Here is a 243,793-nt window from a genome sequence, read left to right as displayed (position 1 = left end):
TTAGAGTGTGCAGCTATTAATTTGCATTATTTACAATAATGACAAAAAAAAAATGTCAAAGTGTGATTATTGCTCTTCCTCTGAACTTTTTGGTGTTATTTAATGCAGATTCTATAGATTTGGATTTTAGAGATTTTGTAAACGCCCTAACATTACAAATAGAGGTTTTGGCTGTTTGGGGCTCAGGACAGACAGACGTGCAGGGATAGGAGGGGGAGGGGGTGCTTGGAGGAGAGCCGGGGACTGCCCATGATGGATGGGCGGAGCAGTAAGCATGCGCTGAGGTGGCAGGCTCTGGGCTGCTCCTGACGGGCTGGCTGGCTGCTGGGCTCCGGGCGGATGTCTGTGTGCGTCAGACGGCGGTGGGGGAAATCTACCATCAACGCATAGAGGAGACGCAGGGCGCTGAAGAGGAAATCCAACTGACCCAAACCTAACGCTGGCATCTGGAAAAGCACCGACTAGAAAAGGGAGACGATCCTCCCACATCCAGCCCCAAACCCGCCCTGCTTTTTTCCCTCTGGACCCCTTCGTGCCACCATCCCTCTGGTCCGACCACCCCACAGCAAACCCCCGTCAGACCAGCGCTGCCATTACGCGATGCGCTCTGAATCTGGGAAGAACTCCTCCCTGCGCTGCTGATGCGCGACCGCAGCTCTTCATTTCCACACCATGGATTGTGGTGTTTACTCTTCTTTTTGACAGGTTTCCAGCTGTAGCATGACATGCAAACATCAGGCGGGAATCCCATAGATCGGCTGTGATTTCAACCACCGGCTGTCACATAGCCGGAGCTGCGCTCTCCTCCAAGCTTCAAAACAACTCCGACAATGGTCTTAGTACAGACCGCCTTACTAAACACTTAGTAATAATCCCAAAGACCCTGTCAGCGCAGCTGGATATTTCGGTTCCATTGAAGAAAAACAAAAACAATCAACTGACAAAGAGTTTGATTTTTGGGAAGTTCTTGCTCAGAAGGGAGACGCCTTTTCCATTGCGTTTTCACTGTTAAGGTAAGCCAGGATCGACCCTTTCCTGCATGTCACTTGTGCATGTTGCGTTCACTGTCCACGCTGAGGAAAAGCACGAGTTTAAACAAGGCAGTGACCTATTTTTCAGCCCCCCCTGCGCCCGCAGTGCGCCTTTACCAGGGCTGGCTGCAAACGCGCCTCTGCCAGAAATCTAGATGTCAAACACAAAAGACACAACTTTGAGTGATAATCTCACAATAAAATGTAAAAATATTACTTTTAGAGTTTTGGGGGGTTGCAAATATCATAAAATAAATCTATTTCTTCATCTTTATCTTATAGTTATTAGATATACAGAATTATTGCTGATTTTAACGTCAGACTGACTGTAGCTCACCTACTTTTCATAGCATGTGTTGTAATTGACCCTCTCTAGATGTTTAAAAAAGTCACTTAAAAAATTGCAGCTTAGTTTGCCGCCCTTTAATCTATAACCATATTTGGACCTCTTCTCTCTATTTTCGAAATATTACTGCATATAACATGTTTTTGCCATTTTTTCCTATTTCTTGTTTACTACAATTTTTACATTGTTCACTAAACATATCACAATGTTGTTTATTTACATTGTTAACATTAGGAGACTAGGCCTTTTTAACTCAGGTTTCTAGCTTTAAATAAAGCTGATATTGTTATTGTTATGTTATTAGGATCACCAGGCCAACCTTTTCTTTTTTATTATACACATTATTCTTTCCCACATGAACCCATCAGCAGACGTTTTACGAGGAATGTCACAAATGGTGCCCCATATTTTGGAGCTCATCACATGCAGACCGATCAGCTGTTTGTTGCAGGACAGGTTCCCCCTGAGTTTGATATTTGACAAGAAGTTCAGTGTCTGCAGCTCTTTGGCTATTTAATATGGGTAAAAAAAAAAAGTGTTATTATTCTATAGCCATACTGTATTCTATTTAATATTTTATTTGACAAATTTTGAGTCATTAATACATTTCCTCAAGGACTGTCCTATATTTATCTATGCTCCCATCCAGTGGTGATTTCAGACATTTTTTTATAGGGGTGGTTAGGCACTGAGTCGAAAGCTAAAACTTATAGGCAGCAAAAACTTTTTTTATGATCAAAAAAAAAAAAAAAAAAGAACATGGACTCAAAATAATTCACCGAAGACAGACCAGTTGTTGAACGGTAAATACACAATTTCTTAAATGTACCAGTATTTATTAGGTGGGTACTATGCATTATTTTCTTCCCTTTTTAGTTTCTTATCTTTAAAAGTGAGCTCATCTTTATTTTGCTGTTTCGATTTTGCATAATTTTATTGGAAGGTTTTTGTGATTTTTTCTTGGGTATGCATTGCAAGGATTGTTATGGCTTTTCAACTGTTGTCAGTATCTAAGTTGTATTGCTTTTGTAATGATATTTAGATATTGTTTAGATAAAGAGCTCTCTTCTGTTTTAAGTGTTTTGTTTTTTCGTCTGGTGGAAAATGTAATAATTAATAATAAAAGTATTATCAAGCATAGGCCAGTTGCCATTATCAAGGTGTGGAAGGTCCTAAAAGCTCTAATAAACAATGTGTTTAGCCAAACAATTAATATTTTTAGGTGTTTTTTATAAGATGTAAGAGATAGTGGAAGAGTGAGTGGAGTTAACTCTGGTTATTTTTACTATAAGAGTTCTGCTGTGGTACTCCTGTCCTACCTGTCGCTGCACACTACTATTCAGCTGACTTAAAGAAGGCTTTTACACTTTTCCTTCTCTTAAAAGAACATTTTTTTAGGCCATTCCTGAAACATTTCAATTTACAAAAAAAACAACAACAAACAAACAAAAAAAAAAAAAACAGACAGTCTTTGATTGGTTGTTTTTAATTTACTCTGCCAGATGCAGGTTAGTTATTTGACCCAGTAGCCAGTAGGGGTGTGGGAAAAAATCAATTTGGTGATATGTCGTGATTTTCGGGTGGCCAATATCATATTGATTCTTTAGTTCCAAACATTGATTAAAACAAACAAACATTTTACCTGCTATTCTGGCAGGAAGAGCTGTGGAGTCCTTTTGCTGTGTCTGTATCTGTATCTGCCTAAACTATCTGTATTTTAGGCAGTCACAGTGGAAGATGTGGGTCAACTCAAACACCAAACATCATGTGTTCAAAAATAACTAAATGATCAATATCTTCTGATGAACATAAACAGCACTTGCTTTTTTATCTGTACATTTAATTTTGATAGATGGTAAAAAAAAAACTACAATATATAGTAATAGTGCAATAGGGTGATACTGTACCATGACCCAAGTATTGTGACATGTATTGTATCACAACACCCTTGCTAATACTCACCCCTAGTAGCCAGACAGATTAACCTGTAAATATATATATATTTTCTTGCATGTATGTAATCCATCCAATACTACTGCCAGACATAACAGACTGTTTATTAGTTTTTCTGAAAGCATTTATACCATTAAACCAGAGTCACATCCTGTGCTGTATGACCTCTATTTGTAAACAGATTCAGTTTTGGAGCCCAATAAGTGCAAATAAATACCAGCTTTTATACCAGTTAGCATTAGAAGTTAACTGACTGATTTATTGACTTTATTGATCTCTCAGTGGAGAAATGTACTCGTTACGTCAGCTCAGATATGCTCCACATATGACAGTTTTTTTTTAAATAGATCCTAAATAGTTAACTCTACAAAGAGCAACAACATGAAACTAAATATTACTTACAGATTTTTAAAATATTTATTATGTTACCAAGAAATCACTGTATTTTAACTGAAGGTTACCATACCATATGGTTTATACTGGTCACCTTCTATGAATGGATCCAGTTGGTTATCTCCTCACTGTTCAGCAGCTATATGAGGCAGTATGGGGGGTAAGAATGAACACAGAAAGGGGGCCTAGATAGAGAGCCATTTCTTTCCAATTAAGCAATTCTTCTGTGCCTATGCCTAATTGTGCAGTCTACTGGGACATGGTTTTACGATGGACCTTCTCCCCATTGGCTGCCTCCGTTGGTCTATTGTTCAGGGAGATGCCAGGGCAGAGAACCGACTAGAGAGCCAAGGCAGACCTAATAAAGCCTTCGCTAAAGGGAAATAAGGCCTGATCATTAAGAAGGTTACCGTGGACATATTGGGAGGGATCAGATTAAGAATGAAAATATATTTACAGGGTGATAGGAGGGTTTGTTTCAAGCAGATATCTCTGGGCTCAAGACATATCACTACTGGGTTCATGAATTACACTTTTTTTCCCCTTCCTTTTAGCGAGTTCTCATTGTTTTTTCCTTAAAGTCTGTTGTTCAACAGCCTGTAATCAGATGATGAGCATTTCAGTTGTAGGTCAACCATTACTTTCATCTAAGAGAAAGTCTGGAGTGAGAAGGAGGGTCATCAATAACCTCAGGTTTCACAGTGGACACTGTCCATCCAGATGTCCATTCAGTACCAGGTGTGTATGTTTGTCTCCAATCAAGGACACAAGTGTGTATTTTAGCTGACAGTTTTAACTGATGCATATTTACTTGTGGTAAATTCATATTTGACCACATGTAGACCAGGGGTCCATTTCACAAAGCAGGTTTACTAAAAACTCTAAGTTTTATGAACCTCAAATTTTGGAAACTGAGTTTCCATGATAATTTTCAGGACGTCTACTTAAAATGTGTAAAAATGTCTAGGTAAATGAAACTTCATTCTTACTAGTACAATTGTTATTTTCTGAAATTCAGTTTCTGCTGCAAAAATGTAATTTAGAAAATATATTACTATAGCTCAGTCTAGGATTGAGATCAACAAATGGAACAACAGAGAGGAGAGTGCTTTAAATAAACGTAAAAACGGCCTGCCATAGAGCTTCATATAAACCTAAGCATTAATTTAAGCAACAATCTTCTCCTTCGATATATTCCTGTCCTTTGCAGCTGTTTCTTTGTCTTTTAAACACATTTTTTTTTTATTTCTTCATAAAATCTCCAGTTCTAGTGGGGTGAAATAGGCACTTCCTGTTGCCTGTTTTCATGGTGGCTTGTCGATTCTGGGCTCAACTGACAATGACTTTTTAAACTTGTCATGCACGCGCTTAACTCTGAGTGGACCTACTTAGAGTTGATTGAACTAATTCATAGCAGCTGTTGTGAAACTGACAACTCAGAATTCAGGACATCATGCATTAGTATTTGAATCTGAGTTTTTTTAAACCTGCTTTGTGAAACGGCCCTCAGGTTTTTGGCCAGTCCTCTCTCCACTCTGCCTGCTTAATTTGGATTCTGCTCTATGTCTTCCTGTTGAAAATGAGGTTCCCCTCTTCATAGGGACGCAGTGGAAAGATAAATTAATTGCTCCAATTTATGAACTATTGGATACAGTCATTCAGCAAAGTCTGCTTCTTAGAGTTAAGCCATGGGCGTTGTTATTAAACCCCCTTACTTAATTTTCCCTCTGCCTATAGATTGCAGCCCATGCTACCACTGTATGACATCATTCAACTGGGGTCCAAAGCTGTAAAGGGGAAAACAGCTGTTGTTTTTTTGGTGGAAAAAAAGGTGGACCCTAAGGGTGTTATCCTGCTTTAGAGAACAAGAGGTGGGCAGTAGGCCTATACCACAGTATACCAGTATAGGCTTAATTCCTCCCTTCTCAAATGTCTTGCCTTGCTGAATCACAACCAGGTTGCGACTGCTGTCAAAACTCAAAAAAGAGCAAGAGACCAACAAAGTGTTTTGAAGATTAAACTAAAAACTTAAGCAGGCTGCTCATTAACTGAGCAGAGGTTAAAAAAAATAAAAACCCAAAACAGAACATAAATAGTCTGTAAAAACGGCTTAGGAGTTCCCCCGCTGCTTTTGTTGATTCAATTAAAAGTAAATGAATAAGACTGTCTTGCTGTTTTTGTGTCCTTCATCAGACATAAGATAAGTCTTGTTTTAAAGAGTCACTCATCTTTGCAAAGATAAAGGGTAATGGCCACTGTAGAGCCTCAAGCTCCACTGCCCTCCAGATTTACTGGAGTCCACAGCAAACATCTCCTGTGGGATCTTTTTCGTCATCCCAGTAAAGTTGGAAGCCACAAAGACATTCCACATCAACTCTTTATCTTTTTTTGTGTAATTTCCATTTTAGATGCTTCCTTCAAAATTTAACTTGCCATGTTGGAGGCATTGATGATGTGGCCTTTGAAGACTTTTTTTCTTCTTTTTAAAATCTAAATCCACGTTACTGGGCTGCAGGTGGCATCAGAAAGGAACTTAAAAGCTAGTTGGATCCTCCAGTTCAGGACAGAAAAAACCTTCACCTTTTTGACTGATAACCATGTAGGGTTTTTAAGAAGGGGTGAAGTAGTGCCGTAAAAGCTTTGCAGGTACATTTGAACAAATATACAACTTTCAAAGACAGAAAGCCACTTTTCCCTTTGCCATCAGGGGTTATAGTAATGTAAATAACTGACAGAAAATAATTAGTAGATGTAGCATTTTTAAGGCTAAGGTAGTTGATGAATAGCCTGTGTGGAATTTAATACTCTTTTCAGTTTATGTTTTTCTTTTGCCTTTTAAAGCCGCTTTTAGTATTGGAGTGCACAAGCTTTTTATGCAGTGCAGAGTAAGAAAACAGCATGTTTACCAGTCCAGCAGTGCAGCTGTGGACATCGCAATTGGGGAACGAGATGTTAAGTTGTTCAAACTTGCAAAGCCACTTTGAGTGCTTGAATTCATATCGCAGTGGGGTGCTATATAGCCGCTGCGGATTATGATCAAGCTAAAAGGCAAGTGAGCAGCAGGGGGCCGAGGATTATGGTGGTCAGTGAATGAGGCGGCCTGCTGGGAAAACAAGGCACCTGATACACACTTGGATCAAGCTTCCCATAGATGCAGAAAATTTTATGTAGGATTCCTGTGGTGAAGTTGGATTTCTTTTGATTTCACATACAAACAGGTAAGAAAGGCTTTGAAAATGCAGCTGAGGGAAGCGCTGTCTCTTTGGTTGGAGCATAACAATTCACTACAAAAATGAGATGATGTTGTTTGTTTTGTATCCAGTCACCAAGCATATTCTTATTTTAAGGATTTACTGTCTGTACTGTTACGCCAAACCATTACTGGTAGCTGAACTGTTTGAAACCCCATAAACCTCAAATATGAAAGTGCTAATGTGACTCAAAAAAAAAGTCACCTGAAACACAGGTTATTTAAAGGCAATAGTGGAAATAACAACACTTTTTGCTTGATAATTGCTCTTGTTTATAAAAGTGAGAGAATCACCCTTTGGTGGTTAATGTGATGTGTTCATGGGGCGATGCTCAGACTCTTGAACCCATACATTAAAAATAGTCCGAACGGATGCAGGGAAGGGCTTGACTCATACAGACGGGGAAGCTGAAAGACACCAGCGCATACCTCCTCGTCGCCTGGCTGGCGTGGCTCACACACCGTGCATTTTTCCTCAGTTAAACTGTAACCACTAATCACCTCACAGCCTTGCTGTTTCCTCTCAGTGCAGACATTTCCTGGGTCCCAATGGTCGGTCAAAAGTGTCTCAAGCTCTTCCTCTTTAGATCACCTGTGTGGGGCATCCAGAACGAATGCAGAGGTCTTGCTTCTAATAGCAAAGATTAGGAATAAGTTCCTCAGCTTCAAGTCTGCGGGCCTGCATTTCCAAAATAAACACAGACAACTCTGTGTTTGAGTCCAACTACCCCACCCAGGCTCTTCTAATTTTTAAAGTACTTTCTGCACTCCCAGCACTGTGATTCTCATGAGAGAAACTCAGCCAGAAAACATCTTCAAACAATCTGCAGAACATGTCTGGCACAACATGCTCTTAAAGAGGAACAGTTGAACAAAGAATAAGATTATGACATAACAGCATAAAATTAATGTGAAGGAGCTGAAGGATAGAAGTATTCTTTTGATTGGTTGTTTGGACTTTCCAGAGGCTTGCAAAAATGTTCATTCCCGTTTACCATTTTTTGTGGCTTTGGCAACTGTCTGTGCTGTTAAATATGAGCATGGCTTTGCACCGTTACTGGTTACTGTCCTAAAACAACATGCAAAAGAGTTCACTTCCCTTTAACTTTTCTGCTTTTGGCATATTACAATAAACATTGACATAATTTAACTGTATTTTATGAGTTGGACCTAACACAAAGTAGAGCATATTCTAGAAATCTAAAAAGTGTGGCATGCATTTGGATTTAGCACCTTTTGAGAGACTTTTTGAAACCAACCTTTTGGGATATGCCTCTGCTAGATTTTCATATCTAGAAACTACGTTTATAACCAGATTTTTAAAATCTTGACACAGATTCTTAATAGGATTTTTGCCTTACTTTGACTAGGCCATTCTAACACATTGCTATTCTTTCATCTATACTTTTAATTTGTTGCTCTATATATTTTCAGTCAGTCCTTTGCAGTCTGATTACCATTTTAACCCAGCATGTCATGTATTTAGCTCCATCTATCTTCCAAACAGATATTAGCAATATAGTGCTGCCGCTTCCCTGTTTCACCATGGCGATGAGGCATTCAGTATAATGTGCAGGGTTAGTTTTCCTCCACTTTTTGCATAAAGTCCAGAAAGCTCAATTCAACCCAACCTGGTCAGATTAACTTTCACATTAGTTTGCTCATAATTTTTTTCCAACAAACCTCTGAGGCGTCTTAGACAGCTGTGTTTAAACAGAGATTCAATTAAACACAGGTTGACTCTGTTTTCTAAGTAACTTCTGAAAGCTAATTGGAAGAGCTTGATTTAATTTTGAGATTCCTTTTCTCTTTTTTCCCCCAGCTTTTTATTGTCATTATACTGTCACAAGTACAGAGCAACAAGATCAGCTCTCTGCATTTAACCCATCCCCTTAGGGAGCAGTGGCTGCCATTGTGCGGCTCCCGGGGGCAGTGTGGGGTTAAGGGTCTTTGCTCAGGGAGTGGCAGTCTGTGGGAGTGGGCCTCGAACTCAGTACCTCAGAGTTCCAAGCCCAATACCCTAACCACTACTCTTTATATCAGTATAAAGCAATCAAATATAAATGCACACAAATCATTTATAATTTTTATGACATAAACTCAGCAGAAAAAAACCTCAAACCCCGCTAACCGACTACAAGCTTCTTTGTGTTGGGCTATTAAATAAAATATACAATAAAATAGTTTTTGATTGTAATATGACAAAATATGAAAACGTTTTTTTAAGGAAATCTTAGTCCCTACCATTTTATCCGAATAAAAAACCCCAATTTAGTCTCTGATGGTAAACTTAGAACAAGTATTACAGATTTTATATGCTTTGAAGCTCAAACTCCAAACTACGTTTTCAGCAGAAACCCAGCTGGTTTGGATTATTATTTACTCGCTTGGTTAACTCCCCGGATTCTCTTGTATACCCCAAATAGCTCCACGGCAGTACGGTATGGCTGAGGTATGTATGTGCGTGATTACTTGTTTGATGGGGAGAGAAAGGGAGGAGTCAGATGAGAGGGGCTCTGTCAGTAAACACGAGTGAGGAATTACTCATTGGAAGGAAGAGAAGGGGAGTGGGATTGATGGTGGGACTTTTCTTTTAGACAGGGGGATGAGGGAGAGATGGGTGAGGTATTTTAGAGATTCAAAAAGAGCTCAAGTCTGGGCCTGGGCCCCAGCTCTCTGTCTGGGCACATCCAGTCCTGTCAGCTAACAGACTACCCCCCCACCCACCCACCCATCTTAAAGTCTCCACCTCTCTTCTACCTCTTTGAATTTCTTCCCTTTCCATATAAACCCCCCGCCCTGCTTCATGAGCAACGAGTAAATTATATAACAGACTGTTCTTTCTATATATGCTGTAAATGAGAGAGGAAGCGAAGAGAAAAAAAAAAAAAGCCTGGCTTGTGAGTGTTTACTTTCTTGGTGGTGGTTTGGAGATGTTTCCAGCACTAATTTAATTCATATGTACCGGAGTTTTCTTGAGAAGTAGCCTTATGTAATTTGGAAAGGTTTTAAGTTTGAGGTTGCATTTCAAGGCGTGTTCTGGTCTAAGATGCTCTAAGAAGCAGCCTCACTGTTTTCATTTTGGTTCCTAAAGGCACAGCTGAAACCAGATATACACTGTGCAACCTTTTTTTCCCCCTCACGGTCTGACATTAATTTGACTAAGTCATTCCTCTTTCAGGTCAGGTTGGATTACCTGAATTAAATCTATTTGCTAAAAGCCAGTTAATTTGTTGACAAATCAAAGGAAATCAGGGCAAATGTCAGGAAATAAATTGTAGACCTCATCAGTCTAGTTTATGCCTGGACAAAAATTCCAAATCCCTGAAGGTGGTATTTTCAGCCACTGAAATAATTGTATCCAATCATAAGCATTGGAACGCCATGCTCTTCTGGAAGGAAGCAGGTTCCATGTCCCAAAGACTGGTGGGTTCTTGTGCAAAATGTGGGAGCCAACCACAAAACTAAAGTAAAAGACCCAGGGAAATGAGCTTAGGGGCAAACGGCTTCATTTTTGGAGATATATGGTGTTCAGATGAAGCTAGCTTTGCCACGTTTGGCCGTAATCACAAAAGGTTTGTGTGAGAACAGCAAGGCATACAAACCTGGTTCACGTACACCACTTCTTTTAGAAGTAATGAGTCCAGAAAATGATTGCAGGAGGCTTGTTGAAGGATGTTTAAGCAAATATTAGACCCAAATCACATTGTTCTTAAAGGCGCACAGCAGACTTTGTGACCTAAAGGGTTCACGCATAACTAATTTTTATGATTTCTCAGGCCAATATACAGCGCTTGGCACTTTCATTGCTATGAGCTAGGCTACCCTCTTGAAATACAGACTATGTAAGCTGGGAGAAGACGAACTGTCGTTGGCCAGGTCATGTGGCCTGGAACGTATCGCTTTATGACTCTTATATAGCCATGGAGCCAAGGCTTTTGCTCTACTTTTTTTTCCCTCCTGCTCGACTACTAGTCATGGCTGAAGCAAGAACATTTTTTTTAAACCTTCTGAGGAGGATAAAAAGAGAAAACGTGAAAGGGATTGTGCACGAGGAAAAACAAGAGTCTATCTTGGAAATGAGTTAGTTGGTTGGTGCAGGCTGAAAGGAGAATCCAGATGTAAAACTGATTGTCTTCTCTCAACTTTATTTTTAGACTGGTAAGTTAACACTTTGCTTCTAGTATACGGTCATATATCTTTTATTTTCGATGTTTAGTAGAATCAAAATACAGGGAGTTACATGTCTAGCGCCCCATAGTGGCCAAAAATTATGCAGTGTGCCTTTAAGGCAATGCTACCAAATACCAAGGAAATGTCTTAAGATGTAAAAAAAATTGATGGAACATTATGAAAACAGTATTCACCTCACAGTTATTTATATTTTGGCAAATAATATTGCAATAAATTAACAAAATGCTTTTAATAAATCCAAAGGACCCCAGTTTGAATGTCAAAGCAGGGGGACTTCATAGTTATGTTGTTTTTTTTTTTCAGAGGAGCTTATATATTTTTCTTTATCTAAAACTGTCCTTGTTCAAGTATTAATTATTGACTTTAAGAAATAAGAATTTTAAGGATTTTTTTCTTTCCTCCCTGGCCTGCACCTTTAATTCAGGATCTCTAGTACAAAATGTTTTAAAGTTTCTTTTATGGTTTCTGACTGCAGGTTTTGCAGCCTGATAATCAGAAATCAGTTTCAGATTCTTTTTCCTGCTTGTTTCTTTGAGATCACACAAATTGGAAATGTCAACTCATTTAAAGAGTCTAAGTGGAGCTGCGTTTTGCAGCATTATGATCCAACCATGTCTGCTGCCATCTCAGCCGCCTCCATCTGTCCCTTTGCATCTGTCTCCTCTCTGCTCTCTTTTTGCTGTTTCTCTCTTTTGGATGGAGCCACAAAAGATGAAAGCTGCAGGGTGGAGCTTGTCACTTAGTGGAACCAGAATACAGGAATACTGTGAGGGAGGAGAAAATGAAGAGAGATGCAGACAAAGAGATGAAAAAGATATATAAAAAAGTGGTCAGATTGACCTTGTAGCTTTGCCAGCGATGAAGACGATGCGACAGAGGGGGTGGAGGGTTGCTTAGAGAAAATAGGCGCTATGGTTAACTTGGAGAAACCTAATGAGGAAAAGACATTAACTCTGTGTTAATGTGTGATCAGATGAAAGAGACATCGGCTCAAACAAAGACAATATAAAGGGAACACCCCAAGTTTAAAGCAGCAGCAGGAGTCTTGGCTACTCTACTAATTCTTCTTTTCTATTTCTTCCTTTTCTTGCTTTCCTCTCCTTTCAAAATGCTTTATGTTGGAAGTGCTGTCCTATTCCCCCTCCTATGTAAACAGTTCGTTTTATGTTTAAAAATCATTAGAAAAATTGAAACACGTTAAATTTCCTCAGTTTGTATCTTATTATCCTGTTCAAGGATGCCTGAAATTGCACACTGAATAGGAAACCTGCAGCCGGAGCTACACTAATATGGTCTAGATCACAAAATTTCTATGCATTAGAATAATCCAGTCAAAGAACATGGGGCTAGACTTGAAAATGTTTAACCTTTAAAAAACTGTAAGTGGTTTGAATTCTTTGGTGAGAGACTGTACCAAATGTGCAGAATCCAGAGCACATCTGCTCTGAATGCCTGCACAGGGGTCACCCAGTCCTCTACAAAAGTTGGAGGTGCAGGTTTGGGTGGAGGTGCAGGAATTTACTAAAAGTCTTCTGAGCTTTAAGGAGTTTAAAACGATGTAATTACATTAACCAGTTAAAAGTGATCGAATTCTGCTTGAATGATAATTTCTCCGCATCTTGAGAGGGAACATTTAAAAATCCAGAGTAGGGAAAAAAGTCTGAAAAGTTTCAGCAGTGCTAAGATAACTTCAACACCTAATGCTTTGCATCAGCCTCCTGTAGGTCCTGTTGCATAAACCTGCAGCTGAGATCATATTACTGCAGCTATTGAATAAAAAAGACCTGCTTCCCAGAGATTTTCCGGCGTTCACTTGTTTTATTGAGTTGCAAGCAAAGGGAAGGTGGCTCAGGTCGGCATGCCGGTGTGAAAGGGGTTTGTTTCTCAAGCGTGTGGTGCCATAATATCCGCGTCCAGGAAATGACTGTGAGACAGACTTCGCCCCTCCCAAAGCTGGAGCGGTACCACAGTATTCTCAACTGGCCTGAACTCCACAGAACACAGTCAGTGCTGTGGGTCTGCTCAATCTGTTTGGTTTTATATCGACTCTAAGAGCTCGATCTACTTCATCCTTTTAAAGTCTAAAACCTGACTCTGGTATTTAGGAAGTGGTGTCCATCGTTTACTTTTAGTGTGTGCTAAGTGAACTTGGTATTTTAAAGATTAAAGCACGTTCAAGCTGTATAATCCTGACCTCACCTTACGCTCAATGCTACCTCTTTTAGGGGGAATCTGATTCCATAAATCTGGTAAAGTGTAACTGAACAGGGTTTGTATTTACCTCCTTAAGTGCTTATATATGTAAATAAGTCACAGTTGCTCCAAATCAAATCAAATAAAACAGCTTTGTAACATTTAGAGGTCCTTAAAGGTCTGCGGTCATGCCATCAGCCTTCTTTTCAATGAATTTTCTTGGATAAGATTATTTTTTGAATGGACACGCCTCCACCTTTAAAGAATGTTGCATACTGCTGTGACCGCACACTGTGCTAACACCTTATTTGTTCTGCTCAAACAGAGTAAAACTGAAAAAAAGGACGTTTTTGAGGTAAGGTGTCATCACCATAAATATTTTTTATCGGACAGAGAGCACGTTCGGTGTGGGACCATATCAGATTGGTGTTACTTCCAAAATCCCCTTCCAGCAATCGCAGTGAAATAGATACAGTCTCGTCTTTTAAAGCCTGTGACGGGTTTCATTTTTTTATTCCTATCATATACAGCTTCATCTGTCTTCTCATTAGTTCTGACCAGAATCTGTGTTCCTATTGGATAAGAGCATCCCCTCAGCATGATGCTGTCATTACAATGTTTCACCAAAGGGGGGGTCTTTTCCAAAACTGTCAATAGATATTATTATAATTTTTTTTTTGTAATTTAACTTCTTGTAGATCCCCAAGTAAACCACAGGTGAGGAAAAAAAAAATGACATCTAATAAAGTTTTAATGTCGTCAAGGAAATGTACCAATGCAATAAATTGTTTTTAGAAATCCCTAAAAATAATTGTTGGAAAGTTCATTTTTTTTTTAAATTAAATACTCCATCCCATTCTTGGTTAGTTTGCATTGATTCAGATCATACTTTTCTACATGTTTACTGCAAGCCTTGTAGGAGCAAAATTCAAAATAGCATTTTTTGTTAACAATACACACAGCTATTAACAGATGTTGCTACCTGAGCTGTGACCCAACAGACGTAATCCGAAGAAGTTTTTCTTTGAGGAAGATGCAGATTTAAATATGACTTGAATTTCATATGACAATAATGCTAATGCTGTGTGAGTCAGCAGGAATGATAGCGTTCAGTGTGGGAGTAGCGGCGAGCTGTCACTTCCTGAAATCCAGCTCCAGCAATCCCAGCAAAACAGACACAGCTGGTTTGTGGGCTGACGAGAGCTGAGATGTTATGTTGTTTGATCATGGGCTGTATTTTTTTCCAAAGCTTCTTCCAAAACATTTAAGGCAATTTACAAAAACCCCACACAACGAACCAGTTGCACACAAAACAAAGTTGGGTTTGCCAACAGTTTAGTTCTAAAGCAGCAGCACAAACTGTAAACTTTTCATTAGGGTACTTTTTTGTCAGATCTCCCACCATGAGCTCGCACAGCTTCAGACTGTTTTCCTCTTTCACATACTGGCTGTGTTCCCTATTTTCTCTCGCCTCCAATCTTTTCCCCTCCTGTTGCTTTCCTGCTGAGCATGCTGTGGATACGCCCCTGCTTGGCTGGTGAGCCAACTCCAGACCCTAAGATTGCACGCAGGAGTCAGAGGATTGCATCACTGGCTGTGGAGGGAGAGGCCACAGGATTCAATGGGAGGGAGAGGAGGGGTGTGTGGGTTTGTGCGTGTGTGTGAAGAGAAAAGACGGGAAAGATAGACGTAGTGGGAGTCTCTGAGGAGGAAAAGAAGAGAGAAGTAGAAGGCAAGGGGGATAAAGCCTGAGAAAGTCAGGAGGGAGCAGAGCTGAGGTGTTTTTTATTTACATGGAAGTGTGGGAGAACAGAGATGAAAGATGAGGAGTGAGGGTTAGAGGGAATGCATGCACTGCTGGAGGTAGAGAGGCCTGGCAGAGTTACTGTAATAGAGGTCGGGGATTTGATCTCCTCTCCTCTCCTCTCCTCTCCTCTCCTCTCCTCTCCTCTCCTCTCCTCTCCTCTCCTCTCCTCTCCTCTCCTCTCCTCTCCTGCAAAAACATCCAAAACAAACCCATAGCATGATGCTGCCACTACCATGTGCCATTGTGGGGATAATTCTTCAGGGTTTTCCCACCAAATGGCATATCAGATGTAGGGCAAAGAGTTCAGTTTTTCTCTTAACAGATAACATCCTCCTACATGCTTGCTGAGTTTCCTACATGACATCTTATTTTTTTTTATATTAAATGTGAATAAGTTAAATGGATATTAATAATTTAGAGAGATACCGTAAATATAGTTATATTATGAAGGCAATCTGATCAGAGCATTGACTATAAACATTACTTCGTTACTTCCCCTGCGCCGCTACTCGTGATGGATAAAAGATTAGCTATGAAGCATGATTTATACTCAGAAAACAGGTCGTCTGCGTGTGTGTCATAACTGCGATAAGCTCCCTGCAACACACTGCTGCGGGAGTATAACCAGCCCTTTAAGGAGACGAGCTAAACAACTTTGGCTAGGCTGATTTTTCTCCTGTCCACCCAAATTGTCCAGCTAAATCAGCCTTTTCCAATGATGATTTTGTGTCAAAAAATCTGAGAAGAATGTCTTAATTTAGAGCCGATTTCCCTCTAATCAAAAGCATTTGCATCCATCCGTTAGTTAGTCCATTCACTATGCTGAGAAATAAACCTTACTATTACCTACTGTATTACCAGCCACCAGGCTTACTGACATAACGTAAAATCTCAATCCGAAGGCTTTCTATAGACCGTTTATACCCTAATCTTTCTCTGCGACAAATTGAGTATCTCTCAATTTAAATTTAAAAATAAATCTCTCACACAGAAAATATGCAGCACCAACAAATTGTTTTTAATATGATTTGAAATCCTTTCCATTTTTAAAGACCAGGAAACAATATTTGATTGCCATCAAACTGCTGCATATCTCCCTTGTTTCTTATTGGCATAGGAAGATAGGCTTCTGCTGTTTAAGGCATGTCAATAAATCCTAACACATGGGCATTGCAGGGCATTGCAGCCTAAAGGTAAAATATGTACACAAGTATGCACTATTCCTTGGAAATGTACACAATCACTACTTATATGCTGAAGCAAAGACCTGGTGATAACATCAATCTCATGATGTGCTATTCAGACCATTTGTCTACACTTGTGAAGATTAGAATCAATCTCCCCATAAGGTCTTTACACCAAAATTATCCCTAACATTTTTAAGTAGGTATTTATTGTTTGCATATATGTTTTATTCTCTGAATATTCCCATATCTAGAAAACAAAGTTTCTAAGGGGGTTCTATTGGTGTAAACCATTTATAACAGACCAACACCTCTATCTTGGATAACTTAATCGTTGAGAAAGATACAGTGCTCCACCGCTAATCTACCTTTTTCCAGTCTAAAATCTTAAGTAATACATTTCTTTGAAAAATAACTAAATCTGTTTGTATTTAATTTATAATTAAACGTACAGCTGAACCAGTTTATCACATTTTAGAGGCCGTTAGCTGCTCTAAGCATGCTCTCTTCCTTTTTCTTACTGTAGTCTCCCTTTGACAACAAACCACAAGTGCGACCCACCCTCCTTGCTTGGCTGCTCCCTCCCTCCTGGCACCTTCCCTCCTTCCCTGCCTTCTGCCTGGAATTCCTCTGTGTCTGAAAGCTCTGGCTGGAGCCCATCGGTAGCTCGCTCCAAAGCTTCCTGTTGCACTTTCTCCTTGCTTTACTTAACCTATTCCTACCATTTTTCTTAATTTCCTCACTTTTTCTCCTTCTTATCCCACTTCTTGTTGTATCTTTGGGGGATTATTACTGTTTTTCTTATATAAAATCCCAAAATAATTAGTAGTAGTTTTGCACTGTATTATTGCTCACTTCTGGTCCCTCTTTATTTCTGTATTCCAGGTCTTATCAATGCAGCAGTCCATATAGTGTTTCTTCAAGCCCTTCTCTGGGGACTGCATGCATTATATTACATAATACCTTTGTAACAAAGTTCAAATTTGATATTTTAATTAACAGCATGAACAGCAGAAATTTTTGGGGGAAAAAATTGAATCCTCAATACGTTTCTTAAAAAGTGCATAATTCAGACTATTCTTCTACAGCAGTATTCAAGTGAATGTAGTAGGAAAGCAGAGAAGAATGAGATGAGAGAAAAAAAAAAACTCAACAGTGAGCCAAGACTTAAAGTGAAAAATAGAGGGAGGGAAAGAAAGGGAGAATGAAAGAGTGGAAACAGGTTTCCTGTCTGAGAAGGAGGTTGAATAAGGATGACAAAAGCCATAAAAACCTCTCAGCTGTTTGCCTGTGTGTGTGTGCTGGGGGATCCAGGAGAGAGGAAAGCTGTTGGTGGATTTATGCACCAGCAGAGGTGGGGTCCTTGGTAGCTACTACATCTAGACACATCAGTAACCACACAAGACGAAGTAAAGGAGTGACCTAATCTGGGTCTTTCACTGTAAACATATCAATCATTCAGTATAACACACTTTATCTCCCCCATTAACTGGTTGTTGATAGGAAGAGTTGCAAATCTTCAGGTTTATGATGAATCTACAAGAGGAGATGAGTTGTAATAATTTCAGATATTTCTGCCCATAAGCTTGTTTGGAAAAGTACTTCATTTTATTTACTCCTAGCCTGAGTTGTAGAATCCAGCTGCAAGAGGTCAGGGGTCATAAATTACCCATGCCTTAGTCATTTATCTTTCCACCTGTTTAATGGCAACACCAGCAGGTTTGGACATAATGACTTACAGGTTTTTACATATTACTGCTGAAACCAGCAAAATAAAGAACATTCGTCTCTTTCTTTTTAGATCCATTCTTTAGCCTCCTCAGTGCTGCCATTGAGGATATGGATCGTGTTCTTGACATGTCCTGATCTGTATTTTAGAATAAAAGGTTCTACTCTATATGGATTCAGGTCATATTCTACTAAGGGAGTGATTTTCTGTTCAGATAAGGCCTGTTTCCACCGCAAAAACCTTTCCAGGAACCCGGGAAGCATTTTGGTTCCACTGGGAAAATCAGATCCCATGATTAAAGATTTGACCCAGTAAAAAAGGCTCTGGTTTGGCAGTAGTAAACAGACATCAATAATGGTTACTCATTTTTTAAAGATTAATATACCTTATTTATAATAGTTTAAAAATTACCTACAGCTTATATCTTTGTTTCACTTTCATAACAAAAGATATACGATCATAATATTTTTGGAAGAGGTAAAGGGAGTAAAATATCTAAATTTAATTTAAGGATTTTAAAAAATGTACGTTCAGAAACAGACAAAAAACAACCAGAATCCTTGTAGATCCTTCATGGGTTTTTAAGAAAGCAATTCACAGCTGGTGTGGTTGTATTTTGTTTCTCTGGGAGGCATTTCTCTGAATGCGTTTAGGAAATACCTGTTACTGTTTCCATCTTCTTCTGACTCTAAAGTGAATATAGTTCAGATATAGAAATGAGACCATTGTAAATCGGTCCCAGATTTATGTTTATAACACCAGAGATTAAACATTTCCACATGCATTTATCTCTGTTCCTTCTGTTGCACTAAAAGCAAGAGAAAATAAAAGTTAGCGAAATCCCTTTTTAATATTGTTACAGGTTCAACTTTCCTTAGACTTTTTAGTCCTTCTGCAAAAAGTAATCAATCAAGCGAGGCCTAAGTCGACCCTGCTGATATGGAAAGAGTTATCAACCAGACTTTATTGAGATGGGAAGACAGAAGATTGAAGTTAAAAAGCACATATTAATTATTTATTTATGAATAAACATGTATTTCCTTTAAGGTTTTCTTTGAGGAAATTTCTTTTTTTTATCCAATGTGAGACTACAGGAATATGACAGATTTGTGTAGCTGTTACATTCGCGTCAGAACACAAATATATATTCTCTTTATAGGTATAAAACAAGCTTGCTCTACATGAGTCCTTTCTTAGGCTTTTATTGTTCTGTGAAACATTTAATTGTGACAATTGATCTGTTTTGAAAAAACATTGATCATCATATAAACTTGGTTGGTAAAAACTTTAAATAAGTTCTTTCAGCCTTATCTCGTCTTTCAGAATTTGATAATAAGATTTTATTTTTATTTTATATATTAGAACTACTGCAAGTTAATTCTCTTTAGTAAGTCCAGCTTGTACTAAATTAAACTGCTTGACTTGGCCAGGACCCCCCTTGCACAGGTGGATTTAATGAATCCTTCTCTAACTTTTAACATATTTTCCTTTTTTCAATTATTAATTGTAAATTTTAACATTAATTTTGTAAAGTGAATTATATAATGATCATGAATATGGATTTTTTTTGTTGCTTTTGTTTGCTTTTTATAATGTATCGCACATTGATTTCACTTTTGATCCTACCATTACATTCATATATAAATTCTATACAGTGTGAGACCTTTTTAATTAATAGATTAAAACTGTTCTGACTATAGGAAGAAAAGTACAGGTTATAGCTTGTATAGTTTTTGGAAAATGACAAGAATGGAAAGAAATTTTAACAAAAAACACTCCGCTAAAGATTTCTCAGTTTTTCAGAGATATTTACAACACTTTATTTAAAATCTATCATTCTAGTCAGAATACATATCATTTTATACAATGAATTCCTGCAGCCTTGATTAAACATGTTTAGTGTGCTTACTTTCTTTCATATTTCTTTTTTAATTTTAGGAAATGTATTGCGCTGTTATAAGACTGCAAAGCTCAGTCAGATGCATAATTCTGAACCGCTTTCTGCATTTCTATTATCTAAAAACCTCTACATTTTCCCTCCTCATGCCTTAAAATATGTGATACTTGAGGCATTTTGAAGGAGGAAGAAATCCACCCAAGAATACTGTTTGCATTTTTATTATGCTGCTTAGCTCATTTGGCCTCTGTGTATGTGTACAAATGTGAGTAAAAAAGAGAAAATAGAAAAAGGAGAGCGAGTGCAAAGAGCCCTGGGGGGAGATGGCTTACCTCCTACAGACCACCTCCCAGGGTCCCAGCAGGAGGGAGATTAAGTTACAGCCAACCTCAGAGGGGGCCGCACAGAATCTGTACACTTACACATTCTTACACTTTCATAAAAAAACGCTATGAAAATAAAATACTGCACAATGTGATTTTATAGCCTGAAGTATAATCATCTTATGGTTCATAGTTGTTTTCTTGAATCCAGACAGAGCTGAAACCCAATGCTCCCTGTTCAGATCAGATGAGGTCAGAGATCAGACAGTCAGGGCCTGTTCAACCTTGATCCATGTGCTTTTAGCTCCACAACACCGAGGTGTTGAAACATGCAGCCCTGTGTTTGACCTGATGCCCCTCCGCAGTGCCTCAGTCATTAACCCACCCAACTTTCATCCATCTTTGACCAAAACTTACCCTCCAACGCACACACAGAGACTCAAAACGTCTTCAAAGAGGCTTGTGTTTACTGTTTGAGACTCAGGTCGGGAAGATTTACACGGGAAGATAGATGATAAAGCTTGCTAAAGAGGACACACAATCCTCCCTTTTAGGAATCTTCCTGCACCACTTCCTCCTCTGCCTCATATATCCTCGCTGTGGCCCCTGCGAGCTTCCCTCCTCTCCTTCCTCCCACTCAGCTGCTGTAGTCGATGTTTACTTTGCTAGAGATTGAGAGAGGGCCGAGGGAGGGACAATGCTGCCTTTGAGAAATGTTGCCGACCCCACGGCCGAGCGAGGAAGTCTGCATGGGGGCCAGCCAACACCCCTTCCTCAAACTTCACAACCACCTTCTACAAAGTCATACACACACGCATGATCTCATAAGCATGCATGGGCAGAATGCAATAATCTTCCCATGCCTGCATCATCCCCGCTTTGTGCTGCATGGTCCTACTTGCTGCATTCTTCCCAAAAAGCCCCCTTTAGCTGTTTCAAAGATTCAGCCAAGATCCCATAATCCAGTCCAAAATCCACACACTTTCTGTCACTTTCCAGTCAGCCTTTGCTAACAGCCATAAAGGGTGGGCAAAGGTTAAATGCAATCATGGCGACTAATTCATGTGGTGCTATGGGGCAAAATCCTCTGGGGATGATTAGATTTGAAACATCTCGGAAAGACAAGTAGAGTAAAAATGTTAACATTACTCCTTAGTTGTTATTCTGGAATAATTCTGCAAAAGTGTTTATTAAGCTTAAAGAGTTAGAGAGGTCGATTTGGGTTTGTACTGAAGGATACTTGTAAGTTGCTCTATTTTATAGCATAAAATACGATGCAAAATCCAGACACTGCCCTTCATTATTAAACACACAATCTCATAAGTGAAACATGGTGGTGACAGTATCATAGTATGGGGATGCTCATTATCAGCATGGGTCTGAGAACTTGGTCAAATATGACGATGAACCAGTTTTAGGCTGCAAAGGATGGTGGGTTAATAGCAACAGGATAATTACCCTTTATATAAAGCCAAAGCTGCAATAAAATGGCTTATAGTTAATCGTATTCTGGTCCAAAAATGCCCCATTCAAACTTAAGGGCAATTGCTCACTTCATTAGTAAGAAAATAAAAAATATTTGGCTGTTCTTATAAGATTAATTAAATCTTTAAAATTAAACAATCTAGAGACCTTCACTGGCTTGTCATATTTCATATCCACATAATTTGGAGCTAAACATAGCCAAAAGTCCTCTCTGCACAATTTGTGCAGTAGAAACTGGTTAGTGTTACCAGAAATGAGTCACATTACATTTATTGATCTGTAACAGCTTCAGAAAATTGGACCACCTGGTCAGAAATGTAAGAAAAAGCAAAGGTGGGTAGTAACTAGTTACATTTACTCACATTTACTTGAGTAACAAACAAATGTACTTTTAAGTAGTATTTTTACACCATTGTACTGTTTACTTCTACTTGAGTAAACATATGATAGAATATCACTACTCTCTCTAGCTAATCCATGTGTTATCATAAATAAGTTCACTTAATGAAAAAAAGCTCGTTTTAAACAAACATGCAACATTAAGAGTCAAACTTAATTTTTTGTTCTCAAGGCTCATTAGTTTAAGGTAATTTTCCATCTGCTGAGTCTGCCATAATAGAGTACACAGTTTATTGTAATTTTACCTGTTCTACTGTATACTGTTGATTTTGAAGGTTTTATAAGTCAAAAATTTTTAAATCAAATAATTTAAGTAAATAATTCCTCTTATTTGCATGGCTGCGGGACGTGGGGGTGCTGCAGATGCTGCAGTATTTTTTTTTTTTTATAAATTATAAATTTCTTATAAATATTTTAGGGAATCATTTAGAATTTTTTTTTTTTTACTTTTGCGTGTATTTGGATTTTTATTTTATTATTTTGAGGCCTAATCAACACAATTTCATGGAAGTTATGTTGCGTACAACGTCAAGTGGGCTAGTGGTCGCCAAGTAAAGAGGCATCCCGCTCAGACTAGTAAATGTACAAAGTCTAATGTCAGAAAAGAAACGCATTTCGGATTTGTCCGCTCATGAGAGACTTTATCTCCAGGGCACCCTGCCTGTAGCTCAAAATAAGAGCATGTTTCCACCTTGCACTTTCAAAGTAGTGAATCTAGTGATTTACTTATTTATTTTTATTTTAGTTTAAATAGGCCTATAGGATTTTAGCTCCAAAAAAACAAGAAATACATTTCACAGCACCCTCTGTTCAAAATTACTTGCTTAATTGAATCATTTCTTTAAAGGCTACTTTTTACTTTTACTTGAGTAAAAATATGATGAAGTAGTAATACTTTTACTTAAGTAAGATTCCCAGCTACTAAACCCACCTCTGAGTGTAAGTCCTTTTAACTCTACATGCCAATTTTCTTTTTTGGTATTTGTTCTATAGAATTGATCCAAATAATTTTTTACATGCAATCAGATAAGGGTCCGCAGGGCAGATTTTATGTGTGAGAAACATGAGTGTCTGTTTTTGCTGTGAGATCTTTCTGATAGCAGCATAATGCAGCTCTATGCATATATACACTAATCCTCTGTTTATGTGCAGGTTATCATCCTATCTTTGGCTGACTGCCTTCCCCGCATGGTTGGGTTGGATATGCATGTCCAAGCTGTGGCCATCACTAGCTGGGATGGTGAACCTGCTAACCTCCATGCTCCATGCCTCCCAGACACAAGGCCGTCTCATGTGGCCGCCGGCCAGTTGCTCTCAAAGCCCACCATTCTCTGCAGACCGTGGCCTGTAGGAGTCTGAGTCAACATTTAGTGCAAGAACAGAGGAAGGACGGATTGATTTGTGAAATTAGGATTTGATTACAATAATTTGTTCTGTGTATTGACATGGATGGGTTTGTTTGAGTGTCGGTCTTAGGTGTGTATTCAGTTATATGACTGTTTGTTGCTGGGTTTTGAAGAGGCAGAATGCTTTGAGATGTTTCCATGTTTGTTTGATGAGATAGAGCAGTGAACCCTGAAGCACTGCCCTCGGTGGAGTTTGGGCTTTAAATCTGCATTGCAGAACTAGTGTGACCTAGATGGGTATGCAGTGAACCTTTGATGTCACAGAAGACAGTTGCCTATTTGTTTTTGTTGCGTGTTTCAACAATGTGCCCTTAATCACAGGATTTCTTTCTTATGAAATCATTTTCAAGTAAATGGTTCCTCAGGGCCTTGATAAAGTAATCGTACCTCTTAAAGATTTTCCATATTTCTTGACACGTTAAAGCCAAAATGTCCTTTTATTTTATTCAAAACTGAAAATGCATGATACATTTGTACATATTTAATCTTTTTTAAATATGTTTGCATTTGCATTGAGAACCAACAAATATTTTAGGGTATGTCTCTCCACACATCGAAATACTTACCTTTATACTCTCTCTTTCAAGTTCGGCTGCAGAATAACTGGATTTAGATCTCGACTTTGACTGGTCCATGTCCACCAATGAATATGCCTTAATCTGAACCCCACCACTGTAGCCTCGGTTTTAAGTTTTAGATCGTTGTACTATGGTAGGTGAACCTTTCGCCTAATTCTGAAGATTTTTTTTTTCTTTTAAAAGTTTGTTCTATGAGGTGGTTGCAGCATCATGCTGAGGGATTGTGTTTCTTCAGTAGCATAAGGGTTCTGGCACCACCATGTTTCATTATTTTGCTCTTAAGTTTCGTCTGATCAGGGTGTTCTTTTCAAAGTGGCTGCTTTGTCCCCTGTCACCAAAAATACTTTAGAGAGAAGTATAGAATAAAGTTAGCAAGGAGCTTTAGATGTCCTGTGGCTGAGGAAGAGGCCAATTAGAGACCTGCATAACGGCCAGGCCTTGGGCTGGGTGCAGAGGTCAGTGCGTTTAGAGCAGAGAGGAGGTAAGCTGAGCATTTACAGCTGGAGCTGAAGCCCTGAGGCATTCGCCATGGGTCTCGAAGGTCCGCAGAGCTTGAAGGTGCACACTCTGTTGCAGGGGATAGTGGGTGAGGGGTAGGATGGGTTATGTTGGGTGTAAAGGCCAGCAAATGGCAAAGTGGTGGGGTGAAAAAAGGCCCAGCGGAGGGGGCGACCATCTGGATCGGATTGTAGAAATTCCTTAGGAAGAGTGTATGGGTAAAGGTCAGGATGAGTAAAGAGAAGGGAGTCGCTGAGCTCTCATCATGTGTATGAATGTTTATTTTTCTTTGGCTTGCTCAGTGTTACAGCATGTGATTGTGGTCGGTTGACCATTGTTGGAGAGTGCTCTCTGCCCAGTGGGGTTGTGGAATGTGAGATACTTTTTAAACAAAGTTCATGGAGTAAAAATCGCAGGTGTGAGAATCTGCCCTCTGCTATCCAGGAGTATTGGCAATAGCAATGGTGCTTTTAATAAAGATAATTAAAAAAAACTAAAGATGTTTGGGTTTTATTCAGATTCTCTGACTGCAAAAACAAACCTAACATAGTAGCAAATAAGTTAAAGCGAAATGAGGCATGCTTTTAAAAATCTCAAATGTGTAACATCCAAGTCTGACTCCTTACCTCTGTCCCCATTTTTGCAGTTGGGAGGTCAGCAGGTCGAAGCCATGCTGTCGCTGGACGAGCCCCTGGACCTGAAACTCCCACGACGGGCTAACGGGAAGGACAGGGGAGCCCGCTCTCCTCTGCTCTCGCCGCTGCACGCCAAGCAGGTTCGCCAGCTGCATATGACAGATGATGGGACAGCAATTATAGAGCCCACTTCACCTGCATCTCCTCACTCCGGTAGGTGTAGCTTGTCTTTTAGTCACTTATAATCAAACCAATATGTATAACTAGCAGAGGATAGAGGAGCTTTTAATATGCGTCATTATTCTGTGATTGGCAACGGCGCATGGAGAGGGGAAAACAGCACATTGAAGATGGCTTTGAATCTCATGTGACGTCTCTCAAATTCAGCCAACTGCAGCTCAGGAATCACAACTAAAGCTGAATAAAACATGCAGCTGCAAAAAGCAAAGATGAAACCAGGATGGGTGATGATTTCTAAAGATTATTTCTTTGAGAATTACAATAGTTCATTTTAGGAGTATTAAGAATTAACTAGATTTTTTTTCTTTTGCTAACTGTAGTCAAAACTAGATTCTAGTGAATAAATGAAAGCCTCCTAGGGTTGCTCTTTTACTGATAGGGTTGGACAGAGAGAGTTATCTTCTGTGTAATTTAAGTGCTCTTATACTATCTTAATCCCGCCTGAAACTATTCAGATAATTTTTCTCCCTACTTTTTTTAAAACAATTTTTCATATTTCTTCATTGTTAAAGTGAAAAGACATTGTGCTATATGTCCTGAACCATTTTGCTTTCCAAGAAAGGGTCCCTCTTTGAGGCCAGAGATACCTGAAGAGTAAGGTCACTGAAACCTGAGTGTGTTTTCTCAGGTGTGCAGGTGGTCCCTCATGACCGGACTGACACCCCGACCCCCCCTGCGGTGGACCTCAGCATGTCTCCCTCCTCCCGACACACCCCCAGCTCTCCAGAAATGAGCAACGGCAGTTACGCCCCCTCAGGCGTGAGTATGGCCTCCATGTTACTGCAAACACTCCTCTGTAGCTTTACACCGCTTTTACAGAACCATGAGAAACTATTAAGGCCCCTTCAATAATTTCACATCTTGTCGCATTCCCACAACTACAAACCTCAAGCTTTCATAGCTTTGCTCTGCCCATCATCCAACCCGTGGAAACAGTACAGCTACAAAGCTACACAACTGTCAGAGTTGCTGAGGAGAGCATTTATCAAAGAAGCAGTAGAAGAGACTCATGCGCTTATAACATAAATTGTGGGAAACGTCAAGTATTATCAGGGCATGGTATCCCATCTATACTCTCAAGCTCTGCGCTCTCCGTCCACAGCCTGCCTCAGTCTGCTGGGTCATCAAATCAGGAGCAACATCAAGTTGTGTCACAATGTCACAAGGGAATTCAATTATGCAAGGTTAGGGAGGCCTCTGTCCATGAGAGGGGGAAGGACGCTCTTATCAAACGCGACTTGTGTCCCCAACAAATGCCTTTGTCTGCGCAACATTTACCCATACCCCACCGACATGATGTGTGTGTGTATAATCAGATTTAAGACAAAACTACAGGCATGCAGACCTCATGTCGCTTAATTTAATTTTAATGCAATTGAATTGACGCTTGCTAGGGCAGTAAAGCCACCCACTCCCCCTCTGTGGGTGTAACTATGGGCTATAGAGCCCATAGTTACACCCTTATTCCTTGATAAGCCTTTATCACTTTTTCCTTCCCTCTGTTTGTTTCTCACACTCTCACCAGAGTGCAAACATGCACATTTTTCACTAACAAAACAATGTGGTTCCCTCCTTACTAAAAATGTGTGTTTCCAAGATATTTTTTAAATCCATTTTACTGAGATAGCTGTTCCCCTGTAGCTAGGTTCCATTGTGCGTGTTTGTATACGGTTAAATCTGGGGGCGTTCTGAATCCCTAAGGAGCCTCATTGAATCTCTAATCTCTCCTGCACAGGTCGGGGTTAAAATACTACTTGAGGGTAAATGAAATTATTTCTTTTTACAAATAGAGACCAGAATAAGCAGTACATGTTATTTTAGTAATGGTGCCACACTCAATATCCCCATGCTCCTCTTGAAATAATAATAAAAAAAAAGGCTTAAATTCAATTGAGCATTTTTTCTTATAGTCTTAAAAGGACAGAGAAAAAAATTAGATATAATTTTAATATACAAAATCACTCGTATTGCGCCCCCCCCTGAAAACCATATGGAATAAAGAAACATCCAACAGCATGACAGATCCTCCACCATACTTAAAAGTGGCAATGGAAAGCTTCTCCACAACCTTTATAAAACACCAAACAGCCTTATATTTTTTGTTGCAGTAAAGTTGAGTCCTACCAGAGCATTTAAGCCTCACCAGGGTTCAGTTACTTTAAATATGTGGTGGTAGAAATAAAAAAGGATGCATCATTCAGCCAGCCTGGAGGAATGCTGGCTCGGGGAGTAGAGACCAGGGGGTTTGGGCTCTGGAGTGGCAGGAGGATTTGAACCTCAGACTCACAGGCTTGGTGTTTGAGCGCTCATCAGGTGCTTAAACTGTGAAGTATTGCTCTAACTACAGATGAGGTCAGTTTTAAGGATCTACGTTTTTTCTAGCCAATATGTGAGGATCAACATGTCTGCTGCTCTTAAATGGCATATTCTACTGTTTCTTCTAAATAAAGACTAGAAAACAGGAAGTCATTGATTAATAATTTTTCAGCACTTAACCTTTTTGGTTACTGTCCTTTGAATCATCTGCTAATGATGAGATTAATGTGGTGAAGGTGATTGTTTAAAAAAGTAAGATATTATTCCCATTTCAACAAAGTTACTTTTTTTTTTACTTTTAACATATTGATCCTAAAATAAAAGATGAATTTATTATAATTTGTTTTTTTTTGAAAAACGAGTGCAGCAGGGTATGGGAAATCTACATAATCAGAGCACAGTGCAGTTTGTAGTTTAGCTATTTTGTATGCATTAAACCTGCAATGTTTGTGTTTTTCTCTTTTTCTTGTGAGTTTTAATGTTGTTTGCCGCTTGTTTAGTCTTCTGTCTTTTTTTTTTCCATGTCCTGCTCATCAGAATTCTCACCTCTCGCAGGGGTTTCAGTTCTTTGTGCCAATCGGTCCTGGAGCAGGCCTTCACCTGCCATCCTCTATGTTCATTGGGCAATCGAGCGACAAGCGGGCTTCTCCGGACCTTTCAGCAGATGAACAACTGGCTTGTCGCTGGAAAAAGGTAAAAAAAAAAAGAAAAGAGTTAAAGCTTGAAATTTAAACGGGTTTATCACTGCAGGTATTTTAAATGAAATGCTTTCCCTATTTCAGTGCCACCTGCTCTTTGACTCCCTACAAGACCTAGTGGACCACGTCAACGACTTCCATGTGAAGCCTGAGAAGGATTCTGGGTACTGCTGCCACTGGGAGGGCTGCGCTCGCAAAGGGAGGGGGTTTAATGCCAGGTGAGGAAATCATTCCTTTAGCTTTCTAAAGAGATAATCTACACTAGAACTGATTCCTTATGTTTTCTCTTTGTCTGTAGGTACAAAATGCTCATTCATATACGCACTCACACCAATGAGAAGCCGCACCGCTGTCCCACCTGCAACAAGAGCTTCTCACGCCTGGAGAACCTCAAGATTCACAACCGTTCACACACAGGTCTGTGCAGAATAAGCAATAAAACAACAATAAAAGAAAAAAAATGTTTGTGATGTAGCTAAAGGGCAAATATTGTTATGTTGTGGTTTAGTTTAGATTTTTTTATACATCCAAAGTTGGGAATTATGTAAAAATGTTTAAAAGACGAAGCATTTTAAGTGCATTCTTTGGGCATTAGTGGATAATTGAGTCACTAGTAATGACCAAGCTCAATTGAGTTAGTTTAGTGAAGATTTAGATTGTGAATCTTTCTTTCCGATAACTATATATATATATATATATATATATATATATAGCTGCATGTAAATCCACTTGGTAAATGAAAACCTGCCTAAGCCGGTGTGAGAACATTGTCAGATCGACATACGCTTAGGTTTTTATCTAACCTAAATTAATTCTGGGTCACAATATAAACCATAGGCAATGTTTTCTATGAATTTAAAAAGGAAAAAAAAATCTAAGTTAAACCTAAGTTAAATTCTCACGCACACATTTTTTTATTACTAAAGTCACTTATTTTAAATGTATATTGACTAATATTGTTTTATCTATTGAGGCTTCTTCTCTTAACATCCTGGAAACTTCAATCATGTCTGACCGTTTCTGCATCCAAGAAATAACAATATAATCAAAGCTGATTTTCTTTTTTTGCTGGTTGGTACACTACTGATAAAATTCAATGTGGGAACTTGTCTTCTAGGTGGTTGTTCAAACCTAATATCACCGCCTTTTCTAGCATAGAGGATCCTGTAGCAAGTGTGATGCTTCCTTGTGATTTAATTTTTCCACACTCAGTTTTGTGGGGTTTGAACTATAATGATATTTGCCCTTAATGCTAAATTTATAAAGAATGGTTTATTGAATGTATTTTTTTAGGATTGGCATAGATTCTTATTGGGGTAAATCTCTCCTCCCTGCAGGTGAAAAACCCTACATTTGTCCGTATGAGGGCTGCAACAAGCGCTACTCCAACTCCAGCGACCGCTTCAAGCATACACGCACACATTATGTAGACAAGCCCTACTACTGCAAGATGGTAGGCTGCTTGAAGCGCTACACCGATCCAAGCTCACTGCGAAAACACATCAAAGCGCACGGCCACTTTGTAGCTCAGGAGCCGGGCTCCCAAGGAGGAGTGGGCTCTCTGCTGAGGGGAAGTCAGAGTGGAGGGCCTGCTGGAGTTGGCGCTAAGGATTCAGATTCGCCCTATGTCAGTGGAGCTCACATCATCATCCCAGGAGCAGCCGCTGCTCTTTTGGGGGGCCACGCCTTGCAGGGTGTCGGCGGTGCGCTTCCCTTGTCCCCTCTCAGTCCGAGACCCCTGGACCTCACCACATTAGGGAGTCCCAATTCCTCTCCAGTCAGCCTAGGAGGTACATCTATCTTGTCCTTTAACGGCTCCCCACTTGGCCTGGCCAAGGCTCCTTTACTCACCCAAGCCTTCCCTTCCTCGGCCCTTGGGCTGCCCATGGTTCCGATGTTGGGCCCCACTTCGGAGCGCAGGCATCAGAGCCACCAGGCAAAGAGAGGGCGGGGAAAGGAAACAGAGGATGAGGTGCCTGGGAGGGTCCTAAACCTCTCCACAGGTGGGTCTCATGATCCCCTGTCCTGGGTGGTCATCCCCCCAGGCGCTGTGGTGCTCAAGCCAGCTGTGGTTAACTGATACCCACACAAACACACACATTCCAGAAGAGCTCAGGGGGTTGATGCCATAGCAGGGGTTTTGGGATGTCAAAGGGGATAGGGATTGGCTAGAACAATCAGTTCCAGGCAACGCATTGGAGGTTGGAGGTTGGAGAAAGAAATGTATCAAAGCAAACGCATCACCTCACAGAATTCAACGCAAGCCTCTTGTACTGTTGGGACGACTAAACCTGAGGCCCAAGATCTGTGTTCAGGAATATGTACGGTCCTGGCTGGTTCTTTAGACAGGGACCTAAAAGCTGACAGTCAATGTTTTTACAAGATTTCCTTCTTCATCATTGAATATTTATATAACTCTTCTTTGACAGAGTGCCTCCAGCTTAGTGCTGAGATATAGTGCCTTAAAAAAAGTATTCACTCACTTTGAGTTTTCCACACTTTGCCATGTGAGAACTACTTCATTGTGTTTAGCAGTGGAGACGACCACAAAGTAACCCTGAAACCAAAAGTGTAGCATCAATCGGGGGTTTAATTGGTCACCTCAAAATAAGATCCTGTGTGACAAAGTACATCAGCCAAAAGACAGCTTTTCTGTGAAGGCCTCAGAGCTGCTGGAGAACATCAGTAGACATCGGGAAGACCAAGAACAGAGGTCAGGTATAAAGTTGTGAAGAGTTTTGGTTTGCAGTTTACAACAAGCCATGAAGGAGATATTAACAGTTTGTTTTTTTGGAATACGTGCAAAAATGTGGCTTTACTCTAGAGGAGGAATCAGCGTGCGATGGAGATGCTGTTATCCTGTGCATGAGAAGTAGTTATAGTTAACTGGAAGGAGGGGGTAGTTTGTTTTGATCAACTCTAAAACCAGTTAGACCTCGTCAAAGACGTGAAACTCACTTGGTTATTTAAATCCTTGCAGGACAACAACCCTTTATAAGAAAAGCTAAAACATATTTATAATGCTAAAATGTCCTAGTCAAAGCCTCGACTGAAAACTATAAAATAAACCATTACAATACCTAAAAATATGTTCAAAGTTTTGAGACACACAGCTAATTTTATTTGGATGTTACAGTCCAGATATTATCGATCCCCCATATAACCTCAAATAAAACAAACAGAGGTTGTTTGAAAATGACAAAATGTTAAAGGTTCGAAGCGTTTGAATACTTTTCGTACGGCACTGTATAAACACCACGCAGGAAGCACTCACTCTGACACACATGTTGTAGGAATACGTTTGAAATGTTTTGAACACACATTAGACAAACTTGCCGGACCAAAGCAAGTGAATTTATTACGTCTTATATTATTCAACAAGACATTTTTGTTAAACAGAGCGCTTAACAGTGTCACCTAGTAATAGTATTGAAACCTCAGATCTGCTGCTAATTTCTTCGCTCCTCCGGCTTGATAAAACCGAGAGAGCACCTTTGACAATCTGTCCCCGGCTTTGGGGAAGGTGACCAACACAGACCAGACTGGTGCACCAGAATGTGCACCAGGCTGGAGACAAATGGTGTTACTTCACCTTGCAATGACCAACCATCACAAATTTCAAGCACTGGTGAGTCTGACTCCCCCTTTGACGGGATATGACACAACAATCCTGACTTATAAAAAACAGCACTGTTCTGCTCCTGGATTGTCCAGCTGCTTCACTGTAATTCAATCAACGCGACCAGGTCTGCGTATGAAAGGCCCTCAGTGGTGATAAACACTACAGTCTTGTATTTTCTAGCTAAAATGGTTCCAAACCAGCTGTGAAAAACATGTGGTGGTCCTATCAGCAGGAGATTTGTTCCCAATAAGCTTTAGCTGTGAAAAAAAAAAATGGTCATGGTGTTTCTCAGCAGTAGGTTTACTCAGTGCTGCCCTCAGCTGGACTGATTAGAACACCACACTGTCCCAAACTGCCTCATTGCAGTCTGTTTAAAGTGGCAACTTTAATAAAAAATACAAGTTCTGGGAAACACCTTATGGTTCGACTAAGCAGTAAACATGCACTTAATACAAACTGCAGCTTTTCTCAAATGTTTTATTTACGGCAAAAAAAGTTTTTCAATCCCCTCAGAAAATTCTGCTTTTTATTTGTTTTTGGATACAAATGTTGCTTATGCATCTATAATGGGGAAAGAGGATAGAGAGCAAGAGAGGATACTTACAGACAACCCTTCTCGCTCTCGTCACTCCTCCGTCTCTTCCGTTTCCCATCTGATGATGTTAGCTGCTGAGGGTCATTTTATGTTTCAAAATCTAGGAGTTTACATTTACATTTTTTAATTTGTGAGCAAGCTGCTGCTCTGATCTCCTCTGCTTCCTGCAAATATCTTCTGCTCATGCATGAAACTCAGCCTCCCTGCATTACGCCTTAATAAAGCCGGTGATTCCGACGTCACAAAGCCACCGCTTCATTTCAACAGAGCAAAGAAAATCAAAGAGCAGGGAAAACCAACCGTGTGTTTTCAAATGCTGCTCTCATAAAATCAAGTTTGCTTACAGAAATACTCCGCTGCCCTTTTAAAAGGATGTTCGTGTATGCAGCTTTTTGCCTCTTGCACGAACATCTTTCACTCGCGTTTGAATCTTATGCTTCGCGCTTTAAAAACCTCATCTGAAGGAATAAAACCGGTGCTAATATCCCAGAGTCAAATGAGCAAATCCTGCTCGTAAACTGAAATGAATGAGCTCTTATTGTTTGGCTGTAAATTGCCCCCATAGCTGTTTCAGTTGTCCACTGCCCTGAATTAAGGGCAAATATTTACCTGTTACTTTTTGATATTTTTTGCCGTTATTATTTTTGCAGATGTTCAGACGAGACATTTTTAATGTGATGTTGAAGTTGCTTTGTTGTGTTCTGCCATAGCTGCTCTGCAGTCAGGTCTCTGCTGCTGGTGACCAGTCTTTAAAGGGGTTGAAATAACGGAGATTTCATTTCGTTTTCTAGAGCTGTAGCCTCTAACCCGGGGCCAGAACTTCAAAGAATTTGTTTTTCCCAAGAGAAATTTTTCTTCACTTTGATCTAAATTATAAACTTGATGAACTTTAGTTATTCATTTTTTCTTAGAGCCACAAAGAGACATTTTCACAAAGGCAGTTTTTATCTGAATTCTGTAGCAAAGGAAGATTTCTGCAAAACAAACACAACACTAGATTTTACTCATACTTTTCCAAATAGGTGCACAGTTTCTAGTATGTATGGACAATCCCTCACATTTCAAATACAAGATACTTAAAAAATATTACTTTGCAAAGATTAAAACAAAAATCAATGCTTTAAATATTTACGAAACTTATCTCTAAATATTTCTTAATTGATGGAAGAAAAATCAGCCAAACTTTTTTTTTAAAGCAACAAAAAACTAATTTATTTACAAAATGAAGTAGTGCTTCATTTGTATGTGAATAAAGCTCAGTTATTTATGATAAAGATTAAAAAATAATGAAAATAAATCCGTAGCTAGCTTAAATATTTTTACACACCTGTAAAAAAGAAAAAAAGGTGAAAAGTGTAAAAATAAAAGATACCAATATAATTTAAACCTGTTACCAAAGGCCCACCACTAAAATATTTAACAGAACAGTAAAAAAAAAACTAAACAGGAACAATATCGAGAATCTCACCTGTAAAATTGACTGAAACATTAACTACAAAGCCTGTCTATTTCTCATCAGAGTGACATAATAGAAGGAACAGTAGATGCCTGTTACCTAAATCAAAACTCTGTGACTTACATTTAGCTCTAATAAACAAAGGGCAGCTTCATTTATCTCTCCACTTGGCATAAATGTCAAATTTTATAAAATATCCCAAACTCTATTACTAAATAAAAATCTATGTTCTAATGATACATTAAAGCAAATATTTATTTGTTCAGGTATGATAAAGCAAGCTATGTGATTGAAACAAAACCGCTTTGCTCCTTCAGTAGCAGATCTAAACCTTGTTTTGTTATTTTCTAAGTGCAAAGATAAAAACTATGCTTGGATGAGTCATTATGATTTATATGCATATCCAACAAGTGAATTGATAGCCCATTTAATTGATGGTATAAATTTGGAATGGCTGCTCTGAAAGATAAAAGGTTTTTTAGTATAAATAAAAGAATAGACAAAGGAAGAGACAGGGGGGCGGTTAGGGCACAGGCTGCATGCCAGCAGAGAAAAAGATGCCGTGTCCAGCGTCCTTTGCTGCCGCTCTCCATCTGGCCACCCGCCCACTAAACGGCCCTCTCAGCTCTGAAATCACCGGCTGTGCTGGGCCCACTGTGGCAGCTCCTCACACATATACCAACCTGCAGAAAACTAGGCCACTGTACTCTTCCTGCCCCCTCGCTTAGATTAAAACTGAGGCTCATTTCCACCACCTCCTGGCTGCAGAAAATTTACAGACAACCAAAATACATCTATAAGGAAGAGTCTCAAGTTAGAACAGATGTTTACAAATTATGCAAAGTTTTAAAGTTGTTTTATCAGAGATCTGCAGGTCTATAAAACTTAAGGCAGGGAGGAATTAGTATGGCAAGTCATATTACCGTATAATCAAACCTCACTACACCCACATATGTTTTTTTTATCTTAACTGATAAAACAACTTCTTTATTGCTAAGATCAAACAAAATAAGAGATACACAAGGAAAATGTTCAAAAGTATTTTTGTTTTAGCATTAAATGTTTACTTTGGTATGTTAAGGTGATATAAAGAATTTAATTACTAATGCTAAACAATAGGTTTCTGGACAATCTTCATTTTACCCAAAGCAGACATGGAAGAATTTTATATCCTTCTTTCCCCTCTTTTTAATTTATTTCATTGTTCTAAATGAATATTTAGAGGGGAAGTATATTGCCTTAGGAAAACATAAAAAATAATTAAAAATAATTAAAAAAATAGAATACCGGTAACAAGCAAACGAATAAGGAAAACAGAGGTGGTCTAATAATTGTTCCCTATATATGCAATCACAAAAAAAAGAAAACCAATATCACTCCAGTTGATGTGAATTAAATCAATAAAAGTTCCCTGTTATTTTTGTTTACATATAACATGTTACATCACAGTGAGTCAAAGAACCAAAAGAGTGAAGAAAAACTGACTTGCTGTCAGTTAAAGTGCGCCCTCTAGTGGTGTAACCTCTGGAGCACAAAAACAAACAAAAAAGTCAAAAATGTTCATTTCTGACCAAATATCCTTGATGTTTACACCTGGCCTGACAGAACGCATGTTTTCATTAATATAAGCGGTTAAAGAACACCTTGAAGGTCCCGTCAGTTAATAAAACGTGTTCCAAATATTTCTGGTTGATTTAGTTACCGTTCGACAGCAGGGCAATGTAGACATTTTTAAAACATTACATTCTGGAACCCTTTATTTATAAGAGGAACTGTGCATCATTTTGGTGTGGCAATAATAAGTTATTAAAAATACTGACCAAGATGCATGTTAAATTTGCTGTCCATTCTATGATAAATTAGCTTGCCATCTGTGCTCCTTCCCAACACCCACCACCTTCAAACAGCAGTTGATCCCAAGCCTCAGGTCAGATATTAAAGTTGAATCGTCTGCTGCTGTGAATGGACAAACCTCACACATAATGTCATTAGTCACAGGCGTTAAATAAGCCAGACATGGTTTCCATGACAACAGCTGCACCAACAGATGCAGAGGCTCTCCTCTGCAGATAAAAACCCAGGGACAGAGACACGGTAACCGGCAGCAGAGATCTGAGCCCGACACGGATCCAGACAGGATCCACACATTTTCAATATTCAATAAGCTGTATGAACCCTTTGAGCTCAGCCTGTAATAATCTGCACTTTCCCCTTATTTTATGGTGTATACATTTGGGGATGCTGTCACATTATTTTCCATTGTTTTAAGCTGTCTTTGTGTTGATTTGGGAACCAGTCGCTATAGTCTCTCAAATTAGACTCAGATTTATTGTTATCTAGTTATAAAAGTGGTACGGGCTCCTAGAGATGTCACAAAAATCTGAGATCCAGGATGACAGAAATGACCCTTGTCAGAGGCTTACTTTGTTGGAAGTGCCACGGTGTTGCACAAAGGGTTAATGATATGACCAAGGCCACAGGAGGCCTGTTCAACTTACGTTTTTGCACATTTGAGAGGTATTATGTCAGTATTTTAATTTTTTTCCAAGTGCCTTTTTATTACAGGTAAATATAGAGAATAAAAAGTTATATGAAAATATATATTTTCCTGGCACCATGTTCTGTGGTCGAACATGCAGAATTTTAAGAGTTGTAAAAGTCTCCAATTGGTACAACATAGCGGTGTTCTCCTGTTTTAGAGGAATTTTATTACGATATTGATAATAATGTCAATGAAAACAAAAAATGTTTAATAAAGTTGTATTTGATAAGTGTGCTTGTATTATTTTTTCACATTAACATTAATATTACAGCCATTTACACTGAACGAGAGGCAGATTTACTCAGACTTTCAAAGCCAAAGTAACAAACAACGGAGGATTGATATATATACATAATAAGCGCAACTTGTATAGTGGGAAGTCATTGCTACGGACCCCAGGCTAAAGAAAAGGCTTTATTGGGTTATAATTTACAGGGGATATGGGGAGGGGGGGGGGGGGGGGGGGGGGGGGGGGTGAGGTGTACATTTATCCTTTATGTTTCTGGATTTTGCTGCGACTGCTGGTTTTTTTGTTGATTCTGAATATTGAGCTCCTCATCCAGACGTTCTTTAGCTCGCACCACCTGGAATAAAAAGATAACAGCACAGGAATGATTGGCAGCTAAAACTGCAACAGCAAATAACCAGAATAACTTAGACAACAGAGAGGTGTGACTCAAATTTTCTAAGGTCATGTAAAAATACTGTATTTTGCTCAAGGGAGTTTTTTAGGAACACAATGTGCATATTTGTACACAACATCTGGTTGAAAACGAAATTCAATTAATCAAAAAAGGGTCCAAGTTAGAGGAAAAGAAACAACGAAGAAAAGAAGATACTAGACAGGAAACGGATGAAAAAGATGCAAGAAATGACAAATACAATTAAAAAAAAACGGCAAGAAAAGGAAGGATGCAATGAAAAAGAAGACATGGAAAACTTAGAGGTAAAGATAGATGGGACGGACGAAGATGGATACTCCACAGCACGAGGATAGAAAAATGACAAATAATATTTGTATTGAAATAAAAACTATGTTTTGTTTTTTTCTCATCAGAATCCCAGATGAAAATACAGGCAAAATAAAAAAAAAACAAAATAAATAAAACTGACAACATTTTAATGTGGTCTGAGGTATTATTCTTTTACATGTAAATAATCCAGAACTGTTAAATTACCAATAGCAAAATATGCAAACATCCCTTGTCTTTAATATCTGTAATATGCCATATTAGTATTGCATCCTGATAAAGCATTTGAGTATTGATGCTATCAATATTTTTTGCAACCTAACAGGAAGTGACACTAAAGACATAACACATCACGTCTCCCTGCCTTATGTGAAAACTGAATACTCACTTTGGATTGGAGGTAAAATGAACCTCCTACTGACTTTTCATTGACTTTAAAAAGATGTTCGTAGTTCTGTAAGAGAGAAACAATTCAGTATAAGTGTCTTTCATTTAAAAATAAAAAAAAATGCACATTTAAAATGCCACCTATTCTGACACTGGTTAGATATAATCAAACTAATTTGAACCAATTTTCAAGTTTTTTTGCTGATAATTTCAGAGATCTCAGCTAGATTTCATCATTTAAAGAGCTGAAGTGTTAGCACCCTCTGGAACAAACAAATCTACAGCCGACCCTGATAATCCAGTTAAACCACACATTCTTTTAGCACCCTAAAATCCCCGAAATTAGACTCAGAAAGGCTGGATCCAAGTCCTTTAATAAAAAAAGCTGAAACAGCGGAATATTTAAAAACATTTGCATATATTTCAGAATAACAAAGCAGGGTTTATACCTTCTGTATCTCTTCAGGACTAAGTGTGGAGAGGTTGAGGATTTGTTGAGCCTCCTGCAGACTCATCCCAGAGATGCTGGACGCTGCGGCCGACTGCTGCCCCGTTCGGCCTCTGGCCCGGGCTGCTGCTTGACTCGCTGAAGGCAGAAAATACAACAGAGATCCATCCTGTAGTGATGTTTGTGGCAGCGTGTTTGTACTACCTTTGATCCATTTTATTTTAAAATCTGGTCAAACATGAACTCAAAAATGTTCTATAAGTCACAGTTTGCAATGGATGGAAAATACAAGAAAAAAGGAGAATATTTTCATGCTTTTGCCGTTAATACCATCTTTAATTAGACTAAAAATAAAAATATTATCCTTAGACTGGTTAATCTGGGGTAGATTATTTTAATCTACACTTTCCACCTATCCATCTGTAGTTTTGTGCCTCTCCAAGTTTGGGTTGTCAATGAAACAACTTTAGTAGAGAAACCAACAAACCCCTCTACATTCTGCAGGACACCCAGGTCTGTAGAAATCTATACAGCCTGTCCAATATGTACCAGTGGGCCGTGGTATGAAAAGACCAAATGGAAGCCTCACAGACAGATGGATCAGTTTTTTTCTATGCAGCAATGCCAAAGCTGCTCCGATCTGCTTTAGCAAAAGATAATTTAGAAGTTATGTCAGAAATAAAAGCTCTAAATTGACTGTTGCCTCCATGATCATAGCACAGTCTTTTGTAATAAGACGACGAACCAAACAATGAGAATTGGCTCATAACATAGAGGGTAGCCACCACTACAGAGCTTGTTCAGGAATGGCAGCAGCCAGATGTTCTGCACACACAATGAAAATTACTTACTGGTTACTGATCTGATGTCAAATAATTTTTCTACCCCAGAAATATTAATATGCATCTTTAATTATTAATAAAGTCACTGCATATAATTAATGTACACTGTGTGCAGAATTATTAGGCAAATGAGTATTTCAACCACATCATCCTTTTCATACATGTTGTCCTACTCCAAGCTGTACAGGCTTGAAAGTTAACTACCAATTAAGTAAATCAGGTGGTGTGCATCTCTGTAATGAGAAGGGGCGTGGCCTAATGACATCATTACCCTATATAAGCTGTGCTTAATTATTAGGCAACTGCCTTTCCTTTGACAAAAAGGGTCAGAAAAGAGATTTGATAGACTCTGAAAAGTCATAATTGTCAGATGTCTTTCAGAGGGGGCAGCAGTTTGGAAATGACCAAGCTTTTGATGCTGGATCATCGCACAATCAAGCGTTTCATGGCAAATAGCCAACAGTAGCGCAAGAAGCGTGTTGAAAAAAGAAGACACAAAATAACTCCCCATGAATTGAGAAGGATCAAGCATGAGGCTACCAGGAAGCCATTAGCCGCCAGTTGTGCCATATTTCAGAGCTACAACATGTCTGGAGTACCGAGCAGCACAAGGTGCTCAATACTCAGGGACCTGACCAAGGTAAGGAAAGCCGAGAAAAGACCACCTTTGAACAAGACACACACGACAAAACGTCAAGATTGGGCTAAGAAATATCTAAAGACTGATTTCTCCAAGGTGTTTGGGTCTGATGAAATGAGAGTGAGTCTTGATGGGCCAGATGGATGGACACCAGGCTGGATCAGTAAAGGGCAGCAAGTTCCTTATCAAATCACACGCCAGCAAGGTGGAGGTGGGGTACTGGCATGGGCTGGTATCATCAAAGATGAGCTTATGGGACCTTTTTGGGTTGATGATGAGGTCAAGATCAACTCCCAGACCTACTGGCAGTTTCTGGAAGACGCCTTCTTCAAACAGTGGTACAAGAAGAAGTCGCCATCATTCAAGAAAAACATGATATTCATGCAGGACAATGCTCCGTCACACGCATCAAAATACACCACAGCCTGGCTGGCCAGAAAAAGTCTAAGTAGTGACATGGCCCCCTTGTTCACCTGATCTGAACCCCATGGAGAACCTGTGGTCCTTTATGAAATGTGAGATCCACAGGGAGGCAAAACAGAAGACCTCTCTGAACAGTGTCTGGGAGGCTGTGGTGGCTGCTGCACGCAATGTGGATCGCAAACAGATCAAGACACTCACAGAATCTATGGATGGATGGATTTTGAGAGTCATGGTGAAGAAAGGCCATATTGGTGACTGATTTGTTTTTGAATGTTGCAAATGTTTATTTCTGAATTTTGACTTGTCATATTGGTTTTACCTGGTGAAAATAAACAAGTGAAATGGGTATATATTTGTTTTTTATGACGTTGCCTAATTCTGCACAATATTTACCTGCACTCACAGATTATCCTCATAATATGGCCAAATCTAAAAAAAAAAAAAAACCCAAAAAACTTAAACTTCCAAAAATATGAAACTTTGATATTAAGTAGTCTTTTGGGTTGATTGAGAACACAATTGTGGTCGAATAATAAAAATAATCCTCAAAAATACAACTTGCCTAATAATTCTGCACACAGTGTATTAACAAAAAAAGAAATAAAATCTCTCAAACCCGCTAAGTTAAGGTTTTTTTTTTCTCTCCATTCTCTGACGTTTTGACCACAGCTGTCACCAATGAGTGTTTAAAGAGTTTAAATAACAGTCAGATCGCAGACATTGGACTGCGATCAAAATAACATACCTGCATATTCCTGTTGTAACGCCCGGGCGAAAGCTCGACCTACCACCTGAACACCCATCACTACGATCTGAGCGAGGTATTTAGCCTGAAAGATGATAAAATAAACATAGTAACTGACAATGCCAACAGCCTGAAGTCAACACATCAACCTCAGAAGCTCTTTGACAGCAGGCGTTATGTTATGTAAAGCCAATTACAGACATTCCAGCACTAAAAACCCATATAATTTTATCAAAACGTTCTTAACGCCGTAGATAAACACACAACACTCTAATGTAATAGCATCATCTTACCATTTTTACAGTAATGAACTCCTTCCACAGCCGAAATGCCGACTCCCGGTTTCACACATGGACACTGAAGGTTACCGGGGCATAGTTCAAGGAAGCTCGGAATCGCAACATTCGAGACGGTTCAGCTGCAGGTGGTGGAATTTTAAACAGCGCCCCCTGCTGGCGGGGAAGGTTAGTGCAGCTTTGCAAAGAAAATGTTTGATTCTAGAGCGCAATGGAACTGACATACGGAAGATGATTAGGGGCACTGAAAAAAAAAAAAAAAAAAAAAAAAAAAAAAAATATATATATATATATATATATATATATATATATATATATATAAAAGTTGACAGATTTTTTTAATTTTATTTCAGTTGGGGAAAAAAGTTCGAATATAACTTTAATCTCAGAACTTGGATTTTTTTTCTTAGAATTCTGACTTTTTTCTCAGAATTTTGGATCTTAAGTGAATGTTATATCTTAGTGTCTGGTCACTTGTTCTGGTACTACTTGCCATCTTATCATGCCAGTTTTGTTTTTATTTTTATTGAAGGATAAAGACACATGTGACAGTACGGAAGAGGATTAGGGCCACTGACAAAAAAAAAAAAGTTACCGGTAAGTGATTTTTAAATATTATTTCATTATGAGGAAAAAGTCAGAACTCTGACTTTGATCTCAAAATTCGGACTTTTTCTCATATTATAATGAAATAATATTTGAAAATCAGTTTTCAAGCCGTTTTTTTTCTTATTTTTCCAGTGGCCCTAATCCTCTTCCATACTGTCACATGTGTCTTTATCCTCCAATAAAAAAAACAACTGGCACGATAAATAGGTAAGTAGTACCAGAACAAGTGACCAGACACTAAGATATAACATTCACTTGTTTAAGGCACTTTTATAATTCTTACTGTCTAGATTTTTTTTCATGGTAGCACTTTTTCATGAGTCCACTTGGTTCTTCCATGATTTTTTTCTTTTATTTATATATGTTTTGCTTTTTTATGTCTTGAAAGGCAGTGCTACCCAACTCTTTTGGTTAAACAAATAAAAAGTACTTCTAAATAATAATAATAAGTAACTTCTAAAATAGTTAAGCTCCAAATATATAATTACTATATACTTAACTCAATAAAAAAATATTGTCCAACATAAACATTTACATGACTGCCATAAATACAGCAGCATTGCTCACTATAATTAGTTAAATACACAGATGATCAGTTTATATGGTGTTTATTACAAGACAGTCTTGAAAAAGTTCACAAACCATTACTATAGAAAGAAAAACCACGATGTTTTACTTGCCATAAAAAAACAAATCCAAAGGTGAGTTAATCAAATGATAGCATATAACAGATCTTTAAAAATCACAATTACATACTTCCAGGGACATCCACCGTATACAGTATGTGTTTAATGCGACAGGCAAGAAAATGCATCACTAATTCCAGGAAGTCGTCCTTAGGATGTAAACAATTATTTTCAACAGCTTCTACTCTGCCCTGAGTGACGACTACACAATGTTGGCTTCACTCAAACTTACTAACACTGAGCTGTTTGTCTAACTAAAAACCCTGATTCGTTACAAATATCCCATTAAAAGACAAATATTCCCCAAGAATATACACATGGACATGGATCAAAGTTAAAAACATTAGAAAACCAGCAAATAAAAGGGAAAAGTTAAGTAAAAGCATAAGAAGCCTAATTGGAATATAAAGATCATTGTTCTTGTCTTACCCACATCCCTTAATGGCAAAATAGTTAATAAAAAGCTGAATATTCTAAAACATAACACCTACCATGTTAGAATTTGATTTATATGTTGGATTTAAAAGGAATGAAACTCGTTGGTACTAATATAAGAGATTTACTGAGGAAAAGCACCATGGCGATGCTGTCGTTTCCTGAAGCTGAAGGTGGTATCGGAGGCTTGAACATGTTTGCATCATCGGACTAGAAGGTAATCAGTCTTAATTTGTGCTATATTAACAGTCCATTATAAAGCAAAGCAGTGGTCCCTCTTTGATAAAAACATTCAGGCTAAACAGATTTAATGGTATTGGAATACTGTGTGTTTGCAATCAAAATACAAAAAAAAAAATGCCTCATTTTCATATTTTTATAACAAGCTGTTATAGAATTAACTAGATGATATGACGCATGCATCAGAGGTGGGTCTGCTGTGAGCAGCTGCAGTTTTAATTCAGTTTGCTTTGAAAATGTAATTCTTGAGATGCTTCTAATTTATTTCTTTGTGTGATTATGCTTCGATTATTTAATGAATTCCTCAAATCAGAATAATGATTTTCAAATACGGACATGTTTCTTGGCACCCCTGGTAAAGATGTGGAAAAATTCTGTAAATAAATACAAATTTAGTTACAGCAGCATAAAACTAACAGAATGGAATATATAATTTTTTTTTTAATGATTGGAGCACCAGTTATTGTGACCTCTGTGTTCAGATCCAAATTGCAAATACAAGAGTACTTCTTCTCCTGTAGCATTTTCTAAGCTTGCAGCATATATAGTTTAGGTTTCACATAGACTTTTTAAATCATAGCTGCTAAACTTTTTCAGTGCTCATTGAGCCACGTGTTTCAATCACTATTTATTGTTTAATGTTTATTTAAAGTATCCTATTATTTGAAAGAGATTATAATGCAATGAGTTCTAATAAGGTTTCCAAGGCTTTTGGAAGAGAAAAAGGCCCAGTGAATTATTATTATTATTATTATTATTGAATTATAGATCCTCCACTGCTCTTAAAAATGAGTCACTTTTCACTCATTTTATTCCAAATCATTCTTAGTTCCAATTGAGTAAACAATATAGTTCTGATTAAAGAATCATCAACCATCAGAGTTTAGCGAACCACATGTTCATATTTGTTATGGTGGGCATCACAGCCAATCACCTGGCTGATATGTTGTAGGTGTGCAGCATCGTATTGGTCTACCAGGTAGGCATGGTTTAAAAAACATTTCTATTAGAGTGTGGCTTTGGCAGTACTACGGACTGCAGACTCAGGTCTACTGGGTATAGTTCAGAATAAAATTACTTCTCATTAGTACGACTTGAGATTGACAGAGGTTGATGACGTCATAACCTCAGCTTGGATCGGATCATCCATCCTATTTGAGAGAGAAGAAACATAATAACTAGAAGGGTTGGATTTTCTAAAATGTTCTGTTTGATTTTAAGCTCCTAAAAAACAAGATGTATTCATTATAAAGCATTTTTATACACCAGCACCAAGTTTGCCTTGTCTTTAAACAGAAAAAGATAAAATATTTAAGTTCAAACTCAATGATGAATTTATCCCCGAGGGGTTTTTAGAAGTTTTTTTTTTAAAGTTCAGTTGTAATGTAAATTTTCTTTTATTCGTAGGCTGCAGTGTTTGTTCTGCTCAGAAGGTGTCTGGGTGATGCGCTTAAACACGAATGGCAACATAAAATCTTGAGCTGTTCTCTCCTCTCTGCCGTTGACACTGTGATTTTAAGCAAAGATCAGACGATGATATTCCGCTTAATCGTCCTGAATCACAGGGAGACAAAAATGAGATCAAGTTAAGAAAAAAACTGCAATAAATGATCTGCCTTTCTTTAAAAAAAACAACAACAAAAAAAAACGACGAGATGCTCTTTTTGCCCCATTTACTCACCCACTCCTCTTCATCCACACCTTCAAAGGACTCTTGGGGCAGTGGGTCGTCCATATTACCCAGCTTAGCCACCATGGCACTCAGGAGCTAGACCATAAAGACACACTGTTTAGTTTGCAGGGAGACACAGGCATGCTTTTTCAGATACTGCAGGTCCATGCTATCAGATTGAAGACAAACTAAGCAGATAAAAAACATGCAGAGTTTCACCTCATCTTTTTTCTGCTCATCTGTTTTTTCCTCCAAGTAAACAGAAGAGGGGAGGTATTTTCTCACTGGAGCCTCTTTGGGGGCCTCGCTCACTAAAATAAAAACACAGCCCTGCATGAAGCAACCAAACGTAACAGGACATGTCCAGAACCGACATGCCGGTGTAAAGAAAGGATTGTGACGAGCTGTGTTGTGTCTGCGTCTGCACCTGGCGTCATGTCTTTTGGCTTCAGGCTGAGCTTTTTATGCTGGCCGTTGGAGCCGGAGAGCCAGGCAGCGGCGGTGAGTGCAGGCTCCCACCACACTGCCGTGTCTGGGAACACGTCATCCTGGAAGAACTCTTTCTGGAAAGACAAAAAGGAAATAAATGATGCTCATCAAAAAAATAAGGGGGGGGGGGGGGGGGGGGGGGAACGTTACTCCAAATGTCCACGAGGGGGTGCTGCAGACTCACTTTAACACGGGGCACTCTGAAGACCACAGGCTCCACTGTGGTCTTGGTGAGCATCATTCCCACAGCTATTTCTACATCTCGCACATTGCACTCGGTTTTAGGCAAAAAGGCCAGTCCCTGCACACAGAGCACCGCATTAATCTCCTCCTCTTAGACTGATTCACTTATTAATAGGTCAAAACAAGGAAGCTTGTTACCTTATGAGGCTCAGGAGAGTTAAAACTGCTGCATTCAATAAAATATGGATCTTCTGGGACCACCTCGTAGATGTAGACTCTGGTGTCTCCCTAAAGAAAGGCAAAAACCCAGGCTTTAGCCGTGATGTACTCTGCAGCCTTTTGCACCAATTTATCTCTTATCTTACTCACTTTTCCAGTGAGAATCACGACGCTGGTGTCAGGGTCGTAAAAAGGGATGAGTGTGGAGGGGGACACATTCAGAGCAGTACTGGCAACAGGCCCAGAGGACAGGGAGTCAGCAGAGAACAGGTAAAGTTCTCTTTCACTGCGACTAAAAAAACACAAGAAAGGGGGGTTGAATACCGAAATGACATGGGAGGGTCATAATTTACAATTAATGAAACAGCCATGATGCACAGAGTGAGGAAAAGCACAGAGCTTTAGCTGTTAGTACCTGTCAAACCCTGACACCAGGAGGTACTTTCCATCCAGCACCCAGACCACACGAGCCCCTCTGTGGCCCTCCGGACCCGGTCCTTCCTGGGGAAAAAACAAAGTAAACCAAATATCTACAAAAGCAGCTTTTCAATCACTGATTTCTGTCTCACAGTTCAGACAATAATGTGTCACATTTTGGGAAAAAATACACAAAATGTATGTTGAAACACTAGTTAACTGTGCTGGGTTCAAGTATCTTGTGATATTATCACTGTTCAACCACAAACATTTGTTCATGAGTTGATTTGATAGATCAACACAGTGCAAAGCATACGTCTGTAGAAGAAAGAGATTGCAAACAGTTTTTTTTTTTATATAGAAACAAAAAATAAAAATGAATACAAGTGTAGACATGAAGGTATTTGAATTATAGAATTGGCATTCACTGCAATTATACAGCGAGTTTGTCTCTACCAGCTTTACACAACCGAAGTCATGCCTATTATTTTCTCAGATAGGAACGGGAGTTTTTAAGTTTTACTTCACCATTACTAACTGGATTCCATATTAATGTGCATGTAAAATAATAAAGTAACTGAATGAAATGGATGGAAGTAAATGAGCTCATTAAAAGCATGAACTACCTTTTATCTAAACAGCTGCATTGTAATTCTGGCTCCATGTTCTGGGCTTCCGTTCTGCAGGAAGAAGATCCTCCAACAGTTTTTCTTCTAGGATGCCTGAGTAAATTCCCAGTCATCCGGTTCATGATAACCACAAAACAGGCTTAAACTGGAATGCAACTGTAATTTCATTCTTTTTTTTTTTCAACACGTCTTCCTAAGTTCATTCTAACTGACTTGATTTGCATCTGACCTGGAATGTGCTCAGGATTGACCTCCATGCTGCTTAAACAAATCTGCACTGTTGAAACATCTTCTAAAAATGGAAAGGCTGCCTTCCAATTTAAGCCTGTTTAGTGATTTTCTAGGATCTTTTTCTACTTATTTCCATTGACTATGGAAAAGCATCCCACAGCATGATTCTGTCTCCACCGTGTTCAGAGGGTATGATAATCCACAAATCTGTGGCTGAAGGTGTCCTTTACATCATTTGGCACTTCTTATGACCTTCTTCTAAATATGGATTTCTCTTTGCTTTTTTTTTTAATGAAGACCATTGTCCTGCCTACATATTCTCTCACCTGAGTATTTGATTTCTGCAGCTCCTCCAGAGTTTCTTCTTTCTCCTCATTGCCTGGCTTGCTAATTTTCATAGACGACCACCATCTTGAAAGTTTGCTGCTAAGTTTTAATCTCACCACTCTTATAAAGCAGTCCTCTGTGAGACATTAAAGGTATAGTGGAGGATTGTTGCGGATTTTTGAAAAGACCCGCCTTCTCCACTTAAAAAAAAATGCCCCAAGAGGGAATGCCTATTAAACGCGTGCAAGAGCATGCAAAAGCCCATTTCTCCTCGTGCACACTCTGTTTAAAATTACAGTTTGCATCACATATAAAAGCTTAATTTCCAAAAGAAGATCTGCAATTTTCCCAGTATGTCAGTAAGTGAAAATGGGAACGAGCACATAGGACGACCTTATGTAAACATATCACCAGAATAATTGACTATTAGGACCACTTATTTTGATGATACACTCGGAAAAAGAAAATGCTTAACTATACCTTTAAAGGCTGTAACTCTGCTTTTAAAACATGGTGTCCCTGAACTGTCTTGTATTTATTTGTGCTGTTTGTTCACTGAGGTTCTCTAACAATCCTCATCAGCCTTAAAAGAACATGGAAGTGGAATTTATTGTTGGGATATTAAAGGAGCTTAAGACAAAAACAGGCCACATTTTTCAGGTTTGTATTTGTCATATACATTAGGAAAAAATTAATTTCTACATGCTTTGTCGGTCATTTACATATATTCAAAATTCCAGTCAAGTTTGCACTGCAAAAGAACGTATAAAAATGAGCAAATTTTTCTTACAATAACCATATTTACCCTAAATTTGCTTAGGTAAATAATATGATCTGCTGATGGAACAATTATTTTTACTCTTAAAATAAGATAGATATTATGCACTTTAAATAAGAGACTGTAGTTGTTTTTTCTTATTTTAAATAATTTCTTATTCCACTGGTAAAGTTTCTCACTAACTAATACTAAGTAACTAATACTTACTTAGATTTCTTCTTTTTGCAGAGTGTCGGTTTTTTTACAACACAAGCTAGATTATTATTTCTAATCATTATTTAGTTTGCCAATATCATGCCATACAGCATTTATGTTCATGCATACTTGCACAGGTGATGTCGATTTGCGGGGGTCATAGATGCGAACTTTCCCATCCTTGCAAACAGTCGCCAGCAGCTTGCCGTCAGGGCTCCATGCAATTCCAAACACCTAAGCAGGAACATCAGGATAAACCAAACCATCCATGAGAAATTTCCCTCCGCTTTATAAAAAACACATCTGCATGTCCATATTTTCAGTCAAAACACCGACTAACCTGGTCCTGATGTCCAGTGAGAACCTTGACCTGCTCCCCGCTCTCCAGGTTCCACAGTCTGACTGTGAGGTCGTAGGATGAGGACACCAGGACTCCGCTGGCAAGAGGGTGAAACTTGATGGAGTAAATCTTCTCAGTGTGACCTAGAGGGAGTAAAAAGTCCTTACATTATTCTGCCATAGTTACTGTCAACCTGGGTCAACTGTTAACATGAGGAGTCAAGGACGTGTTTTTAAATCACTACTACTTGATATTTATTACTGAGTAGCTGAGAAAATAATTTATAAATCTTCCCTGATTCACTGTAAGTAGGACAGTGCAGTTTTATCCAAAATGTTTAGTAAACTGCAGGACATCAGAGAAATGGGAGTCAGAAAGCAAGATCTCTGCAGTAGCATCCACATCTCTCTCTCTATACCTCTGTTCATCTTTTTTTTTAACTTCAGCCCATTCAATGAGCCACTACAAGCCTAAATAGTTGAAATCTAAGTAAATTAGTAACTTATTTACTAAGTAAAACTAAGTAAATAAGTGCATTTGTTCTTGAATTGAGCAGATAAGAGATAATATTTACATTATAAACAAGGAAAGACAACTACAGCCTCTTATCTCAAGTGAATAATATCAAATTATCTTATTTCAAGGGTAAAAATACTCTTACCATTCATAGATAATCGTATTTAGGGTAAATTAAGGGTAAATACACTTAACTTAGAAATCTTTGTTCAACTTTAGATCCTTTTTTTTTGCAGTGTATAAATAGATTTATATTGACCTTGTGTCGCCATGAAACATGACTTACCTTGTAAGACAAGCTCAGGCTCAGTCAGGGTGTCTTTCAGCCCACCTTTAGGTACCTGCCACAGCCGGATTTTAGCATCATCTCCAGCTGGAAGCAAAGATTCAAATATACACTCAGAGAATATATTCTTGGTTCTATGGGCAAATGAAACATCTGAAAGTTACATTTTATTCTGTAAGGATGAGGTTTCTATCTGCATTAAGGAGTCACTCACCCACTGCCAGTCTGTGTGTGTCAAAGGGGTCCCAAGACAAGTCGGCCACGTTTACAGAGTTTTGGATGGTGGGTAGAGCCGAGTCAGGCTGCCGCCCTGGCCCAGAGCGCTGAGGTGGAGAAGGAAAGTAAAAAATCAGCTTAAAACATTACAGGAAGATACAAGCTATACTGTAGTTCAACCACCTGCAATACAGCTGCTGAAACTGCTGAGGTTCTGATCTGCATGTCGACATTGTGGCGTACCACAAGGCTGACAACAGAGCCCAAACAGTTTACTAAGTTGGTTAAAGATGTATGTGATGAAAAATAACAGTTAAGCTCTCACTGTATGAGATGATACTATAGTTAGTATCACCTGCAATCTCTCACATTATAGGTAGTGTGAGGGATTGCCTTTAATTCAATGAGTCGACGCAATCAACTGGTTTTTCTTAGAAAACTTTGAATCAATTTGACTGTATGATCTGGTTGAATTGTAAAGTGCCTTGAGATGACGTGTTGTTAAATGGTACTATATAAATATAGTGAATTGAGCTGAATACTAAGACATGGATACTTGATAATAAGACAGATGAAAATTCATCAAACTAACCTAAATGTATTTGTATTGCATTCAGAAAGCAATAATTTCAATGCTGTGGTAAATATATAGGATTAAGTTTTTAAAAACAAATCTCAGGGATCATAATAAAGGGCTGAATAGTTGCCGCACAACGATTCATTCAATACTGTATACAGTTGGCCCTATTACATCATATTAAGCACACTGCATTACATTATTTTCCCTTAACATCCATGTTTCAACCATCCATAAAATAGCTATAATTTACTAGGAGGGATACACATTACAAATAAATAGATCCCTGTTGATTCTACCTCCAACAGGAAGATGATTCCAGAAACTGCATCAAAAACAAATGATTCAGGGAACAGTTTGAAGGCAACTGTTCCCCTGCAGACAGGCACTAAACATCCCTGCTGAAAATCAAAGAGGCCTCCAGCCCAATTCGTAGACTTTTTGCAAAAATACATGGCTGATTCCATACACTGCAAAAAATGTAAATCAAAATAAGTTATTTTTTCTTAAAATAGGTGCATTGTTTTAATTGAGGAGGTAAGTGATACTTTGCCAATAAAATAATTGGACAATTTACATTTAAAATAAGCAAAAAACATTGCATTGTCTCATTTCAACAGCATGTTATCTAATTATCTCATTTTAAGAAATAAAAATACTTATTCCATTGGCAGATCATCTTATTTACCTACTCAAATTAAGGGTTAATACATACAATTTAAGAAATATTTACTTATTTATACATTGTTTTTGCAGTGTATACTTGTGGGCTTGTTTTTACATTGTGGATGCTTGTTCATAGTGTTTTGATCATGTCTGTGTATTATATTTGCATTATGAGCTGGTATCTCAAAGAAAAATCTCATTATGGCTACATAATAACAATACAGGCTAATGATTTTGCTAGTAAAGACGGTTTAAATTTCTTGTTTCTGAACAGATACATGGAGGTTTGATGGAAACTTTACCTCAAAAACAGCAATCTGGCCTCCGGAGATGGCGAGTGGCACCGCAACACGTTGGCTGTTCACACAGAAGCCGTCACACTCTCCTGGTGTGGTTAGATTCAGGTTGCGGATGTTGGTGATGTGCTTGTCCCGGTGCATCGGCGCACCCTGGATATGTCGGAATTTGGATGTTGGTCCTAAACAAAAAAAATCCAAGAAGTTAAAATCGTCAAAGTAAGAATATGGATGGTAGAAATCTGGTGTCATTTTTTTACCCATCAGGTTTTGGATTGCCTTAACGTTCTGGCTTGGGCTAGGGAGGAAGCCTGAGGAGAGACCAGACGTAGAGGAAGGAGAGCGGGATGGGGCAGCACTGCTGCTGGGGGTGCTTATTGGACTACTGGAGGAGGAGCCACGAGGCTGATCCTGTAAAAACAGAACAGTGACGATTGTTTTAAATTCTTCAAATGTGCTCCCTGCTTTAGAAAAAAAAAAAAAAATCCAGGTTTTACCTCTTTATTTCCTCCACTGGGCGGCTCCTTCTTAACTGGTGCTTGTTTTGCTGAGGGTTTTGGTTTCTTGTCAGGGTGGAGGCTAACTTTTCCCACCTTAGGACAAACAGAGCTCCTCATTAGAGCTTTCTACGCAGCTTTAAGGCTATAGCCACTTATTGTGATTGAGGTTCTATTACCTGCTTGTTTCCCCCCTGCCACCACTCCTCTGCAGACATGGCTGGAGTCGTGCCCACCGTATCCGGGTAAAGGTCATCATGAAATTCATGGCCTGAGTTCTAAGCAAACAGGGCATAAAGTTTAAAACAGGGCAAAAAAAATCTAGAGAAATTCACCGGTTTTAATTCTGCAGTACCTTGCGAGGGACTTGGTAGCTGATGGGCACGATGCAGCTGTCTGTCAGCTGAAGAACACGCGTGACTTCACAGGACAGGACATCCAAGGCCAGTTTTGGTACCATGGCGACGCCTCTTGTTGAAGCATCAGTCAGGCAGTGACTCACTAAGAGAAAATGAAGAAAGAGAGAGAACAAACATTTAAAGAGGAAATAATAATCTTTAAGCATGCAGAAAAAATCCCCAAGTATCACCTTGAGTTAAGAAAGGCTCAGAGGTGGAGACTTCATAGCACTCAACTGCAGTGTCTCCCTACAGGAAAGAGAAAAGTGTTATAAAACAGTATTTCAACTTGATCTATAAATAAAAGCAAAACCAATGGAATTATTCTACAGCTTACAAAGCCAGCGAGCAATAGGAGACCAGTGTCATCATCCAGCAGAGGGACCAGCATCCTGGAGATGGAGACAAAGAGGGAGGAAGAGAGAAATCACTTTTTGATACTTAAGATTGCACTTTAAAACATGTCAGCGAAGTTTGACCAGGTTTTACCACAAGATGGTGGAATTGGCTCTGTATGCAGTTAAACAAGGAGATAGTCGATGTGCAAGAATGCAGAAACTCCTTTAAATCTTCCACAGACTTAGACTTGTTTACCCCCCCCAAAAGATATTTATTCTTCTACTGTATAAATACTGTAAAAATTATGCAGATGGAAAAAATTATTATATACAATGCATGATATACAACAGCAAGGACTTCTTTGCCCCTGAATTCCTCAGGTCCTGCACTGAAAATCAGTGAACGGATAAAAGTAAGATTTAAAAAAGGTTTTAGAAAGCTTGGGCATATATAGATCAAAGCAGCCCTACATGTTTGTGAGAAAATATGGCTACATTTTCAGAAGCCACTTTCTCGAAAATACTCTTTAAAATGGAATAAAGAAAAGAAAAAGCATATTTAACTAAAGTTAATAAGAGCAAAACAAAAGATTAAAACAGTGGTGTGAAGACTTTTTTTTTAATGGCAACCAGTTTTCTGGAAGGTTTACCAGAAATGAAGCTGTTTCTGTCTTACATCTAAACATAAAAAATTGAAGGATGACTACGAGAAAGACCACTTGTAGAGGATCTGTGATGCTGTGGGCCGGCTCCCTTTCCAAAAGCCCTGAGATTCCAGAAAAGGCTGCAAGGCATCATAAACCCTTAAAACAGCTGGATACTAATAATCTTAAACATGTGGGCAAAGATAACACAGAAATAGACCACTGGATAGAAAATCAACCTTGTGCTGTAAACTAAGGAGAGGAGAGCAAATAAAGGACAGATGACTCTGAATGATCCCAGGACATTTAGCTAAAAGGAATGATCAAACATTGCTCCTTATGTTTTCCCGTATGCTCCAAACAATTGTGAAATACTATAAACAACTTAGCAATTTCTCTTTTTTACAAAGTATTATCAGCTTTTTATGTCAATAACTTTGCCAGAAGCGATCAATAATATTAATTTTCTGCAAAATATTACAGATAATATTGCTCTAATAAAGGATTTGTTTATCTAGAGGCTTTTTACACGTCTTTACTAGGATTGTAAATTATTGAGGTTTGCACAGTAAAGTGCTAATTAGGATGATTTTCAAGGCACTAAAAAACAAGTCCAAATAGTTAACTGTATAGCATACATGCAACCAAACAATGTATTGTATGTGTATTGGATAATATTGCATTGAGAATGTTATAATTTCTAGAGTTATATCAGGAATTTTGGATTGTATTTTAATTAAAACAAGGACTAACAAAGTAAGCTCAACGGGACAAAAAAAATCAAAAAGAGAAACTACATAGAGATCGTTATGAATTGTTTATAAACCAATCATTTCCTGCTCGTACACTCCAACTGTCACGCACACAGGTCTACACAAGCCCACAGTCACCTGCTTCCTCTCATGATTTAGGCTAAGAGGATTGAGGGCCGCAGAACTGAATGAGGAAAGTACATCTGGGTACCAAAACCAAACAGGAAATATTTCCACAAACAGCTGAGGTAAAGCAGGCAACCCTTCCTTATTTTCTCCCCTCGTTCTATTCTAAGAGCTACACTCAGACTGGGTTCTGATTTCCTGGGCAGGTCTCCATCGGAATAAGAGCGCAGGTTGACTGAAGTGGAGAGAACCACTTTCAGAAAGCGTTTTATGATGACAACGTTGTGCAACCCTTCTATTCCAGGGTTGCTTGATGCTGACAGACTGATGATGCAATACTCCAAGGATGACAGTATAATGACAGGGTTAGTTCGTTTGCAAAGCGACAACAAATGGGGACATGCAAGGGATTTTTTTTTTTTTTTTTAGTAGCAAAACATCGGAGCATGTGACAGCATGTCATGGATGCTTGTATGAAACTACGAATTAAAAAGTACAACGTTAGTTTCCGTATGGAAAGAATTCATCTGGTAACATTTTCATTTTGCTCTTACTGAGAAATGTGGCTCGATGCAGAGTGGCGTAACCTGTAAGGCACAATTAGAGAAAAAAGCTTGTATATCAGTAGCTCCAAGGTATTTTTTATTTATTTGCTTTACTGCATCCAAAATCAATAGGTAGCAGTTCCCTTCCTGATGTAGGCGAAGAATGAGCGCTTAAAGGAAAATTCACTGTACAGCATGAGTTTGAATGATAGACTGGCAGTTTAAGATGTGGTTACTGTTATAAGGAGAATAGTCAATAAAACATAGGCTGAGCCTCATCCATCTTTAGATACTCAGATGTGACTTCTATCGCCGAGTGTCAGAGGAGTAGAAGAAGCTGATAACGGAGGGCTGATGGATGGATGGCTTTGCATCATGTTGGGGAACAAAAATGAACTCATCTTGAATGTGAATAAAACAAGGGAGATGATTTCAGGAGAAAAAGGAATAGGTTAAACACTATTTCTATTATGGGAGATGGTGTGGAGAATGTAACCTGTTCTGCCATCATCTGTCGGCATAGCAGATCAACAACCTTAAACCAAGTAAACCTGCTATTTTTCAAAGATTCAGTTTCATATTTCTATTCAGATCAATTTATGGATGATTATTATTTTTAGCTGTTTAAATTTCTAATGATCTTTTTAGCTGGTAAAAGTGGGCATATGTTTGGTTGTGTGTATGGATTCTCCAACAGGAGATTTAAGAACTTTACTAATATTTTTCTGTTCTTTTGTGTTTTGCATGTTAGTTATTTTCTCCTCTACCTGGTTCGACCTCTAACTGTTTGAGAATAAGTGACGGTTCTGATCCAAGCCTTCCTTCTAATCTCTTCCCCCTCTGTCACAAGGCAGTGAAGTCAGCGAGGGGCAGCCACGCTTCATTAGGTCGAGTCTCTATTCCCATGTCCCATTTCTTCTGCAGGGAGACCCCTAAACGCCTCCACTCCCACACTGCTCTCCGACAAAAACTGCCTTTTCCTCCTCAAAACTGCCTTATTATCAATTAGCTCTCCAATTTGTCTTCTAGGTCTTATCTCTGCTTTTCTCACAGTAAAACCGAGAGGTAAAACAGCCACGTAATGGGAGCAGAGCTTTATGGCTGATTGTGGTCACTGTTTACTGTCGTTTTCATGCTTCACCTCCTCACCAGCCCATTTTCCAACACAGCAAAACACACAAATGCATGCAGGTGCATATTTACACACACAAGTGTACAAACTAACATTCATGTAAGTGTTAATAATGCTAATCTAATGACTTTGTGTTGCAGTTCAGAGTACAAATCAATTAAGGTGTAGGTTGTGCAAACTTCCTTCATGAGGTTAATTCTGAATGGAAAATCTGAAGGTATAATAACCTTTATTCTGAAAAGTCAGAAGCATTAATCTGCAAATAAGAGCTCTGTTTTTGAGATATGTTAATTAATTTTCCACCCCAGTCATGAACATAAGTCATTAGGTAATACATCAAAATCTAAATTAAACAAACACCATCTCTAAGGTGTATCTCGCCTACTAACCTCAACACATCATAAACCTCCATAACCATCTGCAAATAGCCTTTAGAGGATCCAAGCAACTTGACCGCCTTCTGTTTTAGCTGCCATCGCCTCACGCCGCCCATCTAGCTCAGACACTGTAGGAATGATCATAAAAAGAGACCTTCTCCCTCTGACAGCAGCCTTCAGCACCAACAGATATGATGGGTATATTAATCCCACCTGCACTCGTGTGCATGAGTCAACAAGGGTGAATTAAGATCACAAGAAGGTGTTGTCATTTAGTAATGTGTGAGATAGTGGTAACCACTGGAAAATTTTATTTGTAAAGAGCCCAGACAAGTAGACACCTTAAAAAGAAATAGAAAAGTAAAACTTGTGTGCATCTTTTGAATCATATTATGTTATGTTATTAAATCTGGGAACCTTATTTAATGTTGATTTTATAACCCTCTTTTTTTTTTTTAAAAGGTTGAGAACCTTTTAAAAATGTTTGCATTCTTTAAAAAGAAAAGTCCTATTTTCATTTCCGAGTAAATGTAAAGATAAATATTATGTTTATACAGCTAAAGAAAACCCAAATTATTTGCAAAAATATAAAATAAAGCATGTTATGATGGTAAAGCATAAAAAGTTTTTGCAACCTTTGAACACTTTCTCCCTATTTCAAACGCAACCTACGGTGTTTTGATGGAGAGCTTTTATGATAAATAGAAATGAAGCAGCGTATTGTTGTGAGGTGGCTTTCATGATATCACTTTTTAAACCAATCACAGCTGAAAGTCAAGTAGATTACATCTATAATAGCTTCATACACCTCGAGACTGAGGATTAGGCCCAGTCCTCCTCATAAAGTGCTCCAAATCAATTCTGTGCATCTATAAAAGAAATGTAGACAGAGATCCTCATTTATATTTGGGTCAGGACCATTCTAAAAGATTGATTTGGCACTATGATAAGGCACTGTAAGGAGGGAAAACTTCATTTCCAGTCTAAAGTGTTCAGCCACCTATTTTTTTCCCTCAAGAATTTCCCTGTGTATAACTCTATCCATCTTGAAGCATCTTCCTTTTCTCTATTGAAGAACAGCATCCCAACAGCATGATGCTGCCACCACCACGATTTACAGTGGGGATGGTGTTTGGGATGGTGGGCTTCCAACAAAAAATTTTTTTTTTTAAATTAGGCTAAAGTGAGGCATTTTGATCAGATAATTTTCCACCTATTGTACCGGTAGTTAAAGATGATGCATAGGGTTCTATCTTATACAGCTGCAAAGACTATTTCTATAGGTCTACTGTATCCAATGCCTACAACATCATTAAACTTGTGACAGAATGGGTAATAATTTCAGCCTTAAAACCTTGCGAGCAGGTTTTATGCCTGCAAAGTTAATCATAGTAAATAAATCATGAACCTCTGCAAGACATACACAGACATACTAATATACTCCACAGTTGAAGGAATGCATACAGGCGCAAGCCTTTCCCCTGATGCTATCAGCCTCATCCACCGGTGTGGGCAAAGATGGAGCTAATTCAAGCAGCCTGGAGAGGTATAAGGTTATGGGTTTGAGTTATGGCCAGATGAGTATCAGTCAAAGGGACCATTCTCTGTTATATCAGATCATGACCTTCAGCAAGGCCTGCCTTAATAATAAAAACATGCACTAGACATGGCAATAAGCTCCAGATGACAGGGAGTGAGCTAGAAAAGAGGAAGAATGAAGTGAAAGACAAATGAAGGGGTGTTACTGCCAATTCTATCGTTTTTTTTTTTTATCCTGGTTTGAAAGTATTATTAAAATATTGTTTGACATATTAATTGGACTCAAATTAGGTCACTAATAGGGTGCAGCCTTTTTGTTGCTTTTATCAAAAAACATATGGAAACCTTTTTTTTTTTTACATAAGAAAAAAACTAACAACAATACCTAGAAGTAAAAAACAAAGTGAAGTCTATTTACCGTCACACATTCATTGCACCACCGGATTAAAATGTGGTCAACATGCTGAGGAAACATGGGCAGATGTATCATTCTCATTGCATGAAACTGCTGCCTTATAAAAATAGAACAGACAAACAAAAAAGAAAAACCAAAACCAGAAATCAATTAGATATCTCTTGGAGCTCCAAAATAAACAATTTTTATGAACTAAAATGATTTGAACATGTTTCTACTATGCATTTAATGTAAAGCCTTGTAATGTAAGCACATGGTTCAGCTGAAAAGTACCAAAGACAGACAAGCTTTTTCCACTGAGCAGTTTCTGTGCTCCCACTATGTGTGTTTAATGAGTGTCCAGGGTCTGCCTGCCTGGCTACCTTCAGTAGCTAGTTCATTAGAAGGGAATTAGAGCTGACGCTTTGCGTTCCTGAGAGGAAAAGAAAAGCAGGAATTGTCAGCAGAGGAGCCAGCTGTGGCAGTGTCTGAGCTCCGGTCTCAGATGGGCTGCCAAGCTTCTGACCCCCTCTCCTCCTCCTCATTTCATCTGAACCCTGCCAACCAGTGCATTCAAACCACACATCCATGGAGCAGAGGTGCAGGTATGCATGCGTGTTCAGGGATTTGGTGAACAAATTGAAGAGACACATCGTCCCCTTTCTTTTAACAAAACAATATATAACCACAAAAAAAGCTATAACACAGGAAGATGAAAACTGATTCTCTGAAGAACATCCATCCCATCCCACGCTTTGTCACTTTAGCTTTATCATCAGGTGTTGGTCATTTTCCTACCATGGAAAACAAAAGATTAAAATTAGTTTCTGCAACTGATTCAGACTTCCTATCTGATTTGGTGTTTAATACTGACAGGGTAATCATAGTGAGGGATAACATTCATGCTGACCTTGAAGGCGATAGCTTAAGTGCAGCCTTTAATGCTATTTTAGATGCTATTGGCTTTGTTCAAAATGTGAATAGTCCCACACATTCTCATCTTCATACTTTGGACCTTGTGCCAACATATGGCATAGTATGTGAAAAACTGTTACTGCTGTATAAAAGGACCCTTTGTAAAGTAAGAGTAGCATATTTCTTCTCATTAATAGAGGAGAATAAGTATAATTCTAGATGTCTTTTAAAAACAGTTGCCAAACTCATCCGGAGCCATAGCTCTGTTGAACTGTCCATCCCACCTGCAAAGAGCAGGTGGGATGGACAATAACGATTTTATGGAATTCTTTATAAATAAGATTGATCTTATCAAAAATAAGATCATAAGCACTCCTCTAACTACGATTGGTTTAAAAGTAAGTAAAATCGTCAGTTTTTTTTTTTTACACAATTAAACAATCGTTGCTTCCTTTGGCTTGACTCTTGGTTACAAGCAGCTTTGTAATATATACACCATCATACACTAAAATAGATTTATCAGAGCCAAAGTCTAAAGTTACATATCGTCGCATCAGCTTGCACACAAAACACTCATGCGGAATGTTTAAATGCCTGGTAAACTGGTCCAGACTGGCTGGGTTATAAAACAACCAGGTCACTGGTTGTAAACTGGCAGGGGGGCTCCTTCCCTTCACATTAAGAACCAGGCGGGGTTGGGATTTTTGCAGTGTGTGGGTGGGCATGAGGAAGTTGGGGTATGCAGGGACTGTAAGAGAAGTTGGGTGTTAAAGCACTAATGGGAAACATAAAACCATTACATGCACATTAAGCCAGCTCAAAAAAGTCTGAATGTTTTGGGGGCACATGACAGAAATGAATAACATGTTTACTTTCCGTGTTGCCCTGTGTTCCTTGTGTCTGTGCTGAGTCTTTATCTGAAAGGTGCTGATGGTTGAGGAGTGGGAAAGATGCGTTCCGCATTAACCCCGAGCAGCCCTGGGTATATGACCACATAATGACCTGTCGTCAGGAGCCTGGGAACTGTCCATGGCTGAGTCAGTAAAGAGAAGAGGATGATGCAGATCACAGACAGCAAGGAGGGGACAGTCCAGACTGGTTATGGATGCATTTTAAACATGGAACAGACTCGTAAACAGCTTGGGATGATGATTTGATTAGAAGGTAGATTTTAAGTATTGATAGAAATAAAATTAAACAGATTGTGCAAAAATTTGCTCAAATAAAGAAAATGTCTGGGAAGTTTGGATAATTCAAAAAAAAACTGTTATCGCCATCTTCTGCTTATCCGGGACCAGGTTTCAGGGGCCACAGTGTCAACAAAGACTCCCAGACTTCCACAGAAATAGACTCCTGCTCTGCTTGAACTGACTAGATGGCCCCTAGTAAAGGGTCACATATGCCCTGTCTGCCAGTTCAGGGGCAGTGTCCTCCACCACCACACAATGTTGAGGTGTGCCAACCACGACAGTGCCACAACATCCAGAGACCTAAGATACTCATTCACCCAAAAGCCTTGCCACCATGGAGTTAATTTGGCCACCTCTGTTATGAACAAGTCTACATCCAGTCTCTGCTTCCACCTGGGAAGGTGTGCCAACTTGGTTGAGTGGATCATCAAAGTATTTCTTCTACTGTATAACAATGTGCTCAGTCACAATCAGTAGTTTGGCTTTTTAGAAAAGGCTTGATGAAGTGAAATTACCCAGAGAACAACAGTGGGCAAGAGACAAAAACTGACCCAATTGAAAGTTTCCATCTTAAACAACCAGAAGTTTTTTTGTGTTTTTAGCTTTAAAATACAGAAAAACATGAAACAATGATTGAAGATAAGGCACAGATTTTTCTCCATAGAAATATTAGCATTTGGTGTAAAAAAACAGACATAATTTCCAAGCTAACGACAAAAAAATTGTATTTTGTCATTCTGTTGTGAAAATTCTATCAAGTATTATATATTTAAAACCCAATAAACCTTTTTAAGACTGGTATGTGTTATACTAAATTAGTTGTGTCTTTATATCCTTTTAGGCACTAACAAGAGCCATTGTAGAGGTTCCAAAGAGCCACTTGCCGCTCCGGAGATTCAGACCCCTGGTATAAACCAACCTATAGCATCAGCTCAAGTGTGAAGGGAAAGGAAAGTGAATCTGAAAAGTGTGAAATACATAGAATACATCCTTAAAGTCCCAAAGTCAATATTTTTTAACTAATTGTTGATGCTTACACAGCACCAAGTCCTTTGGTGTTTTTCTACATGATTAGCACATCTAAAGACTGAAATTTCTAGCCTCATTAGATAGAGTGTTTGAGAATAAATTCTCAAATTGTACCAAGGATTCCTGCAGGGTACAATCATGGTCTAAAATAAATAAATAAAAATGTCCAACTATATCTACTAAGTGTGCTTGGGGGTCAAATGAGTACTATCCCTTCAGTCTGGGGCAACAAAACTCATTCCAAGGGATCGTAAATTGTGCTTTGGTTGTACTTTGGACACCATGTGCCTAAAAGAAAACCTAATTTAACATTCAACCCTCTGCAAATGACTAACCCCTACTAAATCACTTCCCCATAAGAACATAAAGCACTTCTTAGCAAGGATGTAAATTTCTTACTGTACATGTGCAAAAGCCAGCCCTAAATATACAAAAAAAATGATTATTTCAAAAATAAACCACAGGAAAATAAGGTCATGCTCTAAATCCTGCAGGAATGTTTCTGCCCATTAGACAATAAAGTAAGTCACTATCAGGGCATGGTACATGAACATGGTATTGGTTTGTAAAACCAGTTGTCAATGAAGTCAGGCAATATGCAGGCCTGCTCAGTTTTATTATAGTAGCAAACCGCAAGCAAAGACTGAGCGTGTAAGTCTTTAACAGACTAGCTGACTTATTTACTGCCTCAATAAGGTATTAAATAGCTTAAAAAACATGAACACATGGACATATACTTGCTGAGGAGGAAACAATCCAGCAAACACATGATGGCAGCCCTTCTTCAAACAAAGTAGCTGACCTTACAAATAAAGTATAATCTAAATCTTTAGTGATACATTCACACTGTATTACAGATCTGTGCAAGATGCTATTCCTCTGGCACAGCCAAAGGAGAGTTACTATTGGGAACACTAAAGCTCTAAAACTCATTAAGTTTATGGACACAAACGTGAATGTTTTATGCTTTTTTCTCAATGCCTCGACACATACAGTATAGAAAGGGAGAAGGTTCACTCAAGAAGGAGAATTCAGAAGCTCAGTTATAAAAAAACCCAAAAAAAGATTAAAGAGGCTTTAAAAAGAGCTGTTTATATTAGTATGATTTGTCTATCTGCTTTTTTAACTCAGCGTTGTCTTGTTCTCTTTTAAGGTCCTGTTAGCAGTTTATCACGTTGTCTGTTTCTGTTTCAAAGCAATTGCAAATCAAAATCCTGGCCTTGAGGTTTGTCAATCTTTGTGAATGTTTATACTTGCTTCTTCTGGTTCATCTAGATCACAAATTAATCTTTAACCTTCCTTATTGTTTTTCAAAACCTTAAGAAGAGAAACTCATTTAGCAAAAAAAAAAAAGATTGTGGTTCAAGAGCAAGAGGTCATGAAATACACCATGTTTCAGCTAAAAGATCTTTAAAGAAGGGATATTTTTAAGATAAAATAAGCTAATTGGACAGCTATTATTTCCTAATTTTCCAAACTATAAGCTTGCAAAAAAGGCACAGGCTAACAGCAAAAAGCCAGAAAAAACAAATGTCATCAATCACTAAATCTTGCACATATCTGGCAGCTGCACAATCCCATATCATCACTATCCCTCCTCTGTGCTTCAAGTTAGAGTTGATGTGTTTATGATTATTTGCTGTGTTTGGTTCCACCAAATGCGTCCCTGTGTGTTGTAGTCAATGTATATACCGTAGGGTCTGTTAAAATCACACAGTTTAAAAAGCTGTAGGATAAATTTACTGCAAAATTAACCCAGGATTGAAGTAACACTCCCTATAAACAATGGGTTTTCTGCTTCAACAATGTCTTTGTCAAGTTTTTCTCCTTTCAAATGTAAAGGGATGATTCAAACTTCTTAGGTGTAGTGCGTAGTCCTTGTTTACTTTCTGTTTCCTGAGCCAATCATATAAGATTAACCAAAACAGAGCGCAGCATTTGGTAATTAATGTTGGAAAAAAAGAGCAGCAGTCTCCAGACATGGAATCAAGAAGAGAAGTGGACCAGATATAGCCATAATAATACCGAGGAAGCCTCACCATTGGCTGAATGACCTTTAATTGTCGTCTTCAATTTAGCTGCAATAAAAACTCTCATTTCTCCACTTGGCAAGATTAAAAATCTTTTTGTGTTTTTCTGATTTGAAACATTAGGTTTTATGTTACTTTTCTCTTTTAAGATCTTTTTACACTATGTAAGTTTTCTCATGGCAAACCTTTAAGGCAAACTGTAGTGTACAGATATAAACCTTAAGGTTTAATAGTAAAAGATGATTGAAGCTGAGTCATTTTCTGCTTTTTGCCAAATAGGTCAGGAAGAATCTTCCTGGGCAATTTTTTTTTTTTAAAGTTGACTTTTTTCCTAAGTTTCTGCTTTTTTGAAAATGCATTGAACCTTATTGATAAACAGGCAGTTCTATGGCTGGGGATGGCTTTCTATCCTTTTGTAAAACTTGTAACACACAAGCTAATTTTAAAATACTTCCTAAAATTGTATGATATTCTGCTGGTATTTAGGCCTAATCCTACTGCCTGAACGGGTTTAATGGAGTCATGTCTTTAGGCTACATGCTTGCACACCTTTTCAGCTCTGCCCAAAGATAAGACCAGTGGTTTGTAAAAAAACACTCTTACTGTGCCGTCTTTGTAAATAACATTAAGATATGCTAAGGGTCCATTTGGAAGACCTGTTTGTGCAGATTGTTTTACTTACTAGTTGATATGCGAGATGTGGCCTCAATATTTCCACATATTTTTTTCTGAGGTGCACCAGTCCCTCCATCAGTAAAACAGGCCCACTAGATGTGGCTTCCTTTTTTTTTCTAAATGAACAGAGGATTATTACAGTCAAAGAATACATTTCTGTTTCATAAGAATCCAGGATATATCTCCTGTAGCTTCGATATATGTCCCGGAGATGTGATCTGGAGTTTTCATGTTGCTTTTGGAAAAACTGCCTTTTCATGGGGACTTTTCAGCTCATGTGAGGGCAGGCCTTTTTTTTAACAGAGGCAGTCTTATCTAACCTGACTCCGCCAGATGGATTTGCATATCCATCTGGAAACCTTCCGTTGAAGTAACTTTGGGAAGGGGCGAAAATACTGATTAGCTGATTGGCCTATGTTGGTGATAGACGGGCCAAATAAACCAATCAGATCAACGAAGCATAGGACGTACTAACAGAGCGACGACGAAAACACAACCACAAGCCAGGCTACTCTTGCCGAAACCAGTCGGGAGAAGAGCAAAAACATCTTTTCCTCTGAGAAAAGCCTCCAGTTCTTGGCTCTTCTTTCAGTGAAGAAATACTCTGTAATTCCGATAAAACTTGCTCGATAGCCACACTAACACTAGTTTCATCGGCTGAAGCCGCCATGTTCTTTAGACTGAACTGTCGCGCTTCTCGTTGCTTCACACCTCAACCCGCCTCAAAGCCAATGCTGATTGGACGTTCGTTTGTTGAACAGCTCCAAATTTTCTTTAACGGAGAGTCTCCAGACTGATCTGCGAGTGAAACCTTGAAAGCTCGCGAGATCAGGATGGTCTCACGAGGCTAAGTATTGTCAGCTTCAGCCGCCATCTTAATGAGGTATTTTTCTTTTTGTTTTGGGGTCGATATGCATATTTCTCATAAAAACAGGTTGATCTCTGGAACAGAGAACCTCTCTTCTCCCTGAATGCAGTGATGGCTGGACAATCCCATAAGCTTTGTTCTTGCAAATATTAACATTACTCCTTCAGGCATCTGGAAATATAAAATTAAAGGATGAAAAAGACTTGTGGAGGTCCAGAATTTCCTTCCTAATCCGTACCTATCTGTAGCATACCAAGCTAAGACATCTTCATGTGGGTTTAGAGGCATATTTGGTGTATTTACACCTGTGATTTACAAGCTTAACATTTACTTACAGACATTAGCTTAGCAATTTTTACCGCCATTCCTTCTACATCCCTAAGATTGTTTAAAAAATTGTACCTCACACCATGAGACTGTGCCTTCATCTTGGGACATATAACTCTAGTGCTATCTCTGAGTGAGACCAACACACCCACACTAAATCATCTGCTTTAATGCCAGAGGCTAGAAAAAGTAAAGGAAAAAAAAACAATTAAACACCAGATTTATAGTAGTGAGATGGTCAAAGACAGGGGGAAAGAAGGAAAGAAATGAAGAAATACCGAGCAGAACAGATAAGATTGCATCACATACAGGCTTTTAATCATGAAGGTTATGTGTGTCTACATATATATATATACACATGAGACTGTGTGCGTGTATGGCGAGCTTTGAGTTCTATCGGGCAACATCTGTGAGAGTTACTGGATGGAGAAAGAAAGGCAAGATTAGAGAACACAGCACAGCACTGAAATGATGACTGATGATGACGCTTTTACTCTTATAACCAAATCCAGTCCCATGATGCGCCATGCATATAAAAAGACACATTTCTGTAAGTGTTTTTGTCTCTATTTTGAGTATCTGATCGGAGGAGACGCCACATGTTTGTAACAACTAATAGTGACAGAGCACGGGTGGAAAAAAGGCTCAAAGTCAAACATTTGTCTAGAGAGCAAAAAACTTTTAAAACCAAGGGATCACAGAAGCTGAAAACATTTTTGTACATAAAGTAAAATTAGGTCTCAACATCGCTCCCTTCAGATTACACATCAGGATGAATTTGGGACTCTAGCAGCACTTATTAGAAAATGTGTATATTAGGAAAAAATGACTATTAATAGTATTAATAATAATAATACTCTAATTTATCAGGGGTATGAATCATTTTTGGTAACTAATTGTTTCCATTTTTAGTTTTTTTTTTAAATGCATGATTGTTTTATATTTTAAGCAAGATTTTGTTGCTCCTTTTTTGCGTGTCATTGTGTATTCTGAGCACAGAAACTCAAATGTTTATGTTTGGGAACCTCCAAACAACCCCTGAGCAGACATTTACAAGCCCACAACCAGGCAATTTGTTAAAACCTAAATGCTGGTCAAATCACAAGGCACAACAAGGATATACAAAAATATGGAAAAAAAAAAAAAAAAAAGATTACAACCTAATAATATGAAGAGACTACAGAAAAAAAAACAAGATCCATTGCTTGTATCTTTTTTTATGTTATCAGCTACTTGACCTCTTTTTAATGTCAAGATCTCGCCATCAATCTTTCCAAAAGGTTGCTATCAGCGCTGCTAGAGACACACTTATCTGACTTTGTTTGTATTTATCTTCTTCTGTTTGACCAGGCAGGTCATTTTAGAGGCAAACTACTAAATGAGTGTCAAGTTAAAGGCAAACACTTTAAAGGAAGATTTAGACAAAAAACCTGCTATACTCATAAAAGCACTCAGAACCAAAGAGAAATGAGTGCAATTAATCTAAATAAAATAAAAGGTACGTGAAGGAATACTAATACCCCTCCAAATCTTTTCTATTTAACTCTTTACACCCAAAACATTATATTTAATTGGGATTTGTGTTACAAACCAGCACAAAATAAATAAACATAATAAACAAATAAATAAACAATAAAAATGGTATTACTTCTCTATTTTACTCCAATCCCCTAAAATTAAATCTGGAAGAACAAAAATGAAGTCCATTTGTGTGTAAATTAAAATAAGTCCTTTTTGAATTTTACAATAACCCATTTAAGCAACACACTGTAAAAGAACGAGACCTATTCAGAGAAGACCAGAGACAATGGAAGAACATTGTTCTAAGTCTGTAAAAAACGTCAGAGTTGGACAATCTGACCAGAAACACACAAACCTAGTTCCTCAGTGGAATCGTTGTGATCAAAGCATATATATGCATTAGGATGGCTAAGTCAAAGCCCAAACCTAACTAAAAAATATTGTTTATATTAGATCTGTAACCTAAAACAATCTGTCTTAGCTTAAGCTACTTTACAAAGACATTTTTTTTCATTTTCGGGGGGTACAAGTAGGTAAGGTATAAATATAGAAATGCAAAAGACCTTCCTGCTGTAATGGCAAAAAAAAAATGTCTATATACCAGATATCCATCTAATTCACCACAATACAATATATTGTATTGGTGCAAATAAAAAAGAATATTTAAGCTTGTGGTATTATAGCGATAAAGTGTGAAATAGGTGCAGTGATACTCCAGATCAGGCATCCCCGAAGTCGGTCCTCGAGGCCCACTGTCCTGCAGGTTTTAGAGGTTTCCCTGCTTTAGCGCAGCTGATTTTGATGATTACAGTTGAGCAAAAGTCTGTTAATCAGCTTTCAATTCAAATCAGCTGGGCTGGAGCAAAGAAACCTCTAAAACCTGCAGGACAGCGGCCCTTGATGCCCGATTTTGGAGATGCCTGCTCGAGATCATTGCATCCTCCAAGCCTCTGACTCAAATCCCCAATCAGATCCATGTATTGGCAGCAATTCAATGTTTTATAAACTCTGGCCTAAAGTAATCTATGCTTCATAGAAGCTCTTATCTAAATAAGATTTCTGTCTGACACGACAGTTCAGTCATAGCAAGCATACTTTACTGTACTGCTGTCTCATGAACTCAACCACAGGCATGTTCCTCTTACTCAATGCCTGGAATACCAGAGAGCAAAAAAAAGAATACGATTACAATTAAGAATTTAGCAGAAAATGAAGAGGTGACGATTAGTAAATAGCTCCCTGGCATCTTTGAGTTATGCTGACTAGCTTCTGCTGCACATAACTGAAGAAGAAAGACAACAAATTGAGATATTATTAGCTTTTACTGAGCAACCAATAAGAGAGAAATGGAAAAAACAGGAAAATAAATAATATGTGTAAACCTAATTAATCTATGCTGCTAATGATCATGGGAAAAGGTCATTTCTCTGTGACCCAGTCTAAAAGTAACCGAGGGAGTGCAGGTCACCTGGGTCTCCTAACCCAAGCCATGCCCCCTGTAGCCTGGCATGCAATGTCAGATCACTTTATCACCCTGTGTTTACTATATTAGAGCTGCAGCACAGTAGTTCCGCATGCATTCATACTGCCTGAACCTTTTAACTGTTTATCTGTCACAAAGCTTCCACGTCCTATTGGCATTTTATAGGTAATTCAAAGTTATGATTAACTGAAGTGTAAAGAAACACTCATTCAAAACATTGAAGCAAGATTGTATACATCCAGTTTTAACAAGCTTTACTCTGATGGTTTAGAGGGTAGAATACGGGTTAGATTTTGAAAAATGTAAAAGATTAATAAAGGCCTGTAGGCGTCCTCAGGAGCAGCTGAAGTCAACAGTGATCAAACTGGAACCACCACATTTGGCTGTATGAAGATAACTGCTTTACATTTTTTTTTTTTTTTTTGTCACAGTGACAATTTCATCACGAGCATCACGAGCAAATAAAATAATACCAATGAATTTGTTTGTGATGTAGCTACAATAATCTCTGTTCAATACAGTTTTAGTGCAAAGCAGGCATTTTAGAGACAAATGGTACAACTATTTATACTGTCTGCTTACATATGAGATAAAATCATTGTCCAAATGTTTACAAGCTTATTTAGGTATGATGTTCAGTAGTAAATACATTACTTTTGCAACTGAAAATACATCTGATATAGTAACTTTATTTCCCTCATTATAAGTCTTTAAAGTATTTTTTTCTGAAGATATCTAAAAATAACTTCAGTATTTATTACCATAAGATATACGGCTCGTCAGGAGCTGCCTCCGCCTGTTGTCTTTTCTCACTAAATGCCTCAGCTTGTCTGAGCTTCATACAGATTTCCATTAGTGTCCCTCTCCCTGAGGGAAAGAACAACCCCCACATCATGATGCTGCCACCACCTTGTTTCATGGTAGGGACAGTGCAGTTAGGAGGATGTTAAGTTTTTTTGCAACAGTGTTAGTTAGATAGTTTACGCTCTGTATTGTCTGTGTATAGCACCCATCTCAATGTGTTTGCCATTAAAAACATGGCTTTTTAGTTAACAGTAAATCTCAACAAGATTCTATTACACAATTATGCGACTTTTAAAGAAACCCTTTTTATTAAGGGATTTATTAGAAGAAAAACGTAGGACTTGTTCCTAAACAGTGTCACCATTCTACCCTTTCAACTTTTCTCTCTGTATTGATCCTTCACATAAAATCCAGAGACAAACTTGCTTAGGTTTCAAAACCGTAAACAGAAAAAATATAAAGAAGTTTAAGGGCATGGAAACGTTTACAAGGCACTGCCAGTAATCGCTTTACAGTGCTTTCTGCTGATTCCATGACCGCAAATCAAGGCTACTGCAGATAATATATGATTCAGTTCAGTGATAAATACAATAAAGTAATATTTTCCTTTAGTCTAATACTAAACGTTGGTATAGGTATTGTGTTTCAGTGTAAATTTGCTGCTCTCTCCTGCTTTGTGCAAAACAAACAGCTGTTGTAGTCATTGAATATATAAAATAAGATTTATTCAAGTCTTTTTTTTTTTTTTTTTACATCTTTTTGTGTGCTGGCACAATGAACTCTAAAGGGGCCAACATTTTCTAATTAAGCCAAAGGAAATTAACCAAACATCAACAAATATATAATTATCAAATAAAAAAAATAAAAAAACACAATTTCTTTTTAGAGGTTTCCTCCAAAGAAGCACCAACCAAGACTGATGGTGAGAAAGGATAGTTTGAACAACCTGAGGCTGTAACTTTTATACGACATTACGTCCAGGAGATTAACTTCTCCCTGAGCCATGCTTCGTCCAGCTCACAGAGGATGGTGAAAAGCTTCTATTCAAACTTCCTTTTAAAGAGGACAGCTTTATGAGGAGCACATTGACTTACAATAGGGTAACCAGAGAAGGCTGGATGGGAAGAATAAACATTTCACCTTTTAATGATGTATCACAATAGATGGCAGTAATATGTGTTGACTCTCACACAAACGCTGACAACTTCTGCTTTCGACACGCTCATTACAACCTCTCTCTAGTGGCCGTATTTTACTCCCTCATATCCAGCTTCCCAGTAGTACATCTCATTAACCCTGAATGCTCCCTCGTTTGTTTCCCGTCTTTATCCGAATTCCCTTTCCATGACACTGAATTTCCCTCAGCCATATTTTTTCCAGGCTGCAGGGTTAAAGGATTCTGTGGGAAGAAATGCAACTTAAAAAATGGCCTGGTCTCATTTCGAAGCAGCCCACACATGCAGCCGTCAGACGGGCATTCGTGATCAACTCAAAATGTTAGGGAAGATGACACGCACGTCAACAACAGTTGAATAAACACAGCTGACAATATTAAAGGGAAACATGAAAATGCTCAACATGATATTTATTCCTTTCCAAAAGGAACCTTCGTTTGGACCAATCATCTGTTTTCATATACTAATGAAACCATAACATCCCTATTATCAACATGTGTCTCCTAAAAACATTTAACTATGTTTATTTAGATCCATCTTAGGTCTAAATAAATAAACCATTCTGAAAATACTAACAGACACAAAGAAATCTAAATAATTGAGTATGTAAAAAAAAAAAGGCCTCATACCCACCGTTAACTACGTTGGAGGGTGGGAAATGCCTTGATCCTGTTTCTGCTTTGCATGGCCTCATGTATTCAAATTTAAAGATTTTAAAGAAAAATCTGATTAACTTTGCTGAAAAAATATTAAAAAAATGTGTCTTATTGATACTTTCAACTTAATAATGAACTAAAATCTATAATCAGATCCACACAGGAATGATCTACCATGCATTTTAAAGTTCATTATTAAAATGTTCATTATTAAAATGTTTAGAAAATATATTTTTTCTTATAGCAATAAAGGGGTGCAGTTATTGGAAATGTTGCCTTGCAGTAAAAAGGTCCCGAGTCTGAATCCCAGCCTTGGCTCTGTCTGTAGGGAGCATGTTTTCCATTCAGTAGGTATATCTTTTCTCCAGCGATCCCACCTTCATCCCACAGACGGTTTGGTTAACTCAGAGTCATCCTTAGATAATAGTCTGTTGGCCGTTTTTGGACCAACAACCTTTCTAAGTAGGTTGCTTTTCTACATGAACACGGGGCGAGTGCCTTTACCTTTGACATGCGTGTACAGCATTTACTGATTGAAGCAACATGAACATTCGACAGCCACCATTCAACCACTTTTTGAGACAACGATTGCAGATCTAAAAAAATGCACATTTGTCATTTTGGAATTAATTTTGGTCACTTTTTACAGGAACATCTTCAGAAGATTAAATGTAAAATAATATGTTATTATAATTCAACCAAGTTAGAATTGGAGCAATCTTGAAGGAGAAAATGAAAATACAGTTTGGATTATTTACTCTCAATTTTTTTAGTTAGTCAAAAGAAATGCAGCCTTTTTTGGAAAATGAAAAAGCATTTCTATTAATCCATTCTCATATGGTTTAAATGAAAAAACGTACAGACTTAAAGTACAAAGTCGCATTTTAAATAATAGTTACCGGTAACTAAAAAATATAATTTTTCTGTTACTTCCTACATCTGTGTGCAGAAACAATGGAGACTTATTAAGTTGCTGCTAAGCAGGAAATATTGTCTTGTTTGGGTTAAAATAAAAAAGTAAAAACCCATAATTTTTAAAAAACAAAACACATTAGCAATCACACTGAAACATGATTCATATTTTATATATTGTTAAGCTATAAAAAAAATCCATAAAAATATTTTTTTAACATCCAGGTTTGTTTTCATATCTACTGTGTTATAATTATGTGCTGTCCTAAGACCTTTTAGGTTCTCACATAGATTCCTCTGTATGATCACCATATTTTTTGTTTCTATTTTCCCTGCTTTTTTTTTTTTAGGTTTCTCAGGAAAATATAATCCTAAACAATAAATCTCATGTCCGTTTATATTGTCTATGACATGTATAGTGGATCCATAAATTTTCCTTAAACCTGAACTTCTAATAAAGATGGAACAAACTATAAAAGCTACAGTAAATTATGGAGGTAAAAGGTGGACAAGGTTAGAAATGATAAGAGTCACACACTGAGCAGAATACAATTGCATGATTGGAGCATAACTTTACTCATCAATGCAAAGAGAAAAACGCTACTTTCAAAATGCAGACATGATTTGAGGTGATTATATAAAAACAGCCTGGAGACATTCCCGTCAGCCCGGATCTGTGTGGCAAAGTGCCTGCATTTAAAACTGTTAGCAGGCAGGAGCTGGCTCCAAGCTTCACGAGCGTTTTATAGGTTCCCCTGGGCAGAGCTAAAAGCTGCCTCACCATCTTTTACTGAACCACGGTGATTAGGAGCCCGATGTGGTGACGGCACTGCAGGCACTGGACTGTGATTTACAGTTTGGACTAAATGCATGTTTTCTTTTCACTAAAGCAGCGACACAAGAAGCTGATCACACAAACAGTTCATATAAAAATATGCTACAAGATTTAGAGTAAGGTATTATTTAATCGTTTTATTAAATCCTTAATTTGTATAATACCCCTTGTTGCAGTTTAACAGGCACATTTCAGGTCATTAAAATAATATGTTTCCCTTTCATTTTTTTTTAATAATAAATAACTTTTTTCATTGCTGCCAGAAGTGGAGCCAAGGAGAAGTTGTGAAAATGGAAACGTTTTATAAAAAGTATGAAGTAATTTACAAAACAGAAGAAATAGAGCATCATGTCAACAGACCTGAAATCATTATTAAATATATAAATATATATTGTATTTTATTTGCAGCATAGTAGAAAACAGATAAGGTTTTTAAATTCTGCTTAAAGATAAATTAGTTTTGTATAGCAAACACAAGAGTAGTTTTAAAAAGCATCCAATTTTTTTTGCATTTGCTAAGCCTAATTTACAGAACCAAAAAAATTAACTGAAAAATACTGCAGATGTTGTTTTTTTTCTTTAAGAAAAAAACGGATCTGAGAAGTTTGTCTCTCACTTGTTCCCCTATACTCTGGTACCTCCAGTAAATTCCAGTAAAATAAACTTTTCTTTATATTAATGAATAGAGTCCCCTGATGTGCATCAAACAAACATTAGCTGTCTATTCACTGAAAAAATTCTTGAAAATGTCTTGATAAAATGCATCTATGTAGATAAATGTAAAATAAAAGACATAAAACAGAATCAAAAGATCAAAGAATAGACAGAGATCTGCCTTTCAAGAATCACCTGTTCTCTGTTCTCTTCTAATCTGAAGAAAGAGTAACAGAAATGGACATTTGTGTCTTGTCAGATGTCTTCAACATTTCAAATCAACTATACACTTAACATCAACCATTTCTTTTTTTGCATTATTTTGTTTTAGTTGTTTTGTTAATTGTTTTATTTTGTGGTACTCTAGGAGGATTGTCCTCCTAGACGTACTTCACAAACCCCAGACATACCATAAAAAACCTGAACCATTGACTATTCCTTAGCATTGCACCTGGATAACTTCAGCTCTGCTGCTGCAGCTAGGAAAAAACTACAGCGTCAATTAAGCCCTGTGCATGCAATGATCAAACATTTTAAACTGAATATAGGTGATAAAGTACAGAAAGCGTTTTTCTTCTAAATAAATATTCCTAAATATGTAAAACCCATCATCTGGGATGAGGAGAAGGATTTTAGCTCCATCTGGACCTTGTGGGAAGGGTGTTAAATCATTTCTCTATTCCTGCAACTGACTGTAATACCTTGCAGATGGTATGGCATGTATACCAGCACTGATAATAACTCCTAATAGGAGCAAGAAGGAGAGTAACCAAGAGAAAATTCATGACTCTGTGTGGAGACCAGCATGAAACAACAAATGGTAGAAATTACACAGTTAGCATGGCTCCACAAGTAGAACTAAAGCACCCCTTGTCCGGAGGATCCTGGGGGTGGGGGGTTGGTTTCAGGAGACACATGCGACCCGCCAGAGGGTCAGACACAGGGCTGCGTAATGAATCATTTTCTTGTTGGGAGTTTCTACACCTTCGGCCACGAGAGCCTGAGACATTACTAGAGTGAGAAATTGGCCGTGGTTTAAGATAGTTTTTAAAATTTCATGCCAACATGAGGGGAACATGGAGGTCTGCAGGAATGCAACAGGCAAACTAAGACAAATATTAGGCAGAAGTGGCTGCAGGACACTGTGTAGTTTAGTGTCGTGTGGCTAAATGTACACACTGGAAGTGTCAAAGTTCTTGGGAGCTATCATCTTTCTGTACCTTGCTGGGACCAGCTGACATTGAAGTAGCTGCCAGCTGCCAATGGGTGGTTTGCAACTGGTGTTACAAAGTATTTGATAGCTGTCGAAGTTCGAAGATGGAGCAAACATATGTGCAATGCATGTACACAGTGGAGCTGAGTAGGAGCTCCTCCAAAGTACTTGAATATATTTAAAAAATAGTCCAGTTAAAAATTGACTAAAGCCTTATATGGGATGCAGCAAAGCTAGTTGGAAGGTTTGGCCTCCATGTGCATTGCTCTGTGAGACAAAAAAGCTAGTAAAGCACATTATTCAGTACATATAATCCACATGGAGAAAACAAGGGCAATGACTGGAGATGATGGGGAAAGCTAAGAAGCTATGTAAAGAATTTTTTCTGAGTTTGCCATGTTTCATTTTTGGCCTCAGTAGATGGCCAATCACACTGAGCCTGGTTCTGCTGGAGGTTTCTTCCTGTGAAAAGGGAGTTTTTCCTCTCCACTGTCGCTACAAGCATGCCTAGTGTGAGGGATTGCCTTTGAGTCAATGAGTCGATGCAATCAACTGGTATTTCTTAAATATAAAACTATGAATCAATTTGACTGTATGATCTGCCTGAATTGTCTCTGTAAAGTGCCTTGAGATGACATGTGTCGGTGTTATATAAATATAATTGAGCTGAATAGAACTGAATTTATTGCAACTCCATGCACATTTCCATCGAATCCAATTGGCATTCATATCACTGCCCCCATCATGACGGGACCACTACCATGTTTCTCCATGGGGATGGTGTGTTCTGAATGGTGCAGTTTTCATTTTCCATCCAAGGTATGCTTGTAAACCAAAATGTTTAACCCTAGTGTCTGCAGTCTGCTGTGTTTTGGGGTCTTCTTTCAATGTATACAGAGGTGGACCTTATTTACTTATTGATCAACTTCTGAAGATCATACTTTACTCAAGAATTCAGTTAGGGGTGTTTGAATAAAGGGGCGGCTAACACAAATAAGCAGCACACTTTTAAAACATACACAAAAAAAAAAATTCCCATTTAAATGGGACATTCAATGGCGGCTCTAGACCGATTATCAGATTAACTGTTTTTTCATGGGGGCGTAGAGGGGAAAAGAAACAACATCACAAAAAAAAACAAAAAAGAAACCAACACCTTGATGTTTGTTAAAGTAAACCTGTAAGTAAAAAAAAAAGAAAAAAAAAAAAAAAAACAATGACTAATCAGTTACAGTATGTGTGCCCACACATATCCTCATAAAAACAGATTTAGTTTTGTTTATTCAGTAGAGGGGCCATAACAGGAGCCAGGACCAGTTCTACAGGAACACTGCGCCCGGTTGGCCGTCTAGAACCGTCCATGGCTATTTTATGTTGGTCTAAAAACCCACTAAGACACCTGCTCTTTATTTATGGATATTTTCTACACTGAAAAATATCATGCAACTGTTTTTGGAATTTACTTAATCATATTCAGTTACTCTAACACAATTGTTTTATGTCCTACCCTGCTAATATGCAGTGGTGTCAAAAATACACACATTTGGTACTTAAGTAGAAGTATAGATACTGCAGTTTAAAAACACTCTGGTAAAAGTTGAAGTATCAACTTGACCTCTTTACTCAAGTAAAAGTGAAAAAGTATGTGCTCCAAAAACTACTTAAAGTATAAAAGTATAAAGTAAATAAAAAAAAAAAACAGCCAGATGCCACTATATGAGTTGGAAGCTAAAAAAAGCTCGAAAAAATTATTTGAGATAGGGCCAAGGATGAGGGAGGTCTTGTTGGTCTCCGTCTCCATCTCCCGATACGCTGTCGCCTGTGTCCGACCTTTCAGACATTTCAACATCTTTTTCTAAATCCCACATGGTAGCATGGCATAGACAATTCACGTTTGCAGTTTGAAGAACACCTGCTTGCTTCTGATGATTTCCTTTAACTAACCAATGAGTGTTTGCGTTATATGACTCATCCAATTACACTAATTTTCACTAGGTGAGGATGGCGCCAATGATCTGCATTGGATGGCGCACATGACGGGAAATAAATATCTATGAACATTAAACCGAAGCCAACGTTACTCGAAGCCACAAGTAACGTTTGTTTAAAAAAAAGTAAGGAATAGAAAGTACAGATACATGTGTGAAAATGTAATAAGTAGGAAGAAAAACAAGCAATTGAGTAAAGTATAGATACCTAAAAACGAAGTATTTCACTGAAAAAAATAATGCAACCGCTTTTCCCATTTAGCATCATATTTAGTTACTTTAACACAATTGTTTCACATCCTACCCTGCTAACATGAAACAATTGTGTTAAAGTAAATTAATAGAATAGAATTCAACTTTATTGTCATTCCACTGTCACAAGTACAGAGCAACTAAATTAATTCTCTGCATTTAACCCATCCCCTTGGGAAGCAGTGGGCTGCCCTCGTGCGGTGCCCGGGGATCGGTGTGGGGTTAAGGGTCTTGCTCAGGGACCCAGAGTGGGAGTCTGTGGGAGATCAAACTCACAACATCAGGATAAAGCCCTATGCCCTAACCACTAGGCCGCCACTCCCCAGATATGATTAAGTAAATGCCAAAAGCGGTTGCATTATTTTTTTCAGTGTTGACACCTCTGTTAATATGAAAAAATTGTGTTTAAGTAACTAAATATGATTAAGTAAATGCCAAAAATTGTTGCATTATTTATTTCCGTGTATAGTGGTGTAAATGGATGTAAGTGAACAGAAGAGATAAACACACAGACAATGAAGATAACTTTAGATGCTCTGCATTTCTCCTAAAAATGAACGAACTCTGGATCAGATGATACTGAAAGCTGTAACGTTTCTTGCGAGGAACAGGTCCTGCAGGGTAGGATTTAACACCAGGCTGGAATTTCTGCAAGGTGAGTTGTTTGTTGGCTTTCAGTCAGCGCAGGAGTGCGCCTTGCCTTGCCTTGCCCCTCCCATCCCTCCGCTCCAACTCTCTCCAATAAAGCTCTTTTTGTCCAGGGGAGTCGGCACTTGAGCGCATTCCTTGACGTGGAGGCTGGTATACCTCTCTCTCTCTGACCGTTTGATGAGCTCTTTGCTTTGGTTAAAAATCACCCATAGAGAGGAAAGAAAATACTTTTAAACCTTTAGATTTGTTTTTGGATCTTGATCCGGAAAACTACCCTGTTTGGAGTTAAATTGATCACTTTGGATACGGACACATGCGCAACGGCGCTCATACAACTTCAGCTCGGCAAAGTTACGGGTAAGAACATCCGGCAACTAATAACACAACATAGATAGATAATATTGTCAAGCCTTTAAATATATTGGGAATAGACCAGTAGACGCGTAATTTAGGAGTCTGTAAAATAGTATATTTAACAAACAAACCGAGATTAAATATAAAAGCTCATTAGAGTTTTGTGCACTTTAATGCAAACGCATCTAAGCGTGTCATGTTATTGTCATTTTTGGATCCCATGCAGGTAAAATAAGTGAGTAAACAAGCATTATTGTGATGATAAAAGCGCCGCGTTTAGCGCACGTGCGTAAAGTCACAAATTCAGCAAATACATGGGCGCGCGCCTCATCTTACAGGGATGATACGTTTGTAGGGGATCCGGTTGCGTCTAATGCCTGAGGTCAATAAAGAGTGAGAGAAGAAAAAGCGTGATGTTGGTGCCCGGTGCGCTGAGGCAGCCGTAATGAGGCGGGCTGGCGTTGGACCACAGGACGCCGCGCAGCACGCAGGGACAGAGCCTAGAGTCTGGACCGCACCGAGCCCTGCTCACCGCAGAGGACAGCTGTTTTTGGAGCATGCAGCAGAGAGCGTCCCACTGACAGGGGAAGTTCAACAGCACAAAATGCATGATTTACATGCAGGGTCAAAAGTGTTGGGAGCTGTGGAGCTATTAGTGGCAGAGGCGAGCAAAGGCTATATGAGACCCTAACTCTGCAGGACCCCTTTTATACAGGGTTTATACAGGAATGAATAACTTAAATTTAATGCTTTTTAATGCTCTTAGAAATAATTTTAATGCCACCAACAGGTATCCATTGACAGGCTGCAACCAGGTCTTGAATTCCTCATTTTCCAGCCACTTTTGTTGAAATTTGCTTTTTTCCCCCTATTCTCTAGCTTTTTCTCCAATTCAAGCTTCTTTTCTGAACATACAGCTTTGTGATCAAACGGAAGCAGTTCCATGCAAATATATTGTGATATAATATGTCTGAAGAAATTGTTTTTATAAACTTTTTTTTTAATAAAGCATTTTGAATGCCACAAGAAACACATTTAATGCCAATTAAGGCCTTAATTTAAACAATAATAATGACTTTAAATGATTTTTAATGACCCGCGGAAACCCTATATGCTTCTTGCTGATCTTCTTTTGGATTCTACTGTTAACCTGCAAGCCAACAATAAACAAAACTACCTAAACAACATATTAGGTTATTCATTAAGGATGAAGTGCCCATAGGCTGGGTTTATTTTGTGGTTTTAAGTGTAATTTCATTTCTAGAAAGCCTTTATTATATGGAAACCTCTATGATCCCACTTTGCTCTGTAAGTCAATAATGAACTACACAACTTTAAATGTTAGGTAATAGCGTTATTAAAATAAATATGAAAATATTTTTCATATTTTTAATGCTGCAGTTAATCTGACTGTAGCCAGAATGTAAACATGAATCTGCAACAAGCTGTTTGTACGACAACTAGAAACTAAAATCATTAACATGAAAACCAGATGTTTAGCCAGGAGCTAAAATAAAAGATTTTTATAAGGATTTAATGAGGACTGATTCAGAGATGTAACCACATTTCTGTCATTTATCTATCAACATATTGTTACTTTGATTTTATAATAAATAAACTGGCTTAAACAAAAGGAGCAGGTTGAATAAAAATCAACTTCTACGTTTTGTTTGAACCCCAAGTAGCCACAAAGTTTGATTCAAAGAATAGCATTGATTCAATTTCCCTCTCTTAAGGGTATTATTAGACTATTGCATAATAATAGACACTATTCAAAGCACGTGTTGCAAGAAATTAAACCTTTCAGACAAGTTTTAGTTACAAGGGATGCATTATGCCAATTTGCAAGATTAAAGATGTCCCATCAACTGCTGCTACCAGTAATGCTATGATTCGATTATGTAATAACTTCATAACCCCCAAGTATGCACAACTTGCTGCCAAACAGTATGATGCATTTGACTTTTAGCTGAAAGCAGGCAAGAAAAAAGGTAAACAGAAATAAGACAACATGTCAGCATCCTATGGCAAGCGTGCGGCAGAGCTACGAGCGAAGGGGTCAAATTCCTGAAAGATTAAATCTCTGGGTGACCTTCTCCGGGTTTAAAGAAACATCCAATAAAGCGGCGTGACTCGACATGTTTGAAGAAATCTCTGTTACGGAAAGTAAAGATACATGTAACAGTGTTTCCTGCTCCTTTTCTGTATAATGTTGCCAGTATAAAGATGCACTGATCAAACCTGGCTTGCTGGAAGCATGACATCCAAAAGAACAACAGGGAAGGCTGATTTCTTCATCTTAGGGAGAACAAACCTCTTCTTTTTTTACATTGAGACACAGAGAACCGCCTCCATTCTGCTAGGGGCAAACAAACCCCAGCATAACTACTCCAATAACCCCCTATTAACTCATCACCGGTGCTCTGCTTGTTTCATTGCCCAGTACTACATCGCAGGCCATCATTATGTTGTAAAATAAGCTCCTCTGTCATTGACAGTATGTAATGGTTGCAATCTGTTAATATATTAAGCTACCAGTCATAGCAGAGCAGCCACAGGAGGCCAATTACCCCCCACCCCCCTCACTAATGTGTGGAAATTTGAGGCTGCAGATGGTGACACAATGGTAAAGGAGAGCACTGCTGGGCACTTTCTGATGCTGTAAATAACACAGATGTGTGCCTGAACAGTTATATGAAGTCAGTATTCTCAGACTGTTGCGTTTGCTGACACTCAGATCAATCAGTGGAAAGACATGGAGATCTCAGAGGGAGAGAAAAATAACAGATAACAGCTACTTCTGTATCCATTTAGCAAGGAATTCAACATTTAGATGCTCCTTTGTCAAAATATTAACACCACATTTGTGTGTTGGTGCGAGCATGAAGGAGAGGGCATGCTTTGTGCACAACGAACGTGTTATTTTAGCCGTATCTGTGTGTGGCCGCTAAGCAGGAGGAGGAGGACAGGGTTTCTGTCATAAACTTAGAGTCAAACAATTAAGCACAGACCCGCCTTTCATGCAGTATGTTACAGGGATGTTGAAACCACACCACCAGCGCTCGGTCCAGTTGGCAACACTGTGCCAGTGGGAGCTTTAATCTTCTTTTTTTTTTCTTTTTTTAACAAATCAAGGCTGGCATTTCTTTATCTGTGGCAAAGAGCTTTGGAGGGAAAGAGCGCTGATGTCTAAATTTGCTGTGGACCACAATCATAGCGTTTCATTTGTTGCTTTTAAATGTGAACTAAAAGCAGGGTTCCTGTGCAGGCTGGAAAAGTTTACAATTTTCCATTTCTGGGAAAATAGGGAAGAAAAAAGCTTCCAGGATCGATCCGATCAATCCATCAGTTTCCTAACTAATAAAATATTCTGCCACCAAGTTTAAAAGATGTATTTTTATACAGATAAAAGTGGTCTGAGAACTATAAGTTATGAATGCTATGTTTCACAAGATAAATATGTATCTGTTGCCTTTCTCCTCTCTCCAAATGTCCAGACGTTTCAGGGCTCAGTTTTACCCCCAATTAGAGTGAGTGCCCAAAGCCTTCGACCCTCAATATCAGAGGGATTAGAGGGTTAAAAGTCAGGTGCTGAGGCGAGGGGGCCTGGGGAAAGGAGAAGAGCAGGGTGCATTCTCTGAAAGCCCAGAGAGGGAAGTCAAAAGGGTGGAAACATGGAAAAAAAAAAGTCTCAATTAGCAAGAAGGAAACTCTAGAAGAACAAATCCTTGTTATGTCAAAACCTGAAATATAATTGTTCATCTCCTTTCAGAGGTGCCACAGCAGGAGGGGTGTTGTCACAGTCAAACTTCAACTTATAAGAGGCATCTTTAGCAAAACCCCCAAGCTTCAAAGGCCTCAGCCTTTAACATCAATGCTGAACCAGCGGTATGTGGAGGCAAACCCTAGCCCGTACGCCTGCCAAGCTAAATTGAAGAAGAGCTCGCCGATGCAGCCAAATGATGCGTTCAGAAGAACCACTTCAAAACCCTCGCATAAATATACACACGCATGAAGGGATCAAAGCGTTTCAGAGTGGCCCGGTTTGAGCCCAAAACCCCCAAATAACGGCTGCCCTCCACATATACTGTCCTACACTGCCAAACACGAGCATGTTGAAGCAACCTTATAACAAGTTTGTAAAATCCAACCTGTATTGAAGCTCCTATCTACATTGTGAATCTTCAGAACTAAGCTGGAAAATCTATAAAAATGCCCCCCCTATACGAGTAAACAAATTCCTGAGGACTGAGGGAAAAACGAGGAGCAGGATAAGGATGTTCATAAAGAAAGACACCACAAATTGCTGCATTTCAGTTGGTTTGTTACATAAAAAAAGGGAAAAAATGACTCTTAATCTAAGGTTGTAATTACTTCTGGCCTGTGCTGTAATTAGGAGATGAGCCATGAACTAGATGTAACTGGGCAAAAAGAAAGCAAGGACACACAAACACACAGCTACAGTGCCCAGTGCAGTAACTGGCATCACTGGGAGAGATGTGTAAAACCTCTGAAATAAATGCATCATTTAACACATTTTTACCCAAGAAATGAATTTATTAAATCAGAGGAATATGAAAGAAAACAAAGTTAAGACAAAATGTTTTAAACAAAACAAAACCAGGAGATGAGCAGTTTTAGCAATTAGGTCTTTTTTTTTATCAATATCCTGCTAAAAAAATACCCCAAAAACCTCAGCTTTGGTGAGGTTTGCTAACAAATTTCACAGGATCCTTAGGAGAGAGATAGGCCCATAGCATCATTGAACCACCGCTGTTCTTTAAAGGGGTTTGTAATTACATATCAATCTGTTTTACAGCAAAACCTGCTGATCTTTTCTGCAGTCTCTTCTGACTAAATTCCAGGTAGATATTAGAAAACCTCACATCCATGTTTGTTTCTGATTGGCATGCAGTTGCATCATATGGTTCCAAAAAAGATCCAGTGACCCTAACAGGACTTCTGTTAACTGCAGAAAAGATTGGAAAGCAATCATTTCCCTGTATAGCAACTAAAAAAACATGACTAGAAGAAAACAGAAGCCAGCTTTCTTTCTTAGTTGGTGTCTAAGACCTTTAAAAATCACAGAAGATGGACTCATTCTAACCCACCTCCATAGGAGTTTATCTAACGCACAGGCCAACACGTTCTCACGGACAGAGCTGCTTTCCTTCCCCCAAGCGGCCGACCTTTTTGTTCTCTGCCTCACTTTTTTCGTAACATCTATTTCAGTCACATCCAGGGTGACACAGATAGCACTGCTATGTGGTGCCACCCTCAGAGTTAGAGCGCTGGATGCAGGCAGAAAGCGGGAATCTGTGCCTGTATCTGAACGGCAGCATAGACCGGACAGAGTCCCTGTCACTTAACGCTGCAGTCGGCAAGAAAGCGCCACAAGTTGCAACTTGTGCCTGGTGGGAAGTCGAGTGGAAAGAAGCCTCACAACTTCAAACGTCTTAAGCAAAACAAACAACTGTGTTTATGATTAGTTGATCTTGATCCTGGGCTGCTTCGGCTGCATGCAGCTATCAGTGAAAACAGTGTTACAGCTGTTTCAGAGGCCTGATCAGAAAGAAGGACTGCACCTTTTCTGGCCTTGAGTTCCACTTTGAAAGCTAAATATTTACCTTTCAGTCAAGGAATTGTGTGAGAGGCAGTCACCTCAAAGATCTAACAACGGCAGGGTCAGTGCACACGGCTCTTCTGATTTAGCAGCTACTCGTACAAATTATTTACTCACATAAGCGTGCATCGATGCCTTTACCGGTGAAGACATATGTATGCAAAAAGTATACATAAAAGCCTAAAAGTCTGTGTAGGGCTGTAAAACACTACTGTTCTAGGATAAAGATGTAAAGCAGAGTGTATCAAAGCAAACGTGTCACGGAACAGGTCAGTTTCACATGTAAACACAATGAAGGAAGTCATGCAAGTTGATATGCTCAGTGTTTAAAGATTGAATTCAAGTTTGTAGCTTTTTAATAAAAAAAAAAGTAACTCAGCGTGTCATTGCACTTGATGTTTATAATGACCATCACAAATACAGTAAAATCACTATAAACATCACCTATCTGGCTGCACTCTATTGGAAGAGTAGAGGAACATTTTTAAAGGCAAGTTAACATACCTGAAAAAAAAAAGAAAATAGATGTAAATCACAGTGAAATTGGCAGTTAAAACTTGTTTTGCTACTTTGCTAAAAAAAAAAAACTCAACAGGGCACACTGTATGAGGGCATGGAGTTTGAGTAACACGTACAGATAATGGGTTGAGGAAGCTAAGACAAGGAGCTGACAGAGTGGAGAGGCGGGCGGTCGGCCTGCATTCTTGCCACTCTCCCCGCGCTCCGTCATTCTGTTGTGTTGCTACACAGCCGGCTGGCCGGCTTAGCATGCTCCTGCACACAGCTGGAATCTAACCAATTAACAGACAAAAAACAAAAACTTCCTGTTACACTTCTAGGGTATCCACAGTGCATGGCAGATTAGCTGGGTTCCAGCTAAATAGAGCAGGTTAAACACGCTAAAGGTGATTTGATTAACATATCCTATTGTTTTCCAGGTGGAAAAAATTAATCAACTGAAGAAAAAAAGGAGGGGAGCAGAGATAGAGGAGGAAGCATCGTGACTGGGTAAGTCAGTCTGGCAGCTTTACTATAAAAGTGTCCATTTAAATAAGAGGGAGCCAGCTGCTGTAATGCAAATACAGGCTTAAGAACAGAAACACTATGTTATTACAAAAAACAAAAAAAGAAGAAGCTTAGTAACATTTCGGACGCAGTAATATTAATAGGGTGCTTTGAATATTTCAATCCCAACAAGACGCTGTCGGTGGTCTTTGGTGTGTTAACTTTAACACCCTGCTTCCTCCAGAGGCCTTTCACTCTGAGGCTGTTAACAAAGACTGGCAGGAGAACAAGAGCAGCTCTCTTACCAAGCACACAGTTTTTCAGTGACTCAAGGGAGCCGTGTAGGAAACTTCTGGCCTTTTGTTTCTTTCACGACTTTTATCAATCGTTGCAGACAAAGCTTCATTACCTCTAAACACTGACAATATATCCATTCCTGCTTCTAGTTTCACTATTTCATACTCATGTATTTAAGCCATTAAATTGTGTTTATCTTTAGTTGTTGATAAAGTTATGAATATAAATTTATACACCAACATGATGGATAAAGACCCTGATAAGGATCAGTTTAATGTTTAATATAGCCACTATTTATTAGGTACACAGTGACTAATAGTCATTAAGAAACGCCCCAAAGTCAGATGACCTAATTTCTTACCAATAAAATCCAGTACCTATGACCAAACTATAATGGTATGAAATAATGTGGTCTGATGAAACTAATAAAAAGTTTGGAGCATGATTTATCTCATCAACAGCAAAGTTTAGTTTGTGCGTGTGGTTAAAACACCTTTAAAGGTATAGTGGAAGATTTTCGTGATTTTTTTTTAAAAGACCTGCTTTTTTCACTTAAAAAAATAGCACATTCACAACCCTGTACCCGCTCCTGAGAGGGAACACCTATTAAACGAGAGCATGCAGGAGCCCATTTCTCCTCATGCATGCTCTGTTTTAAAAGTTGCTGTTCTTATAACTCTTACAAGCTTACTGTGTCTAAACTTCCGCCCCAACCCATAAATCCCTCAATCATTATATAGAGCGGGAACTATACAGTGGACTTCATAGTGAACTCAGTTAACTGATCGTTCAGACAGATCACTGCTTTTTGCTCACCGTTGGTCACGTAACTCCTCCTCAACCATGCGGTGCCTGGATCTGCCTCTTCTGAGGCCTTTCTTTTTCTTCTAATAGTTTGTAGACACTTTTTTTTTCTTATGACCCTCTGCCATTTTGAAATAACCACAGTGAGAAAGGTGAGCTTCAATGACTGTCTGAAACCGTAGCTCACCAAATATATACGCCTGAAAGTGCGCAGAAAAAGATAGCTAACGGGACGAGCATGTAGGACGGCCTAACATAAACCTATCACCAGAATGATTGGCAATTAGGAGGGCCACTTATTTAGATGATCCACCCGGAAAAAAAAGATCGTCCGCTATACCTTTAAGCTTTACCTAAAAACATTACTGGTGAATGAATTAATTCAGAAGTGATTACAGGGTTCAAGCATACTTTTAATTTAATCAACGTTAATGACGCATCCACCTGGGAGTTGGTAGTTGAAGTGTGTTTTTCAATCTCATTGGACGGTCCCAGTAATTGGATGTCGGTACCAGACTAACGCTCTGTTCACCATACAAACCTTTTCCTGACCTTTCACCCTCCGCCCTGCCTCGGTACTGTTCCCACCGCCAATGAGCTGTGACAGGGACTGTGTGGGCTTGTAAAGACAAATCCACATGACCACAGTCTCCCTCAGCCTCTGGATGCACATCACTGCTCTTGCTTATTGCCTCTTTAGCTCCTCATCGTCCCCCACCTCCTCCTGTGTAATACCTGTCACTCGCAGGAAAAAAAGGAAGAGGACGGAGGAGCGACATATTGATTTCTTGCTTTAAACCCTCAAATTCCACATACTTATTCTTCATCTTGCTGTAAATTATTTCCAAATAGCAAATGCCTCGGTTTCAACACTCAGCCATATTCTGCCTTTGTTGGTTTATCATCAAAAGCGAGCAGTGAATTACAGCACGTGTCGACAACCCCGCACATCTTTTACTCATCTTTTACCAGATGCACGCCTGTATTTCTGCATGCATCTGCAGCAATTTCACAACATGAGAGAGTATGGCAGAGTTACAGTTTGTTTTTTTTTAATCAAAGCCGTCCCACTCCGGGAGAACTAGGGTCTAATTAATGAGTTAATGAAGTTACTATCTTAACCTGGAGGCAAACATTTAAGAGCAAATAAGGGTGTTCCAAGATACCACAACCCTTTGACATCAGAGAACAGAGCCTGATCACACGTGTGTGAGCAAACACTTCAGAGTACATGCTGCTTTGTGTTTTTAACTCAGGAATCTGCTTCGATAACCTAAAGAGATGCATAAAGAGATGTGTTGATTTAGAGCAAACAAACTGCTCCTTCTGTCGACAAAAGCTACTATGTGATTCCCAACAAAGCAATCCTTTGTATAATCTGTTAGAAAGTTCAATAAATATGTCATATGTACTTGGGGGACAGATCTGGGTCATGAACCACACAAAGTGTCCCTGTGTTTTGTACTTTCCTTCTGCCTTTAATTGAAGATATTCATTATTCGTCTACCTAAAATACAGTGATAGATTATTTGAAAATGCTGTCTTTATGCATTAAAATTAGTGTTAGTACCTTTTCTTCTTTGTGCTTGATTAGTAAAATAAGTTCAGAGCTGCTGAGGATCCCATCTGCAGGCGAATATGATTATAAACCATCTCTTAAATTGTTAGGTGTTATTTGGATTTACTATCGGGGAGGAGCATTTTTTGATTCATAAACAAATTCGAAAGGTTTGGCTTCGAATCTGACCCACAGTGTCCCTTAAAATACGGAAAAGATGTTTGTCTGGGTATTGAGTGGGAAGGAAACTCTGTACCGCCTGACTGCTGCCTTTTCAAGCCAACCTCCCCCAGTGCAGGAGCAGCACCAAGGCAGGCAACAGTTTCACAATAGATTCCTTTGTGACACTGTAATCAGCAGCAATGATCTCTAGTTCACATTTATCCTGTGTGTATTGCACATGTCTAGTTTATTTTCTCCTTTCTTAAAGGGGGACAGGATAACAAAAATCTAGAACAGTGGATATTTTGAGCCGGAAAACCATCCTGGAGTAGGTAAAACACCTACCAGTAGTTTAACTAAGCATATTTAATGTTTTTGTCATTGGCAATTTAAAGGCGTTAGAACACCAGCTGACAAATCCAAATCCCTAAAGGTCTTAACTTAAATATCATCTATTTTCAAAGATTGTTTGTAAAAACTTGAGAAGTTGCTCCAAATCTGAAAAACTAAAAATCTTGCTTAAATATCCACAAAAATGTCTGTTTATTTAATTTTCTTGCATCATGCTGAGCAGCATATTTATTTGGGATTTTTTTGGACAAACTAAGACAAAGTGGAGAAATTGTAAAAGGTTAAAAAAATTATGAATGTTTTTGAAATAAAAGGCTCACAGAGCACGGCTGTATGATAGCTCTACCAGCTCTGGACCTCTTGACTAAAACTCTTCTTATAAAAACAACTTTTTAGTCAAATTGTATTCTATTAACTGAAATATTCAAGTGCTTTCTCAAATGATCAATTGGATTTAGGTCTGGGCTTTGAGCTATTCTAATTTTAGTCTCATCTGTCCAGACTAGAGTACCTTATTCATCATGATTGGAGAGTCTCCAGAATGGGAAAAAAAATGACTTTATATGTATTTCTTTTTACAAAAATGTCTTTTGTGAGCTGTTCAGAGGTTTGAGTGTAGTTTGAAAAGCCTACACTTCCGCACAGTTCGGCACAACGTTCCTCCTGACTCGTCTGCCATTTTCATGGATCTTCACAAAGATTCTTTAATAATGTTCTCCAACATTAGAGAGCAATTTCAGAGAACATTTATGAAGAGGTTATATTAAAAACCGAAGTGGCTTTATTTAAGGGTGTCAGGATAGAGGAGGATGAATGTAAACACGTCCCCCACTTTCCAGATTTAAATTTTCTTTAGACATTTTTTGAAGTATGTATCCCTTCTATTCGCAATTGTGTCTTTTATTGATGTTTGTGGGTAAAGCAATGTTTTGCTCCAAACAGATGCAAGCTTGCAGGTTCTCCCCATGTCTGAAAAGGCTGATATACATTCTCTGAACTGCTCAAATTTACCGATAACCATCAAACTAGCCTTGGGCTCTCAAGAAGCTAATGGACACTTTGAACCCCTGCAGGGTAGATGTGGCAGGTGGAGGAAACCTGGCTTCATCGGATTCCAGTCATAGTCTCATCATGAACAAACCCGATACCAAGAAGTTTTAAAGAGAGGTTACGAGGTGAGGATTTTGAAAAGCACAAACTCAGATATTTATGTGCTTCTGAAGAAGATTAACTCAATTTGTATTTCTTTGAAACCGAAAGACAAAAACAAAACACATTTTTAATAACTGAAGAATATGACTCAGACATGTGGACAGACAGGGAAAGATGCAAACAGACAATTCTCCTCAGTGAGTTAGTGTGACATTGTTTGTTTAAGAATAATAGCCTGGCTGCCAGTCGTTCGCTCTCTCTAAACCGGCACGCAGTAGGCCAGTCTGAGTCACACCTCCTTGGACTGCCTACTGAACCCTTATATGCTGATTTTACAACAGAGGGGGGGCACACTATCAAGCTACTCAAAGGAAAGTAACCAAATCCTCATTTCTTAAATAGAAATGTATAGATTACTGTCGGTCTGCGATTTACCAAAGAATGTGCATTGAGGAATTCATACAGAAACTCAGTAATATGTAAACACCCAGATTTAGAAGTATGCATGGCGTGCAACGTCAGGTAGATAAGCATCATAATGGCCAGGAGTCAAACGAGCATTCTGGCTATAACACAGATGGAATGAATGTCACTCAGGAAGGCAGACTGTCGGCATGAGAATGTAACTGTAGGCTTGTGGCGGACTGAACAAACTGGTCCATCCAGCTTCTTCAGACTTTAAAAAAACAAACAAAAAACACAAAGAATGTCCTTCTTAAGTAAAGTTCTTTCTAATGTGACGTGAAGCTAAAATCGATCCGACCTGGCTGCTGGCGGCCCTGCTTGCGTCATATGTCTGTACCAGTGTGGCTGAGCCCTCTGGATAATGCGGACAAAAAGAACAATAAAGTTTGGATTGTGACCGGAGGCATGGATAATAACAGAATGGAAATGAAAGGACAAGGCCAATGCCTGGAAAGGGTCCAGCTTCGTCACAACCAGCCTTTGCATAAACTGTTTCCTAGTGATGTGAAGCCTTTGGCCTGAGCGGCCTGCGACCTCTGCAGTGTTGTGGTTCTGTTGTTGTGTCTGACAGCCAAGGATGAGTAAGAGACGAGAGGCACAAGACAAACAAAAGGCTGCGGGTGTAAAACACCACTTTGAGAAAACGGATCAAAGGACAGGTTGTCAGTGGAACGCTGCAACCCTGTGTTCTCTGTGTAACTTGAGCACCTTGAGGTAAAGGTCCTCTGCAGATGTGCACATCCCTAAACCAAAAGAAACGACAGAGAGCTACTGTTTTTAGAGGGTCAGAGGGCAGCAGACGTCGACGAAAGACTTGTATCATGGTTGGAATGAAACAAGTGGTCAGTATGTCTAGCCTCTGCTACAGTGTGTGTTTATTTAAAAGCAAGAATCACAACTAGCATCTACTAAAGCATCTGTCATATCCGTTAGCAATGAAACAAAAGGAAATTATGCACATTTCCTTTTGGAACTCAAACAAGCTGACCTCTGCGCTCTGAGGCTCAGAGGAGGCAGACACAACCCACATGTGCTCTCTTGGAGACGAGACTCTGCCACCAACTCCTCTGGGTTCCTCCCCTGTCTCTCTGGCCCAGGTCTTATAATTTAGTCAGACACACTCCGGAGGGTTTTGGGTTTCATGTCTACCCTGAAGGAGCAGAGAAAAAGCACCTGTTGAGATTGGACTCAGGTGGATGATTGAAATTGGAGCTGGGTGTGTCGCTTTCCAATAGAGGATGTTAACTGCATGCCGTGGCCCAAAGTTACAACAGAAGACGCTGAATAGAGGGAAGAAGTGGAAACACTAATCTGGGCCTAACCTCTGACCCTTAGGAGGTGCTCGTCTCTCTTGCTTGTGGGCCTTGTTGTCCTTTGAACTGATGCTATCTGGCTTTTGAATGACTTTCCTCTTTCAGGTCTTTTTTTTTATTTTAATTACTCACTGGTATGAAAAATATCAAACTTGGAGGTAGCATCAGCTCTTGCATATTACAGCAAAAACACATATTTCTTGTTAGTTTTACCCTGAACCTACCCTCACATTAACCCCTGCACTTGTATATTATGCTTTCAAGTCCTCCAGCTGTATGTTCTAATGGTATTGCTTCACACTGTTCTTAAAACAGGCCCAAGTCATAAATCTAAAGATGAAACAGGCTTTCCTTTAAACTAATAGCAAGCTTTTCTAACACAAATGGATATTGAAAAGAAAATCAATATAGGGAAAAGAAGCAATAAGAGATCAAAAGGACTTTGCAAAAGTATTAATACCTTTAACTTTTAAATATTATGTTACAACCCCCAAAATATCATTGTTCCTTTTTGGTCTAGTTGGATAATGCTTCAAGAGGATAACTCTTTATGGAAGTATCTTAAGCAAAAGTGCAAAAATAAGTGTGTAGACCTGTCTAAGCGCCTTTTGGTGCTAACCATATGAGCAACCCTATAAAATCACCCTAATGTACACAGGATATGCTGCAACTCAGGCCCCTTTCTTGTGGTTAGACTGAAATCTTCTGGAAGCAGTGTTTGTGCTGCACTGGGAAGTCGATAGTCCCAGTGTGAGGACATATATGTGGAGACCTCTTTTTGCTTTTTGGATGACTGCAGTCTGGTTGTCTTTATAAGCATAAAAATAGCAGCCAACAGCTGTCATATGAAAGCTAATACCGTAAATTCTCTAATATTGGCCTGTATTCCAATAGCGGCCGAGACTCTAACATTGGCCGGTCTCGCTGTCAGAGGAGGTAAATAATGGCCGGTCTCTAATACAGGCCGGGGCTATAAACGTTTTTTCTGGGCATACCTCAACATTATACTTGTGGTAGTAAGTAACATACAAGTACCACAGCCCTGCGCTGCTGGACGACAGGCCCTGACTGCTGCCCGTCTGCGCGAGGAAGAGAACAGACACGCAGCAGAACAGGAGGAGCGCGAGTGATGAGGAGATTAAAGGGAGAGATGAAGAGGAGGAGAAAAATTGAGGAGGAGAATTAAACAGAATTGGAGGATTTTTTTTTTTTTTTTTACTTCAAACCAAGCGAGACATGATAACTGTACTTTTTCAATAAATGAACCTAGTGTTCTATAGGTTCAAATAGACACAAAATCTCATTTTTATTCATTCCACTGGTAGTCTGTTTTGCTCAAATAGCAATAGAGGCCTGTCTCTAATTCTGGCCTCTATCCAATAAAGGCCTGGACCGCGATGCACTTGAGTGAAATAAAGGCCCGGGCCTATATTAGAGAATTTACGGTATTCTTTTTTAGTTTTAGTTATTATGACCATCTTTTCTTTTGGAAGGGTAAAGTAATCTGACAGTCTAACAGGTACAACTAGAAATAAAGGACTACATAAGAGACACATCAGTCCATGCCAGAAAATATTACATCCCCATGCAGCATCACTCTTACAGTAACATGACATTATTTCATGTATATCTATGCTGCATGTGTCTGTTCTCTCTTTTCCCTCATGTTGCTTCTTAAGTGATCTCTTTCATACTCAGATATTCTCGCTTCACCTTTTCAGTTCTTCGTCGACCCTTTTGTCATGTTGATGGATTCCTCGGCTTGATTGTGGATAACTGAATCCAGCTGGTGGCTAAGGCGTTGCTGGTGGTGGAAGGGGATTAGGACGCTGTAGATCATGCAGCTAATGCACATACCATAAGCTGTTTTTTCCCCTCAGAAGATAAGGTCACTGAAATAAAAAGCCTCCTCAATGGAAGTATCTCTTCTGCTGTGGGCAGTCTTATCCAGAACTGTCAGCCTGCATCAGTCGCTCGTTTCTTTACTGGTCCAACTTGTCCACACATTGTCGTTAGCCTTCAGCCCTGAAGACAGGGACTCTTGACCCCACGGGCTGCAGGGATTTAATTGCTGAAGCCCACTTCAGCATTCTGAAGTTGGACCTTATTCAGGTTGGGATCCTGCTGACAGAAACCTTCTCTTATCTCTTCTGGGTAATAAAAGCTCTATGGGAGAGGGATTATTCCTTATGCCTCTTCATATTGCTTCTCTCTTTCTGAAGTGCTGAACATGTTTGTCACTTTGTGTGCCACAAATATGTTTACATGCACCCTCCTATTGAGTTTTTGGCTTATTCTCTGGCTCTTCTTTGCTTCTTGTGTTCATCAGCCAAAAATGTTTATACTTTTATAGCCAAACAATGTCAGATTCATGCACAGATTTTAAAAGATCTGCTATGAATCCAACCCTTTGTTTATAAATCCCAAAAAGCTTTCTTCAAATCTTTGAAAGCCAACGACAGAGCCAAGATCACTTTTTCTAACTCCGTCGCTGCCTGCCTCAGGAATGTTTCAAGTGCACAGGGGAGAGAAAAGGAAATTACCAAGGAGGAGGACGGCAAATCAGGAGGGGGGCATTCCTCCACAACGTCCAGGATTACAACTTGTTTCTCTACTATCTCTCGCTGCTCCTCCACTCACAGCAATCACTCACCGTAGCAGTGATGCCCCAGCTGCAGTTTATCTTAGCCAGGGATCTGTGCGAGCCTGTTGCAGCCAAGGAGAAAAGACAACAGCAGAATCTAACCTTTCAAGTTCGTTTTATCTGAGATGGGGCTGAATCCCTCAGCCACAGTTTCTCCTCCACTGGGTTTTATCAGATGGGCCTAGCCCAGTTTTAGAGTGAGACGTGCTCAAATAACACTCTATACCCCCGAATAGAAGTTACTATAGAAGTACTGCAATAGATTTTTCCAAGAAGAACATATACAGTTTTATTTTAATAATACTCCTGCTTTTCCAAAGCTGCATGCTATTGCTTTGTGTTCAGACTCTAAACACTGTAATTGTTATCGTTTCAGATCTTTACACTTTATCTTTTACATATTCAATTGGCCTTTCAGTGTTTCAGAACCATGCGGCATCATGGAGGCTTCTAAACTCAGTCTGTCCGACATGCAAGACTTTGACTCGGTTTTTGTGTGGTTAAAAAATATGTCGTTCCAAAAACGAGCAAATAAAATTCTGCTACTTTGGATTCATCCCCAGCTACTTGCTTTGCAACCAGACTCTTAAAGAACTTCACACGAATCCCTGCAGGCCTCTTAGTGTGAATTACGGGTTAACTACAACCCTTCCCCTTTGCTGCTTATGTATTTGTGGCCAGCAGGAAGTTATTGCTACTAAATGCTGTCAATACATTTTCAGTGAGGTTTTCCATAAACAAATCTAAGTCTAACTGAGTTTTCTGTACTGGAAGTTTTCAGATCGGGCTAGGCTTTTCCTCCTGATTGCAGGAGATGACCCTGAAACGAAGGAGCTGCTTTGTTTAATCCAGCCTCGAGGTTTCAACACGTGAATTTCACTGACATGGTTCATCTGAGCAACAGATAGCTGACAGTTGACAGTCAGCATGATAGAAACGTCCAATCCTTTAAAGAAATCTTTTAGAATAAAAGTGTACTGACTTCTCGTTGAGGTCCCTTAACTCAAAGGCCTGTAAATTAAATCTCTCGCAGGATTGACTTTTATATTGCAGTTACAGGGAAGCTGACTAGAGTTGATCGATTAGGCTGAAAACAGAATTTATAAAAGAAAACATTTTAGAGACTCAGTTCTGGAACAGAGGTTTATCCTTCAGTCTAACCTTGGATGGAATAGTGTTATTCAAAGCATGTTAAAATACAAGTAAGGTCCAGTCATATCTAAGACCAAAATTAAATATAAAGACTTCTTAAAAAAAGATGATCACCAAGGCTGTACGTCCAATCTGACTTAGGTCATTTTGCACAGATTATCCAAGTACTGAGATATCTGACACTGACAGAGAGAGATACTCTAAACGACTTGCAGCTATTACTTAAGAAAATATTGGTTTCAAAAAGTCCTAAATCGATGGATTGGAGACATATAAATGACACACTATTCAGATTTTTTATTCAAAACAAATAAATAGTTAGTCTAACCTATAACTACATCATTTACAACTATTTGCTATTTGGTTTTGGTCCAGCATATAAAATTCAAATAAAATACTTTGGTTTTATTGATGCAACAGGGAGCTACTTGCAACCTTTATTTCTAATCCATTATTTAAAAGCTCTTTTTTATTTACATTAGATAAATAGATAAAAATACAAACTACATTACATGAATTCACTTAAAAAAAATTGTAGAAAGAATATTGAGAATAATCCTGCATCTATTAACTGGCTGATCCTACTTGTATCTCATGAAATATTTACATGTAATGGTTTCCAAAGTAAAACAGATTTACATATGGAAATGTTAGTGAAAACGGTGGCCACATAAATAGAGGGATGAATCAACATTTCCTTTAGATTTTCAAATGAAATGTGTTGGACCTTTCGTGACCAGTGTGCAAACACAATGTTTTGATTGTGCTTCTGCGTCAAATTGTTGATTCCAGAAAACTAAGTATTTATGCAGAGACCAACAACTGTGCCGTTTAAAGCTTATACAGACTACATGCAGCATTTAAGTTGGCAGATGTAATAAATGTAACTCCAGCAGAATACAAAGTCTTTATTAGGGAAAAGATAAAGTAAGAAATATACAGTAACGTGGGCCAATCGAGCAAAAGGACATTAAAACGATCAGGGTGTTTGTCACATACATGTTTCTTCCCCTATGCTTGTCTCACTTGATAGCACTGGATGATTAACAGCTACATAGACTCTGGTCTGAAACTGGTTTGTACTTTATCTCCCCCTCATTCCTCTCTCCCTCTCCTTTCCATCATCCTTTGAAGTAGTGTGCTGACACTCCACTTCAGCGTTTGTTTTAAAAAGCTTGGGCTCAGGTGAAATGGCTCCAAACAGGGGAACATATTTCCTTTTAAAAATCTGTCAGCCCTCATCAGTATATTTCATACCTTTTACCGTAGTAGAGCCACTTGTTAAGCAAATACCAAAGGCTGTCATTCTGGATAACACAGAAAATATGTGCCTTTTATCTTACTCAGTTTATCTTACATCTATGGTTTGGGAAGGCAGTTCCAGACTATCAGTTTCTCTCTGAGTTTTGAAGGCTACAAATAAATCCTTCATGTAAGCTTTGCTACATGCAGCTTGGCATAAAGAAGGGAATAACTCAGCAGTAGATTTATAAGTTAAGATAAAACCAGAGTGAACACAATTGTTGTCTGTTGTTTAATTCAAATTCTGCTAAGAATGATTTATTAATCCTGAAGTGAAAATAGATGTCGATAGTATGCAGGTTTCTATGGCCATCTATGGCTTTCTGATGGCAGGAAGGATCATCTGTAGCGGTCTGTCCTACAGCAGTTCTCAGTAAGCCTCCAGCTAAAACCACTCTGTTATATTATTACCGTTGTTATTATTCAGATAGGTTTTTTAAGTTTCCCAGGCTCTTAATGTTCAGAAAAAGATACCAAGTGTACAGATGCACTGGTATGAAAATCTGGGCCGATATTTATCTTAGATATTAATTTTGCTGTTATGGCCAATAGTTATGTTGTCATTTATCATATGTTTCCTTACCCTTTGGACACCATTAAGCTGACCACGATGCTGACATTGCTTATCTATTCAGTTAAACTCCCATAAATCTGACATCACAATCAAAATCAGTGTCATATGACCAAACAGATACTGCATGACTGATCCTAACCCTCCTTAAAAAAAAAAAAAAATCCTTTTATAAAATTATGTCTTTATTTTAGGTGAGTTAAAATGTATACCTTTTATTTTGTCCAGTGAACATAGACAAGAGGCTTTTTTATATATATATAAAAAAAAAAAATGTATGTGCTTAATCAGGGTCCCTCAAGGTTTGTTCTCTGGCTACTTTATTTTTATGTCTTTTTTTTCTTCTTGTAGCTGAAAATGGAGCTCTTCAATATCTTTTTTAATATATGAGCTGAAAGCACACCACTTAATATTCCTGCATCAACACATGGCCACTAAGACAATGTGTCCATGATATTAATTAATGTAAAATAAAAATTGTCTTCAACTTAATAAAATGAAAGGTGATACATTTGCACTCAGACTTAAAAAAAAAGTAAAAGGTTAAAGATTTTAGCATTTATTTCCATTAATGGGATTTTAAAATGTATTTATTCTGCCAATACAATTTATTATGTATTTTTCGTTCCAAGTTGTCCCTTAATATGAATTTGCATATGAACTGTGCTAGTCAAAAAAAACCTGCTTTAATGAATTGCAAAGTTATGTTAAGAATATTCTTTGTGTCTTTTTGGCATCTTTTTTCTAAAAGCCACATTGGTAACCGTGTTTTTTTTTTCTTTTTTTTTTTTTTTTCAGGTTAAGCATTGGGCGAGACAGGTTTTGCACCATGAAGATCTTTCTCAGTCCACTGATGTCCTTTCTTCTCCTCCTCATGCTTCCTCATGGCATCTTTACCAGCGACTGTCCAGAAGACTGCTTGTGCCACAGTCCAATGAGCATTTTATGTTCCCAAAGACGCTCATCTACCATTCCTCGTGAAGTACACTTTTCAACCAAAAGCCTCTATCTGTTTGCAAATGGGATTGAAGACATTAAAGCCAAGGATTTTGATGGACTGGTTAACTTAGAAATGTTGGACCTCAGTCAAAACAAACTGACCAGTCTTCCTGAAAGGGTGTTTGAGCCACTGATCTCTTTAAAGAATCTGGATTTGTCATCTAACCAGATCACCTACATCTCAGAGGAATGTTTCCAAGGAATGCCACAGCTGGAGCGCCTTTATTTGTATGGTAATCACATCGAAAAAATCCACCCCTCTGCTTTCAATGGCTTGAAACATCTCCTGGAACTGAAATTGCAGGGTAATATGTTGACAACCTTGCCCCTTCTCTCATTACCCAGTCTGCTGCTGCTGGACCTCCGCTTTAATGTCTTACCCTCTTTAAATCCCTCTGAGCTTCAGACCCCGAACCTGGAGTCACTCAGGCTGGGTGGTGTTGGGCTCACCAGTCTAAATAAGGAGCTTATAGTTCGTCTAAAGAATCTTCATGAATTAGACATTTCAGGAAACAAGCTTGATTCTTTCCCTTCTGCCCTAAAGGAAACACCAGGACTGCTTCACCTAAACCTAGCTGGCAACCCAATGGGCCCTCTGAAGATTGAGGATCTGCAAAACCTCAGTGAACTAATGGAGCTGGACATAAGCAGTCTCAGTATACAAGGACTTCCTGAGGAGTTTTCTAAGCTCTTCCCCCACTTAACAAAACTTACAATAGCAGAAAATCCCTTCAACTGCCTTTGTAACTTAGCATGGTTCCCAAGGTGGCTTAAGGCTCAGAGCATCACCCTGGAAAGAACAGAAGAGACACGTTGCCATTTTCCACCCATCAATGCCGGAAAGGTCTTAGAAAATCTGGAAAACAGAGATTTTGGCTGTCCAACGACAACCGCAATGACGACTACTACTGTCAAGACTACTACTACCACCCTGCCTGTTCCTGTTACCACCTTACCAACTACTACTAGATCTATTCAAGTCCCCAGGGCCAGTGATAATCCTCCTAATAAAGGTGGCAACATTCCTCTGCCTCCTGTTCTGCCATCTCCAAGCAGCAGCAGCAGTACTGATCTAGATGAAGAGGAGCAATTCTGTCCCCAGTATGCCTGTTTAAATGGGGGTACTTGTCATTGGAATCAGCATGGTCAGGGAGTGTGTATATGTCCAGATGGCACATCTGGGCTTTTTTGTGAAATCCTCAATCCCTTTCCACCTTTGTCCCGTGAAGCTGATCCATCAAAGGAAACCCTTACTGCAAACACGGCAGACATCAGTTCACTTAAAGCAACGGCAACATCAATTCTGCTAGATCTCCACCGCTATGTTGAATTGCGGCCTCACATCCGTGGAATCCGCCTGACCTACAGAAACCTCTCTGGGCCGGACCGCAGGCCAATGCAGCTTAACCTTCCAGTGACCTTCCCAGAGTACAGACTCCGAGGTTTGAATCCCAATTCCACTTACAGTGTATGCGTCAGTCCTTTAGGTGCAGCCATGGATACAGACAGTGTCTGCACTGAAGCTCATACAGAACCTTCTGGCCCTGTGGCAAGAGTCGGGAACCCAAAGTTTACCACAATGCTAATGCCTTCAATTGCCATTTTGGCGCTGCTGGTTCTCATAGCAGTAGCAGTGGGAGTGGTTTGCTTTCTTCGAAGAAAGAGAGCCAAGACCCACCTGGATCTTGACTGTGAGCCTTCCCAGCTGGAGCCGGATGGAGTTAAGGCAGGTTTGGATAACGGGGCGTTGTTTCACAAACAGCCACAACTTATGATCCCCGAACCTGTTGTCCAAACGGGTAGTCTGGAGTATGAGGTGTTATTACTACAAGATCATCATTCGTCAAATAACAATATGTCCATGCACAAGCCTTCTTACTTCTGACAGAAGCTCTTGATCAATCAGATCTGTGAGAGGATTTTTATTTCCTCAGCTGTGTCCTGCCAAGAACATGAACAGTAGTGACTACTGCTTGATAGTCGAGGACACAGAATTAGGCAACTAATCACCAAAAGAGAAGCTGGACTCACTATCAACTTTACTTCTCTATGGTTGTCAAAGAAGACTAAAACATTGAGACACTATATTCTAAATGCTGCAATGTATGACATCCAACATGCTGTGATGCTGGGACTGTTGTTTTTGGCAAAGATTTCGGTTAGGGACACTTTATAAGCTCATGCACTCCCTTAGGTGCACTGCCTGTGCACTAATATGAGCTGGTGCTCCCTTACCTTATCACCAAAGGCCAAGTGAACGGTCTCAGTGGTTGGTTTTGAGGCACGGTGAAAAACTCATCAATGACCTACTTACTGGAAGGGATCAGTGTATGCTGTGAATGACCTTTTAACTCACCAAATGAAGTTTTACTGAGAAAATAGCTGATACATGTATTGCTTTATTTGGTTCAATTGTTTTGTATTTGTTTTTTTAAAAATACCTATATTTTTCATTACTGTTAAATGTTTAAACCCTTTGATAACACCTCCCACACCTCCAAACTCACTTCTTGTGACTAACAGACAAAACATCAGATTAAAATCTTTGAAGATTAACGCTCATTTGGTACCAGTAAAGTCAGTCATAGGGTTTTACAGCCAGAATATCAGACAGTCTAAGTAGATGGGAGTCTGGAATGAATCAGGATTAATTCCCTCCTAGGGGAAAAGGGAAACAGGATTACAACAATGTATTGGAGAGCTAGACTGAAGCCCTTATCATTCAGTGTTCAATGAACTGTTTAAAAATGGTTTTTGAAATGTATTTTGCTAAAAATAAAAATATAGATCTCCAGTGACTTTATTTATTGTTTAGAACACATTTTAAGTACAACCCAGCCATTTGTTTAACATAGTTACAATACATAAAGTTCCTGGTCTGATGTTAAAATTAGCCAAGTTTCCATGTAGCGTCTTTAATTTGGGTAAAATAAAATCCTTGATGGTATGGCATGAATTGTTACTATTAAGCAGAAGAGAGAGACACTGTTTTTGCATGCTAGCATCAAACCAGACTATGCAAAATTCAGATGCACGACCTTGTGGTGTGCATATGAATTGTGCATAGTCTGGTTTGATGCTATGGCATGAATTGTTACTATTAGGCAGAAGAGACAGGTTTTGCATGCTAGCATCAAAACAGACTATGCAAAATTCAGATGCACAACCTTGTGGTGTGCATGCTGTTTGAAAAACAAAATAAGATTTGCAGAGATCCACTGGAGGATCATCAAAAGACATACATGGAGACAAGATCCATATCTGTGAATCTTACACAAAGAATGACACTATTGTTTGTGTGAGTGTCTGTGATAAAGCAACTGCATGTTCTGTCTTGTGCAAACATAAACTGTAGACATCAAGTTTCTATCATGTACTTCCTTAAGTTACCTACCTACACGCATTGGTGTACCCAGAGTCCAAACCACTATCTGCAGGCAAACAGACCAAAGACTCATCCCTTAATGCCTTAAAGGTTAACATTTTTATTTTTCAGCGCATCATTTTCCTTACAGGTCCCACACAAATCTAAATTCCTTTAAAATAAGAGACGCAACTGGAATTTCTGTCTATAAAACAAAAAACATTGAGAATAACCCAAATTATTTTCAATGTGTTGATTTTTCCCTGTTTATTTAGGGGACTTTTTATTGTTTATTGCTTTTGTATTGTGTGAATTTATTTGTATAAATGGAAAAAAATGATATTTACATTAAAATGGAAACAAAGTGAAATTTTGTTTTTTGTCTTGTTGTACAGAGCTCTTGAAACAGTGGTTCTAATTAGGAGAGAGGGAAGGTGGGAGTGCTGGAAATGTGTTTGTCATTAACTTCCCTTATGCCATCACTTAGAGCGAGAGGAAGCAATAACAGGAGGGAGAGTGTGAGGAGAGAAGGGAAGAAAACTGAAAATGCAGGTATAAAGTAGCAGACACATCAACAAACACATGATTTCAATGTGTGAGGTTTTGAAAACTGACGATAAAAGCTGAGTGAAATTTCTATAAATTGATGTCTAAAGCTGATTACTTAAACTAATAAATCTACCTCTGAACATGGCATTTCTACTGCAACATTTCACCCTGGCGAAAAAGTTGAGCTCATTCTCAACTTGAGCAGCCAGCCAACTCCAAATACTCTGGATGTGCCTTAACTTGCCTCAACAATCACTCAAAGTGAATGCAAGAAAACAACCTATCACTGTGCCTGCCATCACTCTAAATAGCTTTATTTTCTTGAACTAGGGTAACTAAGAGGACAGGAAAAAAAGCTGAACAACAACTGAAGCAGAAACTATTTTGGCCTTAGAGAACAGAATACGAGACAGAAGTTACAAAATTCATTAATTCTACTGAGATGCCACGTTAATGTTAAATACAGGGAAGCAGGAATGGCAATGAGCTCACTGCAAAAAAATGTATACCTTGAGGGTTTCTTCCCACCTTTGCCTCATTACAGTAACAAAATTGTACATTTGGGGATTTAACATGAGAGTAACACAAATATAGAAGACTGCCTATATGCAATACAGTAAACAAAGTTTGAACCTAAACAAGAGGACCTTCTTTACAATTATGCACAACTATTTAATAATAATAACAATAAATTAACTTTATTGATCTCACATTGGGGAAATTTACCTCTGCATTTAACCCATCCCCTTGGGGAGCAGTGGCTGCCATCGTGGGGCGTCCAGGGAGCAGTATGGGGTTAAAGGTCTTGCTCAGGGACTGCAGTCTGTAGGAGTGGGGCTCCAACTCAGAACCTCAGGATTCCAAGCTCTATGCCCTAACCACTAGGCCGCCACTCCCCTCCCCTATGTTTTCAAATCAGATCTATGATACTGATGAGACTAAATGTAAAAAAGTTGGACATTTTTTGGAGAGGTGATATACTTCACCAATAATATGTACTTATACAACAATTACACATCTTCTACCACACCTCTGTGCTAAAACATAACATCGAAGGTATCGAATTTTCATATCAATTGCTCTACCTCTCTCTGACAGGGCACAATTTTGCAAAGCAAATATATAAACAAGAACTGTAAACACAGGGGGCCTGGACTTATGCCTAAGCTGGAGGCAAAATGGAAGTAAGAGAATATAATTAAAAACACTCAGTCTAAGGTGGTATGTGAAGGTAACCATTGTGGGTAAGTGAACATTGTTGCAAATGCTCATAATAAACAGGATGACCACCCATGTTTTTTAATGGTCAGAGGAGCTGGTAAGAAATGGATGCAGGATGTACACACATACTGGTCCAAAAACATAAATAAATGCCTTTCCACAGCTAGGAGCTGTTGTGTGATGATCTACGCCAGCAACACAAACACATAAAACAGCAGCACTCCCCCTCATGCTGGTAGATTTGGCTTAACGTAATTTGGTGAATTACCAGGACATAAAACCAACCCACTAAATAATTAAATTGTTTCTTCTGATGCTTGTAAAGGTTACTCATCAACCCTGACACTACGACCCTTCTGCAACAAGGATGGCAACCTGCTGTCACTAGTTATCAAAAATCAAAAAGGCTTGTATGTGACCTAGGGTGTTTTTAAACTGGACTTTTAGCCATAGAAGTCCTTGTTTTCTGGGAGCGTATGTGGCCCAGAAGCTACCAGAATCCAATAAGGTATATGTTATATAACTTTATAAGATTTATTTTTTGTTCAGGTTTTTTGTAACATATATCAGGCCAGATTATTTCCTCACCTGGGAAATCAAGAAATCCCTTGCTTTGAACCTTTTTATCAACACAAAGTAGGCTAAAAGTTTAAAGAATCACATGTCCAGATTTAAAGATATTTATAAATATAGAACAAGGTATCTATCAGTGTAGAAAGAGTTACAAAGACACTGACAACTTGTCCACACAAACTCAAAAAAATCTTGTCATAATTGATGGAACCATAGACTGCTCTCCAGCAGAAGACCCTGAAGGAGAAAGTACAGCTACCAGTTAATGATGTTTGCTTCAGTCTAGCTGTGTCTTGCAGCAGGAAAACCAAGCAACATATCCCTGCAGGTCCTTCACTCATTAGCTTAGACAGCAAAACTAACAGTTTTTAAAAGTCCTGGGTAAAGTCAGGACTAAAATCTGATCATTTCTGCTACGAAAATATAACTTAAGCTCTTTTTGACTGATATTTGTGATCTAAAACATTTAGGGGTGACAAAAATCCTCATAAAGGAAAAAAAAAATCTGTATGGGAAAAAATACAGTTTTGAAACAGTGATATTTTGCAAAACCTACGTCTTAGGTTTTTCTTATTGTTCCTGAACAACAAGACCATATCAGCTAAACTGCTAAAACGCTGCATGTTGCTTCTGACCAACAGTTTGCCTGCACTCTATAGCATATTTTCGTCTCTTCATGGTTCAAAATGTTGGAGTTTTTGTCTATTTTTTAGAAACATCTGGGATGTAATTTCAAACTTTGCAACACATATCACATTAAGCTGACACCATACCACTCAAGGGAACCTTTTTGTTCACTGAAAACCTCACAAAAAATCCCCATAAAATTAATTATATATGTTGTTTTAACATTACGCATTGCACACCCCCTCTTCATTTCTTACCTAAAGAATATATCAACTCACACCATCGCTATTAATAAGCAGCTTTTTTATTTTGTTCTGAACCTCTCAGTCTATCATCCCAGTAACTTTTTCCTTTTTCTCACTGGGCCATTTTTCAGTCCTCTGCAGCACAGCTGACCTTTAGGTAACCCCAGACCACCTCTTCAGCCTCGGAAAAGATTTATAGTCCATGGATTAAAAAAATATGGGGAAAAAACAACAAAGATGAGAATTTAGTTTGTTATAAAGTACAAAAATTAGCAATCTATATACTTTTTATGTTTAAAAAAACAGACAACACAGTGATGCAAAAAGGATTTCCTTTCAAATAATTCTAAACACCAATTAGATGCTTTACAAAGAAAAGGACGATCTTTATTTATATGTATTTAGGCTCTATGATGGTGATTTATTCTAAAAAAAATTCGGACGAATAAAAAAAAGCAGAGAGAGAGAAAGTGGGGGAAAGAAAAGCTGAGCAAAGAAAAAAAAAAACATTGCACCACTTTGTTTTTGGAACCAGATTCCCTGGCTCCAGTTTTTGGCCCTTAGCACGTTTCCCCGCAGCTCTCCGCACATTCCACCTTCCCTCTGCCTAAATCTTATAGAGGAACTAATAATAATGCATGAAGGGTGGTGTGCCACCAGTTCCTCTCTAGCTACATAGCTGCCAGTGTGTGCCGGCAGATGCCCTAAATGCTGCTGCAGCAAAAGAGAGAGGCACTGAGCAGGGAAAGACGAGAAGGCTGAGAGAAAGAAAAACAGGAAAAGAAAGCAGAGGAAGAATTTGACTTTGGTTAGTTTCTGGCAACATTTATCCAAAGGCACACATGCAATTCATTTTACATCTTAAAGATTATTAAATATATTTGAAAAAAAAACTGCATGGGAAAAGTTTCTACCATGGTGCACCTTTAATAAGGGCCGTTTTCAGTCATTTTACCTTGAAGGATAGTAGAAACTGACCTTAAATATAATATACGGTAAGAGTAGGAAATTATAAACCAGCATGTGTGCAATGTATTACAGAGATGGATTGGGCCCCTAATTTGTACCAGTAAGCAACATGAGGCCATGTCCATACATAAGCCAGAGCTGTACATTTAATTTGTTTGGCTAGTTCATGCAGCTTCTGTACAGTTTCTAAATATCCAGTAACAGCAGTGTTGTTCGTCGTCTAGCATTTTTAGCTAAAAAAAAATTTTTTCTCAAGCTTTAATAAATCAGTTCAAAAGCTGAAAATAACCTATAAATTTAATTATCTTGATTTAAATTGTTAATGTATCATCACCCAACAAATTACAGAGTCTCCACACTTATTGGCATCATTAGGTGACAAAGAAAAGCTGTATAACCAGCAGAGAACAAGGTTCTTTGTAGTAACATGATCTGGAAAATAGCTGTATAGTATCTCTCTAGTGGTGGACTTGGGCACCACTGTACTAAAGTTTCATTTTATGAGTGCACCAATTTTTAAAAAGGGGATAAAAATACCAAGAAGCCAAAGGGCTGTTGCAGCAACATTATTCTATGCAGTAAAACAGAACTTACCGGTATTACAAAAAAAAAAAAAAAAATGCTTTTTAAACAATTACTTTTGTATACTTAAGACTTTTGTATGCGTGTATACAAAACGAAATTTCGTTGCATACAGCTTACAACAGTTGTTATGATATTGCAGTTGGAGTAGATAAACATTACCAATATAAAGTGCAGCAGTGATCAGATTGTACATGATGTAGGGGGAAAAAAAGAAACCTGTTTAAATAATGGTTCAAAAGGGCATTAATATGAAACGTACAGTGCATTGCAAAATAAATATGGTGCAAAATACAGAAGATATATTGAGTAGTGTCCTATTTAAAAGAATTATAAAAGTTCAGCCCATTGGTGGTGCAAAAAATGTGATGTAGAGTCCACTATAGTAGTTCAACAGTCTGATGGCAGCAGGGGGAAAGCTGTCCTGCAGCAGATGCTGCAAAGCCTCTCCCCAAAGGACAGCAGTACTAGCAGAATAATACTTTGGTATTATATTGGAATATCTTGATGACTATGTGGAACCGTTGTCTTTTTAAACTAGGACCAGTTTAAGACTAATTTTCTTGCAGCTACTGTTAGTAAAACTGGTTTAAGAAGAGCTTAAATAGGAAACTTGAACCATGTGCACTCTGACACACTGATACAAATTCAGTCAAAACACTGCACAAACCAACTGTATGTATCCAAACAGTTTGTTTTCTTTAAATATAGAAGCCACACTGGGTCATGTTTTTAGGGATGGGAGTTTCACGGATCCTCTAAAAAAGTAAAAGGTAATTTCATTTTGTTTTTTTATTCGATGACTGACCAAGAAATTTATAATTGCCAACATATATCAATTTATACATGGAAAGTTTAACAGAAACATAAATAAGGAAGCAGACTTAAAGGGTGATGATCTACAAAGAGATTTTAAAAAAAAAGGCAGCGGATGGAAACAATTATCTGAAATTAAAGAGGTGGAGTGATGATAAAATGCGAGGACAGATTAGGGAAGGGCGCTGCTGCAGGCTGAGTTTAAGCAGGGCCACGTGCGCTGATAAGTTTATCTCGCATTGAAAACACACTAATGACAGGCTCTGAGGGGGGCAGTTGTTGAGGTGTCAAGGAGGTGTGTGGATGTGCTAATGCAGAAAGCATAGGAATTAATAACTAAACGGAAACGCCTGACATCTCATGGAAAGCACCAAGAGTGCCTCACTTCCAACGAATACAGGGATAGAGAGTGGGTGGATTTTATTTATTCACCAAAGCATAAACAAAGGAGAAATACCATATAAATAAAAATGGTTGGCTTGGAGAGGGGAGATTACAAAAGGATGAAGGATTGAAGAAGGATCACAGAGAACGATGCGGAGTTGTTAGAAAAGCCATGCAGCAAACCTGCTAAAAGAAATTAATCCAAGCAAGCTCCAATAAGGCCATACCCTAAAATGCATCCACAGACTCAATAGCTTCATCTTTGTGTTTTTAAAAATGACAATTTTTTTAACAGAATTGACACATTATAATGACAAATACAATGTTATTAGATCAGACAACAGAGAATGTACTTGACAACAAGTACATTCAAGTATAATTAATATAGACTAAGAAATTTTTATGAAAAGAAAAAGCAGCGATAAACATAGTGATCTTTGAAGACCTAGTAATGAATTATCAGTCCTATTTCAATCTACCTTTTTCTAATGAAAAAGCAGATTATGATTTAAATTACTAAAATTAACCTAATTCAAGTTAAAAAGAAGCCTTAATTTCTACTGCATTTCAAGACGAGGCTTTGGTTTTATCAGGAAAGCAAGAGAGAGCAAGAATTTAAGCAGATAACAGTAAGGTTAAACACATTACTGTAAAGTTGTTCTGTTTTTAGGTGATATGGCTTTCAACCCCTGGATTACATAAACTTTTGAAAATTTTTAGAGTTAATGTTAAACAGCTCAAAGGACATCGAATTCATGATGCAAACCATGCAAAGAGCCTTACTAAAAGACATAATAAAAACACTAACAAAAGTCAGTAATTGTTGTAAAATAATAGTAAAAACTGTTTTTGCATGTTGCTCTAACTGAATCAGAAGTAGAATTTGTATTAACAGAACAAGCAGTAAAACATAAATAATGGAAAGTTGCCAGAAAATTGGAATCAAAGCATCTGTACCTTTTATTACCATTTTCTAAGGAGTGTGTGAAATAGGTGTTATTCTCTATGATGTATGTAACATGTGCTGTTATAATATCAGCACTTAGAATACTGCTAACACGAAAAAAAAACACCCTTTTGCCAGGATGCTTAAATCTCATGTTTTTTAGCCCGTCATTTAAGGCCCAAAGTAAGACCAAAAAAAAAAAACTTAAAACAGGAGCAATGGAAGTAATTGGGGGTGCTGGTTTTGTTCCTTACTTATGTAAAGATCGTTTGCTTGTTTACAGTTCCACTGCATTTCACTAGCCTATTTCATTACACATGACTATGCAGCATTTATACAGACTGGAAAAGCCTCAAGGCAGAGGCCGACTGAAAAGCAAACCCATATTTACTGAAATCGGCCTTCTGTCAGAAGCCATAATAAGACAGATCTCAGATTCAATGACACAATGTGGTGCTTGAGCTCCATAATCACTACTTGTAAATAAAAACATGGGTAAAGGGGATTGGTTTGCAATGGAGGCTCTTTAGATAAAATAAAGCTAAACTTGCAAAGGTTTAGCATCTCCTTAATGGTAGCAGCATTGCAACAACAGGGCATATGCACTGAAAGTCACTCTCAGTTAAATAAGGCACTGCGTGGGGTCTGCTCTGCAGAGTCTCACTAGATGATTAAAACAATACCACTGAGCTTTGCTTCATCCCACCAAATCAGCAAAGTCTCTGCTAACACAGCAGAAACACACGTGCTAGCTGCAAATATTTGCACAGCAAGTAAAGCTAAGGGGGTGATGTATGGTTGTTGTGATATGTAGCCAAGAAGCAGTGCAGGTTTAAGTTCAGGTCAGGTGAAGAGTTTAGGGTGCTATTAAATACAATCTTTATACAAAGAAAGGAGCTCAATGATCAACTATGGCTAGACCCAGAAAAAAATAAAAATAAAAATGTTAAAGTTACAGTTGCTCTAAAGCTTTGAAGGTTCAATCAAAATATGTAATAACAATAATAAAGAAAACATGAAACATTTTCTCCATTAATGAATCTGATCCTGATCAAAGCTTAGAAGTTATCTGGTGGAAAGAAAACCAAAAAAGATTACAACAGAAATTCCCCGTATTAGCAGCTATACTTGGAGAACACACAACAACCCATGGCATGATTAATCCTTCCTTCCAAGCACAGTGGGTAGATTTCATTGGCTGCATTTTCTCCTCATTCTGTTTCCATTTGACCTTTTCTGCAAAAACCGAGAAACATTTGTTTTAACAGCCTATACAGTGGGAGACAAACTGGAAACTCTCTTCACAGCATTCGGGCCCCCAATACATCCCTTAAAACTCCTGCAGACATTCATCAAACACTGCTGTGTACACATCCTGCATAACTTTCAAGCTGCACTTGCATCACATCCATGCAATGTATACACATCTGCAGAATCCACTGTGTTTGTGGCTGGAGCTTCTGTGTCATCTCAAAATGAGCATGTGCTTTGCTTTGACGTGGGTGGGCATACTTTATCCAAGAAAGACGTCTACATACAGGTAGCGGCACCAAAAATACAACAAACTTCATTGGATGGCAGATGTGGCTGCTGTGAAGAAAAAAGAAACTTTATCTTTCTTTCGGACCGTCTCTTTAGGGAGTGAAGGGTGGTGACAGGCACAGATTATGTGCTTGTAATCCTTTTCATCGGAGTACGCACTCACTGTGTCTGTGAGCGAAACACTGTGATTTACACACAACTTCACAGAGGATGTAGTCCTGTGTACAAGTCCTTGAAAAAAAAATCAACCAATAAATTTCTTTAAGGTTATAACCACAGATACCATTTTGGAGTTTACATTATGCTCAGACACATTTTTTCTGATCCACATTTATTAACACCTCAAGGAGAGTTCAAGGAGAAAGCAATTAAGAAGTCCAAAGCAGGTTCAAATATAATCCTAAAATAATCTAAGCTTTAAAAACCTCTTTCAGAAATTTTACACAAGCTGATGTCAAAAGTATCCTGGTAAATCTTTTGCCTTAAAGTGTATCAAACAAAACAAGCATGTAAGGAAAGGGGCTCGCCTCAGATTAAGCTTAAAGTGATTGTTTGACCTCCCTTCAAAATTCTATTAGTAGAAAACTATCCTTATTCATAGATCTGAACAAACTGTCCCCACATTAAACATGGAAGCTGCAGAAATCACACTGCCAGGTTTCTATTCTTTAATATCAAGCAACAGGAGGATGACCATATTCTCACAGCTGGAACTACAATGCCATGGTTTAGATAAATGTTAGATTCGCTTGGTGTTAATTCAAGTGTATTTAATCGACGTATGCAGCACCAATTCAAAACATCTAAACCCATCTAAAACCCACTTCATAAAGACAATTTAATTAAATCATACAGACATACTGGTAACATATTTTATATCTATCCTAGATATAAAGATATCCATCTGATTGCACTGAGTCATTGACTTTATAGAAAGTTGGTCTCTCCAAAATGATTTGAGCTATTTTGCAAAGAAGGATGAACAAAATGACACATAGATGTGATAGAACTTCACAAAAGACTTTGAGTGTTGAAAAGTAATAGCTCAAGAAGACAAAAATAGAAATGCTGACCACAAATTTCATTGTATGTTTCGCCAGACAAGGTGTTCAAAACTGGGTATTTGGGCGAGGCGGTGGTGCAGCGGTTCATTGCACAACCCTTGTGCAGCAGACTTTAGTCCTCGATGCTGCCATCACAGGTTTGAATCCATTTCTGGTAATATTTGCAGGATCTACTCACCTTCTGCTCAATACATTTACTGCATGCAAATTTTCTAATATTTCCCAGAATAAATGCCACCAGAGCCTAAAAAAATAATCTTTAGATAAACCTGGAATCCTCTTGGTCCAGGAAAGTTGTGTGCTATTGTGGGTTATAAATATTTTTGCTTGGAGGTGTAGCTGTTTTTTTTTTGTTTTTTTTCTAAGCTTTTCAACTTATGACCGGAATCCATGTTTAAATAAAATATCTGCAAATATTATTATAGAAGCGATAGTATGATGTGTCTCAATAATCTGGATTAATCTGATTAATTGTTTCAGCCCTAAATCAGATATTTATCAAGATAAAATGAACTTCCCACCAGTTTCAGTTTCCTCTTCACCCAACTCAAGTGCAAACATTTCCTGGGAGAACAGAATGACCACCACCGATCCTCCTCCTGTCAGAAGCCTAAGGCCAGCTGACCTCTCACCCCAGCCTCAGACGCCCATTTCTCTCCAACAAACACCTGTTTGTTTTTAGCTGCTAAGAACCCCAAGCCCCAGGGAAAAGACTGTGTTTCAGAGAGATTATTCCTCTCAAACACACTAAAACACTGATCTTTAAATCCTGTCTACAGGGGGAGCCTGGACACTTGCAGGTGTTTGAGTCCTGATTAGGGGTGACGCGGTCGATGAGTAGCAGAGCCGGATGAGGATGATTGTTTTAAAGGTTGTTGTCTGGTAATTAGAGCCCTGGCTTATGTCTCTGGAGCAGACAGAACTGAGTGTGTAGAAATGCTTTCTATAAATGCCAACGTTAAATAAGGATATATTTAACCTGAAATAGTCTTGAAAATCTCAGCCTAAACTAAACAAGATAGAGAGCTCAGCAATAGGTCTCCATCCATAACAAACTTTATTATGGAGTGGTTTCTAAAGCAATCAGAACTCCTAGGGCTTTATAAAATAACTTCTATGCTAAATTCAAACATCTTTAATGTTCCAAAACATGGGAGTATCTCAGCAATAAATAAGAAAAGGTGCAGTGTTTGCAGGCCTGTCACAAGAAACAGTAAATTGATTTATTTCATAAATGTGCTCAATAATTAACATTTGCATGTTTGTTTGTTCTCCACGTGTTTTACTCTGTTTTTACTAAAGAATCTTGATGGCAAAAGGTTTTACTCTAGTGCATTGGTCTCCTTTTCACCATCTCTCCCATTGTTTTCTTACCGTAACCTGTGTAGCATGAGGAGTTGCAAGACATTGAGATCCTATTAACATTTTGGAAATTTTCTTTTAAAACCAAATGAAAAATTTAAGGTTTATCAAATAAAAAAAAACTTCTGGGACAATTTATTGTCCAGCAAAAAGTGTTATCATGGCAGGATTATATGTAGGATGAGCAGTTTGGGGGAAAAAAAGTGTTAAAAAAATCAGTCTCCTCTGATGCAAATCATCCCTTAGCCTTTTAAGTGGATAAAGCACAACATATGTCCTATTTTACAAAACAAATAGGCAGTGGTCATAGTAATACCTGCAACAGGAGGGACGTATCAGACTGATTTGATGCTATCTTTAATCATGGCTGCGTGTGAGTTTAACAAGCTTTTTTTTTCAGATTAAAACTTTATCTTAAATAGAACTGAAACCTTCATAACTGAATGAGAGATGAAGAAAGATAAATCTTACTTGTATGTCCGTTTAGTTCTATGAATCAAATTTGTTTTAAAGTTGCCACCCATGCTAATTATTTGATGGCAGAAAAGAATTTGGATGTTCAAGTGTAAAGTAAGAGTGACTTCTGAAAGGAAAACTAAGGCAAGTCAGAATTACATGATACTCAATATCCTTAGATAAACCTAATCCAATGAGCTTAAATGAACATAATAAATTATTAAGAAATGAAAAAGAAATAAAAGCACAGGATAAATGGTTACAAGATAAACTGAAAGTAAATGTAGATGCATATTTTATTATTTTATTGATGGGTAAGTAAATGTTGATTTTTGGCTGTAAAAACAATTTAGATTCCCTGAGCTAAAAGCTAATATATATCAATCCAGACCATAAATATTATATTTTCACTGGGTTTTTACACATTTTTTTTTTTTTTTTAACTCAAGACTTTTTCAGAGTCACATTTTCAGATTCTGTCTACACTTTTCTAGACAGCGAAGAAGCGCAACACCATCTACATGATGATCTTCTCCATCCATTCTCTCTTGGATAGTTTCAGCCTGAATTGCCCGGTGTCTGTGTAAGGGTATGTCCTAGGACGAGAAGGCTTGGTGGCAGTGTGCTCACTGCAGCACAATAAGCATCACCACAAAAGACTAACATAAACAAGGTCACCCGTGAGACAGGCAGTGGCCGCGTGCCTGTATGGGTGCCTGCCAGCCCGGGCTGTGGCCTAGGGGGCGTGGGTGCTGCAGCTGAGCGCCCACAGACACCTCAAGTCAATGGGTCCACCTCAGTGGAAAGTCTGCATCAGCCCGCAGAGAGCCTGCTGAGGCTGAGAGAAGGTAGTGATCCACCAGGAACCCCCCCACTTCTCTCAGGCAACCACAGATTAAATGCATCCTGAGGGAGGAAAACTAGGGAAAGAAGGACAAAATAATAAGGCTGATATAAAGACATTAAACATCACTGAACAAATTAGTACTGAAATTTGGAAACAAACATACACAAAGTAAAAAAAAAAAAAGAATAAGCTCAAGGGGAAAAAAATACAAGATATCTGGGGGTCTCAAAGATGGAAAAAGTCCCAGGATATTAAGGAAGAGGGGGCGGGGGGCTCCCTCCCTTTTACTAAACCTCAACGTATTTTCCCTCATAAGGGTTATAATTTACACAAACCCACTGAAGGTCAGAAAGAAAGCACGTGGTGCCAACTCCATCCCAAAAGCCATGATGTTTTTCTTCTTCATTTTCCTTTCAATCGTTTCTCTCCCCGTTTTCACGCTTTGTTCCAAGTCTCCTTTAAAACTTCACATTTTTCCAACATAGCTCTAGACATGATAATTATGCCTGTGTGAGATTCAAAACAATTTCACATTTATAAAAACAACTTTTTATATATATAAATAGGGGTTATATCATGCTTTTAATAGGATTAAAGTGAAAAAGAGGGATAAGGCTTTTTTAAGTGGTAGTTTGGGTTTTGTTTGCGTATTTAATGTAATTATAAGTAGCTTGTGTTTTAATAGCATTAAAATGCAGGTGGAGAGACCCCAGGTAGAAAAATCAAGAAGAAATTTTATGCTATAGAGGAGGATGTTTTTTTTCCTAGGTGGATCATCAAAATAAGTGGTCCTCCTAATTGTCAATCATTCTGGTGACATGTTTACGTAAGGTAGTCCCAATGTGCTCGTCCCCATAGTCTGAAATAGTTGAAAAATTGCAAATCTTTTTTTGCAAAGTAAGCTTGTATGAGCGATGCAAACAGCAACTTTTAAGCAGAGCGTGCACAAGGAGAAATGGGATATAAATGGGAAATGGAATATATGTTGCACCCCCTTAAGTTACAATATATGACAGGTCACAGATTTAGTTTTTTAACACTGGTTCTGGTTCTCTCTCTGCCTGTATTTTTTCACTTATTTCCTGCTACTCCTGTCTAAGCTCCAGAATGCTGTCTCACCTTCCCTCTGTTGTCTGGGCTCACAAATAAAATAAGGTTAATGTTGGTCCTAACGTTCTTAGCTTTGCTGCGTTTACGGGCCTGCGCAGATTGAAGTGAGGTGCATGGAGTGTCACTACCACTTCAACATGCAAATCATTTTCACCAGGTGTGGAGTTAAAAGCTGCTAGTTTGTTAGGTCTAGACCGGGAGCTTTTCTGAACGTCATATTTCAAATAGATAACCCAACATTTAGCCTGGCAACTTGTTTGGCTTATAACACTCTGGGGGAAACTCTGGATACTATTTAAGACCTATAACATCAAAGACTTTTTTAAGGTATTACATTTAAATGTGAAAATTCAAGACTTTTTAAGACCCCTTAACAAAGGAAGATCAACTAATCAAGTGTAATGAAAGAATTTAATGGATCATTGTCATTTAGGTGTTTTATTTAATAGCTTTGAGTTGAATTTTCAAGTGATTTTAAGGTAACTCTTCTGTAAAGATGGGAAACAAGCTTTCAGCTCACAGCTGTGAGTTCTTTCAGCTTTAAGGCTCAAATGGACCATGGAGAGACCATGATAACCAGCATGTGTGAAGAACAATACCGTCCACTTCACCACTGGGAGGTTGCAAGTATGGTTCTATTAGTGTTTCTCTCCTGGGTCTGTGTTTTTCTCAGTCCAGTGCTAGTGAAAGGTTTGCACTCCAAGAACACCACCCAGGTGGGACTGAGACAAAGAGAAAGCAGCCCTTCAGCTTTGTCCTTTTGGACACTGAGGAAACAAGTGGGGCCAACATATTTCTCTCTTTTCTTCAAGCTGGTTAAAAACACTTTTATTGCTATTCTGATAAAAGGCTTCACCCACATCACTGATAAACAAAGAAAACTATTTGGAAGGATGTGTAGTAAGCACCACATCTTTTATATTAATGTCCTGCAAGGCAAACAATACACCAAAACTGTGAAATAAAAGCCCATTAGAGAGTTTTGTAGATAAGATTCTAAACATGAAGACCAGCTATCAAATTGACTGGCATTTCATTGGGCTGAACAGAAAAATAAACAAAGAAACAAAGACAGAAAAATAGATTTGTTTGCTATCCTCTACATGTTCAAACTGACTCAACCGTGGCTACAAGGAGACATGGATGATCAGATCTACGTCACTTCAACTGCCATGTCTTGCTGAGTGATGATGAATGATGTTTAGCAATGGTCTGCAGGTGCTAAAAGGGACGAAGAAATGTCAGATCTATTGAGGCGTGTGTTAGAACAACAGTGTGGCAGAAGCTACAACAATGCAAATGTTTATACGATCGACCAGCACAGACTTCCAGGAGGTGGCTTCTGTAATTCACACCTTCAGGTCTGCACAAGACAATCAGACACCAAAAGAACAACCACCGTGCACTGATCAGACAGACTTTAAAACGTGTAAGTTATATTTATATCTTCATAACTTGCTGTTGTAAAAAAAAAATCATACTCCTTTAATTTTGTTTAATTTTTTTGTGACAGAACAATAGAACCTAATGTACTTAAAGGAGTTCTGTGTGCCATAAAAACAAGAAGTTGTACAAAATTGTAATTTTATTTTATAAAAAATGTAATAATTTTTATTTCAACTGGAAAGCCTTACATAAAGGCTGTTGATGAATCAGATGAATTGTTATTTAAAATATAATAGTAATTTTAAATATGGCTGTTTTGGGAAAGGTCAAGGAACAAAATCCCAAGCTTTTGATTATCTTATAATTGATCCTAAGGGAATGGAAAAAATTAGGGTTGAAATGATTAATCTGATTAATGAAATAATCGTCAACTAATCAAGTAATCAATTAATTGTTAACTGGGGTATAGAGACTTTAAAATGTGTCTTTACCTAATAGAGAGACCCACTCAGAGCAGCAATTATATGAAAATTGTAAAAAGAATATGTGAAAATTTCGCATTTAACATAAAAAACATTTTCGTCTATTAATATGCTCCATCTAGAACTCCTCAAGTGGAAAAGTTTCAGTTTCACCTGGTGTAATTACGTAAAAAAGGAATCTTTCATTATCTGATTATAAATGAACTAAAAAAAAAAATAAATAAAAAATCGACAGATCAATGAATTTGCAAAATACTCGTTAGTTGCAGCTCTACTATTTCAGACCTACAAGACATGGGCACCTAAACGTACAAGTGGGAAAAGGAGATTTTTAATCAGAGCCCCATGCTAACACTGAAGCAGATTCATATATATCTACAACTATGGTAGAATCAGTCAACAGGACTATAGATGCAATGATCCAGCATTTTCCGATCCGATGGGCCAATATCCAAATCAGATCCGATTCAAATGTTGAAACAAATATCTTCCCATGTGAATAAAGGCTTTAGCTTTGACATAGATATTAGTAAGAAAGGTAACAAATTAACACATATACCAATACTTAATATTATTTATGAAGAAATAAGCAACAAAAAGAAAGAAATTAAGATTCCATATAAAGTGCCCTGGATAAGATCTCCGATATCAAATCCCTGATACCAGATTCAGCTAATTAGTCAATATTGCAGCCGACGTCCAGAAAAAGTTGTTTTTTGCAAATCTTGGGAATTACGATTCCTTTATCTTTCTATTTGCACTCATTAGTGTCGGTCTATTACATAGCATAGGTCTCCAGTAAATCCATTGTGAATCATAGTGTGAGAAAATGTACTTTCTCAATCCAAAAAATACAAGCACACAAGTTTTAAAGGCACAAAAAGAGGCTATCTTTAGCCATTTTCCCCTGTAGGCTGACTAAGCGCCTATTCAAAAACTACCTGACTGACTGACCTAACTCAAATACTCTTTGCTGGCCCCAAACAGTCAGTTTTCAGTCCAGGTTGGAACAGGAAAGTCCACAGACATTTTCTCCTCTTCAAACAGACTCAGCTGGTTCTCCCCCCTGAGGGTCCTCAACCTTTTCTTCTCAGTCCTACTCCAACTTCCTTTGCACAACTGTTAAATTATTTCCTTTCCAAGAACACATCATCGGCCCTTCTACTAATTACATTTTGATGAATTTTCTTAATCGGTTTAAGCCAAGAGCCCTTGGATAGACTCAGCTTGGAGCAGAACAACAGAGGCTAGCCTTGCAGGTGCAGAGCAGCTTTTCTTGTCATAACATTTCCATACGGAGGGTTAATATATGCTGCGCAGGGGTGCTGCACAACCCTTCCCTAAACATTTCTGTCTCTGTTGTCCACTTACAGTTCACATAAAGATAAACACGCATGTGTTAACCTAGGAATGTTAAAAAGTAAGCATATGCACAAACATAAACAGATGGGGAGCTGCAGCGTGCCTTAACACTTTTCCGGTTAAACGAACCATGCAGTATTGCTCCTTGCCTCACTGACAGTCACACATGTCCACAGTGTGGGCAGGAGAATGGGGCCCGCATGGAAAGTGACATCAGCCAGGAGCATATGAGGCCCACCTGCCTCCGAACAATCCGATGAGGGTTTTATTAAAAAATGTCCTTCTGTTTTCCTGAGTTTTCCTTCTCTGTCGGCAGACCTGCCAAAGACGGGCTGCAGATCTCTGCTCTTTATCATGGAAACATGATCATTTAAAAAAAAAAAAAAAAAAAGGACAATCCACCTAGCCTGCCAGCTCTATTAAAATATAGGAAAAGTCTGCTCACTCCAACCAGAACTAAAAAAGTATAGTTCGCTAGATTAAACGTAGTTCCAGATGTGGATAAATGCTTTTAAGGTATTCAGAATGCTTAGATTCTGAGGGGGAAAAAATATGCTGTTTGAGACGTGGAATCGGAAAATGCAATAAAAGAATTGCTTAAATATTTGATTTATAATGTCTGCAATGAAAATGAACAATACAATGACTGAAGCATTAAACTGTCAAGTTTGAGCTTCAGAGGAGCTCAGTGGTTTATGGCTCTAACTCCGACAGTGCAGAATTTTAGTTGCACTTTAAAAATGCATCAGCAGGTTAATGTGTGTGATTTATTTATAAGCACCAATTAACAAATAAACTCTTTTTCAAAACCCTTTATTTTAAGTATATCAAAAATGATCTGAAAAAAAGCTTAGCAGATAAAAATTTTGTTTCACGTATTAATGATGGATTTTTAAAGTCAAATTTATGAGGTCTACACTTCAGGGAAGAGCAGAGAAACCACTGGATCGAAAGAGCTACTATAATTAGATCTAATCTAGATTAATTTTTATTTTTTAATTACATAAGTAACATCTGATCTGAAGAGAAATGTTGATTGTGAAATGTGCTGCTTTTCTGCAGGCTTTTTTTTTTTCATGGACAGTTTGTTTAGTAGACAGAATCCAGGAGAGAATCATGATCAATTAAAATGAGATTTTTGGGACCCAGTTTATGTTTAAGACAGAGCTGCCCAGTGATAAGTTTTATATGTGCATTCAGATTAGCTGAAATCCTTTTGAATTCAACAAATATCACTTACATTGGTGCATAAATAAGCAATAAACAAATTGCCTGTAGATTAATCATGGTAGAGATGTGAACTGCATTTTATTCATTGATTTGATGCTCAAAGTAGCGAGGCACTATCATATTTGATATTCAGAGAAGTCTTGAATAAAACGAATAACTAATTCATGAACTTTCACTTCGTGGTTAGCAGGTATTTTCCCCTGTAAATACTTTCTTTAGCATTAAACTAAATAACAGCTCATAATTTAATAGCAATTTTTATCAGCAATTATTCATAGTACCTAAAATCATAATACTGTAGGTATTCACTTAAAAAAGCAGCAGCTTAAAAAAGTGCTAATGATTAAAATTGTTATGTTTTCAGGCAAGCTGTACATTTCAACTTGGCTCTAGAGGTTTTGATGGGGGTTATTGCAGCTGAATAACAAAGCTGCAAACTCTAGCAGAGTTAAATCCACACTTCACCACAGAGGCTTTACATACACACAAAAATGCAAATTCTTACGTCCAGTAGAGCAGAAGTACAGTAGAGTTTGGGTGTTTAAGTCTTTTGGTATGCAGACAATTTTTCTTTTACTTTAACATCCTGACAGCCAACTTAAATAAAATAGTAAGGTAGAAAGAAAATCTGTTTAAAAAGTTTAAAAGATGAACTGAGTCATTCAGTATTAGAATATTTTTTCATATGGATTAAACAGGCAGCCCTTTCAGCCATACTTCCAGCCTCTTTACTGTGTTTCCATTATTCTTTGTTGAGTTAGGAGGTGTTCAGTGACAGGCCGCCAATCTGCAGCAGTCCCCCAGGCAGCGACCGAGGCCAGCCTGCAGGATGGGCGTGTAGGCAGGGTGCAGGGCAAAGGAAACCATTGGTTAATGAGAAACACACTTCTCTCCATCACTCAAGTCCTTTTTCAACCACATAAAAAAAAGCAAATAAGTGGCAGGCGTCCTGTAGATGTGTGGAGTCCAGAAACAAAGAAGGTCTTGAAAACAGGAGCTGTTCACAGCAAGAGTTTCTGATTTAGTTGAACCTTTCAATTTCAAGAGCTATTGAACATCTCATTAGTGTTATTACAGGAAAGGAACTAATGAAGAAGCTGTAATAGGGAATAATAAACAGATGTGGGAGACAAAGTCACAAAATAAACCTTAGTAAATTTGAAGCAAAAAGATAAGAGTGGATCGTGAATAAATAGGAAAAAAAATGCTGGAATATAAATTTGCAAATTATGAAAACCTGCAGCTTTGATACATACTTTCTGTAATAACAAGCAAATCAATGTGCTTTTTCATCTCAGAGGTTTGCATATATATTGTAAGTAAACACCCTGTGCTGTTTTCACTTTAGTCCTGGATCTTCCATCAACCCTGCCATCAGACACTTAGCTTCTGGATATCTAACTCCAGGCACAGTAAGAGAAGTGCTGAAAAGGTTTAGAGATGTGCCAAAGTAAAGTGAAGGCTTTTGCTCGGGCAAAGATCCTAAATGGTACTGTGAGCACATTCATGTTAATAAGAGCAGAAAAAAAGGACATTTCTTCCAGATGTTGGGAGAAAAACTCTATCCACAGCTGCAAGTGTAAGTCTGTTGGTGTTTGTGTTAATGATGGAAGGTGAAGTTTGACACTGTCTCAAAGCCCCATTTTAGTGATCAATTTATGGCATTCTTGACTGCTGTGTAATGCAAAGAAAATAAGAAATCTTTCACCATTAATCCTCTGAGTTCTGTGCATAAAATTATAACCAGAGCAACAAAAGAAAATAAAGAAAAGCTATAGTGGATGGAAGGAGAGGGAAATGAAGGTGGGGGTGAGAGTCTTTATATTTTTCCGTCTGTGGTAAGTTCACACAAAAGGGTCCTTCTGATCCCTGGAGTGCAGAGCGCATACCTGCGGGATGAAATCAAAACCCTCTGTGAATTATATTAAAGATCCCCTGCCAGACGCTCCACATGCTTCCATGTGCTTTTACCAGTTCTGTAGAGTCCCATTAAGTTGGGGTCGAAAAAAAACCCCAAAACACCTAAATTAGAAATCCAGACCCAAGCACGTCTAAAGACCCCAGCTCTAAATTGCTCTGCAAAAGTAATTAATACACTTTCATTTTTTTTCTTATTTTGTACATTACCATTAAAGAGTTCACTGTATTTTATTTGAATTTTTATGGGATAGAGCACTAAGAAATAATGCTTAACAGAGGTGCAAGGAAAATGTTAAAATCTATTAATAACATTCTGCAAAAAGTCGCATAGGTGTGTATTCATCACCTTTAATCCATTATAGCTAAAAAAAAAAAAAGTAATCACAGCATAGGTTATTAACTCTAAAAATAACTTAATTACTAAACAGAATAGAAAATCTGTATATAGTCCCACAATGGGGAAATGTAACTGTAGTAGCAGCAAAGTGACAGGCAATATAAAAGGGTATATATATATATATATATATATATATATATATATATATGTGTGTGTGTGTGTGTGTGTGTGTGTGTTAGATACCAGAATAAAGTGAAAAAAGGTCAAAAATAAAAGTAAAAAAATTTGTATAGTAAGAGGATAAATAACCAATAAACTAAGTGAATAAATGATCAAAATGACAGCAACAGTTATGTGCAAAATGTCAGCTGTGTGTTATTTAAAGTTACTAAACACAAACCTATTCTAGTTAAGTACCGCTGTTCTGTCTTCATCAGAGGCTCCATGGAAAACATTTGATGCCACCATTTACCTGTCTCCGTACCTTTGTTAGATCAATTGACCCACAACATTTCTCTCAGATAAATATGGTAATCACAACCGCCTCACTGAGGATGATTTTGCATAAACGGCTTCCTCAGAAGCTGGAAGAAAAACAAATTAAAGGGAAAAAGCAATCCCTGACCTCGAAAGCAATGCACACAGTTGACGATGCACGTAACAGACCAGGGATCCATACAATGAAATCCTAATGTATCAGCAATTGGGTTTTTTTTTTCTTCTGCTGCTCTTACCAGACCAGTCAGCTCTTAACTTCCATGTGTTTGGCGCCACCAGTTGAATTTCAGTCAGTTCACTCAGACGCACACAGGAAAGTCACAGGAAGTCCCTTTTTGCTCTTTGCCTGCGTTCACCAGCTGGATAAGGCAAAAATATTTTTGACCAGCATGCAAATCACTACTCCTTTGGTGAAGCACAGCAGCGGCAGCATCATGCTGTGGGGAGGCTTTTCTTCAGTGGGGACAGAGACATTACTTAGTGTTGAAAGAAGGAAATACAAATCCTCCCTGAAAGAAAATCTGCAGTAAGCTGCTACAGAGTTGAATTGTAAAGAAACAGCCTTCCTTCCACTTAAAACCCCATAAGGCTCTCAGACGTTCATGCTTGAAACAACAGAGGAGTGTAATAGAAAAGGACAAAAGGTATGAAAGGTTGTGAGCTAAGGATAAAGAAAGGATTTAGTCAAGATTTTTTTCTGACATATTAGTAAGATCAGATTCATTACTCTTCTCCTTGAGACAAAAAGCATTAAGGACGGAAAGGCCTTCATCTTTCAGCACCAAATAATTAAGATTAACACATGTTCATCCCTAAAAGGACAAATAAGAGCTCTGAGAGATAATATTGCTATCAAAAAATTTATGAGGGGATTTTAAAGCTGCCTCCCCCACCTTTTCATCCTCTTTTCCTGGTCAAACTCCCTCTTTCTGCTGGATCAAAAAGCGAAACCCCAAATGACAAACAGATTCCAGAGACTGTGTTTCAGCTGTCAAGGCCTGGAGTTCAGGTTCTTTGACGGAGCGTGTGCGGTCACATCTTTACTCCCCACCATCCCCCCATTCGTTGTCATTAAGAGAGAAGGGGGGGCTGCTGCAGCTGAACTGTTGACTCGGCCCCTTGAGGATCACCTGGGAGCTGGAGTTCAGACTTTCCTGACTCAGTAAAGGGGAATAACTGGGCTGCATATAAACAGCAAAGCTTTGTGCTTTTCTTTGAAAAAAAAAAATTCAGGAAAACAAGGTCAACTATCACTAGAATAAGTTTCTATTTAGGTCGGGTATGGTTAGTGGTGCTACAGCTGTACCTAATCCCCACAGGAAAGCCTTCATCTGGGACTGATTTAAAAGAAACTGGGCCAGGGTGGGAGAAAGGAGGGGACTGTTCTGTAAAAGTCTGGGTCTCTTTTACTCAATCCATCTGATTAAAGGGAGCTTGGCTCAATTACATCCACTTACTGGGCCTTAAACCCCGGCCAGACCCACGAACGAAAACACACATTCTCCCCAAAAAAGAAAACTTGACCAGAGACAGAGAGGTGTGTGAGCTTAAACATCACACCTAAGGTATTCCCATCCATCTCTTCACCACAAAAGCCTCTTTACATCGACCAACAGCTCAGTCTGTCAGTGGCGTTTGCTTTAGAGGGCAACCTCTTAGTGTAACCTGCGATGGGGTAGGTTAAAACGGAGAGGCCAGCTCTCTGGGGACAGGCTTCTGTCTTCTCCAATCAACAGGCTGGGTCCTCTGGGTTAGCACAATCTATTTTAATCAGCCTCTTGCCAAGAACAAGACATGAAGTGAAGGTTCTTTTTGATGGGCAGTAGGAGCGTGAACTTCTCCTACATGGGCAATGCAAGAACTGAAGAACATTGGTAGTGACTGGGGACAATTAAAGAGGTCAAAGATAGAAAGCTTACCCTGTTACCGTGGTGAATTCTAAAAATTTGACCTACGGAGACCAAGTTAGAGAGCTTTGCCAAATGACAATGCCTCATTATAACTGCAAACTTAAAGGACCAAAACAAAACTGTACATAAATATTTACAAAACATATTCTTGCACTCTTTACTCAGCTCAAAAAATAAAACAGGATAATAAGCATCTTGTAGTAGTCCCCTCATTAGTAAATAATAAATTAGTTGTGCTTTATATAACATATAGCTAAACAAAGGGAGGACATTCTGAAGAAGTCCAAATTACAGTTAGGTTTTAAAACTGTATCCTAAGCTTTGGCATCCTATTAAAGGAATATTCAGGTCTGAAAGTGGAAGCGATTAACGCACAAGTGCTAACCTGTCCTGAACTGACAGGTTTTTCACAGATAACATTAATCAGAGAAGCAGCAAATATGCAGCTGGTAGCTGTGGAGCAGTTGCAGAGATCAACAAATCTGCTCTTTATGGAAAAGTGCCAAGAAGAAAGCCATAAAAAGTCCAGCTTGAAGTTTAAAAAACACAATTTATGGAAGATGGTGTTCCAGTAAATGTTAGCTAAAAAATTATGTGCATCAAAAAATATCAACCATGGCACCCATCCTCTTGAACATACTGTGAAGCATGGCAGTGGAGGTATAATTTTTTGGGTATGCTCTTCTTCAACAGTGACAGAGAAGTTGCTCAGGTTTATCATGGGGAAAACTGTTAGAGGATGCAAACATTTGGGGATGGAGGTTTGTGTAATATATTGGCCTAGTTAAAGTCCAAACCTTAGTATAATGGGAAAATCAGGGGCAGAAGTCAAATAACAGTGTTGTTACCGTATTTTCACGACCATAAGACCATAAGGTACTAAAAGGCGCACTCTCAGTTATGTGTCCCATTTCTGTATTTAACACACACATAAGGCGCACCGGACTATAGGGCGCGTTTTTTATATACAGGTACATGTCCTCTACTACCGCTCGCAGCCTTACTTTGAACAGCCGCTTCACACCGATGTCGAGCGGTTGAAGTTCCTTTGTCAGACCCCCCGGGATAAAGGCGAGCACAGCGTTCATTGATTAACCTTTTTTTTCACATCGGCTGTGAGATGGGCACGCAGCGATGGTGATGCGTGGAAAAAACCACCTGGTCTCCTCACATAGGCTACACCTGCCTCAGCCGCGCTTTCATCATCTCCTCATCCATCCAGCCTTTTTCATTTGCGTTAATCTCATATGTCATCAGAGCGATGTGTCTGACTCGCTGTCAGCTCCCAGATCAGCTTCTCTGATTGGTTGATGCGGCGCGTCCAGCAGCAAAACTTCAATTTTTCGATCTCAAGCAGCAGCAGCGCGTTGGCGGTGCGTCAGATGCTTAGACGCTCCAGACCCACAGCGCCTGCTGCTCAAAACGCGCTGCAGGACCTTTTGCTGCACGTATACGCGCGTCAACCATTGACTTTGCATGTAAACTCGCTGCTTCTGCTGCACCTGCTGCGTCCGGTTCAACAGCGAGCACAGGGTTAATTTGTTTCCCCATGTTTTTCACATCAGCTGTGAGATGGGCACGCATGAAGTTACATATTAACAGCGATGGTGATGAGTGGAAAAAAAACACCTGGTCTCCTTACATTCAGCCACTCTTTCATCATCTCCTCAATGAGGTGGTCTCAAAAGTCGCAGTTACAACACACATAGGGCGCACCGCACCAAAGGGCGCACCGCACATTTTGAGGGGAAAAAAAGACGTTTAAGTGCGCCTTATAGTCGTGAAAATACGGTATTTTGTAATAAATGTGCAAAAAATCTCATTTCTAGAGGTGAAAAGGTACAGTGCGTGGATGTAACGTATGATCCTTAGATGTTGATAAACAGAAAGATTTTTATTTATAAAAATAAGCATATTTCCATCCATCCAAAAAAAAAACTATCCCAATTAAATGCATTGATATTTGTGGTACCTGAGCGTCAATAGGTAAACAAATGAGCATGGACACTTTTGCAAGGTGCTGTGGGTGAAACTTTCGTAAAGTTGCAGACCATGCATAACTACCATGACATTTAAAGGATTTAAACAGCAAGCTGGTTGTAATCATGCCCAGTTGTGAAGTTCACTGATTGCAGCTGGCTTAGAGGCCTAATTAAACTCATTATTATAATGCAGGTTTATAGAGGAAAGAGCATGAAGGGAACACTTGTACACAGAGATCCAGCCCAGGCTCTTCTCAAATGACCAGATCTGCTAGTTGTAAGGAAAATGAGGCTGTGGTAATAGTAACCTTTGCGTGGTCCAAAATACCCCTTTCAGACGCATCACCCTCTATCCTTCACTTTTTCTGTATCTATTTAAACCCTAAAAGTAAACATTTCCCCTCCATTATTATCCATCCAAATTATATTCCACCCACAACCCAGTTTTACTGGCTCCTGATAGCAGGCCTCTTTGTGTTGTGACACTCCAAAAAAAACAGTCTTACTGAACTTTGTGGCCATCATAGCTAACCTGACACAACCCGGCCCGCCGCTCCAGTTACACAACATGTTTACCGCAAGTCATTTAATCAAAAACAGACCAGAACGCAAAGCTTCCATCTTTATATGCACCTCAGGTCTGAAATGACAGGGGAGGAAATGTCCCTATACGAGTGTTTTGACTTTGAGCTTCCGCTGCAGCTTAAGCATAATTAGCATTGGATTGTTTAAGGGCAAAGTGTAGTGAAGTTCTCATTTTTGATTAGCTCATTCGGTCTCCTCTAGAGACGCCCAATCATAAACAAGCACGCTGAACTAAAAGTAAATAATCCACGGATAACATACCGTGATAAGTAGCTGGAAAATGAAGAATTTAAACGGGTACAAAGGCTGCCTGAGGGCAGCTTCACGCTAATGACATGTGAACGTATATAGTGTCCTTGCAGACATCACATAGATCCAATCAATTTGATATCACTATTTTACGACACATAACCTCTCTTCTAACCGTCCCATGCCCTTTCAGTCTGTTTTTAAATGACAGATAGATGATTATGATAACAAGGAGCAGACATCTCTAACAGCACTTCAGAGCAACATATTTTGAATACATTTTTCAGTTGCAGGAGAGATATGCATGAACTCTTCTTATTTTAATAAGCAGCTATAAACATACATTAATTGTCAAAGCCTTCTATGTGCAGGGATTTTCCAGTTTGCAGGTTTTAGTTTAGATGTTCCGACCAAGGTTGCTCAGTTTCACACTGTTTATAAGAAATTATTTGTTGTGACCTTATAAAAAAAAAGAAACAGTACATGCCAGCAAAATTTTTTTGTTTTAAAATAACGATGATAAATTCTGCCTTAGAGGTATTGATTGACCTGGTATATTTGTAAATGGGTTAAAGTCATGAAAAATAACAGGGAAGAATGAATACATAAACAGAGCTGCATAGACTCATTGGCTTATATTGCTTATCATGGTAAGCTATAATTGCTAAATCCAACATTGGTCAGGTACAATATCTGGTCAGTAAATGAGGGAAAAGCAGACCCGATCCAAAGAATAAACACAATGGAACCTAAAAAGTTCTACTCAGCAAAAATACATCAAAACATCACTAGAAAGTCTGGCTTCTGCATCTTTCTCAGACAGTAACAGCTGGTTTCTTCAAAACCTGGAGGGTACCACCATGAAAGAGACAAAGACATGGGAACCATGTGCAGATAATAAAACAAATCCTCTCTTAACAGCATATTGCATTGCAGGGCAACATCTGATCTGTCATTTGATTGCTTGCCTGTTATATCAGAGCTGGTGTGCAGCCATCTGGTGATGTGGCTTTGTGAGTGATAGCATCCCAATGCATGATTTAAGTGATTTAAAACAGGACAACCAATGCAGAGCAGATGGGGGAGAACACACACCCCTAGAGCTACATCTAAAGGAAAGTTTTTACTTTTAACTAAATGAGTCTCAAATACAGCAAATGAAAGGGCTCATCTGATTTTAGAAGCAAATAGAATTTAATACCAAAAAATACGTATATAGGATCACATAAAAATATGAAGTGTCCACAATAGTCTCCTATACTTCAACCGTTTCCCCCAAACAAAAGAGCAGCTTCTTAGTATTTCTTGGTAAACTTCGACATTCCTCCGTCTCTAAGCAGAGACACCACAGACGAAATCACCAGTAAAATTAGCTAATTAACACTTTTCTCTGTGGCTTTAGGGGACAAACCAGAGGAATATTTTCCCCGGACATATGGTATGAATCCCAACAGGAATATTTTGGAAACAAGCAGCACTGGCCTGATGCGTGGCATAAAATATAATCTCTTTTCATGAAACGTGTGACAGCTGCAAAGGAATGTGACGGTTGCAGAAGGGTACGCAAGGGGCAATGGTTCGACTCAGACAAACCAAAGAGGAAGTGGAGGAAAAGTGAGATGAGTGGCAAGGACATGATGCCTCAAGGATTAGATATGTAATAAAATAGGCTCAGGCTAATAAAACAGTTTAAACATGCTTAATTGCATTTATAAAGCTATGTTTTCTTGGGGATTGTGGAGTGTTATAGCTATTAAATGTGGCAGGTAATAAAGGAAAATCTGTAAAAAGCTGCAAAACCAATTCATGCTTTATTGCAATAACTATCAAAACTGGGTAATTTTAGCATTTCTTAACTTTTAAATGTCCTGTATTATGCAAAATAAACTTCATTAGGTTTTTAAACTTTCAAAAATATTTTGGGATTAAAAAAAACTACATATCAATGTTTCTTTTGGTCATTCTGCCCTTAAAGAAGTCGTTTTTATCTCATACCTCATCATGACTCATTGTCAGAAATCCCCCCAGCCTCTTGTATTACCCCAACCTTGGACAGCCTGGCAGAGTTAAAAACACCCAGAGGATCTGATAATAAAAGCAACTTTTAAACTACCTAAGGTGGGAAACATTCATATAGTTTGTATATAGGAGCTCCAAACCAACACAAAGGCTCTCTTCATCCTCTGACATGGGAGTTTGCTTGGAGCTCGTCTGCCATGTTGTGTGTTTCCTGGACGGGGCCGCCTTTTACAGTTGCTTTTTGTATCTCTGCTTCTGTCTCCTTAAACCCCAGTCGGCCTCAGCAGATGGCCGCTCACACTAAGCCTGGTTCTGCTGGAGGTTTCTTCCTGTTAAAAGGGAGTTTTTCCTCTCCACTGTCGCTACAAGCATGCTTAGTGTCCTTAGATAGAAAACTTTGAATCAATATGACTGTATGATCTGGTGAACTGTAAAGTGCCTTGAGATGACGTGTTGTGAATTGGCACTATATAAATAAACTGAATTGAATTGAATGAATGAACCTTTGTGACCTTTACTTTCACCCGCTTTGAGAACCTTGACCAGTACCAAAGTGGATTCCCAAAGTATTTAGTCCTCAAACGTGTTGCAATTCCATCAGTGAAAGCAGCTGATAGACCAGCAACACCGGGAAGTTAATCAGACTTTGTGCTGAAAAAAAGCTTTTCTGTCCAACCCTCAAAGACAAACAATACTAAACTCTAACAGAACTTATTCAGATGGAAGTGAAGATGAGCGTTTTAAGCAGAAAACAAATGAGATAAGAATTATGTGATAGAATCAACCTTCTTTAGACAGATCAACTCAGCCCTGAGACCCTAATCCAGCAGAAAACCTGTCAGCTGGGCTGAAGAGAAGAAGCATAAGGGAAGGACCTAGGAAACCAAAATTAGTCCTAATTTGTTTGAGATTATGTGATTGAGATGTTCCCAGTGGTGCCAACAAGTTCGCTTTGTGCTGCTTATTTACAAATTCTTTTACGGCCGTAATAGCTGTCACAAATCGCTTTAATCCACCGCAGCACGCTCCGAGACCTGATAAAAATCTGGTCAACTGCAGTTTGGAGAAACTTGGCTCACAAATCTGTTTATAACAGAACTAAATGCTTGAACTGGAACTGACAAAGGACTCCTCTCCACCCAGACCCTGTGTCTTTCTCTGGAACACAGCCACGCTCCTGCTACCCTCCAGACCTCGGCAGCCGCGTGAGGAAAAATAAACCTTGCGACTGGAGAAATGACAAAGGGGAGAAGTGTCTAGGAGTCTGCTGCTGTTTCCTGACCCTCTGCTGTATACACACACACACACAAACACACAGTTCCCTTTACTGAGACATGACAGGAGTCAGTGTGTGCTCAACCAGACCCAGGAAATGGCAAGAATGTAGAAAGATGGTGTCATAACTCTAGGAGGTCACCACGGCATCATATCAGAGTAAAGGTCCACCATATAGCATTTTATACACATGCATACTACTCAAGTATCCACATTCCACACACACATCCTGTCTGTATGGTTCACAGAGACACACTTTGTGCAGCAACACATGTTCTCGCTGACAAATAAGCATTAAAGGGCAATTAGGTCCGCCTTTTGACAGTGCACGTCTGCTGTAGGGGGATATTGCTGATAAGATACTCACCCACTGGAGGTGCCAAACGACAGCGAGCTGATTGAAGAGGAAAGCTTCCGGCTATCCCAAAGTCTCACCTCACGGTTTCGCATCTGCACACCCCCCCCAAAAAATAAATAAATCGACTGTAAACACTGTACTTTACAGAACATGTATACAATGCTTGTTAATAATGAAATACCATCGGAGTAAGTGGAAAGGCAAAAATCTTTATCTCTATTAAGACATGCACTCATTTTTGATTTGATGAAACTAATTTATCTGAAATTATAGTTAAAGAGGGTTTCGATTCATTATCAAGTATTACTAGGAAAAGATTTCTTAGAATAGAATATGTAAAACAGTGGATGTTCAATATGATTCACTTTATGCCAGGACAAATCAGTCAACACTCTGTCATAATGACAAATTAATGAGGTCAGACTAGGAGAGCTGTCGTCACAGTAGGAGAGTCAGTGTTCTTGTTAACTCTGCAGACACTGTAGAAATCTAACAGAGAAGGGATAGACTTTCAACAGAGAAACTACAAGTTATGTTGTTTATGAATTCTTAGAATAAAAAGTTCATCATTTAGCTTGAAACACAGGGAACATTTGGCTCATGACAGAGGAAGCCAAACTTTAACTATCTGACCAATATTACATTATAGAGGAAAGCCAATATGTCTCATGGTCCTGGAACTACCATCTACAAGGTGACAGCAAGTGGCAGCATTATTGTTTTGGGAGGTTTTATTTTTTAGAAAAGGAGAAGCTGGTCAAAAGATGTGAGACAGAAGAAGTTTCACCCTCCAGGAGGACAGCTTTAACTATACAACCAGAGCTGCAGTGGATTGGCTTCGTTCAAAGCATTTTATTTTCTTTTTTCCTAGAATGGGCCAATTAAAGGCCAGACCTAAATCCATCTTCAGTGTCTGGGCTAAGAGTTGAATATTGCTATTTAAAGAATGAGCTAAAATGTCAGTCAGTAATGTCCAAATCTGGTTTAGGCAGAGTGCCAACGACTTTAACTGCCTTAATCGGTGATTGTATAAAGTTTTGGCTCAGAGGGCTAGATTCAATAGCATGCAATGCTTTTATAACTTTAATGGTTAAAAAAAGAAATAAAAAATTAAAAGCCATAATTTTCTTCCAGTTTACTGTACATGCGTGCATAATTTGATCTGTGACATAAAAATCCCACTGGACACACAGAAGAGTGATTGTAATGCAATAAAAGGTTCTGCCAGCTTCTGCACCAAGCAGATAAGGAATTGTATATCATGGGCTGAGGTTAAATAAAAATGTAGAAAAGTAAGGAAATTCACCGGGATTCTACAACAATTCATCATAACAGAGCCTGGTCTGTAGGTAACTTGCAAATCTGAATAAATAAATGAATGATGAGATCTTCCTTATCCCTTATAGAAAATATGCTGCTCTTCTGGGCTCATGCTTTTGAGGGTGTGGCTTTCCTTAAATAACAATGAGCAAAAGGTAAAAAGGGCCAAGTGTGAATAAATAAACCAAATTAACCTGGTAATTAAAATGATTAAGAAATTCTAATGAGAGTTTTCTCAATTTAATCAAAAAAATCAACACCATGTTCAAAGAACCACAAGGTCAGAAGTCTTGCTAGACTTATTTCTAGATATTGCTAGACTACAGCATCTCTATAAAGTTTGTCAGCAGTGACACTCAGTAAGTGCTAATATTTGCTGATAGAGAGCCTGATGCTAGACTTAATAAGAGCAGAGGACGGAGACCAGCAGGTGACATGGCTACCTCAATAATCACTGACACATTTTTACAAGACAACTGACCAATGAGCAACGTCCAGTCTGGGTGCTGCACTTTGTTTAATGTGCATTTATACTGGAGAGATTTGATTAGTGATAATAAACAAATACAAAAAATGTTTTTCTCTACACTTCACAATATGTGTAAATTATATTATTACAGTGATCTTCATATGACCATAAAATAACATCTCTGAGGTAAAATAATTCTCTGTTGATTTTATATAAAATTCCAAGTCTATAGAAATACCATTTTTGATTTTTAATAGCTTAACATGTTTGTGAAAACAAGATATAGGCTATGTTTACACTGCAGGCCTTGATGCTCAATTCTGATTTTTTTGTGAAATCCGATTTTTTTTTTGCGTTGCCATTCACATTTCCAAATATATGCGACTTGTATGTGATCTCCTGTGTGAACTGCAGTCATACAACGCAAGTGTCCTGCATGTGCAGTAGAGGACGCAATGACATTATAGGCCAGCGTGCTCTATGTTTCCGAAAGTAAAAGTGGATGGTAGTGCTGGAACGCCTACCATCGCGGTCTTTTACAACCACAAAAACTCAATATTTTCAATATAGTTAAACATAAATACTGCTCTCTGTATCATCATCTGCCATGGTTGTTGTTTTTTTTTCCGCTTCTGCCTAGTAAGATGCAGAATAGTACCTTTTTTCGGGTATTAATGACGTTCAGGTTGGATGAATCTGACCTGGCTGTTCAGACACAGGTCACATTTGAAAAGATCAGATTTGTATCGGATTCAGGACCACTTAGCCAAGTGACCTGGGTCGGATTGGAAAAAATCAGATCCAGGTCTCATATGGGCAAAAAAATCGGATTTGGGTCACTTCAGGCTGCAGTGTGAACGTAGCCATAGTCTGTGTCCAAACGTCCGCCCTAATCACTATATGGAGCACTATGAACGTGTAGTGGATCAAAAAGTAGTGGACTCGAAATTACCCACAATGCACCTAGAAAAGTAGAGATCATCTATGGACACTAGACGATCAGATATATCCCAGAATGCTTTGCAAGAGCTCTCCTCGCAAAGCATCATGGGATTTGTTGTCACAGTGGTCCGCTGTCACCACAAATAACAAAAATTGTGCAGGCACCAAGCGGGAGGCGGAGTTATGTGACCAAAGGGGAGCGAAAAGTAGTGATAATCTCTTCTAATGGTCAGTTAACTGAGTTCACTATAAAGTCCACTGTATAGTCCCCGCTCTATATAGTGATTAAGGGAACTAGGGGTTAGGGTGGACGTTCTGACAGAGCCATATTAAAAAAAATGTTTTTTTTTGTGGTACCTAGATAATAATAATAATTTCAAACATATTTTTCCTTTACTCTTAAATAAAAACATTAATTATTTCAGTGGAACATAGCCAGCTGAGTCTCTATGTTGTGCTGATACCCTTAAAAGAAGACAAACAATAAAAGCAAGTAGTGAAAGCTCACCGTATCGAATCCTGTGGTCAGTAAAAGTTCGTCTTTGGCCCACAGGATGCGGGAATCCTTGTTGCTCTGAAGGCTCTTAGCACTCTGAAAGCAAATAATAAAAACAGACATCTTAACATGGTTGAATTCATAAATACAGAAAATACAAGTTCAAAGTCAAACTTTTCATAATCATTAAGAGTAGTTTGACTTCAAAGAAGAATATCGCAGCGGTTTCACAATCAGCACCTTTCCAGTAAAAGAAAAACCAGTTGCTGATGATGTGAAAGAAAAGTTTACATGTAGCAAAGATTAACAAAAAGTGTGCACTTGTGCTGCTATGACTTCATTTGCTTGGTTTCTATGGTGACTGTATGTCAAAACACTGCTTAATAGGTGGTCTTCGGGGACAGATGACACAGAGGTAATAAGCAGAAACAACTAGGAGTGTTGAAATGAGAGGAATGTTTGCAAAGACAACACGCTCAAGCTGAAGAGGTTGTGCGATTGTGGGGGATTTAGCAGGTATTGTGCTCCATATAGCTTCAGAACCTGCAATAAGCAAATCTGTGGTGTAACTGAGCACAAAAGAGGAGCATAAAGATTTAGGATTCCATTAATCTTGTCCATCAAGTATTCAAGTATATATTCCATAAAAGCTGTTGCTTTTAATGCAACACAATCTCACTTTAGACCCTCTAATCTTCTGCACATTACAGCAGCTGGTAATTGTGCATTAGATGCATACTTACACTGGGCTTTCCCACTAGATAGTGGCACATTTTTCCACCGAACAGAAGCTGTTAGCCTCTAATCTCACCCCATCTCTCAAAATTGTTGTTTTCTTTTTATAGCCACAATACCTCAAACAAACAATCCTGAAAGTCTCCACCATGGCAAGAAGACAAAGCCTTCTTTCTGTAAGTCTAAACCTGTTCTTGGTCTGTGCACACTCATTCTCTTGTTACCAATGACTGACCGCAGACAACAAAACTATAAAAACAGCAGAATTTAAGATCCCGTGTTGCACTCCTGAATACACAGCGCCTCACAGAAGTATTTGTAACGACTAAACATTTTTGTCATATTGCAACAACAAACCTCAATATGTTTTATTAGGGTTTTCTACACCAACGCAAAGTAGTGCAAAACAAACCAGGACACACATCTACATTAGCAGGCCAGTACGGGTGCAACGGCACATAAACATCAGTGTTCAGTGCAAATCACAGCTATAAAGTCAAACTTTGGTCCACTTTCACAAGGTTTCATTTAAGAGAAACAAAAAAATTTATATATGTTTTTTCTTATTTTATCCAGCAGCAAACAACGACTGATTTTCTCACTTTTTCCAACATTTTTTTATCAATTTGTTCAACATTTAATATTAAAATGTTACACAAAAATAAAGCCACTGAAAAATTGCCAGGTTTGTTGTTTTGTTATTTTCAGAAAAGACATTATTGTCAATAAACGGACCAAAAAAGTTAGTAATTACTTATAAATAATGTTGATATACAGCTAATCAGTGCTGAGTTGTAACTGAAAAAGTAAACCTGTTAGAGAAACACCTGAATGATGGAGACAGGGTTTATACATGAATGATTAACTCTTATTTAATGCTTTTTAATGCTCTTTTAATGCTCTTAGAAATAATCTTAATGCCATCAACAAATACCCATGTATATATACATACCCATGTATATATATATATATATATATATATATATATATATATATATATACATATATATATACATATATATATACAGACACACGGCAAAATCCTTCACCATCTTCACGATGGACAGGCTGCTGCCATGTCCCAACTTCCTCGTTTTCCAGCCACTTTGGTTCAAATTTGCATTTTCCCCATTCTCTAGCCTTTTCTCTGCCTCAAGCTTCTTTTCCGAAGCATTTTAATGCCACGATTATCAAATTTAATTAATTTTAATGCCAATTAAGGCCTTCATTTAAAAAAATAATAATTTAATGACTTTTAATAACCCACAGAAACCCTGGGATATTATTTTAAAATAGCAGATTTTGGTATTCGCTGGAAGTCATAATGCATTGTTTTGTTTTCATATTGCTTTTAAAGCTTCTGCACTTTTATTAGATTAGACATGTTCTGTTTGTCGACAGAACAACTTTGTATTGGTTTAAAAATATGTGTTAAATCAAAAGGGCAGTACCAAAGATCTTCTGTATAAATACATGATAAATCTTGTCTAAAATAAGGGCAAATATAATTTTTGCAGTACGGACAATTTTTTTTTTTTTTTGCAAAGCATTTTAAACTCTGCATCTTTTTTTCCCCACCATGCTTTACTCTACTCTGTGTTTATTTCTCACACACAATCCTAATAAAACACTTAGCAATTTGCGCTTGTAACAATCCGAAACGTGTAAAAGTTCAAAGGGTATGAAAACTACTGGAAGGCACTGTAAAGTGGGTTAAAGGGTTACATGGACCTGTTGGATCTGCAGCTGGAGCTGACATGAACACAGAGAGATTAAACCCTGTTTGACAGAAGTTCTGCACATCTGTGTAGGGAGGAACCAACATGCCCTTCCTGTTAATAATAACTCCTCACTCTTTTCTGCTCTCCTCTCACTCCCAGACTGGAGGTTTTGGGAGCAAATGCTGAGAGGAAAGTACAGAGGATGTGGTTACTTCAACATTGCATCAAATAAGAGCTCCACTGCTCCAAAATGGTCCCCAGGTGATGCTCATTTACATACATATGGACAATGAATGAGACACTCTGATAGTTGTTTCCAGGCACAGCAGCTTTTGAGGTTGAAGAAAAATGGGGGGAAAAAAAGAGGCTTTCACTTTTGCTAGAGGAACTTCTGCTTGTTTTATTTATTTCTGTGCAAAGGAATTTGCCAAGTTGACTCCCTTCTCAACAGGGTGATATAATAGTATGTTATCTTTTTTTCAGAAAATGAGGACCTAAAAAGACTCTTAAGATGAGGGACTAAGCACATTACCACTTCTGTTAACAGAGGAGTCTTTTTGAAACTGCTAAAGTGAGAAGACATTAGTGGGCTGTAAATTTTAAATACACACACATAGAAACCGTTCTTTTTTTAATACGGGTCAGATTTAGGTTTGTTAATTTGTATGAATAGATTTAAAACATCAAAATATACTAAATGAACAGGATATGGCTTTGTGTTACCAGAACTTTTCATGGAAGTTGGGTAATCTGCAGGCTTCTTGTGACTGAGTGTCCTACTTCTGAGTATCCTATCCAAGCATTGGCCCTTGCTTAAACTTCTTTATGGTGATAAGATTACATGAGATTTAAAAAGGTTTCCGTTTTCAACACGTATAATTTTCTTATGTAAAATCCTGCTAAAACGTGTTATTTGTATGGAGTCTGTGTAGAAATGGCTTTAGCTACAAATAAATAGCTACAGAAATAACTTGGAAGCTTTAGTGTTTTTTTTTTAATGTTGATGTGAAAATTACATAAACCAGAATAAAAGTATATATTTGTTCATAGTGGAAGTTTTGGATTCTAAGCCAGACTTCTTTTTAAGAAAAATGGATCCTGGCATTTGCTCTGTACATACACATCTATATGATATTTATTCTCCGCATCTAAATTCCAGGAAAAAAGGGAACGCTTTGTACTTTTGCAGCCTCAGTCTGACTTGTTTTCCCTTTATTTCAGATTTTTAAAAAAGCTGCTCACACGATTTGCTTAAGAGGAAATTAAAAAGTGAAGATATGGCCACCGATACGTTTTTTTTTTCTATAACTGAAGTCATGAAGGACAGAGAAAAGCCTTTTTTCTTTTAATAAAAAAAAAAAAAGAGAGAGACAAAGTTTGAAATTAAACTTCCCAGGTTTTGTCAATTAGATATTCAGTTTTGTTTGACTCAAAAGGCCAGGATCTAGAGCAACAATTACTCACCAGTTTACTCTGTTTTTTAAATAGAATTTATCAGAAGAATAGAAAATAAATAAGAAAAAAATGAGCCAAGTAAAAAACCTGAACAAACTGAGCTATACCATATGCATATTACAGTAAGTCTTGATGCTCAATCACAACTTTTTGCTGAAATCAGTTTGTGTTTTTTCTATAGTTAATTGCAACTGAAAGAGATCAATCCGAATTATTTATGACCTCAAAGTGACCCACATCCACAGAAGGAGTATGTGGACAACACAGGGCAGCACACTGTTTACAGACGAAGGAAAGGATGCTGGCGTCTTTGTGTTATTACTTAGTTGTTGAGCAGTGGGAGCCGGAAATATCACAAGCACATCATAACCCAACAAGTAGTAAAATGGGTAAGAAAATGCCGAGCAAAGATGTTCACAATAGTGTTTTCTGGATGAGTGCCAGTTCTATAAGGACATCTGGGTGCATGTGTGTCAGAATAAGTGCAGTGATGTAAGAGTTGGATGAAATGTGACATGAGGATTTAGACTGCAGGTGGTTAAAAATGCAGTTAAATGGCACAATTCTAGAGTTTTTGTATGCAAAAATATCAGAATTGGATCATTCAGAATGCTGAGAATACAATGATAACATGGATTGCATGCAGGTAAAAATATCCGATACTATTTACCTATTGTGTGATTAAAGCCTTCAAGGTTAAGAGGAAGATTTTCCCCAGTTTTTGAGAAGACCCGCCCTCTCCACCCTGTACCCGCTTCCGAGAGGGAACGTCTATTAAACACGTGTGAGAGCATGCACGAGCCCATTTCTCCCCGTGCACGCTCTTTTTGCATCACTCATGCGAGCTTACTTTCCAAAAGAAGATTTGCAATTTTTCCACAATGTCAGACTCACCACCGGTTAGTGAAAATGGGGATGAGCAGAATAGGACGGCCCTATGTAAACATATCACCAGAATGATTGACAATTAGGAGGACCACTCATTTTGATGACCCATTCACAAAAAAACATCCTCCACTATAGCTTTGAGTCTTTAAATCTTATTTTACTTTATCTTTAGGGGTAGTGTTACAACCTTTTACAATTAGATCATACTGTTTAAGGTTGAACATCCAAATTGGTCTTTTAAAACAAAAAATGTTCTATAAATGGAAGATCAGAACTTTTTTGATCACAAACCCTATATTTTCATATGTGGGTGATTGCAATTCCAATAATGTTTGAAGCGTCCTCTGTATGTAAAGCACCTGTGCAGGTATAAAACATCTGTAGCCATTTGAACATAGGGTGTAACACTGTTGGCTTAAACTAAATGTATAGTTCTCAGTTATCAAGGAACTCGATAGCACTCTATATGTCTGTGCAGCAACATCAAATGCACACATCAATGTCTGCACCTCTCTAGGGGATGATTCGTCTCTGTACATACCAGACTTTTGACTGACATTGTCTGTATGTTGAACAGATGTTTTATTGCTCTTGGTGCGCTCCTTAAAAGCTTTATCCTCTGAGAGGATTCGCAAAATATTCTGCAGGGCTGACTTTTCAAAACAATTCTGAAGTAACATGACTAAAGCCCTGACACAGTTGATAATAAGTCTTGGATAGAATAAACACCACAGTAATGAGTGAAGACCTTTTATTGGTATGCAGTCCACTAGTTTGTATCATGCAGGTAACAGAACTCAGGGATGTCTTGATAAATCCATGCTTGACAGTGGGTGGAAAAATAATAGCGGTAAGCAGTAGAAGACCAGCGTAAACCCAGTCCTAATAAAGCAATAGATCAGAAAGACTAAAGCTGGAGTGGTATAAACAGACTGAATCCATTGCCACTGAGCAATTCATCACCAATAGAATTGGCTGATTACCTTCCAAGGGCAAGACAATTCTCTGGCATTCGGACCAAACTAGGAACAAGTTGAGATCAGACTACTTTAAACTGCTCTGTGTCTGTAATACAGAGCGTCTTTTAAGAGCCAAATGTGGAGCGTGATTCATACTCTTGGCTGGAGCCTCCACTTGTGTTTAAATAATATGCACAATTTAGGAGAATAAATTCACCATCATCATTTTTTTTTGCCATATTCAGCCTTGCTGACACATAGCTGAGAGGCAGTGCAATATATATCACAAGATGACAGCATTTCCTGTGAGAACATCATGATGACAACCTAATTAATTAATAAGCACCATACTTTAGAAGGATAAATCCAAGTGCACTATTACCCTTGGAGCTTTGTGCAACAATACTGCAAAACATAGAGTTAATATGCTTAGGCTAAGGCTGAGCAGGTTTAGTATTTGCCATATTTACAGTCCAATTTTTGGGGCACTGTGCTTGGACAGGGGTCATAGCCAAAAGGTAATGGTCCAGTTCTCCTCTGTGGAAGTTGTATATTAACCCTGCACATATGAAAGTGTTTTAGCCTCCTACATAAGTATTGCTTGTTTGGTCGATTCATGGTTTTAAACTGGCAGCGAGTGTTACTGCTCGCATGGACAATTGGTTCGGACAGTTCACCAGACCACAGTGTACTGTACATCAACTCATGCCCAGTTTTATGTTGGTATACACTCCAACCAGCTGCAACTTCTACCCAAAAATACAAATCCCCGTTTGACACAACTGGCAGCAAAGTAACAGGATTAAGTCAGAGCAATTACTCTGCAGGCAACCTTAAAGAAATGGTGCTACACTTTATGGTGATCCAGGACATTAGTAATATTTGGAATTTCTTGGACTTGTATGCAAAAGAAGAATGCTGGTGTTGAAATCCTTTTCTTGATATCATCAAAGGTTTGGCAAAAGCAAGGACACAAGAAATTAACTTAAGAAAAACAACTCAAACAAATCTAATTTTCTCCTGCATCAAAGCTACCACTACAGTAATACAATTTTAATGAAAACCTCTCTTTATTGTTATGGTCTAAACTTTTTTGTAAGAGAAAAACAACAATAGAACTTTTTAAGTAAAGAAAACTTTTCATATTTTGAAGGCTTTACTGTGCTTCCTGCTCCAAGAGAGTCCATACAAGGCTAATAATCTGGCATCAAGTCTCTCAGCTGACATAATGTTCTGGAAATCACCCCAACAACATCACACCCATATCCTGGGACACGAGCTGCCTTGAGCTGTCGGGTTAAGATGTCTCCAGGACTTGGCAGCTGCAGCCAAGGAGAAGGGTTTCGGATTTGCTTTAGGCTTTTGCTCACCTTCTCCTTGTAAAAGCAAAGTTTTAGGCTAAGGAACCGCAAGCGAGCTGCAGCTGCTACTACTACAGTGGCTCAAGGGCAGCCAGAGGACACAACATCTGGACTTTGTAAGTGTGTGTGAGCAAATCTGTTTTCCTCAGCTGCAGTGGTATATGTATATTACTGAAAAGACACTGACCTAAGTGCATTTTTTTAAAGGCAAATGCAACTTAAAGAATTCAACAAAACTGACAATACAGCGAAAAAGAGGAAAGAACGGTGTGAAGGACTTAAAGTCTGAGATTTTTTCCCCCCTCTGTAGCAAAAACCAAGGATCCAGCTTGATTTGAAAAACAGAAACAGGACAAAAGTAGGAGGCGAAAAGAAAGAGCTACACCTGCTTAAATGTCAGATAAAGGAAGTAGAGGAAATCACATCACATCTTGAGAATAAATATTACCAACACTGGTGTCAGCATCAGAGACGTAGCCATTTCTTTTCTCCATTTATGAAATGATAAAGGAGAGGAAAGTAATTCCAGCCAGGATGAAGGCATTGGCAGATAAGACAATGAAAATCCACCTCATATGACACTAGAATGGGTTCACATGAAGGTTATGCACTTTGCAAGCTGGGATGCAGATCCAGCAAAGTGCCAGTCAGCAGTCTGACCAATTACAGTTTTATGAGCCTATTAAATATCCTCTCTCAATATAAACAAACGAGTATCACTCCATCTCCTTCTGTAGTTTTCCCCCCTCAGCTATTTAACTTCTGAACTGTAACAGACGGTGTGCACATCTGTGTCACTAGGCAAGAATGTTGATTCAACCATCAGGACGAATATCAGGTGTCAGTGTACACATATGGGAGCGATCACAAACCATCTCTCCAACGACTCTCTTTTAGTTTTTTCCTTTCTCTTCTGTAGATCAGCTCAGATGGGCCGTGGAGTTTTTCGAATGGTGTGAAGGTGCAGAAGAAATGATTATTTCTGCAACCCCATCTTGACTGCTGTGCTGAGGGCCTGCATTCAGGGTGAAGTGTCAGTCATGTTCCCCATCTTAACCACTGTTTCATTTTATACTGCAGGAAAAAATAAAGTACGGAGCATCTAATAGCCTAAAATCGCAGAGTGTTATAAATACTTTAGGGCATGTTTTCAAATTAAACTTCTTTATGTCAGCAACATTGCCTGCACAGCACAGCACTACATCACACAGCTGCTTTTGCAGCAGCTTGTTTTATTTTTATCTAACCTGTTTCTCATTTTCACTGAGATTCTCTTAAGTCTTTATTGATGTTGAGCAAATTTTGTTAAACCATTTTCAGTCAATTGCCATTTCCTTGCCATTGTAATCACCAGCACACCAACCAGATCTCAGTGTTTTAATCTATTAATTAGTCTTTTACTAATTAGAAGGTTTTCTTCTACTCAGTTTGCCATCATGGGCCATTTTTGCTGTGTTTTAATTTAGAATGGGCTCCATCGAGAGTCAAGTATAGCTCTATAGAAGCTTCTAGAAATAGGACAGAGATAGGGGCTTGAAGATGAAAACCAAACCAGCCACTATATGCTTTCATTTCCTCTGTCCCTATTGCTATTTTTTCCCTCTCCTAATTGGAACCATATAATACTTTGTTCATTTCTCCAGAATGTCCAGAAGCCACAAACTGTTATTTTCATTATTTCTTCCTATGCTTCCCAGCTTCTCGCATACGAAAATAAATGTGCAAGAGGATAAGAGCTAGACAGGGAGGAATAGTTAGAAGGACATATAATGTGGGAAATCTGAAGGATTGTTTTTTTTTTTTTACTAAAATAAAAGGTGAAGATGAATTTAGCATCAAAACTTAAGGTTACACATATTACAAATTATGAAATAAACCCTTAGGATGCAGTCAAGCACCAAAATGAACTGAAGAAAAAAGTATTTTACTAATAAATAAATAAAACTACATTAAAAGATAAGATCAATTGACATGAAAAAAATATATATAATGAAAAACATCAAATTTGGTCAATTATTTAAAAAACATTAATGTCATACAGATTCAGATAGAGTAAAATATGTTAACCTTACCCAAAGCTCAATCTTAGAAAATTAAAATACCACCTAAAATACATTAAAAGGCCATTTTAACTAGAATTTATTTTCTTTCTGAAAGATCTGTTAATTTCTATGCATTTAAAACTTGATTTGCCTCCTTCAGCATGAATTACTGTATCAACGCAGCATTGCATGGAGATGATCAGCCCGTGGTTCAGCTGCCCAGGTTTCTTTGACAGTGGCCCTCAGGTCGTCTGCACTGTTGGGTTTACTGTCTCTGATCTTCCTCCTCAAATTACTACATAGATTATCTTATTTATTTAGCTGTGTAGTTTAAGTTTCCTGTAATTAACAGAATCATTCTAATATTCTGACACACTAAATTTGGGCTTTCGATTATTCTTCAAATAATCATTACATATATAGGAAATAAAGGTTTCGATATTTCACTCTACACGTAATGAATTGATATAATATAAAAGTTTGGCTCTCTGATATGAAATATAGACATTTTTCATTTTAATTTAGAAACTAGAATGATCTTTGCTAATAGCTGACATTTAAAACGCAGTAGCATTATTACATGAAAAGACTAATTTGCTAAAAATACAGAAAAGAGCAGTTTGAACGGCTTTATGTCAACTTTGTTTCTTTGCTTCCCAAGAGTCACTCATTCCCTCCTCTCATTTCCTTGGTGTCAGCAGATGAAAACTCATGTGAAGTAAAATGTGGCTGACATGTGAGCCAGAAGGAAAGTGAGTGCAGTTTTGAAGCCTGGTCTAGTCAGCAGACAGCAAGCCAAACCTGCAGATCCTGAGAAAAATGGTCCACAGCCTGGACTGTTCCAAAGGTATTTATGGTTTCCAGGGTGAATGGGATATCCAGAAGCCTTTTCTGTCCATCATTTCTTAGCTTTTTGGATGCTGTTCCATTCCAGTCCTTCTATTCTTACATTTAAGTATACAGCACTTAAGCAATTGGAAAATCTATTATGAAGAGAATGGCACAGACTAGATGCATCAGTCTTAGGTTTTTACTATATTTATATTACATATGTTTTTCCAATCTTAGCTGCATCTTCTAAACCCATTTCTATTAAGTCATTTAAGGTACATACGCCACCAGCTGTCAAGACTCAACCAATGTATTTTGGGCAAAATAGTTTAAAATTGGTGGGTTATAGGGAAGAGTGTCTTTAAACGTCCCTGTACAGATTATTAATAAGTGTGAACTTTGACTAGGCCTTTCAAACAACTGACTAAAACTTTATTCAATCTGCAATTGTGTTTAATGTTGTTGGCTAACCAGAAGGTGAACCCTGACCTCAGTATCAGATCTTCTGCATCCCAACATGTTTTTCCTCCAGACCAGACCAGCTTCCCTGGCTCTACTAAAGGAATGCATTCCCACAGCATCATACTGCCAATACCATTGTTCCTCATAAAGAACGGCATTTTACATGGCAGGTAGCAAACTCCAAATCTGACTACTTATGGCCTTTTACCTACTGGTAGACTATGTTTTTAAATTAGGGTACTTCTCAAGACAGATGATTGTTTATTTCTAGCAGTATTATGGTAAAGGGAGCAATCAAATAAAATTCCCGTAAAGTACATTGACATTTGTGGTTGTAATGCTACTTAATGTGGAAAAACAGAACTACATCATAAGTCATAAATTCTCTGTAACCTTTGTAGTTTTCTGGTAAAACAATCAAGTTTCAGATATTTCCCCCCTCACTCCTTTAAAATTTAGAAAGTACTTATGAGCTCTGAGTGACAAATTTTGAAGCCATACAGGTCAACAACTTGTCAGACACAGGATAGCTTACATCTATGTATTCGCTTGATTCTAAATGGAAACTCTATTTTAACAAGTCCCTGATGTGATAAAAAAAAAATCTTTAAATCCAACCACAAAAACCATATGATGAATAGAAAAACATTAGCTGTACTAAAGTTCATATGGAAGTAGGGCCAGTTTTCTGTATACACATAAAATTTGAGCTTTTGTTTCCAGAGGAGTAGAAGGAAAGCAAAACATTTAATGAATCTTTTATGTTTACATTACTTTCAAAGCTAGAGGTTAAACTTTAAGTTTAAAATAAAAATTGAATCAGATCTCATTCCTATTAGTCATTATTCTGCATTAGTTATGACAGCATAACATGCAGAAAAAATGCCTGATTTTGGCAAACTATTTATTGTAAAATTTAGTTTCAGGAAGGTCGTGTGATGATACTGTTGTGCAACATTATTTGTAAAGTTGGAAATCAGACATTAATAAATAGTGATTTAAGATTATATAAATTTATTCAAAGAGCTGGGTTTTATTTAAAAAAATATATAATACTGGACATGATTCAGTTCAATTCAAAAATACTGGAATAACCCTGAAGGGAATTCAATAATATAATACATTAAATAAATATCAAAGATCTCCCTTTTTTTCGGTTACAAGTCTAGCAGAGATTACCTAAATCCTAACAAAACACTACCTGACAGTCGTGTGTCCTTAAAAAAAGTTGAAATAAGTTCTAAATGTTTGTATTTTTTACCGAGAAACACATAAGGTTTAAAAACGTTTGATTTTGACAGATTTGGAGTTAATTGAAAATTAAAGTTTAGAAGATAGCCTCTAATGCTAAAAAATAAATATATATGCTATGAAATGTTAAGTGTTACTAATATGGTGTGACAGTTTTAACATGGGGTGGCATTTGAGAAGAAGCCAGGCACCTAATATTGCATTGGTGGTTTCTGGTGTTATTTTGATTGAAAAGGACGACTAATATTTTTAAAGCAGAATTTATGGATAAAACAGCTTGCCATAAGCAGTACCATCATACCACCATTCCAATATTTGTACTTAATGAATTAAGTAAACCTTGTTACTGTGCAAATAACAAGGAACCTCATGTGACATATTCTGTGTGCTAACATAATCCATAATCTTATTTGCACTGGAAGATGATTAGAAAGTTATTGTTAATTTCTTAAATTTTATCAGCATTAAAATAACCTGCCTGCTCTGTGCTTTTAATGAATCTTCATTGTGTTGGATCATCTTGTTTAAACAAATGCTAAATCTCTGAATGACCAAGTCTGAAATGTATAATATTACACTGGGCAATGGAACGGTGAGAGGCACAATGAGATTTTATAAACCACATCTTTTATTTGTGATAAGAAAAAAAGAGCAAAATTGTAATATTGGTTTTTGTAATAGGGCTCTCATAAAACCATAAAGATAAGGACAAGCAAACCATTGAAGGTACAGTGTGTAATAATTACAGGGATTTAGTGACATAAATTTAATATATCTATATGTATGTTATTCATTATCACCTATGAACTGAAAGACTCAAATCTTTATGTTTGCCTTGCCTTAGTAATTGCTATTTAGAATCACATAGTAAATTGGTTCGCATTTGAGGAGGCTGACATCTTTTGCGCTAGACCGCCAGGGAGACTAAGCAGGAAGATACGCAACAGGATGAGTTTTGCATCTAGAGGCTAACTGCTGGAGATGGACAGAAAAAACAGCTGAAGATCAGTGGAGCCTGCTGGCGGACTGAGTGGCAGAGCAGAATGAAAGAAGGCTTCAGCTGGTCCGTTTTTGTCTTGGAGGTAGGACCACAAAACAGTCCTTATAGGGCTAAATTAAAATAGCTTCTTAAAAGTCTTTCACAAATCTTTTAAGAGCATTGTCTGCTTCATCTGTGGTCAGCATTATTTTCTGTCTTCCATTATGTCATGTTGTGCATGTGCATTATTTTTTTTTAAGTGGAGAGGGCGGGTGTTTTAGAAAATTCACGAAAATTCTCTGCTATACTTTTGACTAAATTAAAGCACAGTTTTTGAAATATGGTAAAATATTTACTCACTTTTATTTTATTTTTAAGGATTTGTTTTATATTGCTTTAGCTAACTGTTAAACTTTTTGAGTAACTCAAAAAGTTTACTAAGCATAAGAGGCTGAAGAGTGGCAGAAAAAACTTTTTCTTTTTTTTTCTATTTTACAAATACTCTGTTCCAGGAACTAACATGATTAACATGCTGATTGAATTCCCTGAATGTGTGTTTAGATCCAAAAGAAGCAATAGGCAGCCAGTGGAGATTTCAAATACACATTTGGTGATCTCCTGGTTTTTTGATGGTTATTGTGGTTGACGCTCCAGCAATGAATATTCTAGAGATGCACTTAGTGGCTTGGAACTTAAAATGCAAGCAGGGATCTGTGGGGCAGAATGGGCACTAATGACAGATGGAGGAATGATGCTGCTGACAACCACAAGAACTCCTGACGCTGTGATGAGAATCTGCCTGCCAGACCTGCCCTTCAAAAGTGGATAAGGGCCTCCAGGAGGGTGGGGACTTATGAAGGCGGGCTAAGCAACAGAGCAGGAGCAAATCATGCCCATACTGTTGGATATATCATGAAGCACCTAAATTTCCACAGCCTGACCAAGCCCTCTGGTGCCTGTTGTCACTTATAGCCACAGTGGATGCAGCTGGCTGACTTTACTCCATCTCTAAAACCACATCACAAAGGCCTCACATCTTCAAAGTACCCCTGCAGATTTGCACAGAAACATTAGCTCTGAGCAGGGCATACGTGTGCGAGGTATATAGCCTTCATAAGTGTCATTTATGTGCAACCATGAACCCCTCTGACCACTCTAAATCATGGAAGCTATTTTGTGGTTTTACCTTTCTTCTTCTGATATTTCTTTGGTGCACATTGACAGTTTCTTTAGTTGCTTTTTTCAGAAATAATTAATTTTGAAGTTCAATGTATTGAAAGACAAACAAAGAGAAAAGAAAAGTACATTAAAAAGAATAACACATTTTTAAATCTAGAAAAATTGACCCCAGGCTGACTGTATTTGCAGCATCCATGTATATTTCTGACAGCTTGATATATCACCTCATCATGACTATGTTAACAAATGCCTGAACAGACGCTGCTGCCTATTCTGAAACAAATAATCTCCAGTTATGACAGGCTATTGGTGTTCCCCAAATGATCACTAGCTTTACTTGGGTATATTGTTTATTTAGCTCTAGCGTGAAACCACAAATTCCAGTTGAACCCACTGCCTTAAGAAGCTCAATTAGAAAAGAGATGACCTAAGCTTGCTTTTGTTAAGAAATAAGGGAGTGTTTAATAGAAATGTGTGAGGCCCATTAAAGAAGAAAAGCAGTTCCCAGTGTTAAAAGGTGTGATGTTACAGAACATTGCTTCGGTGTTTAAGAAAAAAAAATAAACAGTCTCAACAGGTATGCACACCTGTGTCCCATTCCCAGCAATGGTGGCAAACAGCAATGGCCTGGTGTGAAAAAGTTGTCTAAGCTTGTATTCTACTTAAGTCATCCATGCATTGTGATTTAAAACTAAGACTGCTATAATACACACAACTGCCAATAAGTTTTCACAGTATTTAACTTTGAATAATAATTTGTGTTTTTTTATATTCATAATATGATAACTGCTCTTATCTAAAAAAGGTGAGCAAAACAAACTGTTGTTAAAATGCAAGCTGATGAATAAAAGACTTGTTTTGGTCTCTAAATGTCAATAAATAAGGTGGGTAATATAGAAAATGAAGTCCACACCCATTTTGAGCAGCATAAGAGCACTGCTTTCTGTGCACAATTGTTTTATGTGAGTGTATAGCAGTGTATATGATAGACGTACACATTTAGGCTGATGTACATTGTTATACAGGTAGTATAGCTTTTTTCAAAGAGGTAAAGTGATCAAAAACTCAACTAAATAAAAAGAGGATCCGAGCATCATCAGTTCAGGATAGCTAAGAGGATCTTCATCAATGCAGACGCAGCACAATGATTTTATGGTCTGAAACTCATGGTTTGTTTTTTGCAAAGTTTAAATGAGTCTCTTGCTCTATCAACCTAAATAAAATGACTCAACTAGGGCTGAAACATTTAATTGGATAAACCATGATTAAACAATTACTGAAATAATCGTTTACTAATTTAGTAATGGATTGATCGTTAACTAGAGTGCAGAGACTCTAAAACGTGTCTTTAGCTGATATTGCAACCCACTTAGAGAAGTAATTACAACAAAAATGTAAACAAAAGTATGTAAAAAATTAGCATTTTAAATAAAAATGGTCTGTCAATATGCTGTATTCAGAACCCCTCAAGTGGAAAAGTTTTAGTTTCACCTGATTTTATTTCTTTAAAAGTCTTCTTTAGGAACCTTTTGCTATTCGATTATTAATTGATTAATTCAAAAAATTATTGACAGATTAACAGATTTGCAAAGTAATTGTTAGTGGCAGCCCTAGCCTCAACTGCCTTCCATAATACAATCAAGCTCTACAGAGCTATGCTATTAAACCAATATTTGAGTCAGATGTGCTAAAGTAGAGATGCATTTAAAAGTTACATCTTTACACCACTGCTGTAGCCTGAGATTAAAAGGAGGCTACTCTCAAATCCTTGCTGATATTTGCAAAACAACATTTAATGGTGGTTCATGGTTATTTTGAGGGATACATCATGGACCGTTTCAATGCTTTACTTGGCTGAACTTCAAATATTGTGCAACAGTAATAATGCGTGAAATGTTACCATTCCTTGAGCTGTGAAGCAGTGTGCGGCAGGGGCATTAGTTCCAAAACCACGTATACTAAACTGCCAGAGGAATTAACTCACCCATCCAAAACACTTCAATCACGGTTCCAATCATTTCCATGGCTACAGTTGTATAATATGAAGTATCTATGCAGGCAGACTGTTTCTATAAGCAATATAAAGAATGGGTCGCTCTCAGGATTTCAGTTAATTCCAGGATGCTATTATGATTAGATGCCACCTATGCAACAAGTCCAACCATAAAATTTCCTCACCTCCACTGTCAACTGTCAGTAGAGTATATAAAGTGGAAGCTATTGGGAATGACAGTGGCTAAGCCACAAAGTGGTTTGCTACTTCAACTGACGGATTGGGGGAAAAGGATGCAGACAACCATAGAGTGCAGATGTTTCCAAACTCCTGCAGAATCAATCGGGACATCCAAACATTATGTTTCCTTCAGATTAGATCAAGAGCAGGGTGAAGAGAGCTTGATAAAATCTGTCATCATGGCTGAGCGTCTGCATCCAAGCCATATGTCACCAAGTGCAATGCAGTGTTAGATTCAGTATACTGACACTTGCATGTTCTCTGGATTTACGAATCATGCTTTTGAATCTCGCAAGTTTGGTGTGGATAAGCTTGAATAACCTTCCCAAAAAGAACACTTGAATGAATTAGAGCAGAAATAGAGACGCGGTCCAAGTCTATGATCTCACAAAAGTGCTTCTTCCAGAAAGTTAAATACCGCTGGAAATTATTAGGTCAAAGAGTTCTTTTCGTATAATCACTGATTCGCATAAACCTAGTGGACAACCTCCCAGATGAGCTGAAACTGATAAAGATGATAAGGCTGGATAAACGACTAGAGTTATCACTTAAGTTCATCTCAAAATCCAGGCAGGTGAGCAAATATTTTTGGCAAAATTGTGCATGTTAATCAAATGCTAATATGCCCACACAATCAATTGTTTGTTGTTATTTAATCAAGGTGAAGGTGTAGTAGTATTTTAGCCAGCTGACTGGTGGTATGCAGTTTTTAATTATGGAGAAAACTTCAATAACTGCAGGACCTTTTAATGGAAGCTCATTAAGATTCAGGCTTTTATTCTGTGTTATATTTTCTATATCTATGACACACGACAGGATTAGGATCTAAAATGTTTAGTAACCAGATTCTTGTGGTTCAGGAATATTCTTTTTTTAATTATTTTTGATTAAAATATAATGTCCCCCATATGAGAAGACTGGGATACAGTAAAGACATGATTGGTGTTTAGAAAAATCCATTATTGTGGTTTTCAAACATCAGGGCATAAAGCAATGACGCATTAAGGTGTATTTCAGTCATCCAGCTACCCAAAACAATTATAAAACTTACAAAAAAGCACTAAATGGCTTTATAAAAATACATGTTCAAAAACCTTTTTAAACAAGCAGCTAGTCTGCTCTTCTAAAAGAGCCCTCCTCTACTAACCTTTGAAAAACCTTTAAAAGAACAAAGGTGTTTTGCTCTCGTCTTAACACAGCTTTCCAAACATGTTGCAGAATAACTGTGATTCGATTATTCTGCATGCAGTGAAACACATGGCATTTGATGCACTGAACACCAATCAGATTTCCAGTACATCATTCAGATTACTTATAAACCAGTCAGATTACCTTTTACATCAACAATAAATTAAATAGATGGCCTTTCAGATTACCAGTAGACCAGTCACATAACCAGTAAACTAGCCACATTAGCAGTAAGATTACCAGTATGACATCCAGTTTGCCAATTAGATTACCAGTATATTAATAAAATTACAATTTAACAAGTCAGATTAGCAGTATATAATTAAATTTAATAGTAAATGGCAAATATTACAAACAAGTCAAAGAGTACATACCACTTATGTGTAGTAACTGCATTAATTTGTGCTCTCTTCTAAAGATTCCCAACTTTATTATACTAAATGACCTTAGCATTAACTTAGTAAGGTACGAATATCCTCGGCTGAGTATTTCAAATGCAATATTTGCTTACCTTGTGAAGCTAAAGAAGCTGTGATTTTGCACAAATACACTAGTGTCAAACATTCTCAGATCATCTATTCTACTGTTAATAACTGTTACAGAAGCCTTTCACTGGGATCCCACACATCTTGCTTTAACTGTAATGTGTAATGTTGTCACAACCACTTAATGGTGCTGGTAGTGACTACAATCAGCCCAATGAGTCAAAGTTGGAAGAAAAAAAAAAGTCAAGCAACATGGTGCAGAGAGCTAAAAACGCTATGCTCTTGTATGAGGACATCTGGTCTTAGGAGATTTAAATGATTTTAAACAGCAGGGACATTACGACAGTAAGTAGGACATTTCATAACTAAGCTTAACTTACTGGATGCACAAAAGGGAAAGATTTTCTTTCAAAAATTGTCTTTTGGGTGCATTAAGTACTTTAATGAACAATAAGAAGCCTCCTAAGTCTCTACACATTGTGAATATATTATAAAAACTGTTCCTATAAAGAAAGAAAACAAGCTTTAATGACATATCTTGCAAATTTGTCAGCAGTGATTTATGACAATAGTTTTATTAAAACCTAACCAAACAGTGTTTCTGTTTAATCAGTTAAGTCAACTGATTCTAAAGACTTTTATAAACTATAATTTCATAATCAAATAGTTTTGGCATGGCATTTTCCATTCCATCAGTTTCCAATGTCAATAAATCTGTTGATCCCTTTGTTAGTTTTGATAAGTGTGTATTAAAAACAGCCATCATATATTGCTAATGAATTAGTGAGACAAATTAAGTTTAACTGAGCATTTTTCATCTGGTAACACTTCCTAAATTTGCTTCAGAGCTTGTATTTGCTTATTTTAATTTAAAAAAGATGATCTATGTAAAATAAGCGATGCGTGTACACATAATCACCAGAGTGACTCATGTTGATAACTGCCCCAATCTGCCTGCTTTTAATCCCACATCTCTTATGAAGCTCCGCATCCCAACCACAAAGACGAACTCAAGTAATTAGGCAAGAATATAGAGGGGAAGAAAAACACAGGCTTTACTATTCCATTCAGGAAAACTGAAATGCAGCAGCATTTAGTCACCGTAAGGTCAGTGTGCCCAGCCAAGGCTGGAGCAAGAGCTGCACTTTATTTCCCTCGAGGCACACTGAGGTCGGTCTAGCTGTATCCTAGATCCTCATCTTAGTTTTTCCATTGAAGACAAACCATTCAATATTATAAGAATAGAGTTTCTAAGTATTTTAGTAGCTCATTGGATCTGCTCAATAGTATGCCTATTGTTAAAGAGGAAATGTTTTTGTTATTATATTATTCTTATAATGGACTGATTTACATTTAACTGAACACCCAAGATGTAACAATAAATGTACTTTCAATGCTGTCCTGCAAGGCCCTTTTAAAAAAGAGCTGCATATACCTTTTAGAATTGGCTGCACTACCTGCTTTTTAATAACATAGTGAGACTGGGGATGATACAATTAATCAGACTGTACCCGATTTTTAAGAAGTAATAATCATTTAATTTGTAAGCGAATAATTAATTATCTGGAGCATATATATCTTTAAGTTACATTTGTTTTTGCTCATTGTTTACATTTTGTAAACAATCTTCAAGTAAGCACCCTTTTCTACCCAATCAGAGGTAAATTCAAAGGTCCCATATTTTACTACTGTTCGCCCCACTGTTCATCTAAAAAATGGTTAACAGATCAACTAATTAGCTAAACAAGTGTTAGTTGCAGCCTTACTTGAGATATATTAAACCTTTTATCAACTTGTTTTTCTCTAAGAGTTTTTTTTGGAGTCTGTCAAACTACAAATAATCTTATTAAGCAAATTCTAAGTGACTGTTATGATTAGAAACATATCTGTATTAAAAACACCTTATATGTTATTTACAAACCTTACTTTTAGTTCAGAGAATCACGAATACAGGACTAGGCATGCGACTGAAGGAAACTTTAGTTTGCCTAAAGTAAAGTCAAATGCCTTAAAAAGAACTGTTATGTATAGAGGTATGAAAGCATGGAATTTACTGCCAAATTACATTAAACTGATAACTGATTTAAGGAAATTTAAAAAATCATTGAAAGAACATTTATTAAATATAGAGGTAAAACACGATTAGGACTGTCTTCTTCACTTGCTGTGCTTTGTAGTTTGTTTTGATTAGTTTGGATTGTTTCTGTTTATGTATATGGGTATGTATATGTATGTGTATATGTGTGTATGTATATATGTATATGTATAGATTATGGGAGATGTTGTTTTAATGTCCACATAATTTTATTTCATTTGTAATTTTTTTATTTCAAGTTTTGTTGTTGGACCCCAGGAAGAATAGCTGTAGCTTGCTACAGCTAATGGGGATCCTAAATAAACTAAACTAAACTAAACTAAACCTTAAAACAATCTATAGTTAACAATTGTTAAAATACTGATACTAAGTGTATAAATAATACTTAAGGGAAAATGGAGGATGTTCTTTTTGCGGGTGGATCATCAAAATAAGTGGTCCTCCTAATTGTCAATCATTCTTGTGATATGTTTACATAGGGTCGTCCTGTGTACTCATCCCCAATCAGTTCTATGAATTAGCAATTAGTTTGTCTGTCCTTTTTTCAGTTTTGTCATCAAGAAGCTGACAGATTCAAAGGTCGATTTGAAACCTTTAATCCCTTAATTTCTTGTCTCTCCCAAACTATTCCCATGAAAGTTCAGAATTCTAAAATTTGAGATTGTGAGTAAACTTTAAATTTAAAAAAAAGGAACTTGCTCAGACAATATTGCAAACATTTATTTCAGTCATAGAAAAATCTTCCTATTCTGGTGATAACAAAAATCTCTGCTATTATAAGAAGATTCGTAATTCTTTTTTGTTTTGTTTTAGTATTACTTAAATTAATCATCAGGAAATAAATCTCATCCTGATGAACATAAAAAAAAATAACTCTAGACTATGTTAATTATAAGTTCAAGAAATTCTTTTCATATAATCATTGTCTAAAGCAGTGGTTCCCAAAGATTTTCTTCTGGGCCCCCCTTTGGATTACAATAAAATTTCGTTCAACCACATATAATAATCTATACACATATTTTGTTTTAAAACTCCACTGAAGTTTATTTCACACTTCAGGTTGCAACAAAACAAACTACACCATCTTTACAGTGGAACACTTTTGTGTAACTGTATTTTTTTCATAGTTCTATAATGTAGATTAGAAGAGGATTCTTTGTTGTCTGTGTTATTTTAAACATATTTCTTTTTTTTTATTTGTAACAATATTTAACTTTGCTATAATCTATACATTAAAAAAGCCTCTGTGCAAAATGGAGTGAAAACATTGAACAGCTCCCTGAGAGTTTTTTCTTTGTACTTTAATCCTCCCATCTTTTCAGTGGCTGTAGTGAGCCTGCTTTTTGCTGTAGATCTTCTCAAATCTGGGTTACAGTGTTTTTTTTTTTTTTTCTTCATTGATCCATACCGCTTCCCGCGCCCCCCCTGCAATGACATTGCGCCCCCCCTAGGGGGCGCGCCCCACACTTTGGGAACCACTGGTCTAAAGTGTAATAATTTTACTGATACTAAATAGATTCAAAATAGGAGACATTTTCTTTCTCTATTTTTGTCATTCAGACTTAATTTTGATGATTATTAGTATGATTTAAATTATTATTTAAATCACATATTCTAAACAGGCTATCCCTGCTAAAGTACATCTTTTACACAATAACGTCAAAAAATACCATAAAAGTATCTCTTGTTATTGTGATGCTTACACACAAAGTCCAATTCACAGTAATAAAAAGATACACCACCCATTGTTGGCTCCAGGTGTGTTCCACATGTGTGCACAGGGACTTAATTAGTTGGAAAATAGGGGTCTCTAAGCAACCAGTTCACTAATGAGGCCTCCACTTACAAACAACACACACACATGTGAACAAAGATCTCTCGATGCCAGCTGGCATTCACCCTTATCCTTTTCCTTCAAATAAAAAAAAAAAAGACTAGGAAGGAAAAATCTTTACCAACACCCTGAAGCATAAACCCACAATCACACACATGGAAATGAATAAAAGAAGAAAAAAAGGAGACCCTGTTCATTAGTTAAAGCAACTGAAAACCTCAAACCATCCTGATACCAAGGCAATTAGGCCCTGAGCTGCTTAAATTACGTCTCCAGGATTCTGTAAGCTATCCTTATGTTTATACAGAAACATACAATCTAAATAAAACATCAAACTAAAACCTCTGCAACATGATCAAGTTACTTCTAAAGGAAAAGGGGCACACAGAGGAGTTACCCTAAGTCATAAAACCTTCAACACTGACAATTCAACCCTTGCTGGGAACTATCCCATCCAATGCAGAGGACGGAATATGCAGATTTCCCTCCACTGTTCGGTTAGCCCCTCAGGACTAAATCCTATCTCTTCATTAGCAAAAACTTTTGCCAATTCTTCCCTAACACCCATAAAACTGAGACTGGCAGTGAGGTGGTAGCCAGTAATGCAGGGAGCTGAGAGATGGAACAAAAGAACAAGAGGAGGAGAAAACAAGGGGGAGCTGGACATCTGGGATGAGTTAACCGCTGGCCATTACCAGGTCCTAACCCAGCAGGGTCTGATGGGGGTGGGTGAGGGTGGGCGATTCAGACATGAACTGTTGGGTGTGTGAGTGATTGGAAAAGAAGGTGAGTTTATACAAAGGGGCAAACCACAGGAATAGGACACAGCGGTCACAGAGAGGTGAATTTAGTTTAAAAAACAACAACAATCAAATGCATATTTTTTAACTGTGCATAAAAATGTGGACTATGAAACAACACTGGTGTGTTTTGTTTACATTTAGAAAGTTAATCTTACCCTGAACTCAGCTAGTAATAAAATACTGAGCAAAAAAAAAAAAAAAAAAACACTGGTCATAAAATCCCTTTAAACTAAATTTCCTTTTCTGTAAATATTTGTTAAGTTATATTTGTAAATAACACATCTTGGCTTATTGTGGGGTTAAACTGTAAATTGTGTGAAGACAGAGATTTTCAAACTAAGACACATTTTTTTTACATCTCCAACTAATCGCTGACTTTAAAACATGTAAGTAGACCTTTCTGTATGTGCAAAGCAGAATTTAAGCCATTTTGGTAAAATGTGTTCTTAGAATGGCTCCTCCAGCTTGAATAATAAGTATTAAAGTCATCTCATATGTGCAAAAAAATCCCTACTAACTTATAAAATAGTTTTTCTGTCACTGTCCAATTGATTGCCCATGATGTTTTCTTTCTTAGATTATCCAGTTTTACCTGGCCATTCTGTTTGGACATGACAAAGATGTTTTTATGGTAGATTTAAACACTAAAAGGGGAAGGGACATTGAGCAAAACATGTGTAGAAACAAAGAGGCCTCCTTTAAAATTCAACAATATCATCTTTCTGTTTTGCCTTCTCAGTCCACAGGGTTCCTACACATTTTTCATGTCAAAATCCCACAGTTTTCCAGAATGAAGGTAGGTAGATTGAGAGACTGAAAAAAATACAATGCAAAGGGACCCCATTTCTCTCTAGCTCTTAAAATCTATCAGACGGAACTGAAAGAAAAGGAGGCGAGCGCCACACATCCAACTCTGCCTACCTGTAGTAAGCTTAAAAAAGAAATATGTTTAACTTTAAAAGCAGTTTATTATGGCTCCGGTGAGAAACATAAGAACGGAGAACACACCTTCCAGGAAGCTGGGACTGTGTAATTCATGGAAGGGTATAAAAGATGGTACTGTACTGAAACCACTATGCTTTTCCTTGGCCCTGCCCAGCGCTCCCTCATCACATCCAAACCCCTTTCTAGCCCACGGTGCTCTCTAATTTCACCCAGAGCAGCAGAAGCTCGGCCTGAAAAAGAGGAATCTGGCCCCCGAGTCCAGCAAACTATTCCCTTTTCCAGTCTGCCTCGTCTTCCAGCGACCGCAGATCGACAGCTCTATGGCCAGTAGTGGCCCAAAACTATGAAGGGTATTTTCGGCTCTGTAATTTGAAACACACATGGCTCAAACACAGAAAAACAGATCCACAAACTCAGCAAAGGCAAAGACATTGGGAGGTAGATCAAAAGATGCAGACAAGTGGAAGAGAGACAAACACCCACACAGACACGTGCCTCATTAATATCAGGTCAGTATGACCGCTTTTTCAAGTGGAGAGGCCGAGGAGCTTTGTGGCTGAGACCAAGAAAGCAGAGTGCAGGCCTAAAAACACAAAGATGTAAAAGCGACTTATCTAAAGAGGCCAGGAAAGGAAATTTATGGTGGGGGAGGTTGGAACCAGGAATAGCAGCTACAGATACAAAAAAAAGATTGTTCAACACTTAGACCATGTTTTTCATCTGAGGTCAAATTTAACTTTCAAGTAATAGTCACTTTTTTTTTTTTTTTTTTTGTAAACTCTGACCAACCAATAAGATTAGAGACATTGATCCCTAAAGTTTTGGGGGATAAAAATCAAATACATATAAAGGCTTTTGTATTTAGGAATAAAAAGCCAGATTAAGGCTAAATGTAATGAGAAGTAAAAAAAAAAAAAAAAAAAAAAAAAAACAGTCGTCATGTACATCTCATGGAAAGAAATAGCATCCAAACAATTTTTTTTCTTTTGTGCCAGCTATGTAAATTTAACACCAAGATTATATATGCAGTATTTACCAGGACTGTAATTTCCCGCTGTAATCCTATTTCCCATAAATACAGCGAGTAGGACTGGAATTAGGAGCTGTAACTACCCCACCTGACTAGTGGTAGCAATGGGCGTAGTTGAAGTTTATGGGAAAAAATAGAAATTATATTATAACAGTTTTTCACATTTTGCCACAAACTTCTATGCATTTCATCAAGATTTCATTTGATAGGCCGGGAAGAAGCAGGACATGATTGTAAAGGGGAGGGAAAAGGATGCATAGTTTTTTTCTTTTACATATAAAATGCAAAATAAATGCTTGTTTGAAAATCTCAGCCACATTTTCTGTGATATAAAATTCAGTTTAACCCACTGTCCTTCAGAGCCACCTAATGAGTAATAATGTTGATCAGGGTTCCTCAATTCTTCTCACTTTGAGGGTTGAGTCAACCCGAGATTGTAAACTGCTTGTGATTGGCTAGTCTTCAGGAAATCCCACCTCTTCGGGGGCGGTACCTTCTTCTTCCTAGCTGCAGCCAATATTGTAGCAATGCATCTTCAGTCAAATAAAAAAAAAAATATCTGGATTTAAACTAAATACAAATGCTCATAGGAGTATTTATTATGCATGTACTTTTTTGTCTGAATTCTGGCTTATAATAATCAAAAACCACAGAGTTATATATGCTGACACTCCTGAGTTGACATGTCATTCAAAATTCTATATTTAAAAAGAGTTTATAGGCAGCTTAAATTCAAAATCCGAGTATGCACAATATTTAAACATTTCCTCACCATCACATTCCTCTGCCTTATAACCAACAAGCTGGTTCATACCACAGATCAACATTAAAAGCAGCAAGTTATGGAGAATTCAAATGGATTGCTGTAAACTTTTAATACCATTGAACCTCCCATGTGTAATAATGCACAATGGATTCTAACTATGCTCGATTTGTAAATTTTAAAGTTTTTAGGGATCCCCAAGATTACCTAACCCATTATGATGACTGGTTTATGGGTTTATGTAGATCTAGAAGCAGTGCTTTTAGATCTACAGTGCCACCTTTGGCCCCTTGAACTGTCTGACACATTTCAAGCTTCAAACATAGAGATATATAATCAACAAGTGGGACACAATCATGAAGTGGAACGAAATTTATTGGATATTTTAAAATTTATCCCAAAAAAACTGAAGAGCAGGGCATGCTAAATTAATCGACCCCTTTATTTTTAGAGCAGCAAACTCTCTCCAGAAGTTCATTTATTTCTGAATGATCCAACATTGACCTAAATGACTGATGATGTTAAATAGAATCCACCTGTGTGTAATCGAGTGTCCGTATAAATACACCTGCTCTGTGATAGTCTCAGAGGTCTGTTTAAAGCACAGAGAGCATCATAAAGAACAAGGAACACACCAGGCAGGTCTGAGATACTGTTGTAGAGAAGTTTAAAGCTGAATTTGAACACAAAAAGATTTCCCAAGCTTTAAACATCCCAAGGAAAACTGTGCAAGCAATAACATTATAATGGAAGGAGTATCAGACCACTGTGAGCCTCGGAAGATGCGGCCATCCCTCTAAATGTTCAGCTCAAACAAGAAGATTGAGCCAAGAGGCTAATGATCTACAGCTGAGGTGGGAGACTCTGTCCATAGGACACAATCAGTCGTATACTGCACAAATCTGGACTTTATGGAAGAGCGTCAAGAAGAAAGCAATTTCTTAAATATGTCCATAAGAAGTTTAAAGGTTTGTCAGAATAAAATCTTGCAATTCTTTAAAAAGCAATGACAAAGTATTTTAACCATTGTCTTTAGTGAGGGTAAGGTGTATTTCTAAAATGAGCAAACATGAAGCGTTAAAGGGATATGTGACATGTTTGCAAGCCATTGTCCACTAAGAAATAAGAAAATAAAATGTTGCATGTAAAGGGAAAGAAAAATGCTGGGATTGCTTGCATAAAACCCATAAATGAGTACTGCCTCATATGAATTGTGTTTTGTCCCTACTTTAGCCTAGAGAAATTTCAAGTGTAATTTCTGACCTGCTTTAACCAACTCCAGCTTTCTTGGGTTATTTTTCCCCAAAACTATTTTAAGTGTTGACCCTTGTCTTGATGAGCACAACTAGCTGTAACTCATATGAGCCAACAGACCTCCCAGAATCGGTATAAAGTCAAAAAGCTTGGCCCTTTCTCTGGCCATCTCCTTTCTCTTTGTGGCCCCACTGGCCTTCTTCCAGCCATTTCTATACTTACTCACCAAAGTTAACAGCAGAATAGGCCTAAAAACGCCTCTAACAGCAGGCAAAGAGAGAATTCTTTGTGTTGAAACCACTCAGCAAGACAGCACTGCAGTCTTCTGTGGCTTTTTATGCTGTAAGGCAGCTTCACTGATCTGTGCAATCAGATTACAGCAGTGCTAAAGTTTTAGCAAGCTAATGATTCAGGTCCGCACCCTGTTGACCACTCTTCAATAGAAGGGGTGCTGAACGAAGCTGCAGAGGCTCTCCCATTCTCCAGAGAAAGTTACACATCTGAAAGCAGTCAGGGTGAGGCTCTTCTTAGTCTGCTCTTTGGGATTTCCAAAACCAAAGCCTCTGACTGCCGGACCTTGTGTGTTTCAAAGTTTCACAAAGGGGGCGGGGGCAGAGCAAACCTCTAATAACTTTAATCTGTGCCTCAACTTTTGAAGGTCTGAGGTGGTTAAGTCATATGCCGTGTGAAGAGGACAGTGGGTTGGACATCTGCACATCTTGGTTGTCTCTGTGGTAATGAGGCCAAAAGAATAAATCAGAGAGTTTGGGGAGAAGGAGGAGCATCAAGATAGCAATTAAGAAATTTGGATCGGCTGAAAAGCTTTTTAGTTTAGTAGGCCCGGGTAGAACAAGCTGAGGAGGGACTCCGACATTATGCCTGATCAAACATTTTTAGATAAGGCCATGTTTTGAGTTATCATCCTTGTTAAAGACCTACTGAGAACACATTCCTATTCAGTTTATTTATATAGCTCCAATTCACAACACAAGACATCTCAGTCAGATTTGTTAGGAAAACCACCTGATTGCATCTAGTCATTGACTGGCAAGACATGGTCCTCCTGAAGGAGCTTAACCCCGAAATCCCACATCCTCCATCACCGCCCATTCCGCTCCAGACCACCAACGCAATGCAAAGCCTGTAGCCTTTGTGGTTCCTCCTGTCTTGCTCGGCTCAGATAATCCTCGAGGGGAGCATGCGCGATATTATTATTATTAAATTTGTGGGTGCAAAACAGGCAGGAATGAACGCAATTTAATGACATAATTAAAACTCAATATCAGCAGGAATCACACGTTTCTACCCAAACATTTCTTTTCGTTGTGGATCTTTGTACTAGGTATAATTAGAATCATACAAAATTGGTTTGTTCTCTACTTCCCAATTCAGCATCTCTTCATCCATGCCTGTGTTAAGAAGTTGTAAGATGCACTATTGGAATCTGTTGTGAATGGATTTGATAAAACTTTTAAGCCTCTCAGGATAAAATAAATATTTTGATCATATGGTATGTTAAAGTACCAATATTTTGCATCCAATAATTTTATTAAATGGGTTTGGTTTTGGTGAATATATAAGAATTATGCTCTAATTTGTAGTAACCAATCTGTCGTTACCATTTTTTTTTATTTGCTAAACCAACATTGTTTTTCCTGTTTGGCTCGATTGCAATTGCCCATCTTTACCTGGCTAGCTTCCAATGGAGTCGGAATGGAGCAAAAAATAGCTTCGCTCCGTATTTTGACGGTGAAGGACGGAGAAGACATACGTGGACAGTGACGTGCGGGGGAGTAGCGGTGGATGTGGAATAGTTATGATTGATTAACACTACTGCAAAAGTGCGGGGCGGAGCAGTGACCGAGGATGTGGAATCTGTGGGTGAGATGACAACCTTCGCTTGCATTTTGTCGTTGACTCTTAAGCAATTCCTCACACCCCACATGCATTTAGAGACAGTGGAGAGGAAAACTCCCTTTTAACAGGAAGAAACCTCCAACTTTAATAAGCTCAATGTGAGCGGCATTCTGCTGAGGCTGACTGGGATTCAAGGAGACAGAAGCAGACATAGAAAAAGAAACAGAGATACCGGTACAAAAGGTACTGTTAACTAGCTCCACATGCGGCCCCATCCAGGAAAAACACAGCCAGGCCTATTTTGCTAGTCACAGTAAAACAAACGGGACTACACTAGAAACAACAATCTCCAACATCTATAAACAAAGATGTTGATGGCAGCAACAAAGCTGAGGTTTCAATCTATGATGGAGTCACAGCTGAACGGGAACAGACCGGGTGAAGCTACTAGGATGAGGAAAAAGCAGAGAGAGCATAAAGTTCTGAGTGGAACTTGAAAAACCTGCATAGTGGGAGAATAGAGACAGAGTGAAGTAGAATAAGGAAAAGTGGTTCCTATGTGATGCAGCAGCCTAAACATAAAGCAGCACAAATACATCATAGGATAAACAAACTATTTTGGATAGAGCACAAGAAAGGTGGAGCCACAATAGGGCCATGTGAACTTTACTGTACGAGTTTTCAGTACAAATCTCCTGGTTATTCAAATTCTTCTTCTTCTTTATCTTCTTGTAATAAAAATTGATGGCAGTTGACCAATTAACTATAGATATACAATTTAAAATAGTTAATGGTGCTATTAACTTTTAAAAGGTTCTCTTGGTCATGAAAGAGAAACTTTATTTTACCAAACAACAACAATAAACCCAGTGACCGATTTAAGTAGCATGTTCTCTTGTTTTTTTCCCTATTTGGTAAAAAGGTCAAGATAATTGGACCACAGCTTATAGTCATATCAATATCCTAGGGCAGCATTAGAAAGACAGAAATAATTGGGTACAGTAAAAAAAAAATAAAAAAATTACATATATATATATATATATATATATATATATACATATATATATATATATATATATACATATATATATATATATATATATACATATATATATATATATATATATATATATATATATATATATATATATATATATATATATATATATATATAGTACAGATTTTTAAATTGCTTCAATTCCTTAATGCAAACAGGAAATCTGGGTTTTTGTTAAAAATCTGGAGGTTTTCAGGTAGGAAGCAACCTATGGCAAACTTGAAAATAATAAAAGTTTGGCTAAATGAAATCAAGCTCTGATGATGATGAGGAAACATGGCGCTCACGGTTCTGAGTCAAAAAGCTGACCTTTTTCCTTTCCTTTAGTTATTTCATATTTTCCTATTTGTTTCTATCACATTCTGGACTGAAATGTAAAATACCTAATAGAGATAATCATAAGTCAAGTGTTCTTGGTTCATTCAAAACCAAGTTTCATAAAATTCAACAATGGGGGAAATTCAGTTCATCTTTTGTTGGTCTTACTGGACCCAAAAAAAAAAAACCTTAACAGTCCAGGAGCGATTTCATGCATAATGCACCTAAATCACAACAGCCTGTATTTGTGTCACTGAGGTGGAAACCAAATAAAATTAACGAATCCCTTTGGCATAATTAAGTGTTTTACATCACACCTCATTAAATTACACTTAAATTACGCTTAGTAGTTAGGGAGAGTATGTAAGAAAAACCTATAAGCTCCCATTGTATGCTGGGAGAACAGAAAGCTCTGTTAACTACAGAAAACCTTCACTATGCCTCTCAGAATGATCTGAAAAGTTTCAAAACAAATAAAGAACGCATGGTTGATCCCGTAGTGTAAACAGATGAAAGAGTCCACACATGTACACATAGCGTGAACACACAAACATTCTCTCCCACTCACTGCCATACAAGCTGATGTGCCTCCCAGGTATTTCTGGGATGAGATATTTAATATGCTGCTGCATGCGGTGTTTTTGCAGGATTCCTCGTATTTACAAAACCATAGAGCCCACGAGGCAGGCTGAGCATCCCAGTAATTAAAACATGCTGGGAGGTCCATCAGCGAAATGTGTGAGAATATTTGCTCTACGGTGAACAGCATCTTATGACACTCCTCCTAATTCCTCTTCTCTCAGCCCTGAAAGCTCGACCACTTCGCTTCTCCGCTGCTGATTGTTCAGGAGGCGTCCTGTTGGCTCAGACGTGGGGTCATTGAGAGATTTACTCTAAGGTTGACAAAAAAAACAGACTATGAAAGGAAGGGTTCACACTGTATCAAAGAAGGCCGGGTATCGTGGGAATTTGAGGGCAGGAATTTCACCATGTGCCCCACATTCATAAATCAGTGGAGGGTGAGTCATCGAGTGGCCAGTGGTGAGTTTTCTGTGATTTGGTCACCAAGTTTAGTGTATCTAGAGTGGAAAAAAATGCCTTTTTGCTCAAATCTGTATATATGACGACCACTGATGATTTCACCCATAAACCAGTGGTTTTCCTACTGAAACAATTAGAAGATCATGATATAAAAACTGAACTGCATTCTTCCTGTGCACTAAGCAGCAGCACCTCTGAGAGAAGTTGCCTTCAGCTTCAGAGGTCTGGTGGGTCTTACCTGAACAGGTGTCAGCTGGGCTCTGGGATCAAACACTCTCAGCATCTTGTCCTACAGGAGAAAAAAGAAAGTTTAAAAAAAACGACAATGATATTTCTCATAAGTAAATAATCAACATTTACAGTTATATGTAAATGCATTGCTAGATCTACTGTATATCGATATGTCACAACAGAATTAGCCTTTCAATTCATTTTAAGTTAATAGTGGGTCCTTCCACACTGGAGAACTGCAACGAATTGCAGAGAGAAGAAGCTCACATTGCAAAGAAAAAGAACATCGAAGACTGCTCTAACTAGAAGCAACTAGATTGTGGTTTTTGAGAAACTTGCTGTTAAAGCACATTTATTTTTTCCTTTCTCTCATAAACCTGAATCTCTCTCTTTTACTTTTCTTCTTAAGGCTCCCTCATCAATAATCCATGGATGAAAAAAAGATGTTTTATCAAAATGGTGTGAAAATGAGCGGCAGCCAGCAAACTTCTTCCAATCCACAATAAACTAAAAAGTAATAAATCCTGCTTAAATACACTAAAATGTAAATCTGTATCAGTCTGTGTGCTGAGGAGCATAAAACACATGAAAATTAACCAGAGGACACTTCTCAGTAAGAAAAAGAAAATATTGGCTCAGCAGATTAACTCCTGTGATGACCCATGAGTTGGACTCAAAAACATGTGTCATTAAAATATCTGCGTAATGTTATGTAAAAGCACGCTTAGTTGGCACTGCTGAAGTAATCTGAAGGGAGCATTTTATCAAAGATCCTACTGCTGGTGCATGATGAGTGACTTATTAGCTGCTTTAGATTGTTCAGGTGAAACCATCTCATAGCTCTGCAGGGATCTGACACCTGTTACAAATAGAAGCTAGGAAGAACCTCGTGTCACCCGCTGGTACTACACTAAATTCTTGATGTTCAAAATTTTTCCTGCAGCTGCACTAAATTTGCAGCAAATTGTGATTCTATAAAAGAATTTTGTAGTATGAAAGCATTGCCCTCTATTATGCATGAGGTCCCAGGAACTTAAAAACAACGATGCTAGATAACTTCATACTTATTGGGTTTTTTATTCAATAGGCCACCGAACATGTCTTCAGAGTTGTGAAGTGAAATAATAAATATGCACAATTTTAAAAAATATTTTACTAATGAAGCATAGAAATGAAATCTTTGTGGATGTTTCCTGTGTAATTTTCCTCAAACCATCAATTCCAGTCTAAGCGGAGGGCTGGGCAAACAGCATTTCCCCAACTGATCAGCAGCATGCATGAGAATCTAGTGGGTTTTGTGTTTATAGCGATGCCAAGTGTGCTCTACCTGAGTGATGCTTTTAAATATACCCCTGTGAATGAAGTCTGTGGAGTTTAAAGTATGTATATAATTTCACAGATTGGAGTCTCACCCTTTAGGGATCTATGTCCTGTCGGTACCGATCCAATGCACCGGAATGAAATGGCTAAATGCCTGTTTTAGGCTGAAATCTAGTTCTTATGACCACAGCATCAAAAAACTTGTCAGCTGCCGCTTCCACCTCCTCGTCATTTAAAGCTATAGTGGAGGTTGTTCTTTTTCTGGGTGGATCATCAAAATAAGTGGTCCTCCTAATTGTCAATCATTCTGGTGATATGTTTACATAAGGCTGTCCTTACGTGCTCGTCCCCATTTTCACTAACCAGTGATGAGTCTGACATAGTTGAAAATTTGTAAATCTTCTTCTGGAAAGTAAGCTTGTATAAGCGATGAAAACAGCAACTTTTTAACAGAGCGTGCATGAGGAGAAATGGAATTGTGCATGCTCTCACATGCGTTTAGGCATTCCCTCTGGGGAGCAGGTACAGGGTTGTGCATGTAAATTTTTTTTTTTACACTATACCTTTAAACACAAGTCCTAGGCTTCTCATTGAAAGTACAACAGTTTTGATTGTATATTAAACCTTTGACCTTCCATGCAACCAACAGAGATTAGTAAACACTCGGCTTATTAACCTCAATGTGAAATAAGACAAAGTGTAGAGTGATTCACAGCCATCTCACCATTTCTGCACTTTCAAAGCAGTCAAGCTATGGAATGATAGTCTCACTAAAACTAGAAGACATTGGCCCCCGAAAAGACAATCTACTTCCTGACTGATGCGATTTGTTTCACAGCGTGTTAGCTGAGTTGTGTGTGCATTTTCAAAGGTTAGGGGAGTGACTCAAACATCAAAAGAGCTTAAAGCAGGGACACAAGGATTTCTCTCTATTGGGGGGATTGCACACAGCTATCTGCAGACAACCTGTGTCTAACCAGTGGAGTGTTTCTTTAAGTTGACCTGCTGTCTTAGCCCACTCACAGAGCCCAGGAGGCTTTAGCCCTGGAGTTGAAGAGCCATAAACAGAGTTTGTCAGAACCAGACCAAAGTGTCTCCAGTTCCCCTCCAAACCAAAGACCCATTACTGCACCATTTACTTCTTCTGCATCATTTCCACTCTAGCAACTGTCAAATGAAATGCTTCATTTTGAAAAAAATCTGGATGTCATGTATAAAGGGATTTGGGGGGCGTGAAGGTATTTCTGGTTCTTGCTTATTCTCTCAGTAAAAATGATGCCTTCCCTGATTCCCCCCCATGCAAAACAGAACAGGTATCACATCTGTACTACACTATTAAGAGGCAGCATATTTCTATCCATGGCTTATTAATCAATAAGATGCAAGACCCGGTCTTTAACAAAGCAACATGCAAATAGACTATTAACTGAAGCCTTAAAAAATGTCCTTTTTATTTGAGCATAAATGCAGTAAAATAATGTTAATGCTATTCAAGTGTTTAGTCATTCAATCAGAAAAAAAATCACACTGATTTGGAATGAAATCCTGTGACCTACTGGCTGACCCCAGTCCCCCTAAACACAAACATCACCTGACAAAGCAGCCAATCAGAGAGACTTGTACGTGATTGAAAGGAAATGATGTCTAATGGGATCAGTGTGTGTCGCCCTTCTATGTGCAGCCGTAGCTGTCATTTAATACTTGTGTGTGACTATGATCCCAGCGACTGCTCCACAGATGGAGATGATAGCAGGTAATGCTTATGAGCACTTAGGCTCAACCATGCGACAGCAAATATACACATGTCAGAGGGAATCAGGAGGCTGACTACAACACTAAAAGCCCACAGAGACACACATACGACAAGTGTTAAACCGTGTTTTTTCCTGTTATGCTTTTAGATAAACACACATGTTGGAGAATCTGATCAAAGCTTTATCTCGTCTTTATTCTGATCCACTCCGCAATTAAAATAGGCATATATTTGTTATTTTTGACACGAAAAGCCAACATTTTTATAAATAAATAACTTTTTTTCTGAGGGTTTTAGATTTGTCTTTGTCTGTGCAGCCCACCCACGAATAAGATGCCCCCCAGCTCTGTCTTTAGGCCTCTGTGACCTGAGAGTAAGCCCCCGGCTCAGAGAGCACTCTAAGGACAACACACAAACAAATCTTCTCTCTATGACCTTTGGACAGGGATCCACCTGTTCCATCCTCTAAACTTTAACTAAACATTTTGACAAATTCGTTTTCCACAACCTTAAGGATTTTTTCTCTAAATGTCATTGACCTAAAAGTTTAAAAATGTTAACTTTTATCCAAGTCTGCTATAGAAAAATAAAACACGTATTTGCTTAGATAAAATATAAATATAACAGACCTTCTTATAAACAATTACACATACAGAAGCTTAAAAACAATCAACCCTGCCATATATAGGCAACAGTATAATGGCAGTGGAGAAGCAAATACTTTGCAAGAAAGAGATTAGTTGTGGTTTTCCAGTTTTCTTGGGCATCTAACACAGTGGTGTTTTTTCCCCCCCAGAAATATTCCAAGTTTTGCATTTCCCAGTTCTGTGGAAACATGTTGAAGGACTGTCTAAGTATACACTCTCTTCCAAGAGACATTAGACATCCTAAGAAAGTGTGAGCATTTTGTCCAAATCAGGAGCAAAGACACAGTTACTCCCAATAGTCTCAATAAAACTCAGATTAACTCTGTTCTGAGGAAGGAAAGCCATGACCCCTCCCCACCCCCCACTAAATGTATTCAGCTTCATGAAGCCTAAGTGTCATAAATGGACACAAACACTCCATATATGAACTCAATACCAGGAAAACGCCAATGCTACTAAAAGCTACGACACAAATACTAAGATCACCTGATATTTTCTTTCACAATTTAATTCATAGCCTGTTAGTTGAGTTTTCTTGTGCATTTTCAAAGTTAGGGGAGTGAACTAAACAAGAAAATGCCCCTAAAAGATCAGCAGTGATGCACTGATCCATATTTTTCCACTTCTTATCCGATTCTAATACTTCAACTTGAAAATTTGCATACAAGGTTAAAAAGGTAAAGGTACTTAATTTGTCATTGTGCATACAGGGTATATACTACATTTCATGGAACAAATCAAATGGATGACCAGCATGTCTTTAGTGGTGGGGGAAACTGGTGGTAGGAAACCTACGCAGCAATGGGGAGAACATGCAAACTCCACAAAGAACGGTCCCTGCTGAGACCAGGACTCGAACCCAGGACCTTCTGGCTGTAAGGCAAGAGTGCTAACCACCACTCGAGCTCTGTTTGCTTTAATTTGATCATTATTGCTGTTGATTTCTTTATGAGAAGAATGATATATATGAATGTACACATGTATGTCCCAAAAGGTAAACTGAGGATGGAAGGAGGTCAGAAAAGGAAGTCATAAAAACGACAAACTCCATTCTGACAACAATGATGCAGCTTTACAGATTTAAACTGACTGATCAAATCAAATATACAAGACCGTGAAGCTGTAACAATTTTTTGCAGTTCAAGAGATCCTAAAATTAAATTTATTAAAGCTTTAGACTGAATAGATCTGCCTCTATGGATCAGACCCATTTTCAATGTTTATGAATCTAGATTTTTCTTCCAAATTGGGAGCGATACCAATAATATCTGCTCAGTGCATCTCTAAGGATTTCTTTCAGTAGTAGCCTGTCCTCCGCTGTTTACTACAGGATAGAGATAAGCTTAAAATTCACCTCAGTCCTTTTTTTTCATCGCTATTTTTGCAATATAAGTAAATGAACGTAATACTGTAGCTTTACAGTCAGGATACGTAACAAGTAAAGGAGCAGATTTTAACTGTTAGAGGCTGATTGCAACAACCACCTAGAGGCTGGCTTGCAGCCATTAGCTGCTCTGCGCCATCAATGTGCACACTGCATGGCTAACCACTAAGGAGTGGAATTAACTCTAATAACAACCCAAACAAAGAAGCAAAATGTAGCCACATTAAACTAATTAAGGAAATACACATTTTGTTTGGTTCTCTTATCATATTAACACAGAGAGATGTCTTCTGGGAACTTATTCATTGACTCATAGCTTTTCTAATATTTTTTAACCTGTTTGTTCCCACTTTTAGCACTTTGGATACCTCACAGGTTATGTCAACAACTTTATATTTAGCACCAAAAAAAAAAAGTTACACTCCCAGTGCAGCACGTCAGTGGCAGCATTATGCTTTCCAGGTTACTGGTATTCACTGTAAAGATCGACAAACACAGGTGTTTTTAAGCCGGTGCCGATATCCAACATTTTTTGACACCAGTCTAATCGATACCCAATTTGTGCGGCTGATTTTTTCCTTTAGGCCGATGTTGGTTTTATCTTCATTCATTTGCACAATAAAAAAAAAAAAGCACACAATGTCAACAAAGATTACACAAGTGTCAATACAAAAAAAGAAAAAATGTGGGGGAAGCATCTTGCATGTATCTTACATGATCACAATGCATGGCTGAGGAAAGCACCAATGAATCAGAAAACCCATCAACAAATTTGTTGCTATAGAAACAAGAAAAAAAATGCAAATATCTGCGAAAAATATAAGTCAGCCAGTGTGTCAGTCCGTGTCTAATTCAGAAATATTCTGTTTTTTTCCCCCCAGAGGTTGTAATTATTTTACTTCTTGTAGTTCCTGTATTCAAATATTTAGTAGAACTAAAACCTTGTTTAATCCATTAAATCTTGTCTCTACACTAGCGGATTAGGATTGTCTGATTCTCTTAGGTGCCTTTATCTATAATCTTCTTAATCTTTACCCAAATATGTCTACAGTGAATAAATAGTTCAACAAGAGTCCCAGTTGTTGCAGATTATGGCCAAATACACCTGGTAAATAGCAGCTACTGTGATGCTAGTAAGACTTAGAATCTGAAGCATTTTGGGTGCCATATTAACCAAAGTGTTGAAGTTCAAAAAACAAACATAGGAGGAAAATATCTGGCTGTGCAAACACACAAATGAGGGGTCTATTCATGGGTAGAAGTGCTCACCAAACAACCACATATATACACAGACTCAACCGAATGATTACTCTCTCTTATCCCACTATAAATGCCACATAAAAAAACACACACTACCTAAACCCATAAATGCACAGATGGGATCCCTGCGTGGCTGTCAGTGGATCCGTGCATCTTTGTTTATGCAGCAGCTGTTTAATCAAAGAGCTGGAGGGGATAGTCACTCTCAAGCTGCCATTATTGAGTTATCGCTGCGCACCGAACACACACAGACGCTGGGAATCTTCATCCAGCGGCACTGTCCCGTCAGTCTCTGCTCTCGTCAAACACGCAGCACTGCCAGACGGCTGTTCCCAGTCTCCCATGGTTACTTGGGTCAAAGCCTGCTGATACAGCAGCATCTTCATCAAGTAGTCGTTATAGCATGCTGTCTGGACAGCTAACATTTGGGCCCATTTTTCACTTACAGTACCCGTCTCTTTGCCCCTACTTTACTGAATCCTCTTTCTTTCCACATGTCATAAATATACCTTTCTCTCAGTTCAAATGAGGCCTGTCATGATTACTGCTCTTTGGAGGGGGCGATATTCCCTTCATCTTCCCCCAACCAAGCCTGATGCCCCGGTGTTTACCCTTCAGAGAAGCCGGGGATTGCAGGCACATGTTGGCTGGCTCTATTTGCTTTAATAACTCGAATTTGCGAGAGTGAAAGCAGGCCTTTGAGTTAAATGACACCAGAGTAGAACGTAGCAGAAAGCTCAGAGGCCCCCCCCCCAACACACACACACTTTCTCTCAGGTGTCCTGTTCTTTCAGGCTGCCTCAGTAGAGCTGGTAGCTCTGATTAGGATGATTACCCTGTCAGGAATGTCATGGTTTTGGACATATCCTGTGATGGCTGGAGTAATTTGTTACCCGTCAGAAACAGACAAACAGAGGAAACCCAACCAGCAATCATACCCATTAAATAGGTGAATGTGGGACATTTCTGTGTCACAGGTTATTTGCTCTGGAGGACGAGTAAGAGTCATTGCGCTTATTGTGAAGTAGACTCTGGTGGCCTTGGAGCAATTTTCCCATCAGTCATTATTAGAACTCATCCAGAAACTGAAGCGGAGATGTTTGTTACTTAGGTTAATACTGAGCAACAATTGGAAGAAAGCACACAGACACACTGGGATTAGTAAACACACTTTGTAGAAAATTAATAATAATAAAAAAAAATGCAAATATGTGTTGTTTTGGGTTAGTTAGGATGATTAATATATGTATAAAAATATATGAAAATCATGGCCATTGCTTACTTAGACAATATAAGCTCAAGCTTCAACCTCATGCTTGATGCTAAGAGATTTTGTTTCAATATTCTCAAATATTGTTCTTCTCTCTTGATGCAATTTATCTACAACAGCAGAAACACAACCAGATGATGCAGCACCACCCCCACCCACACACACATGCCGCACTTCAGAGCTGCACTGCAAAAACTACTAAAAACTGCAAAAACTTCTAAACATAAGCAGAAATTTCTTAAAATGTGTGCATTCACCCTTAATATGAGTATGTTAATAAGATGATCTGCTCATGGAATTAGTATTTTTACATTTCAAATAAGATAGTTAGATAAAATGGACTTGAAATGAGACAATTCAGTTGTTTTTTCTTATTTCAACTGTAAATTGTCTTGTTCCATTGGCAAAGAGTCTTACTTACCTGCTTAACTCAAGAAAAAATGCACTTATTTCAAGGAAAATAAGATTTTAATTTTTTTTGCAATGTGGTATAATATTCTCAGACTTGTACAATAAAATAATAAAAGACCAAAGTTTTCGGCTTTATTTTTTTTAGATAAAAGGAAATATCTCCATATATTATTGTCTTTGTCTCCCAGTGCAAGTATAAACTATAATCTGGTTTTAAATATTGCTTTTGAAGTGAAGGCTTTTCCCTTCTCTGCTGCCATTCAGGCCATGTCAGTACAGGACTCATCTCACTATGGATAATGACTCCATACCAGCTTTAACAAACATTTTCACAAGGTTATTCACCCTAGTTCTGGGGTTTATTCACACATTTCACACTAAAGGCATCTCTAGGACATATAACTCACCTCCTCCCTGACTAGCTGGACATTTCTAAGAGGTTTATAACAGTGTTTAATTGTGTAAAACAGGTGAATTTGGCACCATCAGGCAACTAAAAACTGTCCTCATGCATAAGCAACATATCATACAACGAGGAAGTGTATTTAATGAATGCCTTAAAGTAAATATCCACATGGATGGATTTTAATCGAAGTCATGACCTGATTAGATGAGGTTTTCAACATTTTCTGAGGGAATGGAGACTATATTGTATGAAAATTTGAACGTGAATGAATTAAAGAATTAGAACTGGCATAAACCTGGAAAATTTAGACTGATTTAATGTTAGTAAAGAGAAAAAAAAATGTATTATGTATTGAGGTGCACCTTTAACGTCCCTTATTCCTGAAAACACTTTTAATCTTTTCTTTCTGTTAATCCACTACAACCTAATGGAAAGCCCACTTCTATAAAGATTGACCTTTCATCTTGAGCAAATAGATCATTCTCCCCTTAGACCTACCCTCTGCACAATGTAAATAAGTTTAAAATGAGGTACTGGTTGTCAAACACTGAGAAACTTGTGTAGTGGGAATAGAACCCGAAAGGTCAGATAGCGATGAGACAGATTTAGGGCCCTGAGTCATTAAAACTCCACACACAGCCTGCTTCCATTAGTTCCTTAATGTCTAAGCAGTCTCCAGTCTCATAAGGAAAATCTCCTCAGGCACGTAATGTTTTTGGCATCACACCGTTTCACTGCAAAAACAAAACTGCTAATTAAGTATTTTATATTTTTCATGTTTATCCCTGTTTTCCTTTAAAAATGGCTCAATAATTCCTGATCTAAAGCTTAATCTCATTCCCACCGTCTTTTATGAGCATCACCTTGTTGACATTTTGAAATAATTCACCCAACATGAGGTATATGATGTAAGCCATTGGCAGCATCTAGTGGTGATAAAATGTAACTGCAGCTAATGGCTCTACATCCAAGAATAGGGGTTACTGTAACTTTAACTATACATGATGGATTATTTCATGTCAGGTTACATAACCTGTAAGCATATCATTTCAGATTATTTTATTCAGAAGCCAACCTTTCCTAGGGTGAAACATTAAAATATCTAAAAGGTTTAAAAACTGTTAAATAAATGTGCAAACCCTTAATATAACTACCACACTCTTATCGGGCTGCATCTTAACATTTTTATATTTGCCCATTTCATTTAAAAAAGTTTAAGTAAACCAATTAGTCTGCGAGGACATAATTTAACCTGACAAGTTTTCCCTCAGATTTTATAGTTTTTTTCTGATTATATCTATACATTTAAATCATCGAACACTCTTCAACTGCGAGTGATGAAATCTAAAACGCAAATGATTGTTATTGTTTTTTTAAATCACCGTCTGATTTTTAAGTAATTAATTTCCATTGTCTTACATTGGTATTTGATATATCAGAAAAAGAAACTTAAAGAAACCTTTGTTCGTAATGACAGATATCAGACATTTTAACCACTCCCCCATAATGATCCTTTTTGGGGATATACTTTTATCAAGCCTGTATTTTTTAAATCAGCTCTGAAACTTGTGCGCGTCACTTTCCACTCAAAGGGTTTAATCTGTGAAAAACAAACGTGTGGAAATATGCGGCCCCTCAGAAAAACAGGGACACAAGAACTGAACCCAGATTAAGACCTCTTAGACGTTCAATTCCACTTTATATAAAACATTTATCATAGATCGGCATCATAAAAAGCATCCAATATTGCCGTGTAATAAGTGCTCGCACTGGTGAACCATAACTATACATGAAGATCTGTACCTTAAAGTGTGCAAAACATCTTAAAATTTCCTGACCATCATATTCCTCTCCCTGATTATCAACAGGGCGAGTCATACCACTGATCAATTCATAAATCTAATAGGTGAGATTGCTGTTAGCATTCTAATATTGCTGTGACACTCGTATCTAAAGGTGCGCGATGAATGCTGCTCTGCAGGAGGATGCTGAAAATGGGAGAATTGGGAGGGAACACATTTTCAAGGCTCACCAAGGTTTCCTGACCCATGATTATGAGCCGTTTATCAGCCCATCAGACTTTCTACAGGATCGCTCTTGGATCCATGTGCTGAATGGTGTTTAGTAATGAGGAGGCCGACCAGCTGAACCGACGCCATCCCTCCTCATCGAGGCTAAATGCATAGAAAGAAGGGATACTACCGTTTCTTGGTCTCCCTGGCTTTGTGCTTTAGGGTTGGGATGGCATTTTGGGGATTTCCCTCATTTTTCTCCCTGCTTCAAACATGGTGAGTGGAGTTTAGACCGAAAAGCGTATTTGTGTCATCAGACCACAAAATCTTCTAACTTTCCTCTGCTGATTCCTCCAGATGGTAATTGGCAAAACTTCAGACGGACCCGGACATATGCTGCCTTAAAGGTACACTATGCAACCGGTGTTGATTTTCCAGTGAGGCTCCCTCCAGAGGGCGAAAGTAAAAGTGCACTGTCGTAAATATGCTCAGCTGTTCTCCTGGTTTCTCCGTCAAGCCAGGCGCGGTTGTTTTGAGCTTAGCAGCGAATGACTAACGCTGCGTTCACACTGGATGTAGCTGGCGCGACAGAAGCAGCGAGTTTACATGCAAAGGTCCCGCAGCGCGTTTTGAGCTGCAGGCGCTGCACGTCTGAGCGGCTGCAGCAGCGCGTCGGGTGCGTTTAACGCAGGGAGAGAGACACAGCGCTGATGATCACTGCTCTTAAACAGTTTATTGACGCCTAAATTAACTTAAAAGGCAGAAATCTGCCGGCAGAATATGCAGTTTGGATTATTTAGATGAAAAACACCTACCAGCTGCCGCGGTGAACCGCTGCTGATGAAGGGATCCATACTGTCGGCGCATCCCTGGTATGTGGGGGTCTGAGCGGCTCCGACAGAAAAAATATTGAAGGCAGGATGATAATCTGAATGAACTGACTGCACTGATTACGTTTTCAGGTGTATTTTCTCACTTAAAAACATATTAAAACTACTTTATTCCCACTGATCACAGCAAATATAGCTGCAAGGCAGAGAAAGGATAGTGAAGCTCCGCCCACCGCGCGTCAGACACACTTTTGCAGCCAGAGCAGCAAAACTGCTTCAGCCGCGCGTCAGTACTAACTGGTACAAGCAGCAAAAATGAAGCAGCAGATGCGATTTTGCTGCTTTTGCTGCTTTTGCTGCGTGAACGTAGCATAACTGCACAAAGATTGCCACTGTGCTTGCAACGAGAATGCTTTTAACTGGGGGCGTGTAGCAGTTCTCGCCGTAAAGCAAGACTGACTCTCACGAGACTTCTGAGCCTGTGGGTGCGGGTCGGTGCTCCTGCAGTTGCAAGTGCAGTATTTCCCCCACAGACCACCAGGGCGGCCGAGAATACCTTTGTTCAACCTGAAATGACTCATTTAGTCATCCATAACGTTATGGAACACATTAATTAACTGAAAAATGTTGCATAGTGTCCCTTTAAGCAGGAGGACCTTAAAGGGGAACGCCGTTTTTTTTTTTTTACATTTGGCCCTTGATTTTACCTTATTACATCATGTTCTACTCACCCATATGAGTTTTGTGTCATTTGGAGCTGTTCCGAAGATATTCTGTTAGGTTATATCCAAGTAACGTCTTCCTATGGGCAACGACTTGAAGGCACAAACTAAACTGTTCATAATTTATTCTTTATGGTACGCCAGCATTCATAACATGTAGACAAATCACTGTCCCTCAGACATCCGCGGTTATATTTTTTATGTTTATATGTATTAATGACCTCATACACACTCCGCTTTGTTTTTAAAAAATATAAATATAAAAATCTTTTATTACATCAGAAAAATCAGGCATTTGAACAGCGGTTGGTACAAATTTCAAGGCAAGTCTAAACCATATGTTTAAAAACTCTTCTTAATGAGATCATAAGGGGACCAGGCTGAAAAATTAGCAGAAAAACCTCCTTGTTAAACATCTAAGTAAATATAAATGATTCCTTTAAGTGAGTGACCGTCTATTTGACTGACACATTTTCAAAAATGAAGTACGGCTCAGATCTCTCTAATAGTGTCGTAATGTTGCGGTCATGTGAATTAGTCTCACCTTGCTGGAGGATGCAAGCAGGGAGCCGTCCCGTTTCCAGGTGAGACTTTGCAGCTGGTCGCTGTGTTGCTCCAATGCTGCAAACATAGATTATCAATTTAAGGAGAAAAAATCTGATGCTGAGAAGATTGGGGGGAAAAGGAAGGATGATGAGACGCAGGATGAACAGAACGCCAGCAAAACAACAAGACACACCACTGTGAAAACATGACAGAAAAGCAAGACAGAGCAACATAAATTCAGAAAAGCACAATGAGGGAATGCAGGATTTACATCATAAATGTGGGACTATACATGAAATACATCTCAATGCTGAGTCAGAGGAGAGCACAGCACAGATAGTGGAAAGTTTCTTTGCAACACCGAGGGACAAAAAGGTGAAAAAATAAAAGGTGTTCCTGTTAGGAAACTTTTTCTTTTTTTTTGTGGACAAATTCCAGTACTTATTTTCCCCTTGACCACAAAACAACAGCAACCAGTGAAGGAAACGGAGGATTCTGTGGGGTAGGGGGGTGCAGCTCATGAGATGCTGGATCAGCAGTGAGCAGCAGAAACAGCAGCCAGCTCAGCTGTCATGAGGAGGTGAAAGAGGTGTGCAGTGTTTGTGGTGGGGAGGGAAATGTAAGGGGGTGGATGAGCCCAGAGTACAGTGAGCACATCCTGAGGCCAGGCTCCTCAGACAAGCCTCAGGACTGCAAAATAAAAACATTACCTCTGCTGCTCCGGCACATAGACAGAGCCACAGGGCTGTAAAACGTAGGCAGTGTCAGTCAGACAATCTCCAACAACAACAAAAAAATGACAACCAACCGCTCCTTTCAGTCCAAACACATTTCTGCTACACATAGAAACGACATGAAAGTGGCACAAATTAAGCTGTAACCGACAGACTGACGGACAAAGTACAAAACAAGACAAACTTTCTGTGACATGAGGTTTAATTTTGTCAGTGTGTAAACTCTGCACATGCTTTCTGGGCATAGTTACCTGCTAGAGGCAAATCTTGTTTGCTGGTGTCCCAAATCAGGGGAGCCTTAGTGGTTCCCACAGCCAGCAGGCCTGAGGAGGTGGGATGGAAGTGCACCAGCTCCAGTCGGCCCTGACCTGGCTGAAGGGTCAGGTCAGGGCTGCTGGGCTGCTCCTTCTCAGGATCACACAAATGCCACAGCTTTACCTGCACACACACACAGGAGAGATGTGTGTTTTACTGGATACAGTCAGAACACACGTTTGAAACATGTTCAGTTTATGATGGAGTAGAAAAAAATAATAATCTGTGTAAATAAAGCAGCAATAGAAGATAGAGATTGATTTAACACGGGTGGTTTAGACATATAGGATGCAAAAAAATAAATAAAACTATATCAGCATGCCAATATTTTTGGCTGATATCTGCAGTTCTTTCTAGTATTGATGTACCGATGTTGAGTGTGTTTGTTGACTCATTAGTGCATTTTGCAGCCATGTCCTTAAATAATGTAAGACACATGCATTACCGCTACCTCCATTCACTAACCATTGTTAATATTTTGTTTGATGTGTTAATAAATGTTCCTTTTTTAACTTTTGTCCTCATTGTGTCATTTTTGTAAATGGAGGAAGAGAAAGCAATATCAGCCAAAACAATCGGCCAAAGGAAACCAGCAGAACACATCAGAGATCAGTCTGACTAATTTAAAATAATCAGTATCGGTATCAACCTTAAAAAAAAAAACAACAACTATCTCTTCCTAGGACCCCTTCAGATCAGACTAAGGCTGTACCATAAGATTAGCAGAAGTTAGATGGTCTCAACAAGTATTAAAGAGGTTTCCCAAAGTGCCTTAAACAAAATCAAAGTCTCTATTATGCATAACAGAAAGTAGGAGGTAGGGCTGGGCGATATGGAAAAAAAACTATATCACGATATGGATTATTTTATATCACGATAACGATATATATCACGATATACCACAACTGATATTGCATTTTATGTTTTCATAGTCCGTCAGATGGACAGGGTTGAAAAAAATCTTTCATTGCCTATTTTTTACCCATCATCTTGTTTCCTAATATGAGAATCCCAACCCCAAACCAAGAACACCAGTTATGCAATTTGCGGCCATGACAGTGAACAGTATAGAATCTTGGCTATTGCGCTGCAGTAATTAATCATTTAATATTTGTTTGTTATTGACATTTTATAAAATTCCAAGGCAAGGTTTTTCTCTTGTCTTTCATTTACCTTGTTTTCCACTAGGAGGCGCCTCGCCTATTTAAGAAGAAATGTGTCTGCACTGGTAATTATATGGTCCCGAAAGCTGTCTTTCTCGACTATGTAAACGGGGGCCATGCCTTTACAGATATAGCGTGAAATAGCACCTGTGATCTGCTTGAGTCGCTGAGACGTCTTCTCATATTGTGATCCTTGGGCGAATGCTTCCTTAAGCTTCGGCTGTGAGAATTTCTTTCCAGTGCTTCCTGTATTTTCATCCCTTGTTTGTTTTGATCGGAGTGGTTGTAGTTTCCCGTGTTCTTGTTCATGATTTTTCTTCAGGTGGTAAAAGAGGCCGGAAGTATTTGCATCAGCCGCTGGAACGGCTTTGCTGCACAGTTTACATATCGGCTGCGTTTGTTCTTTATCAAATGGCTGAAATCCGAAATATAACCAAACAACCGAGCTGCCTCCCCTTTTGGGCAAAAGTGGTGTTTGTTGTGTCTGTGACCTGGCAACCGTTTCGGACTCTGTAACCGCTGCTGTGGTAACATCTTCTTGGGTATCCATCATTAATTTTTTTTCAAGCCAGAAAGCAATTTCGCGGGCTCTCTCCGTCAGTAATGTCGCAAACATATGGTGCAAAGCCGCGTGACGTAAAGCGGTGTAGTGTCGCAAAACCACGTTCTCTACACATTATCTTTTTATTCTCTTTTTTTTCGTTATATACACTTAGAGTTTGCATAGCAAAAACGCAAAATGTTATATTAACAAATTATATTAAAATGTATATTAGCAGTTATAATTATAATAAAAAAGTTTATCACGATAGAAAAAATAGAGGAGAAAGGTCACGATAGACATGTTTCTCTCGTCCTCATGATATATATCGCCATATCGCCCAGCTCTAGTAGGAGGGTTTATTTTCAATGTTTCAACTTTGTAAGTGAGACTGTGGCAGCCTCTCTGGATCCTGGTGCACTGGAGAAGGTTCCAGTAGTAGCAGAAGAAACTGTGTAAGAACTGTTACCAACAAGTACCACTGTGGACTCGATTTGCAGAGAATCTAAAGGGGTTTCCACACCATCAATATACCAATGGTGTAATATCATACTTTTTGTAATGATCAGATCCTATATAGAGAGATCCACATGAACTGTGCTTGCCATCAGAAAGGTTCTCAGCTGGATAGAAGCGCACACACTTCCAAATCATGCATAACGTTGCATAGTGAGTGAGCATAGAACAAAAAACAAGACATTTTATTGTATTTATCAGTGAAACATTACGGGACTGGGAAAATACAACAGCACTGCGTCATAGTAGGTTAATATTTTACCCTTACAAATATTAAAAATCAGAACTTTATATCTTAGATCCTAGTTGATAGCATTTTATAGTTATCTATTAAAACAAGGATTATTTATTTATTTTTATTTATTTATTTTTTTTTTTGGTCCTCTGGATTACTTTTGACTGTACCTGTCAACATCTGTGTGCAGAGGGCTGTGCAAGAGCAAAATTACTGTTGGAAATGGCACCAGTCATGATTTTTGGGCTAATTCTGCAGACAGTGTGAAACCCTCACCATGTGCAGCATAACACAGCAGGGTTTAGCTCTAAGAAAGCTGCAGGGGAAAACCTAATAGTGAAGAGGGGACAATCTTCAAAAGATGTTTTCTAAACTTGCCTTGATCAACTAAACATTATGCAGACTATAGAATAGTTTTAATTTTCCCAAAGCAGACCTGAATGGTGTGTCAGGTCATTTACCTGGCACTGCAAAACCAGATTAGGGTAGAGCCATTAGCATACAATTAAAAAAAGCAAAAGTTTGGAATGGAGTGATTGTTTGTGTGGGTCTGAGAGGGGAAAAAGCTGGCTACGGTAAACTGGGCAGGTGATTTTAAAGTTTCAGATCCAAACTGAGTACTTTTTGAGAACTAGGGCATATATGGCTTGAAATAAAATAAAGCAGTAGGGAGTTTTTCCAAGGTTTTAATGGACAAAAAAAAAAGGGTTTTATTGTTGCATTAAAAAAAACTACCAGCAATTTAAAGTTTGGTGGAAAGATAAATAAAATGAATACTTATTAGTATAATGACAGATAATATAACAAAGTAGGGCAGAAAGTAGGACATTGCAGATCTTACTGTTCCATCTCCAGAGCAAGTAGCCAGAAGACTGTCATCAAAGGGGGAAAAGTCCATATCAGTCACCAGATCTGATGGAGGAGGGGAAAAAAGGGTTAAAAAGCTGTTATGGCTCATATCTGTCAAGCGTTATTTCTTGCTGCATTTATCTATTAATTATTCATATTAGAAAAAGCTAAATTTTCTTAACCCAGTGAACATAAGCTGCACAGGACGTCAGACGTACTGCACCTTTACTTTCTCAACAAAATGTGTTTTTCATGTGTCTAAAGATCCTAATAACTCAACAAATATATTTACCAAATTGTTTATAAATGAACACCCTAAATAATAACAACACATTCACATATTTTTATTAAGATATCATTTAAAAAAGGATGATGAACAAAGTACCAGAATGGCAGGATATCTGGGTGACAGTCCATTGGCCATCTGCAGGGTCAACTGAGGTCAGGCCCACCATCCCACCACCTAAAGGCAAAACACATATCAAAGCTGGCAGAGACCATACTCATTAAATCCTAAACAACAATATGGGAGGGTTAGTTTAATTAGTTTTATAAAATATGTGCGTTACATTTCTGCAGCAGATTGAAAAGGACGGTTTTTGTTTTGTTTTTTTATTTATAGGTATAAGAATAAAGACAAAAAATGTCTTCCTTCCTTTTCAGATTGACAAAAATAAAAATATTTTGAAAAAATAAGTATTCATTTGCTTCTATTTCCCAGTTATGAATTTCCATCTGTTACTCTTTCCAAATTTATTGATAAATACAATGAATTGTTCTGGATCTAAATTGACAAAATGTAAGCAACATTAAGGGATGTGAACATTTTTTGGCTGACATCATAGCTTTTATCACTCTGTAGATCTATCCTTAATTAATTATTTTTTTTTTTTATGTTGAAAAGACACAGACTGTCCTGTTCTGACTTTAGTGTTTCATCAAATATAATTCATAATAGAGCAGCTTTTCATTTTTCTTTTTAACAGAAAATAAAGGCAAAATGTCTGTTTCTATTGCAACAGTTGCAGATGCCTGATCTAATTAAATTGCTTCTATTTAGGCACATATTTAAAGCCATACCAGCCTGATCAGTGTTGAAAGCCACCAGCTTGGAGCTTGCTTTGATGTGGTTCCCTTGGCAGGAGAAGGAGCCAGCATGGACATTGTTGATCCATCCCTAGAAAAAAAAAGAAAAAAGGCCATAATAGTAAAAAAATAAAATAACAACAGCATGCTTTATGACAGGAAGGAGAGCATGTGACCAAGTTAGTGCAACAACCCTTAAAGAAAAAGAACCGAGTAATAAACAGGAAGGATCTAGCTGAGTGTGCACACATTTAGAGTTTTTAAAGTGAGCAAAAGCTGAGGAAATAGAAGCGCTTCTTTAACAGCACAGCAGAGAAAGGTCTTGCATAACATTGACATGACAAGAGCACCATGTGCTTACAACATGCTCCAACAACTACTGCTGCTGAGCTCCACAAATGACAAAAACCAGCAGAACCACTGACATGCATGCAAATGGCATGTCCCAATTTGATCAGGGAGCATGCATAGATCTGAGCAACACTGCATATGATACACAAAACAAAAACACTAAATGCATTTTAACAATGTAATGCAGATCTGTGTCCATGATTAGAAACTGGCCTGACGGTAGAGAGCATGTTGCAAGAGAACGCCTGCTTCCCCCAAAGAAAAGCTGGTAAATTTCTCCATGAATATTCCATCACGCAACACCCACTCCTCTTTTTTTGGCATCTTCCCCTCCCCTATGACAGTCTCCCTATACTCTACCTCTCCTGTCCTATATTTCAATTTAGTGCAATTCAATTCAATTTATTTATATAGCGCCAATTCACAACACATGTCATCTCAAGGCACTTTACAGTTCACCAGATCATACAGTCAAATAGATTCAACGTTTTCTATCTAAGGAAAACCAGCCCAGACTCATTGACTGGAATGCAATCCCTCACACTAAGCATGCTGGTAGCGACAGTGGAGAGGAAAAACTCCCTTTTAACAGGAAGAAACCTCCAGCAGAACCAGGATCAGTGTGAGCGGCCATCTGCCAAGGCCGACTGGCGTTAAAAGAGACAGAAGCAGAGACAGAAAAGCAGTAAAAGGCGTCGCCGTCCAGGAAACACAGTGTTTGAAATAATAAGAAATCAATATATGCCTACAGGAACGACACCACCTGCTGCCTGTGTAGAACCTGGGAAGCATCCACTGACTGTGGCTGTGTGTCTGATGATGCCAGGCTTTTATTTATATGTGTGAAAGCAGCAGATGGAATAAAATGCTCCATAAAGGGTTACTGCAACCTTCTAACCTGGAACTAAAGAGTTCATGTTTGTATGCAAGACACATGAATTCTGGTCCAGACATGAGGAGTCTTGAATTAAGCATCCTTTGCCCGTAGTCAGAGAAATCTCAGCCGATCTCAAAATGAGCTGCAAATTCAATGAGAACATTATAAAAAATGGGTTTGAATGCAACGTTTGATAAACGCTAGGTGGTAAAATCAATCACAGCGCCGAACAATAGTTATTAATTTGCATAACTAGCAAGTGCATTCTGATATTTTCACTCCGGCATAGGCTCCCTGATGCAGGAAGTTCAACATCCCTTGCAGGCAGACCAGACAGACGTTCCTCCCCAAAAGCAGCTCAGCTATTTAGTCTTAGCCAGGAGAAATGTTTCTACTCAGAGGTTGCTTCTCTACTTACATCTTTCTTGGAAACCTTCGGTGTCGTGTTTTTGAATTTGGAGGTCTTAAAACGATTCATGCTGCGCTCCCAAATTGACTTTCGTGCCTTCCGGGTGTCTCTGTCGAGCTGGTTGGTACTGCTGAGAGTGCTGCTGCTGCTACAGCTGACAGCTCCAGCCCGCCGTGCGGTGTGCGTTCGATTTGCTCTACCGGCGGAGCCAAACGACAGGGCGGGGTCTTCGTTTCGTTTCTTCCGTTCAAGAAAGCAGACTCCTCATTGGCTGCTTTTCCCCTGTAGGAAAGTTTGAAGTCTTCGCGTCCGCGATTGGTCAGGAAATGTTAATTAGGGTGACCAGAACCTCCGGGGTCAATCTACACACGACAGGAAAATCCAGATTTTCTAAGTAAAGACAAACTATATGTACAATCTTTGCTTACAAATAGACGAATATATGCAAACATCTGTGCTTTCTAGATAAAAGGTATAATGGATAAAATTGTTTCAGGTTTGAAACATCATTTCCATTGTCATCACTTACCTACTTTAATCAGTAATCATTCCACATAAAATTGATATTTACAATTACAAATAGCTACATAAATTGATTATTTAATACGTTTTTATTAAAATAGTTATGTATCTATTATTTCACTGAAGACTCCTAGACGACTTTTCTCTTTACCCTATAAAACACAAAATCTATCTCTGCTTGAATTCTTTATTTATCATCTTTAATGTTAATATATTAATGTGCATATTTAACCACAGTGTTTTTATTGTTTTTGTAGTTAATATTTGAAAAATTAAAGTATTACTGTTGCCACCATCTGTATTAGAGGGAAATAAATGGTAGGGTCACAGGGATGGCCAATGATTGGCTAAGGGTGGCCATGGCCACCCCTGTTCCACCATCTAGCTCTGCCCCTGAGGTATAGTGGATACAATCCTTTCAGGTTTGAGTACTGGGGTGAACATCTTCTCCATTGGAATTACTTACCTACTTTTATCAATAATCTTTCTGCATAAAATTGACATTTACAAGTACTAATATCTACAAGAATTGATTATTAAATTAGCTTTTATTAAAGTAGTTATTTATCTATGATTTAACTGAAGACTCCTAGATGACTTGCAGAAATACATAATTTCTTCTTTACCCCGTAAAACACAAAGTTTAGTTCTGAAAAGAGCAGGAATTATGTACTTATTATCTTTAATGTTTGTATATTGATGTGCATAATTAACCACATTGTATTTGTGGTCAAGTCATTGTTAATGTATGAAAAATGTAAATCCATGTAACTGAGAACGTTTAATAGATATTAACCATCTCCGATAATGACAGATCAACTACAGTATTACAGATTGATCCAGGAACGGAACAGGCTTTCACAGCTGTCTGCAAGTGGCAGAATGCCACTCACAATATGGCGGTAAATCAGACGGTTTAACTACGCGATACTTCCGTGCGCAGCAAGTAGGTAAAACGTTTGCATTAATTTTACTTACCATTTTTATATTTTAGAAACAGTGATAGATTACCCAAAATGTATAAAAAAGTAAATACAAAAATATTCTTGTACATTTCTATTAACTTTTCTCTTCCAGTTTTCTCCGCGCATGCGCAATACCCAGACCTCACTGTCGGCATGATGGCGTCCTCGGCCGCTAGCTGCTCCTCACGCTGGATAACAGTTGTCGTGTCTTCTGGTTCTAGAAGAGCTACCGGTCTCTTTTTGTCCCCTCACCATGGAGGTGTCCGGCGTTTTTCTACTATCGGAGCTGAAAAGCTGTGTCGCAAAGGCAGCTTGTGGTTCGGAGGAGCAGGACAAGCATTGACATTGAGAGGACTGTCAGGTGAGAACTACTTTAGCTAAGCTAGGCTAAGCTACTACTATTAACCATGAGATTATTATTTTCATCAAGTGACAGATAGTATGACCGTTGAATTACCGTAAACTAATGAGAGTTATGACTCTTATGAACGTTTTAACTTCTATAGATCTAGATTGAACAACGTCTAAATAGTTGATCAGTTATGATGTAATCGGTCTTGCTAACTTTTGCAGTCATTAGTATTGATTTTAGCAAGGACGCAACTATTTAACAAAATTACCATTTGCAGGATATGCTTTGATTTTATTTGGATTGCTGGCTAAATAAGTTGAAGCAATGTAGTTTTTACAGTTTTGTCAGACCCTGTAACACTGCAAGCTTTTTTTAAATTTTAATAAGAGTGTTGTTACTGCTGTGTCAGCTGTCAGACCATTGTTGATTTCAATAAAAAATAATCACAGTGTCCTATTCAATTTATTTGGTTATGATTTGCATATGTTATTAATATTAAAAACAAAGCAAAACAAATTGTTGGTGCAAAATGAATATTTATGTCCTCCTGTAGGTCTTAAATTTTGGCATTTTTTTCCCATTTGAGCTTATCTAAATCAGAACAGAGCAGAGCTAAGAGCAGTGAAACTTTACAATGCTTCATATTATTTACTGACCTTCTTGCCTTTCTGGGCATCTTTCAGATCTAAAGTTGCCCCATGCTCTCTACATGCAGACCTTCCACACCAGCGCCTCTTGCAACAAGCAGGATTTCTATCAGGTCCTTGGAGTTCCTCGTACCGCATCCCAAAAAGAGATAAAGAAAGCCTACTACCAGGTTTGTGTCTGCTTGAAGTGCAGGATTCTGCAGCATCTAGAATATTATCAATGTGTTATTCAAGTGGCAAACAATCGTGGTTCTAATCTAGGCATGGATTAACCAGAATGTAACCTAAAATTACAAAGAAGTTCATGTTTTATTTCGACAGATGGCCAAAAAGTACCACCCGGACACAAACAAAGATGACCCACAAGCAAAAGAAAAATTTGCACAGTTGGCCGAAGCTTATGAGGTTTGCCCCACGTCTTTATATAAACTTTTAACATACATTGTAAATTAGTTTTACTTGAGAGAGACACATATGAAATGTATTTATTTTTAACAAGTGAATAATTTTGTCTTCACAGGTGCTTAGTGATGAGGTAAAGAGGAAGCAGTATGACACGTATGGTACGGCTGGCTTCGAGGCGGGGCAGGCTGGAGGAGGGCAGCAGTACTGGAGCGGACAGACCAGCCATGTGGACCCAGAGGAGCTGTTCCGCAAAATCTTTGGAGAATTCTCTGGAGGCCGTGGTTTTGGGGACTTCAATGCCATATTTGATCAACCACAGGAGGTAAGTGGGATGTACAGTAAGCCACGTAGCACCGGTTCTGCTGAAATGAGCTGCTGTTTGGCTTTTAGCACATATCCTGAGGTTCTCTTTGTTTTCTGTTTAGTACGTCATGGAGCTGACGTTCACTCAAGCAGCAAAGGGAGTAAATAAAGAGATATCTGTTAACATAGAAACGACCTGCCAGCGCTGTGATGGGAAGGGTCATGAGCCAGGGACTAAGATTCAGCACTGCAACCATTGTAACGGCTCAGGCATGGTAAGAACTGCTAACATGAAATTCATATTTTCTTTGTGGTTTTAGATCATATTCCTTTAAACACATGTCCCACCCATAGGAAACAATAAATACTGGTCCATTTGTGATGCGTTCTACATGCCGCCGCTGTGGGGGGAAAGGCAAAGTGATTTCGACTCCCTGTAACTCCTGCCGTGGATCTGGACAAACCAAACAGAGGAAGACTGTGGTCGTTCCTGTCCCTGCAGGTTGGTAACACTCCTAATCAATCGGTTTCCATTTCTTCCCTCTCATAGATTGCAGTGAAAATCCTTACAACAGAAAATATTCTACCTGCTTTAATATTGAAAAGTATGTTGGGACATTGCGTACTGCAGAATACTGCTGCAGCAGCATTTTAGAGATGACTGCTTTAGTTTTGAGTCATATTGAGTTATTGAATCATGATTCTTGTATGTTTTATTGGTCTTGGTCAGACTTTTTTTTTTTTATAAAAGGACCACCACAGAATAATGCTTTACTGTGAAGGTGCAGAAAGATGATGTTACACTGAAGTTAAATATGAACCCAGTCGGTTAATTCGCCACAAATCATGAGTTTAGTTCTGTCCTTACCAGGGCCAGTCCAACTCCTGAGTCCAGGTTTTTTTTTTTTTTTCCTAGCTGAAAGCTGACCCTCCAACCCATTCTCAGATCCTTAGCAGCCTCTCAAAGGGTTTCCTCCTGGATTTACCTCAATGTTCACCTTTTATCAATGCTGAGCAGGTTTCTTATCTATGAAGGTTAAGACAGGGAACCAGTGGGCAGCTACCATCTCAAGTGATGTGTCAATCATGCACACATAGCAAATGCCAATCCAGCCATGCACTATTTTGTCAGTCTGTCACATAAAGTATGGCACAAATACTGTTGGAAGGCCTCTAACTGGGTGAAGGAACCAGTTAATTTTAAGATTGTTAAATTTCTACATTCAAGACTCATATTGATTACCTTTTTGAATCCAAACTAAACACTAGTTTGTATTTTGTTGAATATCAGGAGTGGAGGATGGTCAGACGGTCAGGATGCCAGTTGGAAAGAAGGAAATCTTCATCACATTTCGGGTTGGTATTTGCTGCAGAACTTAAGGCTTGAGATTTTGCATCAACTAACAGTATAAAGTGTTTTGCATCATGACATTTTGACTCTTTGATATAATACATATTTATTTTGTCTAGGTCCAAAAGAGTCCAGTCTTTAGGAGGGAAGGTGCAGACATCCATTCAGATCTGCACGTCTCTGTTGCACAAGCTATTTTAGGAGGAACAGCCAGAACGCAAGGACTTTATGAAACACTCAATTTGTCTGTAAGTATAGAGAGACTTAATCTGAGTAAATAAGAAGAATTCAGTCTCTTTAAGATAGTAAAAACAAATATATATATATATTTTTTTTCTTCTCCCTAGATTCCTGCAGGGGTCCAGACTGACCATAGGATCCGTCTGTCAGGAAAAGGTATTGCTCGCGTCAGCGGGTATGGCTTTGGAGACCATTATGTCCATGTCAAAGTAAAAATACCAAAGTAAGAACCTAGCCACAGATATCTTTCTCTCTCTACTAAGCTCACGAACAATGACAAAAATAATAATTTCTAATATTTAAATTCCTATAAAATGTTTTCTATTGTAGGACTTTGACAGATAGACAGAAATCTCTTTTAATGAGCTACGCTGAGGATGAGACGGATGTAGAAGGAACGGTGAATGGAGTCACAAACACCAGCACAGGTATGAGAATCTGCTCACTCTAACATGCTTCTTTTCTTTCCTCCATTAATTACCAAAACTCCTGTTTCTTTGCATCAGACCTCCCAGATTTGTTAAAAATGGGAATTTCTTAACCGCAGTGTTAATAGCTGCAGTGTTAATATCTGTCCAGGTGGGGGCAGCAGTGGTGAGCAGTCTAAGGCAGGGGAAAGCACACAGGAGGGCTTCCTCTCAAAGTTAAAGAAATTGTTTAGCTCTTCCTGACAGCCACAAACCAGGTATGGCTTTTTGTGCTCCAGATCAGTCTGTGTGTGCTGTAGTAGAAAAACTCTGCACTCTTTAGTCATCTGGTTTGTGGCTGTCATAGACACCTGTGTGTTTTTAGATTAAATAATTCTTCCAGCTTAATAAAAGCTTCCTTTTGTCCTATTTATAAAGCAGAAATTTTCTTTTTTTTTCTTCCCCCCAAGGTAAAAGATCCTCCTGGAATTAAGTCCAAATAAGAAAAGATAGCGTGCAAAACAAGGACCGGATCATAAGAAGCAGTGGTTAAAGACTGAGAGACTTGGAACGTTGGGTTTATTTTCAGACAGAAGCTTTCTACCCAACCCTGCACTGAAAAATCTAAAAGATCGCCTCCTATGTTTCCCTGTTAAAGTGGATCCCTGGATTGGAGGATGTGACGGTCTGCCGATCACCACAGGCGGCTGCAGAGACTTGTTGTAGCACTCAGTGCATGCTGGTCATCTGTGTGTTACTATAAATCTATAAGCAGATAATAAATTACTGTAGTGAAAAGAGTCTATTTAGGATTAAATCCAGCTAATTCACTACAGTGAGTGGGCCTTTTTTTATTTTACATTTCATCTGTCAGCTCTCAGTCTTAAAATGAGAAAGTCACATTACATCTTTTCATGAAGTTTATTGTTAGTCTGACAATGGGGGATTTGACATTTATCTACTTAAACACTGTAGCTTTCCTGAACTCTAATTGTCAATTGAATACTTTTGTTTCAACTGTAATAAAGTTTATGTAAAAATAGTAAACCAAGTATCCCACCAGGTATCATATGGATAGTATATTCTGTACAAGTTTACTCAACATATGGACCGGTTTAAAAAATAGATTTTACCTAAAGCCGTGAGATTTTAGATTTTTTTTATGTAAAAGGAGTTAGCGCTGCAACTAATGTTTATTTGGCAAGTCGATAAATCTGTTGATTATTTTTTTTTTGATTAATCAGATAGCAAGAAGGCTTTTTATGAAATTAAACCAGATGAAACTAAAACTTTTCCACTTGAGGAGTTCTGGTTAAAGCATATTGACAGACGAAAATTATTTCTAGCTCAAATGCAAAATAGTAAAAAAATTTTTTTTTTTTACAATTTGGTATAATTGCTGCTCAAAGTGGGGCTCTCTGTGAGCATGCTTTACAGTCCAGTTAACGATTAATCGATTATTAAATTAGTTTAATTCAATTCAGTTTACTTATATAGCGCCATAAACAACATGTCATCTCGATGCACTTTACAAGTCACAGTTGATTATTTCAATAATGTACTAATTGCAATCATCCTAGAACCATTTAAACAATTTAAATACATTATTTCAGGATAGAATGAAAATCAAGGGTTTAATGATATAATTATCCTTTTTATACTAGTTATGCTTTGGGCACTGCAACCAATCACTAACACGTTAATGAGTTATATGATAAAATAAAGTGGAAGGAAAATGATACATGGATTTCAAAAATATTTAAAACTAGAAAAACTGTTTTCAACTTAGGCCCCAAATGGCGGTTAGGTTGGACCACCTAATTAAAGTTTTAAGCTTCAAACAATCTAAAAAATAGAGATTGCAACTAAAAAAAACTGCATAGACAAGGCTGTTTAAGGAGTATCAGTCAGCAGCAGCCAAGAGGCCCTTTCCTCCTGCAGGGTCTTTAGAGATCCAAATCTGTACATTGGAATAAATTCAGATTTTAATATCTAGCCTCTGAAAAATGGTGGCAAGTTTTGTTCAAAGTATGTGACAAACTGCTGTAGAGGATGCAACGAGCATTTAGAAGATGGATCCCAAAAACAAAAATCCAGCTCTGGAAATCATTCCTGAAGGAAAATGTTTCCTACAGCTTCATGTATGAGAAAACTAGACGGGGGTTCCCAAAACGGGAGTCAGGGGATTTTATTTTTTTATTTTTACGAGATGCGATCCGTGTCCCATGATTTAACATTTATTTATGCAATATGTGATTCCAACTTTAAATATACACCATTGAGTTATAAAATGGACAATAATGAAATCTCCCATTAAACAATGATAAATTTCATTTTTTTATTACACAATTTATCTGAATAAATAAATATAGCATGAAGAATAAATATTTATTTCTAGGGGTTCAACAGAATGTTACATTTTATTTTCAGAGACTGAAATATTTGAGAATGCCTGCTTTAAGAAACAACTAAAAAAGAAATGACAAATAAGAGGAAATCAGTTTTTATTTTGTTAATGACAACACAATAAAACTCTTTGTATTCACTCATACAATGAAAGTGCTCTAGCTAGTCACAAAGCTCTAACTGGATACAAAGGAATTAGGATCAGAGTAAATAAAGCTAAAGGAATTACAAATTAGCACGCATTGGTCAGACATTTTCACATATGGCTGCAGATGGTGTCCCTTCAGTAGGTCCTATCATACTGATGCACACTTCAACCATATGAAAGCAATAAAACATGGACTTAAAACAGCATTTCAAGCAGTTCCTGTGTTTTTCCTCACCAGATGCAATTCATTGTGCTAAACCTGAGACGTTCCACCATCATTTCCCCGTTGGCATGTTTCTAACCAGGCAGCTGCTTCAGCCTAGAAACACCACACATCCCTCTGCGTGTCAGTAAACGCATCGTGCAAATGCACCAGGCAAACATTTCACTAACAGTACAAGTCTTTGGGTAATCAATAATACAACTCCTTCAAAAGGTTCTACTCAACAATGAACAAAGTTTAGGTGACACGTAATGGAAAGCTTCTCACAGAAAATTGTGGAAATAATTTTAAAAGCATATCCACAGAAATGGATAAAGAGATGAGCTGGGCTGGTAGAGAATTATTACATTAGCAGCTCATTAAACAAAACACTCATGTTTATCCAAATGAGAGCTCCTATTGCCGGTAAGCAATGACACATTTACTTTAGGCAATCAAATCATGCAATTAGCTAAAAACAGTATTTTTAGTCGGTCATGCACTACAATAGAGCGTAGTGGTTTGTATTTTACCACTGAGGGAATGGAAATGTCAATTATCTACTGTTTTTGGTTGAACTGTAACAGAGTCCAAACATGCAACTTTCTCGGAAACATTTAAGTGCAATACAGAATAAAATTAAATGTGACTATTTTCAGATTTTATTCAGGGAAATAAAAAAAAAATAAAATAAAAAAACAGTATTAGGATGCGTATCAACTTAAACCATGCCTCATTAGGGCTTCACCTGCTGTATACATTATGTTTGCTTCACCAGTTCATCCCTGATCACCCTGGACTCATTAGCTAATGGACCATCATGCTGTCATTTACAGCTTTATCAAATATTTTTAGAGGGGGGGGGCTGTCTAAGTAATTATCTTATGAACTAATGCAACGTCAAACACACAAGACCTCGGTTTCTGCTCACCCACACCACTCGCATAAATACATACATCGAGTATATTAGCTGAAAAAATTAACAATGTTATTGGAGGGTGTAAGGGTTTGCTTTCTTATCTGGAATTGGAAGAAAAGTCCAGTGGACTAAAGAAAAAAAAAACTGCAAAATGAACTTGACTTGATGATTAGTTATACTGCAAAGACGATTCAAAAAATGTGTGAAAATGCCTTAAAATAAGTCTATTTACCCTTAATTTGAGCAGGTAAATTAGATGATCTTTCAATGGAACAGAATTTGTACCCTTACAATAAGATAATTAGATATTATGCACTTGAATAAAGAGACTAGGTTTTTTTTATTGTAAATTGAAATTGTTTCACTTACCTGCTTAATTTAAAAAAACAAATATTTATTATAAGAAAAATGGCCAACTTAGATTTCAGTTTTGTCCCATGTAAAAATATGGAATAGTTTTACGTTACCAAAATAAATCCTGAACACTAAATGTCCAGATATTAAGTGCAATTTCTGCATAAGGTACAATATATAATGTGGCTTCAAAAGGCAATAATACATCTTTTAGGTATTTTTGGAGATAAAGCAACACAATTCAGCTCATAATTTTGAAGCAGAATAAAAGTTAGACCTCATTGAAACAGAATATGAAAATTAGAAGAAAAAAAACTTGTCAGTAAAACTACAACAAGAATTAGTTCGGCAGAGTATTGAGGGGCTGGATAAATTCACAGCATGTTTTAAAAATTTTCACATGAAGTAAAAAGAAGTTTTGTGTTGGTTTATCACCAAAAAAATCAAAACATGAATTCTATTTTTGGAGACAATAATGAAATACTTTTGCGTATTTCAGTGTTTCACATTGTTCTGATGGATTTAAAGCTCACATCCTACAGCGAGCTTTTTACTGTCAACTGGAAGGATTAACCGTTTTCTTGTTACAATATTGCATTTTGCTATCATACTTTAAGGTATACGTTATAACAGAAGGTCTGTTTCTGTGTAAGAAAAGCTTTAACATAACTGGAACTTCAGCACCAAATGGAAGGATAGCCTGTTGGAGGTAGAGAAATAATAAAAAACAAAAAGTATTTAGATTTAAAAAGGAAAAATGTGTGCATTGTGGAGGAAGTCCATATCATAATGTTCCTAAAGAATAGACGGCTGAAGTTCTGCAACTAAAAGCTGAAGCTTAAAAATATAGAGCTGCACAGACCTGATTTGAATGTTTGTATATTGATCGGTTAGTGGAGGTTTTCCAGTCTTCTGACACTCCTTCCTTTCAACACCCCTCAGTTCTAACAGCAGCTGTAACAGCTGGATCACATCAGATACCATGCAGCCAGTCCAGCCAAGGCGGCGAACCATGTGGCAAACAGGACCTGTCCTGTCGGGTGCCTTAGAGCAGCCATGAACAGCTGACCGAAGTACGCCGTTCCCCCCGATGCCGCTTTGATGTGAAACAGACAGATAACCAAGTTTAGGAAGCGAACAATCCTCAAGCATTTAGGTTTTAAAACATGTTTCTTACTTACCCATTTTGGCAGCATAGTAGGGACATTTGCTAATGTCTCCACCAGTTTCTCCATGAACAGACATGCCGGCATCTAAAACATCCTCTTGAATTGTTTTCCCAATTTCTTCCAACTCCTCGAACACCTGACAGAAGAAACATTAAGTTACTTCATGCAAACCTTTGCAACTTTTTTTTTTTTTTGCATGTCACACATTTTGAAGACAATTTTTTTCCCCTTGGCATTTAACACAGCAATGAATAGTTGGTTTCCGGTGAGTTAATGGGTTTTATCATATTTAATGTCTTTTATTTTGTATTTTTAGAAAATAGGCCTTTGGTTAAGTTTCTGTGCTTAGAAAAAACCAAAAGGATGTGGATTTCAATAGCAGTCGTTGAGTTGGATTTTGTTCCCATATTGACTTTCTAACTTATTTCACTGTTATTTTATAATAGATTATAGTGGAAGTTTTTGCCGCATTTCAGTTTCAAACAGCTTAGGTTTCAGTTTTGTGCTCTAAAATTTCATCTTTTGAGTTTTTCCGGCACTAGTGGTTCATTTTTTTCGACAGTACGCTGACAGGAAAGGGGGTATGAGAGAGGGGGAGAGACATACAGCAAAGGACTACAGGTCTGATTCGAACCCGGATCGGCCACAACAAGGGCTAAAGGCCAATTCATGCTTCTGACTCATAGCCTCTGCAACCGTCAAATCTGTCTCTGTGCAAGGTTCTGCAACCTTCGTCACGCACCTCAATAAAATCCTGACTACGCATCGGACGGTCGCAAACCCGCACAGACAAAAAGCAGCTGTGATTGTTCCTTGGTATGCCTTTCCAGCTGTCTGTGGTTATCGGTGCCAGGGCGCGCCATTTTTAAAAACTGGGGAACAACTACAATGGACAACTACAACGAAAGGTTAATCGGTCTTTTTGCCAACTCCATTAACAGAACCTGTTCCTCTTCGATGTCTAGAAACTCTAGATCCATCTCCGTGACTGGGAGACCTTGCAGACGTGCTATTGTTGTTTTGGAAGACACTCCCGCCAGCGCCGCCGAAGTTCTCGTGACCATCCGCTGAAGTTCTAGCTAGTTCTCGAATAGGCTTCCCCTTGCGCTTTGGCGGGAAACTGCTGTGAGTCCCTAGAAATTCCAGACCGACGGGGCAGAAGCATACCAGCCATACTGGTTCGCAACCAGATGCAAGCGACATTTTATGTGTGCGGATGCAGAAGTATAATCTGCCCTTAAGGCCTCCGTGCATGGGTCGTGCTGCTCGACCTGCACGCCCTGACATTTCATCTTGTTGGCAGCTTTTGGTAATTAGCTCTGCATCAGCTTACTTTATAAATTGTTGATACCAACACACAACCAAGTATCATCAGTTGGAGAACCATGGTGATGCAAAGGGTAATGATGCATTCTTTCCAATTCTGCGCCCTTCTATGCAGAACAACCTTTGGCTGAAAATACAGCTGCAGATCTATTTTTCTGTCGATAGAGACAGATCATGTTGCCCATCTTTCTTTGCAAAAGAACTCAGGCTCATTCTGATTGGATAGGGAGTGTTCTTCTTCTTTTCTATTAAGTCGGATCGCAGGCAACTTTAAGGTGCATGCCGCCACCTACTGTACATGTGTGTAGCAACATTGCTTTACATCAATCCAATCCTATTTTTTTTTTTATTCTGTATTCTGCAGATAAATAATGATTTCCTTAATCTGTAAATATCCTTTATATTTCCTTCATTTTCCAATATTCCTTTAAGACTCCATTCTTGGCCTGTCCTTTCAACCATTCTTCTCAATTTCTCCCTTTCATGTTCCTAAGTTTTACAGTTCATCAGTACATGTTCTAAATTCTCTTTTTCTCCACATCCTTCACATTTATCATTATTTTTCCTCTCTATTAAATATAAATTGTCATTTTATAGGGAGTGTTTGTTAACATCAGTCTTCAAGTCTAAGGATGCTTTCTTCCTACAAGGTGAACCTCTGTCCCATTTTCAAGTCTTTTATACTCTCTAAGGTTTTTTTTTAAAGGTTAACCTGTATTAAGCTGTATTAATTCTCTTTAATTTATTAACTTAAAAAAAAGCATCCACACAGCATAATGGTGTCTTTACTGTGTTTCACTTTGGGTAATAGTGTGTTAAGGAGAGCACAGATTTTCACTTCTCTAATACTGTAACCTTATGTCCTCTAAAAAGAGCTTTAGGAGAAGAATAAAGAGAACTGAATACAAATATGCACCAAATTCCTCTGATTTTTTTTTGCAAAATATTCTGAACACTTCCAACACTGAGTTTTCTAACCACCTCTTATCTTACTATAAGTTTTTTTTACAAATAAAATCATAATAAAAAGATAGATTTGACTAGGGTTATAAATCTTTAAAAAACCTTCAGCTAAGTATATTTCTGATTAATTCCACTGGAATACCACTGAAGATTTCTCACTTATCTAATAATAAATATTCTTGGTCCTTACATTTAGTAACTGAGCCTTGTTTTCACATGAAGCTCTTAGCTAAAATCCCTATTTAACATCTCATCTATTAGTGCAAGTGACTGATTACCAGTTTCCACAGACTCTCACCTCCATATTAAAATGAAAAGCTTTCACAGCTTCCTCCACCAGTTTCTTCTTTGTCTCCAGGTCCAGGTCCAGCTCGTTCATGCGACTTCGGTACAGCTGCTTGAACGCTTTAGCGCTGTGGATCGCGTCAAACTGGTAGAACTCCAGGCCCTCCCCAGTGGGCGGCAGCTTCAAAGCTCTCTGCGCCACCTTTCTCAGCACTTGACCTCCTGACAGGTCACCCATGTAGCGGGTGTAGGCGTGGGCAACCAACAGCACAGGGTCCTCCTGGCCTACCTGGTGGATGCGGTCCACGTAGTGCTGCGTGGCCTGGGAGCAGGTGATCTGACTCTTCCAGTCTGGACCATAGAAATATTCGAGGTCGCGGGCTAAGGCTTCATGACGGTGAAGCTCCGCAGGGAAATATAGAGGGGCAAAGTGGGGGTGGTCCTTATTCCTCTCGATCTCCTCCTCCATGGCCGTGTATGTGTGGTAAAGTGCTACAGCACCAAGCTGAAGGAGAAAATAAACAACTTTCTTATATTACTTTTATCATGTACAGTGAGGAAAATAAGTATTTGAACACCCTGCTATTTTTCAAGTTCTCCCACTTAGAAATCATGGAGGGGTCTGAAATTATGATCATAGGTGCATGTCCACTGTGAAAGATATAATAAAAAAAAATTATCTAGAAATGACAATGTGTGATTTTAGAACTATTTATTTGTATGACACAGCTGCAAATAAGTATTTGAACACCTATTTGGTACAGTAGCCTTTGTTTGCAATTACAGAGGTAAAACGTTTCTTGTAGTTTTTCACCAGGTTTGCACTCACTGCAGGAGGGATTTTTGCCCACTCCTCCACACAGATCTTCTCTTGATCAGTCAGGTTTCTGGGCTGTCGCTGAGAAAAGAGTTTGAGCTCCCTCCAAAAATTCTCTATTGGGTTTATTTCTGGAGACTGGCCAGGCCACGTCATAGCCTTGATATTCTTCTTCCAGAGCCAGTCCTTGGTTATCCTGGCTGCTTGCTTCGGGTCATTGTCATGTTGGAAGACCCAGCCTCCACCCATCTGCAATGCTCTAACTGAGGGAAGGAAGTTGTTCCCCAAAATCTCGCAATACAAGGCCCTGGTCATCCTCTCCTTAATACAGTACAGTCGCCCTGTCCCATATGCAAACACTCCCAAACCATGATGCTACCACCCCCATGCTTCACAGTAGGGATGATGTTCTTGGGATGGTACTCATCATTCTTCTTTCCCCAAACATGGTTTGTGGAATTATGACCAAAAAGTTCTATTTTGGACTAATCTGACCACACTCCTCTGGATCATCCAAATGGTCAAAGGCAAACTTAAGATGAGCCTTGACATGTGCTGGTTGAAGCAGGGGAACCTTCCCTGCCATCTGGACCTTTTTTCACCAAGCTGCTTGGCAATTTCCCCGTAGCCCTTTCCAGCCTTGTGGAGGTTTACAGTTTTGTCTCTAGTGTCTTTGGACAGCTCTTTGGTCTTGGCCATGTTAGTAGTTGGATTCTTGCTGATTGTATGTGGTGGACAGGCGTCTTTATGCAGCTAACGACCTCAAACAGGTGCATCTAATTTAGGATAATAAAGTCCTCGAGGGTCTGAATTCTGGCTGATAGAATACTTAATTGCAGCCTTATCATACAAATACATAATTTAAAAAATCATAGATTGTGATTTCTGGATTTTTTAAAAAACGATCTCTTTCACAGTTGACATGAACCTACGATGACTGTTTCAGACCCCTCCATGATTTCTAAGTTGGAGAACTTGCAAAATAGCAGGGTGTTCAGATATTTATTTTCCTAACTGCACATCATCCTTCCATCAATCTTACACAGTGTTTCCATGTCTAACTCAGCAGTAGAAACTATTCCTCAAAGGGATTTTTAATTAGGGCTTATGAGGACATTCTGAGAAGATAAGAGGTTTATCTGCAGGAGGTAACAGTAAGAGCTTTATCAGTTTAGAGATCATGGAGGAAATCTCCATAAAACTCTTTTAAACTCTTCACTTTCTTCCTGATGACTTTGTTCAGCCTCACCTTGAAAAGCTCTCTGCGGATTCGTCCCCTGAGGAAATCTTTTACAAACTGTGTGTTCTCTGCTTTTTCATGAACCTCCTTGGTTCCTGCAGCCAGCATCTCAGACAGATCCTCTGGACTGCAATGGAGATTCCAAAAAGAAACAAAACGAAGCGATAAACTCACTTGTTCTCCAAACCTGAATCAGTCTGTAGTGTTTTTTCTAGAAAGCAAACCACAGAATTGCAAACGGGTTTACCTGAGGTCACTATCTTCCTTCTCATATCCTGGCCCTGATCCATTGGATACACTGGTCTCCATCTTCTCTGCTGACATCCTCTGGGTGGATTGCTTTTTGGTCCAACCTGAAATTAGTTAATTTCAGCATTTTTGCCACATTGCAACAACAAATTTCAATCTACATTTTGAAGATACATTTATATTCACCCTCTTAGTTAATGCGTTGTAGAACTACAGCACATTTTATTGAGTGTTGAGGAGCATGTCTTTCACATGCACACCCAGTTTTTTTATTTTTTACTTTCTGTCGTGCCTTGAGTTGCATTAAGGTCTGTACTTTAACTAGACCTTAGGATTTGTGGGTATATATATTTATGATTTGTCCTGGGAAAGGCAAACCTATGTTCAGTCTAGCTTTTGGCCTCTAATAAGCTTATGATCAATGCTTGTCCTCTATTTACCTATTTACATCTTTCCGCCTGCAATTAGCATCCTGAAGAAAAACATCCCCCACAGCATGATGCTGCCACCACCATGCGTTAGGGTGGTGCCTAGTGGTTAGGGCATAGAGCTTGGAATCCTGAGGTTGTGAGTCGAAACCCACTGCCACTCTGGGTCTCTGATTGCTCCCCTGGTGCCCCACAATGGCAGCCCACTGCTCCCCAAGGGGATGGGTTAAAAGCAGAGATAAATTTCTCTAATGTGAGATCAATAGGGCTGGGTAACAGAAATCGATTTAATCATTTTGAATCGATTCCTTTATATTTTTGCAAAATCAACGTCAAGGGAATGAGATCGATTATTACATGACGTTCACATTCAAATTAGCAGGAAAGATGAACTCAAGATTACTTCAAGCCAAACAGCTGCAAATGTAGCCAATAGGTTGACTGAAGACATTAACAAATGGGGGCTGAACAGAAAACAACCTGTAGTTGTTACAGACAACGCCGAAAATATGGTTTGTGCAGTGAAGATAATGCAGCTCATGCATGTCTGAGTGAGTGAGGCTTCACTTTTCACAAACAAGTTTCTATTTATGAGACAGTTTTGTTCACATCTCAAGTTTAAACTGTCCGATTTACAAGTTTGCACTTTGTGTTTAATATGACAGGAAAAAATAAAATACATGAGTATTTTGAAACACAGTTGAAACACTTTTATTACTGTAAAAACAGATTGAATCGAAATTAATCTATTTAGCACTTTATTAATGAAAATCAAACCGATTCAGAACTATGGCGAAAATACCCAGCCCCAGAGATCAATAAAGTTAAATTATTGTTATGATTTGCAGTAATGTAAAGTAAGGCCTTTATTTGAAAGCTCTATTTATAAATGCAAGTCAGTATTGTTAAGCTGCAGGTCACATAGTGCACCAGATTAAAATCAAATAAGATGCACATTATATTACAGAACCCATTAAAGACCACCCATTAGGACAAAAAGCAATAATACTTAATATGGAAACTTAACTTTTAATTAGTGATGAGTGTAAAGCTGGTGAAAACAAACACATATTAAGCTAATTGGCCTTCTTAAAGCCGCTGACCTTGGTTAAACCCAAAAGGAAAGCACAACATTGACTGTCAGCTAACACAATTGGTCTCTTTGGATCACAAAGGAACCTTTAAACAACATCCATGCTTGCATGGCGTAAAATGTTGAAACAAAAAAACACACCGAAACACAGAACAGGCCTGATTTCTGGGGTTTTCCAGTAATCTCCGTCACTATGATGCAGAAAGAAAAGCGTTTCAAAATTTTCTGATAAACTATTACAATGAAGCTCGTTTCATTTCGATATTTTAGAGAAACAATCCTGCTCCACTACAGTAAAGAACTAACATAAACTTGATGAAGCGTCGCTTTTACAACAGCTAACTTTACTCGCAGCTACGTGAGCTAAAAGCTAGCTAACAAATTGGTTATGATTAAAAAATAGTGACAACGTAACTTGATAGTAATAACATATTTTGCTCTTTTTTTTCTATTGGTCTTAAAACAGTCAAGCAGAACAAACCTGTCCTCCTCCAGCTCAGTTCTAATGACTTATAAATTCAAAAACAGGATACGAAGCTCCGCGGAACAACTTTACTCTGAAGTGTTTGTTCCTACCCGGTTAGAACAGACATGCGCTTCTCTACCGGAAATGATAGCGGAAATAGATAGTTCCGGTAAAATAATTTGTAGTTTTAGGTGATAAAATAAATAGCAAATTTTCTGCTTTCTACTAAAATCAGTTACTCTGTTTTACATGTTAATAAGTCAACTGGCGCTTTTCCAATCTACATGTACTGGGTTGCATCAATTTAGATTAAATAAATGTAATTATTTTTATCACCAAATAATTAAGACAATTGCATTCATCTGATTTATTTTGTTTTCTTGAAGAACCACTAAAAAGCTACCCCCCCTGAAATTTCACCACAAATTTAAAACTTAACAAATCTTCTTTACCAATGTCCGGCAGTTTTGATAAATGCATTATGATGGTGTGTTGCAGCCTCTCCCTCAATGGAAAGTGAATCCCTGTAATCTGATACTTCCACTTTTAAGGGCTAAACATAATCTTTAAAGATACATAAACCCTAGTCCTCACATAGTGGGGTTCATTGAAACCAGAGGTGTCAAAAGTATTAATGTTTATTACTCAAGTAGAAGTATAAATCCTACAGTTTAAAAATCATTTTCTATAAGTTACAGTATTATCTTAAGTTTTTTAGTTGAGTAAAAAAGCAAAAGTACCATTTTTAAAACTACTTTCCTGCATTACTTCTATTAAAAGTAGAAGTAATGCAGGAAAAATGTCAAGCACTGACGCTTTAAACCTTATACTGCACTACCCTATTAAAGAAATTTTTTCTATAATTCTCGATAACCTCCTTATGCTTAATTTTCTTAGTTTATAACTAATGGTGACTGTCAAATTTAACTTTGCATCATCTTGAAAAAACAATTTATTTTGGTATGTAATGAACAACAAGTTGGTGCAGCACCGATTTCAACCACAAAGACATGAATTGTCTGGATGAACAAAATTATTTTGATGGTTTTTATTTTTTTAAATACAAACAAAATAAACAAAAATAAAAATAAATCAAACAAAACTAATGAGTATATCATTAAAATGTTAGAAATTAGAGATATTTGCAAAAAAAAATGTAAGGAGTAGAGGTAAAGAGTTAAAAAAAATTACTCCAGTATAGTATAGATAACCAAAATTTCTAATTAAGTAAGGTAACAAAGTATTTGTACTTCATTTGGAGCCGTTCTGAAGATATTCCATTAGGTTATATCCAGGTAACGTCTTCCTATGAGCGAACGAGTTGAAGGCACAAACTAAACTGTTCATAATTTGGTCTTTATGGTACGCCAGCATTCATAACAAGTAGGCGAATCACTGTCCCCCAGACGTCCGCGGTTATATTTTTTATATTTTTATTTTTTTAAAACAAAGCGGCATGTGTATGACGTCAGAAAAAAAAAAACGAAATTAGAAAAGTCTTAATATCCTGGAATATCTTTCCTTTACATATAAATATATCTGTGCAGATATATAGATATATCTGCACAATAAAAAGCTAAGGAAAGACTATATAGTAGTGGACTTGGATTATTGCACTTGTACTGCAGAGATGTACTGACCTTATAAATAAGGAGAGAGAAGAATATTGCACGAGTAACAATATTTAATGTTTTGCAAAAGATGTCCAAGGAGTGCTGACCCTTGTCCCTCTTCCTATCACCTGCTCCTTCCCCTAATTGAGGAGTTGTACAGCTTGATGGCTTGAGGAACAAAGAAGTTCAGCAGTCCTGAATTTGGGGAGGAGCAATCTCCCACTGATCAGGCTCCTCTGAGTGGTGAAGATCATGTGCAGAGGGTGGCCGGCATGGTCCATAATGTACAGCAGTTTGTTAAGTGTCCTTGTCTCTGCCTCTCCCCAGAGGGTCCAGCTTCTTGCCAATCACAGAGTGGGCTTGCCTAACCAGTTTGTTCAGTCTGGAGGTGTCCTTCTTGGATGTGCTGCTCCCCCAGTGTAGAAGAGGACACTGGCAACCACAGACTGGTAGAATATCTCCAACAGATAGTTGCAGATGTTGAACGAAGAAATTACAAAGAAATTACAAGCAAAATACCATCTACTTTTCTTTTGTGCCTATTTCATAATAACACTCTAAAAAGGATTTGACATTGAAACATTGATAATTATGATTGTAATATGTAGTATCTGTATTACAAAGATTCAGCCCATGTTTTTGCTTCACACTGAATCAAAACATTCACACTAAGCAACAACAGACTGGCTTCGAAGGCTATTCAAAAACTTAGTTTTTTTTTGCTGAGCCAAGAACTATTTCTGACCATAAATTACCTCAGATGGACAAGGGACAAAAGATGTTGTGATAATCCAACAGATCTGGAAGCAATTGCAAATAAATATATTGCCAATTAAGGATGAGGATACAGAAAGACTTCTTCCAAAGAACAAATTATGTTCTTTTGTTGTTTTTTAAAAATCAGAATGTATATGTAAATGTACGAATACTGCTGTTTTTTTTGCATTTTTGTTATTTCTAATAAATGAATTGGTTTCTCTGTCTTTTTTCCAGTTGATTTGTGTAAAAGAATAAATGTCACACTACACCGGAAAAGTTTTTAAATGCGTTTGACTGCTGTGATCTGTCTTTTTCTTTTCAAATGTCAAAAACTTGATATTTTAATGGCAGAACATAAAATTGTTAGACTCTCTGTATTAGCAGAAGATTTTGCATCTCCATACAAAAGTAAAAGCATTCATAAAAGAACAAATCTAAACAAACAAAATTTAGCGATTTGTTGCAATTGGTTACACTTTATTAGATAAGACAGCTTTTAAACACTTGGTATTATGAACAAAATTTGAGTGCACTCAATTATAATGGAACCAAATTAGTACATATAAAACTGAATTTGAATCTCTCTTTATGATTGGGGTGATGTGATTATATTGATTTGATCGATATGTTTTGCAAATTATCTTAACTTTTTTTCATCTGAGATTATTGACATTTTAAATTGATTAATATTGTATACATTAGGAAAGTGAAAACAAATGACCAAATCAGCACTGTGTTACATTTGCTTTACTAATAAAAATAACTAATCTCTCTCTAACAACTTATACAGATCTATGTTTAAAAAGTGATTTTTTTCTAGTCTTTGTGCATATGAGAATAATACATGCTCTGCAAGGATTAAGGAGCGGATGGCAGGAAGCTGAAGCGACCTGTCTATCATTTGAAAATATGCCTGTCTGTTTTCTGCAGATATGTGTGTGCATGTGTGTGTCCATGTCTGTGTAACATGTGTGAACATGGGTGCATATGTAGTTGTGTGACTGTCGGAGCCTGAGATCAGTCTGGTGGAAGGATGGAGTGTCAGATGCTTTATTAGCGGGGCAGCAGGGGTGCCTCCCCCACCCCCTGCTACCACAGGAGGCCAGCGGGAATGAGATGAGCTAACAGGATGAATCACGCCTCGCCAGTTGGGCCAGCAAGCTGTTGCTATTGAAAAAAAAAAACACTTTTAGAACATTATTTATTCCACTGAGGCATTTTTTGAAGTACAGTGCTTTGCAGAAAAATGTATACTCTCTTAAATCTAAAAGGTTTTGTTTTGTTGCACCAGAAATGTCAATTTGTTTTTACTGGAAAACCAACCTTATGTGAAACGGGAACAAGTGGTACGTCAGAGTGAGGTGGAAACCATATGACACACAGTTTCGGAGACTGTTTACAGATTGAAATCTAATAATTGGGCTCCTTTTACCCTGATACTCCAGAATTCAATCTAGCATAATAAACCACCTTCAGAAACGACCCTTAATGTGAAATAAAGCCCACTGCTACACACAGCAAGCTGTTTTTTGAAGGCTTCAGTGGTCTGTTAAAGAGCATATAAAGGATACAGCATCATGAAATACAGCAGAAAGGCAGGGGTAAAGGATGGATGTTTTCAATTTGCGATTGTAGGACTTAATTTCTATTTCTATTAGTTAATCCCTCTAAATATACCCCACAGGTACAATGGTTTGATTTAAGGTCAAATTGGCAGCACTGCTTTGGATTTCTTTGGAGTAAAAGTTTTGATTGGGAAGTTATTATGTCTCCATACACTCTACCTGGTCCTGCAGTACTAAGCACTCTGTTGAATGGCTTATTTTGATTAGCAACACCCATTCTTTCCCGTGATGCAGCATTAGCAGAGCTTTTGATATCTACTAATATAAAAAATACCAGTAGCTTCGAAAACATATTTCCTCCTTTGCATGCTTCTCTTTTTGTTGTCTTTTTATCAGACTTAAATATTTTAGATCAGATTTTGAAATCAGAGAAAGATAACTTTATTGAATATAATTTTATTTAACAGGAGAAAGAAATGGCTTAATGGGAAGAAAAAAATAATCACTCTATTACATATTAACTGTTTGGGACTCTTTTGGCAACAGCAACTGTCATCAATTTGTAATAATGTTAAACAGAATAATAGAAATATAATTTCTTGCTCCCTAGAGGATAGTTTTGCAAACAAGCAAGTTGAAACATGCAGATTGTAAACATATAAAACAGAAAGAGTGAGAGTGTGCAAAAAAAGGCAAATTTACAGAAAAAAACAAAAGAGTAAGGGGGAAAATATTTGCCAGTTGTCTAAAATGGTACACTCAGATTTACTAAAAAGAGCAAATGAATTATATAATTATTTTTAAGAGCGCGCCATGCCCATTTAAAAAACACTAAGAGTATATCTACAAATAAATAAATCCGTAAAAGACACAAACGTTACAAAATGATATAAAACTTAAACGAAGAAACAAATCCACAACTACAAATATGTAATTTTGCTCTTAGTTACAGAGTGAAAACATCATCTTTATGGTTTAAATCCATTTACACAAACAGCGTCCCCAGTTGCCACGGCAATTCTCGCGAGAACTGAGAAATTAAGACCTTTGAAAAGTATATTATTTATTTATTATTATTATTTATATCATAATTTTGTTTTGTTTTTCATGTATAAAATCACACATCAACTGTAGAATTACGATTTTTTTCCCCCTCGAAAATGTTGATGTAATCTTCTTTTTAACAAGCAGCAGGTAAAACTTGGCTTCCGCATCCGTTAAGTGTGTTTTCGCGGGTGAAGAATTTTCCTTAACCTGCGTGTTTATCGTATGTTATATCTCGCAAAAGTTGTACACACGGTTATCTCTTATCGCTGATCCAGATGTTTAAGTTTTGCTTTTATACAAATATCTCCGACAGAGCCTTTCGAGAAGCATGTCTCTGCTGTCTGCGGTTCAGGACGCTATCGAGACATATAAGGTCGAACAAGCCAAACTAAACCGCAGCATTCAACTTTTCAAGGAAATCTTAAACAGCCTGTGAGTAGTATTCTTCATAATTGTGCATTAGTACACTAAAGACATGAAGAACAGTTACACAATATCTGACACTTTTCTGCCTTTTTATCCTGCCATTTTGGGGAAGTGGCGTATCTGGCGCTGTGGCTTAGTTGGTTAAAGCGCCTGTCTAGTAAACAGGAGATCCTGGGTTCGAATCCCAGCAGTGCCTTTTGCTGCATTTGTTTTTTTTTCTTTCCTGTGTTTGCTCTTTTTCTAGTATTACTATAAAAGAAAAGAGATAAACCAGAGTCCATATTTTTTATAGACATAAAAATACAGTGGCAAATTTTTTTAAATTTTTTTATGAGTTGTATTTAGTAAATCAACTTTTTAAAAAGTCAAATTACTCTGTGTTACTAATAAAATCTCTTATCCTAAACATATACTTTAGGCATGAGCTGCTATGGGATTTCTTTAAGATTGTTACTGGAGGAAAGTCTACAGTATCCAACCTTGTAACCAAACCTAACTTTATTTTAGATATATACTAACATCTTAATTTTGATAAACCCGTGTTAAATAAATGTAAAGGCATTGGAGCTGTTAATATCTATTATAATTTTCCTTTGCTTTTTTTGTTAGTTGTTAATCCTTTATGTTGTTTTCTACCTCTGTTAGTGGTAAATAACTGTTTAGTTACTTATTTACCCCCCAGGACACCACAAGCAGAGGAAGGCACTGAAGTAACACATACAAAAGAAGATGCTGCTGCAGGTAACTGTATTTAAAAAAGGCAGAGTTTGATGATTACTGATAGTACTGGAAGCATTTTCCCCTTTTAAAAAAGAATTTTCTTTAGTTTAAAAAAAAAACACCATCATTTATATCATGCAACACAGTTATTTCCTGAAATAACTTAACTGTGGCTGCATGCTGCCCTTTTCAGATGCAGAGTCCTCAAAAGCAGAGAGCGAAGATATAGAGCTGCTTGAGCGAGCACTGGAAAAAGCCCTCCGGATCCGGACCTTCTCAGAGGTGTCTAAACAAAACTGCAGCAGAAGCAAGCTATCTGCACCTCCTAAAGAAACAGAAAACATACCAGCTCTACTCACAGTGACTAAAGATGTTCAACCAACCATCAAGTCAATCAAAAAACCTGTCAGCCTTCATAGGAAAAGGGACAAAAAGTCTAATGTGTCACTTAGCTCAAAGCCTTCAGTGGTTCACAAACCAGGACAGTCCAAGAACCCAATCCAGCGCCATCCCTGCTTAGAGGCTGGGGCTGGAAATCACCAGGCAGCTAGGAGATTGCAGCAGGCTGTATTGGCAGGATCTGCCTCCCCTGATCAGATGACAGCCTTGCAGCCTAAAAACAAGACAGTCAGAAGCAATCTGCAAAGAGACAATGCCCAGAGCAAAGCCGTGCCTTCTTCAGTTAATACAGTGTCCTTTTCAGGGACAGATGGGTCTGGTGTTGACACTTTGCATCAACAGAGTGGGTAGGTTCTACACAAGTGGGCTGTGGAAATAATCATGTTTTTTATTTGCAATTAAAGAGATAAAATTGCTTTGTTTTGCTTTGGGGCAGGGGACTTTCTGTACAAACTACAAAATGGAAATTGTTGAGGAGAAAACAAAACAGGTTGCTGAGTACAGTTTTTTTTTTATTGTATCATGTTATTGCAAAGTGTGGAGTTATTGTCTGATATCTGACTTTTCTTTCTGTCTTTTAACTCTAGATTGTGGGAGAAAGTGATGACCCTACAGACGAAGCCTGATCCTGGGAGGAGTCACTTCATGCAGAGAATGAGGGCTACGGTATATTCTGCTTTTAAATATATTTTTAAATTTTCAAATGTTCCTTTTTAAAATCGGTTAATTCATACATGATAACTTACGAAAATATTTATACCCCTTTGAACCTTTCAATAATTTAATGGCACATGTCAATGAACTTCATTAGGATTTAAATTTACAAAGCAACAAGAAGAATTACACAAAATAAACAAATGTGCCGTTCAATGAGCTTATACTAAAACCATCCGTCATCAACCTTAGAGCTGTCAGTAATAGGAAGAATGTCTTTGCTCATCTAGAAACAAAATTTTTGTCCTTTTCTTTTCAAAATATCTTCAAAAAGGAGACGTCTGAGAAGGTTTATTTTTTTTTTTTTTTACTTTAAATGGGCCATTTTAACACGTAAACATTCTTTGATTCAAATCATTCCATCTTAGCTCTCTGGTTGCCTATTTAGGGTCCTGCTGTGTTCCTTTATCATGAGAATATCTGTTTGTTCATTATTGTCCTCTATCAGACCTCTGAGGCCTTTACAAAAAGCTAAATTTATTCATTTATTAATGATTTATTTATAGGTTTACTTTCAATTAAGTAACTTCTAAGTGTGATTAGTTGCACTGAATTTCATTTAGAGCTATTCTGGGTAAAGGATGTTTAAATTACAGAAACAAAGGGCATTTATAGGGGTTTGCAAAAACAATAAATCAAGAACCATATATATTTTCTAGCTATGATCTACTTTGCATTGTCCGATGTGCACTAAAACAAATATAAATCTCTTTTTTTTTTTTTATTAGGAAGCAATGCACATTACAGTAGAGATGTGTGTCGATGTGCACATCCTTTTCACATTGGGTAACAGTATTTAACAACATTTACATATCGGCATCGTAAAAAATATTGTGCAGCTCGAACAGTTGAGGACAACGCAAACTATCGATCTCCCAGGGTGTTTTTGTTAGTTAAATCGTACGAACAGTACACCACACAACTGAAAAAATAAAAAATTAGCAAAACAACTTAAATAAAAAACAATTATAGAGCGAAATAATAAATAAGCTGAGGAAATAAATTAAGCTATAATTAGTATAAAATAAAGACACCCAAGAAATCAATAAAAGAAAAAAAAAAGATAAAAAATAAATAAAATCAGTCAGAGGGAAGGGACTGAAGGGAGCGGTAGAATGTAAGAAAGGGAAGCCATTTGTCATAAAATTTATCAGGATTACCTTTCACTGAATATCAGATCTTTTCCAACTTCAGAAAAGACATGGTGTCATTGAGCCTCTGGGTACTGGGAGGGGCTTTAGTTGACTTCCAGTGTAAAAGAAGGCGGCCTCTTGCCAATAATAAAGTAAATGCTAAGATAGATAATTGGTTAGAAGTAAACTGCTTGTGGTCCTCTAGGAGCCCAAATATGGCAACGTGGGGGGAGACTTTTATAACCACAGAAAGTATTTTTGCAATGGTATCAAAGTAATTCAACAAAAAGCAAGAAAGTAGTGGACAAGAATAGAACATATGGAATAAGTAGACAAATGTAAAACTAAATAATACATTTAGGTGCTTTTTTTTCTTGAATTGAGGAAGTGAGACACTTTGCCAAAGGTACAAGACAATTTACATTTAAAATAAGAAAAATATTATTTCAAGTGCATATTATCTAATTATATTATTTTAAGATTAAAAATACTCATTCCATTGGCAAATCATATTATTTACCTACTCAAATAAAGGGTAAATGCACATACCGTAATTTAATACATTTTTGCTTATTTCTAGATAATTTTTGCAGTGAAGGATCTTGTTCTTATGTTCTCTAATGTGGAACGGTTCAGGGATTGTGACCGGTGCTGTAGTTTTATAACACTGATCGTCCTTCACTTGGTTCCCCGTCTATTACTCTGACCCCTCTAGTTTCCTGATAATTGGCCGTGTGGCAGTCCGGATGAGACCAGGTTTCTGCTCCACAGCATAACTGACCAAGGACTCAGCCTAGCACAGCTCTATCGGACCGAGGAGATTCTCATCAAGCAGCCACTAGAAACGGACGCTGAGCTCCTGGGTGAGAAATACAAGCAATAAAAACCAAGAGTGCAATAATGAGTAGAAATGAAATGGAGTGATGAGATTTGTATCTTAGTGTGGATATCTGTGTTAAACCACACCACAGTTGGCAGAAATCGACTATTTCCAGGGTTTTAGATCAATTGATGTTTAGTTTTGAGCATTTCCCTTTTTTGAAACACAGCTGGGGCTTCTCTCCAATTATTTCGGCTATTATGAGCCCTTCATAACCTGCCAGCAGAGTGCTAATTGCAGCAGTGTTGCTCTACCCTGGCAACACATCTGTCAAATTAAACCTGCTTTTTATTATCATCCTCCACAGGTGAGGAGCAGAGCAAGTCCCCTTCCTGTCCTACACTTAAGCAGCTGCAGCTGACAGCAGCAAAACTCCACCTTTCTGCAGATAAAGTGAAACAAGGTAAAAAATCTTATATGATGAGTAAATATGGCAGTGCCAGTTGGAAATTGAATTTTTCTATCATCTGAAATCTGCATTTTGTCAAAGTGCATATACTGATCTCAGTACTTTTAATGTAATAGGTGTAACAGCACTGAACTATTTCAGCATCCAGCTAAAAATAGATATTTATGTAAACTTTATAAGGATAAGTAATATAAGTTTTTATGTGCCAGGATCATGAGACACATCATTTTTTAATCTCTTGCTAATGTTACTGAAAATCCTTAGTTTGCATTTTCTGGTAATATGTCCTGATATAACTTTAGAAAACATAAATAATGATGTCATGACTTTTAAAGTTTCTAATGGGTTAATACATGAGATCTGGATTAACTGGAGGCAGGTTTGTTGGAGCGTTTTTGAACAACACTTCAAACAATCTGCTTTCCATAAAAAAAAATCTGTTAATTCAAAATAAATCAGTGGCTAAGTCATTTTCATGCATAGATATTATATCTGTTTAGGAAGGAGAGAGGCTTTGTGTTCTAGAGATGAACGATACAAAATGTGCACAGTAATCCTAGAAGGAGCAAAAAATAATAAATCTCTATGGACAAGTCAACTAAAGCTGGTCAGAGTTGATACCTGCAGTGAGTCCTGCACCAATATGGGCTTTAAGGTAAATCGATCAGGAAAAAGTTGTGATTGCATAAGAAAATAGAAGCAAATTACAGTTTTTAAATGTCCTCAAACCAATAAGCTCCTTTAAGGAATTTTAGAAATTTAAAAAATAGATAATTCTGTAAAAATATTACAGCAACGCTTCAAAAAAATATCACCTAAAAATGTTATTGTGTAAATAACAACAGATTAATCATTTGAACCTTTTGAATGATCCCATTACTTTCTGGGAAGGATGTTTGTTTATCAGTCTGTGATAAATATGTTGTTAGAGGCAGCATGATGGAGACGTTTCCAGTTAATTCTAGGATCCAACACCTTCTATGTGAAGGGGGCTGAATGTATGCAATAGATCTGACAGTATTTAGTTTCATCTCATTTTAGAGGGATTTAGGTGGTGTCATTTGACCATCATTTGAAGGATGGTTTTACCATGGGCAGTGCGCTAACGAGCTAATGTGGATGTCAGCCTTAGCATGTGGAAAATGAAAACAGACCCTCAATAAAACCTTGGTGTCAGATCAGTGCTTTGCTTGGCTTCATCCATGACCCCCCTACCCTGTGACAGCAGGATTTTAAAGCCTCTCCCTGGTGGTGGCTGAGCAGAGGTCTGTTTATTTAAAGCCGAGACTGCAGAGCGAAAAAAAAGAAAAAAATCTTGGGGTACGGTTGCTGACGCTCTAAAAATAACCTGGTTTTTCCGTCAGAGTGGAAAGCATGGGATCGATGGAGGCCAGAAGGAGGCTGTCTTTGCCCGTCTGAGACAACTGGTGGGTTCAGAGATGGGTCCTCTTCACCTCTGCCCATCACCATAACCTACAGAACGGAGCAGGAGCTCCAGCAGCTGGAAAGGCTGCGGATGAGAGTGGCACTGCTGCAACAAGAGATTTACCTTGAACAGGTAAAGATGGTGTTTCCGTTTTAACTGTGAAAACACTCTAATAATTTCTTTTTTTTACTGTTAGCCATGAATGATCCTATAGACTCTACGTCTGTTTGTCAGGTGCTGTTGGACACTCTATCCCCTCATCTTTCTTCCATCAGACCTGGACCTGGATGTCCCAGCCCCAGTGTGCTCAGAGACTTATACTCCCTGCTGGGGGAAGGAGGGCAGCGTTTCACTGCTATTGTTCAGGACTCTGAGCATGAATGATTCCTGAAATTGTACCACTGGGAGTAAACAGTCAAAAGCTTAGCAACAGAAAAACTTACACAAGGAATCAACAGCAGTGCAATGAAAGGAGAAGAGTCACTCTAATTATTAGAAGATCAATTAAACCAATTAAAATGGGAGTAAATCTTATTAAAATATCCTTTGAAGTTTCCCTGGTGAACGAAAGTGCCTGAGCTCTTATTGATGAGCTTTCTGTTACGCATCAGTGCTACACCTCTCCTCTGATCATACAACAGATGACCTAGAGATGAAACCAGGGTCCAGTTTCTTTTAATGTGTCTGTAAGAGTTTAACGTCTTTCCTAAAGCAGAAACTACAAGACATGTCAGCTCACAGATGGTCTCCATCTGTTCTTACTTGAGTTTGAGCCGTTTTGCATTTGATTTGTGATGAACTGCAACATAAATTGATTCTAAGGATACTGATTTAGGGGGGATTAATTAAAATTGCAGAACTAGTTTTTAATTAATTAAGGTTTGACTTGCCAAATATCTGTAAATCATGTTTGGATTTCTCTTTATATGCATAAATAAATACTTATGAAATCCTCTGAAAGTTGTAAGCTGACTGAGATAGAATTTCAGATTCAAAAGGTTTTAATACTTTTAAGGCATGTTATGTATTCCTCTGCAACAGCCATCCCAAACATTAGGTTTCATGGAAACTTGTCATATCAAGAAATAACTATTATCATTTAAACATGGTAATTATAGGATGCCCAGTTTTGCTAACCTAAAAACATTGGCAAACAGATCTGTACTTAACCCTTTCTATGGCAATCAGTGAAATAATCCAAATTTCAAGCCAATAGTTTTATTGGAATCCAGGATAAGACCTTATTACCTTAGTAACATTAAAAAAAATATGGATATTTTGATCGCAAGAATGAAAGTCAATGTAATAACAAGAAATGCCAACTTGCCCGAATAAATTAAGAAAAATAACAAAAATGCTTCTATGAGAAATGTGGGTGAAAAAAAAACCAAAAATTTTTTTGGGGTCCAAAATAACCTTAGAGGCATTAATGCAGATACAGGCACTTACATTTTTTTGTTTATAAGCCTAAATATAATTTTTAACTAGGCTTATTATTTTTAACTTTTCAATTAGCTTTTTACCTTTTTTTTATGACTTAACTTTTTTTTTACACTTATTTACCAGTAGGTAATGTATCATTCAAGGGCTCATCCTATTAGTCAAATGCCAAAATAAGATGTCCAGCCATGTAGCAGCATCTTTGCTGAATAGCTGGATATAGATTTTGTGCTTCTAGACCTGTGCAAGTGATCAAAAATAGTAACTTGCCCTTTAAATGGTTAAGGAACAAGTTTACATCCTGTTTTCCTCTGAATAGCTGCTTGGATACATGAAAATAAATTAAGTGTTCCTGTGTTATCTGGTTTTGGCTCTGATTTAAATATACAGCCAGAGCTACAGCTTAAAGGTTTACAGTCAAAGCTTAGTTAGGTGTTAAAATGGCTTAGTCAAAGTCAAGGCCTAACTTAATTGAGAAACTGTGACAACACTGGATTTTATTTTGGTATATTAGAGTACATTGGGTGAATATATATTCATTCCATTCCATGGTTAATTTTTTGTCTATCACATAAAATCCCAGATAACATGAATTTTGTCATGGTTATTAAAGTGTTTGCTGTGTACTGCAGTTACCTGCTCTGCCAGCAGATGGCACTCAACATGAGAAGTGACCACTGGCATCACTCCATAGTGTCAAATGTTATTAGTGTAGGAATTATTCAATCAAAAACCTGCATATTGTGAATGGACTGAGTCCATGCTCCTGATTAACAATAGGATGTCAGACTTCCTGATTAACAGGTTTATACTGGGGTGCTAAATACACATTAACCTCCTGCTGTCTGGCTTTATTTAATGTGTGTATTCTGTGGAATAATAGCCTGACGTAGTCCGACTCAATTCTAGTCAGAATATGAGTCTGATACTGCTCCATAGAGCTGTGATTATGGGGCGTGTTTCGAACGAACCAGGAAAAAAAATGCCTCTGCACTCAATTGGATAGATCTACAACCAATAAGAGCAACGGAGTGTGTGACGTATGTTAAGCGAGGCATAGTTGTTGTCCACAAAAATCAAAGCGTGCAGTTTCACGCCTAGAATAAGAAGATGAGACTTGATCGCGTTTCTCTGTTCCTCTTTTAAAATTAATTGGCTGTGGATATCTTCTAGAACAGACCTAATAGCAGATCTACTCACCCAAACTCTCCAGCGGCAGCCATTATTGTTGTCACCCAAGCGCGCTTTGGTCACGTGGTTGATTACGTTACTCTTGATCATCTGTCCATCATCGTATAAAGCCCGCCCTGACAATTTGATTGGATCGCCCAACAGTGGGCGATAATACTCGCGCTAATATGGAGCAGAGCCAGACCGAACTTCCCCGAACTCAAACCTTGTGGGCGGGACTAAGCTCGGACTGGCACCCAGGCTAGTGGAATAAGGTTAAAAGGCACCTCCACCATTACGCTTCATGTTTCACCATATGTTTTTCATTTCCACATTATGTTTTACGTATAAACATTCTCAGCCCATATGGGTCCAGCACTATATGTTTATCATGAAATCTCTCCATTTCTTGCCTGTCTTAAGTGTAATGTGAAGGCTATGACGTGTGGACAGCAGGGGCTGTGGCAGATTCCGCGACAGGTGGCGCTGGGTTCACACAGCAGGGCGTGGGTGTCTGAGCTCTGCCACACACACAAACGTAGGGGACACCCACACCCAGGCTGAGTCACAGACGATGCGCTCAGGGACCTGACTCTCTGCAAGCTGGAAATCGCATGTTTCCCCGAGGAGAGAAAGAGAAATAAGATTAGAAAAGAGGACTATTTTAGTCTCAGGTAGCCTGTTGCTTTAAAGCAAGAGGCTCACAATAATTCTATTGACTAATCCTGTTAAAAAAAGCTGGTATTAGTAAAAGTGTCAACAAATATAGCAAAAAGCTGCTCTGAAATACAGCTGTGAATGACTGCATTAAAGAGGAGAGAAGGAGCATGTAGGGAGGCATGGTGTCAACACCAAACATTGGTCCCTCTGGGAGAGGCGCCTATGCAGCTCAGCCTTCCTCTGACCTGCGTACATCAGCATCTGCCTTGCTCTGGCTGTCACCAGTGAGCTCCCCCACTCCCACCAGCGTGCTCCAGCCCTGCCCAGTTTACTTTCATTCTCTCTGTCCCTTATTTTCTCATGCCTATTTTAGTCTCATAATGGGAAAATCGGAAAAATTGTACTTCCTAAGAAACTCCATGGAAGTAGGCCTACCTCTGGATCTCACTCATATTCCCACATTTGGATAGATTAGCTCATACATTCCTTCTTACGTTTCTTTTCTTCTGGCTTTCCTTTTTTAATCTGAGGCAAAGAAGTGCAGGAACGAATCCAGAGAAACAAAACCAAGCTAGAAAGAATCCACTTCTCTCTGAATGCCTCTTGCTTTAGAGATTCCAGTTTCCCACTCCCTCTTTCCTTCACAAACACATTCTGTACTTTCCCTCTTTTATTTGTCTTTGGTTCATGAATACGTCTTTAGCTGGGTGAGCTGCTTGTTAACTCTCTGTTTTGTTTTATATTCTCCCCAAACAATTAGTCGGTTTAATCCCCCTTTTTCCCTCTGGTATCCTAACACCAATTTTCCTGCACAGACAGAGCCATGCTTGTCATTTAGAGAGGAACATTAGGAATATGTTCATTTCTTTCTTTTATGCCTTTAATTATCAGCAGTGTGTCTGTTGTGTCGTACTAATGGGGGCAACATAAGATCACGCACTTTTACGTTTCTGTTTTGTTATTTAGTTTATTTGATGTAATAGGTTATAGTTATAGAAAATAATTATAAAGGTGATAAAATAGTACAGGACTGTAAGAATAAACATCTGAATGGTCTTGCTTTGGCTTTCAGACCCTTTTTCCTAAAATCCCAAAATTCAATTCAGTTGTCTTTAAAAGTCGTGGCATCAATAAAATGAGCCCTGAGTGCTTAAATGAAAAAATATCTGGACTTCTCTTACCTTTTAAAGGCATTTCCGATCCTAAAAGTTTCTTTGGTCTAAGTTTACAGAAATTAGACTCAAAACCTTTGGTCACTTGTAATCTGTATTTATTAGTCTACCTGTTGGGAGTTAAAATCAGTAGAAACAAGGCTGTTTTGTGAAGGCTTCAGAGGTTAGTAAAGAGGGAAGAAAGATGTTGAAGGACAAGTAAAAGGGGTGAGACCAGTCAGATGAGACCTGTATGTTTCTGGACTCCATGTGGGCAAGAACCAACAGTGCTGATCACCCTGAACGCTTCATCCCCAAAGTGAAACATGATGGTGGCAGCATCATGCAGTATGATCATCAGGGCTCCTCTCCCCTCTATAAAAAGACATCATCACATCATCACAATGGACTGTTCTCCCTGCTTCCCTCTGGGAAGAGGCTTCACAGCATTCAATGCAGGACCAGCAGCTTCTGCAACAGCTTTTCCCCACTGCCATCAGACTGTTGAACTGTTGAAAACTCTAATCCAGTTACAGATCAAGACTCTGCATCAAACTAATAACATTATACTTGCACTATATGGTGAATCTTCAAAATCAATGTTTCTACTGCATTTTGTACCATATCTATTTTTATTTTGCACTGCTTTGAACCTTCATTATTAATGCCTTTTGCATCATGTCTCTCCTACATGTCTCTCCTACCCTGTTTACATTTGATCACTGCTGCACTTAAAGAAATGGAAATGTAATGTACGCTGTACAAAACCCTGTCTAATTCTTCATTTTCACTGCTAAGCTGCTGCTCATTCATTGTCGGAAAGCTGTTTGTCAAAATTTTTCTTTGTATACAAAATGACAATTAAGTTTGTATAAGTATGAAGGTTTTCAGTGGCATCTCCATCATATTTTGAAGGGTCGTTTATACTGTAGACTTTTTATGATCTGGATTAGAACATGCAAGTAAAAGACAGTAGAGGATTCAAGGAGTATTATTGTGTTTAGAGATATTACAGACAAGCGAGAATGCATAATGGGCGGGTACTGAAAGGTAGAGGTGCAAAACATATTGTTTCAAATGAAATAGTGAAACTAAATGGTAGTTTTTCCTTTTCTCTCTTAGAACCATACAGAACTATTGATAATGTTTATACCTATGTCCTTCTGAGCACTGGAAAATGTTTTTCTTCACAAAGATAGATGCAGCTAAACAGCCCCATCATGGAAGAAAAGCTTCTAGAGGTTGCCTGTAACTGTGTTAGAGATTCAATAGCCAATAAAATAGGAATGATTCAAATAATATTTGTCCAATCAAAGGTTTATAATGTGGTCCATGTTCAGATGCTCTCCGTCCGGACAGACTTGACTTGAATTTGAGCTGTTTTGCCACACAAACAATCTGTTAAGGTTTGAGAAGAATCTACACATTTCCTTACACCTTACAACCAGTGTAGGGCAAGCTGCCTATAAAATATAATGAGTTAAGCTACAAGTTATTTGATGTAGAAAACTGGGATGTTACGACCACGCTAATGAAAAATGTAGTCTACTGTCCATCACTGCTTACAAGTACTGCTGTGGGATTTTTAATTACAATTTCAACAAAACACTCCTGTTGTTTGCATGTTGAAACAACATTTTTTAAACATGAATTTTTTTCTTGGTCCTTTCTTTATTTCCACAAACCCCTGTGTCACTTTAAAAGGCCCCGTTAAATCTAGGAATGCCTCAAGATAAAGGCAGAAATCCAGATGTGTCCTTGTATTTATCCATTCCATGCATATCAGCCACAGAGAAGAAAGCTTTCTTGGCTGATGTTATTTTCACAGAAAAGCGACTCATGCACACTGAGGGATTAACTACAACCAGGTTGCCTTCATTCAGAAAAAAAACTGACTGAAAGAGCTGGAGCTTACTGTGTGTGTGGGTGGGAAAATAACAGGGGGCTGCCTGTTTTTGATCACAAACATGGCCATGCGTGAATTTATGCCTCTTTTCAACCACTTTTATTTTTGATTTGTTGTTGCAGATCATCTTTTTTGTTGTTTACTTGCATATTATGAGGCCATTGTGGATTATGCAGAACTTCCCACACAGAATGTATCTGTGCTGCATATGTGTACTACCACATTTATAGTATTGAATAAAAGAAAGCAAAGGTTTCTCTCTCTGTGTTTAGCCTTATCAGCAGGAGACATTTGAATTCCAGCTGGCAGTGTTATATTTTTTTGTAAAAAAAAAAAACAAAAATAGAAAAAAAGACTTCTTAAAATGTGAATGATGGGAACATGAGGAAAGGAGGGAGTTGTAAAGTCCTCTCCCCTCCCCCTTCCTATGGTTTCTCTACTGATATCCTCCTTTCTTTAGGAATTGATGTCACTAAAAACAAGCCAATCGTACCTCATGGACTTCCTAGTTGTCCAGACCTAGCTCCTCCCATTCCCTCTGTGGTTTAAATATATTCCCTGGCACTACTATGTGCAGAGTGTACAATGTGCTGTCGAAGAGCCAGCAGCCTGCGCAGAGCGATATCGCCAGAGAGGAAAGGAGAGAGGAAGGAGCGTGTGAGTGGATTTCAGAAGCCTTTATATGATATGTTCTAGGAATTACAGCTCATGTAATTTCCTCTGTCTTGTACAGTCCTTATTTTAGAGGTTTTCTTCTTTTTTTATCTCCTGTTTCTCTAGGCTGGTGCTTAAGATCAGCCCTTTTGATTCGGTCGGATCGGCTTGCACCCACAGCTAGGATGGGCTGTACAACGGGACAATTTGCTTGCCAACCACAGCCCCAAATAAACTCTGCCCAGGAGAGCCTGTCTCTGGAGGCTGGTGGTGCTAAAGTCCCTGAAGTTCTCTCTTCCCTGGAGCGTCTGTCTCAAGCTACAGGAGGCATGGAGAAGTCATGGTACCGCTGCATCTTTCCCTTCGGCATCATCTCATTGGTCATAGGGATTGCAGGCACAGGGGTAACCTACACCTACAATGACCTTCCACAGACTAAAGTTGTATCTGTAGTTTTACTTGTCATGGGCATTGTGCTGCTGATGATGGCAACAGCATGCTGGACTCTCCACAAAAAGAAGAGAAGGAAAAAGAAGGAGGGAGAGTCTCTGGCATCCGAGCAGTGTCCCTTGTGAAGCACATAGAGGAAAGCAATTAGTAGAACCTAATACAGAGTTAGACCAAGGGTTTGACTGTGTTCAAGGTCTGGCCAAAAAAGCCCTCACATTATCTTCAACAAGTACCAAATGCCCTCCAATATTTATCACAGATTTAGAGATAGCTTGGGTCAAGAAATCGTAGCCAAAGAAGAGTAGTTCTGGTCTAGAGAAGGTTTTGGGATCACGATTCTTTAAATACTTTTTGGTCATCGGGTGTCTTGTGTCAAAACAAGCACTACAGAAACACACAACAACATAATGCATTTCGCCACCACTTGCATATTTACAAGCATGAGAGACCCTCTTGAGTTTGAGGACATCCAACACGAAATCCAGGACTGCTGCTGGAGTCACTGCTGCCGTCATATGGAACGTCAGTCACAGGATTCCTCTCGCAGGGACAGGTGATTCTTCAAGAGGCTAGAAGTGGGCCAAAGACTGGAACCTAATACTCAGCCAAAAGAGCAGCGCGCCATCGTCACCCGCCAACGTCATTCACTCGTCTTGTGACACTGCAGCAATGTGCGAGGGTCTTTTTATATGCAACGAGAGTGGAACTTGAGTCTGGCAGGATGTTTGTTGGCATGTGTGCCAATGATGAGCCGGAGAAGGCAGAGGAACCCGCTGGGCTCAGATCAATGTTTGGATGAGAGATTTCTTTAGAAATCGGACAAGGAAATAAAGCTTTGCACATTATGTCTATCTCCGGCAAAGAAGGTATACTTTAAATAGCCTTTTGTTGCTTTTTGGGGGGCATTGACCTTTTAACTGTTTGCCTTTCTTTAAATGTGTGGGTACACCCAGCCTTATGTCTATGAGAGGTGCTTATTGAAGGACACTTGCTGGAGGGGGACATGCCACTGCAGGGGCACTTTGACTTATTCTGCTCCTCCACTGCCCCTCCCGCTTGGTGCCTTTAGCAAATTCTCATGGAAAAAAGCTCTCTCACATTCCCCCATTTCCATCTAAACTTATGAAAAAGAAATCTGTTTCTAATTTTTCTCGATAAGGTCTCTTTTATAGTTGGAAGGAAGAACCTTTGTCAGAGTAGAGCACAAAGCTGCTGCTAATGTTTAGGCTCTGATAATTTCTGGGGTTTCCTTTTACCACGCATTTTCTCTCAGTCTGCTTGTAATTAATAGCATTCAGTGAATGCATGGAATCCCCAAGGCTATTTTATTTGTGTCTTAAACGCTCCCTGTGACAAAATGTAACGTGAATGAGAAAAGAAAGGTGAAATGAAAGGAGGAATGCTTGCAATGTAAACAGAACGAATTGGATACACGCTGCTCGTCTCCACGTGAATGACTCACCTTACCCTGCAGGATCTCTAAGGACCTTTATTGATTAAAGATGCATTGATCCTCAGTGATGCTTGCTGGAGAAGACGTGTCTATACATGGAGGTGGAGCAGTTAGCTTACAGAGCCACAGGCCTTCTCAAGCTTCAGCCTACCGATTGCAAACAGGCTTTTGCCTGCCTTCCATGATGCTCATTTACTGTTAATCTAGCTTAGCATACTAACCTGACCACGATTGGACTGAATAATAGTTGTGGTCAAGCTTAAGATCTTGGAAGTGTTTGCTTTTTTAGATTTATGGGGGAACATGGTGGCATGCCTGCAGCTAGATTAGATTCAGTCACCCTGAAAAGAAAGTAATTATTTAACAGGCTATATGCTGCATCACTGGTGGTTTTAGTGACAGTTTCAGCTGAACTAGAGCAGCTCCTCTCTGAATCTATTCTAATGCCTTATGCAAAATTTAATAAATTCAAACCAGTTTCTTACTCTTGTTTTTTTCATTACATATGTCAGTTTATTTTTGTGCAGAGCAACGGGTTCCTTTGAACACAGAGGCAAAGCAGAAGACCTAAAATTACATTACATTAGATTGGATGATGGCATAACAAGCCCACTGCCTTCGCAGCCTGTGTGTGAACTACCCTCACATCTATTCACTTAGGGGAGGCCCTTTGAAAAAAAATGGGATTTTGTGCCTCTATTGTTTTCTATACATAACAACACATTGTTTGTAATGAGCTGAACAGAAAAATGATCAAAAAGAACCTCTCACTTTATATTAAACTTTATTTTTGCTAAAGCTTGTCACTCAGAGGAGCAGAAAGAAAGTAAGATCAGTATTCGTCTTGGGAGGATGTAGTGCTTGCAAAAATAGAGAAAAATGAGGTAGACAGTATTATATTCCTGCCTTGGCTTGTATATCAGTGCATTTTTCACATTACAGTACACACTGACTATATTATGTTTGTATAGGAATGCTTAAATTTAATTTTTAAGCTATTATGTGCCAGTATAAGTTGATGGGTAGTGACCAGATATATTTTTTGTCTGAGACAGTTAATGATTTATTCTCTGCCTTCTGAATTTTTAAAGGGAAAGTCTACCTCTCTCTGCTGCAGGGACTTACGTCCTTCTCTTTGTAGACAGCTAAGCTGTCAGTTTGTCACGTCACTAAATGTATTGCTTATTGTGCCCTCTAATATTTGGTGCTGTATATAGATTTGTTTTTTTGTATTATGTATTTCTACCTATGTGTTCATTTTTACTCTTTCTGTTCGTATTGCATTAAATAAATGTCAATGTTTCTTGTGTCTTGAAGAAAACCTTATTATTATGTATTGAATGGTTAAGTTGTTTACTTTGTAAACAAACTAGGAAGAGCTAAAAGCTCTAGAGACTTTTAGATGGTGGACATATTAGAAATAACAGTTCTCCCTGTATCTATGTTCCCAAACTATAAACACATGTGTCTTTTAGAAACACCTCTTTGGTGATGCAGTCCTTTGGTAAATAGGCTGCCCCCCGTCAACCTAAAATAAATAACTCCCCCTACTGGCAGGCTACCCTAAAAGACATTAAAATTCTACTAATTTATAGGACCAGCAAACATATGCAGAGTCACACGTTTACATACACTCACTCCATTAACTATTTTATGATTTTGAGTTTTAGTGATCTTCTTAAACTGTTCTATTTTCAGGTTGGATGGAATATACATTAGGTAAGGTTACAAATCAGACCATTGTTGAATACCTGAAAGAATTGAAAACAGCCCTAACTTTTTTGTAGACTTCAACAAGATTCTGGCTTAATTCTGGCATTTATTCTAATTAGATTTGGTAATGTTAATATAAATATAAATACACCGACCTGGCTTTTAAGCATTGCCTACAAATTTTTAAAACTTGCTTTTAACTGGTGGGAAAATAATGCAGGTGTGGAAGGGGAACAGTGTTTACATCTGTCTGCAAGGGTGGAGTTGCCAAATGGAGGAAAATGCAGACAGTGGTGGAAGTGGTCATTTAGATTTTGACCATCAGCACAGATAACAGGAAACAAGTTGGGAGCAACTCATCCGCCTCTGAATCTCAAGGACTTGGCCTCCAACCAGAACATTCAGCAGTATTTGGCCTCTATCAAATTTGAACTATATACAACTGACATGGAGAGAGAGAGAGAGATGCAACAGGCAGCTCAACGTGACATTATTTAATTTGGATTGGAGCCATCTGGAGCCTGATGGCTTTATTTATGCTTTATTCAAATTCCAAATCAACAGCATCTGTGCAAAAAAACAAATCTGTATCTAATTAGTTACCTCCTGCATTTGGCTCCAAATGGTACCTTCATGGGGAGGATGAAGTGACATTTCACTTTCAACTCCGCTTAGATATGATGACAGCTGTTTTAAAGACAGGTGTAGACAGGAGGCCAGACAGTCAACCTGAATCATAGTTGCAATAATGTTAAAACCCCATCTCAGCCTAGTTATTGTTATTTAAATGTGATGATACATATTAGATTTAATGAGCCTGGGTAATAATTGAAGAGCGCTGTCACGGAAACTCAATTCTTATCATCATCTTTGATTATTATCATTTCCAAGAAGCCATTTTTGCTCTTTAATGAATACTCTCTTTTCCAAATCTCTTTCAAATTAAATGACTCATGAGGATGAAGGTTCGACTATCATTCATCTTCAACGACACCTCTTTATGTGTGGTACTCGAAAAACTATGTGGTTTTATCTCTATAATTATTTGGTTCGAATTCACCAACTAGTTCATCTTTTGCCATTAGGTCTATGGTTTCACTAAAAAGGGTTTGAGATGAATGAGCATTTCTATGGAAACAGTGTATTTAATCTGTTAAGAATGTCAGAGCCCTTGCCCTGACTGAGGTCACTCATGCGATCAGCTCAGATAATTTGATCACATTGTACCTCCGGTGTGAAGTCAAGGAACATTTAAGTCCCCTAGTGATCCTAAAGATAGATAAAAATGTATTACCCCAGTTTAAGAAAACATGTTTTGAAGTTTTTAACAGATACGTAGTTATCGTTAAGTCAGTGGCCTTTTTTGTGATGATATCGGTGAACTGATGTTGTGCAAATCACTAGTGAGCCTGAAAGGAACAAGTGATTATAATTGGTGTACTCTGCTACTTTATGACCCCTTTCAACAGACCTGCAATCAAGAGGACACTACTCAGCCAAGAGAAACGAGATGCAACACAGAGGTCTTGATTATTTCAGTCCCTCAATGACCATGCTTCAAAGGCCCAATCAATCTGTTTCTACGTATCTATGTATCTATGTATCTATGTATCTATCTATCTATCTATCTATCTATCTATCTATCTATCTATCTATCTATCTATCTATCTATCTATCTATCTATCTATCTATCTATCTATCTATCTATCTATCTATCTATCTATCTATCTATCTATCTATCTATCTATCTATCTATCTATCTATCTATCTATCCATCCATCCATCCATCCATCCATCCATCCATCCATCCATCCATCCATCCATCCATCCATCCATCCATCCATCCATCCATCCATCCATCCATCCATCCATCCATCCATCCATCCATCATCTATCTATCTATCTATCTATCTATCTATCTATCTATCTATCTATCTATCTATCTATCTATCTATCTATCTATCTATCTATCTATCTATCTATCTATCTATCTATCTATCTATCTATCTATCTATCTATCCGGTGCTTAGGCTCGATACTTCAAATCCAGGCTCATGCAAGGTGTGAATCCAGCATGACATGCTGTTCACCGATTGTGATGAGATGTAGATTATAACCCCAAAATTAAAGGTTTGGAGTGCCCTAGTCAAAGTCTGAGCTTACATCTAATTTAAATGTAGCAGCATGGTCTTAAATGGGTTATTTATACCACAAATCATGTCAATCTTGGTTGAATAAAATGGATTTAAACAAGGAGTTGTTCAAAGTTGTTCCACAGAGATGGAAAAGGGTGAGTGGAGGTATCATAACTGCCAGGAGCTGTTTTTGCTTCCTAGGATTAAACAAGATTCTTAAGGTTTAGGGGGAAGTGACCTTTTCTGTGCAACTAAATGTTGTTCTGTTAATGTACAAAACAAACAACTAAATAATAATTAAAAGGGAAACTAAATCTACAAGTGGGCAAATACTGTACATCTCCTGTATTGTTATGCGTTTTAATGGCAAAGAAGCAAAGCATGTTATAATTATTTTTCCTTATAATCTTATTGGGATCAATAAAAGCAGTCAGTTTGAATCAATCAGTCACAAGAGCAGATTCAGTGTGATTCGCTCTCAATGTGACACACATTAATAGGTAGACGCACGTCCCTTTAAATAATGTACCTTTAAACAAACTTACTAAGCACAACTACATTTCCCAAAGTGCTGCGCGAAAATATGGAATTTCGTCAAATTCAGATCAACCAATCATATAGTCCCACAGGCGAGCGCGTACTTCGAAATGGCGTTTCTTCGCCAAATCAGCTTCTGCTATTTTACGATTTATATGATCTATCCAACGGGTGCCGTTGTTCTTCACACCGACCAATCAGCGACTGCTGTTATTGCGCAGAGGCGTCATCGCTCTCAGCCAATCAGATTGAACGCAGTGTTTAAACGGTGCAAGCGGGCGGTGCTAGCTAACTACAGGGGCAGGTCCAAAAGAGGACGCATGCTTGGATTTGAATTCAGGGAAGCTGCTAGTAGCTGAGAAAGGTATTTTCAGCTACACCAGTTCGATACTTTAAGTATAAGTCTACGTAAAAAAAACGTATTTTCAATGTTTTAAGGGGCAGTTATTAGATTGGATAACCGCTACATTTAGAAAGCTGCTTTTACATCCACATCCTGCTGCGAAAGAGACCAGTTTACTTGCAATGAAAGCGGGCGGTAAGTTACTATTCTTACCTTTAGCTGTCTTGTTTAACTAAAAATTAAATACAAAACGCTATTGAAATGTTTAAAGCCTGTATTTGACCTTTGTAGTTGCCGAAAATTCACTGACTTCTCGCTCAAATCCACCTCGATTAGTGATGGATTCCTTCAAGACTTTAAAGAAACCTTAGAGGAAATTGTCAATATAATGAGGGAGCAAATACCTTTACCTTTCAGAAATATGCTTTTTTTTTTTACTTGTGGCAGCTGCAGCGGATTAAAGTTAAAGGTTAAAGTTTACAAAACTAAGTATTAGTTGAACCCAAATTTACTGGAGGTCGGGAGGGAAATTTAGGCGCTCACTTGCGTTGCCTTCTCTGGTCCAACAGCTTAGTTCACCGTCCACAGATTTGACCCGATTGCAATAAATAGACAAAAATATTCAATTTAAATAATGATTTCATCATTCCCTTTAGTTTCATTTGATTAAATACGTTGAAACAGTGTTTCTTGTGTCTAAATAACCTTAAAAGTCCACCTGAAGGTGTTCTTCTTTAATTGGATAACTTTTAGAAGCTATTAATTTTATTATTCTGCAAAAATAGTATGGATTTTTATATATATAAAAAATCCACATCTACCAACCTAATATTTTTTATATATTTTTTAAACTAAAGACTAACATTTCTTTTTTATTTATTATTATTTTTTTATTTACCATAACATCCTAGTTAAGCATACTAACAAAGATCATGTGAAAAATGGCTTCTTTTTTTTTTTTTTTTTTTGAAAGGTTGAATGAATTAACCTTCAGTAATAACACCATTATGCCACAGTATTTACACATGTTAATAAGTATGAGAAATGGTAAACTATTTCTTATTAACCAATGCATTAGTTAAACTTGGAGGGTTTCTATCAGCTTGATTATATTTTAAATTTTAGATGCAGTTTTCCATATTCCGATGTTTGCTTTTTTTGGGATATATCGAACCGATCTTAGTATCGAGACAGGATTAGGTCATGTAGTTGTAGTAATGTAGTAATAAATATAAGAACTGTTTCAGCTATCCATCTATCTGGTATATTTATAAAATATTTGGGTCAGCATAAATTGGCATCTTTTTTTTGTGGGTGTAGAGTTTTACGTTGCATTTATATTAAATAGTCAAGTTAGATTCAGATTATTTATACAACAAATGTAACCTTAGTTCTGATCTGTTATCATTAGATTTGTAAATACCTTGTTGGACTACAACATCGTTAATTTTCAATGTCTGTCCACGGTTTGCTAAGACCCTGAAGGAACAGGCTGCAGACCAACTTTGAAGGAAGTTTAAACATCAGTTTAGCATTAAAGTGAGAAATCGTTTGCCAGCTTTGCACTAAAATGTGAAGTGTTTGTTGTTCACATTATGAGGTGAAGTATTTGTTAGACTCTAAATGGAGTATAAGCGGTGATACTTATATTCTATCTTTCTTTATCTTCCAGTTGTCCACTGCCGTTGCTCAAAATGCTACTCTATTCCAGCTCGGAAGCGAGTCCGTAAGCGATCTTCAATCCTAAATCTGCTTTCACTACCGGAGGAAATCCTTCTCTATGTTCTCCAGTGTCTTTCCGTGGAGGACCTCCTGTCTGTCAGAGCGGTGAGTTGAACCACGCCATGCAGGTGATGCATATTTGACATTTCTTGTTGTTGGGTCTAAAATCCTTTGGTATCTGTTGTAGGTTCATCCACAGCTACGGGACATTGTTGACAACCACAACAGTGTCTGGGCCAGAGTCAGTTTCAGAGACACGTGGCCATCTCCTAACATTTTATGGCTGTTTGAAAGGTATGGATCTTTATATTAAATGAGAATTTAATATAATTGCTTTTGCATATTGAGTTTTACTTAAGAAGTTCTGTTTTTTTTTGTTTTTTTTTCAGAGCTGCTGAGAAAGGAAACTTTGAAGCTGCTGTGAAACTTGGGATTGCCTATTTGTACAATGAAGGACGTAAGCTCAACCATTTTTCCTCCTACTTTTTTCTTTTTTTTTCTTTCCATTTCTGCATAAAGACGTAGTGGAGGATTTTCACGAATTTTTGAAAATTCCTCTTAAAAAAAAAATGCACATGCAAAACCCTGTACTCGCTCCCGAGAGCGAATGGTATTTAAACACGTGCAAGAGCGTGCACGAGCCCATTTCTCTTCGAGCATGCTCTGTTTTAAAGTTGCTGTTTGCATCGCTCATACCAGCTAATTTTACAAATGAAGGTTTGCAATTTTTCCACTACGTCAGACTCACCACCGGTAAGTGAAAATGGGGACAAGCACATAGGCTGGCCTTACGTAAACATATCAACAGAATGATTTAGAATTAGGAGGATCACTTATTTTGATGAACCACCCTGAAAAAGAACATCCTCCACTATACATTTGAATGTCATTAGTTGGATTTGGTGTCAACAAAGTTGTGATAAAATGATTGCAGCTCTTCCGTCTTGCCTCCTCTTCCTCCAGCTTTGTTAAGTGATGAAGGGCGAGCGGATGTATGTGGTCGAAAAGCCTCCCACTTCTTCAGCTTGGCGGAGAGCCTGCTTTCTCCCAAAGCGGATCCCTTCACTTGGGTTTTCATCCGTCCTCCATGGTCGCCCACTGGCAGCTGCTGCAAGGCCGTGGTGTTCGATCACCTAAAGGCTGAGTGTGAAAGCAACGTGGTAAGTTCTGCAGCTGCCAGTTGAGAGGAAATTAGCCGATTATTGGATGACGCTCTAAACGCATAGAGATTGATATACAATTTTTTTCTTTGTTTCTGCAGGAGAAGAGGGGCCCTTTGTTACACTGTTTGGCCAGAGTTTTGCTCCTGTTTGAAGTGAGTGAGGGTGTCTTGATTTTCCTGGTTGGTGTGTGCTTGGTTTCTGTTCTTTTCTAAAAAGAATGTAAATGTGCCTTCTGCTGTCACAGGGGTTGTTAGACGAGTCACCAGAAACACAGGCTAAACAACCTCCTTTCTTCTTTTTATGCAACTGTTACTCAAAGCCCCCAGCTGGCTTCTTTTTTTTCTTCTTTTTTTGATAGCGTGACACATCAGGGGCCTTTGTTTGGCCTGAAACAATATGTGTCAGGGACTGTTGTACAGCTGCTCTCTCAGAAGAACAAAAGCTTCATCTCTGAAGACGTGTTATAAACATCTGGATCTATGCTGCCTGTTTTTTAGGGGGAAGACAGGAGATCAGATGCTGTAGCCATGCTGGAGGAGTCATCACAGGCTGGCTGCCTGCAAAGTTCCTACTTGTTGTGGGAGAACAACCGTAGAGCAGCTGTGAGTTCAGTCCCACCTTCACTAGATATAGTGCTATAGTTACACTGTCTTGCAAAAATATACATACCAATGCATGTCCAATCTATCTACTGGGATTTTAAGGAATTTTATGAAATCTATGTAATATAGAAGGGTTTTGGAATGATGGAGTGTATGTAAAGAAAATGGCTAATATTTGTACAATTCAGTCCTATTGTGGAGAAGAAAAAAAACAGTTTAGTTTAAAAACAATATTTGAAATATTAATTAGGGGCTGAGCATTGGTGTGGTTGTGTCGATACGATACGTGTCACATCCGTCCATTTTCCATCATGCTTATCCCAAGCGGGGTCGCAAGGGGTGCTGGTGCCTATCTCCCGCTGTCTACAGACGAGAGGCGGGGTAAACCTTGGACAGGTCGCCAGTCCATCGCAGGGCAACACAGAGACAAACAGGATGAACAACCATTCACACACACACACACACACTCACACCTAAGGAGAATTTAGAGAAGGCAATTGACCTAACAATATGGCCTAATAATATGTAATAAAAGTAATAATAGATAGTAGATAGTAAAAGGTTCCTTAAAGAAGACTTTTAAAATATTTTTAAAAATTAAAATAAAACTTTTCCACTTGTTTTTACCGTTATCGAATAATTACTGCTCTAAGTGTGTTTCTCCGTTGGCTCCAGGCATGTTCCAGAATCTCTATATTCCAGTTAACGATTAATTGATACTAGATTAATTGAGGATTATTTCAATAATCGATTAATCTGATTAATTGTTCCAGCCCTAAATATCACTATATATTGCAATATTTTTAACAGTTATCAAAATTAAATGTGTAGATAAATATAGCAAGTGCTGTATATGTTCATCAGAATCTATGTTGATTGTGGTTCAAGTCAATTAAGTAAAATGGCTCCACAAAGCTATCTGCCAGAGTGGCGGTGCAGAGGTAGCCCTTTTTTCCTCATTGTTTTAGGTAAAAAAAAAGAGTTTTTTTCAAATGTTTTTTTAATTTATTTATATTAGAAACTGAAAGATCGATATTATACTGGGCAGCCGGAAATCACGATATATTGCCAAATCGATTTTTTTTTTTTTTTCCCACACTGCTAATATTAATCCAGCTATGTAGCAGATTTGAATCCATCTACTGATGGACCAAAAAAAAAAAAAAACAGGGGCATGGTGACTCTGGGGGAGCTGCAAAGAACCCCCGCTCAGGGAGAGAATCTGCTGACAGGAAATCTGTTAGCTGTTCATTTCATAAATATACACTAAAGTCATAAATTGTCTCAGTTATTTACATAAAATACCAGTTATATGCATTAAAGTTTTTCTTGTATGTTTAATGTAACAAAATGCGCAAAAGCCTAATTTCTGCAGAGTAATGCTATTCAAGGCCTTGCTGCATTGGAGCCTTTTGAAATAAATAAGAGGATAAATGAACTGAAACATGTATGAGATGATAATGTGTGTCTGTTTAAAATGCAGATGTCAGACCCAGGAAGGTATCTTCAGTGTGTGAGAACCCTCAGGGACTATGCTGGCAAAGGATGCTGGGAAGCACAGGTGACTCATAGCCTCTAAATAATGTCATAGCTTGCTTTTGTTGCTCCTTTGTGTGGTGCTATAGATTTTATTTTTCCGAAAACAACAAAAAGACTTTAAAGTGTTTTTTTGTATTTTTTTTTATGCCCTTTATTTTCTCTTGTAGTTTTATCTTTCAAACTCTCACTGAAGCATTTATCGTAATGAGTCAAAGCGGACCTGACAGATGCTGAGATTTTTTTTATTTTATCTTGGTTTGTTTTTTTCCCCTCTCATTACAGTGAATCATAATAACATGACTCATCTAATTCACTCTTATTTCAGCAGTAAACCCAAACCAGATTGCTGTCATTATGCTGCAGCATAGTTCAACAAGCTGTCAGGATCTCTAAAGCGATTCTCCAACACGTTTTAAAATTTGGTCTCTATTGGTCTTTATTCTTCCCAGTTGTCTCTGGCTAAAGTGTGCAGTAGTGGGAATCCGCTGGGGTTGGAGTCCAAAGCCTGCTCAGAGATAGTGGCCCACATTTTCAATCCCTCCAACTTGGTACATCAACAAACAGCTCAGGGGATCCTCAGGCGAGGCATGAAGGACACTATGAGGTAAAGGATTAGAAAAAACACAATTAAAGCTTCCTATTAACATGAGACCAGATCCTATTTTCAGACTTTTCTTGCTGCGTTCCTTTTATTTTGTTCAGTTGTGAGTTGTGGTTAAAATAAACTTTTTTACATTTCTGGTAGATTCTCAGACCGCTTAAAAATGGTTTAGCTGGATTTCATGTGAGACACAAAGTGCAAAAATATGATGTTAATGGGTTTAAATTATACATGGTTTATCTGAAATTTTTAGAAATCCATCTTAAAGGTCTTTTTTGGTAAGTCACTATCAGCTTTGTGTATCTAAAGTAGGGCTGCAACTAATGATTATTTTTTAGATCGATTAATCTGTCAATTATTTTTTTCAATTAATCGATTAATAATCGGATAGCAAAAGGTTCCTTAAAGATTTTTTTACAAAAATAAACCAGAGGACACTAAAACTTTTCCACTTGAGGAGTTTTGGATAGAGCATAGACAGGCATCTTAAATGCAAAATGTTAACATATTTTTTTTTTACAAGTTTGGTTTAATTGCTGCTAAAGGTGCTTTGCGCTGTCAGCTAAAGGCAAATTGTAGAGTCTCTATATTCCATTTAATGATTAATCGATAACTAAATTAGTTGACAATTATTTCAATAATCGATCAGTCTGATTAATTGTTTCAGCCCTAATCTAGAGGATTAATTGTTGCCCATTGTTGTTTTTATAATAGCCCAGTTTCATTCTGACTGAATAGAGGACATCAGAGTCAGGATTTTCAAGTCTGGTTAGAGTTTCAGACTTTGACTAGGCTATTGAAAAACATGAAATTCTTTAGATCTTAACCGTTCTATTTGAGTTTTGGTTGCATTTTAGGTTTCATTGCACTGTCATGAGGTCTTAAGCCTTCGGGTGCCTCTGACAGGTTTTTTTTTATCCATTGTTACTTTGAATGTTGCCCGCTCTATCTATGTAAAATCCTAATGGCCATCTTTGTTCCTGCTGCAGACATGCATCCCCACATAATGTTGCAGCCACCACCCTGTTTCCTGTTTCTTATTTTTGTTGGCTGCAAACATTTCACAGTGATGATCTACAATGATTCTGCAATTCCAGAAAAAAGACTGGCGTGTGTAGCGGATGCTGTGGGCCTCTTGGCTTTTTCTCTAAATAATACTCTCATGTGTTTGTGTAGGTAGAGATGAGGCAATTAGGAGCATGTTTGTAAAGGGGGTGAATAAAACAACATGCTTTACAAATTTCACAAAGGCTACCACACTTTCACTCAGGTTTTGTAAATACCGTAAATTCTCTAATATTGGCCTGTATTCCAATAGCGGCCGGGTCTCTAATAATGGCCGGTCTCGCTGTCAGAGGAGGTAAATAATGGCCGGTCTCTAATACAGGCCGGGGCTATAAACGTTTTTTCTGGGCATACCTCAACATTATACTTGTGGTAGTAAGTAACATACAAGTACCACAGCCCTGCGCAGCTGGACGACAGGCCGACTGCTGCCCGTCTGCGCGAGGAAGAGAACAGACACCCAGCACAACATGAGGAGGAGCGCAAGTGATGAGGAGATTAAAGGGAGAGACGAAGAGGAGGAGGAAACTGAGGAGGAGGATTAAACAGAATTGGAGGATTGTTTTTTTTTTTTTTTACTTCAAACCAAGCGAGACATGGTAACTGTACTTTTTCAATAAATTAACCTAGTGTTTTATAGGTTCAAATAGACACAAAATCTCATTTTTATTCATTCCACTGGTAGTCTGTTTTGCTCAAATAGCAATAGAGGCCTGTCTCTAATTCTGGCCTCTATCCAATAAAGGCCTGGACCGCGATGCACTTGAGTGAAATAAAGGCCCGGGCCTATATTAGAGAATTTACGGTATGTTATGACACCTATCAATGAGTCTTTGCCCTTTGTTGAGGCTCACAGTTCAGCAATATGAAGTTTGGGAGCTGCTGTGCTAAAACACGCTCCAGTTCAGATACAAACGACCTCCTGATGCATCCCCTGGGCCATTAGTCTGTCGTCTGGTGGGAGTTGTTTACTTTTTCACCAGAATCCTGATGAGACTGCTTAGGTGATTTCTGTGGATTGAGTTTCAATGCAGGGTTACAGCTGAAACTGAAACCTATCTCCTCGGTTCAGTGTCGGTTTCTGTCTTTTCTAACAAAGATGGCTTCCTTTACTGCTCACAGTATCACCATTAGGCACAATTATGGTTCTTTATAACTTATAGTTCGTCTAAAATGTTTTGCAATTTGTGTTGAAAAAAATGTAGTAACACAAGGCATGCAAAACATTTCTAATATACTATAGTGCCCGTGTTCATTACTGCACAACTGCAGTTCAAGGAAACGTATATTTCTTGTTTATTATTAAACTGACTGACTAGAAGAGGAGAAACACTTGGATTCAGAAGATTTATTTATTTTTTTTCTGTATTCTTGGCCTGTCTCTGCAGATACATCCTGGTGGACTGGCTCGTTGAGGTGACCACCATGAAGGATTTCTCCAGCCAGACGCTGCATGTGACGGTGGGTTGCGTTGACCGATACCTGGCTGTGCGCTCTGTCCCTAAGGCCCGCCTTCAGCTATTAGGAATCGCCTGTATGGTGGTTTGTACACGGTGAGGTCCTTTACATTTCACTCTCATTTTTTTTATTTAGACTGTATTGCCAAGCTTATTTTTTTTTTATCTGTATATTTGTATTTTCTTTAGATATATTAGCAAAGAAATCTTGACCATACGCGAAGCCGTTTGGCTGACAGACAACACCTACAAATATGAGGACCTGGTGCGAATGATGGGGGAGGTTGTTTCTGTGCTGGAGGGAAAGATAAGGGTGTGTGTCACTCACTATCTAACTGCTGTTCTTTAGTTTACTGTCATGTACTTTTATTTATTTATTTTATCTTCTGCACTCTCCTTCAGAGCCCCACGCTGCTGGACTATGGGGAGGTCCTGCTGTTTCTGCTCCCCATGGAGAGGCGCTCCACTCACCTGTTTGGCTACATCTGTGAGCTGTCACTGCTCTACTCTGCTCTCGCCGCTCCACCTCCTGCCAAACTGGCCTGTGCTGCTCTGCTCCTCACAAGGGTGCTGCATCACTATGGTAACGCATCCTTTTGCACATGCAAGTAATAAAACGGTGTGAAGTGAAGTTTATGCTTAACTTGAGTTGTCCGCTGCTCTACAGGTCCTGTCTGGCCTGCTCTGTTAAAGGACTACACAGGATTTACCCAGGAGGACCTCGTTCCTCTCTCTGTGCTGCTATACGTCAAGTGGTGAGTGTTTGAGTGCGTGTGTTGATGGGATTAAATCGAATTATCTTGCGCTCCTCTGCTGTTCTCACCAGGGTTTTATTGATGCGTTCAAACTGAGGCAGTTTACATGATGAGCTTATTTTATCATCTTTGTGCCTCGTTTAAAGGACTTTGAACCTTATTCTTCTAGAACTGAGTACTATAATTTAGATATTACTCAGAATTCATTGTCTGTAACTTTCCTGTTATTTTGATTTATGTATTTTTCCAGACTCAAATGTTTGTGGGGAAAGGGTTAGAAGGAAATAAAGGTTTTATTCGCCTTGATTAAGTATAGAGAATCTCAGTGCCCCTCCCCCACCTGTTTCTGTCATAGTTCCTACAATCTTTAAAAGCTTATTTTTCTCAAATGTAAAATGAATAAATTGCAATCACAAAAAAAGCTTATTTTGAAAACCACTGAGCTTATTTCCATTAAAAATCCCTTTGTCAGCTTATGCTGTAAAATTGTTGTTAATATAAGTAAAGATGTTTCTTTTAATCGTAGAATGGATTATATGATCCCCCTTTCTGTTTTTGGGATATGTACTGATTGCAAAACAGCCTGATTTAAATCCAGATTCTGTAACTAGAAATGGCTTTTTAAAACACTGCTGTCCCGTGACTCAGAAATGACTACCACAGAACTGTTCTCCTTTTCTATGAAAAAAGAGAGCAGGAATTGATTAGTTGGACGTCTAGCTGTTTTCAACTTGCCTACATTGATTTTAGAAATGGGAAGCCAAGAAAATATTTGCTCATCGGGGGCAAATGCTGTTAGGTCATTAAAGCAGACCTAAAGCTCGGAGCTGTGGAGTCATAAAGATGGTGAGGCATCTCTGGGTGTGGGTGAGAGACGTGCTTCGGTGTGAATCACTTTGATATGTGAGCAGCGTATCGATGGGCCAATCTACAAATGGACAACTAACAAGATTTGTCTTCAAGAGTTAATTATACTGTTGAAGAAAGCAAAGTGATCCCGGCTTACTTATGTATTTTTTTTCACTCTCTCTGTCCCCCCCCCCCCCGCGCCCATCTGTCGTCAGTTTCAGTCAAGATATGCCCAAAGACTATAGGCACGTGTCTCTGACTGGAGTGAAGCAACGCTTTGAAGATGAGGCCTATCAGCAGATCAGCAAAGAAAAGGTTCCCCTTTAAAATCTATTTTTTTCTTGCTCTCTTTTATTGTTTTTCTTAATTTGATTGGTGATTAAAATTTCATTGATCTTTTCCACAAGGTAATGGATTTTAAGGAGCTCTGTCAGATCCTGGAGATTCCTGAAGTCGAGCCCCAGATGGAGCCTCCTAGTCCAACTAGTGGTCAGCCAGCAGACATCTACACCTTCCTGGCCTCTCCATCAAGCACCAGCAAGAGGTGAGCAGCTACCAGACCAGCCTCCCATTCTACCAGTCTTTGAAATATTAATTTTAGCTTTCCTACAGTTGTAAGGTTAGGAGGGGGCGTTTTTGTTTTGTGTTTTTTACATTATAATCTCATTTTGTATCACAACTTAAACTTTTGTCTAACTCTTAGATCCTTTTATTGATGAGGAAAAAGAAACATAAATTTAAATGGGGTTAGCCTAATTAATTGGGGAAACCTGCATTTATAAGTATTAAATTGTCTATATGTTTCCCAAACAAGATAAATATATTATATACCATCATTTAGGACCGCTTTGTTATTTCACATTATATAATGAGATCTGCCCAGATCAAAGGCACGACTGCAGGGGTGGATAACTTGGACAAATTACTAATACTTGGCAGTTAATATAGATATACCTTTGAAAAATAAAAGGTATTCAGAACTTTAAGTTGCACTGAGCTGGTTAAACTGGTTTCTTGTCCCTGCAGAGTAAAAAGACCCCACAGCATTATGCAGCCACTGCATGAATACAACCAATGCTTTTACATGCTTTAACCCTGTTTACTAATGAGGTGACTTCTTAAATCAAAGACTGCACTGTATTTATTTATTTATTTATGATGGCCCAAATCAAAATGCAAGCAACAATTATTTGCTAACTATTTGAAAAAAATAGTTGCGTTTTGCATCCACTCAGCTATTGTGTACCATTTTATATAAAAAATCAAAAAATAATTTTAAAATAACAAAAGCCTAATTAGTTTCTCTTTGGGTTGATATAATATTTTGTTTTTCATTGAATTGAAATTAATTGACAAAATATACAGAAGTGTGAATACTTTTGTGATGAACTGTATGTCCATTGCTGATGGAATATAGATGGGAAAATAAATGATTTCAATTAACAGCAGCAGAAGATGGGGAATTTAATATTATGCATTAAATGTGACCATAGGTGACCATTGTTATTTGTACTGTTAATTACAACAACAATGATGAATCTGTTATTAGCCTGAAGTGGCATCCTGAAAAATAACAACTAGTGATGTTGCTCCTTTAGCGACTGTCAGCTGCCCTGTGTGCTGTGATAAAATGACCAGACGGTGTTTTTCTCTGCGCAATCTGCGAGAAGCTCTTATGACTCCTCGTAACCCCCCCGCTCTCCTATTCTGTCTGTCCCAAGGAGACGTGATGATGTCATGCAGGCCCACCGAGGCGGCCTTGTGGCCACACCCACGGCAGAGCTGTCCAATCAGGAGGAGATGCTGCTAGGCGACATCCTGGACTGGAGTCTGGACTCTTCCTGCTCCGGTTACGAGGGGGACCGTGAGGAAGACAGCGAAGCTGAGAAAGAAGGAGACAGTGAGTATGAGAATGAGCTCATCCCAAAGTAATATATGGAAATAATCTACTCTATATGCAGAGGTGCAGAATAATGAATCTGTCCTCCTTTCAGTGGCACATGTGTTCACTGGAAATGACTCTGTATTTTCTAGCCTTTTTACACTTTTGTTAATAAAATCCTAATGAAGTGATGACCTTGCAGGGGACGGATACTGTCACCAAAAAAGTTTGGAATTGGCTTTTATGGTTTTTTTCCCCCTTTTTTAAAATTTTTTATCTGGATTAGTCGGAAATATTTATAGTTGTGATATTTTTCCGCTTTCATCATCTAGAGGGTAATGATTTGCTGTGTTCGTCAGTCTATTGATCATTTTGATCTTTCAGGTGCAGATCGATAAACGTTGAATCATTCCGACCCCTCCCTCCGCAGCTTTTTCTGTTCAGCCTCTAGATTCTTTTATTTATTAAGTTTAAGATCAACCTGAAGTTGTAGAACAGATTCAACACATTAAGATTCATGTTCTTTTTGTTCATTTATTCTTTTTAGAGAACTTACTTCAGATCACAAAAGCCTAAACAGGGAAACTCTTTATCACGTCACCAAATTACGACATGTGGCGATAAATATGTTTATTGATATATATATTTAAGTAGACTCTAAAACCAGAGCTGTTTGCTTTAATGTTATAATTTCTACTGTAGATCTTTTTTAAGAAGCTTTCATAAACTCCTGTCTCCAAATAAGTATGACGCGTATAAATGACCCTGAAAACAACTGCAAAGGTTCAAACTCAAAAGCTGATTAAAAATAAATACCAATGAAGGTGTAACCTTTCATGCTGTGTACAAGATTTTTAACCTAACTTAAATTATTTGTTAAAAAAAAAACTGAATAGATCTGCCCTGATGCCGAATTTACTTAATGTCAGGATCAATACAGATATAAATATTTGATCGGTGCTTCTCTGCCCATCAGAAGCTGGTTACTCAACAGCTTCTGTGAAGACGTAAAGATAAAAACAATAGAATATTAAAAGCGAGGAGACCTTTCATGCCCACTTTGACTACCAGTGATTTTATAATTTTATTATAAATAATAAGATAATCTTTGGCTTGTGTTTGGAGCTTGTGTTCTTTATGTCATAATAGTCCAAGGCTGTCTGAAGTGACCCAAATCTGATTTTTTATTTTTATTTTTTGCCCATATCTGACCTGTATCCAATCTTTTCATGGCAGTCTGAACAACAAAGATACGTTTTTTTTGTTCCAATGCGACCCAGGCCACTTGGCTATGTGGTCCTGAATCCGATACCAATCTGATCTTTTCAAATGCGAACTGTGTCTGAACGGCCAGGTCGCATTCATCCGACCTGAATGTCATTAATACCTGACAAAGGTCACTATATTCTGCTTCTTCCTACGTAAAAGCGGCAAGAAAAACATCAACCATGGTGGACGATGATATGTAGAGCAGTATTTATGTTTAACCATATTGAAAAGATTGTGGTATTAAGGTTGGGAAAGATCGCTAGATGTGCCCCAGCACTACCATCCATGTTTACTTCCGTAAACACAGAGCGTGCTGGCCTGTGACATCACTGCGTCCTCTACTGCGCAGGCGGGACACTTGCGTTGTATGAATGCAGTTCACACAGAAGATCACATACAAGTTGTCAATATTTGGAAATATGAACGGGAAAGCAAAAAAATCTGATTTCACAAAATAATCGGAATTGAGCATTAAGGCCTGTAGTGTGAACATAGCCTAAGAAATATTAAATACACTTATAGGAGCCACAGCTGTGCGGATTGTTTTGATCACATCTCAATGATGTTTTGACCCTTTTATTTATTTACTTCAACAGCTTCGATGATCTCCGTCCAGCTGCACACCCTGACTGATGGAGATGATAAAATGGAGCACTGCCGAGCTCTCTCCAGCGACGACGACAGCTTCTGTGAAGCCGATAGTGAACGGAGCAAAGTTTACCCAGGAGAAGAACCATCTGCCTCATCTGCAGATCTGCACAGCTCAGGATACTCATCCGTCCAAAGCATCAGCCCCTCATCCACCTGCTCTTCGTCCTCCATCATGACCCGCACGTTTAGGACCTTTACCACCTCCCTTGGCGCAGCCTCTGCCGCTGCCCAACCAGGGTTCCGCCTGTTAGTGCCCATGCAGAGGCCTCGGGGGACCTCCACTAGACAGGTTAAGAGGAAGAACGTAGCGGCCCACAGTGGAGGCGAGTTGAAAAGGGAAGAGGAGGATTTGGAAGACGATTACTCAGCGAGTGCAGGTTTCCTGAGCCTTTGAGTTTTGACCAACACTCAGACCACTCTGTCGGTTTCTAACCTTCAGCACTTTGAAATCGTCTTTAATGTTCAGTTATCCTGTTTGTCAGAGCTGGTCTTTTAAAACTGCTAGAAAATCAAAGACTTCAAGAGTTTAAGGGTGAGGCAAGAATATGAGCCGCTTAAACGCCTTCTTTTTGCATCACATTACATTTCAGTTAGATGTTTACAGACGCAGATGAGTAGAAATACCTCCCAGGAACCACAGTCGGCTCTAAAACCACTGGAAAATGGCTCGACTTTCCTCAGGAGCCATGTGATTTTTCAACAACCTATCTCAGATAACGTTCGAAAGGAAACAGAACCTCCGTTATGCACTGTCTGTACTGTATTTGATGAATTATGGCTAAAGGTGACTACTGTTATTTTCTTGAAAATATCTGCAATCTGAAAACTTTCATCCAGTTTTCCTTTCCTTCAGCTTCTCCAAAGGTTCTGCGTGGAGATCTATGTTTAAAATAAGAGCTGTGAAATCGGTCACTTTGGAGACTCAAATAGCTTTAGTTCTACTCAAGCTGTGCTGTTGATCAATGATGTTTGTTTACCTGTGGCACACTAATCCCATCGAGATTCCTATACAGCTGTTATCTCCTTCACTAACGTGCTCTGATGATGAGGCAAAATAAAATTCTAGTTACTTGCTGGATCTTCACATTTTTCAGAGGTGCACAGCTGAAAAGCAAAGTGAGGTGTCCTCCAACTGAATCAAGTCGAGCACTTTTATCATCAAACCCGTGCATAGGAATGTACCATTCTTCCTATTTTTATTATTTAATGTTTAGTATTGAAAAATATTTTTGATGGATGTGTTTCTTTATTCAGCACACTAGAGGAAACCTAACAGGGTTTTTTTTTGCCTCATTCAGGATAGACAAGGCATGTCGTCTTAGTGACTGACTGTAAATACATTTTAAACTGTTACTCCAGACTGGTTGTAATTGTTATGTTTTTTTTTATTATCTTGGATTATAATGTACATATTCTATGTATAAATGGGGGGAAAAGACAAAGGCCATGCCACTACTACTTGAAATCGCATTTGCTTTATTCCCAAAAAGTTTCTTTTGTTTGTTTTTTCTTAAACATTTTTCTACAGTTGTGTTTTCATTGATGTTGATGTGTAATTTTTGTATTAAGTTTGAAATTAAAAAAGTTATGATTTCTTTTTGGAGTCAAGTTTACTACTTTGCTGTTGAATTGTAATTTTATTTAGTTAAATCATTTTAAAATGCCTATTTTAGTACCATACATGGACAACAATGTGTTTATACCCATCAGTTTTCTACAATTTTTAAAAACACAAATGGTAATAATTCTCCCTTTGAAAATATTTTTCTTCTCAGTTTTATGTGTCTGCAAACAACAAGTAGGAACATTCTTTGTATTTGACTGTGCTACGAAGAGATTTGCATCAGACAAACCAATTTTTAATATGATTAACTTTTATCAATCAGTTGGTCAAAACCACTTAAGGCTGATCCAGAACAGCATTTTTCATTACAGTTTTATTCTGATATGCAAAGAGACAGATGCTGAAACTGATCCTGGACCTGTAGACAGTTTGAGCATTGTACATCTTATATATGTAAAACTGCCAATATTAATAAATGTTCAGGGTTATGACAAATAGTAAATGGTTCTTATAATAAAGTTCCATAATTGACAGTTTTGTTCAAAAATATAAATAATTTTCATATAGGTAAACTGTTCACTGTGTCCTCAGCACAAGAACACACAGTTGTATAAAGGCATTGACACACATAAACCTGTCCCTGCTCTCACCTGGTGAAATGTACCATATTGAAGTAAAACATGAGAAAATGGTAAAAATACTGTAATTTGCTTTATTTTATATTAATAGCAACAGTTGTCAACCATGAGAAAATACACTATATTGCCAAAAGTATTTGCTCACCTGCCTTGACTCACATATGAGCTTAAGTGACATCCCGTTCCTAATCCATAGGGTTCAATATGACGTCGGTCCACCCTTTGCAGCTAGAACAGCTTCAACTCTTCTGGGAAGGCTGTCCACAAGGTTTAGGAGTGTGTTTATGGGAATTTTTGACCATTCTTCCAGAAGCGCATTTGTGAGGTCGCACACTGATGTTGGACGAGAAGGCCTGGCTCTCAGTCTCCGCTCTAATTCATCCCAAAGGTGTTCTATCGGGTTGAGGTCAGGACTCTGTGCAGGCCAGTCAAGTTCATCCACACCAGACTCTGTCATCCATGTCTTTATGGACCTTGCTTTGTGCACTGGTGCACAGTCATGTTGGAAGAGGAAGGGGCCAGCTCCAAACTGTTCCCACAAATTTGGGAGCATGGAATTGTCCAAAATGTCTTGGTATGCTGAAGCATTCAGAGTTCCTTTCACTGGAACTAAGGGGCCAAGCCCAGCTCCTGAAAAACAACCTCACACCATAATCCCCCCTCCACCAAACTTTACACTTGGCACAATGCAGTCAGACAAGTACCGTTCTCCTGGCAACCGCCAAACCCAGACCCGTCCATCAGATTGCCAGATGGAGAAGCGCGATTCGTCACTCCAGAGAACGCGTCTCCACTGCTCTAGAGTCCAGTGGCGGCGTGCTTTACACCACCGCATCCGACGCTTTGCATTGCACTTGGTGATGTATGGCTTGGATGCAGCTGCTCGACCATGGAAACCCATTCCATGAAGCTCTCTGCGCACTGTTCTTGAGCTAATCTGAAGGCCACATGAAGTTTGGAGGTCTGTAGTGATTGACTCTGCAGAAAGTTGGCGACCTCTTCGCACTATGCGCTTCAGCATCCGCTGACCCCGCTCCGTCAGTTTACGTGGCCTACCTCTTCGTGGCTGAGTTGCTGTCGTTCCCAAACACTTCCATTTTCTTATAATACAGCTGACAGTTGACTGTGGAATATTTAGGAGCGAGGAAATTTCACGACTGGATTTGTTGCACAGGTGGCATCCTATCACAGTTCCACGCTGGAATTCACTGAGCTCCTGAGAGCGACCCATTCTTTCACAAATGTTTGTAAAAACAGTCTGCATGCCTAGGTGCTTGAATTTATACACCTGTGGCCATGGAAGTGATTGGAACACCTGATTCCAATAATTTGGATGGGTGAGCAAATACTTTTGGCAATATAGTGTATATAGTTAACAAAAGTATGATTATCATTAATTTAAAATTGTCAATTTTGAGCTAAAATCAAAAAACAGTGACCACAGGGTAGCAATAATAAAGCTTGAGAAAATCAATAGTTTCATTTATTTTGAGCAGCTCTAGAATCTTTTATATCCTTTTCCCCAGCAAGCAGAAGGAATCCCATTGAGCATATCCAGTATGAGTGTCATAAAAACCTATGTCAGTGGTATTCTCTGTTCCTAACCCATTCTCCAGTACAAATTTAACCCCATACCATGATGCAACCACACCCATTCTTCATCTTGGGGCTGAAAATTCCAGAATGATTTAAAGTCTGGAGAAAACTGAAGATTTTATTTCACTCAAACAATCAAACGATACATATTTAGCCTGTCCGATTCTTAGGTCTTATTTTCTTAGGTTAGAGTCTGTTTTTCCATGAATGGATATCTTAAAAGTTGAACTAAATAGCATCCCCACAGCGTGATGCTGCTACTGCTGTAAGCCACAGTCAGGTGGTGAGTTTAAATTAGTCTACTGCTTTTCGATTTGGAAAAGTGTCAAATTTGATACTTGTGTTTTTCAGGTCTGGATGAATATGGGAATACATAAAAATAGACTACATACACATTTTAGTTTTTTTCCCCCTCTTTTCACCCCACAGTCCCATGTTTAAAGAGCCACTGTAAATAAATACCTGCAATATGATCACATTTTATATTTAAAGCTTTAAAATATGATAAAGAATTTAAATGTGTGAAATTTCAATATGAAACATAAGTATTATCCCTATTACCAACCTATAGTTCTTAACTACATCTCTTAAGTACCGATATTCTTTTATTTGCTGATTTTGGTAAAAACGTTAAGTATCATCGAACAGAAAAATTCACGTCCTGCCATTGCATCATCTAATATCCCTTCTCTCCATGAGAGAGCACCAAAAACGCAATTAATCCAGTAATGGATATGACATGCAGATTGCATAATTGGAGGCCAACAATCAAGATGCATAATGGAAATCAGCTGGATCTGGCCATTTGATAATGGGAACTAATGTTTTAATGTCTCTACCTCTGCTTCAGTTTTCATTTTTTTCTCCCTTCCATTTTTGAATAATGTTTGCTGTAGCTTTGCATGTAAAATTTAAAACATTGTTACAACAGCACATGATTAAAGACATTCGGGCTAAAACGAGAAACAATGACTGAAACATCATCTTTATTTTTTGCAGCTAATCACATTCTATGGTCGTGTTCACAGTGCAAGACAAAAAAGAATTGCATGGGGAGAAACTTAAACCAAGTATTGCTAAACAGAGAAACATTTCTCAGTATATTTTGAATGTAACAACAAAAAGAGTGGCTAAATGTAAAATTTTTATTGTTAGTGATGATAATAAA

General features: G+C 38.2%; 8 protein-coding genes and 1 non-coding gene across 15 annotated transcripts; 7 read left to right on the top strand and 2 right to left on the bottom strand.

The window, feature by feature from the left end:
- Window positions 1–272: 272 nt before the first annotated feature.
- glis2b (GLIS family zinc finger 2b) lies at window positions 273–30,893 on the top strand. 3 transcript variants are annotated; one of them, XM_038270078.1, is made up of 7 exons: window positions 273–1,013; window positions 25,313–25,514; window positions 26,170–26,300; window positions 28,422–28,550; window positions 28,640–28,773; window positions 28,854–28,972; window positions 29,893–30,893. In XM_038270078.1, the coding sequence occupies exons 2-7, from the start codon at window positions 25,337–25,339 to the stop codon at window positions 30,633–30,635; spliced, it is 1,434 nt and encodes a 477-aa protein (XP_038126006.1). In that variant the 5' UTR covers window positions 273–1,013; window positions 25,313–25,336; the 3' UTR covers window positions 30,636–30,893. The 3 variants fall into 3 exon arrangements, with proteins under 3 accessions (XP_038126006.1, XP_038126005.1, XP_038126004.1); XM_038270077.1 differs by having other exon boundaries at window positions 274–1,013; window positions 28,413–28,550; XM_038270076.1 differs by having other exon boundaries at window positions 274–1,013; window positions 28,395–28,550.
- A 6,334-nt stretch (window positions 30,894–37,227) lies between these two features.
- Window positions 37,228–183,663, bottom strand: LOC119773190 (mitochondrial import inner membrane translocase subunit TIM16-like). 3 transcript variants are annotated; one of them, XM_038270070.1, is made up of 31 exons: window positions 183,322–183,661; window positions 181,670–181,766; window positions 180,975–181,052; window positions 180,582–180,652; window positions 177,222–177,408; window positions 176,235–176,311; window positions 163,683–163,733; window positions 132,691–132,774; window positions 129,461–129,543; window positions 52,762–52,816; window positions 52,616–52,673; window positions 52,382–52,527; window positions 52,206–52,304; window positions 52,027–52,122; window positions 51,790–51,940; window positions 51,536–51,711; window positions 49,989–50,097; window positions 49,775–49,861; window positions 48,973–49,115; window positions 48,762–48,866; window positions 46,471–46,556; window positions 46,206–46,347; window positions 46,035–46,124; window positions 45,838–45,954; window positions 45,592–45,727; window positions 45,384–45,475; window positions 45,174–45,260; window positions 41,227–41,311; window positions 38,578–38,714; window positions 38,130–38,195; window positions 37,228–37,354 (listed from the first exon to the last, which is right to left on the bottom strand). In XM_038270070.1, exons 1-31 carry the CDS (start codon window positions 183,379–183,381, stop codon window positions 37,265–37,267), a joined length of 3,141 nt encoding a protein of 1,046 aa, XP_038125998.1. In that variant the 5' UTR covers window positions 183,382–183,661; the 3' UTR covers window positions 37,228–37,264. The 3 variants fall into 3 exon arrangements, with proteins under 3 accessions (XP_038125998.1, XP_038125997.1, XP_038125996.1); XM_038270068.1 differs by lacking the exons at window positions 37,228–37,354; window positions 38,130–38,195; window positions 38,578–38,714; window positions 41,227–41,311 and adding an exon at window positions 44,312–45,046 and having other exon boundaries at window positions 183,322–183,663; XM_038270069.1 differs by lacking the exons at window positions 45,174–45,260; window positions 45,384–45,475; window positions 45,592–45,727; ... (22 more) ...; window positions 181,670–181,766; window positions 183,322–183,661 and adding an exon at window positions 41,520–41,645.
- vasnb (vasorin b) lies at window positions 77,537–100,876 on the top strand. Its single transcript, XM_038270072.1, has 3 exons — window positions 77,537–77,806; window positions 84,365–84,434; window positions 97,001–100,876. Exon 3 carries the CDS (start codon window positions 97,032–97,034, stop codon window positions 99,084–99,086), a length of 2,055 nt encoding a protein of 684 aa, XP_038126000.1. The 5' UTR covers window positions 77,537–77,806; window positions 84,365–84,434; window positions 97,001–97,031; the 3' UTR covers window positions 99,087–100,876.
- A 1,267-nt stretch (window positions 183,664–184,930) lies between the features above and the next one.
- On the top strand, window positions 184,931–189,568 carry dnaja3a (DnaJ heat shock protein family (Hsp40) member A3a). 2 transcript variants are annotated; one of them, XM_038270073.1, is made up of 12 exons: window positions 184,931–185,160; window positions 185,835–185,968; window positions 186,120–186,203; window positions 186,319–186,525; window positions 186,629–186,781; window positions 186,861–187,008; window positions 187,798–187,862; window positions 187,977–188,105; window positions 188,205–188,320; window positions 188,428–188,525; window positions 188,677–188,782; window positions 188,975–189,568. In XM_038270073.1, the coding sequence occupies exons 1-11, from the start codon at window positions 184,953–184,955 to the stop codon at window positions 188,766–188,768; spliced, it is 1,434 nt and encodes a 477-aa protein (XP_038126001.1). In that variant the 5' UTR covers window positions 184,931–184,952; the 3' UTR covers window positions 188,769–188,782; window positions 188,975–189,568. The 2 variants fall into 2 exon arrangements, with proteins under 2 accessions (XP_038126001.1, XP_038126002.1); XM_038270074.1 differs by lacking the exon at window positions 188,677–188,782 and having other exon boundaries at window positions 188,975–189,551.
- A 3,445-nt stretch (window positions 189,569–193,013) lies between these two features.
- hmox2b (heme oxygenase 2b) lies at window positions 193,014–200,701 on the bottom strand. Its single transcript, XM_038270075.1, has 6 exons — window positions 200,585–200,701; window positions 198,581–198,686; window positions 198,343–198,460; window positions 196,290–196,781; window positions 193,715–193,838; window positions 193,014–193,629 (listed from the first exon to the last, which is right to left on the bottom strand). Exons 2-6 carry the CDS (start codon window positions 198,655–198,657, stop codon window positions 193,502–193,504), a joined length of 939 nt encoding a protein of 312 aa, XP_038126003.1. The 5' UTR covers window positions 198,658–198,686; window positions 200,585–200,701; the 3' UTR covers window positions 193,014–193,501.
- A 4,912-nt stretch (window positions 200,702–205,613) lies between these two features.
- LOC119773176 (tubulin epsilon and delta complex protein 2) lies at window positions 205,614–212,744 on the top strand. 2 transcript variants are annotated; one of them, XM_038270048.1, is made up of 10 exons: window positions 205,614–205,700; window positions 205,867–205,985; window positions 206,662–206,720; window positions 206,893–207,445; window positions 207,535–207,588; window positions 207,686–207,764; window positions 209,661–209,808; window positions 210,133–210,228; window positions 211,599–211,792; window positions 211,895–212,744. In XM_038270048.1, exons 2-10 carry the CDS (start codon window positions 205,882–205,884, stop codon window positions 212,042–212,044), a joined length of 1,437 nt encoding a protein of 478 aa, XP_038125976.1. In that variant the 5' UTR covers window positions 205,614–205,700; window positions 205,867–205,881; the 3' UTR covers window positions 212,045–212,744. The 2 variants fall into 2 exon arrangements, with proteins under 2 accessions (XP_038125976.1, XP_038125975.1); XM_038270047.1 differs by having other exon boundaries at window positions 205,637–205,773.
- trnat-agu lies at window positions 206,102–206,175 on the top strand. Its single transcript has one exon. It is a non-coding gene; the product is annotated as a tRNA-Thr (tRNA).
- A 5,762-nt stretch (window positions 212,745–218,506) lies between the features above and the next one.
- On the top strand, window positions 218,507–221,851 carry LOC119773213. Its single transcript, XM_038270103.1, has 2 exons — window positions 218,507–218,644; window positions 218,768–221,851. The coding sequence occupies exons 1-2, from the start codon at window positions 218,557–218,559 to the stop codon at window positions 219,214–219,216; spliced, it is 537 nt and encodes a 178-aa protein (XP_038126031.1). The 5' UTR covers window positions 218,507–218,556; the 3' UTR covers window positions 219,217–221,851.
- Window positions 221,852–225,223: 3,372 nt separating this feature from the next.
- On the top strand, window positions 225,224–240,424 carry ccnf (cyclin F). The gene is made up of 17 exons (XM_038270090.1): window positions 225,224–225,467; window positions 226,945–227,099; window positions 227,182–227,288; window positions 227,384–227,451; window positions 227,958–228,154; window positions 228,256–228,309; window positions 228,655–228,759; window positions 230,243–230,320; window positions 230,748–230,902; window positions 233,353–233,517; window positions 233,611–233,734; window positions 233,824–234,004; window positions 234,089–234,176; window positions 235,241–235,340; window positions 235,433–235,569; window positions 236,747–236,925; window positions 238,773–240,424. Exons 1-17 carry the CDS (start codon window positions 225,455–225,457, stop codon window positions 239,219–239,221), a joined length of 2,355 nt encoding a protein of 784 aa, XP_038126018.1. The 5' UTR covers window positions 225,224–225,454; the 3' UTR covers window positions 239,222–240,424.
- The last annotated feature ends 3,369 nt before the right edge of the window (window positions 240,425–243,793 follow it).

This window comes from Cyprinodon tularosa, unplaced genomic scaffold, assembly GCF_016077235.1.
Source record: "Cyprinodon tularosa strain WSP-4 unplaced genomic scaffold, ASM1607723v1 ctg75, whole genome shotgun sequence".
In the NCBI taxonomy this organism is placed as follows: domain Eukaryota; kingdom Metazoa; phylum Chordata; class Actinopteri; order Cyprinodontiformes; family Cyprinodontidae; genus Cyprinodon; species Cyprinodon tularosa.
Note: the sequence above shows the minus strand (reverse complement) of the source record. Positions and strands in the feature narration are given on the sequence as shown.

Coding starts and splice junctions, on each gene's coding strand:
- glis2b (XM_038270076.1), top strand. CDS start 25,337: ATGCTGTCGCTGGACGAGCCCCTGGACCTGAAACTCCCACGACGGGCT. Junction 26,301..28,394: donor GCAGTTACGCCCCCTCAGGC/GTGAGTATGGCC, acceptor CCTGCTCATCAG/AATTCTCACCTCTCGCAGGG. Junction 28,551..28,639: donor TGGCTTGTCGCTGGAAAAAG/GTAAAAAAAAAA, acceptor TCCCTATTTCAG/TGCCACCTGCTCTTTGACTC.
- vasnb (XM_038270072.1), top strand. CDS start 97,032: ATGAAGATCTTTCTCAGTCCACTGATGTCCTTTCTTCTCCTCCTCATG.
- LOC119773190 (XM_038270070.1), bottom strand. CDS start 183,381: ATGAATCGTTTTAAGACCTCCAAATTCAAAAACACGACACCGAAGGTT. Junction 52,674..52,761: donor TCCTATTGCTCGCTGGCTTT/GTAAGCTGTAGA, acceptor TCTTTCCTGTAG/GGAGACACTGCAGTTGAGTG. Junction 45,955..46,034: donor ACTCTCCTGAGCCTCATAAG/GTAACAAGCTTC, acceptor CTCTGTGTGCAG/GGACTGGCCTTTTTGCCTAA.
- dnaja3a (XM_038270073.1), top strand. CDS start 184,953: ATGATGGCGTCCTCGGCCGCTAGCTGCTCCTCACGCTGGATAACAGTT. Junction 186,204..186,318: donor AGTTGGCCGAAGCTTATGAG/GTTTGCCCCACG, acceptor TTGTCTTCACAG/GTGCTTAGTGATGAGGTAAA. Junction 187,009..187,797: donor GGTCGTTCCTGTCCCTGCAG/GTTGGTAACACT, acceptor GTTGAATATCAG/GAGTGGAGGATGGTCAGACG.
- hmox2b (XM_038270075.1), bottom strand. CDS start 198,657: ATGTCAGCAGAGAAGATGGAGACCAGTGTATCCAATGGATCAGGGCCA. Junction 193,839..196,289: donor CTTTTCATTTTAATATGGAG/GTGAGAGTCTGT, acceptor TTCTTCTGTCAG/GTGTTCGAGGAGTTGGAAGA. Junction 193,630..193,714: donor CTACTATGCTGCCAAAATGG/GTAAGTAAGAAA, acceptor TTCACATCAAAG/CGGCATCGGGGGGAACGGCG.
- LOC119773176 (XM_038270048.1), top strand. CDS start 205,882: ATGTCTCTGCTGTCTGCGGTTCAGGACGCTATCGAGACATATAAGGTC. Junction 207,446..207,534: donor ACTTTGCATCAACAGAGTGG/GTAGGTTCTACA, acceptor GCTTTGGGGCAG/GGGACTTTCTGTACAAACTA. Junction 210,229..211,598: donor TGCAGATAAAGTGAAACAAG/GTAAAAAATCTT, acceptor TTTTTCCGTCAG/AGTGGAAAGCATGGGATCGA.
- LOC119773213 (XM_038270103.1), top strand. CDS start 218,557: ATGTGCAGAGTGTACAATGTGCTGTCGAAGAGCCAGCAGCCTGCGCAG. Junction 218,645..218,767: donor AAGGAGAGAGGAAGGAGCGT/GTGAGTGGATTT, acceptor CTGTTTCTCTAG/GCTGGTGCTTAAGATCAGCC.
- ccnf (XM_038270090.1), top strand. Junction 228,155..228,255: donor CTGAGTGTGAAAGCAACGTG/GTAAGTTCTGCA, acceptor TTGTTTCTGCAG/GAGAAGAGGGGCCCTTTGTT. Junction 233,735..233,823: donor TGCTGGAGGGAAAGATAAGG/GTGTGTGTCACT, acceptor ACTCTCCTTCAG/AGCCCCACGCTGCTGGACTA.